The sequence below is a fragment of the Notolepis coatsorum genome (genome assembly GCF_963971535.1).
Source record: "Notolepis coatsorum genome assembly, chromosome: 1".
NCBI classification, from domain to species: domain Eukaryota; kingdom Metazoa; phylum Chordata; class Actinopteri; order Aulopiformes; family Paralepididae; genus Notolepis; species Notolepis coatsorum.
This window is the reverse complement of record NC_140165.1, coordinates 14,952,075-15,240,432: the sequence shown is the minus strand read 5'-3', so window position 1 is coordinate 15,240,432 and position 288,358 is coordinate 14,952,075. Positions and strand designations below refer to the sequence as shown.

The 288,358-nt window shown below is 43.8% G+C and overlaps 2 protein-coding genes across 2 annotated transcripts; one reads left to right on the top strand and one right to left on the bottom strand.

The window, feature by feature from the left end:
• Positions 1-33,680: 33,680 nt before the first annotated feature.
• On the top strand, positions 33,681-150,390 carry st6gal2b (ST6 beta-galactosamide alpha-2,6-sialyltranferase 2b; the record flags this gene model as incomplete). The annotated part of the gene is made up of 5 exons (XM_084308823.1): positions 33,681-34,560; positions 36,137-36,234; positions 49,000-49,101; positions 122,883-123,057; positions 150,047-150,390. The coding sequence occupies 5 exons, from the start codon at positions 33,681-33,683 to the stop codon at positions 150,292-150,294; spliced, it is 1,503 nt and encodes a 500-aa protein (XP_084164949.1). The 3' UTR covers positions 150,295-150,390.
• Positions 150,391-156,129: 5,739 nt separating this feature from the next.
• tmtops2a (teleost multiple tissue opsin 2a) lies at positions 156,130-285,975 on the bottom strand (the record flags this gene model as incomplete). Its single annotated transcript, XM_084308707.1, has 4 exons — positions 156,130-156,135; positions 185,489-185,722; positions 204,992-205,344; positions 285,591-285,975. The coding sequence occupies 4 exons, from the start codon at positions 285,973-285,975 to the stop codon at positions 156,130-156,132; spliced, it is 978 nt and encodes a 325-aa protein (XP_084164833.1).
• Positions 285,976-288,358: the final 2,383 nt, after the last annotated feature.

Below are 288,358 nucleotides of genomic sequence, written 5' to 3'. Positions count from 1 at the left end.
ATACCAGAGGCTAACTGCCTACGAAAACAGGCACAGAGGCACTGAAAGAGGATTTCACCCATCTAATGAACACACTAGACTAGACAAATATCAAGATGTATCCATCAGTGACCAATTGCATGCTTTTGCAGAGGGCAAGAAGCCTTCAGTCGACTCCTTCAGACGTTAAGCACCCCCCACAGCCCAAATGGAATGATAAAAAAAAATAAATAAAAAAATTGCCCAACCCGGGTTGAAGGCCCATCACGAGAATATTCGTTTTTTTCTAGTTTTTTTTTATTCGCGATCTGAAATCATATTTCATCAACCAAGGATAATCCAGGATAATCAGATCCGTTTTCACGGAGATATAAGGTTTTATGTGATTATGTGATATGGCTGTTTTGCTGTGCGAGTAACTAGGAGAATCGATTTTCAGCTCGCGGCACGAGCGTGCATGCGCACACATATACTATTGATAATCTAGCGTTTATTTGAAAACGATTCATAAATAGGCAGAAAAATTACAACGTTCTAGAATATTCCAGTAAAGGGCGACTATCATGGAATGTCTTATTTTTTCCGTGAAATCGAGTGCTTTTCAAAATGCTAGAAAACGGAAATGAAGCGATAAAAAAACAATCTGCTATGACAATGTTGACTGGAAAATGAGTCTTTGATAAGCGACGGGCAGATTAGACACATAGCCATAATTTAAAACATAGATTAGGCGATATTAACGCTAACATTGAAGTGGTGCTGGGCATTCAAGGGGGTAAAAAGGAATTAAGCTTGGGCAGTGAAAGTGTTAAAAATATTATACTTTTTTAATATATTTTTATATATATTTTTTGTCGACCAATAGTCGACTAACAGCAAATTTTGGCCAATCATAGTCGACCATCCAAATCCTTAGTCGGGGACAGCCATAATATATATAAATGTGCGAATTGGCTATAATAAGGTAATTTATAAGCCTGCTATTCTATATTCTATAATAATATTTCAAATTGCATTGGTCCGGATGGGAGAATTCAGTACTGTATCTACAGAACCTTCTGTTTAATCATCTTCCCTTTATTAATTTCCTTAGATTTTTTGTACACATGATCTCAAGAAGGTACTGAACGAGATCAGTGGCAGTTCTTCATGTCTGGTCATTATTAGCATGGTGTTATTCACTGTCAAAGATGCAAAGATAATTCATATTCTCCTTTGTTTCATCACAATTTAAGCAAGCCTAGTAATGGACACAATATTTCTGACGATGGGAATACATTCCCTGAGGTCCATAGATGTCCCTCGATACCAAGCATATACAAATGGACCTTGTAGAAGTGGAGCAATATTTTTTATTTTTATTTTATTTTAGGCAGATTTTCAGAAAATAGGCTCCGGGTGGAAGAGGTTAAAGGAATAGTTAGCCTAGCTTAGCACAATGAATGGAAGCGGACATGGCCGGTTAGGTAGGTACTGTAGGTGTTAGTTGGACAATGCCTAGGCTAACCGGCACTGTCCGCTTCCATTCAAGATGGTAAGCTAATTTACCAAAATGTTGGCGTGTTCCTTTAACCTGCAGCGGTCAAAGCGAGAGAGCAGAGAGGGGGATCAAGGACACACAGGAGGGGATGAGGTTTTGGAAAAACAGTGGGACGTACACTACTGTAATCCTATAGTCCCTTTTTTCGAGGTACACCCGCTGGCATAAATGAGCGTTTTTCTTAACAATATGAGGCGGCGGTGAGCCTCGCAGGGGATTGTCGTGCCGGGGGGGGGGGGGGGTTGCAGGGGAGTGTCGTGCTGGGGATGGAGGAGGAGGGGATGGGGGGGCGGGGTGCAGGGGAGTGTCGTGCTGTAGATGGAGGAGGAGGGGATGGGGAAGGGGGGGGTTGGCTGTCAGCAGAAAGAAGATATGGGGTATCGGTCTTTCTCCACAGGAACACCTCTACATAATGATCTCCATTAGTTTGTGTGCGGGTGCACGTACATCCCTGTTATTGGTGTGTGAGCTCAGTGTGTGTGTGTGTGTGTGCGTGTGTGAGAGAGAGAGAGAGAGAGAGAGAGAGAGAGAGAGAGTGTGTGTGAGTGAGTCTGTGAGTGAGTGAGTGAACAATCACTGCCACAGGGCAGCCACATGCCAAAGCTGTGGCCCATTGTGACAGCAAAGCAGCTGGTGTGTGGAGAGAGAGAGAGAGATAAATGAGAGAGAGAGAGGGAGAGAGAAAGAGGGCAAGAAAAAAGAGAGTGAGAGTGTACCAGTTTAAAAAATGGCCCAAAAACACTGACACTGTTCACTTGCCATCTGGGGTGGGAAATGTATTCTAGGTGGGGCTGTGCCATCTTCACCCAGTTTCCGTAACTACAGTGTATTCTAGGTGGGGCTGTGCCATCTTCACCCAGTTTCAGTAACTACAGTGTATTCTAGGCGGGGCTGTGCCATCTTCACCCAGTTTCAGTAACTACAGTGTATTCTAGGTGGGGCTGTGCCATATTCACCCAGTTTCCGTAACTACAGTGTATTCTAGGCGGGGCTGTGCCATCTTCACCCAGTTTCAGTAACTACAGTGTATTCTAGGCGGGGCTGTGCCATCTTCACCCAGTTTCAGTAACTACAGTGTATTCTAGGCGGGGCTGTGCCATCTTCACCCAGTTTCAGTAACTACAGTGTATTCTAGGTGGGGCTGTGCCATCTTCACCCAGTTTCAGTAACTACAGTGTATTCTAGGCGGGGCTGTGCCATCTTCACCCAGTTTCCGTAACTACAGTGTATTCTAGGTGGGGCTGTGCCATCTTCACCCAGTTTCAGTAACTACAGTGTATTCTAGGTGGGGCTGTGCCATCTTCACCCAGTTTCCGTAACTACAGTGTATTCTAGGTGGGGCTGTGCCATCTTCACCCAGTTTCCGTAACTACAGTGTATTCTAGGCGGGGCTGTGCCATCTTCACCCAGTTTCAGTAACTACAGTGTATTCTAGGCGGGGCTGTGCCATCTTCACCCAGTTTCAGTAACTACAGTGTATTCTAGGCGGGGCTGTGCCATCTTCACCCAGTTTCAGTAACTACAGTGTATTCTAGGCGGGGCTGTGCCATCTTCACCCAGTTTCAGTAACTACAGTGTATTCTAGGCGGGGCTGTGCCATCTTCACCCAGTTTCAGTAACTAGTTCAAGTTCAAGTTCTTTAATAGTTGTCATACAGAAGTACAGAATACTTTCATACAAAATGCTTCTTACTGTTACGCTCCAGAGACTGTGCTAGACAAGATAGTATCAAATAACATAATAACATAATATAGCATGAATTTAGAAGAAGAAAATGAGGTCACAGTGTTCGGTATAGACATATGTACAATGTTCTGAGTTACCATATAATATACAATACACAATACTATGCAGTGTACTAATGTACAGTACTATCTAGTGCAAAGCAGAAATGGGATGAGGTACAATTTTAGGTACAATTTACAGTAAGGTGTACGAGTTGTAGTGCAATCCTTCATCCATAAATATAAAGTGTGGGGAGTGGGTGCTACAGTGTGTTTGTTTAAAGTGGGTGTGTGCTATAAAGTGTGTGGAGTGGGTGCTACAGTGTGTTTGTTTAAAGTGGGTGTGTGCGTGTGGATGTGTGTGCTATGTGCGTTTGGTGGTTGTTGTTGTGTAGTGTTCATTCATTGTTCGTTTAGCAGCCTGATGGCCTGGGGATAGAAGCTACTTCTGAGTCTTTCTGTGCTCGCCTTGAGACTCCTGTATCGCTTGCCTGACCGCAGCAGTTCGAAGAGGCAGTTGTTCGGGTGACTGGAGTCTTTAATGATTCTCTTAGCCTTGCCCTTGCAACGCTTGTAGTAAATGTTCTGGAGGGTGGGGAGCCCCCCTCCAATTGTGCGTTCGGCTGAACGTGTCACTCTTTGTAGTCTGCTTTGGTCTTTTGCAGTGCTATTCCCAAACCAGGAGGTGATGTTGCCGGTCAAGATGCTCTCTATTGTACATGAGTAGAAGTTCTTAAGGATCTTCTGGCTGACTTGGAACTTCCTTAGGCGCCTGAGGAAGTAGAGGCGTTGTCGTGCCTTCTTCACCACACTGTTAATGTGTGTGGTCCATGTCAAGTCCTCGGATATGTAGGCTCCGACTACAGTGTATTCTAGGTGGGGCTGTGCCATCTTCACCCAGTTTCAGTAACTACAGTGTATTCTAGGCGGGGCTGTGCCATCTTCACCCAGTTTCAGTAACTACAGTGTATTCTAGGCGGGGCTGTGCCATATTCACCCAGTTTCAGTAACTACAGTGTATTCTAGGTGGGGCTGTGCCATCTTCACCCAGTTTCAGTAAAGTTATTCTAGGTGGGGCTGTGCCATATTCACCCAGTTTCAGTAAAGTTATTCTAGGTGGGGCTGTGCCATATTCACCCAGTTTCAGTAAAGTTATTCTAGGTGGGGCTGTGCCATATTCACCCAGTTTCAGTAACTACAGTAGAGTTGTTCCGATACAGATACCAGTATCGGAAATGCCTCCGATACAGCCTAAAATGCTGGTATCGGTATCGGCGACTACACGTAAATTCTATGCTCCGATACCATATGACGTAATTTATCAACAACACATGCAGTATCCTGCTGAGAGTGAGCATTATAAAACAAACGTCTTTTTAATCGACCGCGAATTAAAGTGTCAATGCCGTTTGTCATTTTAACAGCAGATACTTTCTTAAATGCCATCGTCCCGACAGAGCGGTGTGACGGGGAGCTCTGATGTGGTCGCTTGCTGGTGTTATTAGCATTAGCTGAAGCGCTAGCTGAAAAGCTGTTATCTTGGCTAAAGTTGGGGCTAGTCATAATCCAGCAATAATGGCTGCAGACCTGCAAGCAAAGTACAGCAAGTTGGCAAAGGAGTATTCCAAGGTAAATCACTTTTTCACCAGTAAGTTACTGGCAGTAACGTTACATTATTTCCATCTAGCTCACGTTAACGTGGCTAACGTTAACATTAAGTGTCGTCGCTGATCGACCTTTCGCACGCAATTAATGACATGTTGCGGACAGCCATACACGTGACAATGTTTAGCTTTTAGTGCCAAAGGATAAGAGTCTGAGATGGAGTCTCAAAAGAGAATGTTGAATATTTATTTTGCATTGACAATCACAACATACACGCTACTACTAGCCAGAGCCTCTGCAGACTGGATAGCAAGTGCAACAAAGTATAACGTCCGTGCGGAATCAATGTCCCAACAACCTTTCTGTGGGTGAACTCATTGAGCATAGTTGTCAATTAATGATAGTAATACTAATCTATACAATCACCTGTTGTTGAATAAATACCATTACTTTCTAGTTATTACTAAAAAACAGTATATATAAAACAGTATCTGTAGCGGTAATTTTTTTTTAAATATCATTTATATAATATAAAATCTTTTTTAATGTATGCACTGGTATCGGATCAGTATCGGTATCAGCCGATACCCAAAGCTTAGGTATCGGAATCGGATCGGGAAGGAAAAAATGGTATCGGAACATCTCTAGTATATTCTAGTCTATTGTCTCCATAGCTATAATATAGAATATACGATGGGTCCGCAAACATTGTGAAAATTGTCAATAACGCTGGCGCCAGGGAGTAAAGATGGAAAAACAGCGTGGCAGTCAATGAGTTAAACGAAGCACTCTGAGAAGAAAATTAAGGGTAAAGACAACATTTATTTCAGGCAAGAAACACAACTATATTCCATATACAAAGAAAATCTTGAGTACGTCCACGTATGTTAGTGTGGGACGTCCTTGTGATCGATGCCCCTGTGTTGGCTCCCACAGCACACGTTTGCTGGCTGGCAGCTCTTGGTGTCTATGGCAGTGACCTGCCAGCCTCATTCTCCTGACTGCTACTTTCTCATATCATCCTGGTGAATATATCCTGAATTATCTCTAGGTTTGTATTATAGCCAGATTTCTCCAGTCCAGACCCATACTGTTACACAGTTACAGTTAAGGTCAAAATTATTGGCACCCTTGACAACGAGCAAAAAAGGTAATGAGCTATATTTAAAAAAATATATATGGGACAATTATATTCATTAATAAGTCATATTTTTTTTTAACTTTAAGCCTTGCACGTACATTTTTACCTTTTTCGCTAGCCTGCTGTTTGATTTTGATGTCGGGTTGATCTGAGCCAAGCTATTTTATTTGTAGTTTCTCCACCAATGTTCTCCTCTCAAATGTCTATTGGAGAATAGATATTATTGAATTTGGGGGCCGCTGAAATCCTGCCTCTTTAGTCCCTGTGTTCATCATTGTCTCATCACCTCAGGCGTCCCTACTCTAACACACTGACTCTGCTTGTATTTGGTGCGCTATTAATGATGACACTTAAGTGTGTATTTATTTATTTATTACCCAGGGACAATGCACACCAATCAACACTTTCAGTTTCCACATCAATGTAAATGTGCCAGAGTTAGCTAATGAGCTAGTTTTCATCTGTAGTCTCTGCCTAACATGCATGTCCTTTGCATTTAGTCATTTGGCTGATGACATTTAGCCTTTGGTGTGGGAGGAAACCGGAGTCCCTGGAGGAAACCCATACAAACACGGGGAGAACATGCAAACTCCACACAGAAAGGCCTCCCGCTGGGGTTCGAACCCAGGACCTTCTTGCTGTGAGACGGCGGTGCTGACCACTGTGCCACCGCTAATGTGTATTGTCAGTCAGTTACCATTTGTAATAATTACATTACTTCCACTCTGTCTGCACCAGGTCTCTCCGCTTATGGAACGACATGTCCGTATCAATAGTCTATGAACGCTACGCAAAGTGGGCAACATGTTGTTGGCACAATTTGGAAATGCACAAAAGACGCAGTTTTCATCTTTTAGATAACTTTAAGCTAACAAACATTTTGCGGTAACGTTAAAGTGTACTATCCATGCTCCACAGCTTCCTGCTTTATATTGCAAACATGGGGGCGAATTCACAAAGAATGGATTGCGGCCGGTAATAGCACCCTTAACTGCGTGTGATTTGCGCCCCCGCTATTTGCTCCGTCTTAAGGACCTATTCACTAAAGATCATATACTAGCGCAAACACGCCCATACGGTGTGCAATTTGCTCCTGATATCTGGCAGAGCAGTTGGCTCGTGGAGCCTCTGAGTGCAGTTTTCCCCAGGGGTACTAATGACATCGGGGATACGGCAAAGAAATGTGATAAAAATCTAGATTTAAGGCCGTTTCACACAGGGAGTGATAATCCACATGCGTGCTCGCTCTGATCAGCGGGAACGCATCACGTCTCATGTGAATAGCCGACACAAAAACACAATCGCTCTGCGAGAAAACGCAGGGGGATATTATGCGCGCAGCAGGGAAAGCTGACCACAATCCAGCATGTGCATGAAAAGAGCACGCATGTGACAATTTCATACGACTGTGCCCGGCCGCCCGCTTGCCGCTCCGCCCCTCAGATTGTCCTCACCTCTAAAATATTCGCTGGCAACCAAACATTGCGGAGTTATGCGCGTCATGTCAAGCACACCCTTTTTTATTGATCTGGTGAGTCAATCACAAATGATGTGAGCTGATGTGCAAATAACATGTTTGATATGTGAGAGGACTTTTACAAGGCTAAATAAAGAGAAAATGTATCTGATTGATTGATTGAAAACAGATTGCAGAATGGGTACAGTACAGCTCAATACATACAATTGTTAATGGGATGCAGACCAGAGAAAGACTTTCATCTTGTTTACATCAGGGTCCCCCATTTTCAATTAATCTTTATATATATATATATAGCAGTGTAGCAGGCTTACAAACATGGCAAAGAAAATGTGAGAGCGCGCTGTCCCTGGTGTTAGAGGGGGTACTCAGTGGGAAGTTGAATGTCTTAGGGGGTACGGGACTGTAAAAAGTTTGGGAACCACTGTCCTAGGACAATGGCAGACAGAAAATGGAAGCTTCAATTCTCTGATCGCGAAATTGGAAGTCCTGACTCTAGCTCTTCTAGTCCTTGGGCCAAACACTGCTTTGGTACCAATTAGGTGGGCAGATTCTATATGGGATTTATTTTATTCCTATACATTCCTAAATTGTGTTTTGATATGATGGACCTTTTGGTTTTGTAGCTTATTAGTGGTTATCACCTCCTGAAGGTATGGAGTGCTTTTGTTAGGTATGGAGTTTTCGCAAAATAAGTCTCCTGCCATATTTTGCTCCTCTTCATAGATTCGCTCGTAGGTGGGGTTATGGGAGTACTAGAAACATGGTATTATGCGGTAGGTGTGCGAAAGTTACCATAGCTCAGCTTAGGAAGGTCCGATCGACTCTGGGTGTATCTCTATGTGTTCAGGAGACTCAGGTGCATAAAAACGTGGGGACTTATTTTGCGAAAACTCAGGTTTTCTAACAAAAGCACTCCATACCTTCAGGAGGTGATAACCACTAATACGCTACAAAACCAAAAGGTCCATCATATCAAAACATAATCTAGGGATGTATAGGAATAAACTTTTCATTGACCGTGTTTCCAGCGTCTCATGGAGCATACGAGTGTGTGGGTTCTATTCTCTTTATTGTGATTATTACCTAACCCATCGGATCACCGGAGACGCTGGCCATAAGCGCTTAGTTACCACCAACTCTCTGAAGATGTAAATAACGTCACTTTAACTGCGCGTGGCAATTAGCGCCGATCTTTGTGAATTGGAGTGTTTTTGCAATGAGGCTCATTTGCATAGAAAGGGGCACATTTTACCTCATTTAAATACCAGCAAATAGCACCAACGCACAGAGACGCAATGATGATGGCAACGCAGTTAGCACGGTACCGGGTGCTTTGTGAATAGCAATGTTTGTTTATGGGCTATCTGCACAGGCATAGCATCAGAAAAAGCTGCGCAATCCCTTTGTGAATTCGCCCCATGGTATTCAGGTCCAAAGATTTCAAAATTGCACATGAAAACAAGTAAAGATGGTCGGAATTTTACAAAAAGGTTGACTGTGTACCTTCATTGTCTGCCTCCAGCTTGTTTCATTCATATTTTTCAAGATAAACAAGATTTATTCCATTCATGTCTTAAGTACAATGGATTCTTTGTAAATGTTATCACAAAAAAATATATATAGTGTTATTGATACATGTGATCTAGCGGAGGTACATGGGAAACATTAACCATATATGGTGTTTATATTGTTTGTAATTGAGATAAAGTTAACATCTGTAACATCATAAACTGTTACAGTATGGCTGTATCGTTTTAAAATCCCAATAATTGGGACATTGGGTGAGGAACAAAAATGCGAACACCACACGGGTTAAAGGTGAAATGCCATTTCTTCTTTCAAACATGTTCTGAAGTAACCCAGCAACAAATCACCTATTTCTCAAAAATACCCAAGCCTCATTACATTTAATTTTTTAAATTTTTTCCCCTCAACTGTAGGGGCCATTTAATTTTTGCTAATCGCAGTGTTGAATGTCATCCGTTGCTACACGACTGTACACCCACAGCCACACACTCACGCCTAGTGAGAGTGGGCTCAGCCCTAGCTAATGGAACACAGATGTATGAACGTTGCCCTTACCGTCCTATTTGATGCTGTCATGGGTTGAAATAATTATTTAATAATCATTTCATCCTCCCCCGTGGCTGGAGCCGTACCTAATGGAGGATCTCAATGTCCTCACAGATAGTAGAATTTACTGTGCTGTGGTTTGCAATGTACGAAACAGTAAGTTTCTCTCACCCACGCAATATAGTAGGTAAACAAGTGGTTTTCTACCACTCTCGAGTAGAAAATACGAACGATGCACAAATACTGGTAAAACTTGATTTCGGATTTTTTTTGGCACACATATAAATCATGGCTTTCCCTAAACAAAGGTATAGGGGAAATGCACCACTATGACAATGCGCCATCATGCGTTTAAACTATTTGTTAAACAAGTAAATACTTAATCTACAAACATGATGGCACAATATTGATGCAATACCTCTTACCACACAAGGCCCCGTATACGGACCCTCTTGAGGACAATTTGCCCACTTTGGCGACCTCTAGCGGCTCGGGCGTGCATATTTTTTAATACAATATATAGATTGAATTAAATGTGTTGCCTGTAGATAGCCGTTTCAGGCAACAAAACCCGTTCAGCGGTTCTCGAGTTACTGTACATCATTTGGCGATCTAAATAATTATTGCACAGGGTTGTAACGAATGAGTGTGGCTTTCCAATGGTACCCCACGTGGGAATGAGGGAATCGGGGATCTAGGTGAAAAGTCACAAGCGAAAACAGGAAGAGAATTCTCTGTCGAATGCAGCGGAGTCGATGAAAAAATCGTTTTCTGAGCTCTTTCTTTTTCTCACTTTTTACCAAAACCGCTTCTTATCACTCATTTCTGAACGGATCTTTATGAAATTTCCAGCCATACCAATTTTTTTGGAAATACTACCTCTGGTCTACTAACTACTACAGAAAAACGTGAGTAACAAGTTTTTCTACAACTCAAGTTCAGACCTATGTTACTCTATTTCATTAGCACTAAAAGTGAATTTTCTTTATTGTACCAGAAACCTCAGAATGTCATTGTAGTATTTTGGTTTGCAAAACAAGTATGCAGTCCTCAAGTTCAAGTAAAGAAAATTGCCACTTTTGAGGGCGCCTGTTAAGAGGTTAGCCTCTTAATTGAGTAGGACAACCATCACTCAACGAGACCTTCTGATAGCAGGCTAGATTGAGTAAGACACCATGACTAAGGTGGTCATAAAAAGTTTAGAAAAATGTGAGACAATTGTTATTGCAGCTTTGGGTTTCTGAATTGGTATCGGAATGGGTATTGGCACATCCAATGGATCTCACCCCTTTTTCAAGGACCCACAAGTTGATAATATATTAGGCTGTAGACCCATTTGAGGGTTTTGGTCTCAGGACCCCTCTCTGAAAATAATATGGAGGTGTCTGTACTGTATGTGGAGAGACCACTATAATCAGAATAGTCCCTCTTTCTCAATGGGGGCTTTCAAATAGTGTTGGGGGGGGGGGGGCACAGAATTGTTGAAAGGGGGGAGTTCATTTTATTTATCTATCATTGGAAAGTGTAACTTTTTAGCAAAGTAAAGGTTTACTTTTTGTAATGTTTAATTTACACACACTTGGTAGTAAAAAGTTAAATGAGTAGAAATCTGAATCCAGGAAAAAAATCATTATAATAATGAAGATTTTATTGGGTCCCATTGTTAGAAGCCTTCATTTGACACTGACAGGCTTAATTGACTCAACAAACTGAGCCAAATAGAAACATTAATAGCTGAGAATTGCATAGATACCTGTAACGCTTCCCCCGGTCCTGCGGGACCAGACGGCAACCCTCCTCCCGGTGCGGCTGGTCCAGGTGTCGGCCCTTCACAACTTCCCTTCAATACACCACTTCACAATACAACATTGCCAACCGGTGGGCTGATCCAGATGTGGCAGATCTGGCATCAGCTCACTCCCCTGATTAACATTATTTTCTGCCATTTATGTTTGATATATTCGTTGTCTATGTTGTCATTATTTCCACTGTGTTAGTCTTGTGTCCCTACTGTCTGTGTTTTGTAAATGTGTTTTAGTCTCGTATGTCTCAGTTTGTACAAGTGTTATTGTTTTCCCCTGTGTGCTCTGTCTTCTGTTAGTTCTGTCTACCACACCTGTGTCCTGTTAGTAATTACCCTCTGTCTCTAATTAGTGTTTGTATTTAAGTGTTCTGGGCCAGCATACCCTTGCTGGTTCATTGTTTAATGTTACCTGTTTTTCAGTCGTGTTTCCTTGTTTTCTGTTTGAGTAAAACCTTGTTATCATCACAACGCCGTCTCCTGCTTCCTGTTAAGTTATCTCTCCGTTATCTGCTGCAACTGGGTTCCACACTCCACCATGCTATCGAAACACGCCATTCGTAACAGATACCCACGATAAACATAAAATGATCATAATTGAGGGTCGGAAATGTAATTCCCATTGGGTGTAGGGGGTTGAGGGGGATGTTATGGAACATGGACGTCAGATATTGTGGCATTATGGAACATGGACGTCAGATAGGGCAAGTTATGGAACATGGATGTCAGATAGGGCGTGTTATGGAACATGGACGTCAGATAGGGGGGCATTATGGAACATGGACGTCAGATATGGGGCGTTATGGAACATGAACGTTAGATAGGGGGGCATTATGGAACATGGACTTCAGATATGGGGCGTTATGGAACATGAACGTTAGATAGGGGGGCATTATGGAACATGGACTTCAGATAGGGGGCGTTATGGAACTTGGTCATCAGCTAGCCGTGGCGTTATGGAACATGGACGTCAGATAGCGGGCGCTATGGTACATGGACATCAGATAGGGGGTGTTATGGTACATGGACGTCAGATAGCGGGCGCTATGGTACATGGACATCAGATAGGGGGTGTTATGGTACATGGATGTCAGATAGGGGGTGTTATGGAACATGGATGTCCAATAGGGGGGAGTTATGGTACATGGACATCAGATAGGGGGTGTTATGGAACATGGATGTCCAATAGGGGGGAGTTATGGTACATGGACATCAGATAGGGGGTGTTATGGTACATGGACGTCAGATAGGGGGTGTTATGGTACATGGACGTCAGATAGGGGGCGTTATGGAAAATGGACGTCAGATAGGGGGGGGTGGCATTATGGAACATGGATGTCAGATAGGGGGCGTTATGGAACATGGACGTCAGATAGGGGGCGTTATTGAACATGGATGTCATATAGGGGGCGTTATGGAACATGGACGTCGGATAGGGGGGCATTATGGAACATGGACTTCAGATAGGGGGGCATTATGGAACATGGATGTCCGATAGGGGGCCGTTATGGAACATGGACGTCAGAAAGGGGGGCGTTATGGAACATGGACGTCAGAAAGGGGGGCGTTATGGAACATGGTTTTCAGATAGGAAGTGTTATGGTACATGGGCGTCAGATAGGGGGTGTTATGGTACATGGGCGTCAGATAGGGAGTGTTATGGTACATGGGCGTCAGATAGGGGGCGTTATGGTACATGGAATTTGGGCATCAGATAGGGGGTGTTATGGTACATGGTTTTCAGATAGGAAGTGTTATGGTACATGGGCGTCAGATAGGGGGCGTTATGGTACATGGAATTTGGGCATCAGATAGGGAGTGTTATGGTACATGGGCGTCAGATGTGCGGCATTATGGAACATGGACGTCAGATAGGGGGCGTTATGGAGCATGGATGTCAGATAGGGGGCGTTATGGGACATGGGCGTCAGATAGGGGGTGTTATGGTACATGGGCGTCAGATAGGGGGCGTTATGGGACATGGACCTCAGATAGGGGGGCTTTGACCCAAAAAAGGTTGAGAACTACTTGTCCAGTCAATGAAATAATAGTGAAATTGAACTATTCCTTCTAGGACCCCTGGGGGTCCCTGGACCCCACATTGAGAACCGCTGCTCTAATGCGTGTGTATGTATGTGTGTGTGCATGTGTGTGTGTGTGTGTGTTCACTGAAAACAAACCTTCCATAGTTTTATAAAGCCACCATATTTTCTCATAGGGCTGGGCGATATGGCCAAAAATGATATCACGATATCGATAACGATATTATATCACTCGATATCTATAATTATCAATATTGTTATAAGTATAATTTTTCTTTTTTTTTATTAAAAACTATATTTTTTTAAACAACAGATGTATGTTTATTTTGCAGCAATTTTTTGTCGTTGCCGCCATCTTTAGTGTTACATCCCCTCACACTCCAGTTCTCAGGCTGCAGCTGGTTTGAAAGCGAAAGTAAACAGGCTTCTCTGCTGGCTGTGGCTCCAGGGGAGTTGAACAGTTCTGGCTCTGCTAGTTTCTTTTCTATCTTTTGGCGCTTTTTTGGTGGACAAAACAACCGCACATGTACAGACGGTTTCAAACTGTATTTTAAATTAGAAAGCAAACAAAATAAATGAACAAGAGAAAAAGAAATCTCAATTTGGTCAGTATTGTCATTTGGACAAGCAAAGCCATTACTTTAAGTTGCAGGCAAGAAAGACAAGTCTGTCCACTGTCTCTGGTTTTAAACCCTGTAGCAGGTCACACACAAAAAAGAAAAAAAGTATTAATATTTGTATTATTATCAATTGATATCGATTATTAAAATATATCGCGATAATTATCGTTATCGTTTTTATCGCCCAGCAAATTTCTCATAGCCTTATCTAGATACCCAGCACACACACACGCACATGCACACGCACACCCACGCACACACAGCACTTTTATCCTAACAAAGAGTCCGCCTTCAAAGAAGCTTTGATCTGTGGCGGGGAGTCGGAGCGGTGTGCAGCGTGATGACACACAAGGTTAAGCAGAATTAATCCATCCTATCTGTACCGGAGGCCTGCTGTGAGCGAGCGCACTGTCCTTGGGGCGGGAGAGCATGAAAAGCTCCATTCTTTACGGACACGCATGCACGCACACACATACTCACACACACACTCTCTCACACTCTCTCACATACTCACACACATACATACACACACACACACACACACACACACACACACACACACACACACACACATACAGACAAACTCACCTTGCAGTCCCATCAGCCCATCATGCCACGACTTGACATTTAACCCTCATCTCTCTCTCTGTCTTTCTCTCTCTCTCTCTCCTTTTTTGGGGGTAATTTTTCTTGCAAAGCCCCCCCCCCCCCCCCGAGGATAACCTTGCATTATTGAACACCCTCTAATCTATATTCTGTTCGATTCTATTCAATGTCTTTTTGAGGCCGTTCAAGGTTTCCATCCTCTGTGACATTGCATGTTAGGACTTAAAAAAAAAAAAAAAAAAAACAACAACAACAACAACAACAACAACAACAACAACAACAACATAGTCCCATTGGATGTGGGGGGGGGGGGGGTGGATGGTGGGGGATTGGGATGTATACATGTGTCTTACAAGTTGTGTACAACAAGTCAGCGCGAAGGTTCGTCGAATAGTGTCAAACTTGAGTGTTACACTCTGAGTGCATACTGTAGTAGTATAGACATATTCCATGAAGCCCGGAGACTGAACATTGTATTGCTTATCTTTTTTTGTTAGAAAAAGCGGCGCGTTGGGTGTAGTCGTCGTAGGGATAGTTGAGATTCTTTCCTTGACCCTTTCACTGCGACAATACAGAAGGTTAACCCTTTCACTACCACACTATGACCGTCTGTAGTGTGGTAGGGAAAGGGTTAACCCTTTGTCGTGTGTAACAAAAAAAGGTTAATCGACCCCCTGGATCGATCCCGCTGTCTGCACTACGGCAGCCCGAGGGCCTCCTTCAGAACCAGGCCTCCTTCAGAACCAGGCCTCCTTCAGAACCATATATTAATCATATTTTATGTATATTCTGAGCCGCGTACGAGGCGTCAAAATATCAGTCTGATTGTAACGTTTGGGGTTTTGCTCTCACCTGGGAGCAATAGCCCTGGCGTTGCCCAATGGTAATTTCTGCCCTGATTACCCTAATTAGTACCTGCTGTGTATAGTTGACTTTGTTTCATATGTCCTTCCTGCTTACTACTCAGGTTGTCAGTCGTTCACTGAACATTACCGTGAGTGCACTTTCGTGAAGAACCGCTTATCGCTCCCGTCTTGGAGGATAAGTTAGTTTGCCGTTGTTATTATTACCGCGTCTTGCATTCTCATTGGGATACATGTTATGTGCTTATGTAGCACCGTCACCCGACGTGTTTTGTTTTCGTACCAGGTTTTAGAGACAGTGTTTTCTCCCCCTTGCTTTCCCCGTTTTGAAGTATAGTTCAGTTAACACAATGGCCGCCAACAACGAGTTTACTCGTTATTGGCCGGCAATCGAATAACGCCAATAACGAGTTTACTCGTTTTTGGGATCGTTATTTCGTTTATTCACTATATCTATTCATAATTCATAGCTGCAGACCCTTCAGAGCCTGTCTGAGCTGGTAGACGGTCAACACCGCCCTCTACTGCCAGGCGGAGCTATTGCATCTCATTGAAAATGAGCTGGTGTGTTTTGGGAGGCGATCTGAGCCGGGCGGGCGGGGTTTAAATATTCAGGCGAGCCTGTTCTATACAACAATGGCATCGAACAGTAACTCCGCCCGCCCGTAATTGTGAAACGGTTGGTAGTGTTGTGCGGACCTCCACAAGCATTATTTGGAATTGCGATCTGATATTTGGATTATTTCTTTTGCATTACATCAGATACAAGGTAAGAACATTATATATGAATATTGATCTGACATTTATTTCTACCTCGATCACAGCTATCTGTGTGAACCGTGTATGGCGCTACGACGGTAATTTCATGTATGGACGAGGAGACATACTAATGATAATCTAGCGTTGATTTCAGGATGATTAGATAATCAGCCGAAAAATTACAACGTGATGACTGGATTACAGTAAAATGCCTTTTCTCGCCTTTTTCCTGGAATTACTGAAAAACACCCAAACCATATTCTATTCAAAATGGTATAAAACGGAAATGTACGGATGAAAAAACAATCTGTCTCGGGCATGTTGACTAGAAGCAACTCACTGAGGGTCAACAGCGTTATTAGACTGATTGGTATAATATAAGATATATATTAAGCACTCGCAAATGTCACAGTCTAAAACTATATCCATTGAATAAAGACCTGGCGATGAATGGGGTATCAGCGCCCCCTGCTGTGGCGGTCAATGTGGTAACGTCTTTACGCGATAACGTGTTTTGGAGACAGTGTTTGTCTCTCCTTTATTTTACCTGTTTGGAGATGAGAGTAGTCCCCCATTTTCTTTGTTCCTCGTTATCGGCATATATGCCTTTTTGATATCTGGCAACGGCAAATAAACATTATTTTCTTTGAGAATCAACACCTGCCTCTCATCTATCCGTCCTGCACTTGGGTCCAACACACCTACCCGCTGTAACACTCATGTGATTTTATGTGCGTTGAATGAATGAATGAATGAATGAAAACTTTATTTAACAGATTGCAGAATGGGTACAATACAGTACGGCTCAATACTTTGTTCATTTCCCTAAAGGCTGAGTATTGTTTTGTTTTTTTAAGTGAAGGGCAGGGCACCCTTAAAAATAATCCACACATGTTCTTCCTGTGCCCCAGGACGGCTCCGTTAGTAATTGTGAACACTCACCACTCTCTTCTGAAGCTAGACATCGGTGATGTCACAGGGATGTAAAATCCGGGGCTGCTCGGATTACATCATGGAATGGGAGTGTTTCTCCCTCTGATGCCTAGCTTGAGGAGAGGGTGGTGCATGTTCACACACACCCACTGACCTGTCCCGGGGCACAGCAAGAACGTGAGTGAAACGTTAAAGTGAGTGGTGTGGTATGGTATGGTATGGTATGGTATGGTATGGTATGGTTTATTTCTTAATCCCAGAGGGGAAACATGATTTGCCACCAGAGCGAATACACATATACAAACATGGAAGACACAGTTACATGATACAATACACTACAGGATACACAACACAATAGGAGAGCCTCTTAACACGGTGCTATCGGTGTTCGTTAATTTTTTTTTTTACCGCAGCAGGTACAAAGGACCTTCTCAATCGCTCAGTAGAGCATTGAGGCATCATCAGCAATCTGTTACTAAATGAGCTTCGCAGAGCATCGAAAATACTAGACAATGGGTGGCCTACAAAAGATAAAATGGTGTTCAGTTTAGTCCTGGAATAATGATGCCCTCCCCCCTCAAACATCTCCCAGTCATGTTCCAACCCCCCCCCCCCCCCCCATTCTTGTTATCCCCCCCACACCTCTCCAATCTGTCTACCCTCCCCCATTTATCCACCTTTGTCTCTCACCTGATACCCCCCCTCCCTTCTAACCCCCCCCCCCCCCCCCCTTGATTCTAGGAGCTCTATGGAGGATACGTACAGTAGGCCTGTAAACTCCTGGAGTCATCCGCCATAACTGTTGACCTATTTGTACTTTGATACTCTGTTTGAGCTAAATAAACCTGTGTTAACTAAGTCTATATTTGACTTGAGTACTTATTCCAGCAAAATTCCTCCACAGTGGCATTGCCCTTTAACCCTTTCACTACCGTCTGTAGTGTGATGATAGTAAAGGGTTAACCTTCTGTAGTGTGGCAGTGAAAGGGTTAAACCGTTTGGTAGTGCGGCGGTGACGGGGTTAAGGGAGAAATTAACTTTTTATCAGGGCAGTCTTGAGGGACCAAACCAGCTCGGGTCACTTTGGCGGCTGTGCTGTGTGCCGCCCTCGTGTGGGTTCTGGAGGTGCTGTGTGGGTTGCTGTGTGGGTTCTGGAGGTACTCTGTGGGTTCTGGAGGTACTCTGGCTGTGGTGTTGCGACTCCCACCTCGTCACAACTCGTCGAGCCTAATCAGGCGCAATTGGGAACAGTTGGGCGCACGCGTGGCCGTGGACGCACGTGGAGGGAGAAACGCCTGCTCCATAAAACGCCCCCCCACAGCCCGTCGCTCAGTGCTTGTTCGTACTGATCACTTGTGGATACCCCCCCCCCACGCTCGGTTAACCCCGTTTCGCTCCCAGCGCGCACTCGCTCTCCCACTGACGTCTCGGGACGCACGGATGGACATTGTACTTGGATATTCCCCCACCCTCAGTTACAGGACTGGTTAGTACACGCAAGCCCGGCCCATTTACATTTTAGACCACATTAGCTTTACACGTTAGACACATGCATCCCACACACACATAGGTTATTCGATATTACACATCTCATTTACATTTCCTCCGCTGGCATCCATGATCCACACACTTAGGCCCCGTTAGGATAGTATCGTTTATTCCCCTGTTTTCCCTGCTGTATTTATCTATTAAATCTGGTTTATTTATTATCTGTTTCCTGTGTCTGTCTGTTCCCGGGTACTGCCACACTTGACCACTTGGTTCGACCGTAACATGTGGGTTCTAGAGGTACTCTTTGGGTTCTGGAGGTGCTCTGTGGGTTCTGGATGTACTCTGTGGGTTCTGGAGGTGCTCTGTGGGTTCTGGAGGTACTCTTTGGGTTCTGGAGGTGCTCAGTGGGTTCTGGATGTACTCTGTGGGTTCTGGAGGTACTCTGTGGGTTCTGGATGTACTCTGGGGGTTCTGGATGTACTCTGGGGGTTCTGGATGTACTCTGTGGGTTTTGGATGTACTCTGTGGGTTCTGGAGGTACTCTGTGGGTTCTGGAGATACTCTGTGGGTTCTGGATGTACTCTGGAGGTACTCTGTGGGTTCTGGATGTACTCTGTGGGTTCTGGGGGTACTCTGTGGGTTCTGGAGGTACTCTGTGGGTTCTGGAGGTACTCTGGATGTACTCTGTGGGTTCTGGAGGTACTCTGGGGGTTCTGGATGTACTCTGGGGGTTCTGGATGTACTCTGGATGTACTCTGTGGGTTCTGGAGGTACTCTGGGGGTTCTGGATGTACTCTGTGGGTTCTGGAGGTACTCTGTGGGTTCTGGATGTACTCTGTGGGTTCTGGAGTATTTTGCAGAATAATGTAGCAGACAGAATGTGAGTGATGTCATTCATTGGACTCTGGGAATGTGTGCAAACATGTTAATTAATTTATTCCATTACTAAGCCTCCCTCAAATCTGACTCTTTTATTTTATTTGTAATTTTCTTTGCCCTTCCGACTCCAAACTTAATTCAATTTAATTTCAAACCTTTATTTAAACTCGAAAGGCAACGGATGTTTCCCTCATTTACAGTCACGTTGAGTGTACATACAGAGATAAGTGGGAAAAAAGCATATAAAATCACACGGAATATAAAATCATAACAATGAGAAGACAAGGTAAAAAGCAAGAATAACAAATCAACTAATGTAGTTCATTCCATGAGCTAGAGCAGGGGTTCTCAAACTTTTTTATACCACAACCCCATTTTATTTAGGATTTTTTTTGGCGACCCCACACTTAACTCATTCAGCGCCAGTCACGATGATAGTCGGGTTAACTCGCCGACCGTTCAGCGCCAGACCCGAGTATAGTCGGGTTTTAATCGTTATTTATTTTATTAGCGATATCCATTCAGACCCCTGCGAGCCCCAGGCCACCGTCCCGCGAGCCCCAGACCACTGCCCCGCGAGCCCCAGGGCGGTGGTCTGGGGCTCGCGGGACGGTGGCCTGGGGCTCGCGAGACGGTGGCCTGGGGCTCGCGGGATGGTGGCCTGGGGCTCACGGGGCGGTGGTCTGGGGCTCGTGGGACGGTGGCCTGGGGCTTGCGGGGCGGTGGTCTGGGGCTCGCGGGACGGTTGCCTGGGGCTCACAGGAGGGTCCACACACCGCTATCAGTGTTCTTCTTCCCCGCCAATGAAGTATTCACCCAAAGACCCAATACCGTGGCAACAACTACCGCACTACCGGTAGAATAAGTGCCGAGAACCGTGGGAAGTGATGCAAACTGTCTTGTCGTGTTTTGAACATTTATGTTGTGTTGATGGAATCACGTTAATATAGAGATGAAAACAATACGTTATTTCGATTGATATGAATTGGATAATGCTAGCTGGCTGCAGGCTGTTAGCAGAACTAGCGTAACGCGGAACTGCAAGTTTGTTGGTAAAAGACTACACGCGGACCAGTCACTAGAACAGGTTCAATACATTACAAAATTCCATTCCAATAATGATGTAGTATAAAGAGGTAGCTTACCAATAATGATGTAGTATAAGGAGGTAGCTTACCAATAATGATGTAGTATAAGGAGGTAGCTTACCAATAATGATGTAGTATAAGGAGGTAGCTTACCAATAATGATGTAGTATAAGGAGGTAGCTTACCAATAATGATGTAGTCAAAGGAGGTAGCTTACCAATAATGATGTAGTATAAGGAGGTAGCTTACCAATAATGATGTAGTATAAGGAGGTAGCTTACCAATAATGATGTAGTATAAGGAGGTAACTTACCAATAATGATGTAGTATAAGGAGGTAGCTTACCAATAATGATGTAGTATAAGGAGGAAGCTTACCAATAATGATGTAGTATAAGGAGGAAGCTTACCAATAATGATGTAGTACAAGGAGGTAGCTTACCAATAATGATGTAGTATAAGGAGGCAGCTTACCAATAATGATGTAGTATAAGGAGGCAGCTTACCAATAATTAGGGATGCCCCGATCGATCGGCCACCGATCGTTATCGGCCGATAATCAGTATAAATATGCGATCGGGGAATTCCGATAATTAGTCATATTCGCCGATCGCGGAAACTGATCAAGTGGATATCTCACTCGCTTGTCTCAGACGCACAGGACCTGCAAACTGCTCCTCCTCCCTAGCCCCGCCCGTACCCGTGTAGAGTTTGTAAACACGGAGGCGGACCTCCTCTGCTGAGTCTAGATAGTGCATTCGACCTGAGCTAACGTTAGCTACCTAGCTATCGTTACTGTTTAAACAAAATTACCCAGTCAACTATTCACTTTTAGTAGGCATTGTCTAACGGTATTTAGCCGGCTAGCTACTGATAGCTCCGGATATCAACAAATGCCCCAGGAAGTCCAGTAGCCCATGTTGATATCTCCGTTAGCTTGCGTTAGCTTGCATTAGCTGACGTTAGTTCACGGTTCAAAACGAAATGTCCGATTGAACTAAATAGTTGTCTTAACGTCATCTAGCCGGCTAGCAGTAGCTACAGATAGCTCCTGATATCAATGTCTTATAACATTGATTGAATGCGTATTCGAGCTGAGGGCTTGCTGAATGTGAAATGACCAAAGCATAACGTTACCAATAGGGTCCCGCTGCAGCGCCGGAGAATCCTTTTTGGAGCTAGGGCTACTACTAGAGTACACACAGACAGTGGAGCTGTTTGCAGATAGTGAGCATTTTGACTTGTTGCGTGGTGGCGATGTCTCGCAGATAATACAACTACAAGTCTAATTATATAATATATATATTTTATAAAAAAAAAATTAAAAAAAAACTTTTTATATAAAATTTTTAATTTCTTTTTAATCAAAAACGATCGGTATCGGATCGGTATCGGCCGATATGGCTCACGACGATCGGTGATCGGTATCGGTGGCAAAAAACGTGATCGGGGCATCCCTACCAATAATGATGTAGTATAAGGAGGCAGCTTACCAATAATGATGTAGTATAAGGAGTAGGGGTGGGACGATACATCGATCCAGATCGATATAGCGATCTATTATCAATTATCAAATAGGATCGATGCAACGTAAAAAGATCGATTCATATTGCGATACTCTTATTTTGAAAATCCCCTCGTGAGCATATCCGCCCGGCTGCAACAACAGTAGCTCAGCGCAGCTCAGTGTGTGTAGACGTTAGACACCATTGCTTCAGAGTTCGCCTATTTTGCCAGAAATAAGTGCCTGTTGTATTTTTTCCCACAAGGGGTCAAATGCATCTAACATGCTTTCCATCCTCGCCATTCCTTTATGCCCACGTCGCGTTAAATACTGAAATTAAGCTAAGCTGATAGGGCGATAGAGAAAACAGCAGAGGTCCACTAGGGACTGGGAAGGAGGGGGGGTTACTGCATTCTCGAGATAGCCCCACTAACAGGATCTGGCCGGTACTGCACCTTCTGACTCCCAATATGCCTTTTCCAGCCAAAATACAGCGCTGTGATACGATATTAATATCGGGGGAAAAAGAAAAACGAACCAAAAACAGTGAACAGGAGGTCTATTTGTATTAAAAACAATATTGTTTTTCATTTAAATGTCTGGAAGAGATCAAAAATAAAAATGTCAAATGATATTTCCATTGCTTTTTTTTGTTGATTTAAATGTTACTGATTGTGTTAAATGGGCATATAATATCGTCTCATATCGATCGCAGGCACCTGAATCGAATCGTATCGTATCGTGGCAGACTTTGTGATATCGGAAAATATTGTATCGTTGTCCAAAGAATCGATATCGTATCGTATCGTGATGAAACTGGTGATTCCCACCCCTAATAAGGAGGCAGCTTACCAATAATGATGTAGTATAAGGAGTGTTTGTTGTACCTCTCCATCAGATATTCCTATGTCTCACAATTGTAAATATAAATTGATTTAATCACAATGATAATGAACACACTGCTCCTGCCGAAAATACTCTTGTAGCAACTACGACTCCCTATTTCCATGCCCTGTTGCCTCAGGGGTGGTTGTTTATAAACCCAGCCCTTACTTTAACTCTAACCTCAAACCAGAGATGTAAAAATATATATTTTGTGATAATTGCGTCCTGCAAAAACCATGGCACCCCTGGGGCAAAAAACTCTGTTAATAGGCTGTCCCACATACACCCACCATCGACCGCAAGAACCTGTGCAGTTATGTTCGTCCCCACTGAACTCATTTAATGGTTTCATCTCTTGCCTCCTGAGAAATGGAGAATACATGGAGGAGTCATGTGTGTAGGTCCTAGGGCTGACCTTCGAAGCTTTTTTTGGCAATCGAAGCTTCGGGGGCCGAGCTTCGATTTTAATTCGAATCTTCGAAAAATGTAAAATAAAAAAAAAAAAAATCTTTTTTTTATCTTATGTTGTGGGACTTGTACAGCACTTTGGTAAACTTAGTTGTTTTTAAATGTGCTCTATAAATAAAGTGGATTGGATTAATGAATTAAGTAGCCCCTTTCGTGACTGTGACGCAGCCAACAAGGTTTCACTCGGCTGGCTGTGTGATTTAATTCAAGGTGGATCGCTGTTGTCGTTTGAACAACTTCAGATTTTATGGGAACTACCAATCCCCCAAATCAAGAATGTTTAACACTTTGATCGCAATGATTAAATTCATAATTTACCATCCCTAGCCAGCTCTATTTGTCTATGGAGAAGTTCCCCTTCTTTGCAGGGCTATAACTTTTTAAATTGTATTGCTAAATTGACATTATTATGGCCGATTCAATGTCCTATATCTATTGTTCAGGGTGTAGCAACGTTATACTTTTTCATTCACATATTCATACTAAAATACGGTCTAAAGTATAAGTATGTTTTTATCGTTTTCTGCAGCTTTCTCCAGAACTTGATTTATAGCCCCAAATGCATTATATTGATGATCAAATACAGTTTGGTAGCGATCGGTGCCAGATAAAAAATGTCAACTGGAGGTACTTCTAGAAGTTACTACGTATGATCTGATGTTGACCGGATGGGCGGGGGTCGTTTATAATTCCGTGGGCAACGTTATATCATTCATCTAGTGTGGGTCATATGATCATCAGAGCAGTTAGTATAGAATACATTAGAAAATCATGCTGAAACTCACCGTATCTTCCTCGCGCCGTTGGGGGATGAGCGTGGAATAGAACTTTTTCTATTATGGGATGTAGAAATATCCGATCCATTTCCAGGTTGTATAATAGTATATACGTCCAAATCATGTTGTTTATCGAGTTATGTGCACCGATTGGTGTTCACTGTGTCAAGATGGAGTCCTGCTAATGATAGCGAGTGCCCGGACGAAATATGGGTGAGCACCACGTCATCCACATGACTTCCTGTTGGGCGATCTGCTGATCGGCCACCAGATGGCGCTCTTGAACCGTTAGAGAGTTGAGTGGAGCTCAGCAGTATATCTCAGGTCCCCGGGAGAGAAATATGATTTCGATCACAGATTTTTGAAATATTGATATCAAAGATGTGTTACGGCGTCTTCGGCAGAATGAGCATGGCGGGCAATGACGAGTTTCGGCGTTTCCGGCGATTAAAGTGTTAAGATGAATGAATGAAGTAAGATTTTGATTATTTGAAATATGGCCTGTGTAGACTAAACTATGCACAGAATTATGTCAGTCTACAAGGTCCGGATTCTACATGGTCCGGCAATGTAGACCTTGTAGACTCCACTACAGACCATTTTTAAGAAGGGCTACTTCCACAAAAAAACAAAGAACTCACCAAAACATCTCAGTAGCACCTTATCTAAATGTTCTATTTCATATATGGAGATTCATATTTATTTATGTATTGCATGCATTTCTACATTTTATTTCCTATTTTGTTTATTCATCCCAGTATCTTTCTTTCTTATGTGTGGAATTCTACAAGGCATGTAGGTGTATATGTGTTTGAGGATGATATCCTTCAAACAGGCAATAGTGATGATATAATTTGGGCAGTGCTGAGCTGGGTTACTTTCCTCCAGTGTATTTGTCCCCCGGCCCCACCCAATGGCCCCCATGGCCACCCAAATAAAAATCGAAAATGTTCGAAGCTTGTGCCATCGAACGAAGCTTCGAAGTATTTAAGACAGCCCTAGTAGGTCCCAGTTAAAACCAGTTTGAACCCTGACAGCGTTGCACTTGGTAATGTTTTTAGACTATGCCGCTTAGTAATAATAATAATAATAATAATAATAATAATAATAATAATAATAATAATAATAATAATAATAATAATAATTCATTACATTTATATAGAGCTTTTCACAGACTCAAAACACTTTACAACGTAGGATGTCACCACCACTGGTAGCACCCAACCTTGGGCTACACAGGCTCAATGGCTACCATACAATGGCACACATCACACTACACAATGGCTGAACGGCTCAGGAGACAGGGATTGATATCAGTCAATTAAGGGGAAGGGATGATTAGGTGGCCTTGAGGTCAGAGACCTGATTTAACGACCAAATTCAGTCAGGACCTCGGTTTAGCGTCTCATCCGAAGGACGGACAACTGCCTTACACTGTATCATAACTACCTACCTCAAACTACTATATACTATATTGTATACAGTGTATAGTCTACCCATATCATTCTGTATGATAGCCATGTACAATAATATACCCACTATGTTTACCAAGGGCATAGGTTTGGTCTCAACTTTGGGGCGGGGGGACAACGACGACACTTTAAGGGGGGTGTCTGGGGGTCCTGTTCACATACCTGTATATTAGATATATATCTGTATACCTTACCTACTCTTACTATACCACTGGCCAGTATGGCTTACTATCATAGTGTATTTATACCTGTATCACTGCAAATAATAATACTGTAACACTGTACATACATCAGATTAGCATTATTACTCAGTAGTACTCATTTATATATATTCCATTTTAAATCAGTTGTACATTGTATATTGTTATTGGATTTTACTGTTACCTTTGCACTCTGGTTGGAACCAACTTATTTTCATTGTACTGTACTTATGCTGTATAATGACATTACATTTGAATCGAATCGAATCAAATCTACTGTAAATGGTAAATAAATGGTAAATGGTGCATTTATATAGCAGCTTTTATCCAAAGCGCTTTACAATTTTGTTCCTTACATTCACCCATTCACTCACATTCACACACCGACGGTGGAGGCAACCATGCAAAGTGCCAAACTGCTCATCGGGAGCAGTTAGGGGTTAATTGTCTTGCTCAAGGACACTTCACCATGCTGCCCATGATAAGCGGGAATCGGACCAGTGCCTAAATCCGATTACAGTGGATTTAGGCACAACTTTGCACTTGAAACGTGAACTATGTTGAATCGATGAAGAAGATTCAACTGTTTTCTGTGGAGAAAGTCATTTGCACAGCGTTCATTCGATCTGTATTTATCTGCTAGGGGCAGCCGTCATGTTCAGTGTCAACACGCAGAACGTAGAAGTAATCACTACATCAGCCCAAAAAAGAAAAAAAGGCATATTTTCCAGACGGCATTCCCCCGGCAATTGATCTCTCCCAGAGACCGTATCTTTCCGCTGTGTATAATTACGGTGGGTGTTTTTACCTCGTTGAATAGCCCACTCTGACTCATTCTGCGCTCCACGAGATGCAGAAAGCGGGAAGTCTGGGGGTAGTCGCAACGCTCTGCTCCAGTCAATAACAGTCTGGTGTAGCTCGCGTGTCTCCACTCCCCAGAGACCTCATTACCCACCGTGTATAATACAACTCACATCCTTAAACTACGCTACTCTGAGGCTGAAAGACAGGATGTTGGCGTTATCGATTGGTGAATACAGTGTTGATATTTACACGCACTGTAGAAGCCCACACACAAACACACACACAAATGTACATGTGTTGGCACACATAAACATGGACGCCCACACACACACGCACGCACGCACGCACGCACGCACACACACACACACACACACACACACACACACACACACACACACACACACACACACACACAATCACATACACATTTACATTTACATTTAGTCATTTAGCTGATGCTTTTATCCAAAGCGACTTACAAGTTCTGTACGGCAAGTCATCGGGAAGGGTACAACTCTATCAGCTGAGTAACAATGTTCATCAAAGTGTTGCGTGTTACAGTGTAGGTTAGTTTATTAGGACAAGTGCATGACGGTAAGGTTATTTTTTTTATTTTTATTTTTTTTATTTCAGATAATGGTTGAAGAAGTGCGTCTTTAGTCGACACACACACACACACACACACACACACACACACACACACACACACACACACACACACACAAATGTACATGTGTTGGCACACATAAACATGGACCCCCCCCACACACACACACACAAACACACAAATGTACAGGTGTTGGCCCCCATAAACATGGACGCCCACACACACACACACACACACACACACACACACACACACACACACACACACACACACACACACAGACACACACACACACACACACACACAAATGTACAAATGTTGGCACACATAAGAGAATATCATGTTGTATACTTGTATGACTATTATTAGTATCGCAGTGTGAAATAATGCAGTATCGACATTACAGACGTAATATTACGGTTGATTTTATATACATTTTTCAGAAAACACCCGTGATAAATGACAGCAGGCTGGTGCACAGACTTCTAACTCTGGCGCTTAAGTGCGCCAGAGGGCGGTAGAGTGCCACTGCTTTAATCAATGGGAGGACGGGGAGATTTGCGAGTGCTTAAAATATATCTTAAATTATGGCTATGGGTCTAATACACCCGTTGCTTATCAATGAGTTGCTTGCAGTCAACATGTACAAAACGGATTGTTTTTTCATCGGTACATTTCCGTTTTATACCGTGATGAATATCAATATATTTCTAGAGACACTGTACACCAGGGGTAGGCAACCCTAGGCACGCGTGCCTGCATAGGCACGCGGGGGCATTTGCATAGGCACAGGGGGCAGTATATATAAAAAAAAAAAAAAAAATGTAAATTATAATTATTTTTTTCTTTTTTTTTGCTTTGAAATATTATAGTGAAATATTTTGCACTGTTGTCGCATTTATCTTGTTGAAATCCTCCCACAGGTTCTTTTTACTACAACATATTTAATTGAGACCCTTTATTTGTTTATTATTTTAATTTAGCTGGAAATACATTGCTACATCATTCAGTAACATTTGCAGAGCCTTATAACAAAAACATTATTACGGTCACCATTGTGACCAGTGGGGTTAATCAACAAATTGTATTATTTATTTTTCTATTTCATTGAACATTGCACATGTTAAAAGCCATTTTTTTGCTCAAAATGTGAGTATTACCAAGTCAACTTGTGTTCTTAAAACAATTACAATAAACATAGTTTTATTAGGTTGAAATAATGTGGTTGTGTACTTATTTTTCTGTTAACTTATTATGGATTGAAAACTGAAAACCTTAATGCACAGTAACTGAACTCAATATTTTTAAGTTCTGGTAACTTATTATATTCTTTTTTACAGTGTAGTCTTGCGATCAATCAAAACTTATTTACACGATATACCTCACATTCACCCTCCATTCACATCCTGGTGTTCTCCATTAGGCCTGTAGGTGGAGCTATGACAGCACACGTTCAGTACACACACCAATGGTGTGTGATGTGTCCAAAAATAAATGGGCAAATGTGAGTGAAATGGTCGCACTGTATGCAGCTGTTTGTCTGCATTACATCCCCCCCCCCCCGACTCAGATTTAGGGTTGATACAACCATCATAATAATATTGTTAATAATAACAATAACAATAATGATGTAATAATGTAAAAATTATCATTAAAAATACCTGATTATGAGAAAAAAAATTACGATGCATGGAATATTGTTGAGGCACACTAGTTACAACTATATTTCAAACAGGCACTCCATGTCAAAAAGGTTGCTGACCCCTGCTGTACACTGTACATTGGTATTTACTGACAAAGCCATACTTGGTAATTTACTGTACAACTGGATTAGGACATTTGTAGGGGCCAGTTTAGAATTGCAGTCTCCTGTAGGTGTTCTTTGAGAGTGTTTTTGAAAGTGGGTAGTGATTCACATTCCTTTACAGCTTTGGGTAGGGCGTTCCACATTGATGTGGCATAATTGCGAAAGGTGTTTAGTCCCTTGTTTGAGCCGAATCTGGGTTTAACATGATTTGTGGAGCTCCCTCTGGTGTTATGATTGTGGTATTCACTGACCTTTGGGAAGTATTTTGACATGTACATGGGTACCTTGGTCGTGTAGTGTATCTTGTAGACCAGGCCCATTGCAAGTTGCTGTACTCTGTCGTCTACTCTAAGCCATCCTAGGTTGTCAAAGTGGGCAGCGGTGAGGTGGGTTCTAGGAGTAAGGTCAAGCAGTAGTCTGACTAGTTTGTTTTGAGATGTTTGTAATTTGGTTTTTAGTGCCTTTGAGGTGCTTTGGTACCATGAGGTGCAAGCATAGTCGTAGTACTCTTGAATGAGTGCTCCTGACAGAGTCTTCAGGGTATTCTTGTTTACCAGAGAGGAGATCCGGTACAAGAATCGAGTTCGTTGGTTGACTTTTTTTATTACATTGGATGCCATTTTGTCACAGGAAAGATTAGCCTCTAGGATGGAACCCAGGTAGGTAATTTCATCTTTCCTTGTGACAATATTGTCACCCACTGTAACTGAGAAGCTGTCGGTCTTGCTGAGTTTGTCCCCAGTCAATGTGTTATAGCAATACTGCATACCCGATAACGAAAACCTGGACCGGACTTCTTTTTTTGATGCACAGCCCCCGCCAGAGGGATTCCAATGATGTGCAATACCATCCGGGAGACGATATGCGGCGGTATTTGCCCAGACCCATTCCCAACGATAACATCAGGTTGGATGGATGAAAATGAATGGATATAGCTAATAAAATAAATAACGATCGCTCAAGCGATCGCGAGTTAACCCGACTATCATCGGGTCTGGCATCCAATGAGCCTTCGGGAGAGGTGTTAGTTGGACAATGCCTATAGGCTAACCGGCCATGTCCGCTTCCATTCATTGTGCTAAGCTAGGCTAACATGCAGCCAGATAGCTTTCTGTAATTAGCATTGCGTGTGCGGCTAAACACACTCTCTGCAGAATAATCTCTGAACGGCCCTGGCCTGAAGTTTCTGGGTGGACAGTTTCATGAAACTATGTGATTATCCAGGTCATTTTATACAGTGAGGTTACGTTTCCAAATAAATTGGTGCTGCCGCATTGAAAAGGGCTACTATGCCATGGCTAATCACACTATCACACATTCATGGAATTGGAGACTCTGGATCCACATGAAAAATTTGTAAATCACACTTGAATCTATATTAGATTAGATTAGCATACGGCACCTTCTGTGTATACTTACTTCACCAGGGCATATATTTAGCATTTTTAGATATTGGAATCGATTTTAGTTATTAGATTTTATATATATATATATTGTAACTATATTTATTTTAGGGCGAATTTAACTGAGAGGGCATACATACCCTCATCTTGCACCTTGACCTTTTTACACTGCCTATGTCCAGAGTTAATTATATTTACACTGCCTATTTCTTTATTATTTAATTTTACTGTACTATAATTCTATGACCTGTATCATGACTTCTACTACCTGTACCTCCCCTCTCCCCTCCCCCATGCTGCTATGATGCCTGAATTTCCCCAACGGGATCAATAAAGGAATATCTCATCTTTTTAAACCCTAAACGACATGCAGCTTTCTTGCAGCTATTGGACATGTTTGTAAAGTAGGGATGGGCAGGAGTAATGTTTCCCCAGATGAAGTACTCTAATTACTCTAATTACTTGAGTAGTGCTTGATTTCAGAGAGAGATTTCTGTTTCAGTACTAGCAAAATAAATTGGTGGTAATAAGAAAAATAGAGCACCCTTAAAAACCCCTCGAGTTCAGTTGAAACAGCGAGTACTCGAGCTCATTACGGTATATCGAGGTGACAGGTCATGGGACGTCGCTGTAAGTGGCCATACAGATTTTTCTTTTATCCCCATCACATTTTAATTAATCTTTTGGAGTGTTATTTCACTTTTCCCGGATTAAGCTAGCATGAAATGGCAAGTATCTATCAATCCCCCAAGACCTCTGGTTTCAGGCGATATCTCTTATCTTCTCTGGCATTAAAATGGAGCCCGCTGGAGTCTCTGCGGGTGATGGCGGAAGAAAGGCACGACTCGTGGAGAGGGGAATTGGGGGCAGGTGTCTATCCCTCCTGAGTGAAAGTGAAATGTCTCCCGTTTTAAGAATTCACATAATGTTCTCCCTGTGCCCTTGGACAGTCCAATCTGTATTTGTGAACATGCCTCTCTCCTAAAGCTAGGAATCCAAGTAAGAGAGGCAGAACTCCCTTTTCCTGTTAAGATTGCTGTGAGGCAAGGCACTGCACATTTTATATTTATTAGTAAAGAGATTTGCACTACAATTCATACCTCATTGCACCTTACCCTAAGTTTGTACCTCATCCCATGTCTGCATTGTACCTCACTGTTACTCTTTTTACTCTGTATTGTATATTGTATACATGTACTGTATATTGACTGAACACTTTATTTTACGTACTTTTTACTTTTTCTATTTTATACTTTTTATCTATTTTTATCTAGCACACTCCCAGGGGCTCATACAGAAAAATGCATTTCATGATAAAGTATTCTGTATTTTACTATGACAATTAGTAAACAAACTTGAACTTGAACATTTACACAGCACCATTTATGAACAGAGGCAATTTCAAAGTGCTTCAAGAATGTTACGTCAAAGACACGATTGAAAAGGAGATAGAACCCCCCCCCCCGCTCCTACCAAGTATCAGGAGAGGGACCCTGTCAGCCCCCCATCCACTTCAGGGCTCAGTCCTTGCAGCCCTCTCTTCTCTCTCTACACCAAAACTCTCTGGGTAACATCACCTGTCTGACATTTCCGCCTGGATGACGACCGACCACCTCAAACTGAACTTGATCAAGACAGAGCTGCTTCACCTGCAAATCCATCACTTTCCATCACAGTGGAGAATATTCAGTTCATTTCAGTTCAGTTCAGAGTTTTTATTTGCCACATGGAATCATACAATCAGAGTTTCTTCATTACACAATCATAAATATCATTCCATGGACAAAAGGAGCAGGAAGAAGAATAAATCTTATAGTTACTTACCTGCCCCTTATTCCTAAACTAAACAAGTATTTACTTAATGGTCGACGTACAACCTAATTTACACAAATAATAATTTATACCATTATACAAGAAACACACAATCCACAGTTAAACAAGAACAAATTTAATAATAATAATAATAATAAAGAATAAAAGAAAGAGAAAAAAAAGAAAATATCTCACTATTCAGATCACATTTGATTTTCATACTGACTAAATTTTTTTTTTGTATTATTATTTTTGAATTGATTAACACTATTACATCCCTTAAGCTCGCTGTGGAGAGAATTCCACAACTTTACACTAATAACTGAAGGACACATCTGTTTAAGTGTGGCACGTGCAAACTGATGTTTAAAATTGTATTTTCTCCTACTAAACTCACTTTCTAAATGAAAAAGATTTTGTAGTTTTTCTGGCAGTTTATTATTTCTTGCCCTAAACATAATTAACATTGTTTGAAACTTAACCATGTCTTCAAGTTTAATTATTCTAGATTTAATAAATAATGTATTTGTGTGTTCTCGATAACTCACTTTATGTGTGATTCTTACAGCCCTCTTCTGTAGTATATATATAATGGTTTTATATTGGTCCCACAAGTATTCCCCCATACTTCAACACAATAACTGATATAAGGTGAGATGAGTGAACAGTAGAGTGTTCTCATTGCCTCATACTTTACTTTATTCATAACAAAAATACTCTTGGACATCTTTTTTTTAACGTGCGCTATGTGCGATTTCCATGTTAATTTATCATCCATAATGTAGCCGTGGCTTCGTCCCCGACCGCCAATAACCTTGGTGTCGTCCTAGACGACCGGCTGAACTTCTCCGCTCACATCACTGCAACAACCAGAACCTGCAGAATCCTCCTGAGTAACGTCAGAAGGATCAGCCCCTTCCTGACAAAAGAAACCACCAACTTCTCCTGTAATCAACAGTCATGTCTCGCATCGACTACTGCAATGCAATGCTTGCTCGTCTACCGATTACTGCCACCAAGCCACTTCAACTCATACAGAACGCAGCGGCCTGCCTGATTTCCAACTTACCATGGTCCAATTACACAAAGTGCCATGCCTGTGAGCCGCCACTGGGGGCAGCGTGTCAAAGCGTGAATGAATGTGTGAGTGACATTGAGTTAGTGATGTTGCCAGTCTATGAGGCACTTTGCATCTAATAAAAAACCTTTCCTGTTGTCTCGTGTCTCCCTTCTCCAGGCCTCACCCTGGGCTTTCCCGGGCCGACCTGCGGGTGGCGCTAGTCGGCGGGCAGGCCCTCCCGTGACCACCCCGGCGGGCCATGAAGCAGTGGAAGAAGCTGGCCGTGGTGGCCATGCTGGCCTGGCTCCTCCTCTTCCTGTCCCTGCTCTCTCGCTTCCTGGACCTACGGGCTGACATGATGCCCCGCACCCACACCGCGGCGCGTACCCACTCCCTCACCCGCACCGAGATCCGCCGGCTGGCGTCTATCCAGGGTGGGAAGGGGGCCTCGGCCTCCTCCTCCTCCCCACGGAACCAGGGTTCCACCTGGGGGGAGCGCCGGGCAGGACCCCCTGGCCTCGGTCTGGAGGGCCCACAGGGAGAGCTCCTAAACGGGGATACCCAGGACACGGTCGCCTGGTCGTTCCTCCGCGAAGGCCCAGCGGTCAGGGACGCGAGCCAGGGCGGCGGCAATGCGCTCATGCGTCTCCCGGAGGCGGCCTTGGAGGAACGGAGGCGCCGGAAAAAGCTGCGGATCAGGAGGAGGAGGGCGAGGAGGCGGAACGCGGACGGCAGCCTCGCCGAACAGGCCTACTACGACCCCGAGGACGAGGACTACTTCGTCTCCAGGTCCAAGGCGGTCGTCCAGCGGCTGTGGAAGGGCAACGCGTCCGCCAGCATGCTGAGCCCCCGGCTTCAAAAGGCCCTGCGGGACTACCTGAGCTCCAACAAGCACCACGTGGCGTACCGGGGCCCGCGCAGAGCCCAGCAGAGCGGCGGCGAGGTGCTGTGCGAGCTGAAGAGGCAGGCCCGACTGAGGACCCTGGACGGCACGGAGGAACCCTTCGCCGACCTGGGCTGGGCCAAGCTGGTGCCCTCGCGACCGCTGGAGCAGCTCCAGGGGTCAGAGTTATACAAGACCTGCGCCGTGGTCACTTCAGCAGGCGCCATCCTCAACTCGTCCCTGGGCAGAGAGATAGGTGAGAGGGAGGGTGAAACCTTGCCATGTTTTCTGGGATTCCTCTCCTTGATACTAAGGGATATATACATTAGTATTTGGAGAGGAATGGGTAAGGCAAGGAAATGGGCTGACCCTACTATTCTTACACCTATGTAGGTTTGTGGAGCAACCTAGAGGTTCATGTGTTAAGATGTGGTGATGAACTGTTGCTACCCTCTAGTGGTCTTCATGGGGTATGACGGGGGACTTTGCAGTCTGAGTCAATACGAAGCATATCTGTCACCCACTAAGGCTCGTTCCACTTCCGACCCCCTCCGGCCAAGTCTAGCAGCGTGGCTCCATTCAATTAATTTCCAATGTAGAGGAATGTATGTATGCAGCACCTTTGATTTGATTTTGATTTGATTGAAGTTTATTTCAAATATGCAACATAACAAACAAACATCAAGTACATATATAGCCTTAAAATATAGCCTTTAAATAATAAATGTATTTAAAGGTGACATGTACTATAAATGTCATTTTTCAGTCTCTAGCATTGTATTATAGTAATAGGAGTTCGTATCAATGTGTTTTAGTGTCTAAATACCATATTGGCGGATTGCTGTGATTCAGCTCAGCCCCTTTCCTCCTCCAGTAAATCAGGCCATTTTGATTTGAACGGCCGATATACGTCATACGGCCGCTGGGTAGCAGACAGTGATGTGATTGGCTCTGTGGTTGTAGCTAATGCCCGCCCACATTCTACCTAGACTGACTGTACACAGCGAAACCATTTCCTCATACTCTGCATGGGGAGAGAGAGAGAGAGAGAGAGAGAGATAGAGAGCACTTGGGGGGGGGGGGGGTACCTGCCGGCCGCGCGCCACACACCCGCAAACGGGAGATTGAAAGAAAAAAAAAAAAAAAAACCACAAGCTGCCGCGGACTCTCATCACCGAGAGCCGAGAGGGAGAGAAAGGAAGAGAGAGGGAGGGAGGGAGAGAGGGGGCCTTGTCAATAACGGCCTGTCTTTTTTTCTCTCTCTCTCTCTCTCTCTCTCTCTCTGCCGCGCGGACTCATCACGAGAGGGAGAGAAAGGAAGAGAGAGGGAGGGAGGGAGAGAGGGGGCCTTGTCAATAACGATCTGTCTTTTTTTCTCTCTCTCTCTCTCTCTCTCTCTCTCTCCCTCCCTCTACCAGTGCAGACTGTGTGGCACTGTCACTCAAAGTGCTTATGGGCGGAGCCAGGCCATAACAGCCTGATTTCTTGAGGCTGAAAAATGATGGTTTTGAGTACTTGATTAGAAATATAAAACAATGCATTTTAAAAAAAAAAAAACTTACAAATGTCTTCAATAGACTAACAGGAATTGTGTAAAGTTGCCCAAATAGTGCTAGGAATAGCAGTACATAGCCCCTTTAAAATAAAAAAAACTCAAAACTCAAATCTTTAAGATAATCTGAAAAAAGATTTGACAAAGGATATGAAAAGATTTAGATTATATAAGTAGATTCAAACCCTAGTCACCACAGATACTGTACATCACAGACACATTAGTGTGCATATTCTGAAACATCTATAACATGTTTCTTCTTATTGGCACTTGCCTTCAGATTCCCATGATGCAGTGCTTCGCTTCAATGCGGCCCCCACGGAGGGCTATGAGAAAGATGTGGGGAACAAGACTACCATTCGCATTATCAACTCTCAGGTGAGCTCTCCTCTCCTCTCTTCTTCCCTTCTCATTCCTCCATCTCCTTTCTTCTTTCCTCTCATCTCTTCTCCTCTCCTCTTCTTTTCTCTCATCTCCTCTCTTCTCTTCTTCTCCTCTCCTCTCCTCTCCTCTCCTCTCCTTGGTCTAGCTCCATCCAGACACTGGCTACCAACCACTCTTTCACTCTATTCAGTTTGCCCACAAGAGGGCAGTCTGTCCTAAGGAGAAGAAAGAATGCATCACAAAGTCCAGGTGGAAGTTGTAAGAATATTCATGCTTGTCAAGAGCCAATCTCGCAGTCGTTCAGTATTGACATCACTACAGTTTTTCTCAATTGCTTTGGTGCATTTCTCTGATCAGAATTAAAGTTCTCATAACTGTTAGTGCATTTCTCAAAACAATTAGTACAAACTGCAAAACCTAGTTGATAACCTGCAGAAAGAAGCGTGTCACTTGCTCAAAATGGATAGTTCATTCCTCAAAAGCAAGTATTCATGTCAATGAAAGTGTCACTGTCATCAAAATGAAAAGTCCTGACTCCATTGTTTATGAACAAGATAGTCAAATGGCTTTGCCATGTTTTCGATATGACAGTTCACAAGTGTTTTCCAATGCAAAAAAGTCAGATCTTGGTGACACTTTCTGAAAATGCTCAAGACAGCACTATACACTATTTGCACAGCCATTTGAAATCTACAGTTACACATTGCTGTATTTAGTGAGGTAAATGAGTACAAGACACGTATGTTTCACATTTTTACTGCATATGCTCTTTGCAATTTTAATTTGTTCACAGCATTGTGCAAAAGAAAAATACAAACTAATTTACAACAAACATAAGAAACACCCTTTGGCCATTGGGTAGAGCTGTGCACAACTGTAAATAAGTAATATTGCAGTACATATTGGAACTGAATTGGAACATACAACATACACAGTACTGTAAATCATTCATTCACATCCAGACGTTCCTGTCTGTCTGGCCACATATTTTCATCGACATCACAGCGAATATCATCCCTGGCAGCGAGGAAAGTATCTCCTTGAGTGGTGAATCCACCCTCTGCAGGACTGTGCTGTGATGTCATCCATGGCCGCTAGCAGGGCCAGTTGGGTATGTGGAGGCCGGTCGTATACCTTCCACCTCCAGGCAGAGAAAAACTCCTCTATTGGATTCAGGAATGGGGAGTAGGGAGGGAGATATTCCACCAGCATCCTTTCATGTGCTGCAAACCACTGTGTGACCAGAATTGCGTGGTGAAAACGTACATTATCCCATACAACAACGTACTTGGGCAGATGGTCGCCATTTAGACCCCTCTCATTCTCAGGGATTATGTCCCTGTAAAGAGTGTCTAAAAAAGTCAGCAGATGTTGTGTGTGTTGTATGGACCAAGGCGGGGCATATGGGTGAGGACGCCGTTTTCTGAGATGGCTGCACACATTGTAATATTCCCTCCTCGTTGGCCTGGGACATCAGTGGTTGCTCTCTGTCCAATGCGATTCCTTTCACACCTTCTACCTTTTGCCAGATTGAAACCTGCCTCATCAACATATATGAATGTGTGCAGCGATTCCCTGGCATCCAGCTCCAGTACACGCTTTATCCCAGAGGAGAGAGAGAGAGAACAATTATTTAAACTTTTCCTGTGTAACATAATGCATTTTGGACAACATATTGTACATGCATGGCACTACACAAAGTAACCAGTTTACAGCACTGCACATTAGAGTATGCATAGAACACATAAATGTTTTACCTGTACATACTGGTGACGGGTCTCCTTCACACTGTCGCTCTTCCGGTCAAATGGCACATTGTACAATTGTTTCATGCGCATTTCATTTCTCCTGAGCACTCTGTCAATTGTAGAGATTGAAACGGATTCAATATTGCCAAAGGTATTGTCATCCTCTATAACAGCGCTTTGGATCTCTCTCAACCTTATGGCATTGTTTGCAATCACCATTGCACAAATGGCTTCCTCTGGTTGTGGAGTAAAAAGCGGCCCTCTTCCACCTCTGCAAGGTTGTCTTGCAATCCTATGTGGTGAAGAGTAAAATTACAGTAATGTACAGTAAACATGATATATACTACTTTACACGTAACCCATATTACTGTAGTGTACAATAACAGGGCTTCCCACTTGTAAAATGCTGCAGTACAGTGTCATAATGAAAATCTTTACTGTAACACTACAATACAGTAAATCTGTGCTGCAGTAAAGGTGTAAGTCTAAATGTAAAATGTAAAAAGTTCTTGTCCCACTGTAAGCTTCATGTATGACACAATGGCAGTAGTGCAGTGCAGATTGTTTAGTGCTGAATTACTGTCCAATATACACACCTGTTCTCCCGACTAAATGTTGAGGACTATTAGTTTTATAGGGAATGACTATTCAGCAGTCATAAGTATAGTTAATTTTGACTGACATGACATAAGCAAATGATAATGTTATAAAACAGCAGAGAATTGTATGAAAGCAATTGATGCATGTCCAAAAGCATTTGCAATTTGTTCAGAGGAATGAGAAACTGCTACTATGATGTGCACAAATTACAAAATGTTGTGGAGGTTGAACTAACAGTTATGAGAACTTTAATTCTGATCAGAGAAATGCACCAAAGCAATTGAGAAAAACTGTAAATGAGATGTCATGTTAATTATGTCATGTTCTACACAGCCTATTTTGCTGGAACGATTCATTTTGCACATATACAGTGTGTGTGTGTGTGTGTGTGTGTGTGTGTGTGTGTGTGTGTGTGTGTGTGTGTGTGTGTGTGTGTGTGTGTGTGTGTGTGTGTGTGTGTGTGTGTGTGTGTGTGTGTGTGTGTGTGTGTGTGTGTGTGTGTGTGTGTGTGTGTGTGTGTGTGTGTGTGTGTGTGTGTGTGTGTGTGTGTGTGTGTGTGTGTGTGTGTGTGTGTGTGTGTGCGTGCGTGCGTGCGTCCACAGCTAATCTCAAACTAACTACAGGGCCGATTTGGAGGAAATGTTGCAGGCTGAGAGCAGGCTGAGGACCTGAATACCGATTTGTTTTGAGGGGATAATGTAACTTTTGAATAAATCCCATGACTCCCATGTAGTTGTTGATGTATTCTGACGCATCCTGGAACATCTCCCAGTCTTGTAACATAGTGTCTGATTTGTCAGACCAGCAGAGGACTTCCTTCACAGTGGGTGGTGTTTATTTAAGCCTTTCTGTCTGTAAATCGGTATTAGCAGGATGGCTATGGAGTGTCGTGATCTGATTTACGGGTGGTGTACGGATTAGTACGCCGTCTGTACTCTTGTGTAGCAATAGTCCAAAATAGTATTTCCTCATTATGTTTACATCGGCATGTTGAAAGTATTTTGGCAAAACTTTGTGCAGAGAGACGCTTGGTTGAAATCTCCAACCCACGATGCAAGCAGCCTTTGGGTGTGTGTTCTCAGCATTGCTGATCGCAGCATAGTTACTTTGAGCGCCTGGTTTGTATCGGTGCTGAGTGGTATGTATACAACTAACTATGTCTATGATAGTTGTAGAATAGAGCGATATTCCAAGTCTGGGGAACAAGAGTGTTTTTCGTGTGTGAACTTTCCAGGGTTGCGTCGTTAAACATAAAGGCGTCGTTAAACATAAAGCAGACTCCTCTGCCTTTGCTCTCCCCAGAGTTTCAGTTCCAGTTTATTTAGGATCCCCATTAGTTGTTACCTCAGTAACAACTACTCTTACTGGGGTCCTCTCAAAATAACATAACACATTCAAACGTAAAATCATTGTACAATCAGAATAAAACAATACCTCCATGCACATTGTAAAAGCAACAACACCAAAACCAAGAATAATAATGGCAGGAAAGATAAGTAATTTGTCTGTCTACATCAGGGGTCCCCAAACTTTTTCCTGTGAGGGCCACATAACTTTTCCCTTCTCTGGTGGGGGCCGGGGTCAGTTTGTAACAGAAAAAGTGTGATGATCGCAGGGGTGCCTAAACGTAAACATTTATTGTTTTCCAGAAAGCCACACATAACCAAATATTAATAAACATTTCCGGGATCTTCACAGAAAAAAAAGTTAGGAAATAAATAATAAACACTTTGGGTGCCGGGAAACGCTTAAACACGTCATTCCCGGCCATGCTCAAGTTGCCGAAGACGCTTTACAGCGTCTTTGATATCAATATTTCAAAAATCTGGGATCGGATTCATATGTCCCCTCCGCTGGCCTGAGATCCACCAGGAGGACCCACTGAGCTCTCTGGCGGTTCAGGAGCGCCATCTGGTGGCCGATCGGCGCAATCGCTTAACAGGAAGTGCCGTAGAGGTTGTGCTGGACGGCCGTATTACTTCCGGGCACTCGGTACATGTCCCGGGACTCACTACACTACATAGCGATCGATTGCCAATAACTCGATAAACAACATGATTTGGACGTATATACCATTATACAAGCTGGAGATGGACCGGGTAAATCTACATCCCATAATGATAACATTTCTACTCTACGATGATCGCCCAACGGCGCGCGGAGACTGGGGTGAGTTTTAGCGTGTAAAGTTACCGTCTTCGATACTAACTGCTATTATCAACATTTGACCCACATTAGATGATTGGTATAACGCTGCCCACGGAATTATAAACGCCCCCTAGCCCATCCGGTCAACATCAGATGACATGTAGTAACTTCTAGAAGTACGTCTAGTTGGAATTTTTTATATCGCGCTGATTGCCATAAAACTGTATTGCATCATCAATATAATGTATTTGGGGCTATAGATCACGTTCTGGAGAAAGCTGCAGAAAGAGATGAAAACATACTTATACATTAGACCATACTTTACTATGAATATGTGAATGAAAACGTTTAACGTTGCTACACAATGAACAATACATATAGGACTTTGAATGGGCCCTAATAATGGCAATGTAGCAATAGAATTTAAAAAGTTATAGCCCTGCAAAGAAGGGGACTTTCTCTATAGACAAATAGAGCCGGCAACCTACGGTTGATAATGAATTTAACCCATGGCAGCCAAAGTGTGGTTAATGAAATAAATAACACTATTTATGAAATAAATAATAACCAAATAACCCTCTATGGGTTCTTCACAGAGAAAATAAAGTCAGGAAATATATGATAACACTATTTATGAAATAAATATTAACCAAATAACCCTCTCTTTGTTCTTCACAGAAAAAAAGTCCATTGAACATTAACTTTATGTTGTGCCATGCACAATCTTAACAGGTAAAAGTTCAGCTTAGTTGTCAGAGCATAATATCTTACTTAAATGACTCATATGAGCAGTCTCTCAAAGTTCTTGCGTTCCTTCCTTATAATCCTTTGGTAGGTTCCAGTAGGCTTATATACACCGCTGTTTGCAGCTCTCTCTCATCAACTTCCCTGTGAAAACCACAAAGCAAGCAGGCTGAGAAACAGAACTAAGTGATACAGCACCTACACAGCACAATACATTTCACCACCAGTATGGTTGTGGAGATGGATTTTATCCCAGTAGATTTTATTATGATTATATTTGTTTATACTCAGAATGACTCATTCAAGTCAGAAAAGTGAGCGTACCTATGTATGTTCATCAGTGTGAACTGTGGGCCTGCATCTGGCTGGTGAGAAGTTGAATGTCAGGTTCCATTATAGTCACAGCCAGTCTCAAACACTGATGCAGATGTTCATCTGTCAATCTTGATCTCATTGGAGTTTTCAGGAGTTCCATGTGTGAAAAGGTTTGCTTGCAGATATACATGCTGCCAAAAAGTGTGAACATCTTCATTGCGTACATGAATGAAGCTCCACAGAAGTGGAGAGGTGACAGAGGTCCCAACTTGCCTTCTCACATACGTGAGCTCAGGCAATATATGGGGTCATGATCTTGACTTTTGCCATAACTCACCAGGCGACTTTAATCCATCCATCCACTCATTGCCATGTTTTGTTCCTCACATTCACACACTTGGGGGGTGGAGGCAACCATGCAAGGTGCCAACCTGCTCATCGGGAGCAATTAGCGGTTAAGTGTCTTGCTCAAGGACACTTCGACACACTTCCCGGGAGGAGCGGGAATCAAACCGGGAACCTTCCGATTACCAGACAACTACCTCCTGAGCCTCTGTAGACTCTGTCAGTATTAAGTTACACATTTTACACACCAGAGGGCGCTACTACACAGCTCTCTGGCACCTGTTTACAACATACCATAGTGAACCTTAGCCCCTTACGTGACTGCGATGTGCAAGCCATCTTGCCAACGTTCGCTCTGTGAGTACCACTCGTTTTGTAACAATGTTTTAAACTGTTTATTAGCAACTCCGAGCTTCCAGACCCCACTGTAAAGCTGTGTTAAACCCATATTGTACGCTGGGTATCTTTGAAATTCATATCTGATATATTTTTGACCCACCCCCAGCTCAGAATTCAGCAATTGGTACTTTTTTTTAGCCTGGTCGCGGCATAGCTGAGAGTGACTGCGGTCACTAAAGCCCCTGGCTTGCACATCGCAGTCACGTAACGGGCTAAGTGAACCTATTGTCGTTGATATACCTATGCATTCAAAATATGTTTTCCTCAGTGAATCTCTTAGTTACATCAATATTGTGCTGTCAATACAGGTTAGTATTTAATCGCTATAGTATTGCCTATTACCAGGCCATCGTCTTACTATCAACCAGGAAATGCTCATGTAAATGGCTGCTTTTTTATATAGCGCTTTTATCCAAAGCGCTTTACAATTTGTTACTCACATTTTACCCATTCACTCACATTCATTCACACATTCACTCACACATTCACACACCGACGGCGGAGGCAACCATGCAATGTGCCAACCTGCTCATCGGGAGCAATTAGGGGTTAAGTGTCTTGCTCAAGGACACATCGACACGCTGCCCGGGAGGAGCGAGAATCGAACCGGGAACCTCCGGATTGCCAGACGACTGCTCTACCTCCTGAGCCACTGTCGCCCCTCATGTGAAACCTACCCTGTAAGGCCCAAATGAAATTGACATTAGCTACTTCAGAGGCCAGAATGTGCGACCTATAAACACATTTACTATCCAATAGCGTTGTGAGGCTGAACAACAGGACCCGTTGACTTTGTAAATGTGCAAAAAAAAAAAAAATGAACATTTACAGACTTTTTTAAATAGCTAAAAGCTAAAAGTGATGTTGTAATTTTGCAACTGAGGGTCTCACAAAGTGATCTATGCACAAATAAATTCAGCAAATCTCTTAGTTACAACAACATTGTGCAGCTAAGCAGGGTTGTGATTATAGTAGTATTTCCAATATTGACTGTTTTGGTCAAACAAAACGGCTGCTCTGGTCGGAAATCATCACACACTCTACAGTGAAACCGTGAGACAGGGAGACTGATGACTTGGCGTTAGTCGCCCATTAAACTCAACAGGTTGTGAATTCAAACAGAGAACACAATTTCCACTGCTGTGATGGCTTTCAAATGTAGACTAGACGCAGTAGACGGGCATAAAAAAATAAAAACACAATTTCCCTAATTGAATCGTCTCTCACGCTGTGGTTCTGTTATCACACATTATATCACATTCGTGTCTGTAGCGTCTGCACCGGTCATCTGGGCTTGTGCGAGTTACCGTTGCATCGTGAGGTCTGTTGAACTGCATCACTGAGCACAGGGTGACGGTACTATCAAATCTTCCTGGACTTTTACTTTACTCTTAAATCGACACTGTACAATTTTACACTCTTTACTGTACACTTACTGCATATTTCTGTATATTTTTACTGTATATTTTATATTAGAATGTATATACATAACATAGAAAATGTATATCCCGGATCGTATTTTATTCTTAGTCTTTTTATTCTTATTCGTGACTTTTGTTTTTGACTACCTTACTGTTTACTGTTTACTGTGAGCGATCTGTAGTGTCAAAATTTTCCTCGGGATGAATAAAGTATTTCTATTCTATTCTATTCTGTTCAACGCGAGGACCAACGTACGGCAAAAGAATGCAGCAGGGAGCATTGTTCTGTTCATTTAACCATGATCATGAAAATATGATCAGAGATGGTTGTCCTTCGCGCGCTATCGTAGTTAGGTCTCACTGCGGCCTCGGCTTGCATTTCTGATAGCAGGCAGGCGTCTTTAAAGGCAGGCACTCGCCAATTAATTTGTACAATTCAAACCAAAAGAGGCCAATACTACACACAGAGCGCACACTTCTAGCTCGGCCCCTATGGGAGACAGCGAGTGGTCATAATGATCTGATGTGGTCCGCCGGGTTTGGCTGCAGGGGGTAGAGAGACGGCTGAGACATCACCCCGCTGCACATGGTTCCCATAGCTCTCATCCGTCATCCATCATCCATCTATTCAGGGTTAAGGTTACTAGCAGCCCTGGGCCTGAATGGTAATGGGCTAATGGTCTCATGCCGGAGTCAAACTTGCGGGGTGATTTACACGCTGCCAAGTTTTGAGGTTTGTTACGCAGGACATTGATAAAATACCAATGCAATGGACAATACATATCAGACGGTATCTTATCTTACACAATGTGAGATTCACGTGTGTCATATGGTGAGGAGATTACGGCCGTACCTTGGAGGCCTTCATCGTTAATTAAACCATCAACCTGTGGGAGAAATACGACTCGGTTTATGAATTATTATATGGTGTCTCTATGGCTCATTGGGTAGAGTGTGTCAGAGAAAGGAACAACCACCCCCCCCCCCCCCCCCCCCGTAAACGAGAACCAGGGGAGAAGAGGAGAGGAGAAAAGAGGAGGGGAGAAAAGAGGAGAGGAGAGAAGTGGGGAAGAGAGGAGAAAATAAGAGAGGAGAGGAGAAAAGAGAGGAGGGGAGAAGAGAGGAGAGGATATAAGTGGGGAAGAGAAAAGAGGAGAGGAGAGGAGAAAGGAGAGAAGTAGGGAAGAGAGGAGAAAATAAGAGAGGAGAGGGGAGAAAAGAGAGGAGGGGAGAAAAGAGGAGAGGATATAAGTGGGGAAGAGAAGAGAAAAGATGAGAGGAGATGATAAAAGAGGAGAGGAGAAAAGAGGAGAGGAGAGAAGTGGGGAAGATGGGAGAAAAGAAGAGAGGAGAAGAGAAAATAGAGGAGGGGAGAAAGAGGAGATGAGAAAAGAAGAGAGGAGGGGAGAAAAGTGGGGACGAGAGGAGAGTAGAGGAGAAAAGAGAGGAGGGGAGAGGAGAGGAGCAAATAAGAGAGGAGAGGAGAAAACGGAGAAGAGGAGAGGAGAGAAGTGCCCAGGGCCATCCAAAACTCCCCCACTATTGCTGTCTTCAAGAGGGGTGTGAAGCGACATCTGCAACAATAGGTTGCAGAGGGTGCTTGGCCACCACTCTTGAAGAACAGGAACATGACATGCTGTAATGAGGCTCTTTCAGAAAATTGTATCTACTTGTTGTATCTATCTTATCTTCTTAACTCTTTCTTTGTGATTTATTGTATTCTTCTTCTTCAATCAATAAATCAAATTTATTTATATAGCACGTTTAAACACGACGCTTGTCAACCAAAGTGCTTCACATAGCTAAGCTAAGAACAAAGAAAAGTATAAAATAAACAGAAAAAATAAAAATAAAAAATCAACTGATAGACAAAGGAAAAACAGAACAACACGTCAACAAGTACGGCAAGAGTCAAAGTGAGTCAGGGAAGGCCAGGCGATATAGGTGGGTTTTGAGTTTTGATTTAAAAGACTCGATGGAGGTGGCAGATTTAATGGACATGGGGATGCTGTTCCAGAGGTCAGGGGCTGCGACCGCAAAAGCACGTCCCCCCCTAGACTTGAAGTTAGACCTACGGGTGGTTAGGAGACCCTTATCAGCCGATCTGAGGGCCCTGGCGTTGGTATAGGGGGTGAGGAGGTCTGCTAGGTAAGCAGGGGCCTTACCATTTAGGGCTTTGTATACCAATAAAAGGACCTTGAAGTCTATTCTAAAGTGCATCGGGAGCCAGTGGAGGGAGGCAAGTACAGGGGTGATGTGAGCTCTCTTCCGGGTACCTATGAGCAGCCTAGCGGCAGCGTTTTGGGGCCATGTTGGAAACAAGTCGACAGACTTTCACATGTTATCCTTGTACCCCTTGTTTTTATACTTTTGTATAAATTGTATGTACTAAATAAAAATCAAATCAAATCAAGTGGGGAAGAGAGGAGAGAAGAAGAGAGGAGGGGAGAAAAGAGGAGGGGAGAGGAGAGGAGAGGAGAAGAGAGGAGGGGAGGGGAGGGGAGAGGGTAGAGGAGAAAAGAAGAGAGGCTTGAGCCGGTGATGTCACCCAGATGTGACACAGTATCTGGAGACGCTCCATAGGGAAGGAATGTCAAAGATCACAAAGACGGCCGTGCGGCGAGCGTGCCTGTGAGGAGACATGTTCTGCTGGAGAAACGATAACTAGAATACAGCTCGTTTCCACCTAAAAACCCACCCCGCAGCCAACGGTACCAGTCAGTCTCTCCTTACTGTTAATGGAGCAGCTCCTGGCGTTTACATTGGGATGACATCGCGCTCAGGGGTCCGTCGCGTGACGTCACGCTCTCAGTGGGTGGTCCGGAGAGATCTCCCAGGTGGTCCTCGAAAGGATTCCAGGGGGTTCAGAGAAAATGAAAATACAGAAAACGGTTTAATTTCCCCTGCTTAATTCACTAGGAGCTCAGCGGGAGAATATAAGAGACATTTTCTGAGCGTAGGTTTCACTTCTCCGCTGATCTCGCAACCGGACTCTCAGACGGGGGTCCCGGGGACTAAATCTAATCAAACGTTGGTCCCTAGCCTGATGTGTAAGCGATGCGGGGGGTCATCCTCGAGCGGAGGACCACTGCTCGGCTGTATTGTACCGGCCGAGATGCACAGGATGCACAGTTTGCCCGTGTCGAGGAATTTACCCGGATCAAAGACGTACTCAGTCAAATGTAGACGTAGTTAACCCCTTTCACTGCCGCACTACCAAACGGTTAACCCTTTCACTGCGACAATTGTACACAGAGAAGGTTAACCCTTTCACTGCCACACAACAGCAGGTTAACCGTCGGTAGTGTGATAGTAAAGGGTTAACCTTCTGTCGTGTGGCAGTGAAAGGGTTAAACACGGGTTTATTCAGCGTACAACCCAGGAGAATTGGCAGGAGAGACCGGGCGAAACCCCCTGGGGTCTCATAACGGGCTCCTTGAGACAAGCGTAGATCTTTATAGTCAGAGAAGATGGGTGTTGCCCAGGTGACAGGGACGATTGGATTGGAGGAGTCAAGGAGGGGGGGGCGGGGCAGTGAGTTAGGAGGAGGAGGGGGTAAACATGGGTTGGTGGCTGGAGAGGGTTGAAAGGGGGGGGGGGGGGGTGAGAGACAAAAGGTGAATCAATGGGGGAGGGTAGACAGATTGGAGAGGTGTGGAGGGGGATAATAAGAATGGGAGGGGGGTTGGAATGACTGGGAGATGTTGGAGGGGGGGGGGGATCATTATTCCACACCTGTGACACATAGAGGGTCGCGTAAAGAGTTTCCATGGATGCTCTCCGGGGACCATTGTTCACGTTGCAAAAACGATTTCACGCTAATGTCTTTTCATATCTATTCTGAAACATTGAGGGGGGAAAATCACACGTAGTTGGGAGCCGCGGTCCATATCCGCAGTCGGTCATTCAATACATACTCACGTGCAAACAGAATATGACTGATATTTTGAGCTCCGAGCCTTGACAGCCTTTATCCTATTTTCACACAAGTGCTCGTTTCCCTATGCTTTCTCTTTTGTTATTGTTGTTGTTCTTAGCTCTATTCTATTTAAAGGGGACATGCATTATAAATGGCTTTTTTCAGTATTTACCATTGTTTTATAGCAATAGGGGTTAGTATCAATGGGTCTGTGTCTCTAATTACCATAGTGACTCATCAGTCTAGTCTCGAGTTCACGAGATCTTCCCTCACTCAACTAAGCCGTTCTGATTTGATGGTATTCCTGACGTGATTATAGCACTGATCTGCAGTAACGCCCCCTCTATGGTTGTAGTGCAGTGTAACCCGACACTTCCTCAAACGGGAGCGAGAGGGAGAGAGAGAGATAGAGAGAGAGAGAGAGAGAGAGAGAGAGAGGGACGGCGGGAGGGACTGTAGAAGTGTGTGTAAATGTGTGTGCGCCATCTCTCTCCCTCGTCGGGACACACACACACACACAAACTTGACTGCGTGTGTGTCGGGGACGCATCTCTCCTCTCTCTCTCTCCCTCGTCGGAGCATTACACACAAACTTGACTGCGTGTGTGTCAGGGACGCATCTCCTCTCTCTCTCCCTCTCTTTCTCTCTCTCTCTCTCGCTTGCTCGTCCTCTCTCTCGCTCTCTCATATGTAACACGCTGTGTGGGTGACTGTCACTGAAAGCGCTTATGGCGGAGCCCATCCAATAACAGCCTGAAATCCTGCGGCTGGAAAATGATGCTTTTGAGTACTCCATTAGAAATATAAAACAATGATTTTTTTTTAAAATAAACCATACAGATGTGTTCAATAGACTCACAGGAATTGTGTAAAGTTGCCCAAATAGTGCAAGGAATAGCAATGCATGTCCCCTTTAAATCTTTCAAAATTGCGGGCTTTTCAAATAAATTTGATTTGATTCAAATAGACCTCTCTCAAACCCCTGCCCTCTTTTCCTCCATCCTTCCAATCCCGGCGAGGAAGGAGGGCTTGGGTTTGAGAGAGGTCCGTTTGAAGAACCGATCATGAGAAGAGGGCGGGGTTCTTGATCCAGTTAATCCTCCTCTTCTACACCTTCCAGATCGTGGCCAGACCCAGACACCGCTTCAACTCCAGCTCGCTGTACCGGGACGTGGCTCTGGTGGCGTGGGACCCGGCGCCGTACTCCGCTGACCTGTCGAAGGTAGGTTCTTCTGCCCGCCCCCCCCCCCCCCCCATCCCTTCTCCTCCTTTTGATTGGACTACCCGTTGCTCTCGGAGAATCTGATTGGCATAAAATGATACTGTTGTGTGTCATCAACTCCATGTTTTGGGTACATTCGAATTAGACCATTAAGCGTCGATTGCGGCGCGGCCGAGCTCTTACCACACGTTGTGCTGAAGAGGAATTCGTTCCAAGTCATCCAGGCTCTCCAATTGCAGCTAAAAGCAAAGTGCAATTTGGAAATTCATTCAATCCCAGCGTGAGGAGAGTGATCGTACCTTTTGTGCAAGCTTTCACTTTCACTTTTAACTCTCTCTGTACCATTTGCGTGTATATATGCACTTTCACTTCCGCGTTCGGGTTCCGCGATCTGATTGGCCACTGACGTTTCTCTCAGCGCCAATCGCGTTACGCCTAGTTCTATCACTGGTTAAGCTTGGCGACTCTTTCGAAGTTGGTTAAGGTTAGAGTTTGGTTTAGAGCAGGGCGATAGACCACCAGCCCTGATTCCAAACTCTAACCTTAACCAACTTGGAAAGAGTCGCTAAGCTTAACCAGTGATAGAACTAGGCGTTAGCTAGCTAGCAGGCTGTTAGAGGCATAACTAGGCGTAACACGATTGGCGCTGAGAGAAACGTCAGTGGCCAATCAGATCGCGGAACCCGAACGCGGAAGTGAAAGTGTGTTAGGGAAAATAAACACGCGTACCATTTGCCCGCTCAGAACTCTGAAAAACAGCCTTTTCCTATTCTGCCCTGTCTACGTGGAACTTATTGCAAAAGGAACTGAGGCTCCTGAACCTAATTCCCATTGAGGATTTTAAACTTCTTATAGGCAATACCGAGACTCCATGGGGCCTGTTCTGGTTCTTGCTCTTAATTTAATTGATCTAGATTTTAGCCTCTCTTAGATTTTTAGTTGAGTTACTTGTCTTGGAACTTGATTTATGTATTTGTTGTGTTTGTTTGGTGGATCAGGTCGCTCTTGTAAATGAGACTGTGTCTCAATGAGATTTTTACCTGTATAAGTAAAGGTTTGAAAAGGTATAAGCGATTTAAATCCCAGTAGTGGAAACTGAAAAGATCACAAACTAATTTGTGCCATATTCAAAGAGCCTACGTAACGAGTAGGGTAGGAAAAGTGATCGTGACTTTTGCACACGTTCATTCAGTTTGACAGTTATTGAGAGTAAATGAGTTTGAATATGGCCATTAGAGATGTCATCGGGGTCGTTGACATAAGGGACTGCTACCTTATAATTTAATTTAGCTGTAATTAACACAATGCAAGGATTCAATGTCCCCCCGATGACATCACCGGTGGCCATATTCAAACTAATGTCAATATGAATCGAAATGAATGTGTGCAGAACTGTGTCGAGTTTTTGGACGTGTGTGAGATTGTGTGAAAATTAAATCGTCGTTGTTTTTGTTGAAGTGGCCCTTTAACACCGGACAGTGCAATATACAAGGGCTGTGCGATATGACATAACATTGGATTTATGGGACTGTGCCACAGGATGTGGCCTGAAAATGAATAACGTTGGTTGGGAGGGATTCCTTAGGAATCTGGTGTGTGTTCTCTCTCTCTCTCTCTCTCTTTCTCTCTCTCTCTCTCTCTCTCTCTCTCTCTCTCTCTCTCTCTCTCTCTCTCTCTCTCTCTCTCTCTCTCTCTCCCTCTCCCTCTCTCTCTCTCTCTCTCTCTCTCTCTCTCTCTCTCTCTCTCTCTCTCTCTCTCTCTCTCTCTCCCTCTCCCTCTCCCTCTCCCTCTCCCTCTCTCTCTCTCTCTCTCTCTCTCTCTCTCTCTCTCTCTCTCTCTCTCTCTCTCTCTCTCTCTCTCTCTCTCTCTCTCTCTCTCTCTCTTTTCTCTCTCTCTCTCTCTCTATCTCCCCTCTCTCTCCCCCTCTCCTCTCTCTTCCCCTCTCTGTGTGAATTGCAGGTGTTTGTATATATTTATGTATACAAATGCCATGTTCCCAGCCATTCATTCTGTTCTGCGACAAAAATAGCCATTGTGTCTGCAGGTGTTTGTATATTTATTTTAAGAGAGGAGAGAGAGAGAGGAAGAGAAACCATTGTTTCTCTGACATCTCGTCTCGTATGTGTGTTCTGTAACATGATGGTCTTTACATCTCCTCTTCTGTAGTGCAGTGTTAGTGTGTTCTGACCCAAAATTAATTGCCTTACCGACAGACAAAGATAAATAATCTATCTAATTTAAAAAAGGCTCTTTTTGTCACAGAACAGAATGAATGGCTGGGAACATGGCAGGTGGGGCTGGTTATATATAAATATACAAACACCTGTAGTTCACACAGTCAGCAGAGTTGAGCTACGGTGTACAGCAGGGCCCTTTTAACATTAGCACAGCCATGGAGAAAATTACACTAATTCCCGCCGGGAACGGGTCAGATGACCCGACAGCCTTTAGAATGGAGATGGGAGGGAGGGTCAATGAGGGAGGGAGGGAGGGAGGGAGAAGGAGAAAGGGAGGGAGGGAGAGAGGAGGGAGGGAGAGGAAGTGAGAAGGAGGGGAGAGGGAGGTATAGAGAGAGGGAAAAAGAGGGAGAAAGAGAGAGAGAGAGGGAGGGAGAGGGAGAGAGAGGGAGGGAGAGAAAGGGAGGATGAGAGGGAGGGAGAGAGAGAAAGGGAGGGAGAGAGTGAAAGGGAGGGAGGGTCAAGGAGGGAGGGAGGTGGCCGCTCAGCAGAAATAGCTGAAATAACGTTCTAATTCCATTTTCCTGAAGTCATTTTGAAATTTCAGAAACCGTGCCAGATAAAATGGGTACTTTTAGGAAAAGTCATTGAGTGACAGAGCTGGAGTCATTGAGTGACAGAGTCAGTAACATGGGTCTCCTAGTCCCTCCGTTCTGCAGTAAACAGCCATCACTGATATAGTGTTTGGTCAGTAAGATGGGTCTCCCAGTCCCTCCACTCTGCAGTAAACAGCCATCACTGATATAGAGTGTCTGGTCAGTAACATGGGTCTCCCAGTCCCTCCACTCTGCAGTAAACAGTCATCACTGATATAGAGTGTCTGGTCAGTAACATGGGTCTCCCAGTCCCTCCACTCTGCAGTAAATAGTCATCACTGATGTAGAGTGTCTGGTCAGTAACATGGGTCTCCCAGTCCCTCCATTCTGCAGTAAACAGAAGATATATTTTCTGCAAAAATTGTCTGACAAAAATAGGAAATACAAACAAATAATGTGCTTGAAACAAGTAAATCTGACAGCAAATCTGGTTTGGCAAGATTTCTTGAAATAAGTAGAAATAAAAAATATATATCTAGGGTTCTCTCTCCTGATTGGATAAAGTGGGAAGGGATACCGGAACATTTATCTTGTGTTTACTGCAGAGTGGAGGGACTGAGACACCCATCTTACTGACTAGACACTACATGTATATATCAGTGATGGCTGTCGAAATGTAGAGCTATTCAAATCTTATTTTAACCAAAAGAATACCACTTACAGCACCGTTCAGGAGCTTAACTGGTTGACGGTGAGAAAAAATAACCTTTTATATTAAGATGCTGCTCACATACAAAATTGTTTGGAATATTGTATCAGAGTACTTATTTCTCGCTACGAAGAGACACTCATAACCAGTGTTGTAGCACTCGAGTCCGAGTCCTGGACTGCTTTTCAGGACTCGTGACTCGACTTGGACTTGGACTCGAGCATTGACTGCATTCGGACTCAGAACGTGCATACTCGGGACTCTGACTTGTTCATTGATAAATACAGTTATTAGTATTACATTAGTATACTAGTGCATTTGTTTGGCTATTGTGTCACAAAGTAAATAAACTCCATTTGAAATGGTGACCGCTGTGTCATTTATGTGCAGTGGAATCATCTACCCACAAATCTGAAGTGTTTCACAGAGCACAATTTCATTAAATTTTAAACCTTTATTTATACAGGGAAGACAGTTGAGAGCAAGCTCTCTTTTTCAACATCACTCTGATTACAGCATTTGGACATAGAACACACATTGCATATATTATAGTATACATATGTAGATACATACAGTACATATATACATACATACTGTACATACATACTGTACTGTGGCAGATATCATCCCTCGTCACTTGGTTACATGGAGGAAGGGAGATACTATTGGCACAGGCAGAGGAGGGTTAATTGAGGAGTTGATTAGGACTGATGGAATACACCTGTGCACCATGTGATCACCCACATCCCATATACACACACACAAGACACACATAGCATAAAGCCCTAGGAGAGACGAGTTGAGTGGAGGTGAGGAAGGAGCAGAGTTCGTGGAGAGAGTGTGAGATACTGAGTTTGTGAGGTGAGATGTAGTTTGAAGGAGAGGTTAGAGCGAGAAGGTGTTCGTGTTACTGGACCCTGGACTGGCTGAGATACCCCCTTGTGAAACTGACCCTGGACCGGACGACAAACCCGGATTATTGAACGTTCCCTTTTTGTACGAGAGCCTGGAACGTGTTTTGACCCTGGACTGTAATTTGACTACTCTCTTGCCCATCGGACCTGTACTGTCAATAAATGTTCTTGTTTATTGAAATTGTGCTTGTGTGGACATTGGAATTGTTTGTTTTGGTCCGTGTCGAGCCTGAACACAACAAGGCGCGTCACAATACATACATAATACAAGCACACATCATGTTAAATAATTAATTGCAGGGAGGAAGAAAATCTAAATAATAATAATGATAATAATAAAAAAGATAATAATAATTTACATTAATTTAACAGCTAAGATAAGCATGAACAGTCCATACATGCATGTCTTCAACACTAAAAGAACACTAAATGATTTTAAGGACATAAGTTTGTCCAATTTAAGAGTGTCCTGCAGTTTATTCCACCTTTGCGGGGTATAAAAACTAAAAGCACAAGGTTAAAATGGCCTTTATTTATTTTACATTTTATTTTGGATTTCATGGTGTTTTTTTGTTTTGTTCTTGATTTATTGTGATGTTTCTTCTTGACTTGTTTAACACTATGGCGTCCGTTCACGAGTATATACGTGTTTCGATTCCATGCGTTGTGGTCCAGAGCCACGAGTATACTCGTGACGAGTTGTTATTGTTTTATTTCATATTTATAACGCTTATTAGGTCCCCGATCCACTTGCAGGATCTTTCCACATATTTGATTTTCGAAACATGCAGTACCGGCCAGATCCGCTTAGGGGCGCCATCGCTCCAATGCAGTATCATTGAGGGGATTTTAAAGAAAATTTCTTTTACAGTCTGTGGGCGGATCATATGAGCCTCGGTTCCAAACGAAGACCCTCCATCTTTGATCAGCTTGCCGAACATATTTTTCAGCGTGGAATAATGGGATTTATGATTAGCCAATGTACATATCGATCTACCAGAATCCGATGACTGGTGAGGAAATGCTGCCGGCGATCACATGGCCTGACGGTAGGATAATATTACCCCAAATTACAGCTGGATTGGACATTGTTTTATAACCTAACGTGATAGACTACTGACATTGGCTACCTGAACGCACACTCTATTGCTAATCAATAATACTGATCGGCGTTCCCCGCCGCCCCCATTTCATCCATAGATGCTCTGTAATAGTCCGGATGCTACGCAGTTTGTTTTATTTCATTCGTATATATACAGCAGAAATGGCGTTTGATATAACGGCGCCAACGTTTAGCCTTTTTTGCAGCCTCCTGAAGAAAAGCCTAGACGAAAAGCGCGATAAACCTTATATTCACAACGCTATAAAATGACAACCAATCGATGGATTTTTATTTTCTTTAAGCCATTATGAAGGCACGGTTTATGCACTCAAGTGACAATGAGAATGGACAGATAGCAATACTATAAATTATATATATAGCTCTTAGAAAGTACATCGGTTTGTTTACAATCCTCTGTCCTCTGAGGCCTAAATCGCTGCAAGACTGCGGTCGCCATAGTGTTAAAGAAGACGTGTCCGGCCTATGGGGACATTAACGTGTGTTGTCAGGCCTTACAAATACAATTGATTTTAAAAAAGAAAATAATAATAATAATAATAATAATAAATTTTATTTTATTTATAAAGCGCTTTTCAAGAACCCAAAGACGCTGACAATGAGCAAAACAAATGAACAGAGAAACAAAGAATCACAGGGAATAAGCAACAGTATGAATACGCAGGACATAAAACCACGGGGTAACAAGTAACAGATACAGAGTCCAGTAGGGGGACAGTCAGGGAAGTAAGGAAACCGAGGGCGCGACAGGAGACGGAGAGATAGTAGGGAAGGGGAAGGGGAGGTGGTAGGTTGGAGGAGGGTGGTTATGGGTAGGGAAGGCTGTATGCTTTTGAGTCGGGATTTAAAGGTGGAGAGTGAGGGAGAGTCTCGGACAGTCTGAGGGAGGGTGTTTCAAAGTCGGGATGCAGCTCGTGAAAATGCCCAGTCACCAACACTTTTAAGTTTGGATGACGGGACAGTGAGGGAAGCAGTGGAAGAGGACCGGAGGGAACAGGTGGGGCGGTAGGGGAGAAGGAGGTCAGTCAGGTAGGGGGGGGAGGGGGGGGGGCAGGCTATGGAGGGCTTTGAAGGTGAGGAGTAGTGTTTTGAAGTTTATGTGTTTCTTGATCGGGAGCCAGTGGAGAGAGTGGAGGACAGACCACGTGAGCGGATCGGCGCAGCCGAGAAATCCGCTCTTCGCTCTTTAAAGCTTGGTCCGCTCCGCTAATCGCTCATGTTGACCCCGCCCCCAAGTCGCTCTCCGCTCGCTCCCCACTCACCTTGAATCGAGCGCTCCCCGCGCCAGATCGCTCGGCAGTTTTTCTTTTTCTTTTTTGGAGCATGGTGTAAATGAGCTCAAACTACAACAGTCTACACCCCCTGGGCCCCTTAACAATTGTTTGTATTGAGCCGCATTGTAATTGTAGCCATTCTGCAATGTTAAATAACGTTGTTTATCCATTCACTAGTTCTATTAAGCGATGATAGGCTAGCCGAGCCACAATGCTATGGTCGCTGCCATTAACGTTAGCATGTAAGCTAACGTCAACAACAATGGCGTCGATACCTTTTCTAACAGGAGAGTGAGTGTGGGCGTCATAGATATCTATGGTGGGCGTCTCTACAGTGACGAAGCCTGAACCCTTCTCATTGGTTGAAAATGGCCTTCATGTTTGTACATCGCCATCTGTTGCTTTGACATTGTACTGCATGTATATATTACATCAACAGTGTTAAACCACTGTGAGCGGCCTGGAGTGGATTGGAGCGGAGGAGAACTCTCGCTCCGGACGTCGCGCCGACTCATTTTAAAACCCACTCCTCGCTCACGTCAAAACCGGCCGCTCCGCGCCCCGCGCCGCTCACGCTCCGATCCGCTCACATGCACTGGTGGAGGACAGGAGTGATGTGGTCACGGGACCAGGTGTTGGTGAGGAGGCGGATTTGATTTGAGAAACGGTTACTAATTAACACGTAGCAGATTAATTCAGTATTTTTTACGACCAAGAAAGCGCAAGCGTGTTGCCATAGCACCCTGCCGTCTGATCTCTATACAGTATGTTGATTGTGCTGTCGTCGCTAGCTGTCTGTTTATTGTCTTGCTTTTATCTTGTCGGCGTGTTACAGAAAGTGTTATTCTAGAGGAGCACAATGGAAATAAGCCTTCGGGGGCTTTATTGTGTTTTCATCCTTGTGGATTTTTTTTAATGGAAATATATAGCACTTTTCACACATGGACCACAGTTCAGAGTGCCCCACAGCAATTAGTATAAAATGAACATAGGCATAAAATCAGCACACAATTGACATAACAAAAAAACAATGCATGAATTGCAGCCATAAGAATAGATATAAAATACAATAAAAGTAGTGCAATGTAAACGTGCAGACTTAAGAATAAATAAATAAATAAAATAAGTACAATAGTACAATGTCGTACAATAGTACAAAACACCGCCCGGAACAGCCAGTCCCCCAAACACCCTACACATCGATGCCTACCACATCCCCATCCAAGACGCACTCCCCGATGAAGCACGTCATGACCGAAGGAAAACACAAACAGCCCGCGCGCAATGTATGTAATGACTGCAGTGCAGTATGTGATTTCAATCATCAAATATATTCCTTTTGCCTTCATGGAAAAGGTTGGATGACCTTTGAAAGGTGTACTGTAACTATCATTGTTTGTTTCTTTTTAAAGCCCTTATTGGTCAACTTCCCCCTTACACCACAACACTGTTGGAATGGAATCTTGGAACCTATTCTATACGTTCAAATGACTGGCTGGTTCTTAGGGTTCCTCCAGTTTGCTCTGATAGGAGAAACAGCTTTTTCCTTTGATGCTTCCAACACCTGGAATGTCCTCCGACTGACTCTGAAGCTGGAGGTTCTTCCTTCTTTTGCTGCATTTAAAAGTAGGATCACCGACCACTCTGTGTCGACTTGTAATTGTCTTAACTGATTTTTTTTATTCTTTATTCTTATTTATTGTGCCTATATGTATGACATTGCTGATAAGCTGTTTTTTTTTCGTAAGCTTGTGGTCACTGTAAATTAGGGTAACCTCAGTGTCTTACAAGTTGAAATAAAGATTTGAAATTAAATGAAATTGAATGTTAGAGCTAGAGGGAGAGGGATAGGTTAGACAACTGATCACCTGAACATGACATAAAAGCAAAATGGCCTCATGTGAATATGGTCAATTAATTTCAGAAATAATGTATGTAAGCATTAGCTAGCTAGCTAGTTTACCCAGCTTGGCTAGCCTAACTACTATACAAAAATGCACCATAGTAAAACCTAAATGTTTGTGTTGTTTTCCATACACACTAGATTTACCACAGACATATAACTCACCATGTTTCTATCGTGGAATATTATAGAATACCACAGAATAGTATTCCTGTGGTTTTAACATATAAATACTACATGCACATACACACACACACACACACACCTGCACAGTGATTGATTGAATGAAAATTGTATTAACAGATTGCAGAATGGGTACAATACAGTACGGCTCAATACACACAATTGTTAAGGGGATGCAGACCAGAGAAAGACTTTCGTCTTGTTTACATCAGGATCCCCCATTTTCAATTAATAATGAATTGTAAGTAAGGGTGCGATTAGCACCGTGCAATCCATTCTTTGTGGATCTAGCCCTTAGTGATTTTTGAATATTCCAGCTAATGAAGTGAAATATTTATTATCATCAACTACTATCCAGTTAGTACCATTTGGCTACTTCAAATTCTTGAACATACAGAGAGAAGCCGCCTATTCTCGGTCCTCGCTCCACAATGGTTTACTCTTCCTGCTGACTTGTCATGCAGAACTTGTAAGTCGCTTTGGATAAAAGCGTCAGCTAAATGACTAAATGTAAATGAAAATGTACAGAGAGAGAGAGAGAGAGAGAGAGAGAGAGAGAGAGAGAGAGAGAGAGAGAGAGAGAGAGAGAGTCAAAAAGAGAGATAGAAAGGGCATCGGGCTCAGCAGCCCCTCCCCTTCCTCACTGTTTGAGCTGCAGCTAATATGAACCGGTAAAGTCTGCTAGTAAGTCATACTGGCCAGCAGCGTAACTAGTAAGAGTACGTATAGGGATATGTACAGATAATATATAGTATCTAAAGATACAGGTAGGTAAAAGGGATTACATGCAGCTACAGTATTGTGCAGACAGATGTGTATATATATATATATAATATATATATGGGACGAGATAACAGGTGAGGTTAAAGTGAAAAAGAAATGGGCTTATGTGAGTCCAAAAAAACGAATTGCAAAACACAGGAGAGAGATGCTGGCCACTGGAGGAGGAACAGCGGGCTCAGAGTTGTCTGAGGTGTTGTCAGCTGCTGCATCCAAACACACCCAGCGGCTTTTCAGCGGTCCGATGCTGCGCTCGATGGTGGAATGAGTGCATGCGTGGCTCTCATTGTAGGCCACCTCCTGCTCCCTCTGGGTGTTGGTGAGTGGGGTAATTTGAATGTTGATAGAGTGGTATTGCTTTCTGTTGAGATATGGAAACACATCTGGGGAGGGTATCTTGATGCGCACGTGAGTGCAGTCAATTGCACCGATGGTGTTGAGCAGAGCAGCAATGGCATAAAATTCTCATATATGGTAATTGGATGTATTGTGTGGCCAGTTATATGATTCCATCCATGACTTGCTGGAGGCTGACTTGCTGGAGGCCGAGGCTGATGGATGGCTGTGATATGCAGCAGATATACCCTCTCCTAGCCCCCTCTGGAATGTCCCAGAGGCTAAAAAGACCAAGGTGGACAGTACCTGGACTCAGTGCTGGCTCCAGGGTATTGCACAGCTCCATTAGGACAGGAAGCCTGAAGCGTCCCACTAGGTACTCGTCGCTCTCTCCGCTCCCTCATCCCCTTTAAAATAACGCGATTGATCACAGATGGCATGGTTCAATTTACACGATTGATGTTCAAGTCCACGTGCAAGCTCAAGGTTTTATTTGTCACATCATGCAACTTCATACCATTAACAGGAGCCGTCTTCGTAACTTTTTCTTTCCGTAAGTGTGTTCGTGAACGAGGTGCATTGTTTGCAACGGGAGCTCCAGCATCACTCACTGCCCTCCATTTCCCCATGCATAGGTTTTTTGTAGTCGATAATGGGCCAACTTCTTGACTAGTTTATTATCTTTTAATGGCTCTTTAATACATTCAAAGAGCCACAAAGTAGCCTCCTACAGGTACATCCGGTAGAGTCAAATCTCTACCGTGTCACGGATTTCTACCGGTCAATAGAGGCCTTGCATGGAATGCTTATGTAGTTCTCTTTCCTCCAATATGGCTGCCTGTAACGATTGGTAAAGACTTTATAAAAAGAAAATGGCAAATTTAGAGAAGGTAAAACACAGTAAGGATATTACTGTTCTACTGTGACTTGTTTATACGATCCAGTAATAAGACACCAAATTATTATGTTTTTGTTAATAGATTTTCTCATAATAGGATTATATCAACAATGGTTGCTAGAAAACTAAACAAATATTCCGTGCAAGGCCTCTATCGCCAATTTTGGATATAAAAATTTTAAATAAAAAAAAATTCTAAAGTAGAGAAAATATATGAGGTGAGTGGGTGATGAATTTCAGTCATTAATGACAGTATAAATAATACATTAATGAGTTCTACAGGTGAACTAAATTCTTGAGAGACATTTAAATTAAGTTAATTGGCAATAATACAATGTATAAAGATTTGTGATTGAGTATCATCTGATTGGTGTCGGTTGAAATCCTTTAGAACAGGTACATACTTACCTTTGCTGAGCTTGTACTACATGTCCTCACATGGTACAGTAGCATTGTCTTATTGGTTTGGTATTGGACGAGGGAAGGGGGTGACTTGCTATGAATAGAATAGAATAGAATTTTTATTTGAAATCTTTATTTCGAACATGTAAATGAATACAAACAAAATAAATAACTAAATAAAATCAAAACATAACTCAAACTAAATAAATAACTAAACAAAAGCAAAACATAACTCAATTTACATGTTCGAAAAGGAGTAGGAAGAAGTATACACTTATTTAATCCTACCCCTTTTCCACTACTCAAATGAGTGTACTAATTTAAAACATCTAAAAAAATATATATATATATATATATATATATATATATATATATATATATATATATATATATATATATATATATATATATATATATATATATATGCAAAAAAAACTATAGGCCTATATGTAAAAAATTAAAGAAATTAAATAAAAATGTAAACACCCGTGAATATCAAGTCCCTTCCTCATCCCTGTACCTCGTGAACATCATTTCCTTATAAATCAGTTTGAATTGTCCCATGTTTGGACATTGCTTTAGCACCACATTCAGACTGTTCCACAGTTTCACTCCACATATTGAGATGCAGTGTCTTCTCACGGTAGTGCGTACATTAAGAACTTTTAAATTGAGTTCTCCCCTCAGATTATAACCCCCCTCCCTATCAAAGAACAGTTCTTGAATGTTTCCTGGAAGTACATGACCTTTTGCTTTATACATTAATTGTGCCGTTTTAAATTCCACAAGATCATTTAACTTGAATGTTTTTGACTTTAAAAATAATATGTTTGTGTGATCACGATAACCTGCAATGTGAACTATCCTTATGGCCCTTTTTTGGAGTATAAAAAGTGGTTGTAGTGTAGAATTATAAGTGTTTCCCCAGACTTCAGCACAGTAATTTAAATATGGTAAAACTAGTGAACAGTAGAGAATGTAGAGTGATTTTCTATCCAGAATGTGCTTTAATTGACTCATGACTGAAATGCTTCTTGACAGTTTAGATTGGACATGTTTTATGTGAGGTTTCCAACAGATGTTATGGTATATTATTACACCTAGGAATTTATTTTCATAAACTCGTTCAATAATCACATCATTTATTTTAACTTGTACTTTGAGTATTTAATCTACAGTTTCCAAATAACATAATTTTAGTTTTGCTCAAGTTCAATGATCATTTGTTTCTATCAAACCATTTTTTTAAATTTCTTCATTTCAGATGTGATGACCTCTAAAAGCTGCTGGATATTCTCACCAGAAAAAAAAAGATTATTGTCACCCGCAAATAAAATACATTTAAATATATTGGATACTTTATCGTTAATGTACAAGATGAACAGTTTTGGACCCAACACTGACCCCTGGGGGACACCACAAGCAATGTCCAAACATTCAGATTTATAATCTCTCATTGTCACAAATTGTTGTCTTTTATTTAGATAGCTTATCACCCAGTCCAATACTACCCCCCTGATCCCATATCTTTACAATTTCTTGATTAATATATCATAATTAATAGTATCAAATGCTTTTTTTAGATCAGTGAATACTCCATCTACACTACATCTACATGTTTTTTTGTATCTATGGAATTTGTGATTTTTTCAATGAGTTCTATTAATGCTAGTGATGTTGACCGGTGTGTTCTGAATCCATACTGGCTATCGGTGAGTCAATTATGTTTATCAAATAGAGTGTAACAATGGTGAGATTGAAAGGATTAGAGACAGATACTGCATGATATTCGAGAGAGGAGAGTGACAGTTCTGGGAGTGGTGTTACGTTTGTAGCCCATGAAGGAGATGTCATGAGGGCAGTGCCTCCACCCCGTCTGGAAGGTCGAGGTGTGTGAGTGAAGTTATAGTTTGTAGATAATGCTGCAGGTGTTGATGAGTTATTGGGGGTTATCCAGGTCTCAGTTAGAGCCAGGAGCTGCAGATTTAGACTATGGGCGTAGGCAGTAATGAAGTCAGCTTTCTTGACTGCTGATTGACAATTCCATAAGCCTCCCCGTACTGTGACAGGTGTATTAGTGGCTGTAGGAGGGTAGGAGAGATTAGCCGGGTTGCTAGCAAACTGTCGTGGATGGGTAGAGTCAGTTCTGGAGGAGCAGATTGTGGATATAGGTATGAGACACATTGTATTGTCGAGAGTGGCAGGGAGGAAGTAGAGAAATAGCAGTGTGGGAGGGAAATATAGGATTATGGTGTACTTAGCACTGGGTGGATCCCTCGGCGGTGAACTCCAGGATAACTCCTCCTCTTTGTCCCTCTTCGTTTCTCGAAGGCTTCGCTGACGCTACACCAGCAAGCCTTTAAATCACTATCACTAATTAGTGCTGTCTTAACACCTGGCCCTTAATGGGGGCACTTAACAAAACAAAATGGCCGTTTTAAACACGCCCCTTTAATCAAGTCAGCTGGTTCCTCACTTTTAAGATTCACTAATAACTTAAAATGGCTTACCCTAGTTTTCAGTATAAAGCAATGTTTCTCAGTGAGAGTGTCCTGTCCTTCCTTAACAGAGCCCAGTACAGAGTGACTTCAACACAGTGTGGACCTCTGCTTTTAAACAGGGCAGGCTCTTAATGGCTCACTCAGCAAATCAGATGCTACTAGTAAACAGGAAACAGTCCCTTAATGGGGGCACTTAACTAAACAAAATGGCCGTTTTAAACACGCCCCTTTAATCAAGTCAGCTGGTTCCTCACTTTTAAGATTCACTAATAACTTAAAATGGCTTACCCTAGTTTTCAGTATAAAGCAATGTTTCTCAGTGAGAGTGTCCTGTCCTTCCTTAACAGAGCCCAGTACAGAGTGACTTCAACACAGTGTGGACCTCTGCTTTTAAACAGGGCAGGCTCTTAATGGCTCACTCAGCAAATCAGATGCTACTAGTAAACAGGAAACAGTCCCTTAATGGGGGCACTTAACTAAACAAAATGGCCGTTTTAAACACGCCCCTTTAATCAAGTCAGCTGGTTCCTCACTTTTAAGATTCACTAATAACTTAAAATGGCTTACCCTAGTTTTCAGTATAAAGCAATGTTTCTCAGTGAGAGTGTCCTGTCCTTCCTTAACAGAGCCCAGTACAGAGTGACTTCAACACAGTGTGGACCTCTGCTTTTAAACAGGGCAGGCTCTTAATGGCTCACTCAGCAAATCAGATGCTACTAGTAGACAGGAAACAGTCCCTTAATGGGGGCACTTAACAAAACAAAATGGCCGTTTTAAACACGCCCCTTTAATCAAGTCAGCTGGTTCCTCACTTTTAAGATTCACTAATAACTTAAAATGGCTTACCCTAGTTTTCAGTATAAAGCAATGTTTCTCAGTGAGTGTCCTGTCCTTCCTTAACAGAGCCCAGTACAGAGTGACTTCAACACAGTGTGGACCTCTGCTTTTAAACAGGGCAGGCTCTTAATGGCTCACTCAGCAAATCAGATGCTACTAGTAAACAGGAAACAGTCCCTTAATGGGGGCACTTAACTAAACAAAATGGCCGTTTTAAACACGCCCCTTTAATCAAGTCAGCTGGTTCCTCACTTTTAAGATTCACTAATAACTTAAAATGGCTTACCCTAGTTTTCAGTATAAAGCAATGTTTCTCAGTGAGAGTGTCCTGTCCTTCCTTAACAGAGCCCAGTACAGAGTGACTTCAACACAGTGTGGACCTCTGCTTTTAAACAGGGCAGGCTCTTAATGGCTCACTCAGCAAATCAGATGCTACTAGTAAACAGGAAACAGTCCCTTAATGGGGGCACTTAACTAAACAAAATGGCCGTTTTAAACACGCCCCTTTAATCAAGTCAGCTGGTTCCTCACTTTTAAGATTCACTAATAACTTAAAATGGCTTACCCTAGTTTTCAGTATAAAGCAATGTTTCTCAGTGAGAGTGTCCTGTCCTTCCTTAACAGAGCCCAGTACAGAGTGACTTCAACACAGTGTGGACCTCTGCTTTTAAACAGGGCAGGCTCTTAATGGCTCACTCAGCAAATCAGATGCTACTAGTAAACAGGAAACAGTCCCTTAATGGGGGCACTTAACTAAACAAAATGGCCGTTTTAAACACGCCCCTTTAATCAAGTCAGCTGGTTCCTCACTTTTAAGATTCACTAATAACTTAAAATGGCTTACCCTAGTTTTCAGTATAAAGCAATGTTTCTCAGTGAGAGTGTCCTGTCCTTCCTTAACAGAGCCCAGTACAGAGTGACTTCAACACAGTGTGGACCTCTGCTTTTAAACAGGGCAGGCTCTTAATGGCTCACTCAGCAAATCAGATGCTACTAGTAGACAGGAAACAGTCCCTTAATGGGGGCACTTAACAAAACAAAATGGCCGTTTTAAACACGCCCCTTTAATCAAGTCAGCTGGTTCCTCACTTTTAAGATTCACTAATAACTTAAAATGGCTTACCCTAGTTTTCAGTATAAAGCAATGTTTCTCAGTGAGTGTCCTGTCCTTCCTTAACAGAGCCCAGTACAGAGTGACTTCAACACAGTGTGGACCTCTGCTTTTAAACAGGGCAGGCTCTTAATGGCTCACTCAGCAAATCAGATGCTACTAGTAAACAGGAAACAGTCCCTTAATGGGGGCACTTAACTAAACAAAATGGCCGTTTTAAACACGCCCCTTTAATCAAGTCAGCTGGTTCCTCACTTTTAAGATTCACTAATAACTTAAAATGGCTTACCCTAGTTTTCAGTATAAAGCAATGTTTCTCAGTGAGAGTGTCCTGTCCTTCCTTAACAGAGCCCAGTACAGAGTGACTTCAACACAGTGTGGACCTCTGCTTTTAAACAGGGCAGGCTCTTAATGGCTCACTCAGCAAATCAGATGCTACTAGTAAACAGGAAACAGTCCCTTAATGGGGGCACTTAACTAAACAAAATGGCCGTTTTAAACACGCCCCTTTAATCAAGTCAGCTGGTTCCTCACTTTTAAGATTCACTAATAACTTAAAATGGCTTACCCTAGTTTTCAGTATAAAGCAATGTTTCTCAGTGAGAGTGTCCTGTCCTTCCTTAACAGAGCCCAGAGTCTTGAACAGAGGTATGCCTTTTGCTATTTTCATTTTATTCAGAAATCGACCAGTTTTGAATGATAAATTGCAGATGTGCCTTTTGAAATCCCACTAATGACATTTTTTACTATTTTCATATCTATTTCATTACTGTCTGTAGATGTCTTGTTTTTACATTTATTAGTAGTTTATATCATTTCATTTTCATCTACCGCTTCCAGAAACATTGAACTAGGATTTCTTTCAATATAATTGTCTTTTATGTCTTCAGGAGTCACTGGATCTGGGATTTCCCCCGCTAATTCTGGTCCAATATTTACAAAAATTATTAAAGTTGTTAACCACATCATCCATATTGCTAATAGTTTGATCATTTTCCATAAAATACTGAGGATAGTTTATTTGTCTTGATCCATTCCTGATAATACCATTTAATATATTCCAAACACCTTTAATATTATATTTGTTGTTATCTAATATTCTACTATAATGATCCTTCTTACATCTTCTCATAATATTAGTTAACTTATTTTTATTTCTTATATTTATTTTCTGCCTCTTTAGTTCTATGTTTTATAAATTCTCTATAGTGTATTTTTCTTTTTACATGCATTCTGTAATCCCCTTGTGATCCATGGGCTGTCTGATTGTTTGTTTACTGGTATATTCTTTTATTGGGCAATGTTTATGATATAATAAGTTAAATATAGATAAGAATGTTTCATATGCTTTATCAGTATCTTCCTCTTTATATACTATCTCCCAATTTTGTAGTAGCAAATCATTTTTGAAAGCGTTCGTTCATTGATTCTTCTGTCCTCACTTGTTTAAATTGTAGTTTATTGTCCTTGTAACTGAGGGGTACAATTCCCTGACTGTATTACTAGATATGATACTTACTACCACTACCTTTGTACTTAATATTCGGCCACCCAGTACACGGCATAAATATATTATCATGAACACTCTCACGTAGATGAAACGGATCCAACACAAATGTACGAATTAGAAACAGGTCTTTATTTCTACACAGCGATGGTGTGTAGAATAAGCACTTAATCACTTAATTACATTTATGAATTGAAATAGTATGCACTTTTATGGCAAGGAGTATTCGTCGGTATATCAATAGAGAATGTCCAAACTCTGAAGGCGCAGGTGGTAAATATACGACCTGGAATAGTTAAGGAATAACAGCAATGATACTTTAATGATTATACTAGATACACTAGAGGGGGTTAATCCGGTCGCTTGTAAGCCGACAGGAGTAGGAGGGGGGGGGGGTAGAATCCGGCTGCCTCGTCCGGCCAAGGGTATCCCAGGTGAACCCACTGTAGTGCCGTTCAATGCGCCGGCGATCCTTGGACCACAGATGAAAGCAGGTGGATTCTTTGTGGGCCGGCTCTCTCCGGTCCACGGGGGAGAGACGTGAAGCGACCTCGTCTTGCAGAGCGTCTCCTCACCTTGCGTCCTCTCCAGGGGGGGGGGGTTCCAACACACGGCGGTGTCGGGTGTCTTTATCCATGGAATAATCAAAGTATCCAAAGCATAATCCGTGCCTGGGAAGGCGGGCTGTCGTCGGTAGAATAATCCGGTATACAGGTCCACTCGCTCGTCGGCTCTGGGGCTCCTCGGGTGCAGCTTCACATAGGGTCAACCACCCTGGGTAAGCAGCCAGTTCTCTGCCCGAAACGATGGGGTACTGACTACGGTAGTATTCTCACCGCACGAAGCACTATATATTAACAGACTATTATTAGCTTAATAGACTACGTCCAACTCGACGATATAGTGCCAAATATGACTATTCAAATATTAATATACACGATGTCTCAATACCGATGGTAGGCGAACTTGGCCTTACTCCCACACGTGGCGTCGCGGGGAGGCTTTACGTCTGTGACTCTATTGGAGGGTAAGAAACTGGACTGAAAAGAAAGTCCTACTTTAGTAGCGCAGTATATATACGCACTATGAACAAATAGTCCCATTAGTGGTGCGGTAGCCAAATTCCTACGCGGAACTAGGACTTGTTCGTACATGTCGAGCGGTACGTTTGAACTGGGTCTGAGGGGTATGGCAGCCTGGCACCAAGGTCTCGACCAATAGTAGAATGGAGACTATTATGGGATGTTCAGTAGGCTAGAATGGATACTCAATGCATATTGTACAAGGAATATACAAGGGATATCAGGGAATATTAGAGAATATACAAATACAATTAAATATATATATATAAATAAATATATATATTCGGTTTAATCTGGCCCTTCACAACAGCCACCCCCTGAATAGGTCCCAGACCTAATCAGTTAAACAGAGACAGATTAATCGCGTTGTCTATTTACACATAAGGGTTTGCTGTAGGGGTCAGTCAACTTCACAAAGTCATAGGGTTGTAGGGTCATGGTCATCATCGATTGTGTCTGGGAGTCGAGGCAGTTCTATGAGCCTTGCCACGGGACGGGTGTAAGTGCGACCCTGGACGAGCACTTCAGCTGCTCGGACCTTGCCGTCGGCACCGGTGATCACTTTGCTTACGCGGCCGGCCGGCCACATAGCTCTGGGCAGTGATTGATCAATAATCATGACGACTGTTCCTTCTGTCAAATTGTCTCTCGCCTTTACCCACTTCTGGCGGGTCTGTAGAGACGGTAGGTAGTGCAGTAGGAAACTGTTCCAAAACTTGTCGGCTAATACTTGGCTGTACCTCCACATTCGTCGGCCGTTCGCTTCTTCAGGCCGGTACATTGTCTGTGGTAATGCAGGATCTAGCCGCCCCATCAGGAGTGTGTTGGGGGTAACTGGGTCGATATCCGCCACATCACTGGAGACATATCCGAGGGGCTTCGAGTTAAGTACTCCCTCAATCTCCGTGAGGACTGTCATTAGGACTTCTTCCGCCACAGTCTGGGCCCCAAGTACTGCGTACAGGGCTGTCTTTATGGAGCGCACTTCTCGTTCCCAAGTGCCACCGAAGTGGGGTGCGTTTGGGGGGTTGAATTGGAAATCAACCTGTGCTGGAGCGAGGTGGGTCTTAAGTTCTGGGCCCATAGCTTGGAAGCTCTCTCTCAGCTCTCTTTCGCCGCCTGCGTGATGTACATCCTCATCGTATTTCTTTATAATCAGCTCTGTGACCTTGTGTCGGCTGTTCAATACGATCAGGTATTTAATGTCATCCGGTAGATTGGGGGCTCTGCGTAGGCGACCACCCACTCTGATGAGGGTATGAGCGTCGCTCTCGGGGGCCAGGTGAATTAATCTGCTGTCGGATGGGACGGGCTTTCCTCCCTGTAGACAGGCCAATTCATCGGGGAACGAGTCTCTCTGGGCTCGCTGCAGTAGAAGCAATTCTGCTTCCTCGTAGTTAGCTGCTGACATATCAGCGGGGGACTTGCACTCCGGGTGGTACCGCAGGAATGTTCTTTGTTGTGCACTCTCTATGGACGTGCAATCGTCTATGTTAGGGTCGGTGGAGGCTACGGTGCTCAATCCACAGAACACAGACTTCTTAATTTCCACCTCCTCTGGACTTGCTTCCCTCGGGATAGGCATGGGCCACTGTCCTTCCGGGAGTCTTAGGAATGCGGGGCCGTCACTGTAGACATTGCGACGGGTGAGGTCATCCAGGGGCATCCCCCGGGTGATGACGTCAGCTGGGTTCTGTTTTGTATCAACGTAGCGCCACTCTGTTTCCCCGGTTAACTCTTCGGTTAAGTCTTGAATCTCGGTGACTCTGACTCCCACGAAGACTTTGTACTTGCATGAGTCCGATTTGATCCAGGCGAGTACCGTCGTGGAATCTGACCACAGGATTGTTCTAGACACCGGTATGGTGAGCTCACGTTGGATGAGCGTGGCTAGGTGCGCTCCGGCTAGGGCTGCGCAGAGCTCTAGACGTGGGATAGATTGTTGCTTGCGTGGGGCTATTCTCGAGCGGGCGAGGACAAATGCTGTGTAGATCTCTCCCCCCTGGTCTTGGGCCCGCAAGTAGGCTACTGATCCGTATGCGACCTCTGAGGCGTCACTGAAGACGTGTAAGTCCATTTTACATGTCTCTGGCCTCACCGTGGGTGGGAAGTAGCTTCGGCGCATATTAACGCCTGGGAGTGAGTGGAGCTCCATCTCCCACTCTCTCCAGGTGGATGCAAGGTGTGCGGGAATGGGGTCGTCCCAGCCCTGGTCCTTGTCCCACAATGCTCGTACAATCATTTTTGCCCTGGTGGTGTACGGTAGAATACATCCTAGCGGGTCATATTGTCGGGCGAGTGTTGTGTACACACTCCGTCTGGTGGTCGGCGCCGCCGCCGGCCTTCCCTGCTCCGTGGTCAGGGGCTTGTGTCTGTAGTGAAGCGAATCTGTTTTGAATCGCCACACCAATCCCAGGGTCATCTCCTGGGCTTCTCCCGGGATTGTAGCCATCCAGGTCTCGCTGCTGGCTGCCTTGTCCTCGGAGGAGAGGCTGCGCAGTACTTGCGGATCGCTGCTGGCCCACTGCCTGAGATCAAAGCCGCCTTTGATCAATGAGGCGCGGAGTTTAATCAGGAGAGCCTCGGCTTCTTCCTGGGTTGAAAGGCTTTGTAGACAGTTGTCTACGTAGAAGCTGTTCTTTACGCTGTGTCGGACCTCTTCGTCCGCTGCTGGGTCCTCTGCTACATGTTTCTGTAGTGCAAATGTCGCACAGCAGGGGCTGCACGTCGTTCCGAAGGGGAGGACTTCCCATTGGTAGATGGCTGGGTGCTCATCTCCTGGCTTCTCTCTCCATAGGAACCGTAACAGGGGCTTGTCCGCCTCTACTAATCTCACCTGCAGGAACATTCCTTTAATGTCCCCGCTGATGGCCACCTTTTCCTGGCGGAAGCGGAGTAGAACGCCGAGTAGGGAGGGGCCGAGTGTGGGACCGGGCAGTAACTCTTTATTCAGATTTTGGGATCCGATCTGGTAGCTGCAGTTAAATACTATGCGGTCTTTACCGTTGTGATGGACCTTGTGGTGGGGCACGTACCACGATTCAGTGGTCTGGTCAGCCTCTTTAATGTCCATCTTTGTGACGTGTCCCGCTGTGATGAGCTTCTCAATCTCAGCGCGGTATACACTCTCTTGGGCGTGGTTCATGGCTAAGCGCCGCTCCGTGTCCAGCAGGTACCGTTCTGTGGCGTCTGTCTTGGCGTGGAAAGTAGGCATTCCTTCTCGCCGCAGGAGTGGCGTGGCGTATCTCAACACGCCGTTGACCGGGACTCTCTTGGTCCCTGTCTCGAGGAGGTGAATGGCGTAAATGTCATCTTTAGAGCGAATGTCTTTCTTTCCGTTCTTAAAGGGCATTTGTTCCAAGGTCCATAGCCGCTCTACGTGTTGCAGGAGTGCGGTTTCTCCCTCTGTGACTCGGGAGTGGAGACATCTAGTGGCTGTACTTCGGTTGAGAGATTTGGCGAGCGGGCCTTGGAGAGTCCATCCCAAACGGGTCTCGACTGCTGCAGGGCAGCCTCGGGGTCCGGTATGAACCCGGTCTATCGGGACAATGAGGTCTGCATGGTCGGAGCCTATCAACAGGGTCGGCATAGCATTGTCTATGAGCGGGATCGGTAACTTGCGCAGATGTGCATATTTCTCCATCAGCTTGGCGACGGGGTATGTGTACCGCGACAGTCCTATTTCTTGGCTGGTGAAAGCGTCTGCAATCTGGTACCGTCGCTCAGGCTGGCCGCTTGCTGCGATAGAGAATGAGACATTCTCGCCCTTTATCGTCTTCAAATCTCGTCTTATTGTCCGAATTGTCATTTGGGTTTCGCTTCCCCGCAGCCCTAGCTGGGCCGCAGCGGAAGCGAGCAGCAGGGTCTTCTCTGACCCGTCATCGAGGACGGCGTAAGTGTCCAGGACTTTATTCTGGTAGCTTAGTGTCACACGCACTACTTTTAGGAGTACTCGGGCTCCACTGCTGCTGGCGGGATCGATGTACATGACGCTCGCTTTGCGGCTGGATGGTGCAGGTGAAGGGCGCCGTCTGTTACTGTCGTGAAGTATGTCCAGATGGGCTCCATCGCACTTGGTGCACCTTTTCTTTAAGCGGCATTCGGCTGCCATGTGTGAGCACGCACAGCGAAAACAGCGCTTGTTGGACTTTATCCATTGACCTGCTTCCTCCGCGTTCAGCTTGGGGAAGGAGTCACATTGCGCTAGCCAGTGTTCTTTCTCACAGTAGGGGCACACTATCTTCCACTTCTCCGTTCTGGAGGGGGTACTGTGGCTCCTGCTGCTCGGTACTGACTCCGATTGGTGCATCACAGTCACCGATCTTCTTCCATCATTTAGTCGTCTGGTTCCTTCTCTGGAGCCAGGGGTGCTCCGTCCGAATGTATCTAGCCGTAGGCTGCTGACTTCTCTCGCCAGGAAGTCTGCTAGATCGAGGAGGTTCGGTTCGGGGCCATTCGGGTCTCTGTGGTCCCTCTGCCGCCTAAAGCGCTCCTGACGAGCGGGCGGCAGCTTCTCCAGGATCCTTTCCACATTTGAGTTGGCGTAAAGTTCATACTTCCCCTTCTCTCTTTGCGCTCCCAACATCCCTACCAGGGACTGCACTCTGATGGACAGGTCGTCCAGTGCTCGATTGTCTATTGCTGGGGGTAAGCGGTCGATGTGTCGGATCTCCTGGATCACGTAATCCCATATGCGCCCATACCTCTGGTCCAATGCTACCAGCGCTGCTGTGTATGGGGTGGTGGAAGTCGCGTAGGCGAGCGCTATATTATGTGCGCGGGGCACCTTTAAGTGCTTCAGTAGGATGGCGTATTTGTGGCGTTCATCCAATACATCCACCAACATGGTCTCCAGACACATGCGGAGTTCTGTATACTGGGCCCGGTTCTCTTGGGTGAAGTCGGGTACCATAGGCGTGCCAATGTATGACGCTGACTGTGGATACATCGGCGAGCGTTGGGGGAGAGGCCTCCTAGGCGAGTCTCCTCCCGCTCCTTGGTATGGGCTGGTACCGGCAGTGTACCATGGCCCGCTTGTCCAGGTGCTGTTCCTCGGTGCGGGTCGTGCGTCGTGCTCACCCGTGTATAGAGTCGGGGGTCTGTAGCGCAGCTCCGCGGGAGTATAGCCTGGGCTGTACCGGACCTCCTGGTCCGGTAGAGTACTGTGCTGTCTTCGGGCGTGGTTCTCCTCCTCTTCCTCTTCGTCTTCAGTTAGGTCATCCAGTGCTTGTAGTCTCTGGTTTAGCCTCTCCACAGGATATGCTGCTCCTTCCCGGTTGCTAGGTCTCGCTTGGACCGGTGGGGGGAGGTGGTCTGTGGGGGGTATAGACCTCGTCTGTTGGTCAAGTTCAGGGTTGTTTACTCGGCTAGGGGATGCCGCCCTGGAGGTGTGTCTAGACGAGTTCCTGGAGCCTCTGGCGGAGGGAGAGGGTGTTGTCCGTCTGATCAGCTGTTCTATTAGTTGCGCTTGCTGTCTGTCGCGCTCTGCGTCCCGTAGAGCACCAGCAGCTGCTCGCTGGCTGTCTGCTCTGTCTCGGGCCACATTCTCTTCCATCTGAATGCGTCTTATTTCTAGACGTATATGCTCTTCTTCGCTCCGCTGCTGGATCTGCAGTCGGTCGCGTTCAGCAGCGGCGTTCAGGCTGATGAGGAAGGCCTGCTGTAGGGTCCTCTCTGCCTCGCTGGGAGAAGGCGGTTGTATAGGGGAGCCTTCCCTCGGGGTACTCCTTGCGGAGCCTTGGAGCTCTATCTCCACGGTGCTCTCCCCGTCTTCTTCCGTGCCGAGTTCTCTCTCGGTAGCGTTGTATTCCTCCCGGGACTCATCGGGGACTACTTCTTCAGTACTGGCGGGATGTGAAGTCATGTCTGGTTCCCACTGGTCCCCACCGTGAACTTGGTCAGTTACATTAGAGCCCGTAGGGGGCTCTATGGTCGGGGTAGTCTGGGCGTTGGGGTTAGACATACTTTTACTTTCTAGTTTTACCGCGTTTACTGTTAGTAGAAGACTAGGTTGTTGACTGACAGCGTAAGCCTCTAAGTACTGAGGGAGCCGTCGTTCGCGCTGCGGGCGTTGGTTAGGAGGATCGTTTCGTGGAGTGTTCATCATAGGCCATTTCAATATTAATAACACTATATTAATATTACACTAATTACCCTCCGGCTCGAAGGACCAATTGTAACTGAGGGGTACAATTCCCTGACTGTATTACTAGATATGATACTTACTACCACTACCTTTGTACTTAATATTCGGCCACCCAGTACACGGCATAAATATATTATCATGAACACTCTCACGTAGATGAAACGGATCCAACACAAATGTACGAATTAGAAACAGGTCTTTATTTCTACACAGCGATGGTGTGTAGAATAAGCACTTAATCACTTAATTACATTTATGAATTGAAATAGTATGCACTTTTATGGCAAGGAGTATTCGTCGGTATATCAATAGAGAATGTCCAATCTCTGAAGGCGCAGGTGGTAAATATACGACCTGGAATAGTTAAGGAATAACAGCAATGATACTTTAATGATTATACTAGATACACTAGAGGGGGTTAATCCGGTCGCTTGTAAGCCGACAGGAGTAGGAGGGGGGGGGGGGGTAGAATCCGGCTGCCTCGTCCGGCCAAGGGTATCCCAGGTGAACCCACTGTAGTGCCGTTCAATGCGCCGGCGATCCTTGGACCACAGATGAAAGCAGGTGGACTCTTTGTGGGCCGGCTCTCTCCGGTCCACGGGGGAGAGACGTGAAGCGACCTCGTCTTGCAGAGCGTCTCCTCACCTTGCGTCCTCTCCAGGGGGGGGGGGTTCCAACACACGGCAGTGTCGGGGGTCTTTATCCATGGAATAATCAAAGTATCCAAAGCATAATCCGTGCCTGGGAAGGCGGGCTGTCGTCGGTAGAATAATCCGGTATACAGGTCCACTCGCTCGTCGGCTCTGGGGCTCCTCGGGTGCAGCTTCACATAGGGTCAACCACCCTGGGTAAGCAGCCAGTTCTCTGCCCGAAACGATGGGGTACTGACTACGGTAGTATTCTCACCGCACGAAGCACTATATATTAACAGACTATTATTAGCTTAATAGACTACGTCCAACTCGACGATATAGTGCCAAATATGACTATTCAAATATTAATATACACGATGTCTCAATACCGATGGTAGGCGAACTTGGCCTTACTCCCACACGTGGCGTCGCGGGGAGGCTTTACGTCTGTGACTCTATTGGAGGGTAAGAAACTGGACTGAAAAGAAAGTCCTACTTTAGTAGCGCAGTATATATACGCACTATGAACAAATAGTCCCATTAGTGGTGCGGTAGCCAAATTCCTACGCGGAACTAGGACTTGTTCGTACATGTCGAGCGGTACGTTTGAACTGGGTCTGAGGGGTATGGCAGCCTGGCACCAAGGTCTCGACCAATAGTAGAATGGAGACTATTATGGGATGTTCAGTAGGCTAGAATGGATACTCAATGCATATTGTTCAAGGAATATACAAGGGATATCAGGGAATATTAGAGAATATACAAATACAATTAAATATATATATATAAATAAATATATATATTCGGTTTAATCTGGCCCTTCACAACAGTCCTGCTTGTTTTCTGTGTAGTTGTTGTCATAAACTGTAAAAACTGGTAAATGGTCGCTGATGTCATTTATTACTAATCCACTCACTGTATTGTTTTCTATAATATTCGTAAATATATTGTCTATCAGAGTGGCACAATGGGATGTGATTCGGCTGGGTCTTGTGATTTTTGGATAAAGGCTCAAACTATACAATGTGTTGATGAATTCCTCAGTCATTTTATGTTTGTTTGGATTTAAAAGATCAATGTTAAAATCCCCACAGATGAAAATAGCCTTTTGATTATTGTTTATATACATTTCTTCCATCCAGTCCTTGAAAACTTCAATATTTGAACCTGGTGCTCTATATATACAGCTCACAATTATATTTTTCTTTTTTTCTACACATATTTCTATTGTTATACATTCTAATAAATTATCAATAACATTTGTCATTCTTTCTACAATCTTATAATTCAAGTTATTATCCACATACACAGCCACTCCTCCTCCACTCTTATTTTTTCTGTTCATATAGTTGAGTTCATATCCGACCATTTCAAAATCCATTCCCTTTTCCTTGTTCATCCAAGTTTCTGAAATGGCAATTATGTTAAATGGTTGTGTAAACTGGTTTAAATATTCCTTAATGCTGTTAAAGTTTGCGTACAGACTTCTTGAATTGAAGTGAATTATTGATAGTTTGTTAACTGTCTTAATTGTCCGGTTGTACTGATCTTCTGTATAGTAGCAGTTGTCGTTGATGTTGAAGAATAGATTGTCTGGGTCAATATAATTTTCTATATCCTGTAGATTGTGCTCCGTGTATTCAAATGTTTTAAGTTTCATTTTTTCGTGTTCAAGAATCCACTGTGTCAAATCCACATCGTCTCCAGATGTAGGTGAATTGATTATTTCCGTAGGCCTATGCGTCATGGTTGTAAGTTGTCTCATTTTGTCCAGTGTGTCTCTATTACCTTACGAATGAATAGAATAGAATAGATTAATAGAAATACTTTTATTATCCTGTGGGAAATTTGACACTGCAAATCGCTCAACATTTAAACATTTAGACGGGACAGGTCACGAATTAGAATAATAACACAAATCAATCAAGTTGCCTAGGATAAGAGTAGAGTAAAATAGAATAAAAATGAAATAAAATATACAGAAATAAATACAGTAAACATACACTGAGCATGGGGGAAGGGGGGGGTACAGGTAGTAAAAAAAAACACAGCAGTGTAAACAATTTGGTCAATTGGTCAATTGTTTACACTGATGTGTTGTTTTTTTACTACCTGTACCCCCCCCCCCCCTTCCCCCATGCTCAGTGTATTTTTACTGTATTTATTTACAGTCCCGTCATGATGTTTATTGGTATTTGTCCAGCTCCTCCATGTCTCTGATGAGTAGCACTTTAGCCTCCTCCGGTGGTCCATTCAGCTTGATGAATACTTTGCAGCAAGAGGTCCATGTAGATTGAATTGATTGCTGTTTCCTCATGTAGCGGTCCTTTCTGGCGATGTCTGCGTTGCGTTTTGTAAGATGCTCATTGATAAAGACGTTTGATCCCTTCATTTTTCGTCCTTGTTTCAGTAGTGCCATTTAGTTTTTTCTGTTTACAAACCTGATTATGATGGCCTGTTTGTCGTTGCCATTTCTTCGGGGCAGTGGGTGGCAAGCCTAGATGTTATTGCAGTCCAGCTCAATCCCCTTGGACTGAAGGAAGGCAGCCACTTGTTGCTCCACAGAGTTTGTATCCAGCGCACTTGGCTCTTCCCCGTTGACAGCGGTCACCACCCGAGCGTATGACCGGGGTTTGATTTGGAGCCCAGTGACAATAATGTCATTCATCCTGGTGTATTGCTCCAGGTCCTCCACTCTTCTCTCCAGCAAATTCATTCTCTGGTCTTTCTCATCATTCTGCAGCCTCAGAGCCTTTACCTCCTCCACCAATTCGAGGATGGCTTTCTGCTGCCGTTTGACATCAGAGACCTCCTCCGCCAGAAAGTCAAGAGATCTCTTAATCTCGTCAACTTCCTCATTTTTCTTTGGTCCCATTTTCGCTTGGCTTTGACTGTGCTGTCAGTTTTAGATGAGAATACACACCAAAACAACAAACAAACTCCGTTGCGAGCGGTCAGAAGTAATTAAGTAATTAAGACCCAATAGAATAGAATAGAAATCCTTTATTTATCCCGAGGGAAATTCGGCACTACAGATCGCTCACAGTACGTTCAACATTTAGGCAGTCAATAAGACAATTTTCTTTTTTTAAATAAAGAATAATAATTTATATAATAATAAAAAAAAAATACAAATAAGAATAAAGAATAAAATACTGTGTGTGTGGGATATACATTCTGGTATGTACATATACCTTCTAAAATCTTAAATATAAAATGTGTAATTTTCCATGCTCTGGAATATTGATGTTCACACTGAAAAAAGCGGATCTGCACAAGGCGTTCATGAACTCCTGTCCTGGAAAGATTACATATAGATCTTTGGCTCCGGTGATTCTCCTCTCGAGATGAAGTTAACCATGCAAGGCCAACAGCGTCAATCCACTCTCGGAAACGTTCATATTATCAACCCATCTGTGCTGGCAGAATTTTGCCGCGTGAGTGCATTGCAGCCTGTGGCGTTCGTGAAGTCTTCGTGTGGGGGCTGTTTTTATAAAGAGCCAATACGGCATGTCGAGGGAACGGTCCACCTCCCATCCGCTTACCCTCCTGCGTCCGTTCCAAAATGCATTATGGAGATTGTGCACGACCTGATGTTCAGCAGAGATTTGTTTCCACTTGCATCCTTAAAATCATGTTCTTTATTGAAGACATGCTATGTCAGGACTGTTCATAGAATAGAATAGAATAGAATAGAATAGAATAGAATAGAATAGAATATAATCTTTATTGTCATTGTTGGTACAACAACATTTTGTTTGGAACATTACCACTGGCATACACACATAAAATATAGCATGTGCAAAATAATAATAATAATAATAATAATAATAATAATAATAATAATAATAATAATAATAATAATAATAATAATAATAATAATAATAATATAGTATCAATGTCCCAATGTCCTCAATAATAATAATATACCACCAATGTCCCAAGAGCATTAGTGCTAGTGCAAATAAATAAATATTTCAGTGAGAGTCCAGTGAGTTAATGGAAGGAGGGGGGGGGGGCGTTGACTTGCAATGGATGAAATAGTGTATAGTGCAGCAATGCAAATCCGGTTCACAGTTATTGTTGTAATGGAGAAGTGGGAGTTATGTCACCGGGGGTTGGGGACGGGGAGTGCGGGGGGGGGGTGCGGGGGGGGGGGCAAGTTGATGTTGATCGTTGAGCAGCCTGACAGCCCGTGGATAGAGGCTGTTGGTCAGTCTGCTAGTTCCGGACTGGATGGATCTATACCGTCGACCAGAGGGCAGCAGTTGAAAAAGATGGTGTGCTGGGTGGTACTGGTCCTGTAAGATGTTATTTACACGACGTGGGCAGCGGGAGGTGAAGACTGTGGAGATATCTGGGAGGCTAGCTCCAGTGATCCTCCTTGCAGCCTTGACCACTCTGTGGAGGGCCTCCTGATGATTATCTTAGCTGTTAACTTAATGTAAATTATTATTATTATCTTTAATTCGATCTGGCCTGGCTACAGCGGACTATCTGGCCTGGCTACAGTGAGCTATCTGGCCTGGCTACAGTGAGCTATCTGGCCTGGCTACAGTGAGCTATCTGGCCTGGCTACAGTGAGCTATCTGGCCTGACTACAGCGGGGCTATCTGGCCTGGCTACAGCGGACTATCTGGCCTGACTACAGCGGGGCTATCTGGCCTGGCTACAGTGAGCTATCTGGCCTGGATACAGTGAGCTATCTGGCCTGGCTACAGTGAGCTATCTGGCCTGGATACAGTGAGCTATCTGGCCTGGCTACAGTGAGCTATCTGGCCTGGCTACAGTGGGCTATCTGGCCTGGCTACAGCGGGCTATCTGGCCTGGATACAGTGAGCTATCTGGCCTGGATACAGTGAGCTATCTGGCCTGGCTACAGTGAGCTATCTGGCCTGGATACAGTGAGCTATCTGGCCTGGCTACAGTGGGCTATCTGGCCTGGCTACAGTGGGCTATCTGGCCTGGCTACAGCGGGGCTATCTGGCCTGGCTACAGTGGGCTATCTGGCCTGGATACAGTGGGCTATCTGGCCTGACTACAGCGGGGCTATCTGGCCTGGATACAGTGGGCTATCTGGCCTGACTACAGCGGGGCTATCTGGCCTGGATACAGTGGGCTATCTGGCCTGGCTACAGTGGGCTATCTGGCCTGGCTACAGTGAGCTATCTGGCCTGGATACAGTGAGCTATCTGGCCTGGCTACAGCGGGGCTATCTGGCCTGGATACAGTGAGCTATCTGGCCTGGCTACAGTGGGCTATCTGGCCTGGCTACAGTGGGCTATCTGGCCTGGATACAACGGGTGTGGAATATGTGCGGATGGCAGTCTGTTGAGCAGTATTTTGGTAGCCGTGGGCACGGACTGCTGCCAACATCTGGAGAATTAACAGCTGGATAACTAACAGCTGGAGAACTAACGTCTGGAGAACTAACAGCTGGATAACTAACAGCTGGAGAACTAAAGTCTGGAGAACTAACAGCTGGATAACTAAAATCTGGAGAACTAACAGCTGGAGAACTAACGTCTGGAGAACTAAAGTCTGGAGAACTAACAGCTGGATAACTAACGTCTGGAGAACTAACGGCTGGAGAACTAACATCTGGAGAACTAACAGCTGGAGAACTAACGTCTGGAGAACTAAAGTCTGGAGAACTAACAGCTGGATAACTAAAATCTGGAGAACTAACAGCTGGATAACTAACGTCTGGAGAACTAACGGCTGGAGAACTAACATCTGGAGAACTAACAGCTGGTGAGCTTGATAACATAATAATAAACACTGTTAGGTCTGCCTGAGTCTGGTAACTACGGTTTGGACCATTGTATACCGTCATCACTATTACTACTGTCTGATTGAATCCTGCCACTCACTACTGTTCACTACTACTACTACTACTACTACTACTATGCTATATCCTACCTGTACCCCCCCCCCCCCCCATACTGCTATGACACTTGGATTTCCCTGAGGGGATTAATAAAGGAACACATGACATGACTTGAGAACATGATTTTTACCTTCAGCATGGCTGACCAGAGCCGCCTCCCCATGTATTGGTTCAGAGCCTATAGATCCACACCCTCTCTCTCTCTCTCTCTCTCTCTCTCTCTCTCTCTCTCTCTCTCTCTCTCTCTCTCTCTCTCTCTCTCTCTCTCTCTCTCTCTCTCTCTCTCTCTCTCTCTCTCTCTCTCTCTCTCTCTCTCTCTCTCTCTCACACGCCGCACACAGACATTCCGCCAATTACCAACTATAGCTGCATACCAATGTGTATCACATGTAACTAGTCATACAGTCAGGCAGTGCAGTCAAGCTGTGCAGTGCAGCACTAGATTTTAAATGAGTAATACATGGAACATATTTGGTGTAATGTTAGAAATGTTTTGGGATTTTTATGAACATATTTTAAACAATAGCCCAAAACTTTGTAAATTAAAACATTATTAATAAAGAAGCTCTGCAGTGGACCTTATTAATAAAGATAATAATGAAGTTCTGCTGTGGACCTTATTAATAAAGAAGCTTGCAGTGGACCTTATTAATAAAGAAGCTTGCAGTGGACCTTATTAATAAAGAAGCTTGCAGTTGACCTTATTAATAAAGATAATAAAGAAGTTCTGCAGTGGACCTTATTAATAAAGAAGCTTGCAGTGGACCTTAAAGGGAAACTATTTTACTATTTCTTTCACTATTTGGGCCCTTTTACACAATTCCTGTGAGTCTATGGAACACCTCTGTAAGTTTTTTTTTTTTTTTAAATGCATTGTTTTCTATTTCTAATCAAGAACTCAAAAACAGCATTTTTCTACCTCAAGATCTTAAGCCGTTTTGAGGCTGGGCTCCAACCACTGTGTGGCCTGGTGCCAACTGCCACATCAACTGCCACATTATTATGCAGCTGAGAAATCTCTGACATCACAGATATGCACATTTTCAGATGACTCAGTTCAGTGAGGGTGAATATTGTGAGAGGAGAATTGGAAGAATGGGCCAATATGAGAATTAGACATAGATCCTATTAATATAAGTCCACATAGCTAGGAAACAATGCTAAACACTGAAAAAGGCCATTTATAAGATAGTTCCCCTTTAATCGCTACTTAAGATATGGCGCTGCAAGTTCCTCCCTATAATATATTCCCTAACATGCTTGGTGGTAGGGTGGTCAGAGTATTCCCTAACACGCATGGCGGTAGGGTGGTCAGAGCATTCCCTAACACGCATGGTGGTAGGGTGGTCAGAACATTCCCTAACACGCATGGCGGTAGGGTGGTCAGAACATTCCCTAACACGCTTGGTGCTAGGGTGGTCAGAGCATTCCCTAACACGCTTGGTGGTAGGGTTGTCAGAACATTCCCTAACACATGTCCAGAGTGCTCGTATCATTTCCGATATGCCAATCTTTTTATTGACCTTTTTTCCTCCAAATAATATAATACAAAATACTCTTTAACTAATAACACTGAACGCCGACCTATACGGCACATCAACACGAACACGACAAGACACGGTCAAAAACTGTTTGGCTATTCCCCTTGCGCACCTGGGGCTCGTCACCCACTGATCAGTATTTATGGTTTAACCACCCCCTGTGGTTGTTGCCATGGTGACTAATAATGCCACACCTCTGCACCGTGAGTTAAAATCAAACTAAATAAACAGAAGGGCATTTTGGCTCCAACACACCGGCCCCTAATTGAGAATGGCAGGAGGCCAGGAACAATTCAAAATAATATTTACGTAACGGAGCCAATAAATTCATACAAAAGAACTCAAAAAACAATTCTCTGAATTAGAAGCTTTAAATTGCAGCTACTTGAAGCAACCAAAGTTTAGTTACTCGTCTATTAAACTGCAGCTTCTTGAAGCAAGCAAAGCTTAGTTACTGGTCTACACTCGTGCAGAACGCACAAGTCCTTTCCTGTCGGGATAGGTCTCTAGGACTCTTCCAAGCAACCAGGAACCACATGGAGCTGTAGCGTCTGCGATCAATACAATGTCTCCAGGGACAAGACTTTGTCTCTCCTTACTCCACCTCTGCCGCTCCTGTAGCAAAGGTAAGTATTCTCTCAGCCAGTGTTTCCTTTTCCACTTTGTCTGTATCTTCATGACTCGGTTAGTTTCTTTTATGACTCATCTCCAATAGAGTCTTTCGTAGTTTCAGGATCCAAGCAACTGACCTCTTCAACTTTTTCCAGTCAGAAAAGTAGGTGATCAGTTGGTGTGTGGCACTTGGTGCATAGACAATTACTGCATTGATGTTGAGATCCTTTTTGACCTCAGGGTCATCAGCAGAAATTGTTGTACTCCAAGATACCATCTGGCCACTCTTCCTCTGGTTTCCAAAGAAACTCCGGGCCTTCAATCCACCTTCTGTTGGTCAGCAAATCATCCACCTTAACTCCCCTTGAAGCTTTGTCAGCAGGGTTCTGAGTGGAATGAATGTACTTCCACTGCGTGACACCAGATGTTCTTTGGATGGCAGAAATCCTGTCTCGGTGGAACTTCTCATCTCTCCCAAACCTCCTTTTCAGTTTGCTGTATTCCTTAGTTAATTGGTCATCCCTCTCCATGCACAGAACCTTGCACTGGCATACTTTCATTTACAAAGTTTCATTCCATCCTAGGTCTGCTTCCCACTTATTTATCTACTTCGCAAACAGACCAGATATAGCTTACGCATTCAGAATATCATCACTTATACAATGGCATGCAAATGTCCTGATTCTGATTGGCTGAAACAGTCAAGTTACCGGTTGTTATTTTGTATAACACACTCCACGTGACCCCAGATCCCTCCCACAACCGAATAACTTTTTTTCTGTCTGAATCAATCCGCCATAGATAGAAAAATGGAAGTATGAATAGCATTTGAACAAATCCTCCAAAAAAGATAGTCAACTGGAATATGTTAGTTTGTTACATACACATGGATTATGTAATTAATTTGTCATGACCCATTGTGAAACAAAAGAAAAATCGCGGACATAAAAAAAAAAATGGCCGTCGATCTTTTTTTTTCTTTTTTTTTCTGAGATTTGATTGATTGATTGATTGAAACTTTTATTAACAGATTGCAGAATGGGTACAATACAGTACAGCTCAATACACACAATTGTTAAGGGGATGCATACCATCGAAAGTCTTTCGTCTTGTTTACATCAGGGTCCCCCATTTTCAATTAATCATAACATATATGACATACATGACATACAGATAGACAGTACTGCTATATCTATACATAATACATTTATGACATACCAGATTTACATTGGATTATCGACAAAACCTTCTTTGCTCCCAAGAAAAGGGTCTCATGTATTATTGGGTTAGGACATTTACTGTACATTGGAGGGGGTTGGGTTAGGACATTTACAGGGGCCAGTTTCGAATTGCAGTCTCCCGTAGGTGCTCTCTTTTGGTTTTGAAAGTGGGTAGTGATTCACATTCTTTTACAGCTGTGGGTAGGGCGTTTAGTCCCTTGTTTGAGCCGAATCTGGGTTTAACATGGTTTGTGGAGCTCCCTCTGGTGTCTACTAGTGGATCTACTATTGGATCTACTTTCTCTGCGGATGGTTTTGTGAATAAATCTCCATTATGCTTCCAATTACTGTGTTTATTGTATAGCAATAAGGTTGGGTGAATTCGGTCATTGTATAAACGCATTACATCACTTGAAGTTGCGCGTTATACAAATTAGATCACGCACGCCTATGGGGGTCTAACGACGCTCGGCTGCGCCTCGGGCCTAACAACCACCCATAGACATGATCTAATTTGTATAACACACTCCGTTGCATGATGTAATGCTTAAAGGAAAACTCCAACATTTTGGGAAATTAGCTTATTTGCCATCTACCCTGGAGTTAGACAATAAGATACATACCTTTTTCTTCTCTGTGCATGCAGTAGGAGTAGGAAGACGTTGGGAACTAGGCTAATGGAGGAACCTACTTCCCGTGACTGACGCTAAGCTAGGCTAACGGTGCACGTTGTCCTACTCCTACTGCATGCACAGAGAAGAAAAAGGTATGTATCTTAACACTCCAACATTTTGGGAACCCTGGAGTTAGACAAGATACATACCTTTTTCTTCTCTGTGCATGCAGTAGGAGTAGGAAGACGTTGGGAACTAGGCTAATGGAGGAACCTACTTCCAGTGACTGACGCTAAGCTAGGCTAACGGTGCGCGTCTTCCTACTCCTACTGCATGCACAGAGAAGAAAAAAGGTATGTATCTTCTTGTCTAATTCCAGGGTAGATGGCAAATAAGCAAATTTCCCAAAATGTTGGAGTTTTCCTTTAATTATTCCATCCCCTCAGTCCGTACTGAGGGTGGTAAGAAGGCATTCTCCTTCTCTGCCCCCTCCACCTGGAACACACTACAGCAGAGTCTGAAGCTGGCCAGCTTAGTCCCCCTAGCGAGTTTTAAATGGATGTTGGGTGTCTTGGAGAGAGCTTCTCTGTTCTGCTCTTGTTTTTAAGGCTGCATTTCTTCTCTTTGGCACTTTTAATATGTTTTGTGTTGTTGTTGTTGTAATTTATTGTGTGTTGACTGGTGAGTGTACTGTTGCTGTTTACATGTGTAACTGTTGTATGGGCCGCTGTACCTCGGTCTCAATGTGATTTGATCTGTTTAAATAAAGGCCAAAAAAAATTACAAAATTGGAAATCCTTCTGCATCTCGAGCAGATGTCTCAGGGTCACAAGCGTTTCGCCCCTTAGCCTGTACAACTCGCCTGAGTGGAGCAGCGAAGACTAAATTAACTTTCACCTGCAGAAGGGTTCTGACTGCAGGCTCCCGTCAACCACGACCATCTTGAGCTGGTCTCAGCTGCCATAGTTATCATCTCCCCAGGGGCTTTCTGCAGTTGTTTGGGTTCCAAGCTGATCTTCTATGAGGAATAGGGAAGCCGTGACGACCAACTGCAACGGGGAACGAGGCTGCGTGCCGTCCTCTGATAAGAGCCTCAGTGATCAAATCCTGCTACTTGTTTTGTATGATGCATATATTAAGCATCACACTCCCCCACCCCCCTACAAGGACCACAATGGAAATAAGCTCTGAGTTTTTTGTGTTTCATCCTTGGCAGTATATCCTGACTGTGCTATTCTGTCACATGTTAATTTTTTATATTGTCAAATAAAGTCATTCATTCATTCATTCATTCATTCATTCATACTTGGCTTTCTTCAGTGGGTGGGAGATGGCCATATAATGTGCAATTATTTTTTACTTGTTAAATGTGTACTTATTTTTATTTACTTTTTATTTACTTATACAGTTTATTTTGTCTTTTTTTTTATTCTGTTAATTGTTGCTTTTTATTCCCATGCTGTGGAGCTAAATGGAGAGTAATTCCATTGTACTGGTTGCATATGGCAAATTGATTGATTGAAAACTTTATTAACAGATTGCAGAATGGGTACAATACAGTACGGCACAATACAAAACAACTGCTAAGAGGATGCAGACCAGAAAAATACTTTGGTCTTGTTTACATCGGGTCCCCCATTTTCAATTCATCAAGACATTTATGACATACAACACATACAAATATACAGAACTGTGTAGTAAAAAGAGATCATAAAAAATAAATACATCTGAAGGGGAATAAAACTGAAATCTTAAATCTGATCTGATTTATTGTGTTTCATGTTGCAGGACCAGTGTTAATTTTGTCAACTAAAATGGTGACGAAAGATCTTCGTCGAGACAAAATAATTATAACTTTTCTTAACACATTCCCCGATATTGAGATCAATATTTCATTTTTTCATAATTCATATATACACCTCCGGCGCTGCAGCTGGACCCTACAGCTAAAAAAAACAACGGCTCAATACCGCCGTCTGGTGGATGGTCGGGCGAGTTACACTGGTAAACAGGATATTGCTGCTCTGCGTCCATTAAATTCATCCGGCCGTCAGATATTGTCGCAAGGCTCCCGACAGACACAATAGTACATATCGATCACTTTATAAACTTAATAATCGATATGATTTCGGCGTTTATTGCGACATACAATCCGGAAATGGACCTAGGCGATCGACGTCCTATACCTGGGATCTTTCACCGCCAGTCTCATTGATGCACGGTAAGAGGACACTAACGTTACTTTCAGCTTGATGGTTTATTCTTTTCACTGCAAACCGATCTGATCAATATATCACCCATACTAGTTCAAGTTCTTTAATAGTTGTCATACAGAAGTACAGAATACTTTCATACAAAATGCTTCTTACTGTTACGCTCCAGAGACTGTGCTAGACAAGATAGTATCAAATAACATAATAACATAATATAGCATGAATTTAGAAGAAGAAAATGAGGTCACAGTGTTCGGTATAGACATATGTACAATGTTCTGAGTTACCATATAATATACAATACACAATACTATGCAGTGTACTAATGTACAGTACTATCTAGTGCAAAGCAGAAATGGGATGAGGTACAATTTTAGGTACAATTTACAGTAAGGTGTACGAGTTGTAGTGCAATCCTTCATCCATAAATATAAAGTGTGGGGAGTGGGTGCTACAGTGTGTTTGTTTAAAGTGGGTGTGTGCTATAAGTGTGTGGAGTGGGTGCTACAGTGTGTTTGTTTAAAGTGAGTGTGTGCGTGTGGATGTGTGTGCTATGTGCGTTTGGTGGTTGTTGTTGTGTAGTGTTCATTCATTGTTCGTTTAGCAGCCTGATGGCCTGGGGATAGAAGCTTCTTCTGAGTCTTTCTGTGCTCGCCTTGAGACTCCTGTATCGCTTGCCTGACCGCAGCAGTTCAAAGAGGCAGTTGTTCGGGTGACTGGAGTATTTAATGATTCTCTTAGCCTTGCCCTTGCAACGCTTGTAGTAAATGTTCTGGAGGGTGGGGAGCCCCCCTCCAATTGTGCGTTCGGCTGAACGTGTCACTCTTTGTAGTCTGCTTTGGTCTTGTGCAGTGCTATTCCCAAACCAGGAGGTGATGTTGCCGGTCAAGATGCTCTCTATTGTACATGAGTAGAAGTTCTTAAGGATCTTCTGGCTGACTTGGAACTTCCTTAGGCGCCTGAGGAAGTAGAGGCGTTGTCGTGCCTTCTTCACAACACTGTTAATGTGTGTGGTCCATGTCAAGTCCTCGGATATGTAGGCTCCGAGGTACTTAAAGCTGTTGACTCTCTCAACCGGTGCCCCGTCGATGCTGAGGGGGCTGTAGTCCTTGACCCCCGACCTCCTGAAGTCCACAATCATCTCCTTTGTTTTGCTGACGTTCAGGGAGAGGCTGTTTTCCTGGCACCATCCCGCCAGGACCTTGACCTCTTCCAGGTAGGCCCTCTCGTCGTTGGCAGAGATCAGGCCCACCACCACTGTGTCGTCAGCAAATTTGACGATTGTATTGCTATTCCGCTGAGCCACACAGTCGTGTGTGTACAGGGAGTAGAGGAGGGGACTCAGAACACAGCCCTGGGGGGCCCCTATGTTGAGGGTGATGGATGAGGAGGTGCAGTTGCCTGCTCTCACCACCTGGGGTCTGCCAGTCAGGAAGTCCAAGACCCACTGGCAGAGGTCATAGCCCAAGCCCAGGTCCCTGAGCTTGGCTATGAGTATGGAGGGGACTATGGTATTGAATGCCGAGCTGTAGTCGATGAATAGCATTCTCACATAGTTCCCCTGCCTCTTGTCCAGGTGTGATGCTGCTGTGTGCAGCACATGGGATATGGCGTCCTCCGTGGACCTGTTGGGGCGGTATGCAAATTGCAGGGGGTCCATGTTGATGGGGAGGGAGGAGCAGATGTAGCCCTTTACTAGCTTCTCAAAGCACTTCATGGCTATGGAGGTGAGAGCTACAGGGCGGTAGTCGTTGAGGCAAGCAGGCTTGGATTTTTTGGGTACAGGGATAATAGTGGACTTCTTCAGGCAGGTGGGGATGACAGCCTGTTCTAAGGACAGGTTAAATATGTCAGTGAATACTGGGGCCAGTTGGTCGGCACAGACTTTTAGGACGCGGCCGGGGATGCCGTCTGGACCTGCTGCCTTCCTGATATTCACTTTTTTAAAGGTCCGCCTCACCTCATGCTCTGTTACCCTGAACACTGCGCCTCCATCAGCAGCCGACCCCCCCCCCCCCCCCATTGCCGAGGCTTGTGAGCTGGTGTTGTTATTACCAGCATCAAACCTCGCATAGAAGGTATTGAGGTCATTTGCTAAGGAGATGTCACTGTTCAGTTTGAGGGAGGCGCCTTTGTAGTCTGTCATCGTTTTGAGCCCCTGCCACATAGCTCTAGAGTCAGCTTGTTCAAACTGGAGTTCAATTTTATCCCTGTAGCGTCGTTTGGCCTCTGACACTGTCCTCCTTACGTTGTATCGCGCCACCTTGTGGTCATTCATGTTGCCTGCCTCTAGGCCGTCGTTGTATGCTTTGGTGCGCTCTCTCAGAGCTTCACGGACGGATTTGTCTACCCAGGGTTTTTGATTTGGGTAAACTTTCATTTTGGTAGTGGGGATTGTTTCTTTCACCCTAGTACAAACATAGTCCAGCACTGTCTCCGTGTAGACATTAATGTTATCTGTGTCGCGGAACACATTCCAGTCTGTGTGGTGAAACACTGACCGGATCGTCTCCTCTGACGTCACATCCCATTTCTGCACCTCTCGCGAGACTACGGGAGTACTTTTAATTCTCTGTCTGTACTTTGGTGAAAGAAAGATGCACGCGTGATCTGACTTACCAAAGCCACTATCAGAATGAGCCTTGTAGCCACCTTTAAATTGCGTGTAACAGTGATCTAGGATGTTACCGCCTCTGGTGTTGCAAGTCACATGCTGATAGAAGTCAGGCAATACCTTTCTCAGATTGGCGCTATTGAAATCTCCCAGAACTAAAATGGCGGCGTTAACATTCGCCACTTGGATTCTATTTACCTCGTCGTGTAGTCTGGAGAGCGCAACCTTGTTGCTGGCTTGCGGTGGAATATACACTCCGACCAGGACGATCGCCGTTAACTCCCTCGGGAGGAAGAAAGGACGACACTTGATGGTTATATATTCCAGTTCTGGGGAGCAGTGGTTGGATAATTCCTTCACGTTAGTTGGATCGCTCCAATTTTTGTTAAACATGAAGGCAATACCTCCTCCACGTTGTTTACCGGACTCTGCTGATGTCCGATCCTTGCGATGGATAAAGAAGTGATCAGCCGGTTGAATTGCGTGGTCTGGGACGTCCGGCGTCAACCACGTCTCGGTGAAGCAGAGGACGTTGCAGTCCCTAACGTCTCTTTGATATTGAATCCTTGCTCGGATGTCATCCAGTTTATTGTCAATTGATTGTACATTGGCTAGCAATATACTGGGCAGTGGTGTACGGTGGCGTCTGGATCTCAGCCTGTTACGGATCCCAGCCCTCTTCCCTCGCCGTCTGGTTCCTCTGTTCCTGGGGTCTAGGAACAAAGGATCTGGTCCTGATCTCCGGAGAATTTCTTCAGGCCATTGATGCGGTTCGGAAAGCTGATCCAGTGAGTAATCCAGTTGGTAAGTTTCCCGTAATCCAATGTCTATGAGTGACTGACGGTCATATACATTAAATGCACCAACAGTTGGTACGAACAAAACTCTAAAAACTATAAATATTAACAAAAGTAAACACAGTCTCGACGGAGCGAACAGAGAGGCAGCCGGTCGGAGCAGCGCCATCTCACAAATGTTGATGACAAATCTCTACTACATAAAGCATTTACTGACGATCACGGAATTATAAACGACCCCCCCCTTTCATCCGTGCATGATGAATCATAACGTATAGGATCATATACAGTTGCATTTTTTAATATAGCGTGTATCGGGAATAAACGGCAGTTGATAATCTATGCGTTTATGCCTATAACTCACGTTCTATGAATTACTGCAGAAAACGATAAAAACATACTTATATTCTAGAAGGTATTTTTGGAAGAATCTATGAATGAAAAAGTAAAACGTTCCTACATCCTGAACGATAGTTGTGTCTCATTAGGGGCTCTGCTTGGCATCACTCTGCACTATCTCGCGTACGTGCACGCGCACTGAATAAATTCCACAAATGTACCTTTAATACCAGTATTAGTCTGACCACACCCCTCATCAGCTTACCTTCATAAGCAGGTGTGTGGTCACCTGCTCTCCTCCTTCTCGCTTTCACCACAAGGAAGTGCCTGGTAGTACCCCACTTGACGTGTTGTTAGTTGAAAAGAGTTGTGACGAGTTTACATTGTGCTTAATTTTTTCTTCTCTCACATCTGTTGTACAAGAAAAAGTTGGGTCATAATGTATTCCGCGGAGAGTAGACCCGCTAGACCTACTCTTCACCAGCGGTTCTCAATTCCCGCCTCCGTCGTGCGCCTTGGTGCTGGGCTGTTGCCTCTTTCGTGGTTGCCGACCCAGCCCAGGAGGCAGCCGGTGGATAGTTTGCCTCACCGAAGAGCCGAGGAGTCGGTGCCGTCGCTCCGGCGATGGCCTGATCTCGACTCTGGTTCCTCTGGTTCCGGGGAATCGCCCGTTGGTGAACGGGGGGTTGTCTTGGAGCCAGAGGATTTGCGACGCAAACTTTTCGCGTCTGCCCGTTCACGTCGCAAGGTGGTAGCGTGCAGGCGCGAACGGCCTGGGTTTGGGGAACTGCTGGAGACCAGCGAAGATGCGTCCGGCTCTGGATTTCCAATGGAAACTGAGGACTTCATGGAAGAGGCGGACGGGTTTTTGTATGATGGCCCCGTGGAGGAGAGTATCCCTCCTCAGGAGACCCCGGAGGGGGGGGAAATGGCTCCATGGGGCGCCCTGTTCGAGGATGTCGAGGAACCACCTTGGCCTCATCAGCAGGATGCCCTGCTGTCGGCCACATCAGACTGTGGCTCCTTGACCAGTCGCAGCCTGCTACATGTGAGGGATGCGGGGTCGGTGGAGGAAGGTTCGCAGGGGGAACTGCGGGCCTTGTTTCCCGAGCTCATGGCGGTAGCCGCCGCCGCAAACAACGTGCCGCTGCCGCTGCCATTGCCTGCACCTGTCCCTGATGACCTCATAGGCCATCCCTGGCAGCGTCCCCCAGTGAGAGGGGTGGACGTTGTCTACCCATTTTTCCCATCGATGGGGGCCTATGTTCGTCGGGGTCAGGCGGTGTCCAACATCATGGGACTAACTCCCGCCTACGTACCAGTTACGCGGGTGTCGGGGTTAGTCAAAGGTATGGGGGAGGGCGTGCCTCGGCTTGACAGTCCGATGGCCGCGCTCCTCTGTCCGGATATGGTGTGGGAACCCCTATGCAAGCCGGTCCTCCAGGGGAAATCGGCTAGGCGATTGGCTTATTGGGGTGACCAGTCATTCATCGCTGGTACACAATCGCTGGCTGCGGCGTCTAACATCGCCCACCTGGCTAGATTTGTATCGGGGATAATGACGGGCGGCACGGATCTGAACGAGGTGAAATGCGATCAGATCACCCAGGCTGCGGGAGCTGTCCTGCACCTTTCCCAGGTGCTGGCCATAGCCATGGGGAAAGTGCGCGCCCTGGCCACCCTGGGCCAGCGTCACCTTTGGCTGGAGCAGGCCCGTGTGCCAGAGAAGAAGAGAGCTCCTCTTCTGACGGCCGCCCTCTCCGACGCTGGCCTATTCGGGAAGGCCCTGCGGTTGATGACCTCAACATGCAGAGAGATGGCAGAGGAGAGGTCCATTCTCCAACCCCATTTTCCGCCTCCCGTCCTTGCCGGTGGAGTCAGAAGGCTTCCGCGACGTCGAGCTGTCTCCGTCGCCGCTACCACTGCCTCCGCCGCCGCTGCTGGCCCTGCCAAGAGGGCCAGGGGACGAAACGGCGCTTCTGCCACCGCCGGCCCATCCACGACCGGAGGAGACGGTAGGGAACGTCGTGTCCAGCAGACAGTAACCTACCGTCCCTCCGGGGCTCCTCGGGGTGGCAAGACTCGAGCGGCGCGAGGTGGCAGACGCCGTTGAGTGACTTTTCCCCTCTGTGTCCCCTCTCTTCTACACCCTCCCCGGCCCCTCTATGATTTTGTGCCTTAGAACACTTTATAGTTTAATAAAAAAAGTTCCCCGATATGAGGGGGACTGTGTTTTGGCCGAACAAACTGTGTGTTTCTACAAACAATTCATATGGTGGGGTTGTGTATATATGAATCTGCCCTTTTACGTTGTGTGATGAGTCGTGTTGTGTTACGAGGTTAAGCAAGGTCTGCAACGTACACTCAGTAATAGGTTCTATTAGCTTGATGCTCCACATGCAGGTAGAAACTGGTGTTATTCCATTGCTTGAACTAAGTATATGTGTCTCACAATGCTGTGTTGTTTAGTTGCAGTAATACTCGTACACACACATTTCACGGTCTAGCCGTTTACTCTCGATCAGCGTTTTTTCCTATGTACGACATAGTCAACGGGTGTAGGATTCACACACAGGCGACTTGTGTTTTGTTGTAAAATCCTGTTCACATTTTTGTGGGTAGCGGGCATTGTATTAGCTTATGCTATGCATTGCTTTCTACCGGAGGTTTTCAAGATGGCTACGGTTGTTTTTCTGTGTGTAGGGTATGAAGGGTGTTTTTTCGGGAGGGGGTGTCGAATAAACCCCTCCTTTTCCCACTTGATTGGTTTAGGGGATTTTTGATCTCTTCTGCTGAGCCAGTCAGGGCCAAGCCGGTGGGACGTCTTGGCGGGGGGGGGGGGGGGGAGGGTTATTCTACCGACTCCTATTACATGACAGGAGCCGGCAGGTTTCCCCGCCCGTTGTAGCGGTGTTGCTATGGCGACGCCTTCCATGAGTTGAGGTGTCTTAAAGGTGTCGAGTTAGGGCGTAGGGCTCACAGTTCTGCTGCGCCCGATTTATGTGTAAACTTGAGTCGGTTGGTCACGTGACTCACAGTTGGCATATCTTTTTCATGACTATGAACTCATGTGGGAAGGTGTTTCTGGGAGGGTCTGGTCTTACACTCTGATTAAAAAGAGTGACTGGATTAAAATCATGTGAAAACAGGTTTTTTACTCCCAGCTGTGCAGTTGGGTCATACGGGTGATGCTTTTTCTTTATTATTATAAAGAGTTGGATGTGTATGTGGATTGGAAATGAGGGTCCCTGATGGAAACAAGACTAACGTCTTTCTCAGGTCTGCCTCCCCTTAACCAATTGTGTGTATTGCCGTACTGGGTTGTACCCTTTCTGCAATCTGTTGGGTAAAGTTTTTCATTCATTCATTCATGGAGTTGATTGCATCTCGCCCCTCTTGTCGTTCCCCTGGGCGTCTTGGAGATTCAATAAGGTGGTCTAAACAGCCTATTGTTGATGTGGGTATGTCAAAACGCACACATAGTGCTAGCTCAGGATGTTCTTTTGGACATTGGCTGACTGGCGCGCCTTGATTGCTTGGGGTTAAAACAGCATTTTTATGAAGCAATTGGGATGGGGGTTTTTCCTTTTCCGACACCATGTGTGGTTGTCGATGGGTTCCCGTTCATGTCAGGGGATGATAACGGAATGGGTCTGGACATATGGGGAAGGGTCTCACGCCCTAGGGGTGGGCCGCCGGGCGCGGTTCGTACCAAAACGTCTGGGTGGCGCCTTCTTTTTATGTTTTAGGATCAACACGCATATCTGCCCCTTCTCCTGGGGTTGGCAGGTCGGCGTGGTTAGGGCACGGGACTGGTTCTGGTCGCGCTGGTCCAGATCAGTTACACCCGTTGTCCGCCGGGGATGCAGATCTGCTGTTCTGGTACCCTGAGGGACTTGGGTTTTTTTCAGGGGGAAAAAATGCTAGGTCGGTCCGGGTGTCACAGGGTTGAGCGTTATGGAACCCTTGTTGGGTACGTTGTATTCTGCACTGTCGTAATGGCTTACGGCCATGCCAACCTGTACGCGCCCGATCTCGTCGGATCTCGGCCGCTGTGCAGGTTGGTCTTGGTTGGTACTTGGTTGGGTGACCTCCTGGGAATACCGAGTGCGGGGTGCTGGGGCTGGTCTTCCATTTTTTACGCTCTTCTCTTGCGCTTGGCGAAGAGGGGCCTGTTGGGGTGGTTTTAGCCTCCTCGGGGGACCCTGTGCTCCCCGTATCACCGGGCCCGGTCCGGGGTAATGTTTCGTTGACCCGTAGGCCCGGGATAGCCCTGTTGAAAACCAGAACGCGGGCTGCGGCAGTGCCGCAGGTGTGTTTTTGGGGTTTCTTTCCTGAGGGGTTATGGGACCAACCATTGCATAGGGTAATGCCTGGGTGGTTGGTTCTCTGGTGTGTTGCTGCAGTGTCAACTCCCGGTTTCACCGGTTGAGGGTGCCCCTGCACGTTCATGACGTCTGCCGATCGTGTCAGCCTTCTCTGTGGAGGCTTGGTTGTGCGACAACGCCAGCATACGCCCCTTCTGCCGGCGCGGCTGTGTTCAGCTGTCCTTTCTGGCGCCTGTCTAGTCCGCAGTCTCCAGGCTTGTGTTGACAGCCTGTTGCCTGGTCTTTTTTCCCGGTGCACTGTCTGCTTCCGTTGGTTAACTCTTGTGTGTTACGACCATGCTGTCTGCCTGTTGCAGGGCCAGTGTGCCAGGCGGTGTACTGTTGGGGAGGACAGGGCCCGCTCGGCTGAGGGGCCTTTGTCCGAATACGCTGGCGATGTGGGGGGCGGGGTCACTAAGTGCCCACCTGGTGGGGTCTTGATGCTGGCATCATGGACTTCTCCGGGCCCCCATTCCAGGGAGTCCAGTCCTTTTGGTGGGTCTGGGTCTTCCTTCGCGCTCCGCTGCTACGGCCTTGCCACAGGGTTGGGTTTGCCCTTGATCCCGTGATTCTGGGGGCAGTAACGAGGTTGTTCCCTACGTTCGTTCCCGGGTGGCATGCGGGTTGTGCGTGGGTGTAGTCGTGGGGTCAAGCCACGGTCTGCTCACCCTGTGCGTTGAGTTGCTTGAGTGCCTCTTCGCGCGGTCGGGTCCGTCGCCCTCTCGGTAAACCTCTAATAGGGAGGGTGCCCTCCATTAGGGGGGGTCGGGGGGGCTCGGCCCTCCCTGTTCTGTTGGTTGTGGGGGGCCTTCAGCGGGGTGTATTTGTCGGCCAGTGGCTCCGCTTAGCCTCCCTTTGTGCAGAGTGATGCCAAGCAGAGCCCCTAATGAGACAGAACGTTATGTTATAACTATAACCAAGTTCTGTTAATTAGGGGTGACCCTTGGCATCCGACGGCCGCTGCAGCCCTTGACCTCACCTTGTGGTGAAAGCTTGGGAAGGAGGAGAGCAGGTGACCACACACCTGCTTATGAAGGTAAGCTGATGAGGGGTGTGGTCAGACTAATACTGGTATTAAAGGTACATTTGTGGAATTTATTCAGTGCGCGTGCACGTACGCGAGATAGTGCAGAGTGATGCCAAGCGTCACCCCTAATTAACAGAACTTGGTTATAGTTATAACCTAACGATAATCGATGTTGAATGGGCCATAGTAATGTCAATTTAGCAATACAATTAAAAAAGTTATAGCCCTGCAAAGAAGGTGAATATCTCCATAGGCTTAGAGTGGTGGCAGTGAGCCTACATTGATGGATATAACCGTGGCAGGGAATGTGTTAATGCCATCGTCCCGACAGAACAGTGTGACGGCTGACAGGAGCTCTGTGTTATTAGCATTGGCTGAAGAGCTATTTGAAAAGCTGGTTTTAGCTTAACGTTACCTTGGCTAAAGTTGGGACTATTCATAATCCAGCTGCAGACCTGCAAGCAAAGTACAGCAAGTTGGCAAAGGAGTATTCCAAGGTAAATCACTTTTTCACCAGTAACGTTACATTGTTTGTATTTCCATCTAGCTCGCGTTAGCTAGTGGCTAACCTAGCTCACGCTAATGTGGACCTCTTGCACACAATTAATGACATGTTGCCGACAGCCATACCGGTGACAATGTTTAGCTTTTAGTGCCAAATGATAAGAGTCTGAGGCGGAGTCTCAAAAGAGAATGTTGAATATTTATTGTGCATTTAAAATCACAACAGAGCCTCTGCTACTACAGTAGCTAACCTAAACGGAGCCTTCTGGATAGGAGGAAGTGCGCAACAACGTACTGTATAATGTCCGTGTGGAACCAATGTGCCAACAACCTTTCCGTGGGTGAAGCATACTGTAGTTGAGCATAGAACTTTTAATGATACTAATACTAATCTATACAATCACCTATTGTTGAATAAATACCATTACTTTCTAGTTATTACTAAAAAAAACACTATATAAAACAGTAGCTGTAAAAAAGAAAAGAAAAAAAAGTTTTATTATTTATATCGTTTTTTTTTTTTTTGTATATTAACCCTTTATCTGCCGGAGCTTATTCTCATCCTTGTATCCAGTCTGCCAGCTCTATTTGTCTATGGAGATGTTCACCTTCTTTGCAGGGCTATAACTTTTTAAATTGTATTGCTAAATTGACATTACTATGGCCCATTCAACATCGATTATCTATCGTTCAGGATGTAGGAATGTTTTACTTTTTCATTCACACATTCATATAAAAATACTGTCTAGAGTATACATATGTTTTTATCGTTTTCTGCTGTATTTCATAGAACGTGAGTTATAGCCATTTATGCATATATTAGATCATCAAATGCAGTTTGATAGCGATTGACGCCAGATTAAATGCAATGACCGACGTTAAACGATTCATGTAGTATGGGTGATATATAGATCATAGCAGTTTGTATTGATAATAATAATCAAAAATGCTGAAACTCACTGCAGCTTCCTCGTAGCGATGGGGGATGATACTGGAGCAAAAAGATCGCTATTATGGGATGTTGATCTAGGTGAACCATTTCCGGGTTGTATAATACTATATATATTGAAGATATAATGCTTGTTTGCAAAGTTTGCTGGAGCCACTTCATCCAGAAGGGCACACCCCGGTCAGAGAGCGGACGCAGACACAGAGAACAGTCCTTTCGTATTTATTAAGGATTCTGTTGTTGAGCGATATGCTTCCATCCAGGTCGTAGGGCTGGATGGAGCGATCAAAGATTGAGTGAGTGGTGTTCTGCAACAGATAAGCAGAACACACAATAATTAACAGAGGTACATGCTTATTAATCATAACCTGAACACACAGCAAAATATGCTATCTAGCATATTAGCATTGGCTGCATGGACCAAACATAATGCGCACAACTGAAAGGATGCTATCTAGCATGTTAGCATCGGCCGCATGGACCAAACATAATGCACACAACTGAAAGGATGCTATCTAGCATATTAGCATTGGCTGCATGGACCAAACATAATGCACACAACTGAAAGGATGCTATCTAGCATATTAGCATTGGCTGCATGGACCAAACATAATGCACACAACTGAAAAAGATGCTATCTAGCATATTAGCATTGGCCGCATGGACCAAACATAATGCACACAACTGAAAAGATGCTATCTAGCATATTAGCATCGGCCGCATGGACCAACATAACAAGTAAATGGCAGAATGCAATGGCATCCAGAACACACAACTGAAGAGATGCTATAGCATTATTGGCATTAGCATAGCTCAATTAGCAGCATGAATTAACACAACGTAGCAAACCAAATCATAGTCACACATGCATGTCACAGCATCTCAACACATAAGGCAGGCTACATATGACATGTATCCATCATTACCATAGGCACTATATTTGTAGGCTATTGGTGACTTACTTAGTTCATGAACGCACTCTTACTGGGAAAGCAGACAGCAATGGAACACATGGGGGCAAGATGGCCGCTGTATTTAAACCCATTAGGACCCCTGGGCTGTCCAGAGAGATGCCAGACTATAAATAATAGGACCCCTGGGCCATCAAAGAAGTGCCTGACTGGAAATGACAATACACAGCATAACAAATCATGGGGAATTTACAACAATATACGTCCAAATAATGTTGTTTATTGAGTTATGGCAACCGATCGATTATCCAGTGTGTCACGATGGAGTCCCGCGAGCAATAGCGAGTGGCGGACGGAATAGGGGGGACACCAAGCACTTCCGGCCCCACTTCCGGTTTGGCAACTCGCCGATCGGCCACCAGTTGGCGGTATTGAAGCGTTGGAGAGTTGAGCGGAGTCCTACAGCACCAGTCAAGGGTCCGTGGGTGAAATATGAATACCATGACAGAAATTTGAAATATTGATCTCAAAGACGCTGTAAAATGTCATTGGCAGATTACGCATGGCGAGAAATGACGTCTTAACACGTCATCGGCGGAGAAAGGGTTAACTAAAAATAGACAAAAATGTTATCCGTTTTCGTCGACAAAATCTAGACTAAAACAAAAAAGACAAAATTGAGACAAAAACTGACCAAGACTAAAATGCTCAGACATTTAGTTGACTAAAACTGACTAAACGAAAAATAAATGAAGATGACAAAATATGATGAAAACGAAAAAGGAGCACTTGACACATGACTAAGACTAAAAGGAAAATAGCTGCCAAAACACTGTGCAGGACCCCCTTGAAAACAAAAATAAATTTCCACAATTAGTGTCGACTGGCTTTGCTCACGTTTAACCTACATAACATTAAATACTCTAAATCAGAGGAGAGATTACGAGGTTTCAAATTAACCCATAGCACCACTACTCACCCCAGCCCTTCTTGACTGCGCTTCACGATACCATCCGTTACATATACTTAAACCTTTTCTTAAACTAATTTGAGTTAGCCGACTCAAATTGTAGTGGGTGGAGTGAGGTGTGACAGATGTTTAATCATAAGTTTCGACACCCACTTTTCAGCAACCTTATATATGGTGGGTAGGATGCTGATTGGCCTGTAGTTGGCCCCCAGCTACCAGATTGAAAAAATTGGCATCACCATGGCCACCTTCCACGATGGCACGTGCTTTGAGCTGATCGAGTGTCCTTGGCCTTGGGAGTGTTTCAGCACCACAATGATTTTTTTTCCCACTGCTGTAGCTACATATATTGGCTTTTGTCTCAATGTGAAGGATATGGTATAACACTATGTGTCTACCAGGCACTGTGCAGTCTGAATGAAAGACCATGTTGACTATTTTAGAAAAGAGGGAATAGCATCCACTTCATCCTCCGTCTCACTGCCACAGAGATATTGACTCTTTTCTCATTGTGGACAAATATATTATGTAATGCTATTATAGGCTTATGCTTGCCAGGGGTTAGACAGGATGAATGGGGAATGAATGTTGACTATCTCATTGTCACACGGATAATGACACCCAGATCACTTAGGATGTAATTTATCCAATCGGGTGCATTCCACATGGGGGATTGGGAAGCAGGGAGGGGATACATGTACACAACTAAAACAACATTAATTTTGGACCAGCAAACGTTTTTTCATTCATCGATAAAACATTTTGGGGAAAAGCAATACTTTTTTTCTGCACCTTTCTAAAATTGTGGATGTATTATTATTATTATTATTATTATTATTATTATTATTATTATTATTATTATATTATTATTATTATTATTATTATTATTATTATTATTATTATTATTATTATTATTATTATTATTATTATTATTATTATTATTATTATTATATAAAACAAATTGGATCAGATTTCAGTTTTATTTACATTTTACATTACATTTAGTCATTTAGCTGACGCTTTTATCCAAAGCGACTTACAAGTTCTGTACGACAAGCCATCAGGAAGGGCACAACTCTATCAGCTGAGCAACAATGTTCATCAAAGTGTTGAGTGCTACAGTGTAGGTTAGTTTATTAGGACAAGTGCATGACAGTACGGTTAGTTAGGGTTAGATTTTATTTTTTTATTTATTTTTTTTTTTAATTCAGATAATGGTTGAAGAAGTGCGTCTTTAGTCGACGGCGAAAGATTGGACGTGATTCGGCTGTCCTAACTGGGGTGGGTAGTTCATTCCACCATTGTGGGGCAAGGACTGAGAATAGGCGACTTCTCTTTGATGACCCTCCCGGAGCTTGGATAGGAGTAGGTCTGAGGCGGCCAGAAGATGCAGAGCGTAGGGGTCTTGAGGGTGTGTAGTTAGAGACCATTGACCGGAGGTAGGCGGGAGCGGTTCCCTTTGCCGCACGGTATGCTAGGTCGAGGGCCTTGAAGCGGATTCGTGCAGCAATGGGGAGCCAGTGCAGGTCCCTAAGAAGTGGGGTGACATGGGCCGACTTCGGTAGGTTTGAGATCAGGCGGGCCGCTGCGTTCTGAATGAGTTGAAGAGGCTTAGTGGCAGTGGCCGGGAGGCCAGCGAGCAGTGCATTGCAGTAGTCGAGGCGGGAGATGACTGTTGATTGGACGAGGAGTTGGGTGGCTTCTTTTGTCAGGAAGGGGCGTATCCTTCTGACGTTGCTCAGGAGGAATCGGCAGGTTCTGGTCGTCGCTGCGATGTGAGCAGAGAAGTTCAACTGGTCGTCGAGGACAACACCAAGGTTCTTGGCGGTCGGGGACGCAGTCACAGCTGCATTCTCGACTGTGATTGAAAGGTCGGTTAGGGGGGAGGATTTGGCCGGCAGGTGGAGCAATTCTGTTTTGCTTAGGTTCAGTTTGAGGTGGTTGGACGTCATCCAGGCTGAGATGTCGGACAGACAGGCCGAGATCCGCACAGAGACGTGGATATCTGAGGGAGGGAAGGAGAGGAAGAGTTGAGTATCGTCGGCATAACAATGGTAGGAGAAGCCATGAGACGTGATAATGTTACCCAGTGATTTAGTGTAGAGGGAGAAGAGAAGGGGTCCTAAAACCGAGCCCTGGGGGACACCCGTCCGCAGGGGGCGGGTGGCCGACAGGGTCCCTCTCTATTTGCCATGTGCAACAAGTACAATGGAATTCTTACTCTCCATTTGCTCCACAGCATAAAGGAATAATAAAAAAAGCAAGTATTTATATACAATAAACTGTCAATAATAATAATAGATTTCATTTGTAATGCGCTTTACAGTTGCGGGGCAACTCTCAGAGCGCTACAGTTAAGGGACTTAAAAGCTAGCGAGAATAAAGGAAAGAAAGAATATAAAAATAGGCAAGACTAAAACATAAAATAGCAGAGAAACATAGAATAATAAAACTGATAAAATAAATTGGTAAAAGAACATAAAATGTGCGGAGCAAAAATTTTTTGATAAAAGGTCAACAGAAGGCTCTACTAAAAAGGTGGGTTTTGAGGCCTTTCTTAAAAACATCCACAGTCTGTGGTGCTCTCAGGTAGTCAGGGAGAGCATTCCACAGACTGGGAGCGGAGGAGCAAAAAGCCCGATCTCCCATAGTGAATAGATTTGTCCTTGGGCGCTGGAGGAGGTTTGCCTGGCCAGAGCGGAGATGTCGAGAGGAGGAGTGAGGGGTGATGAGTTCTTTGAGGTATAGGGGGGCGTTTCCGTAGAGGCATTTGTGGGTGAGCAGGGAGACTTTGAATTCAATCCTGAGTGAGACAGGGAGCCAGTGAAGGGACTTGAGGATGGGGGTGATATGTGGTATGTGGCCCTGTCTCCTGAGCCGTTCAGCCATTGTGTAGTGTGATGTGTGCCAGTGTATGGCAGCCATTGAGCCTGCGTAGCCCAAGGTTGGGTGCTACCAGTGGTGGTGAAGGAGGCAAATTCCACCCTACATTGTGGGGAGCGCTTTGAGTCTGAGAAAAGCGCTATATAAATGTAATAAATTGTTATTATGATTATATTTTTTTTTTAACTTTATTTTTTAGCGTTTTTATCGCTTTTCTGGTCAAGCATGACCGACAGAAACAGGTTGAAATGGGATGTAGAGCAGGGGAAGACATTCTGAGAAATGACGGCGGGTCCGGGAATCGAACTCATGTCCCCCAGATCCGTGACGAGCACGGTTTTCCCCGACGCAGAAATAGCGCCGAGATATGCGGTGAGCTACGGGAGCTGAATGAATGAATGAATGAATGAATGAAAACTTTATTTAACAGATTGCAGAATGGGTACAATACAGTACGGCTCAATACATACAATTGTTAAGGGGATGCAGACCAGAGAAAGACTTTTGTCTTGTTTCCATCAGGGTCCCCCATTTTCAATTCATATAGTTCCCCTGTTATTATGATTATTATGTGCAATAACATAAGTACAACTAAGTATAAGTAAATAAAAATTGAAATAAGTACACATTTGACAAGTTAAAAATAATTGCACATTATATTGATGCACGAGGGTGCAGTAAAGTGGCTGAGCATTGTAGCAGCTAATTATTATATCAAAATATGATCTATAGTAACTTTTAAATCATGGTCAGTAGAAATTAATTAGACCATGGTCAATTTACACAGGCAAACCTTATCCACTGTTATCACAGAATAGTCATCTTATCAGCACTGATTGAACTCGATATCTATTATTAGGAATGTCTTACCACTAAGTATGTCTGACTCTTAACCACCAAAACCTGCACACACTACAAGGTATATAATGCCAGTTAGGGTACTTTGTGTATACCGCACCTTGTGTATACTGTTTACTTTTACTCTCTCATAGTATAAGATATAATTTCAAGATTCAAGATTCAAATTCTTTATTGCCTATATTTATTGTAACATATAATATAACTGATATAGACCCTCATCTGCACCTTTGTTAACACAATTTCTTTTTTTATATTTTTATATTTCGATATAATTTGATTGCCTATATTCATGTATTTCTACTATTACCCTGCCCACAGCTGTACCTCCCCTCCCCCTCCCTCCCCCATGCTGCAATGACAAATTTCCCCAAGGGGTTCAATAAAGGAATATCCTATAAATGGTAAATGGTGCATTTATAATAGCACTTTTATCCAAAGCGCTTTACAATTTTCACCCATCCCTTCATACACCGACGGCAGAGGCAACCATGCAAGGTGCCAACCTGCTCATCGGGAGAAATTAGGGTTTAAGTGTCTTGCTCAAGGACACTTTGACACGTTGCCTGGGAGAAGTGGGAATTGAACCAGGAACCTTCCGACTACCAGACGACCGCTCTACCTCCTGAGCCACTGTCGACCCATCTTATCTTATCTTATCTTAGCATTGCAGTGACCACAGTCATCCGCTGAAGCATTAGATTATAAATTCCTGAGCACCGGCCCGACGGATGGTAGATAACCTCAGGTGACCTATGACCCCACCGGGTCCTCCTGGGGGTTACGGCAGGCAGGAGGTTCATTGATGCAGTTTGCACAAAAAAAGATTGTTCCTGTTACTGACTCGTGTCAATCTTCCATGTTTTCGCTATAGTGTCTGCCTTATGTCTCTGTTCATGTTGTGTAGTTTATTTTGTAGACCATGCTACACATGTATTTCGTTCATATTGTTTATGGACAATGAGATGGGAGTGGAACTTTGTACAAGCCCTTTGAGCTTCGTTCCCTCCTAGCACTGTTTTTTTTTTTTAAATAATGTGCTAAATAAATAAACTATAAATTAAACTAACGGTGAGTAACATTGACGTTATTGCACGTTTCGATTCACAGTGTTTACAATATAAATATGGAGGTGACAATGGGTCACAGCAGCAGTTAAAAGTGTCTTTAGTGATTCACAGTTCGGGGAAGGGTGACAGTGAGGTCACAGCAGCAGTCAGGTCAGAGTGTCTGAGTGTGTTTGATGGTGAAATGCAGACCCTTTTACCTGCCATGGGAGTTCAGTGCAGTGTTTACTGTATAGTACTGGCTGTTTAAGATATTCCATCTCCTCGTCATTTAAACAGGTTATCAACTTGGATGTCAGAATCATCGGCAATCTGTTGCATTGTTAACTAGCTAACGTTTTATTATATTAGTTGATGTATATTTCCTCAGATAGCTGGCCACAAAAAAACTGCCACAAAAAATCCGGCAGTCAGGCCAATCAAATATGTCCCAAGATCCAGCGATATAAAAAAAAACGTACTACTTTTTAGGTTCAAATTTTGGTAGAAAAAGAGAAAGTTGACGAGCAAACGAAAAACCACAAACTGCACACTAGCAAGTTTCTTTATTAGTTGTCATACAGAAGTACAGAATACTTTTATACAAAATGCTTCTTTCTGTTACGCTCCAGAGACTGTGCTAGGCAAAAATAGATGAGTATAAAATAAGTATAGCAAGTATAAAATAGAAGTCAAGTACGTAGACAAAAATTGTCAGTATATACATATATACAATGCTCAATGTAGAGTAGAAGTAACTGAGTTACCATACAATATACTATACAGTGCAAAGGATGAGGTACAATTTAGGTACAATTTACAGTAAGGTGTAATGAGGTACAGTATGGGTTCTAGTGCAAATTCTTTACCAATAAATATAAAGTGTGCTTAGGTGTTCTAAAGTGGTTAAAGTGGGTGCTGCAGTGAGTTGTATGTTTAAAGTGAGTGTGTGCGTGTGGATGTTTGTGCTGTGAGCTGTGAGTGCATTTGATGGTTGTTACATGTAAATATGTATATATATGTTATTGTTCGTTGAGCATCCTGATGGCCTGGGGATAGAAGCTTCTTCTGAGTCTCTCTGTGCTTGCCATGAGACTCCGGTATCGCTTGCCTGACCGCAGCAGTTCAAAGAGGCAGTTGTTTGGGTGGCTCGAGTCTTTGATAATTCTCTTAGCCTTGCCCATGCACCGCTTGTTGTAAATTCCCTGGAGAGTGGGAAGCCCCCCTCCAATTGTGCATTCGGCTGAACGGGCCATTCTCTGTACTGTCTGCTACGGTCTTGTGCGGTGCTATTCCCAAACCAGGAGGTGATATTGCCAGTCAGGATGCTCTCTATTGTGCATGAGTAGAAGTTCTTAAGGATCTTCTGACTGACTTGGAACTTCCTTAGGCGCCTGAGGAAGTAGAGGCGTTGCCGTGCCTTCTTCACAACACTGTCAATGTGTGTGGTCCATGTCAAGTCCTCGGATATGTGGACTCCGAGGTACTTAAAATTGTTCACTCTCTCAACCGGTGCCCCGTCGATGCTGAGGGGGCTGTAGTCCCTGACCCCCGACCTCCTAAAGTCCACAATCATCTCCTTTGTTTTTCTGACGTTCAGAGAGAGTTGTTCTCTTGACACCATCCCGCTAGAACCTTGACCTCCTCCAGGTAGGCCCTCTTGTCGTTTGCAGAGATCAGGCCCACCACTACTGTGTTGTCAGCTAATTTGATGATTGTGTTGTTGTTCCGCTGTGCCACACAGGCATGTGTGTACAGGGAGTAGAGGAGGGGACTCAGAACACAGCCCTGGGGGTATGTTGAGAGTGATGGATGAGGAGGTGCAGTTGCCTGCTCTCACCACCTGGGGTCTGCCCGTCAGGAAGTCCAAGACCCACTGGCAGAGGTCATAGTTCAAGCCCAGGTCCCTGAGCTTGGCTATGAGTTTGGAGGAGACTATGGTATTGAATGCTGAGCTGTAGTCGATGAACAGCATTCTCACATAGTTCCCCTGCTTCTTGTCCAGGTGTGATGCTGCTGTGTGCAGCACATGGGCTATGGCGTCCTCCGTGGACCTGTTGGGGCGGTATGCAAATTGCAGGGGGTCCAGGTTGATGGGGAGGGAGGAGCAGATGTAGCCCTTTACTAGCTTCTCAAAGCACTTCATGGCTATGGAGGTGAGAGCTACAGCCCCTTTATCTAATCAGGTGCAAGTAGGGAGGGGATTACATGCAACGTGCACTTGTTGCCCAAAGGTTGACGCACAGAGACATCCTGAGCACAGCAGAATAATAACATCCAGGCAGAGGGAGGGGTCTCTGCAGATAGAAACACCACCACGCACTTCTAGTGGGTCATAGGTGAGGATTGAGAGGGAGTACGTTTGTATCAGTCTATACTACAGTGTTTTTTAAGGATAACTGTCAAGGGTCAAGGGTCAAGATCTTCTGGTCAGCTGGTGGGTCATCCCAACAGGGTGGAGAGGGTGGAGAATACCCTCAAGTCAGAGGACATTCTGATCTGCAGGGCTTTACCTTACAAGGACTTACCACAAGCTCTCCTGTAACGAAGAGTCTGAAACAGAGCTCAGATGAGATTGGAAACAGAGAGACCAGGCCAGACTGCAGGGGAGCCAGGACGCTTGCTACGGGTGACGCTAACCCCTCTCTTAAAGCAGCTACTAGGAAGATGTTGATGTATATCATCGTAAAGGCAATGTCCATTCCCCTGTGATGATTAGTGCAGATACATCTTTCACCACAGACTAAAAACACACTTCTTCAATCAATATCTGAAATGAAAAAAAAACGAAGAAAAACCCCCACTAACTTTCTTACTGTCTTCTACTATCCTGCTCTCTTCCTAATATACTAATACTGTATGTCTCTACTACTATGCATTCAACATATATTCATATATTCATACATATTCAACATCCTGACGGGGTGCATCACCGCCTGGAGGGGGAACTGCACCGACCTCAACCTCAGAGCGCTGAGCAGAGTCGTGAGGACAGCTCAAACAATTTGTGGATGTGAGCTTCCCTCCATCCAGGAAATATATGAGAGCCGGTGCATCAAAAAAGCCCGGAAAATTATCAAGGACCGTAACCACCCCAATTATGGCCTGTTGCAGCTGATGCGGTCTGGCAAGCGCTACCGCAGCCACACAGCCAGAACCAACCGGCTGAAGAACAGTTTTTTCCCCCAAGCCATCAGACTCGTCAAGAGAGCCCATTGACGCCTGAGTCTCCTGAACACGGAGAGAACAATTTCTCGGCCGAGCTATAGTCACTTTTCCGCAGCTACTCCCCAACTCTGCATGCGCAGATTGCCCACGGAGTTATCTGCGCATGCTGAGTTTGGGAGTAGGTGCGAAAAAGTGACTATAGCTTGGCCGAGAAAGTGCAGATCGACTTGGGATTCGTCTCTCTGCATTCAGGAGACTCAGGCGTATAAGTCTATTGGATCATGTCTCCAGCGCCCAGAGTATGTGTGCTCCTAGTATCTTGACCGAATTGTTTCAGCAACATTCTCATTTGTTTACTTTATACGAAGGTATTACGAGCAGTATGACAATGACATATTTTGTTGATTGATTTACAGATTGATTTACTGTAACTACTTCTCTGATTGTTAATCTGTTAAGTACAACTTATTTATCCGTTACGTGTTTTGCGCTTGTTAATAATTTGTTTGTGTTCTTATATCTTGTACTTATATTGTCCCCTGTTGTTCTATGTTTCTTTGTTTCTTTATTTTTGCCTAATGTCAGCGACTTTGGGTCCTTGAAAAGCGCTATACAAAATAAATTAATAATAATTATTATTATTATTATTAATTGGCCGGTAATTCCTCTGTCATCATATTGTGACGAGCCTGGTGGTGTTCAGACTCGTCACGGTTAAAAAACAAACTAATTCAAATGTCCACACAAGTGCAATATCAATCAATACGAATATTTATTGATTTCAGGCAGAATATAGTTCGATGGGCAATTAGAATGCTCGTCATACAGTCCGATGGTCAAAACACAAAACCGGTAGTCGTCCAGTCTAGGGTCAGTACACAAGGTGGTTTCTCAGCCAGTCCAGGGTCCAGTACACAATGAACACCTTCTCGCCTTCACCTCTCCTCTCACTACCTCTCACCTCACAAAACTCAGAATATAACAATCTCTCTCTCAATGCAACAACTCCAACCTCACCTCAACTCAACTCTATCCTAGTGTATTTGTAGTGTGTGTGTGAGATGTGGGTGAACTAATGATGCTGCACAGGTGTGTTCTATCAGTACTAATCAGCTACCTAATTGTTTCCACTCCTTCCGTGGCAGAGATATCTTCCGTCCTTCACACATCCATGTGAGGGGGGGGGGGGGGGGGGGGGGGGTGATATCTGCCACAATATGTTATATCAGTAGCTCACAGGAGATTGGTATACCAATACCTTGGGACCGATCAGTGACTTGTCATCGATCTCTGTTCGTATTTTCCATATTTTGATGAATTATTAAGCTTGTTAACTTAATACCTCGTCTTTAATGTCAACGTAGTCTTGACGGCAGAGAAACTTGCAGACACCCTCCATTAATATGATGGATCGTCTCTATCATCTATTGTGATACAGGCAGCATACTGATATTCCTACAGCCGTCATCATATTGGCATGCTCCTTATAAAACATTCATACATCTTCATTTTCCATGTTCAACCATTGCTTAAAGGCGCTATTGTAACTGAGGGGTACAATTCCCTGACTGTATTACTAGATATGATACTTACTACCACTACCTTTGTACTTAATATTCGGCCACCCAGTACACGGCATAAATATATTATCATGAACACTCTCACGTAGATGAAACGGATCCAACACAAATGTACGAATTAGAAACAGGTCTTTATTTCCTACACAGCGATGGTGTGTAGAATAAGCACTTAATCACTTAATTACATTTATGAATTGAAATAGTATGCACTTTTATGGCAAGGAGTATTCGTCGGTATATCAATAGAGAATGTCCAATCTCTGAAGGCGCAGGTGGTAAATATACGACCTGGAATAGTTAAGGAATAACAGCAATGATACTTTAATGATTATACTAGATACACTAGAGGGGGTTAATCCGGTCGCTTGTAAGCCGACAGGAGTAGGAGGGGGGGGGGGGTAGAATCCGGCTGCCTCGTCCGGCCAAGGGTATCCCAGGTGAACCCACTGTAGTGCCGTTCAATGCGCCGGCGATCCTTGGACCACAGATGAAAGCAGGTGGACTCTTTGTGGGCCGGCTCTCTCCGGTCCACGGGGGAGAGACGTGAAGCGACCTCGTCTTGCAGAGCGTCTCCTCACCTTGCGTCCTCTCCAGGGGGGGGGGTTCCAACACACGGCAGTGTCGGGGGTCTTTATCCATGGAATAATCAAAGTATCCAAAGCATAATCCGTGCCTGGGAAGGCGGGCTGTCGTCGGTAGAATAATCCGGTATACAGGTCCACTCGCTCGTCGGCTCTGGGGCTCCTCGGGTGCAGCTTCACATAGGGTCAACCACCCTGGGTAAGCAGCCAGTTCTCTGCCCGAAACGATGGGGTACTGACTACGGTAGTATTCTCACCGCACGAAGCACTATATATTAACAGACTATTATTAGCTTAATAGACTACGTCCAACTCGACGATATAGTGCCAAATATGACTATTCAAATATTAATATACACGATGTCTCAATACCGATGGTAGGCGAACTTGGCCTTACTCCCACACGTGGCGTCGCGGGGAGGCTTTACATCTGTGACTCTATTGGAGGGTAAGAAACTGGACTGAAAAGAAAGTCCTACTTTAGTAGCGCAGTATATATACGCACTATGAACAAATAGTCCCATTAGTGGTGCGGTAGCCAAATTCCTACGCGGAACTAGGACTTGTTCGTACATGTCGAGCGGTACGTTTGAACTGGGTCTGAGGGGTATGGCAGCCTGGCACCAAGGTCTCGACCAATAGTAGAATGGAGACTATTATGGGATGTTCAGTAGGCTAGAATGGATATTCAATGCATATTGTACAAGGAATATACAAGGGATATCAGGGAATACCAGAGAACATACAAATACAATTAAATATATATATATAAATAAATATATATATTCGGTTTAATCTGGCCCTTCACAACAGCCACCCCCTGAATAGGTCCCAGACCTAATCAGTTAAACAGAGACAGATCAATCGCGTTGTCCATTTACACATAAGGGTTTGCTGTAGGGGTCAGTCAACTTCACAAAGTCATAGGGTTGTAGGGTCATGGTCATCATCGATTGTGTCCGGGAGTCGAGGCAGTTCTATGAGCCTTGCCACGGGACGGGTGTAAGTGCGACCCTGGACGAGCACTTCAGCTGCTCGGACCTTGCCGTCGGCACCGGTGATCACTTTGCCTACTCGGCCGGCCGGCCACATAGCTCTGGGCAGTGATCGATCAACAATCATGACGACTGTTCCTTCTGTCAAATTGTCTCTCTCCTTTACCCACTTCTGGCGGGTCTGTAGAGACGGTAGGTAGTGCAGTAGGAAACTGTTCCAAAACTTGTCGGCTAATACTTGGCTGTACCTCCACATTCGTCGGCCGTTCGCTTCTTCAGGCCGGTACATTGTCTGTGGTAATGCAGGATCTAGCCGCCCCATCAGGAGTGTGTTGGGGGTAACTGGGTCGATATCCGCCACAGTCTGGGCCCCAAGTACTGCGTACAGGGCTGTCTTTATGGAGCGCACTTCTCGTTCCCAAGTGCCACCGAAGTGGGGTGCGTTTGGGGGGTTGAATTGGAAATCAACCTGTGCTGGAGCGAGGTGGGTCTTAAGTTCTGGGCCCATAGCTTGGAAGCTCTCTCTCAGCTCTCTTTCGCCGCCTTTGAAGTTTGTCCCATGATCGGACAATAGGGTAGACGGTCTTCCTTTCCGTGATGTGAATCTACGGAAGGCCATAAGGAATGAGTCTGTGCTCATGGTCGGGAGAAGCTCGATGTGTATCGCTCTGGTGGTCATGCATTTGAATACAATACCCCACAGCTTCTCGGTTCCTCTTCCTTTCTTTATGTGCAGCGGGCCAAAGCAGTCCATACCTGTTGAGTGGAATGGCTTGTCACCGATTCGGAGGCGACATGGAGGAAGGTCAGCCATCCTTGGTATGCTGGGCTGCGCGCGCCACTTGCGGCAGTCTAGACATGTTCGCTGGAAGCGTCGTACCGCCTCTCTTCCTTGTAGGATCCAGTAACGACGTCTGATTTCCGCGAAGACTCTTTCTGCTCCTGCGTGCTGTACATCCTCATCGTATTTCTTTATAATCAGCTCTGTGACCTTGTGTCGGCTGTTCAATACGATCGGGTATTTAATGTCATCCGGTAGATTGGGGGCTCTGCGTAGGCGACCACCCACTCTGATGAGGGTATGAGCGTCGCTCTCGGGGGCCAGGTGAATTAATCTGCTGTCGGATGGGACGGGCTTTCCTCCCTGTAGACAGGCCAATTCATCGGGGAACGAGTCTCTCTGGGCTCGCTGCAGTAGAAGCAATTCTGCTTCCTCGTAGTTAGCTGCTGACATATCAGCGGGGGACTTGCACTCCGGGTGGTACCGCAGGAATGTTCTTTGTTGTGCACTCTCTATGGACGTGCAATCGTCTATGTTAGGGTCGGTGGAGGCTACGGTGCTCAATCCACAGAACACAGACTTCTTAATTTCCACCTCCTCTGGACTTGCTTCCCTCGGGATAGGCATGGGCCACTGTCCTTCCGGGAGTCTTAGGAATGCGGGGCCGTCACTGTAGACATTGCGACGGGTGAGGTCATCCAGGGGCATCCCCCGGGTGATGACGTCAGCTGGGTTCTGTTTTGTATCAACGTAGCGCCACTCTGTTTCTCCGGTTAACTCTTCGGTTAAGTCTTGAATCTCGGTGACTCTGACTCCCACGAAGACTTTGTACTTGCATGAGTCCGATTTGATCCAGGCGAGTACCGTCGTGGAATCTGACCACAGGATTGTTCTAGACACCGGTATGGTGAGCTCACGTTGGATGAGCGTGGCTAGGTGCGCTCCGGCTAGGGCTGCGCAGAGCTCTAGACGTGGGATAGATTGTTGCTTGCGTGGGGCTATTCTCGAGCGGGCGAGGACAAATGCTGTGTAGATCACTCCCCCTTGGTCTTGGGCCCGCAAGTAGGCTACTGATCCGTATGCGACCTCTGAGGCGTCACTGAAGACGTGTAAGTCCATTTTACATGTCTCTGGCCTCACCGTGGGTGGGAAGTAGCTTCGGCGCATATTAACGCCTGGGAGTGAGTGGAGCTCCATCTCCCACTCTCTCCAGGTGGATGCAAGGTGTGCGGGAATGGGATCGTCCGAGCCCTGGTCCTTGTCCCACAATGCTCGTACAATCATTTTTGCCCTGGTGGTGTACGGTAGAATACATCCTAGCGGGTCATATTGTCGGGCGAGTGTTGTGTACACACTCCGTCTGGTGGTCGCCGCCGCCGCCGGCCTTCCCTGCTCCGTAGTCAGGGGCTTGTGTCTGTAGTGAAGCGAATCTGTTTTGAATCGCCACACCAATCCCAGGGTCATCTCCTGGGCTTCTCCCGGGATTGTAGCCATCCAGGTCTCGCTGCTGGCTGCCTTGTCCTCGGAGGAGAGGCTGCGCAGTACTTGCGGATCGCTGCTGGCCCACTGCCTGAGATCAAAGCCGCCTTTGATCAATGAGGCGCGGAGTTTAATCAGGAGAGCCTCGGCTTCTTCCTGGGTTGAAAGGCTTTGTAGACAGTTGTCTACGTAGAAGCTGTTCTTTACGCTGTGTCGGACCTCTTCGTCCGCTGCTGGGTCCTCTGCTACATGTTTCTGTAGTGCAAATGTCGCACAGCAGGGGCTGCACGTCGTTCCGAAGGGGAGGACTTCCCATTGGTAGATGGCTGGGTGCTCATCTCCTGGCTTCTCTCTCCATAGGAACCGTAACAGGGGCTTGTCCGCCTCTACTAATCTCACCTGCAGGAACATTCCTTTAATGTCCCCGCTGATGGCCACCTTTTCCTGGCGGAAGCGGAGTAGAACGCCGAGTAGGGAGGGGCCGAGTGTGGGACCGGGCAGTAACTCTTTATTCAGATTTTGGGATCCGATCTGGTAGCTGCAGTTAAATACTATGCGGTCTTTACCGTTGTGATGGACCTTGTGGTGGGGCACGTACCACGATTCAGTGGTCTGGTCAGCCTCTTTAATGTCCATCTTTGTGACGTGTCCCGCTGTGATGAGCTTCTCAATCTCAGCGCGGTATACACTCTCTTGGGCGGGGTTCTTGGCTAAGCGCCGCTCCGTGTTCAGCAGGTACCGTTCTGTGGCGTCTGTCTTGGCGTGGAAAGTAGGCATTCCTTCTCGCCGCAGGAGTGGCGTGGCGTATCTCAACACGCCGTTGACCGGGACTCTCTTGGTCCCTGTCTCGAGGAGGTGAATTGCATAAATGTCATCTTTAGAGCGAATGTCTTTCTTTCCGTTCTTAAAGGGCATTTGTTCTAAGGTCCATAGCCGCTCTACGTGTTGCAGGAGTGCGGTTTCTCCCTCTGTGACTCAGGAGTGGAGACATCTAGTGGCTGTACTTCGGTTGAGAGACCTGGCGAGCGGGCCTTGGAGAGTCCATCCCAAACGGGTCTCGACTGCTGCAGGGCAGCCTCGGGGTCCGGTATGAACCCGGTCCATCGGGACAATGAGGTCTGCATGGTCGGAGCCTATCAACAGGGTCGGCATAGCATTGTCTATGAGCGGGATCGGCAACCCGCGCAGATGCGCATATTTCTCCATCAGCTTGGCGACGGGGTATGTGCACCGCGACAGTCCCATTTCTTGGCTGGCGAAAGCGTCTGCAATCCGGTACCGTCGCTCAGGCTGGCCGCTTGCTGCGATAGAGAATGAGACATTCTCGCCCTTCATCGTCTTCAAATCTCGTCTCATTGTCCGAATCGTCATCTAGGTCTCGCTTCCCCGCAGCCCTAGCTGGGCCGCAGCGGAGGCGAGTAGCAGGGTCCTCTCTGACCCGTCATCGAGGACGGCGCAAGTGTCCAGGACCTTATTCTGGTAGCTCAGTGTCACACGCACTACTTTTAGGAGTACTCGGGCTCCACTGCTGCTGGCGGGATCGATGTACATGACGCTCGCTTTGCGGCTGGATGGTGCAGGTGAAGGGCGCCGTCTGTTACTGTCGTGAAGTATGTCCAGATGGGCTCCATCGCACTTGGTGCACCTTTTCTTCAAGCGGCATTCGGCTGCCATGTGTGAGCGCGCACAGCGAAAACAGCGCTTGTTGGACTCTATCCATTGACCTGCTTCCTCCGCGTTCAGCTTGGGGAAGGAGTCACATTGCGCTAGCCAGTGTTCTTTCTCACAGTAGGGGCACACTATCTTCCACTTCTCCGTTCTGGAGGGGGTACTGTGGCTCCTGCTGCTCGGTACTGACTCCGATTGGTGCATCACAGTCACCGATCCTCTTCCATCATTTAGTCGTCTGGTTCCTTCTCTGGAGCCAGGGGGGCTCCGTCCGAATGTATCTAGCCGTAGGCTGCTGACTTCTCTCGCCAGGAAGTCTGCCAGATCGAGGAGGTTCGGTTCGGGGCCATTCGGGTCTCTGTGGTCCCTCTGCCGCCTAAAGCGCTCCTGACGAGCGGGCGGCAGCTTCTCCAGGATCCTTTCCACATTTGAGTTGGCGTAAAGTTCATGCCTCCCTTTCTCTCTTTGCGCTCCCAACATCCCTACCAGGGACTGCACTCTGATGGACAGGTCGTCCAGTGCTCGATTGTCTATTGCTGGGGGTAAGCGGTCGATGTGTCGGATCTCCTGGATCACGTAATCCCATATGCGCCCATACCTCTGGTCCAATGCTACCAGCGCTGCTGTGTATGGGGTGGTGGAAGTCGCGTAGGCGAGCGCTATATTATGTGCACGGGGCACCTTTAAGTGCTTCAGTAGGATGGCGCATCTGTGGCGTTCATCCAATACATCCACCAACATGGTCTCCAGACACATGCGGAGCTCTGTATACTGGGCCCGGTTCTCTTGGGTGAAGTCGGGTACCATAGGCGTGCCAATGTATGACGCTGACTGTGGATACATCGGCGAGCGTTGGGGGAGAGGCCTCCTAGGCGAGTCTCCTCCCGCTCCTTGGTATGGGCTGGTACCGGCAGTGTACCATGGCCCGCTTGTCCAGGTGCTGTTCCTCGGTGCGGGTCGTGCGTCATGCTCACCCGTGTATAGAGTCGGGGGTCTGTAGCGCAGCTCCGCGGGAGTATAGCCTGGGCTGTACCGGACCTCCTGGTCCGGTAGAGTACTGTGCTGTCTTCGGGCGTGGTTCTCCTCCTCTTCCTCTTCGTCTTCGGTTAGGTCATCCAGTGCTTGTAGTCTCTGGTTTAGCCTCTCCACAGGATATGCTGCTCCTTCCCGGTTGCTAGGTCTCGCTTGGACCGGTGGGGGGAGGTGGTCTGTGGGGGGTATAGACCTCGTCTGTTGGTCAAGTTCAGGGTTGTTTACTCGGCTAGGGGATGCCGCCCTGGAGGTGTGTCTAGACGAGTTCCTGGAGCCTCTGGCGGAGGGAGAGGGTGTTGTCCGTCTGATCAGCTGTTCTATTAGTTGCGACTGCTGTCTGTCGCGCGCTGCGTCCCGTTGAGCACCGGCTCGTTCTCGGGCCACATTCTCTTCCATCTGAATGCGTCTTATTTCTAGACGTATCTGCTCGTGTTCGCTTCGCTGCTGGATCTGCAGTCGGTCGCGTTCAGCAGCGGCGTTCAGGCTGATGAGGAAGGCCTGCTGTAGGGTCCTCTCTGCCTCTGGAGAAGGCGGTTGTATAGGGGAGCCTTCCCTCGGGGTACTCCTTGCGGAGCCTTGGAGCTCTATCTCCACGGTGCTCTCCCCGTCTTCTTCCGTGCCGAGTTCTCTCTCGGTAGCGTTGTATTCCTCCCGGGACTCATCGGGGACTACTTCTTCAGTACTGGCGGGGTGTGAAGTCATGTCTGGTTCCCACTGGTCCCCACCGTGAACTTGGTCAGTTACATTAGAGCCCGTAGGGGCCTCTATGGTCGGGGTAGTCTGGGCGTTGGGGTTAGACATACTTTTACTTTCTAGTTTTACCGCGCTTACTGTTAGTAGAAGACTAGGTTGTTGACTGACAGCGTAAGCCTCTAAGTACTGAGGGAGCCGTCGTTCGCGCTGCGGGCGTTGGTTAGGAGGATCGTTTCGTGGAGTGTTCATCATAGGCCATTTCAATATTAATAACACTATATTAATATTACACTAATTACCCTCCGGCTCGAAGGACCAATTGTAACTGAGGGGTACAATTCCCTGACTGTATTACTAGATATGATACTTACTACCACTACCTTTGTACTTAATATTCGGCCACCCAGTACACGGCATAAATATATTATCATGAACACTCTCACGTAGATGAAACGGATCCAACACAAATGTACGAATTAGAAACAGGTCTTTATTTCCTACACAGCGATGGTGTGTAGAATAAGCACTTAATCACTTAATTACATTTATGAATTGAAATAGTATGCACTTTTATGGCAAGGAGTATTCGTCGGTATATCAATAGAGAATGTCCAATCTCTGAAGGCGCAGGTGGTAAATATACGACCTGGAATAGTTAAGGAATAACAGCAATGATACTTTAATGATTATACTAGATACACTAGAGGGGGTTAATCCGGTCGCTTGTAAGCCAACAGGAGTAGGAGGGGGGGGGGGGGTAGAATCCGGCTGCCTCGTCCGGCCAAGGGTATCCCAGGTGAACCCACTGTAGTGCCGTTCAATGCGCCGGCGATCCTTGGACCACAGATGAAAGCAGGTGGACTCTTTGTGGGCCGGCTCTCTCCGGTCCACGGGGGAGAGACGTGAAGCGACCTCGTCTTGCAGAGCGTCTCCTCACCTTGCGTCCTCTCCAGGGGGGGGGGTTCCAACACACGGCAGTGTCGGGGGTCTTTATCCATGGAATAATCAAAGTATCCAAAGCATAATCCGTGCCTGGGAAGGCGGGCTGTCGTCGGTAGAATAATCCGGTATACAGGTCCACTCGCTCGTCGGCTCTGGGGCTCCTCGGGTGCAGCTTCACATAGGGTCAACCACCCTGGGTAAGCAGCCAGTTCTCTGCCCGAAACGATGGGGTACTGACTACGGTAGTATTCTCACCGCACGAAGCACTATATATTAACAGACTATTATTAGCTTAATAGACTACGTCCAACTCGACGATATAGTGCCAAATATGACTATTCAAATATTAATATACACGATGTCTCAATACCGATGGTAGGCGAACTTGGCCTTACTCCCACACGTGGCGTCGCGGGGAGGCTTTACGTCTGTGACTCTATTGGAGGGTAAGAAACTGGACTGAAAAGAAAGTCCTACTTTAGTAGCGCAGTATATATACGCACTATGAACAAATAGTCCCATTAGTGGTGCGGTAGCCAAATTCCTACGCGGAACTAGGACTTGTTCGTACATGTCGAGCGGTACGTTTGAACTGGGTCTGAGGGGTATGGCAGCCTGGCACCAAGGTCTCGACCAATAGTAGAATGGAGACTATTATGGGATGTTCAGTAGGCTAGAATGGATATTCAATGCATATTGTACAAGGAATATACAAGGGATATCAGGGAATACCAGAGAACATACAAATACAATTAAATATATATATATAAATAAATATATATATTCGGTTTAATCTGGCCCTTCACAACAGCTATAGATAACTTTGCTATGTAGAGCAATACTTTTAATATATATATATATATATATATATATATATATATATATATGAGGGATGTCCGATAATATCGGCCGATATCCGAAATTAATATCCCTAATATATATATATATATATATACATCCACAGAGCTTTTAGAAAGGTGTGGAATACAAGTATTGCCCCCCCCCCCCCCCCGCAAAAAAAAATGTATATATTGATGAATTATAATTAATTAATGTTGTTGTTTACATGTTGCAGGCATGTATCCCTACCATACTTCCCATGTCCCCATGTGGAATTCACCTGATTAGATAAATGACATGCTGGTGCTCTAGTTTTATAACTTAGACCTTTAACCTCTGCTGTGTTATTACATATATATATATATTTGTCAGAATCCAGATTTTTTTATTTTTTATTTTTTTACATTTCTATAACCTTTATTTACCCAGGCAAGCAAGTAAGAACAAATTCTGATTTTATTTATTGTCAAAAGTATGCATAATGTTATGTTAATTCCACAACAAGACATATGTAATGTTAATTACCTGAAATTATTCCGTTTTTTGGGGGGGGAAACCCTGCATATATCGGTATCGGTTGATATCGGTATCGGAAATTAAGAGTTGGACAATATCGGTATATCGGTATCGGTAAAAAAGCCAATATCGAGCATCCCTAGTCTACACCTTTACTCTTTGTCTCTGTCTCTAATATAAACCAGTAGTCTACACCTCTACTCTCTGTCTCTGTCTCTAATATAAACCAGTAGTCTACACCTTTACTCTCTGTCTCTGTCTCTAATATAAACCAGTAGTCTACACCTTTACTCTCTGTCTCTGTCTCTAATATAAACCAGTAGTCTACACCTTTACTCTCTGTCTCTGTCTCTAATATAAACCAGTAGTCTACACCTTTACTCTCTGTCTCTAATATAAACCAGTAGTCTACACCTTTACTCTCTGTCTCTAATATAAACCAGTAGTCTACACCTTTACTCTCTGTCTCTGTCTCTAATATAAACCAGTAGTCTACACCTTTACTCTTTGTCTCTGTCTCTAATATAAACCAGTAGTCTACACCTTTACTCTCTGTCTCTAATATAAACCAGTAGTCTACACCTCTACTCTCTGTCTTTGTCTCTAATATAAACCAGTAGTCTACACCTCTACTCTCTGTCTTTGTCTCTAATATAAACCAGTAGTCTACACCTCTACTCTCTGTCTCTGTCTCTAATATAAACCAGTAGTCTACACCTTTACTCTTTGTCTCTGTCTCTAATATAAACCAGTAGTCTACACCTCTACTCTGTCTTTGTCTCTAATATAAACCAGTAGTCTACACCTCTACTCTCTGTCTTTGTCTCTAATATAAACCAGTAGTCTACACCTCTACTCTCTGTCTTTGTCTCTAATATAAACCAATAGTCTACACCTCTACTCTGTCTTTGTCTCTAATATAAACCAGTAGTCTACACCTTTACTCTCTGTCTCTAATATAAACCCAGTAGCCTACACCTTTACTCTCTGTCTCTAATATAAACCCAGTAGCCTACACCTTTATTCTCTTGTCTGTGTCTGGTGCATGCAGAGTCATCACATCATTACCATGGCTCACAGGCACCGTGTGATCTTACTGTTCCAATAGCATTATATCAGCGTGACATTAGTTAGCACCAAGGTGAAATGGAGAGTGATTTTCTTTCCTCCCCCGCGCCAGAGTGGCAGGGTAATTCATGTGTGTTTGTGTGAGCAGCAGATAATTTGCACGAATGCAGTGAGCTTGCAACTCCACTGGCTTCGCCCTAGGTGTGTAATTTCATGTTAAAGGCCCAATCCATAATCCAAACACAATCAAACGGGGTGGCCCCACCACTTGACACCACGTTTCTTATTCTCTGTGTTAGGGGCCTTTCTCACTCACCCATTCGGTTCCGTTCCATTCCGTTCTAGTCCGTTCCGAGATCTGATGCGACCTCCCCCCCCCCCCCCTCTCCCCCTCTAGTGATTGATTGATTGATTGAAAAGTTTATTAACAGATTGCAGAATGGGTACAGTACAGTACAGCTCAATACACACAATTGTTAAGGGGATGCAGACCAGAGAAAGACTTTTGTCTTGTTTACATCAGGGTCCTAATTTTCCTAATTTTCCTAATTTTCCTAATTTATGCAAATGACATGTCGTCAGCTTGTGACTGCAACTTGTTCCTGTTTGCGGACGACTCAGCCCTGCTGGTCTCTGACAAGAACAAGTTACAGGTTGAAAAAGCCCTCAGCTCGGAACTAGGCAAAATCTGCATATGGCTTAGGATGGCTTAGAGTAGACGACAGAGTACAGCAACTTGCAATGGGCCTGGTCTACAAGATACACTACGCGACCAAGGTACCCATGTACATGTCAAAATACTTCCCAAAGGTCAGTGAATACCACGATCACAACACCAGAGGGAGCTCCACAAATCATGTAAAACCCAGATTCGGCTCAAACAAGGGACTAAACACGTTTCGCAATTATGCCACATCAATGTGGAACGCCCTACCCAAAGCTGTAAAGGAATGTGAATCACTACCCACTTTCAAAAACACTCTCAAAAAACACCTACGGGAGACTGCAATTCGAAACTGGCCCCTACAAATGTCCTAACCTAGTTGTACAGTAAATTACCAAGTATGGCTTTGTCAGTATTCCAATGTACAGTGTACAATGTGTGTCCCCCCCCTACCCAACACCCCCCCCCCCCCCACCTCCAATGTACAGCCCCCACCCACCCACCCAACCCCACCCCACTCACCCAACCTCCTCCAATGTACAGTTTCTACGTCAAATGTATATACACTCTTTTTCTGGACACTTTTGTATCACAAACAGTACTGTATTTGCAAATCTGATATGTCATAAATGTATAGATGTAGCAGTACTGTCTATCTGTATGTCATGTATGTCATATATGTTATGATGAATTGAAAATGGGGGACCCTGATGTAAACAAGACAAAAGTCTTTCTCTGGTCTGCATCCCCTTAACAATTGTATGTATTGAGCTGTACTGTACTGTACCCATTCTGCAATCTGTTAATAAACTTTTCAATCAATCAATCAGTAGGGTTTGGGGGGTCATAGGGTATTTAGTTAATTTACGGTAGGTAAGTGGCAGGGTGGTTTATGAAGAGGAAAATCCGTTATACAATAAATCACGGTCTGTACGAAACAAGAGTGCTCTTGTGTTTTTGGAGTGTATGGAAATCATTGTGCTCTTCGAATGGCAGAGTAACTTCGCATGGAGATAGGGGTGAGGAAATAGGCCAATAGTATACATGGTAAATGGAGGCATTTACATACTGTAGAGCAGGGGCACGCGTTACTGTACCGGGCACACGGTATCCTAACCAATGGCACACTAGTAAGTGTGTAAGAGAGGAACCTTTTTGGAGATGTTGAAGTGTCCTCTCATCTCCATGCCGAGTTACCTCTTTCACAGCCATTGGCAGTTGCACAGCCTGTTATTTATGGTAGTTTGACTGATATACCAGGGATATTTCAGGGTCAGAGCCAATCAGAAAGGTCCGTCTATTGTTGTTTGCCGAACATTGAGGGGCGAATTCACAAAGAATGGATTGCACAGTGCTAATAGCACCCTTAACTGCGCGTGATTTGTGCGCGGTATCTGAGCCATTCACTAAGGACATTGCACGGATGAGATACTAGCGCAAACACGCGGTGTGCAATTTGCTCCTGATTTGCTCCAGCGCAGTTTGCTAATCTTGAGTTTCCGACCCCCCAGTAAGCTAACCATGGATAAATCCAAAAAAATGAATGTCTGAGGAAAATAGAGGGTTTAATTCAGCATGGACAGATTAATTTGCTTTCACGACTAACGATGCAGGCTTACCTGTATGCCTGATATGTGTTGCAAAATCTTGCGAACGAAAAATGTCCTTTTTATTTTATAGATTTTTCACAAATAAGGGAAAGACTCAAATAGAGCTGCATAGTTCAGGGTTTTATTTCAAAGTAGGTCTACAGATGCCAGTGTTTTTTCTCCTTTTCTGTGTTTTATTTCAAAGTAGGTCTACACATGGTAGTCATTTTTCAAAGTGGACTACTTTTTATTTTATAAATGTTTCCACAAATAAGGGAAGGACTCAAATATACCTGAATAGTTCAGGGTTTTATTTCAAAGTCGGTCTACAGACACCAGTGTTTTGTCTCCTCTTCTGTGTTTTATTTAAAAATAGGTCTACACAGCCAGTATTTTTTCTCCTCTTCAAGAGTTTGAGGTATTCCTTTGTTATAACAGGTACAAACAGCAATAAAAAGTAAAAAAAAATCTTTTTGTTGCTTTATAATTCCATTAATGCAACAAACTGTGTGCTATAAGTATAAAATATAATAAATCGCAAATTACTTTGGGTATGCAATTGTCGGGCGTTTTATGCTAAATGTGGGGTATGCTTGGAGATATATAAAACGTTATACACTGTGTTATCTTCATTTTAAGGGTAAATAGGTTGTGCGGCTCCCTGAGCATTTTCTTTTGTGGGAGGGGGGAAAAGTGGCTTTTTTGATAGTAAAGGTTGCTGACCCCTGGACTAGTCGGACGGAGAGGTCGTTCGATCTGAAGTCGTTACCGTGAAAATCACACGCGTGAGAAATCGTGTGAGCGTACAATGGAATCATACCGATCGTGTGTGTTCCAAAAACTATTTAACATGAAATTCATGTGTGTGTTTTTTCCCCTATGAGGATTACACACACAAAGAAAAAAACATACAAAGCCCACCGAGCACACGGCTGTTTCAAATTGAAGTATTCACGTTCAAAACATTTCTCTCTCTCGGCATCGAGCTAGTCAAGATGAGAAGCACGTTCAGTCACAGACTCATACCCCCCCCCCCCCCCCCCGACACTCAACTAACCGCCCCGGCCAGTCCTTCATACCGGCGGCCATCAGGCTCCACAACAGTGGGCAGGGACTGCTGCCAGACATCCAACTACTAGGAACCTAGTAGCTGACTCCCACCTAAAAGGACAATATATACTTACCTTATGCATACCGCACCTTTTGTCTATACTGTATACTTCATCAGAGCATATCTTTAGCATTTAGCATTTTAGCATTCAGCATGTTTAGATTATTAGATTAGATTTAGATGATTGGATTATTAGAATAGATTATTAGATTATATATTGTAACTATATTTATTGTAGAGCAAATATAACTGAGAGGGCATACATACCCTCATATTGCACCGGGTTGCCCTTATGCGCATGCCCAGAGTTAATTATATGTGTCTATGGACAGCGATTTGTGCCAGAACCCTGGCCGGCAGCAATTCGCGTGAAATCAAAACCAAACTGTTCTTTTCTTTTTGTTGATGTTATATTGTTTACACTGCCTTTTTATTTTTGATGTTATATTGTTTACACTGCCTTTTTATTCTATTTAAATTTGTACTTCTCCACTGTACTATAATTTATTATACTACCTGTACCTTCCCTCCCCCATGCTGCTATGATGCCTGAATTTCCCCAAGGGCATCAATAAAGGAATATCTTATCTTATCTCCCTCCTCTTTCCACAGTGGTACGAGAACCCGGACTACGACCTGTTCACCCCGTATGGCGAGCGCCGGCGCCGGCGGCCCGGCCAGCCCTTCTACATCCTGCACCCCAGGTTCATATGGCAGCTGTGGGACGTGATCCAGGCCAACACCCAGGAGAACATCCAGCCCAACCCACCCTCCTCCGGCTTCATCGGTAAGATCCCCCTCCCCGCCGCCGCTTCTCCGGTGCTGCTGGCGTGGTGTTGTTTTTCATTTTTGATTTCATTTTACCTTTATTTAGCCAGATAAAACATTAAGAACAGGTTTCTTATTTACAATGTTGATCTGGTCCAAGAGGCCCCAACAGAAATTTTTTTTATATATAATAATATTAAAAATAAAAACACAGTTAAGAATCATACACATAAACAAATAAACACATGCACAGTCTATGTACAAAAAGAATTAACAGGGGAGGAGTATGGCGGGGGGGGGGGTGAAAGGGTGTGTGTGTGTGTGTGTGTGTGTGTGTGTGTGTGTGTGTGTGTGTGTGTGTGTGTGTGTGTGTGTGTGTGTGTGTGTGTGTGTGTGTGTGTGTGTGTGTGTGTGTGTGTGTGTGTGTGTGTGTGTGTGTGTGTGTGTGTGTGTGTGTGTGCAAACAGATGCGTGTGTCCAAGTGCGAGTATAAAGATGAATGAGTGCTTGTATGTTGTGTGTGTGAGAGGGTGTACTCAAGTGTGAAACTGGGGTATCAGCAAGAGCAGGAGGGATCTACTAAGAGCATGTTAAGTATCGCTGCTGGCGGGACAAAACCTCATAACTCCATTTTAATTTTAAATTTTTTTAAATTTTTTATATCAACTCAGTAGATCATCCTCCATGTGTGTGTGGTTTTACAAAGTCTACACAATGGGAAAGCATTAAACCAATCATCTGTCTAAACCTCGTAACTCTATTCGCCCTCAAATCTGTGTTCGTTTTTTTCATCTGCTGAAAAGTTGGGTTTTTGGAGTTATGAGGTTTTGTCCCGCCAGCAGCGGTATATTCTTGAAGGAAGTCAGTGAAGTAAGAGCTGTACGTTTAAGGGTGTCTTGAAAAGCGTTCCAGTCATAAGCTGCTGCAAAATGAAAGACGTTTGTTAAAATATGATTGCTTCCAGGAATGTATATTTCCTGGAAACAAACCAAAGTAATGTGGTTAATGCCGATAGTTAAGCCGTTCAAATGATAATACATAGTTAAAGGAACATTATGGGAAATGTTCCCACAGCCCTATGTTCCCACATTTCTAAGAATTCTTTTTCACCAAAGATTAGGCCCTACTGTATGTTCCCGTAACCGTATGTTCCCACATTTCCTTTTTTCATAAATGTGTATCTGATTTGATCCCCCTTTCTCTTAATTTGGTAGCCAATTACACCCAACCTAGTATCCAATTGTCCTCTGGTAGTAGAGGGTTCATCCGGGAACATAGGGCTGTGGGACCATTGGGCTGTGGAACATAGGGCCTAATTTTGAGAAGAATCTTAGAAATGTGGGGACATAGGGCTGTGGGACCATTGGGCTGTGGGAACATAGGGCTGACCGCATTAAAATATGATTACTTCTAGGAATGTATATTTCCACAACAAACCAAATTATGAGGTATCCTGTGGTTAATGCCGTTAGATAAGCCGTTCAAATGATAACACATAGTTAAAGGAACATGCTGATATTATGGGAAATGCTCCGGAGTCGGACAAGAAGATGGGTACCAATTTCCTCTCTATGCGTTCAGTAGAAAGCTATCCAGCTGCACGTTAGCCTAGCTTAGCCTAGCCTGGCTATTGGCCAAAAACACCTCTCCTGGAGTTTTAAGCTAGGCTAGTGATCCGTATCTGCTTCCATTAATTTGTGCTTCCCACAATGTTCCTTTAAAATACAGATATGGTAGTGATGTAAAGCTTGTAAATGATATTGTTTCTCAGCTAGCGTGGTGGCTATATTGAAACTTTTAGTTAGCCAGATGAAATAGTAATATATTTAGTATATTTTTACATCGTCTCATTTAACAGTTGCTGTGGCTTTGTCCTCACCATGGCAATGCGGCATATTTCACTCACGTGATTCATATTTTTCACATGTATTATATATGACGCAGTTTGTATGAGATTTGAGCAGGGGTTCTTCAAAAGGAACACAGCTTCTACACACTTAATCGTTGTGACACTTTTTAATTAGCTTAATCAAGCTTTCAGTCCTACTTAATCTTCATCAGATCTTCATCTTACACGGTACTTTTTTCTAGCATGGGACCCAAACAGAAAACATACCGGCGCCGCTCTCATCAAGTGTGTGCCCACCAGAGACAGACCCGCGGTGACCCATTTCGGGTCCCGAACCAGTTTTAAGAAACCCTCCTTGTAAAGCCCCCCTCGTTATGCCTTTGATGTATCATGTTTGTTACATTAGAACATTCTCTACATACTGTGTAGCACTTTCTCCTTCAAGCAGTTTAGTGCCGTTTTGACAGTTGACGGATGAAGTCTCTTATCGCAGCTGGTCCACAGATAAAGTAAAGTGAATTCATCACTGCGGTCATTACGTTTTTAAGCGTTGCCGGGTGCACAGGGGGCCGCCGTCCTCACACACTCTGTCTTTTGATGCTTGAGGAGTCTATGAGATGACTATGTAGCCTGGCTCAACATGGACCCTGGAGCAGCGGCTATCAATGTGGGGTACCGTACGGGGGAGACCCAGGGGTCTTCTAGGGGGTTCCAGGGGGTCCCCCGTATGAATTGTACCACTATGCACTCAAGTTCGACACTGTTTGATGACCAATGTTACTGACCCTTAGCTGCCAGAGTTGTACTCTTCCTGCTGACTTGTTGTACACAACTTGTAAGCGGCTTTGGAAAAAATAAATGACAAAATGTAAAGGAGAAAAAATCGGTACAGCGATATTATTGCAATATTTAGCGTTGACAATCCCATTTTCTTGCAATAGAAATTATTGGAGTGAGGTGAACAGACTGAAAATTAGATATTAGATAAAACAGATGATGTACAGTATGTATATTCTTACTGCAGATGTTGTTAAAGTTTTCTGTTGGGGAAAAAAGTTTTGAAAAGGTAATAAATCGCAATATACTGTATCACAATATCGCAATATTACAATATTGTGACTCTAGTATCGCGCTACTATCGTATCGTGGGGCCTTTTGCATAAAACGCCTGTCGATTTCATACTGAAAGTAAATTGGACACTATTGTGGAACCATTTGTAGCAGATGCACAGGTGTGGCCACTTTTGAAAGGAAACACTCCACAACAGGAATAGTGCTGTTGTCATAGAGATACAGAGGTGTGGACACACCGAAATAAACATGTTTTGCCAACATTTGCCTACAGATCTATCTACTATATAAAATACACTGTATAATGTGTTGTGACGGCCCGTGTGCGGAACGTCGGAATGTTAAGTGGTTAGACCAATGAGAAAATAATGTTAACACATTGACTGCCACGCCCCTTCCGTGCCGCCCATTAAACCAATGTAAACGTAGTTGTAGTTTGTAGAGCTAAACCTATATTTTATAGTATAGCTATGGGTATAATAACGCCCCCGAGTCTCAGTGAGCTGCTTCTGGTCAACGTGCAAAAAACTGATTATTTTTTCATCCGTACATTTCCGTTTTATACCGTTTTGAATATGAACATATTCCGGCCGCTTCTGAGCAATTCCAGGGAAAAGATACGAAAACAGCGTTTTTGTGTAATTCAATAAACACGTTGTCATTTTTCCGCCTGATTATCGGATCTTCCTGAAATCAACGATAGATCATCATTATTATCCTTCGTCGTGCACGCATGCAATGTGATTTAGAACCCAACGGCAAACAGCCATACACATAAAACACAGATAGCTTCAATAGCTGTAGAAATAAATATCAGATCAACGCAAGCTTTCATATATGGTGTCCTTACCTGGTGTTTAGGACCCGCCCCCACGCCGCAGCTCGGTAGGGAAAATAAACTAACCCGTTTCTAACGGGATGCAATAATGCCGGAAGGTGTTAGAGGGTGGTATAAGACCGTCTGCCAGCTCAGACACACTCAGAACAGTATGCACAATGTGACCCGCTGAATTATGAATGGCAATAGCGAATAAAAGAAATACCGTGACAGAAACGTAGATCTACGTTTCTGGCACTCAAAGATCGGGTGACAGAACCGTAGATCTACGTTTTTGGCAATCAATGTGTTAAGAGTGACTATTCTGAGGTTTCAATTGATCCACTATTATCTCCTCGACTACAGTATTTTTTTTCACAGACTCCCAGAGGCACCAGCAGCTTTAATCTGAATAAAAAGATTATTAAAAAAAACAATACAAAATATTTCCCAGCTTCTGATCGGTGGCCGTTTTTGATTGATTGATTGATTGATTGAATTTATTGGACAATCTAAAATCACATACAATACTGGTACACAAAATGTACAGCCATCACATATAATTTAAAACTGTTGAGGATTGAAACAGAATAAAACCTTACAGTTTATTTCCATTGTGGTCCTCAAAGGGGGGGGGGGGGGTTAACCGTCTGTAGTGTGATAGTAAAGGGTTAACCTTCTGTAGTGTGGTAGTGAAAAGGTTCATTTGCAAGAAACGCAGTGGTGGTCTGATTGGTTATTGATGCCGGTGGTCCTGGGGGCCACGCCCCCTGCCACTCAGAGGCTTGTTGCCTACTGCAGCTTTAATCATATTTTTGCCTGAGACAAAAATCTTCAGCAGGTCAGTGGCCTAGATTTGTCAAATTTAGCTGGTCCTTGACATGAGAAAAATGTTTGCTGTCTGTTATTTTATTTAACCTTTATTTAACCAAGCAGGTCAATTAAGAACACCTATCCTATTTACAATGACTGGGGAGAGATTGATTGATTGATTGAAAAGTTTATTAACAGATTGCAGAATGGGTACAGTACAGCTCAATACATACAATTGTTAAGGGGATGCAGACCAGAGAAAGACTTTCGTCTTGTTTACCTCAGGGTCCCCCATTTTCAATTCATCATAACATATATAACATGGACAAAGGGACCTCTTGACGGGTAACGGGAAGAGAAAAAAACATACATCAAACAATGTTTAAGTGTTCCTAGTAAGACCGTATTCTGCCATAGCTTTCCGAATTTCCCTTGGGATAAATAAAGTCTATTAGAAATACAGAATTTCCCCAAGGGAATCAATAAAGGAATATCTTATCTTATCTTATTATATTCTATTGCTGATAGCAGCTTGTGCAGTTCACACTGGGTGGACACACACATTTGAAGTTTTGACAATATTCAGGCCCTATTAAGGGCCCAATCCATATAGGTTAGGATCATAATCACAAACATTCTGAAAGGAGTTGTTTTGTAGGTGGAATATATGCCTATTTTTTTACTTTCTTACCCCATCATGAATGTAAATTATATGTATGTCTCATTTTATGCACACATTACCAATGTAAACAAACTGTACCAAAGTACAGTTTAAAGCTATTATTTATCTGTCATCTACTGTGAGTCCTTGTATCAAGAGCTCAGTCAACCAACTAGAGAATGAAATGTATCTCCATTCCTATGTTTTATTTTTGTTTATGTTTGGATCATGGATTGGGCCTTTAAGCCATCTCACACAAACTTTAGAAAGCTAGAGTGAAAGATCAACAATATAATTTTTCCAGTTCAAAAAGGCGTTATACATATAGTGCAATTTAACCACATTTAACATTTTTGATAATCTCTTCACTAATCTCTCATAATTGTCTCATCTCTCTACGTGTCCCAGGTGAGACAGTCTGATAGGTTGACCGAAGGGAGACATGGGGATGACTTTGAAATAAAACAAACCTTTATGACTCCCGATTTTGTCAATCCGATCCGTTCAGACTTCGATTAGGCACTGCTTAGTTGCAAACACAGTCGTGCGTCCATCATGCCAGTCTTGATAGGAGGTGAAATTGAAGATGGTAGGGAATACAGTAGGAATTAACACTGTATTAGTACTTAGTTATTACTTCTCATACAAGACAAGCTATTCGTCCTCTAATAACTCTTGCGTGATCAGGAGGGACGATCGTGATGGTGTTTTACAAGAGTACATTCCCCCCCCTCTCATTAGCCGCATTCTAATCGATCACACCGTGACCTCTGTGTATATTTCATTCACGCCGCTGGGAAGATTCCATTACACGTCTCGACTCACGTGCTGTCGTTCGTTAACCCTTCCACCACCGCGCTACATAAGGTTAACCCTTTCACTACCACACTATCAAATGGTTAACCCTTTCACTGCGACTAATTGATTGATTGATTGAACATTTTATTAACAGATTGCAGAATGGGTACAATACAGTACGGCTCAATACACACCAATGTGATGCAGACCAGAGAAAGACTTTCGTCTTGTTTACATCAGGGTCCCCCATTTTCAATTCATCATAACATATATGACATACATGACATACAGATAAAGTACTGCTTAGGGGTGTAAAGGTACATGTATCCGTACCGAACCAAACCGTTTCAGTGTGTACCGTACCGTACCGAACGGCTGTGTAGTGTACCGAACGAATACAACGGTATGTTAACCACTAACGACCACCCACCTGGGGCTGTTTTTTTCACAATCTAATATAATTATTAGAATTTTAGAATTTTTTACAAGTCGATTATTAATTTCAATATAGAATATTCATTGACAGCCCTACAAGTACAATTAGTTACTGCACACTACATCACCCCTGAGTGGAACATGGAAAGCCAAACTTTCCCCCACTGTACCGAAAACCCGTACCGAACCTTGACTTCAAAACCGAGGTACATACCGTACCGTGGTTTTTGTGTAACGTTACACCCCTAGTACTACTACATCTATACATTTATGACATACCAGACTTACAAATACAGTACTGTTTGTGATACAAAAAATAGTCTAAAAAAGAGAGTATATACATTTGACGAAGAAACTGTACATTGTAGGAGGTTGGGTAGGTGGGGTGGAGGGGGGAAACTGTACATTGGAGGTGGTTCGGTGGGTGGGATTGGGTAGGCGGGGTGGGTAACTGTACATTGCATTATCGACGAAACCTTACTTGGTCCCAAGAAGAGGGTCTCATGTATTATTGGGTTAGGACATTTACTGACATTGGAGGGGGTTGGTTTAGGACAGGGGCCAGTTTCGAATTGCAGTCTCCCGTAGGTGCTCTTTGAGAGTGGTTTTGAAAGTGGGTAGTGATTTACATTCCTTTACAGCTGTGGGTAGGGCGTTCCACATTGATGTGGCATAATTGCGAAACGTGTTTAGTCCCTTGTTTGAGCCGAATCTGGGTTTAACATGATTTGTGGAGCTCCCTCTGGTGTTGTGGTCGTGGTATTCACTGACCTTTGGGAAGTATTTTGACATGTACATGGGTACATTAGGGGTGTAGTGTATCTTGTAGACCAGGCCAATTGCAAGTTGCTGTACTCTGTCGTCTACTCTAAGCCATCCTAGGTTGTCAAAGTGGGCAGGGATGAGGTGGGTTCTAGGAGTAAGGTCAGTAGTCTGACCAGTTTGTTTTGTGATGTTTGTAATTTTGTTTTTAGCGCCTTTGAGGTGCTTTGGTACCATGCGGTGCAAGCATAGGCGTAGTACCCTTGAATGAGTGCTCCTGTTAGAGTCTTCAAGGTATTCCTGTTTACCAGAGAGGAGATCCGGTACAATAACACTTCTGGTATTCTGAAATCATGGGAGAGAGAGCGGGGGGAGAATATAATATAATATAAATAGAATATAAAAGTCTATTGGATCATATCTCCTGCACCCCCACAGCCGTAGCTACACAACCACTTAATGTCAATACTCTCATCCACATTCATAAATTTTCTCCCCCCGCTTGGCGTTCACTCCCAAGTGCCATAATGGCCGCATGCGGTCGGAAAAAAAAGAGCAGGTTTTTCAGCGCTTCGCGGTCAGCTGATGTTTTCCGGTAATGGCCGTAACTGGCTGGGGAGAGGGACCCACAAATAATGGGCTGAGATGTGGTCGGGTCTGCAGCCATACGTCAGGTTATTTTGATGGTACTGTTTTATTACCTATTATTTCTCCCTCCTGGCTCTTTCTTTCTTTGTTTAGTTTCTTAAAATGCTCATAGGGCATTTCCCCCCCGATTGATTCTAAGAAAGAGACAAGAGAGACATATTTTCTTCCTTTCTCAGAGCTTCTGCTAGAAGTTGATTTAACCCTTTCATTGCCACATGACAAATGGTTAACCCTTACACAACCACACTACAGGTTAACCCTTTCACTACCACACCACAGACGGTTAACTTAGCACAATGAATGGAAGCGGACATGGCCGGTTAGCCTTCGGGAGAGGTGTTAGTTGGACAATGCCTAGGCTAACCGGCCATGTCCGCTTACATTCATTGTGCTAAGCTAGGCTAACGTGCAGATAGCTTTCTACTGAACGCGCACAGAGAGGAAACTGCTATCTATCTTCTTGTCTCTCTCTAGAGAAGACGGTAAGCTAATTTCCCAAAATGTTGGCGTGTTCCTTTAGTAGTCACCTTTATGCCAACATGCGTCACACTGTGTTCTCCTGCCCACGACCTGTGACCCGTCTGGTGATTCTATGTACTGGTATGCATGTCACAGGACGGATGAGGTGGGGGATCTGTGAAAAGACGATTCCCCTACATTGATTATAAGTATTCAAAGAAAAAGGCATTCTTATAATAACCACACCTGCAATCGGCCTGAAAAAGGATCAGCTTTGCTTGAGCGTGTCGCTGTGATGTCAGAGGACTTCAATCGTAAATTGTGGGGGTCGGCCTGTTCACATGCTCTCTCTGCGAACGCCGTGTGTTTATATTTCTGCATCACACTAACGTTTCATACGGCGAGATGAGAAGATGAGTAGAATTTCCCCTTTCTGCTTCGTCGAACAGCTGAGGAAGATAAGTCGGTGCGACAGCGAAAAGGGAATAACGGTCACCTGCGGGCTGGGGTCAAAGGACAACAAGGACTGGTCTCCCATGCGAGGATTAACATAATCCTAGATTAAATTCCACTTAATGAACAAGTACAGTACGAATGACTGAAATTGCGCTCATGAGCGATGGCTTAAGAGAAAAGGAGAGGGAAAACATTCTGAAGTATTAAGCGATGCTGAGACGACTCATCTGGGAAAAAGCCATTCCAAATTCCATACCTCACATTGTGCACAGGGATAAGAGAACGAGCCAAAATCCTGATAAAATCACAAGAGAAGTGGTGTGTGACCCCAGAAAGAACATTGTGTTTTAGTAATATGATTCAGAGAAAAAAAATTAAATAATAATAATAATTTCTTGGATTTATATAGCGCCTTTCATGAGACCCAAGGTGCTTAACAGTGGAGGGGGCGCACTAAGGGGAAGGAGATCAGAGGAACAATTGAGTAAAAATAAAATAAAAGAGAGGGAAGTCAGGCAGAGTAATTAATACATTTGGTGAAGAGGTAAGATTTCAGTTGAGATTTGAATGAGTCCAGGGATATAGGGGTGCGGATGTTTGGAGGGAGGGAGTTCCAGAGGGTGGAAATATATATATACAGTACATACACTGGGCAATGTATATACTGTATATATATACACTGTAAGGGAAGTGTATACTGTATATATACAGTAAGGGAAGTATAATACACTGTAAGTGAAGTATATATATATATATATATATATATATATATATATATATATATATATATATATATATATATATATATATATATATATATATATATATATATATATATATATATATATATATATATATATATATATATATATATATATATATATATATATATATATATATATATGTAAGGGAAGTGTGTGTGTATACATACACTATAAGGGAAACGTAGTGGTGGGGGACCCTGATGTAAACAAGACGAAAGTCTTTCTCTGGTCTGCATCCCCTTATATTAACAATTGTGTGTATTGAGCTGTACTGTATTGTACTGTGGGATATTGTGAATATCCTGATGAATGTTCTCAGTCAAGAAGAGGTTCAGTTAATAACAAGGTTTATTAACCAAACAGATAGAAATGTACAAATAGTAGTTAGAGAGAATGGCTGAGGGGCTCTCCCCAGGTGGTCAGCTGAATGACCCAGGTAGAAGGACCTGGATTGTTGTCGGGAGAGTCCTTTATAGTGAAAAAGGGGGAGGAGGGGGGGACCCATTTGATAGGTCAAATGGGTGTGGGGGGGGGGGACAGGATAGGGGAGAAAGGGGAGGGGAATGTCTTTACATGAGAGAGTTGGGGAATCATTATATTATTCCACAGTACCCATTCTGCAATCTGTTAATACAATTTTCAATGAATCAATCAATCAATGGTGGCCAAAATCTCCTCTCATCCTTCATCCACATAAAACCCATTCCTAATCGGATTCCAAGAATGCCAAGGAATACATTTGACCTTTAATGTTTAAGCTTAATCCACCGTAAATTCCAGGAAATCTGTCCTTGATGTTTGGAAAACGACAACTTGATCCACGCAGCTCACACAGACTTTATTTCACCTGGCCCCACTGAAGGAAAGCTTACAACAAACGACGGCAATAAAAGAGCTTCAGTTTGAATCGAATCCACATAGAAGTCATCAAAGTCTTATCATGCAAGTGACGATATAAAAAATAAAAGATATACACATGTCGATTCAGGCACATTGAACCATAGTACAATTTCATTTTTTACCACTGACAAAATAACATGAGAGCAATAGAATCGTTAAGCACAGAATTGGAGCCAGAAACGGTCTCAGCTGAATGGGGATTGAATATTCCATAGACAATTTTCCATTAAAGAATTCTCAAAAAATGCGTTTAGCATTTAGCAGGCTGTGATTTCAAATTATGGTACATTGGTACATGGGTTGCATTTTGTGCTGCAATTCTAAATATCAAGATATCCTCCATTTGGTGCGGTTGGGTAGTGTAGAGGTCTAAGCACTCGCATACCACCGCAGAGACTAGGGGTTCGATTCCCGCTGTCTGTGAGACCTCCGTCTTGGTCAGTCGTCCCCTACGATCACGATTGTCAGTGTTCGTAGGTGGGAAGCCGGTGGGTCCTGGTCGTTGCAATAGCGACTCCTCCTACCGGTCAGTCTCCTGTTCAGCGGGGAGGGGATCTGGCAGTCTACACCCTCCCCAGTCCGACAGTAGGGTAGTCTACACCCTCCCCAGTCCGACAGTAGGGCAGCATATAGTCTACACCCTCCTCAGTCCGACAGTAGGGCAGCATGTGGTAGTCTACACCCTCCCCAGACCGACAGTAGGGCAGCATGTGGTAGTATACACCCTCCCCAGACCGACAGTAGGGCAGCATGTGGTAGTCTACACCCGCCCCAGACCGACAGTTGGGCAGCATGTGGTAGTCTACACCCTCCCCAGACCAACAGTAGGGCAGCATGTGGTAGTCTACACCCTCCCCAGACCGACAGTAGGGCAGCATGTGGTAGTGTACACCTGCCCCAGACCGACAGTAGGGCAGCATGTGGTAGTCTACACCCTCCCCAGTCCGACAGTAGGGCAGCATGTGGTAGTCTACACCCTCCCCAGACCGACAGTAGGGCAGCATGTGGTAGTCTACACCCTCCCCAGACCAACAGTAGGGCAGCATGTGGTAGTCTACACCCTCCCCAGACCGACAGTAGGGCAGCATGTGGTAGTATACACCCTCCCCAGACCGACAGTAGGGCAGCATGTGGTAGTCTACACCCTCCCCAGACCGACAGTAGGGCAGCATGTGGTAGTCTACACCCTCCCCAGACCGACAGTAGGGCAGCATGTGGTAGTCTACACCCTCCCCAGACCAACAGTAGGGCAGCATGTGGTAGTCTACACCCTCTCCAGACCGACAGTAGGGCAGCATGTGGTAGTGTACACCTGCCCCAGACCGACAGTAGACCAGCATGTGGTAGTCTACACCCTCCCCAGACCAACAGTAGGGCAGCATGTGGTAGTCTACACCCTCCCCAGACAGACAGTAGGGCAGTGCAACGACCAGGAGGAGAAGTGGCATAACGACTAAATTGGGGGATGGGAGAAAAAGATAGAAAGACACACAAAAAAAAGATATATATATATATACTGTCCATTTCAATGTATTTTTTACATTAAAAATTGTGGCAGAACATAAAATAAAACATAAAAACATAAAAAAGGATTTAATACGTTTTCAACACGTCTACAACCAGGTTGTTGTTCCTGGGTGCCACTTTCAGGGCTTGACTGAACGACTCTATAACGGGACGAATCAAATGTTTTTTGGGTGACCAACACCTTTCAAGCAAGAGTTAAGCTGAAGCCACAGACACGTGGGTCCAGGAGACGGCGTGTCACACACACGACTCACACACTGTGTAGTTCTCGACGCCCTCGGGCGACAGTCACAGCGTTCCGAGATTTACGAGCCGACGTCTCACAAGATCACTGCACTGAGATAATTGAAGGTGACACATCGAGCGCAGGTCGTTATTAATGAGCTTCCTGAGGTTGACGAAGTGGAACACATCACAAGCCTTTTTTTTTGCCATTTATGAGCAGCCCCTTCCCAAAATGTTAATTTTTATTTTATTTATAATTTTTTTGTGATAGCGAGACTCGAGCCACGGTACGCCAGTTCACTGCCGCACAGCAACGGGAGGAGAAACAAACAACGTGGCCTGTCCTAGTGTTTCTGTACACATGCCATTTCTTTTTATCTTTTACATTTCTTATGACGCGACGTTGGGCAATTCCGGTGTGTCCGGTGTGGGTGTGTCGAAGGCGGGCGTGGGCGCACCGGTCTTATTAGAGACCACAGGGCCGGTGTCCTTGTCGTTGGTGCCGCAGTCGTAGCGGGGGCACGGCGAGTTGCCGTACGCCCGGCGGTTGAGCTGGATGGCCGTGGTCTTGGACGTGGGCATGGACGACTGGCCGTTCTCGGCCCCGCGGCGCTTGCAGTGGAACAGGATGAGGAAGCAGTGGTAGAACTGTGGAGCAGAGGAGAGAAGCACACAGAGAGTGAGTGTTAGGGATTCATTCAAGTTTCAGTTTCAGTTTCAGTTTATTTAAAAAGAACAGTAGGCCTACACATTAATCAACATTTCTGTAAATGTGCCAGTTTTAGCCAGCTGGCTAATTCGCAACTGTAGTCCTTTTGGCAAGATGTTATAAAACCATACACCTAAAACAGAAGCATTAAAAGTAAAACACAATATGTGACCTCAGACCTTTTTTTTTTTTTTTTTTTTACATGATATGAAAGTAGATTCATACCTTCAAAAGAAGCCATCACTTGTTCGGATCGGGGATATAGTTTTCAGTCTATGTATTATGAATCATGCTGATACCACAGTCCGGTTTCCTGAGAAAACACCCATTATCTGAATCAAAGTGATTAACTGCCACACTCGTGAAGAACTTTCACCCAGAATTCCTTGTAATCCATGGCCCCCCCTCTCTCTAGGCCTAGGGCAATTAACACCTGGCAGCTTTCCAGTCTGAGGCCCTTTTCCCTTTGTGACAAAGGATAAAGGAAAATAGTCATGATAGTAATAAAAAAAATTGTGTGGTAGTGAAAGGTTAACCTTCTGTAGGTAGTGAAAGGTTAACCTTCTGTAGTGTGGTAGTGAAAGTGTTAACCGTATGTAGTGTGGTAGTGAACTATACTATACTATACAAGAACCACATTGTGGAGAGTTCAGTGTTCAATGTTATATATGTGGTATTTTAAGAACATTTATTGTGCAAAACTGCAATAGAAAAATGCAAAACATTTTCTCAAGTTACTTCCATCTCTGAAAAACACTTTTTTCATGAAATATAATCAAATCAAGCGGCACAAAGTGAAAATAAAAACTACAGCAGGATAGGAGGTACAACGCCAACATAACTTACATTTAGTGTACATGTTTGACAACGTAGAGAGAGCGAGAGAGCGTGACGTAATAGGTTTGAGTTTGAGGTTTGAGCGTTCTGAGATGCCATAGCTGATGATGTCACACCATGATTCTCAACACACAGAGTTGGAAACGGGAGCAGCCCCGATGGACAAAGCGATATAAAGAAACGAATAGCCAAATAAATGTGAAGTTATCTTTGAACCTCTGTTGTCAAGCCTCGTCAATATACCCCCCCCCCCCTTTCCTCACGAATGGAACTGGTGCCGCAGAGTCCTCTCAGCCTCCTTAGCCAAATTGAAATGCCAAAACTATTTATGGCAAGGACCGTGAGCAAGTGGAGAAAAACTCAGTACAATTAAACACTATGCAACGACCACTGCAAACGGCGAGTGAATCGTCAAGTAACGTTAACGTCATTGCTACTGCTGTGACTAGCTGCTCTAGTCTAGTCTACCGGTCACAAGGTATAGTCAAAATCCATATCCAATGGGCGGCCGGGTAGCGCAGCGGACTAAGCGTCTGTCTACCACCACAGAGACAGTGGGATCGAATCCAGCTGTGGTGCTTCTGGGTTGGCCGACCGTCCATACTAACATGTGATTAAATGTGACAGAACGGCCGACTTGCGTAAATAATATAGACCTATATTGAGAGGTGTCTTTTCCCCGCGGAACACAAGTTAAGTTGCTATAACGTTAAGATATAAGTGTAACTTAATGTTACATGCATGCATTTTTTCGTTCTCTGCTATGATGAAAGCAGAGCAGTGTGTGCTTCAACACCTCTCTTCTTCTTCTTCTTCTTCTTCTTCTTCTTCTTCTTCTTCCGTGTATCATCATCAGATGGCCGACTCCGTGTGCAGCCGCCACACCCTCGTCTCTCTGGTCCTACGTCGAAAAGACCAGCCTCTGAGGGTGGGCTGTAGAGGGGGCAGCCGGTGATTATATGCTCTGCAGTAGGGCTGCAACTAATGACTATTTTGGTAGTCGACTAATCTGTCGATTATTTTTTCGATTAGTCGACTAATCGAAAAACAATTATATAATTTTTTTTTGCACTACCTATCTTTGTGAAAGTGGCTTCTCAGCTCTGGTCCACCTGAAGACAGAGCAGAGGAACAGATTGGACATTGAGCATGACCTCAGAGTTGCTTTGAGACTCTTGTCAGGACCAAACAACATCCCCAGTTATCCCATTAGTTCCCCCAAACTTACTGTCGGTCTGTTACAGTATGTTAAGCTAAGAAGTCTTCAGCTGGCTGGACCAGAGCTGAGAAGCCACTTTCACAAAGATAGGTAGTGCAAAAAAAAAAAAAAAAAAAAATATAATAATTTTTTTATGACTAATCGACGCAACAATTCCTCGCCGACGATTTTTTATAATCGACATCGTCGATTATGTCGACTAATCGTTGCAGCCCTACTCTGCAGTCTATTCAGGCTTGCCACACTTGCATGCCGCACTGTCCGTGAGGCCCCACTTCTTCATGGAAGACTTGAAGCGCCCGACTCCAGTGCGCAGACACTGTACCACTGTACACTGTATTACAGTACCTGTAATGATGAATGAATAACCGCACACGCCAGACCACACCCCAAGCATTAAGAGCAGCCCGGCGCTGTAGTCTTTTTTGGGAGCATTGGGACACATACTGTCGGACAATATAACAATAATTAACTCATTTACAAGTTGTATTAAGTTTAGCAAATAAGGGAACAGAGAAAGAACATTTCAAAGCAGTCAAAAGAGCAATATTTAGATTTGTACATAAATTCTGAAGTGCAAGACATTTCGCGATTTTCTGAGGAATGTAATTTTCCGTTCACAAGTCGGCCTACGCCATGGGGAGTCACATATTTACAACACAATCCAACATAATAGTAAAAGCAATAACAAAATTCACAATGAACTGATTAAAAGTGATCACACGTTTGATTTGTTAACACTTTCAGTGCCATTAACGATAATTCTCGTTTCTGGGCCTAAGTCGTTCAGTGCCATAAACGAGAATTCTCGTTTCTGGGTCGTTTTTCCTTTTTTTCGATTTTAATACCCTATTCAATGTCAGGGAGCTGGATGTTGCCTGTAAAAGGCATACTGGGACTCCGAAGGTGAGGTACCGGCCGCATCCTACCAGGCCGGCGGTATCGAGCACCCTTTGAAACCTTGTGTCTTGGGATGTGCATCGATTATATGGGTCCGGCTCAGGTATTTTTCTCCAGGCAGGACCCCTGAAAACCCGAGTATAGTCGGGTTTTCATCGTTATTTCTTTTATTCGATATTTCCATTCATTACAGGCACACAGACTCGGGGTTAACATGGGGACAACACAATCATCAAATTTGCTGATGACACAGTAGTGGTGGGCCTGATCTCTGCCAACGACGAGAGGGCCTACCTGGAAGAGGTAGAGAATCTGTCACAGTGGTGTCAGGAGAACTGCCTCTCCCTGAACGTCAGCAAAACAAAAGAGATGATTGTGGACTTCAGGAGGTCGGGGGTCAAGGACTACAGCCCCCTCAGCATCGACGGGGCACCGGTTGAGAGAGTGAACAGTTTCAAGTACCTCGGAGCCCACATATCCGAGGACTTGACATGGACCACACACATTGACAGTGTTGTGAAGAAGGCACGACAACGCCTCTACTTCCTCAGGCGCCTAAGGAAGTTCCAAGTCAGTCAGAAGATCCTTAGGAACTTCTACTCATGTACAATAGAGAGCATCCTGATTGGCAACATCACCTCCTGGTTTGGGAATAGCACTGCACAAGACCGTAGCAGACTACAAAGAGTGACACGTTCAGCCGAACGCACAATTGGAGGGGGGCTTCCCACCCTCCAGAACATTTACAACAAGCGGTGCAGGGGGAAGGCTAAGAGAATTATTAAGGACTCGAGCCACCCGAACAACTGCCTCTTTGAACTGCTGCGGTCAGGCAAGCGATACCGGAGTCTTAAGGCGAGCACAGAAAGACTCAGAAGAAGCTTCTATCCCCAGGCCATCAGGCTGCTAAACGAACAATAAACACTATGCAACAACCATCAAATGCACACAGCACACACACCCACACGCACACACTCACTTAAACCACACAAACACACTTTATATTTATTGATAAAGGATTTGCACTACAACTCGTACACCCACTGTAAATTGTACCTAAATTGCACCTCATCCCATTTCTGCCTTGCACTATATAGTATTGTATTAGTACACTGCACAGTATTGTATATTATATGGTAACTCAGTTACGTCTATTCTGCATCGAACATTGTACATACTGTATGTCTATACTGAACACTGTGACCTCATTTCTTTTTACTTCTAATTTACATGCTATACTATGTTATTTTATTTCATACTTATCTTGTCTTGCACAGTCTCTGGAGCGTAACAGTAAGAAGCATTTTGTATAAAAGTATTCTGTACTTCTGTATGACAACTATTAAAGAAACTTGAAACTTGGAATCATCCTGAGAATGCCAAAGTGCAATACCGGCCGCATCCACCCAGGTGGCAGTATCGAGCACCTTTTGAAACATTATATCTTGGCCTGTGCGTCGATCAAATCTCTCCGGTCGGACTTTTCTTTGTCGGGCAAGTGGAGCGGTTGTCCCGATCGGATTGAGAAGCGTCAAATGCTCCCGATGCATGATGTGTGGCGGATTATGTTGGCGACACGATCGACACCAATACTGGGACTCGCAATCAGATAATTGGAATATTATTTTTATTTTTTTTATCTTTTTCCCCCTTCTTTTTCCTCCGATTTTCTCCCATCCCAATGTTAGTCGTTATGCCAATTCCCAATCCCCTTCCTGGTCGCTGCGCACTTACCCCCCACAGTCGGTCTGGGAGAGTGGAGGCTATCACGTGCTTCCTCCGACACACGTCTAGCCAATCAACCGCTTCTTTTCACCTGGCAGCGCGGACTCTCACTGAGAGGGTGTAACGTGTGGAAGGATCACACTACCCCCCTTAGATCCTATCCGCGCTGAGCAGGCGCCCCGACCGAACTGTAGGAGTCACTGTTTACAACGACCCGGACCCACCCCGACAGCTTTCCCACCCTCTAATACAGCCAATTGTATTAGTGTGAACGGCCAGCCAAGCTGGTGACAACGCCGGAGCTGTGAGCTGGATTCGAACAGGCGAATCCAGCGTCTCCGGTGTTGGTGACGAACGCAATCTCCGCTACGCCACCTGACCGCCCATAATTGGAATATTCTAAAACTCTAAAACGATACTGATATTCACCATGGTATAAAACGGGAATGTATGGATGAAAAAATTATTTCTTTTTCACATATTGAACGATAGATAGTTGATGTCAAATGGGCCATAGTATTGTATCCATAGCTATAATATAGAATATAGTTATAGCCCTGCAAACACCGCCACTTATTCCTATCTCTTAGAGCTTGGGGTGGTAAGTACAAACGATGCTCAACTGCGTGGCGTCCAATGAGTTAATAGCCTCGATCAAGAATCAATATTAGACCTTTGTTTAATATGATTTTCCCTCATAGAGTTATTTGGTAGCCATTAGGTGCAGATTCATCACCTCCATATGTTTCTAAGGTGCACCCCCACTCATCACCTTGTGAAATGCTTAGACCTCATCTCATCTGATGAAAATGATGTGTGTGACCTTGTTGACCTTTTTAAAGGTTGCTTCTTTGTGCCCTGGTCTAGCACAAGAAGATGAGGTGAGAAAACATTTGATTGGAACAATTTTTTTTTGAAAGTGGTCATTCTGTCGCCTTGATTTCAGGTGAACATAAGCACAGGCAGGGTCAAATAATTTTTTTATTTTAATACATTTTAGAAACAGAACGACCACTCTAAATTATTTTGTGTCAGGTCAGTATTTAGTTGCAAATCTCTTAACGCCGACATTATGGGAAATGCGCTTACCTTCTTCTTCAGATTCAGACGAAAATGGATACCAATTTCCTGTGCGTTCAGTAGAAAGCTAACCGGCTGCAAGCTAGCCTGGCTTAGCATAATTGAATGGAAGCGGATACGGACCAGCCAGATAGCTTTACACTGAACGCACAGAGACGAAACTGGTATCCATCTACTCGTCCGGCCCTAGAGAAGACGGTAAGCGTGTTCCCCATAATATTGGCCTGTTTCTTTAACAACAAACCGGAATAAGCATCACTCACAGGCTCAGCTCTCCCTGTAGTAGAATGGTCTGCCTTTTCTTCCAGACTCTTTTCAAGTTGTCATTCTATCAAATCCCTCAACCTTTCCCCCCCTCCTTATGTGACAGTGACCTCCCTTGTGAAATCACGAGGAACAATGAGAGGGGGTATTATATTAACCCTTTCACTACCACACTAGCAAAGGGTTAACCCTTTCACTGCGACAATACAGAAGGTTAACCCTTTCACAACCACACTACATAAGGTTAACCCTTTCACTACCACACTACAGAAGGTTAACCTTTGGGGCGGCCGGGTAGCACAGCGGACTAAGCGTCTGTCTACCACCGCAGAGACACTGGTATCGAATCCGGCTGTCAGTGGTGCCTCCGGCTTGGCCGGCCATCATACTGACACAATTGGCGGTGTCAGTGGGAGGGAAGCCGGTGGGGTGGTATTCTGGTCGTTGTAAACAGCGACTCCTACAGGTCGGTCAGGGCGCCTGCACAGCGAGGGAGGGAAATGGTGAAGGTAGTGTGACCTCCCACGCGTTACACTTCACCAATGAGAGTCCGCGCTGTCAGGTGAAAAGAGGCTGCTGGCTGTCTCCCATGTATCGGAGGAAGCATGTGATAGACTTCAGGGCTCCCTAGACCGACCAGTGGGGGGAACATGCGCGCAACGACCAGGAAGGGGAGGGGGGAATTGGCATAACGACTAAAATTGGGATTGGAGGAAAATACAGAAAAACAGGAGAAGAAAAAGTGGATAAAAAAAAGAGAAGGTTAACCTTTCACTACCACACTACAGAAGGTTAACACTTTCACTACCACACGACAAAGGTATAACACTTTCACAACCACACTACAGAAGGTTAACCCTTTCACAACCACACTACAGAAGGTTAACCCTTTCACAACCACACTACAGACGGTTAACCCTTTCACCACCACACTACAGACGGTTAACCTTTCACTACCACACTACAGAAGGTTAACCATTTCACTACCACACGACATACGCTTAACCTTTCACAACCACACTACAGAAGGTTAAACGGTGACATCTTGCTAGCGGATTTTATCGAATGCAATTCCTCGCCGGTGTTGAGGGAGTTTACTAAGAGCTTTGTGCTCCAAGGCCCCGGGGATACGCTCAACAGACAACAGATGTCAGAGCGTAACGACTGCAGACCCGGGGCTGGGGAGCGTACACATCCAATAAACCTGGCTTTAGACTATTATACACAAATGATAACGGCAGTTACTCTTTCTAGCTGCAATAATATGTTATTTGAACTGACTCGTCGTGTGACATTTCACCAATTGCATGGAAAATCATTCATTCGTATTCTTGTTGTTTTGTATGCTGTGTACCTTTACTGACTGTATGGCTGTTTTGTACTTATTTATAATAATAATAATAATAATAATAATAATAATAATAATAATAATAATAATAATAATAATAATAATAATAATAATAATAATAATAATAATAATAATAATAATAATAATAATAATAATAATAATAATAATAATAATAATAATAATAATAATAATAATAATAATAATAATAATAATTAGGGATGTCTGATATTATCGGCCTACCGATATTGGCATTAAAATGTGATATCGGAAAATATCGGTATCGTTTGAAAAAAAATTAAAAACTATAACCTTTATTTACCCAGGCAAGCAAGTAAGAACAAATTCTGGTTTTATTTATTGTCAAAAGTATGCATAATGTTGTGTTAAACAAGAGATATGTAATGTTAATTACGTACCTGAAATTATTCTGTTTTGGACTAATTACTTTACTTTACTGTCTAGGACTACAGATGGAAATGAGATTCTTGCTGAATCTTGAGTTGTGCTTCAGGAAGGGCTGAGCTGTAATCTGTATTCATGTAATCCATATTTAGATAATGAAATGTAAAGTGTGTAATGTAATAATAATGGAACACTGCAACGGTATTTTTGGTGTCTTATAAACCCATGAAGGTTTGGCACTTTTTATGTGCATGACACGAAAATAAAGTAATCAATCAAATCTGGTCTACCCGTCTTCTTGTTTGCCAACAAATTATGAATGTATTGTGCACACTGTCCTTTAATAGTGTTGAGATAGCTTACCGTGAGAGACTACGGCTCAGCTTCTTCCCCCAGGCCATCAGAACATTGAACACTGAACTCTCCACACATGAGCACACACATACACATACAACACACATGCTGCATTCGCTCACACACAAACGGTCACTACTAAATGGAAAGGACACTCTAAAGGAACGAGGAAAATAAAGGTCACTTTAAGGAAAGAACTGATGAGGTTCTTGTATAGTATAATTTAGATATAGCAAGTATAGCATAAGGATATAGAGTAAAAACTGTATATTGTATAGTAGTGTACACATAGGACCCAGTGCCTTAAATCCGTAGCTAACATTGTATTGCACTATCTCAGGACTTCATCATGTCTATTTTATCATGTCTATTTTATGTCTATTTTATTACATGTTTATTATGTCTATTTTATTATTTAGTATTATTGCACGATCAAAGCGGGCATGGCCACCCGCATTTCACTGTATGCCCTGGTATGTATGTGACAAATAAACCTCTTGAATATTGAATAAACCAAACTAAACTAAACTAAACTTACATAACAAGCAGATCTCTTTAGCATGCGATTACGAGACAAAATGGATTTCACTAATAAACACAATTGAATTATGGAATTGGAATTATGGATATATGGACTAAATTATATAACAAGAATAATAATTGTAAGAATTACTTGTATAATAAATGTGTTTTTTCCCCAACTAGTTGCAAACTCCCTCCCCAAAACTGCACAGCGCACCTTTATGTCTATTTTACTAGTTCCAAGTTAATAAAATGGTCAAATAAGAAATAGGACTAATCATGGACTATTGCATATCAATGTAGGGTCCTACTGTAGGTGTGGAAAATAAATACTAGTATTACTGTTATTATAAAAAACATATACACCAGCTCATACCATTTCTCTGTATGACACTGTATATATACTGTAGCTATAGAGGTCAAATAACTGGACTTGTCGAGACGAGTCGGACACCTGCGTCTGGATGTGTCAGGAGGCCTGACCTGTCAGAGGTGAGTCTGGGGCTTCGAGGAGCCCACTTGTCAAGTCGTATCAGAAGTGTTGTGACAGAAAGGACTTGACACCCTCTCGCACCGACTCGACGAACATTTCAGCAATTACACGAGTTTAGCGCCTCAAACGCACAGCGTGAGCAGACCGTGGGATGTACCTTTGTTTAGAAGGGCCTGCGACTACTCAGCATCCCACACACCACCAGGGAACGGACGTGAGCAAAAAACCCTGTCACAGCCCCCAACATCGCGGGGTCGGAGTCAAAACCCCAACCCTGTGGCAAGGCCGTAGCAGCAGAGCGCGGAGGAGGTCCCAGCCCTAGGCCACAACCAGAGGACTAGGACCCCCTGAAAAAGGGGCCTGGTGAGGCCAACAAGGCTGCGGCATCGAGACCCCACCAGACGGTCACTGGTGACACCACCCCCCACATTGCCAGCATATCGGACAGGGCCTAAATCAGGTGAAGGCCCTTCCCCCCTTGGCACGCCGCAATACTGTGGGGCCAGCCGGCATGCCGGGGAGACAACCCTCCAAGGAGGTTGACCCCTCAATCCAGGCAAACGGGTCCCAAGAGCATAACTCGACCTGTGCCCGGAGCACTGCGGACTAGACAGGCGCCTAAGGGGTCTACTGTAAGAACAGTACCCCAGCGGAAAGGGTGTTCGGTATGCTGTGCACCATGTCACAATCTCCACGAAACCCGACCCCGCCAATTTATTAATCCTGCGGGGTCGAGGTTCAGAGAAAAAGGCTGACACAATTGGCAGACGTCATGAAAGATGGGGGGGCATACTCTCGGGCAGACGGGGTCAGGCCCGGCCTCAACCCGAGAGTCGACTCTGCTAGCAACACACCGGGGAGCCAACCACCCCCCCTATGTTTATTTTAACAGGAGGCGGTTGCTCCCTTAACCCACTAAGAAACCCTAGAAACATAACTGCGCGTATACACAGGCTATACAAGCAGTTCAAGCGTTTCAGGTTTCAAAAGGGTTAACCCAGGCCATCGAGGCATAGAGGAGTTGACAGGGCAACCTCCCCGACAGCCCCCTCCCATCCCCGGCTTAGCAGGGAGGGAGGGGTGAAACAAATGGAGAAGGACCAAGCCCCCTAACATAGTGCAAAGGTACAACACAGTATGGACCAAAGCATGTCACTGTTAAGGGCAACTCGTGGTGGCATCCATATGACACACACATTCATGACATCAATCCCTGTGACGTCCGGCCTGACCTGGCATTTTCCCCCCGGAAAAGCACAAAGTCCTTCGGGGTACCAGAACTGCAGATCTGCACCCCGGTGGGCAACGGGTTAAACTGATCCGGTCCGGCGCGACCAGAACCAGTCCTGTGTCCTAGTCACGCCGCCGCCCCCAGTCCTAAGAGGGGGGTAGGTATGCGTGTCGATCCAAAACATCACAGAGGGTGCCACCAAGACAGTCAGTATGCGAACGCACTGCTCTTGGTGGCCCACCCAAAGGCGTGAACCGCCCCTGCCAATGTTTGATCTACTCCGTCATCTCCCCCTGGATATGTACGTGAGCCGTCGATTCTAGCCTAGTGCACTGGCGCTCGGTAGATACAAAAAATCTCCTTCCCAGCTGCCTGCATAAAAAATGCCATTTTATGATGTTGGGCAACCAAGGCGTGCCGGCCCACAAAGCATATTCAATCATTGAAAAAACACCCTGGGCCGGCGCTGATCGGTCTCGTAAGACCATACGCTGATTTAATAAACAGCGCATATGCTCGCAAAGAACCCGAGAACAGTGACAGCGAATTTCCAACCAGAAAGAGCCTCACAACGTTTCCCCTTGCTGTCTGGGACGAGCAGCAGGGAGCCGGTCTACAAGACACAGACACGGGTCCACACATGACGAACCTGGGAATAACAACCGCATCAATTCTGCTCCTTATGTAAGAGGGGAAGACAGCGGTTTTCCCAGAGAGACCTCAACATGAGTAAACAATTGAAAAAGGTTCATGTAACACATTGGACCAAGACTCTTGAGGAGGAGGCTCCCTCACTGAGAGGGAGGTTCTGAAACTCAGAGGAGGCTCTGAAACTCCCTGAGGAGGAGGCTCTGAAACCCCCTGAGGAGGAGGCTCTGAAACTCCCTGAGGAGGAGGCTCTGAAACTCCCTGAGGAGGAGGCTCTGACCCAATACACAACTGGTAGGGAGCAGAGTAGAAGACAATTGTCTCTACTGCATTGCATCACCTATCCTTTACAATGACAGCGGTCTGCAGCACAGGCCCTGTAACTCACGGACATGTCTCTTGGCCAATAAGAAAACGCACTTGTGCTTCAATGGCCTCTCGAGCCTGGGAATAAAAACGTGTCAATTCTGCTCTTCATGTAAGAGGAGAAGACAGCGATTCTCCAAGAGAGACCACAACGTGAGTAAAAACTATTGAAAAGGGTTCATGTAACAATTGGACCAAGACTCTCTGAGGAGTATACTCTGAAACTCTGAGGAGGCTCTCTCACTGAGAGGGAGGTTCTGAAACTCAGAGGAGGAGACTCTGAAAACACCCTGAGGAGGAGGCTCTGACCCAATATACACTACTGGTAGGGAGCAGAGTCGAAGATAAATTGTATCTACTGCATTGCATCACCTATCCTTTACAATGACAGCGGTCTGTAGCACAGGCCCGGTAACTCACGGACATGTCTCTTGGCCAGCAAGAAAAAGTGCCTGTGACATTTTCAAATGGCCGGGGGAACCCCGTGTCCCACCTATCCTGATTTGGTGTGGGAGACAGGAAAATCCCCCCCCCCCCCTGTGACGAGAGAGAGAACGCCCTCGACAGGGAGACTGATAGGTAGAAAGGCACAACCTCTCAGCCAATCAGTTTCGTAAGGATATAACTATATCCGGGAGGGGGGAGGTTTATTTTATCCACCCCCTCACCACCTCACCCCTGATACGACGCAAAAAGAAAGCAGAGCCGTGACACCAGGTGCATGACGCGCCAGATGAGAGCACATACTTACCTGTAGAGTAAAAGCTTTACATCATGCACGCCAGCCACAGCCGATAACCTTGTTTGTGTAAAAAACTGGCTTTATCCACGGTTCTGGCTTATGTGTGAAAACTTGCCACCTGTTATTTTCATCATTACCCTTAACACTTTCAGTGCCACCAGGGGGCGCACGACTTAGTGCATGAATGCCACCATCGGCGCTAATGTTAACGTTAATATCGCCTAATCTATGTTTTAAATTATGGCTATGTGTCTAATCTGCCGTCGCTTATCAAAGAATCATTTTCCAGTCAGTGCTGTCAAGGCAGATTGGTTTTTTATCGCTTCATTTCCGTTTGAGAGCATTTTGAAAAGCACCCGTTTTGAGGTAAAAAACAGCCCGTTCTGGGCCATTCTGTGATAATCGTCTTTTACTGGAATATTCCAGAACGGCCTATTTATGAATCGTTTTCAAATAAACGCTAGATGATCAATATTATACGTACACGCACGCACATTCTAGGCACGCGCTGATAATAGCCGTTTTCATTTCCTCATGGATTTTACAGTGAAACCGCTGGAGCACATATCAGAAAAAAGCTTATATCTTCATCAAAACGAGTCTGATTATGAAAGTGCATGAAAGATTGCGTATTACTGCATGAAAGATTGCGTATTACTGCACAAATTCTTTTTTGAAATAAATCATAGTGGTTCACGAATTTGGGTCGCGACTTAATGACTAAGGAAAATGTTGGGTCCCGAGGCTAGACCAGTTGAGAACCACTGATCTAGAGTTTCACGTCAGCGTTGACCACGATAGGTTCCCAGGATTACACAGGCGACTCAGAAATACAGAGAAGCCCCCCCCCCCCCCCCCCCCTTCAGTGGAATAATGTGAAAATGGAGGGCGGCTGGGTAGCGCAGACTCTGGGTTCGAATCCAGCTGTCAGCGGTACCTCCGGCTTGGACAGTCGGCCCTACTAACACAATTGGCAGTGTTAGCGGGTGGGAAGCCGGCGGGGTATGTGTGTGTGCTGGTCGTTGTAAACTGCGGTTCCTACTGGTCGGTCGGGGCGCCTGTTCAGCCGGGAGGGGATCGGGGGGAAATAGCGTGAACCTCCACATGTGTTACATTCCCCCAGTGAAACTCCTCCTCGCTGTCAGGTGAAAATAAGCGGCTGGCTGACTCCACATGTATCAGAGGAGGCATGTGGTAGTCTTCACCCTTCCTAGGCCGACAGAAATACAGAAAAAAGTGAGAGAGAAAAAAATAGATACAAAAAGAATAATGTGAAAATGGGGGTTTTGGTGACAAGTTATATCCAAATAACAATCTGTACACAGTATAGTGGAAGTCATGCCTCCAAGAGGAGGGAACAGTAGAACTAGAGACACTAGAACACCAGCATGTCATTTATCCAATTAAGGACGTGGGGAAATGGGAGGTAGGGAGGGGCTACATGTTCTAGATGTCACATTTCTTACAATTATAAATTCATGAATCAATACTGTTTTTGGGGGAAAAGCGCTACTTTTATTCTGCACCTTTCTAAATGCTCTGAGGATGTTTTTTTTTTTTAATGATTACTCTACATAGAAAATCATCATCTATAACACCTTTAAATCAATACTTTTCCTAGAAATGTCTTTTGACACGTCACAGCAGTGCATACATCTCATTTGTGCAAGGAATGGTCAGTTCACTAATATGCACCTTTTGACCACTTGATTTGAACCTTTTTGACCAAAGTGCACTTTTTTTTTGTACTGACCAAATGTATTTATTAGACTCGACAGATCACCTATAATATAAGGATCCTGTTCTAACAGTGTCGTGTTTCTTGTGCTTTAATAGTGTCATGTACAGTATGTCTCTTGTCCCTTGTTTGGTCTTGGATGTGTGTATAAGTGCAGCTGTTTGGCGTATTCATGCCTTAAATTGCCCCCTTGCAGGACTAATAACGTATTTTTTTGTTTAATTGAACATCTCTCCGCACCGCAGGCATCCTCCTGATGATGGCGCTGTGCCGCGAGGTGCACGTCTACGAGTACATCCCCTCGGTGAGGCAGACGGACCTGTGCCACTACCACGAGCGCTACTACGACGCCGCGTGCACGCTGGGCGCCTACCACCCGCTGCTCTACGAGAAGCTGCTGGTGCGGCGCATGAACACGGGCGAGGAGCGGGACCTGCGGAGGAAGGGCCGCGTCACACTGCGGGGCTTCGCCACCGCCGACTGTGGGTCGTGATCTTCCTCCGCAGGGGATTTCCCCTTTAAAGTGTTTTTTGGACCTTTTCATTTTTTTAGACCCACCGTGGCCGTCTGGAAGGAGGACGGATTACAAAACGCTATAGTTGAACAACAGAACCCACGCGTTTTCCTCCCCTTTTCCTGGTACGATGCGTTCATCCGGACCTCGGTCCCCGACGCGGATCTAAAGAGTGGCAGCAGGGCACGTGTCGCTTAGCACGTACGAGTCCCGCACCTTTTTTCTTTATTCACAAAGGGCGGTGGACGCGTGTGTATACGTGACAAAGGAGGAGATGGTGACCCTGTCGGGGGTCGGGGGGGTTCATAATGTCACGCCTACCGCGCTGCCACGTCACACAGCTCATTGGCCGACGGTTGTCATTTTCACCGTTATTTGATTGCAATCACCTGCTGTTTGCCTACCAACGCGACATGAGGCGCGTGGGTGGGGGGGGGATTCAGCAGGTGTCACTCATAGCCTTAACGACCACATCTTCCAGACCCTTCCGGAACGTTGTTGTGGGTGATGGCCGCACCCCCCCCGAAGATCTGAGGTCTGCTCTTTTTCTGGTGTGACTTTTAAAAGGACAACGATAGAGGGGAAAAAAATAAGATGTCTGAGGAACGGATTGTGCTTGATATCGCCAGGACTGAGATATATATATTATACAAATAAGATTGTAGGATAATGTATTAAGGCATGTGGTGTTAATTGTGCTGTCTAATGATTTAGTTCCGTCTGGAAGTCTCGGGAGTCTCATTTAAAGCCCTAATCCGGATGTACAAATGTAAACAACAGTTACAACTTCAAAAACGAGGCCCGCTAAAGGACCTGTGCTGTACTTGGTATCGAAAAAGGTCACGGGATACCAAAAAATTAGTGGTGGTAACACAATGGTATTTGATAATAATCAAAATTGTGTTTATCTTGAAGTTACATTAGGAAATACAATGGGTTTCCAGCAGAATATAGCAGTAGTCAAAACATTTCTCAACAAATCAACGTAAATACAAATTTCGGAAGTACTCAAAACAAAATGCTTGTACTACTGTACGTGGTCAGCAAAAACTGATATCAAGGCACCTCTATTTAAAGCTGTCATACTGTTTACTGTCAGCTCTTGTAACAGACCCCTTTCCCCCTAAATGTGAGAAAGAAACGTGTGGAAAACACGAAAAAGATAAACAAAGCCAGCTGACGTGGGATCCACAGGTGGCACGTACAGCACAGTAGATACCGGGGTTTTAAAGTGGCCAAGTAAGTGGATTTTACCTTTATTGTCCCTCGATAGTAACGGAATTGTGACTGCAAGAGTCTTTCACTTTAGACAAAAACAAGGGTAATGTTTAACTTAATTAAATACTTAGGGTATCCATTAATGTGAGACGGCATTAGTTTGTACACAGGAGAGTTCTGTGGAACCTATAGGAGCAACGTGTTTGTGTTTCAGGTGCTGAGAGTAGATGAGCAGGGGCCAGGTTTGACCTGTGCCAGGGCTATTTATCTCCATTTTCTTATTATTATTATTATTATTATTATTATTATTATTATTATTATTATTATTATTATTATTATTATTATTATTATTATTATTATTATTAGTTATTATTATTAGTTATTATTATTATTATTATTATTATTATTATTATTATTATTATTATTATTATTATTATTATTATTATTATTATTATTATTATTATTATTATTATTATTTGTTTTAATTCAGGGACATAAGCGGACAATAGTAAAGTGATTGAGCACGCCTTCAGTTTGATAAACACGTTAAATTGGACACCGAGGGTCCTCTAGCCACTTTCGTAGAACAATCTCCCTCATTAGGAATGAATGCAAATTCAATTTATATTCATAATCCCCTTGCAAACACCCGAAGCACTAGAATACCCGAGGAACAATTATAATTAGTAATCATTTTGCACTTCCCCCAACATTTTGGGGAAATTAGCTTATCGTCTTCTCCAGAGAGAGACGAAAACGTGGAGCCAGATAGCTTTCTACTGAACGCACAGAGAGGAAACTGGTATCTACAGTATCTTCTTGTCGATCTCTCTGGAGAAGACGGTGAGATAATTACCCAAAATGTTGCAGTGTTCCAAGTTGTGGAGAATTGTTCAGTTAACTTGTTTTTTTAACTGCTCCCAAGCCAGTAAGGTCAAATTCCCAGATAACATTTTCATCTAATTTGAGGTCAACAATTCAAATAGATTTTTTTTTTAATAGACAGAATTTAATAGACTGAATAATAGATACAAGCATACTTTGACAGTTCTATTGACAGTCCACTGGCCTCCGGGAACAAACAGACTGTGTATTATTTTCTCACCAGCGGCCAGCTTTCACATGTCCGTTGATTGACCCCCCCCCCCCCACCCCCCAAAAGATGCTGTGACATAAACACTATAGAATGAAGCTATGCCCCTTGTTAGTATTCCACGGAGCATAGCAAACACTGTTTCCTCGTTAACCCAGTAGTGCTGTTTTTACACCGGTCCTGGCATTACTTACACAATGCACCGTGTAAATAGTGTAAGTATCTCTTTTGGGAAAATCTGGTGAACTGTTAACACAAATGCAGCTATGAATAGAGTCGGAGGCCAACCTTATTAAATGTATTGCTGTCCGCATAAATAATAGACTTGATATTGTGCCAAATGTGAGCTGGGTGAAGTCTATGCTGCTATTATGTATCTTACAGGTTCTAAGTATAAACCAGTATTTATAATGAACAGTCGGTTCTGATCGAGCGATCCGATTGGTCCCAGAGATCTGTGGTTTATTTGATATAGACCACTGCACTTCCGCATTACATTTAGCTCAATCAGCTAAATCAGATACAGGTTTGTTTTAATTAGCTGGCCTCCACTGGATTCATCTAGTCAATTAAACCATAAACTGTGCTCACACTGGAATCTGACATTGGCCGCATTTAGAAAATACAGCCAAACAAAAGAAATTATCTGAGCAATTCATCAGAATTTACCACTAACACTTGCAGTGTGAATGTAGTGACAACAATAACATTCTACAAGGACCCAGGTTTATTTCCTGTTGCAATGTTAGGCTAATGCTAATGAGCTAATAGTTGACAGGAAATACATTTGGGTCCAAACTGTTATAGCAACAGAATCCAGAGGTTGCTCTCCATCAAAACCTGATATCTTATTGCTTTATCCACAATATGAAATCAGATATTGTAAGCAATAGGACACTCAAGGTGGTGTGTTGAATGACATCACAGCTGCGATGTGATTGTTATTAACTGCAGTACAACTCACTCCCGTCACGTTCTATTGATTATACACACATTATAATTACAAGGAACGTGCTTCGAAATAATATAAATCAAAATTTGTCACGCTTGTGTCATCGATTTGTTGGTGTACAGGGCTTTTCCCCGGGACCTTCTATCAGGATGGTGCAGAGTCTCAACTAGGGGGGGGGGGTCTTGAGGGGGGGCTCCCCCCCAGCTTAGGAGCAAAATAATTTGCAATAAGGAAAAGCCATTTGCTGTAATTTCCTGCAACTTAAAAAGATGATTTCAATAAAATAGCGAGCACATGGTTAAGTTCCAAATAGGTTTAACTTATCGTCGCTGGCGGAAGAAAACCTCGTAACTCCATTTTTTATTTTTATAAATCAACTCAGAGTAGATCATCCTCCATATATGTGTGTGTGTGTGTGGTTTTACAAAGTTTAAACAATGGGAAAGCATTAAACCGATCATCTGTCTAAACCTCGTAACTCTATTCGCCCTCAAATCTGTGTTCGTTTTTTTCATCTCCTGAAAAGTTGGGTTTTTGTAGTTACAAGGTTTTCTTCCGCCAGCGACGTTATTTAATCTACAGGGTATTTAACATTGAACATGAAACACACACACACACACACACACACACACACACACACACACACACACACACACACACACACACACACACACACACACACACACACACACACACACACAGTGGAACAGAGAACTGAGCAATCAAGCTGGCACCAAGCTTTCATTGAAAAGAGAAAAGTCTCTATATATATAAAACAAATTCGTAAACACAAGGTGGTGTAGATGGCCTTTGTGAAATACAGCTTAAGCACGGGGGGTGAGTACGATAATGCTTTCTGATAATTTTCGAGACACGATTTGTTTGGGCGAAAGTGGCTCGGGAGGTAGAGCAATCCGGAGGTTCCCGATTCGATTCCCGCTCCTCCCGGGCAGCGTGTCGATGTGTCCTTGAGCAAGACACTTAACCCCTAATTGCTCCCGATGAGCAGGTTGGCACCTTGCATGGTCGCCTCCGCCATCGGTGTGTGAATGTGTCAGTGAATGGGTCAAATGTGAGGAACAAATTGTAAAGCGCTTTGGATTAAAAAAAAAAGCAGCCATTTACCATTTACTTACGTTTCTGTTGTCTGTACAATACAAATTTGTAACTTTGTTCATCGTTTTATACTTGGACTTAATAAAAACTAAACGACACCGGCTTGTCCCTCACTCTGTGTGTGCGTCTCTGGAGTGTATCTAATGTGGACAGAGGTCAAACGAGTGGACTTGTCGAGACGGGTCGGAACACCTGCGTCTTGGCTGTCGGGAGACCCGTCAGAGGTGAGTTCTGGGGCTTTGAGGAGCCCAGGAGGCATGAGTTTGACTTGAGCTCTGGCGGGGACACGTGGTGTAACAGTCACAAATGTGCCTATTGTATTTCTGTATCATGTAGTTGCAGTGCCATGTTTGGTCACTAAGTGGCGCTTCATTGTTTGTACCTGATGTAGCTACAGGCTTCATTTGATTTAAGTGGCTTCTTCACTTCCTGTTCCACCTGACGTCCGACAGCGGCGTCAAGCGTCAACTTGCTATAGTAGTTTCTCTAGTAACGATGTGGCTAGTAGTTGTATTAATATTAGTGCTGTCAATAGATTAAAATAATTTAACTAATTAATCTCACAATTTTCTGTAATTAATCTATATTAAAAATAGCATTTTTCTACTTAAAACCGAAGCTTGTAACAGATATTTACTTGAGTAAAATCATGGAATTAATGTAAAATCAACACAAAAAGTATATTTAGATTCAAAGACAATTTTAATAGATTTTTTTTTAATACAGTTTCTCTCCTGTGAAATACAAATGTTCAACAAAACCATCAACATTGACTCAGCTAGACCTCTTTCTTAGATCCGTGGCGCTAACAGAAATAAAAACAACCCAGGCCTATGTTAAAGTGCAGATTGGCTCAGAGGACGATAATGTCTTGTATGAAACACCAGTAATATAAATCATATTAACAACACAAATGTGTTCCATCTTCATGTCAGATGATTTTCAAAAAGGTGCATGAGTCAATGCAAAAAAAAAGAACAAGCAAATATACTGCTGAAAGTTCAGAACGTTGAAAAATTGTCACTCCATAGATTAATAATTTTTAACGCTTTAAATAATTAAAATTATTATAGCATTAACATTTTTACAGCCCTAATTAATATAGTTGTGTATATTGAATAATGCCGTATGGCCATAGTCCTTATTGTATATTTTTGTAAATAATAAATGGGTTTGTGCCTAATCCCAAAAGCGACAATGTCTGTTAAGCTATTGCGCTAAGATATCGTGGTGCCGTTATTTTCATGCCGACAAGTTGACGTCACACAGCCAGACACGTTACAGTGGGCCAGCAGAAAGTATTGTGTGCATTGCGCTTCACCTCACCTCCGCACCGGCAGACGTATCCTGGGCTACACAGCTGCTCCCTTAAGCCTTATAGGATTCACTGGCAAAGCCATTTAAAAATGTTTTGTGGTCAAAAAATCGCATTGCTTCACGTCTGTGAAGAGATATGAGAGGTGTTAGAATAAGTGGGAGGCCTTGTGAAATAGTATGCTTGTGAAATACCACTACTCTTATCGTTTCCTCACTCATGCCTTGTCTCCACTAGCCAGGGTTTAGCTGTGCTGTGGCCTGTCTGGTGCACAGTGAGCATCTCCATTAGTGTCTTTAGAACCTGGCCAGACCTGGCTGGACCCTGGCTGAGACGGACACCTTTCACAACCCGACCAGACCCTGGCTGAGACGGACACCTTTCACAACCCGACCAGACCCTGGCTGAGACGGACACCTTTCACAACCTGGCCAAAGCCGGCTTTGTACCATTGCATCATCATGGTTTAGCTTGTGCATCACAGTTGGTGGTGTGGATTTTGAAAGGTTGCCTAGCAACCGGAGAGTTTACAAGAGACGCAAATCCAAACATGCAGCCATGGCCGGCACCAGCCAGGCTCTGGAGATAGCTAATGGAGACGAGGCATTACTCAACGCCACCCGCTCCGGGCGCAGTAGTGGGGAGTTTGACTGGGGCGGTACACCTGTCAGGTCGGATATTGCGGATAATAGAAGAGCTTGCCTATGGATGAACCCATGTGTCAAGTTGTATCAAAGGTGCTGCGACAGACGGTGTCTTGGACCCTTGATGATCTCTGAACTATACTTGACTCCTGTTCAAATATAATGAATCAGTAAGCAGTGGTGGAAGATTTCATTTTTTATATTTTGTGATTTGTGAAAATTACCTCAAAACTTTACTTACGCAAAGGTGCATTATGCAGTTTCAGAGGAGGGTTTGCAGAGCCTGCAAAAGGCATTTACTGTAATTATTTTATTGTTTTATTTATGTTGTCTAACATTAATTAAAACAAAATATTCTTTAGGGACTGTGAACCAAACATAAGCCTCGGATATGTTTGTTAACAAAATTGCGGCCCTGCTTTGTAAACGACAGCAATGAAATAGTAACTTTTAAGGAAGCTTTCTAGATCTGATTTGTTTATTCAGTTTTTCCGAAATTATACCTTAGAAATTATTCACTCCTCTGACTCTCACAAAACTACACAGTGCACCTTTAAAAGAGAATGTCACTCTTTTTCAGAAGAGTACCCCAGTACAATTCAGTCAGTATTTGTGAACATGTACCATAGAGAATCCTCCAACCGGCGATGTCACTGGGATGTAAACTATGGGACTGCTCCAGAGACAATGAGTAGGGCTCAGACTAAAGTCTTTGCGTGAGCTCGCCTCGCACACATCTATATTGTCTTTATATCATCTATATACGATAGAAGGTCAGAATCGGAATCGAAACCTCATCAAGGTAACCTCATACGGGCTCACACAAAAATAGAATGGCCTCATCAATTCTGAGCCCTATTCATTATCCATGGAGTCTCGTGGCCAATACAGAGAGACTCAGAAGGAGCTTCCATCCCCAGGCCATCAGGATGCTCAATGTGGACTCTGCTGTGCTACACTAACCCATCCTTTCAACATTCATTGCACACACATCCACATGCACACACTCACTTTAAACATTCACCTTTAACATTCACTTTAGACACCTTGAACACTTTTTAACACTATACCATCATTTATCTATTTATTACTAGAAGATTTGCACTACCTCTCTACCTCATTTTTGCATTTGTACATTGTATATTTAAAAAAAAAATTACTGTATGAAGCAAAATCTCATACAGAACCAAGCATTTCACTGTAATGTACCTTATATGTGACAAATAAAACAACTTGAAACTTGGGGGTGCAGGATGGCCTAGAGCAGTGGTTCTCAAACTATGGATTGCGACCCAAAGTGGGGTCGCGGGTAGGTGACAGTGGGGTCGCGCTTTGGCAAGTAAAAAAAGAATTCATTAAAAAAAAAAATTATGTTCTGGCTAGGGATGCCCCGATCACGCTTTTTGCCACCGATACCGATCACTATGAGTCATATCGGCCGATACACTGCCGATACCGATCGTTTTTGGTTTTCTTATAGCAGCTGGCAGTATTATACTGTAGGTCTAACACAGGCATTCTCAATGTCCGGTCTAAATGATCTAATCTAATCTTAGAAATTAAGTAAAGTGAATAGTACTGGGTGTTAAGCATAACAGTATCTAAGTTAATCTACTTCTGACCATTATAGTCAAAGTATTTTCCTATGAACTGAAACTTATAAGATCACATAAGGCTAGCATCATTGGCGTTCAGTTAGCTATGAAGCACAATAGCTAATTAGCCAACAGCTAGGGTTGCCACCTTTGACAAATTTAGATAAGGGACACCTATAATCGAGCGTGCGCGTAGCGCGCGAGATATTTTTTTCCGGTTTTGGGGCGTTTTTTGGGCGAGAATTTCCGGATTTTGTCACTATTTATTTTTTTACTTTATTTCGGTTTTAGGGTTAGGGTTATGTTATTTAATTATTTGGGGGTGCCAGCCCCCCAAACTCCTGAAATGCATAGAAGTATTTTTGCATTTATGTATTTATGAATTATATTATCTATGTATTTATTAACTGTTATTATGAAGAATTCCGTTTTCCAGATGAGCATAACAACATAAGAGTTTAAATGGGCACACTATTTAATTATATTGATTAATATATATTAAATACATGTTTATTTATTAGACTTTAAAAACTCAACATTAATGAACAATCAACCATATTAGTCAACTGAAATAGCCCTAGACTATGCCAACATAGTCATGAATTGAAAATGGGGGACCCTGATGTAAACAAGACGAAAGTCTTTCTCTGGTCTGCATTCCCTTAACAATTGTGTGTATTGAGCTGTGCTGTATTGTACCCATTCTGCAATCTGTTAATAAAGTTTTCAATCAATCAATCAATCAACATCAGCAGCCAATATGTAGGCTCCTTGCTGCCAGGGCAGGTATAGAAATACTGACATCTAGTTAAAAACACAACTAGATAAATAAGATGTAATTAATAATATCCCATACCGAATCAATCTCAGGAGATGTTTCAGTCATGAAGAACTGTGACACCTGTGCTTGGGTCCTTCTTTGCGTTCTTATATTTCGGGAATGTTGTTCTCCTGAGCAGGGACGTGCACAGGACTTTAGAGGGGCAGGTGCTCAAAGGCTGAAAAGGGCACTGGGCCTGTGCTATTTTTGGGGGGCCTTTTTGGGTGGGAGGGGCTTTTTTATGCTTTTGGGGGGGGTTTGGTGATCAAATATTGAATATTGAACTATAATAATCAGTGCAGGAGCTCACTTATCCTTGAAAGACACTTTTACCACTGACTTAAAAGGCCCACACATCTCCATAAATGTTCAGGGCGGAGGGAATAAGTGCTTACCCTACAGACCCCAAGTCTGTTAGGACAGCAGACTCGGTTGGCACTGCTCAAAACTTACCTCTTTAAAATAGCTTTTAAATGAATTATTATCTTTATTTCATTGTCTTATTTTTCTTTATTTCTATACATTTTACTTAAATATTTTATTATAATGTGTATCATTGTTTTATGTAGTTTCTTTTTCCATTTTATTTGTTCTTTTTTTAATGTCAACATATTATTTAAATTATTCAAATGGTACTCAAACATGTTCCGTTGTGATGTCACCAGTGTTGGGCAAGTTACTTTTAAAAAGTAACTAGTTACAGTTACTAGTTACTTCTTCCAAAAAGTAACTAAATTACTTACTCAGTATATTATAAAAGTAACTAGTTACTTCAGAAAGTAACTATTGTGTTACTTTCAAGTAAAATTTTTACATAAACAACATACACAAATCTAAACTATTTTAATGTTGCTGTGGGACAAAGTGAGACTAGCCTCCAATCAAATGTCATGTATGTAGATATTATAATTACTATGTTTATATAGTGGATCATACAAATACAAACACAATAGATGTTTTGGAACTTTTGATATGTATTGCCCCTCAACAGGCCACAACTGGGCAACATTAAATTATGCTTGTTAAGCACTATACCAAAAATAAATAACAAATATATACTGATTGATTGAACATTTTAATGAACAGATTGCAGAATGGGTACAGTACAGTACAGCTCAATACACACAATTGTTAAGGGGATGCAGACCAGAGAGACTTTCGTCTTGTTTACATCAGGGTCCCCCATTTTCAATTCATGACATTTATGACATACACAACATACAGATATAAGAATCTAATCTAATCATCTAAACTAATCTAATCATGACATTTAAGACATGCATGACATACATATATATATATATCTGAGCACCTGAAGACTGTGCTATTAAACCAGGAAGTACAGCACTGTTGATAAGGCTGTAGCCTCCACTACTGTAGTGCCCTGCGCTGCAACACAACTAACACAAGAGTGAACAAAAAATGCTCATGGACTGTCTGTCGTTGACTGCTCGCTTGTGTTGTTCGTTGGATTAGTTTTGGATTATTTGGGCTCGCCAAACAATCTATCAAAACGTACACGGAACCGCGGTCTGTCGTTGACTGAGTCGATTGTGTTGTCGCTGTGTGTCAGCCTATGGATTATTTCGAACACCCGCCCACCTCTACCTCTGATTGGCTTACCATGACATTTTACTCAACCTCAGCCAATCGCGCACTGCCCACTAACCAAGGAAAAAAGTATTGCTTCTCAGCGCAGAGATCTGTCTGATCTGAAAAAAACAGCTTCAATCATAGTAACGCACCGCATTTTTTGGCAGTAACGGTAACAGCGTTATTAAGATTGGAAGAGTAATCCGTTTACTCGTTACTGAAAAATATTCCCATCACTGGATGTCACAGTATGATGTCATAATAGAACATTCTAGACCATTTGTGATGTCATAATAGAACATTCTAGAACATTTGTGATGTCACAGTATGATGTCATAATCAAACATTATAGAACATTCGTGATGGCACCGTATGATGTCATAATAGGACATTCTAGAACATTTGTGATGTCACAGTATGATGTCATAATCAAACATTCTAGAACATTTGTGTAGGGTATATATTCAACAATTCTTAGATCTCAGAAGACAAGTGAAGATCTCACTTGTTGTTCCTGGCTATTTGTCTGTAAGCTTGAATATATTCTGTAGATACAATTTAAAATCCCCACATGGAAAAGGAAACAATGTCCTGTACAATCCTTAATGAGCTGCGTCTGGAGGGAAGGCTCTGTGATGTGGTTATTAAAGTCAACAGCACTGAGTTGAATGCCCACAAGGCCCTCCTGTGTGACTGCAGCGACTATTTCAGGTAAGCTTGGTTCAGGTTAGCTTGTTCAGCTTAGCTTGTTTCAGGTTAGCTTGGTTCAGGTTAGCTTGGTTCAGCTTAGCTTGGTTTAGGTTAGCTTGGTTCAGGTTAGCTTGGTTCAGGTTAGCTTGGTTAAGCTTAGCTTGTTTCAGGTTAGCTTGGTTCAGGTTAGCTTGGTTAAGCTTAGCTTGGTTCAGGTTAGCTTGGTTAGTAAACAGATACCATACTGTACTTTTTACTGTACACAGATAATATACAGTACTTCTACTGTAAACATATAATATACTGTACTTATACTGTAAACAGATAATATACTGTATATATACTGTAAAAAGATAATATATGTACTTCTACTGTAAAAAATATACTATACTGTACGTATACTGTAAAAATATAATATACTGTACTTCTACTGTAAACAGATACTATACTGTAAACATATACTATACTGCACTTCTACTGTAAACAGATACTATACTGTACTTCTAATGTAAACATATACAATACTGTACTTATACTGTAAACATATATTATATTGTACTTCTACTGTAAACATATAATATACTGTACGTATACTGTAAACATATACTATACTGCACTTCTACTGTAAAATATACTATACTGCACTTCTACTGTAAACAGATAATATACTGTACTTATACTGTAAAAATATACTATACTGCACTTCTACTGTAAACATATAATATACTGTACTTCTACTGTAAACATATACAATACTGTACTTATACTGTAAACATATATTATACTGTACTTATACTGTAAACATATACTATACTTCTACTGTGCTAAGACCCTATACTTCTACAGTGAAAATATATTACTACACAGGACAGAATGTTGCTTACTGTTTACTCATCAGATATCTCTATACTCTGCGTCCCACAGAGCCCTCTTCACTCGCTGGAGCGACTCAGAGAAAGCAGTCCACACTATCCCTGGGGTGTCCCCGGGTATGATGCAGCTCATCATAGAGTACTCCTACACACGCTTTGTGCTGGTGACAGCAGAGAACGTGGCAGAGCTTCTGGTGGCTGCAGACCAGCTTCGCGTCACTGGCATAGTAGGAGCATGCTCTGACTTCCTAGAGGGCCAGCTGTCTCTGGAAAACTGTGTCGCCATCTGGAGGTTCACGGACATCTACTGCTGCCCTGACCTGAGGCGCAAGGCCCATCTCTGCATCGTGTGCCACTTTGAGGAGATGTTGCACGTCTCACAGGAGTTTGTGGAGCTGTCCCTGCAGCAACTGGTGGACATCATCGAGAGGGATGAACTGAACGTGAAGAGCGAGGAGATGGTGTTCGAGGCCGTCCTCCGTTGGATCGACCACTCCCGTGAGGAGCGTAAAACACACATCCCTTTGCTGCTGCCCAAGGTAACTAATTGTATTACGGATACGCAAACATGGTTGCTATTGCCTGAGCCACATTTATTTTATTTATTCTTTTATTATTTTACTTTTCCTTGTTTGTCTGTCTCTTGCCAAGGTCATTATGATTCATGTTACTGTTATTATTGTTGTCGTCGCTGTTGTCATTGTTATTATTATTATTATTATTATTATTATTATTATTATTATTATTATTATTATTATTATTATTATTATTATTATTATTATTATTATTATTGTTGTACTGTTATGTTCTGTTTTATGTATGAAAATTAAATAAAAACATTTATAAAAAAAAAAAAAAAAACGAATTGTATTACTGTGCATTGCATTAAAACAACACTAGGTTCCCTAGTACAGTGGTTGTCAAACATTTGGGTCCAAACTGTTCCCTAGCAACAGAAACCGTCTACAACCGATGTCTAAGTTGTACCCGCTGTCTGCTTGTCTCTTCCCAGGTTCGCATGGGCTTGATGAGGCCTGACTACTTGCTGAACAATGTCCAGAACAACCCTGTGGTGAGGGACAGCCACGACTGCAGGCCCCTCATCCTCAGCGTCCTGAACCCCTCTGGCTCCGACAGGCTCCCAAACCCCCTGACCCGCCCACGCCGGCCCCAGGAGGTCCTATTGGCCATCGGAGGCTGCGGTGGCGGCAGCACGACCATGAAGGCTTACGATATCCGAGCCGGTGGATGGATGGACGTGAGCGTTGAGGCGGAGAGTCCCCGGTGGTGCGACGGCACCGCTTATCTCCACGGTCTGGTCTACTGCGTCGGTGGCGAGGACCGCAGAAAGACTCTCAGCAGTGTGCGCAGGTTCAACCCTGTCACTCGCAGCTGGCTGCAGGTGGCTCCCATGCACTCACGCCGCAGTAGACTCAGCGTGGTGGTGTTGGACGGCTGTATCTACGCCATGGGAGGGTATGACGGACACGTGGAGCTGAACACCGCCGAGCGCTACGAGCCTGAAACCAACCAGTGGACAGTGATCTCACCCATGCTGAAGCACAGGAGCCGCGCCGGGGCAGCAGCCCTCCAGGGCAAGGTGGGTGGAACTGAGGGACACAGGGTGCTAGATGAACACAAGGAACGTTAGATCAGAGATCAGAAATGTCTTTAAATTAGAATATTATTTCTTATTACAGGTTTACATCTGTGGTGGCTTCACAGCTGAGTGCTACAGCCCAGACACCGACCAGTGGACTCTGATCGCCCCCATGAGCAGCAGGCGTTACGGAGTGGGAGTCGCAGCATACAGAGGACATGTCTATGCAGTAGGTGCACACGGAGACAAATGCTTTATACTTGATATTTGTATAGATGTCTGCCTGCCTGAGCCACACACACACACTAAAACATTCCTCTCATGTGTCCTGTCCTCAGGTGGGAGGGTCAGACGGTAGAAACACCCTGAGTAGCGCGGAGGCCTACAGCCCCTTGACTGACTCCTGGAGCGCCCTGCCCGACATGCTCACCCCCCGCAGATACTTTGGCATCGCGGTGCTGGACGACCTGCTCTTCGTGGTCGGAGGCTACAATGATGACTTCATCACCATCTCCAACGTGGAACGCTACGACCAGAGCAGCGACAAGTGGACTGTAGCCGAGGACATGAAGATCCAGCGCAGAGGCCTAAGCTGCTGCATAATGCATGGCCTGCCATTTAACATGAGCCAGTACGCTGCTCCCCGTGGAGGAGGAGGAGGAGGAGGAGGAGGAGGAGGAGGAGGAGGAGGAGGAGGAGGAGGAAGATGAGCAGGAGGAGGAGCAGGAGGAGGAGGAGGAGGAGGAGGATGAGCAGGAGGAGGAGCAGGAGGAGGAGGAGCAGGAGGAGGATCAGGAGGAGGAGGAGGAGGAGGAGGAGGAGGAAGAGGAGGAGGAAGAGGATGAGGAGAATGAGGAAGAGGAGGAGGAGGATGAGGAGGATTAGGAATATGAGGATTAGGAGGATGAGGAGGAGGATGAGGAGGAGGACGAGGAGGAGGAGGAGGAGGATGAGGAAGAGCAGGATTATGAAGAGGAGGATTATGAGCAGGAGGAGGAGGAGGAAGAGGAGGATTAGGAGCAGGAGGATGAGGAGCAGGAGGAGGAGGAAGAGGAGGATTAGGAGCAGGAGGAGGAGGATGAGGAAGAGGAGGATTAGGAGGAGGAGGAAGAGGGAGAGGAGGAAGAGTAGGAGGAGGAAGATGAGGATGAGAAGGAGGAGGAAGAGGAGGAGGAGGCAGCAGGGGATCCATCTAAGAACCTTAAACATTTATTAGACCAAAATAAATCCTAAGAAATTAATAAATTACTATCAGCCATAATAGATAATAATATAATAGAAATAGTATATGCAAATAAATTCCTAGGAGTGATTTTAGACAATAAACTCGGCTGGAAACCCCATATAGAATATGTGAGGGCTAAGATGGCAAAGAGCATCTGAATTATTAGTAAGGTGAGACATGTACTCAATCCCAACTCATTGCACACTCTGTACTGTGCAGTGATCTTGCCTTACCTGCATTACTGCACAGAGGTACGGGGTAACACATACAAAACAACCATAAATACATTGACTATCCTACAAAAAAGAGCAATACGAGTAATAAACAATGCAGGATATCGGGACCACACACACACACTGTTTCTACAGTCACACATTTTGAGGTTCATTGATATGGTAAACTTTAAAACTCTGCAAGTTATGTACAAAGCAAGAAATAATCAATTACCGGTAAATGTAAGAAGCACATTTCTGGATAAAGAGGGGGGATACAACCTCAGAGGACCATTGAACTTCAAAAAACCTGTGATGAAAACCAACGTGAAAATAATCTCCTCTTACGGAGCCACCCTGTGGAATGGGCTACAGGATGAGCAACAATATTGTGAAAACATAAATCAATTAAAATCTAGACTAAAAAAATCTATTACAGAAGGGAAGAAGAGCTTTAATGGCATATTTAAAACAATTAATAATAATAATAAATACGTATGATACTGTATTGTGCGCTATATCATATCACATTATATAATCATATTATAATTCATTTGTATATTATATTGAACTATATTTGCAGTATGTACTATTATATTATGGTACTATATTGTATTGTATATATCATGTACTTTATATCTCTCAAATTATATATGTGCTGTATACACTATTATGTACTATATACTATTATATATACTATTATATACTGCAGGTATACTATACTGTAATGTGTACTGTAATGTGTACTATATGTGTGCACTGAAATGTGTACTATATGTATCTACTATGTATGTATGTAAAAAAAAAATGTTTTTTTTTTAAGCGTAAGTTCAGGGGTAGGGCCCGACAAGCCTAGTGCTTCTCCCTAGCCCTTTTCGGACAATTGGACAATGCTGCAATAGCAGCTGGTAAAAGTGTGGTGATTTATGGAATGACCGTTGTTATGTGTCGAAAGCCCGAAATAAAAAATTACTGAACTGAACTATCAGCCAAAGGTGGTGCATTAGTTTGTGTAATGTAATGTAATATCTGTTTGTAGTTTGTGTAATGTAATGTAATATCTGTTTTTAGTTTGTGTAATGTAATGTAATATCTGTTTGTAGTTTGTGTAATGTAATGTAATATCTGTTTTTAGTTTGCACATAATATGGGAACTTTTATCCATATGGTTGAGCCTGTTAGGAATTGCACCCCCAACCCAAGCAGATTGCAGATCACTATCTCTATATGGAGGTAAAAAAGAAAATATGGTAAAAATAATTGGCATAAAAAGGGCACTTTTATGAGGCACAAAAGGGCAGGTGCTTGTGCACCCATTGGGCTCTATGTGTGCACGTGCCTGCTAGCTGTGCCCTTGAGCAAGGCACCTCAGCTTTAACCGCTCCAGTGTTAGCTGCTCAGGTGCCAGTAGTAGAGTGCCTGACCATATGTCTTTATAATAATAATAATAATAATAATAATAATACATTTTATTTATAAGGCGCCTTTCAAGACACTCAAGGTCGCCGTACAACAATTAAAAGGCTGAAGGCTCTTGACCCCATGGGGACAGACGGGCTGGGGGGACGGTCAGGTTGATGGAGGAGGCAGACCTGAGGGACTGGGTGGGAATGTTGATGTGGAGGAGGTCGGACAGGTATGGAGGGGCGAGGTTGTGGATGGCCTTGAATGTATGGAGGAGGATCTTGTAGTCTATGCTGTGTTTAATGGGAAGCCAGTGTAGTTGGCGTAGGACGCAGGGACGTGCACAGGACTTTAGAGGGGCAGGTGCTCAAAGGCTGAAAAGGGCACTGGGCCTGTGCTATTTTTGGGGGGGGGCTTTTTGGGTGGGAGGGGCCTTTTTATGCTTTTGGGGGGGGTTTGGTGATCAAATATTGAATATTGAACTATGTGATACTAAGCACAACTAAGCACAACAACAGCCTGCTCCTGAACATTGGTAAAACCAAGGAGCTGATCGTGGATTATAGGAGAGGACAGCAGGAGACACACACACCACTGATGATAAACGGGGCTACCGTGGACAGGGTGAGCAGCTTCAAGTACCTGGGGGTCCACATCTCAGAGGACCTGACATGGACAACACACATAGACTCAGTCGTAAAAAAGGCAAAGCAGCGCCTCTACCACCTGAGACAGTTAAGGAAGTTCAGAGTATCTGGGAAGATACTCCAGTCCTTCTACTCCGGAGCTGTAGAGAGCATCTTGACTGGAAACATCACTGCCTGGTATGGAAACAGCACGGCACAGGACAAGAAGGCCCTACAGAGAGTGGTGCGCTCAGCCGAGCGTACCACGGGTATTGCACTACCACCCCTGCAGGCAGGGACGTGCACAGGACTTTAGAGGGGCAGGTGCTCAAAGGCTGAAAAGGGCACTACACTTGTGTGTATATATAAACCGAGCGCACGTAGCGCGCGTGGGCGATTTTCAAGGGCCCTTTCCGGGCGGGGAGCCCCCTTTTTATGCTTTTTGGGGGTTTTTGGTGATCAAATATTGAATATTGAACTATAATAATCAGTGCAGGAGCTCACTTATCCTTGAAAGACACTTTTATCACTGACTTAAAAGGCCCACACATCTTCATAAATGTTCAGGGGGGAGGGAATAAGTGCTTACCCTACAGACCCCAAGAAGTGCTGTATATTCTGTATTGTTTAATATAAATGCATTTTTTATTCCAATCCCGATTTGTATTTGAGATTCCCAAATCCCATCGGACTTGACTTCTTCGTGTCCCTCAATGAGTGTAATACCAGCATTCAACAGCGGTTTCTATCATCATCATCATCATCCAGTGGCGGCCGGTGGGTGCTTCGCCACTAGGGGCGCTATACCAAACATTTTGCAAACATGTACAGTACCACGCAACAGACTCATGGCAAGACGTGAGCGATTCGACTCACGCTCACGGCAATGAATCGGCTCTTATGAACGAGTCGCTCAGCTGTTACTACAACAACACACAACCAGTCAAATAAAGTATAGTCTAGACTCTAATTCACAACTTGAAACACAATATATAAATAGAAAAGTTAGAAACAAAACTCGCCCCGTCTCCAAACACAGGCAGATCTCTCCCTCTCTCCTTCTCTCTCTCACACACAGCGCGACGTGGAATCGATTCGTTACACAATCAGACCTATTATATACCAAGAATAACTTCAGTATGAGTACAGGGCTGTACACATATTTTGCATATTGTTAAACGAGCCAAGGCTAGCTATTAAACTATCGATATGAATCGAAAATCTGGGACCCTGATGTAAACAAGACAAACGTCTTTCTCTGGTCTGCATCCCCTTAACAATTGTGTGTATTGAGCCGTACTGTATTGTACCCATTCTGCAATCTGTTAATAAAGTTTTCATTCATTCATTCATTCAAACATAGACGATATTGAACAAGCCATAATCCACGTATTTTCAATCCGAGAGAGCTGCAGTAGTTAAATCAATGAGCCATCGACACAGTCAGTGTGGTAACGTTATTATTGCATCCAAGATTGATACACGGCTGGCTAGGCAGTTGGTAGTCATAGTCTTGTGTTATAAAATAAATAAACAATCAGCAATGTCTCGCTTCATGAATGGCCAGCAGTAGCCTAACAGTACTGCTCCTAAAAAAAACGATTTACAAACGTTAACGTTAACCACAGAGAGAGAGAGAGAGAGAGAGAGAGAGAGAGAGAGAGAGAAGAGAGAGAGAGAGAGAGAGAGAGAGAGCGAGAGAGAGAGAGACTCACTGTTTAGTTGACACGTCCAGGGCGCGTGAATATTAAAGGCAACCAACTTGTGTTCAGCTTTTCGTTCAGCGTTTCTCTGATTGGCCACACGGCCAATCAATCAATCCACTAGCACGCGGCCTTGCGGCAAGAGAGACAAGAGAGACGCTGCAGTCGCGGCAGAGAGCCGCGCATGCGCATGAGGCTCCCCCAGGTGCTCTTGAGAGGAGGAGGTCCTTGTGTTTGAGACAGCCATATTAGACACATAGCCATAATTTAAGATATAGTTTATGCATTCGCAAAATATGAGAGCGCTTGTCATTGAAGGGCTTCCTACAACGGAGGAACGGCCGCTGCTGCTGCTGGAGCTGAACCGAGTCAAGCCGCGGGCGGCACACGGAAGCCGGGGAAAAAACAACCGCGTCGCCCCGTTGGCTCTTCAGCAAGGAGCCTCCACAGCTCCAGTTAACCTAATTTATACCGTAATGAATAATTACAAAATATACCGTTAACTGGAATATGTTGTTTCTTTACACATATGTTGGATTATGTAATTGGGTTTTCATGACGAAACAATAAAAATCGCTACTTTACATCAGGGTGAACGCTGAACCGAGTCAAGCCGCGGGCGGCGCACGGAAGCCGGTGAATGAACAACCGCGTCGCCCCGCTGGCTCTTCAGCAAGGAGCCTCCACAGCTCCAGTTAACCTAATTTATACCGTAATGAATCATTAAAAAATATACCGTTAACTGGAATATGTTGTTTCTTTACACATATGTTGGATTATGTAATTGGGTTGTCATGACAAAACAATAAAAATCGCTACTTTACATCAGGGTGAACGTTGTTACACTGCCACCACCCACTTCAATGACAGAGCTCTCATATTTGCGAATGCATAAACTATATCTTAAATTATGGCTATGTGTCTAATATGGCTGTCGCGAAGTCATTGATAAGCGACAGCCATATTAGACACATAGCCATAATTTAAGACATAGTGTGGTAAATTCCCAAACATAGACTCATGATTAACTAATGTGTAGAAATACTTGGCTCTCAAAACAATAATTCATAGATTATGTGTGTGTTTACATAGACTGATTGCCATTGTCACCCCAGGAGGGCATTTGCATATAGTGGCAGCTGGGGTAAGACTTACTTCCCTTTAGGGGGTGGGTCAGAACAAAGGGCAGGAAATTCTAGAGAAACATGTCTCCTTTTAGGAGACATCAAAGAGCCAACTGGTCTGCCAAAAGACAATGATTAGGTCACATATTGATGGCTACATGTGACCATCAAAGGTCTGGTCACACACACACACAGACACACACACACACACACACATAGTCACACACACAGACACACCCACACTCACACACTCACACACACATAGTCACACACACACACACACACACACACTCACACACACACATTTTCAAATACACATCCACACACACACACAGAGAAGATCACTATTGAAATCTCCAAACAAGCTAACTATTTCCTGGTATATTGTACTTGTAATCTTGAATTAAGTCATTGAAGTAAGGTAAAATATAATTAGGTTTGGTCATACTTAGATTAGGTAATTAGTTAATGTGCCTGTTCTGTTTTCATTTATGTTCAATATGATTAATTGATTGTTCTATATGGTATTGATTGGTATTCTATTAAGCTTGTTCTATATGTTATTCAGTTATATTCTATTCTAAAAGAATGATTAAAGTCAACAGACTAAGTGATAAAGAAATATATCTGTGTTTATGTGGGCAATTGTAATTCAAATATAGATAAATGGAAATGAAAATGATGCAATGTTTAAGAACAGTATATATTGTTGACTGTAAGGACAGCCTCTGTTAGTATTATGTGAAGGGGGTTGGGCTATTAAGCCAAACCCCTATTTTTCAAATACAAGCTTAGCAGGCTTGTGATTGGGGCAATAATGTGATGATGTCATCAACTCCGAGACACTGGGCCTGGGCTATAAGAATGGGTGTGTGATGGGGGGAGAGGAACTCTGAAACAACCAACCCACAAGGACAAGACCTCTCCACCCATCTCACCCAGGTCAGCAGGCAACGAGAACAAAGGAACTTCTTGGAGGGAAAATCAACTCTTTGTTCACTAGCCAAGACAACAAAGACCAGCAACAACTTATCAACTATCATTCTTTATACTGTAATATTAGTCTGGTTGTTATCACTTACGGCATAGTGTTCGTGATTACAACTATAGCATTTTCTTATTGTAATTTGTATACACTCTTAAACTTTGATTAAACAACTGTTAAACTACCTTCCTCCTAATTCCTTCTGCCTGCTCAGTCAGTTTTAACAGAAGTGATTCCCAGAGCTTTAAGGTATTGAATCACAACGCAGAGTACCAGCAACCCGGTTCTGAAGCAGAGCAGAACCGAAACAGCTTGGGAATCCACTTCATTTTGGTGCCGGACTTCAGTGAATCAGGGCGCTCGTGTTATCACCACAACAAAGGAAATTTTTTTCTCTACACGCCGGTCGACGAGGAGAACAACTGATCGATCGATCGTCTTCAAGTGACTGGAAAAAGTTACTGAGAGGTGAGTGTGATAATGTTTGGGTGCTCTATTCGAACCACGGAGGGGGTTGCTAAGAATTTAACCTCATGTAAGCATGATGTAAGGGAAAATTAAATTGAATGTTCTGGCTGGGGAGGGCGGCTCTGTAAACACCGTGCGTAGTATATTTTAATGTAAAATGTTAGCACAATGAACGGAGCGCCGCTGCCAGTCGGAGCAAGTGAGGGAACAGGAACATGTCTTAGATTCATGCTCAGGGTTAAACCAAGGTAAACACCGTGCGTTGTATGTCTTAGGAGTAGAGGCTAAAGCACGCGTGCGTCGTATTTTCTAAAGTAGAGAGTTAGCACAAGTAGGTCTGGTTTAAACCTTGGGCACGGCGGGCGTGTTGAAATTAGACTGCGTTAGGCGGTAACAAAAATAGTACTTAATGAAAGGTTTACCGGTCGCGCCGCTGTGCGGCGTTCGAGAGACGGTAATGTGCGTGAATGCTGATTTTGTATTTTTTATTTTTTGTTAGGGAGCGTGTATGAATGTATAGTTGGCGAATGTTTAAGGTTAGGAGTGATTGGTGGGACGTGTGAGAGTATAGTTATGTTATTATGTAATTTAAGTCACCGATTGGCCATGGGGAAATGTAATGGTAAACGCCGGTTTTCCGAGGCCCGTGGAACGCAGCAGCCGTTAGCTGTGGTATTAGCCTCTGGGCACCGGAGGAAACGGAGGGAAAAGTGGACGTAATTCAAATGTATAAGGTCGATCGATAGTGTCTTGAGATTACGGGGATGTGAAAGGCACTTAAAAGTTTTCATATTCGTGGCGGATAAAATAGATGTGTAATGTTTAAGGTGGTAGGGATTATCTAGAACCGGACCCGGAAGTCGTTCTAAGCTCGCCGGTAGTGACGACGGAGGGGTCAAACTAGTGTTTTGCTATTATGTTTTTATATTCCTATTTAGATCACTACACTGGCGTTCTGAGGGAAATAGGATTCTGTTGTGGGGTATGTGGTGTTATATTAACGTTGCGAGGAGACGGCCCGCGCGGCGGAACGGGTCGTTGGGGAACGTTTTTATGGGATCATGGGAGAAGCTAAGCTAGTGCTACCTAGCCACGCTAACGGCTAAAGCGGTCGCCGGTTGTGACGTCGTAAGGGTGCGCGGTCGGACGGCCATCTTGGTAGGGGCTCCGAGCGGCCATCTTGAGTAGGGGGCACCGAGCGTCCATCTTGGGAGGGGCGCCGGCGTCCATCTTGGGAGGGTACCGAGCGTCCATCTTGGTAGGGGTGGCGAGCGTCCATTGTTAAGGGGAAGGTGGAGTTTATTTAGGAATACAGTAGGGGGCAGAAGAGGACAGGATGAATATGTTTGGATTCTGCTCACAGAACGTTTTCATTGTACACTCTCTCTCCCCCTCTCTTCTCTTTCTCCCCCTCTCTTTCTCTCTTTCTCTCTCTCTCTCTCTCTCTCTTTCTCTCTCTCTCTCTCTCTCTCTCTCTTCTTTCTCTCTCTCTCTCTCTCTCTCTCTCTCTCTCTCTCTCTCTTCTTCTCTCTCTCTCTCTCTTTCTCTCTCTCTCTCTCTCTTCTTCCCTTCCTCTCCCTCTCTCTCTTTCTCTTTCACGCCCCCCCCTCTCTTTCTTTCCTTCTCTCACCCTCCTCCCTCCCTCTCCCTTTCACCTCTCTCCCTCTCACCTCCCCCCTCTTTCCCTCTCCCCTCCCTCTCTCTCTCTTTCTCCTTCACCCCCCCCTCTCTTTCTTTCCTTCTCTCACCCTCCTCCCTCCCTCTCCCTTTCACCTCTCTCCCTCTCACCTCCCCCCCTCTTTCCCTCTCCCCTCCCTCTCTCTCTCTTTCTCCTTCACCCCCCCCCCCTCTCTTTCTTTCCTTCTCTCACCCTCCTCCCTCCCTCTCCCTTTCACCTCTCTCCCTCTCACCTCCCCCCCTCTTTCCCTCTCCCTCCCTCTCTCTCTCTCTCTCTCTTACCCCCCCCCCTCTCGCTCACTCCCCTCATTCCCACACCGCCTCTCTTCCATATGTTCCCCCCCCTCCCCCCCCCTCGGCCCCCCCGACACGCTTCTCTTTCTCTCCTAGTTTAGGGCCTGTATATAGAGGTTTTTTTTTTTTGGGTTTCAAACGCGGTGTAGTGCTAGGTATATTGTTTATTGCTGTTTACTGTAGGGTTTCAAAGACGATAGGTTGAGTTTGGGACTTATTATGCGTATGTTGTTGTTCCATATTCAGTTTTATTGTTATTTTTAGGGAATTTCTAGTGCTGGCAGTGGTATTGGCTGGCGTTGGCGCTACGCTTTGTTCGACGAGGCGCTCGTACTTCTTTCCTTACATTTGGACGGGCCCCGGCTGGGGCTCCGTGTCAGTTCATGTTGGTGGGCCGTAAGTCGGAGCATAATTACTCTACTCGGCTGCGCCTGCGATGGGGGTGTGGGTAGACAGTTCGTCGTGGCTCACTGTCTGCCTCCACGCTTTGTGCGCTGTGTGCGACTCGTCGGTGCTCGCTGTCACACTGCGCACAGTTTTCATTTTACCAGGGGTACGGGGACTGCTAAACGTCGTGGCGGGGGTGGGCTCGCTGTCTGCCACCGCGCATTAACGGGGGTGCGCTATGCGTGCACTCGTCAAAGGCTCGCTGCCACACTACGCGCGTCGAATTATATTGTGTGTGGGTATTTGGGTGACTGGTTACGGTGGTGTCAGAGGTGCTGTATGTGTGTGGCAGTGGTTGTGAGTGGAATGATCTTTGATTATCCTTGAGTAGGGGGCCCGGGGTTTCGCGTTCCAGGTTCGAAACTGGGGGTGATGCCGTGGGCCACAGGACGAGTTGGCCAGTGGAATGTCATTGGTCGGCAGGATTTTCAATGTGGGGATGGTGTCGCCGCCTGTGGTTATGAACGGGTTGTGTGACACTATTCTAAATGCACGGGGACTTCAGTGACATAAGGCACTGAAAATTGATTTCTGTTCCCGTGAGGAGCGCGTTATTTTAACACCTAAAGGGTTAGGTGTTACGGGGGATATATAATAACTGTGTGAGAGATTGTGAATGGAAGATATGTATGTTACTGATATGTATAATGTAATATGAGCGAAATACATACTAGGCTTTCACGGACAGAAATAAATATAGTTACACATACACATAGTCATTTGCAAAGAACGATTAGAGTAAAAGTGAGATAATTCACCTAAATTACCATGTCCGATACAGATGTTTAGAAATGATAGGCTGTAAATAACAACTTTCTGATTGACCAACAGGAGGAAACAGCTGATGAAAAATAAGTTCCCCGGAGTGGTATTAAGGAGGATCTTGACAACAGGATTGAGAGTCTGGGTTTCCAATGGAGACAACTGGAAAAAGATTAAGGCTGTGTCATTGATAAATCAAAAACGAAATTTGCACAAATGCTCTCAAGTGATCTTAGTATAGGAGATGCCCGACATTCCATGCTTAAAGACAAATGATGGATTGTGAATGGGAAATATCACTGATAATTAAGTGTATTTTTTGCTTCTCTTTTCACAGCTGCTCCAGGACGGGTGGCCAGCGCTGACAATTACGAACCCCAACAGGGAAATCAAAGAGACTGTTGACAGTCAGGGGGTATAGTATCACAAGACCGAGATTATCAATTCCTGTTTACACCAATATAGAAGTGTGAGTGAAATTAACTCAAGTTTGGTAAAAATAGTTTGAATACAGAGAAACTTGCTTTCCAAACGGTGACGTTACGAGTGGTTGAAGAAAAGTGAGAATGGAAAATACACAGATAGGAGCAACCGGAGGGTTAGATGCACTGACCATAGGAAGGGTAGACAATCTGTCTATTTCAACGACTGGAGATGTCACAATAAAAGTGACGAAAAGATGGCCAAAGATATTCAGGCCATTACAGAACCTTGTAGTTAAAGGAGGCCGGTGTAGAATGCGTACCCAAATCAAGATAATGCCGATAACCTCTGCAGACATTACATTGACCGAATTGGACGTTGACTTGATTGACTGGAATTTGATCGACTCCCCTCTAGTGTCCAGTGAGACGGAGGGACTGGAAATAATGTCTTTTACTCCGCCACAGGGAGTCGTTGCAGCAAGCGACCCAGAGACAGCTGTATTACCCGAGTCAATCCACGCTGAAGTGTCCGTTGCAGATGACTGCCAGTTACAGACGTGCCTCCCTCTCGGAGAACAGCTAGCCGAGGCTAGACGGGTAGTGGACTATCTCCAAGGCCTACTCCAGTCCACACAGCCCGGAGGGGAGACAGGTTCCAATCGCCTCTCTCCCTCTCCCTCTGGAGAACCAGATGGCCAGAGACAGGCCCAGTTGGGGCCACAAGGGGGTCCCGTGCCGGAACAACAACAAACCCCAATAAGACCACCCACGAGGTGGCAACCACGAGGAAAAGGTCGAGGCAGAGGCAGGAATCCGAATGGCTACCGTGTGCGGCAGGTGCATTGTTGGACGTGTGGGACCCTCGGACACATTTCTCGGGACTGTGTAGAGCGGGACCATCTATCCACAACAGGGCGTGTTTGTACAGAAACAGGTGGCGGGCCCCTCCCAACCACGGGCCCCTCTCAAGGAACTGTGACTGGACCAAATAGGTACGTGGCTTTCTCCTCCGAACAGGCTCCAGGGAACCATGGCGATGATGGCATACCACCAGGACATGTTCTGGGCCCGATGACCCCGGGGTCATCCGGTCACAGGCAACTGACCCACCGGGTCCCACAACCCGGGGGAGACCGCCAGTGTTGTTGGATCTGTGGAGTGAACGGTCATTTTCAAAGGTCATGTCTGCAGAGGCCACCGGCAGAATAAAAATATATGCAACTGACTAGGGTAGAGGTGGGATATATTGTATGATAAAATGTGCTCCTAATTAGATTAGAATAAAAATAAAAAATAAAAATAGATAGAGGTGTTAGGTGATTAGATTATGGATGAAAGTTACTAAAAACGGATGTATGAGTGACTGACAAATGCATGAACTAATCAGACTAACAAGAGGCATGATTAGGAAATTAAGAAGACTCATAGTTGTTTCTAGTATTTTATAGTATTGATAGAAGCGTATTAACAGTTATGAGCAATAGAATAGGTGTTTATTTACTTTTATTTTTACTTCTCTTTTCTAGTGTGTTACGAGCAATTCCTGACTTAGGCCGGGAGCGTACATTTTGTTTATTCATTTGATTTCCCTTTTTTGTTTCTTGGTTAAGGATAAGCTCACAAGTTTGGTTTATTTTTTCATTTATTGGTTTGGCAGCGTTTTCTTTGTGTTTTTTTTCTGTTTTCTTTCTTTCTGTGTTTTTTTCTTAGGGTACCTGGCAAGCTGGGAGTGATCTCGACACATCAGGACGGGGTAGTATATGTCTGTAAAATGGACTGGGAACAAAGTGAAGGAACATGAGCTAGTTATGGATTTTTGTTCTCCGCCCATTGAATACCCAGTTTTAGGGGCTGGGGGTGTGTCGTGGTTGGTGATAGTGTTGGGAAGCATGATTCTCTGTACATTAATGAAGCTCAATAGATTTGGTCGCTATTGGCCAAATTAGTCTTGTGTAGGGTGTGAACATGTGCAATTGATAATTGGCTTGTGATGTGGAAGATGTGTGTTTAAGGCGGACTGTGATTTGTTGCCATACACACAGGTTACTGGGAGAATGGATGTGTCGGTGCTGACTGTCCGGTCCGGGGTGCAGCTGTCCAAAACCAGAGGAAGACGGTAACGATGTTTGAATGTGTATTCCACATCGAGAGGTGGAGGAGTATACTGTTTTGACAGCATAATATAATGAGAGCCATGTGAATTTTTCAGAATTTTGAAAATTAATGATCTAAAAACCATGAAATATATAGATAAATGATTTGGAAAAGAAAGTTGTCAAAGCTCAGACCAGTAAAGAGAGTCTGAGGGATGGAAATTATGGATTATCAATCAATTGTTGTGGTAGAAGTGATCCCCACTGTCCCCGAAGCGATATGTATTTACTGCAGGATACGGATGGGAGAGGACACTGGCTAGTGTCTACCCAGCGGTTCCATGGGGAACCACAACACTGCGGAGAACCAGGAGACGCCTACCTCTCGGGCCGGGAGAGTCTTGGCCAACGCAGTGACCGAGTCTTGAGGCTTCAGAGGGAAACGACAGACAACTAACGAGGAGACAGGCAGCTAGGCCTCAGCAACAACTCCGGCTGTCAACAGAAGCAAGGCCTCAACTATTGACCAGGGGGTCAACAAGCGAAGGGGGGGAGCTGCTATCGCCCCTATCGACCACCAGGTCGTCTAAGGAGGGGAGGAGAAACAAACCTCTTCCACTAATCCGAGGGTCAACGGGGGTTGGGCAGCCAGCAACGACCTCCCCACCGCTGTGACAGCAATAGAAGATACAGCAGGGGGCTCTACCCCCTAATAGTCAAGATGTTCTTGACAGAAGATTGGAGTGTGATGGGAAAGGCAATTTGCTTTCTAAATTCCACCTCCAAAAATGGGAGCAGTTGCACCCAGCAGTCGTGATACTGCATCAGCTCTGAGCAACAAATGATCACAAAAACTGAAATGGCTAATTTGAATTTTAGGATCTGAGTGTGGCAAATCAGATATATATTTTATCCTAATAAAATGTCTTAAGTGTTATCTAGATAGTAGTGTGTAGAGATTGATATCTATGTTTGACATATTAAGGATAGGTAAACTATCCAAGTGGGGAACTGTGGTAAATTCCCAAACATAGACTCATGATTAACTAATGTGTAGAAATACTTGGCTCTCAAAACAATAATTCATAGATTATGTGTGTGTTTACATAGACTGATTGCCATTGTCACCCCAGGAGGGCATTTGCATATAGTGGCAGCTGGGGTAAGACTTACTTCCCTTTAGGGGGTGGGTCAGAACAAAGGGCAGGAAATTCTAGAGAAACATGTCTCCTTTTAGGAGACATCAAAGAGCCAACTGGTCTGCCAAAAGACAATGATTAGGTCACATATTGATGGCTACATGTGACCATCAAAGGTCTGGTCACACACACACACAGACACACACACACACACACACATAGTCACACACACAGACACACCCACACTCACACACTCACACACACATAGTCACACACACACACACACACTCACACACACACATTTTCAAATACACATCCACACACACACACACAGAGAAGATCACTATTGAAATCTCCAAACAAGCTAACTATTTCCTGGTATATTGTACTTGTAATCTTGAATTAAGTCATTGAAGTAAGGTAAAATATAATTAGGTTTGGTCATACTTAGATTAGGTAATTAGTTAATGTGCCTGTTCTGTTTTCATTTATGTTCAATATGATTAATTGATTGTTCTATATGGTATTGATTGGTATTCTATTAAGCTTGTTCTATATGTTATTCAGTTATATTCTATTCTAAAAGAATGATTAAAGTCAACAGACTAAGTGATAAAGAAATATATCTGTGTTTATGTGGGCAATTGTAATTCAAATATAGATAAATGGAAATGAAAATGATGCAATGTTTAAGAACAGTATATATTGTTGACTGTAAGGACAGCCTCTGTTAGTATTATGTGAAGGGGGTTGGGCTATTAAGCCAAACCCCTATTTTTCAAATACAAGCTTAGCAGGCTTGTGATTGGGGCAATAATGTGATGATGTCATCAACTCCGAGACACTGGGCCTGGGCTATAAGAATGGGTGTGTGATGGGGGGAGAGGAACTCTGAAACAACCAACCCACAAGGACAAGACCTCTCCACCCATCTCACCCAGGTCAGCAGGCAACGAGAACAAAGGAACTTCTTGGAGGGAAAATCAACTCTTTGTTCACTAGCCAAGACAACAAAGACCAGCAACAACTTATCAACTATCATTCTTTATACTGTAATATTAGTCTGGTTGTTATCACTTACGGCATAGTGTTCGTGATTACAACTATAGCATTTTCTTATTGTAATTTGTATACACTCTTAAACTTTGATTAAACAACTGTTAAACTACCTTCCTCCTAATTCCTTCTGCCTGCTCAGTCAGTTTTAACAGAAGTGATTCCCAGAGCTTTAAGGTATTGAATCACAACGCAGAGTACCAGCAACCCGGTTCTGAAGCAGAGCAGAACCGAAACAGCTTGGGAATCCACTTCAATAGTTTATGCATTCGCAAAATATGAGAGCTCTGTCATTGAAGGGCTTCGTTCTACAACGGAGGAACGGCCGCTGCTGCTGGAGCTGGACCGAGTAGAGCCGGCGGCGGTGCACGGAAGCCGGCGACAAACCACCGCATCGCCCCGCTGACGTTAAAAACGCGAAATAACGTTACTGATGTACAGTGACACCCAGAGTTTCTAGTTACAGTAGTGACGCGTGACTCGAGATAGTCCTAACACTGTAACAGTGTTTATTATTAAGAGTCAGATAGTCCTAACAGTGTTTATAGTCCTAACACAGTGTTTATTAGTAAGAGTCAGATAGTCCTAACACTAGTGTTTATTATTAAGAGTCAGATAGTCGTAACAGTGTTTATTATTGCGAGTCCTAACAGTGTTTATTATTTCATAACTGTATGGGCTTTGTTTATACATGTACAGTGACGAGTGAATCTACCGTTGGTTGTTAAAAACGCGAAACATAATAATCAGTCAGCAGCGCTCCACTGCTACCGCAGCCCAACACAACAGTGTTTATTATTTCATAACTGTATGGGCTTTGTTTATACATGTACAGTGACGAGTGAATCTACCGTTGGTTGTTAAAAACGCGAAACATAATAATCAGTCAGCAGCGCTCCACTGCTACCGCAGCCCAACACAAGTGCGTTGGAACAGCAGCCCAACACTACACAAGTTGGTTGCCCGCGCTGCCGCGCTGCCGCGCTTGCTCTTTGGATTTCATTTGGGACGTGGGACGGCTGCGCTTGCCTGCGCGTGGGGGCGGGGGGGCGCGGCCAATCAGAGAAAAGCCGAACACAAGTTGGTTGCCTTTAATATTCACGCGTCCAGGGCTTGCCTTGATAAAGTGTATAATCCACTGTCCACTGTGTCCAGACTGCATCCGCCATATAGCTTGTTAGCCAAGTGTTAGCTTGTTAGCAGAAGCACCACACAACACAAGTACTTCATTCCTTTGTCCATTTCCGCTCGAACAGACTGCAAACTACCTGGCGTTCTATCGCCATGCTCTAAGACAAACTCTAACCTTAACCAACTTTGAAAGAGTGCCTAAGCTTAACAGTCTAAAGAACTTGCAGTCAAGGCACGCTCTAAGACAAACAGCTGCCTGCATCACCAACCTAGGAATAAGCTAGAATTGGAATAAGCTAGAATTGGAACATTAGAAATTGGATTCGGCCAATCAGAGATCGTCTCTGTGAAATTCTGCTACGGAAAAAAATACTGGCGTCGGCCAATCAGAGAGCGTCTCCGCGAAATGCGGCTACAGAAATTCTTGACGCTACTGGCTAGACCGCTTCAAATCGCGCCCGGATTCCAACATAATAGTCATATTTCAACGCACAACGCGTTATGCACTGATTGGCTGTGACGGATACAGCGATCAAACTGTGACGCGCACTCAGAGCGCTATCACGTCTAGCCCGGGCAGAGAAATACGAAAAAATAAAAAAAATAAAAAATAAAAAAAACGTGATGTCACTTCCTGCTCAGGAAAACGAGTGTTTTTTTATTTGAGATAATAACGTTATATTGTGCATTGGAAATACAAACATACTTAAAATGAGTTAATATTATTCATTTTAAACATGTTTATATTATTTATAGGGCTATAAAACAAAAAACTAAAAAGTTTTATTTTCTTCTTCTGTGATTTAACAGCAGGTGGGTCGGCGCCCTTGCGCCCCTAGTGGCAGAGCCGCCACTGTCATCATCACCACCCACGCTATGCATAAAATATATAGGTCCGCGGAGAGGCACGCTGAGGAGGCCATGCAAACTGCAATGGAATATGGGGCATTTCTCTCTTTACCTAATATTTTGATTATATCCTGACATTTTTCAGTTGGAAGGGCAGTCTATATGCGTAACGGTAAAAATTATTATTTTTTTTTTTCAAAAAGGGCACTTTTTTGATGAGGCTCAAAAAGGCAGGTGCTCAGGCACCCCTTGGCCTCTATGTGTGCACGTGCCTGCTCCTGAGGCATGCTGTCTGATGTCAGTCAGTCCACCATGTGCCACAGAAAACACACGCCTACATACTTTACAATTTGCTTTGTAAACATCTCCATTGACACTATCAAGCCAGGGATTTGCCTCTTCCCACTCAGGTCTGGAGGCGTTTTGTCTTTTTAGGACGCGGTGGAGTTAGGGTGACCAAATCCATATGATCCAAATGCAGGACAGCATGTCGATTTTGCGGGACATTTGTTGAAATTGCGGGACAGTAATGAATATATGTATACAATAATCATGTTTACATAATGTATTCATTTTGATCAAAATATAAGCATTTAATGTATTAAAAACACAATAGTGTTGTGTATTAATTGCTTATTATACTCATAATCACTGTATAGAAGAATACCACAATCCAACAAATGTCTAGTCCTCTATTCAGTGTGTGAGAGAGAGAGAGAGAGAGAGAGAGAGAGAGAGAGAGAGAGAGAGAGAGAGAGAGAGAGAGAGAGAGAGAGAGAGAGAGAGAGAGAGAGAGAGAGAGAGAGAGAGAGATCTGGGGCAGCTGTCCATGGTGCTGAATATTTGTGAGTGAAGGGTCTTCCTTCCCGATTGCGTCACCGTTGCGGAACAGCAGCTTCAACTTGTCCATCTGAGCTGATTTCATTGAAACCAGGGATCTGACCGCAACACTCTCCTCTAACAGACCAGTCTTCGCCCGCTTGGTAGCTAGAGTATGTACGTGGCCGTTTGATATTTCATGATCCTTTACCGTTTCTAATTTTAAAATGGTTGTGCCAATAACAAACGACAAGCTTTTGGACTTGTCAGTGCCAGACGCAGGGTATGGGATAGACCTCGCATACAGTCACGTCATCCCCCAATAACCAATAACCAATAGCCAATAACAGCTTGCATATATAGACAGTACCTGGCGCGAGCTGTTTATTGCAGCGCTACTTGAGCAACCGGAAATAAAGCGTGCAAACAGAGGTTTGGCACAGCTGCGGCACAGAACTCTTCCTAGCAACGTGAAAGTGCTAATTCTCATTGGTCGGTGAGCTGCTGAGCGCACGCCCACCATACCAGAGTTGCCATGTTTGTTTATTTCCCCCGACTTTGACAAATTTTGCTTGTTTTTGTAGCTCGGCTGGCTCATTTCTTTCACTAAACTGGCAACCTTAAAATACGGAACATAGGGCGTCCCGTATCAGTTCAATACGGAACGCGTCTTTTAGTTTCCAATTACGGAACGATTCCGTATTTTAAGGGACGGGTGGCAACTCTACCAACAGCTGCAAAAACGAATGTCAATGATGTTATAAGATGTTGATATCAGGAGCTATCTGTAGCTACTGCTAGCCAGCTAGATAACGTTAGACAACGCCTCATGTATTAAACTAAAGTGAATAGTTTAATGGGCCATTTTGTTTAAACAGTAACGTTAGCCAACGGAACGATAGCTAGTTAGCCAACGCTAGCCAACAGCTGCGAAAATGAATGGCAATGATGATATCAGACATTGATATCAGGAGCTATCAGCAGCTAGCCAGCTAGATAACGTTAGACAATGCCTCATGTATTAAACTAAAGTGAATAGTTTACTCTGCCATTTTGTTTAAACAGTAACGTTAGCTAGGTAGCTAAAGTTAGCCAACGGAACAACGATAGCTAGTTAGCTAATGCGAGCCAACAGCTGCGAAAACGAATGCCAAAATTATGATATCAGACGTTGATATCAGGAGCTATCAGTAGCTAGCCAACTAGATAACATTAGACAACGCCTCATGTATTAAACTAAAGTGAATAGTTTACTGGGCCATTTTGTTTAATGCTTCAGTTATGTTGAAAGAGGAGCGCATGCACTCGACTGTTGCCGGAGCGTTTGTTGACATGACCGGTCTGTGAGGGAGAGGAGGAGGGGCAAGGCATGCACTGCAGCAGCAGCTGTGTGTGCCTGAGAGAAGACAGCGAGCGAGAACTCTGCTGAGAATTGGATCATGTTTTTCGCGCGTGTCATCGATCGGTTTTCGCGATCGGCGAAAATAAAGCATTATCGGAATCTCATATTTATACTGAATATTGGCCGATACCGATTGCTGGCCGATCGATCGGGGCATCCCCAGTTCTGGCAACATATTTTGGCTAAATATGCCTCGTTTTATAAATGTGTATTTATAACATAGTGCTGTAATTAAATGTTCTAATAAATATGCATGATCAAGTTCAACAACGTGTGCTTTTATTTTGATATTCCTTAATTCCATATTTAAATTACGCTATACATTAACTCATTGGGCACCGGCCAGGTATTATTACGTTTTTGGATCGATTTTAATATCAATATTACACTCACGGACCTATGTTACCGCTGAAAGCCATACTAAGTGCCAAAAGTGCAGTACCGGCCATATCCTGCTAGGTGGCAGTATCGCCCACCCTTTGAAACCCTGTTCCAGACCCTGTGTTAAATTTAAACCCCTCCGGGCACATAATTTAGACGGAGCCAAGTAAATCGCTTCATCCGACCACTTCGAAACGCATCTAGCACACTATCCATAAGTTGTGCCAAATTATGTCCGGGACCAGATGGACACCAATACTGGAAATCGCGATCAGACAATTGGAATATTCTTTTTGGAATACCCCCGACCAAAGGTAAGGACTATCTGACATCAATTTCAGCTTGATCCTACAATGTTTTCATATTGATCCAGCTGATCAGCGTCTGTAGTGTTCAACACGAATGCCGTTACTGGCCATCAGAGCATAACAAAATCCACCCCCCCCCCCCTTTCATGCATTTATGATGAAACATAATACCTATTATACTATTATATACATTTGATTAGGAAATAGTAGCGTGTCCAGGCAAGAAACGCCAACGCTTATAGTAGAATACACGTAGCGCCCTATAACTAGCTTTTCAGGAATTTTGACAGAAGGCTGCCAGTTCGATCCCCCGGACTGGCAGGAAAAATCTGGGCTGGGGAAGTGAATGAATAACTCTCCCATACCCTTAAAGGGGAACTATCTTATAAATGGCCTTTTTCAGTGTTTAGCATTGTTTCCTAGCTATGTGGACTTATATTAATATGATCTATGTCTCTAATTCTCATATTGGCGCATTCTTCCAATTCTCCTCTCACAATATTCACCCTCACTGAACTGAGTCATCTGAAAATGTGCTGATTTGTGATGTCAGAGAGACACCGCTGCATGATAATGTCCCAGATGCCGCGAAGGCCACACAGTGGTTTAGGAGCCCAGCCTCAAAACAGCTTAAGATCTTCAGGTAGAAAAATGCTGTTTTTGAGGACTTGATTAGAAATACAAAACAATGAATTAAAAAATATATATAATTACAGAGGTGTTTCACAAACTCACAGGAATTGTGTAAAAGTGCCCAAATAGTGAAAGAAATAGTAAAATAGTTCCCCTTTAACACCAACCACTGAAGTGCCCTTGAGCAAGGCACTAAACCCTTAAATCCATGCTCAGCGAACCTACCCTGGGTAAATAAAGGTTAAATAAAAATAAAAATGTAATGTTTTGCTTAACTCTGTATGTCCACTCGACGTGACTGTAACTAAAGGTTTGATGTGTAACTAGGAGGGATATGAGGACTGTGTGTAGCATGGTGTATGTGTAACTAGGAGGGATATACTGTGTGTATGTGTACATTTCAATTGCCTTGTGTACATTGACAATAAAATTATCTTCTGAATCTGGCATCTGGCAGACCCCCCCCCCCCCCCCCCCACGGCTGTTCTGAGAGCGACTGTACCTGTTTGTTCATGAGGATGTAGATGAGGGGGTTGAAGACGGTGCTGCTCTTGGCCAGGATGGAGGGCACCACACTGGCCACGGGGGTGATGAGGCCCGGCCGGCCGAAGGTGGCCATCATGGCGATCACGCCGTAGGGCATCCAGCAGATGAGGTAGCACACCACCGTGGCGATCACCATGAACAGGATGTGGAACTCCCTCCGCCGCGCCGCCGTCTTCCGGATCCTCCCCACCTGGACGAGAGGAGAGGCGAGACGATCCCCCCCGATAAATAACACCTCAGCCACTAGTCTTCACTTAAAGGTGCTATAGGTAAAAACACCCTCCTTAGGCCGACAGTGGGGCAATGCGCGCAACGACCAGGAAGGGAATTGGCATAACAAGTAAAATTGGGATGGGAGCAAAAATACATAAAAAAAAAAAAAATAAAAAAAAAAAATAATAATAATAATAATAATACATCCACAGAGCGGAATAAAATTATTGCTTTTCCCCAAAAACCTTTTTGATGAATGGATTTATAATTTAAACAGTTTGGCAGGTCCAAAATGTATGTTGTTGTTTACATGTTGCAGGCATGTACCTGATTGGATAAATGACACGCTGGTGCTCCAGTGCAACATTTAGTGGCTGCATGTTATCTATAGCATCTTTAATGCACTTGCAACATTTTGAATAAAACAATTTTTTTACAGCTCATGTATTCCGAGCAAGCATCGAGCTGGCTGATCTGTGAATTAGACTTTCATTCAACCCAAATGTCAATTCTGCCATGGAAAGACCCCGGATCTTTGAAGATGCTGTTGGGAGTGTGTTTGCAGATTTTTTTACTTTTAGCCGGTATTTGAAATCCTCACATTATCTCAAAACAAAGTTTAAACAACTTTGTTTTGACACCCAGGCTCAGCGGCCAATCTTTGCTGGGTTAGGGCGTGTTCACACCTACCCTGTTTGGTCCGTAGTCAGACTCGCCGCACGCGTAATGACAGTTTCTCTCTCTCTCTCTAGTCGACTCGCGCCGCGAGCGTAATGACAGTCTCTCTCCTCTCTAGACTAATGCGTAATGACAGTATCTCTCTCTCTCGCACGCTCTCTCTCTCGCACGCTCGCTCTCTCGCTCTCAACTCAACTACAAATTAGGTTTGCTCAAAAAAGGGCAGTGTGAACGCAAACCAAAATACAACAATGTATCATTCTCACATTTGGTCCACCAGAAAGTCCGGACTGGACTATCCGTGGACTTTCAGATGTGAACACGGCCTAAGATGATCCTTTATATCCAGAGTCTCACACCTGCCTCATTCAGTTACAGTAATTTGGAGAGGTGAGAGCACCCTCATGTACCAAACAGCCGCACCCTGGCCCGCCTGCATGAGGTGCTGTTGATCCTCTTGGATGGTAAGACTGGTAACATGATGGTAAGACTGGTGACATGATGGTAAGACTGGTAACATGATGGTAACATGATGGTAAAACTGGTAACATGATGGTAAGACTGGTAACATGATGGTAACATGATGGTAAAACTGGTAACATGATGGTAAAACTGGTGACATGATGGTAAGACTGGTAACATGATGGTAAGACTGGTAACATGATGGTAACATGATGGTAAAACTGGTAACATGATGGTAAAACTGGTAACATGATGGTAAGACTGGTAACATGATGGTAAGACTGGGAACATGATGGTAAGACTGGTAACATGATGGTAAAACTGGTAACATGATGGTAAGACTGGTAACATGATGGTAAGACTGGTAACATCATGGTAAGACTGGTAACATGATGGTAAGACTGGTAACATGATGGTAAGACTGGTAACATTATGGTAAGACTGGTAACATGATGGTAAGACTGGTAACATTATGGTAAGACTGGTAACATGATGGTAAGACTGGTAACATTATGGTAAGACTGGTAACATGATGGTAAGATAGAGGTTAAGTCATGTATTATCTAAATATGGTAAGCGGTGTTGTGTTCATTCATCGTTAAAGTCAGTAGAGGGTATCTTTTGTGGATATATCACACATATCCAAGTGATTTAGATTGATTTAAAAACTGCAAATACATGGGCTGTCCAACAACATTTCAAAACAGACTTATATGATTCTTCAGTGCAAAGGGTTGATAAACATGTATTTAGGGTTTTATCAACTTAGTCCAGACACAAACGGCCCTTACTTCCACTGGGCATATGAATGTAGGGGTTTGCGTCAAATGTGAACATGTGCCTATTCATCCTGGTAATCCTATTAGACCCAGACGAAGTACCAATGAATGGTTTGTACACAGTCAGAATCCGTTCCTCCCCCCTCAGACCTAGCGTGCTGCTCTCCCTCTCACCCCTCCCCCTCCGGGAGGATTTATTTAGTGGACGGGTTTGAATGACTCAAAAGTTTATGGTCTTCCCAGCTACGACTGCCTACTCCTCTCCGTTTAAATGATATATCGGAGATTAATGTATTTCCAGGAAAAGAGCGAGCGTCACGGAGACGAAAGGCTTTCCCCGAAGTGTCTCCCCCCCCGCAAGGTCGAACTTCCATCAGGCAAACAGAGCAATGCGCTGCTCCGTCAAACATAGCTAACACACCGTACCGCTCGATAGGCTATACAGTAGGTGCTGTCAGCGTCTCCAGGGGGTGAACCGCAGGTCAATCGCAGATGAGAAAAAATACCAATTTCCAATGGGAGTCGAGATGGGCCTACAAGCAGTGTTAAAATATCGAGGGGGGGGGGGGGGGGGGGGGGGGCTATATTTCCAGAATTGTGTTATTCCTCCTGTCATCCCTTTTTGAATCACCATTAGATACCCTGTTTATTGTCCAAGTCATATTGTTGACACGTGTTCAGTTGATGATTTGTGCATGATAACAACACTCTGGGCTTATGTCCCAGATTCACATACGTGAGGCACAATATATCATGCCGCTTTAATATTTGGGGGAAAAAAACGTCTCTCAAAAGTCTCTCTCTCACACATCACTGTGAGATGTATTGTATGAATTGTCAGGTCAGTCGTCCCTGGTGTTGAGATATCGTATGACTTAATTTTATCTACTTTTTCTCCCATTTTCTATTTTTCTAATTTCGTATCGTCCAATTCTACCCTCCCCTGTCTCGAACGCTGTTAGGCCATGCCTCCCACAAGCCGGCTGCAATGTGGACGAAGCCTTGCATCACGTGTCCCCTCCGGTACTCGAGGAAGCAGCCGTCGCATCGTTTCACCTGCACAGCGCGATCTCTCAGCGTCGGGGGTCTGCGGGAATCAGGAAGCGCCGCCCCCGTCGCTTCCTGATTCTGCTGCGCAGGCACACCAACCGACCTGTAGGAGTCGCTGTCCACAATGTCCGATCCCCACCCATCAGCTTCCCACCCCCTAATACTGCCAATTGTATTAGTATGAACGACCAGCCAAGCTGATAGCAATGCGGAGAGCTGGGCTCGAACCCAGCGTCTCCTGCATTGGTGCCGAGCGCCTTGCCAACTACACCACCTAGCCGCCCCTATCGTATGACTTCATGTACTACTGTGTACCATGTTGTTTATGTGAGTAGCTGTGTCCAATGGAAAGCGATGTTGCGCAGTGTATTGTCGCATGATTGTGATGCCACTGTATGGGTATAAAAGGGGCAGTGACACACCCTGACGCTCTCTTCTCTATTTATCTTGACACACCTGAGTTGTGAATAAACCACGCCGAATCGAATGGCTGAATGATACCACTGTGTGAACAGTAGGATCCTTTTGAATTACTAGAATATTTAAAGGAAATTAGCTTATCGTCTTTTCCAGAGAGAGACAAGAAGATAGATACCAGTTTCCTCTGTGCGTTCAGTAGAAAGCTATCTGGAAGCGGACAGTGCCGGTTAGCCTTCGGGAGAGGTGTTAGTTGGACAATGCCTCACTGTCCGCTTTCATTGATTGTGCTAAGATAGGCTAACATGCAGCCAGATACAGTAGCTTTCTACTGAACGCACAGAAAGGAAACTGGTATATATCTGCTTGTCTCTCTCTGGAGAAGACGGTAAGCAAATTTCCCAAATTGTTGGCGTGTTCCTTTAACACCTGGTCATAGAATGACAGTTACATTGGTATTTGTTTGTATTTGTATTTGATTGATTGATTGAAAACTTTAATTAACAGATTGCAGAATGGGTACAGTACAGTACAGCTCAATACACAGTTAAGGCTGCAGACCAGAGAAAGACTTTCGTCTTGTTTACATCAGGGTCCCCCCATTTTCAATTCATAATGACATTTATGACATACACAATATACAGATATAAAAATCTGATCTAATCATCTAATCTAAACTAATCATAACATTTATGACATACGGAGGGTTGTTCAGACATTTACGGGGGCCAGTTTCGAATTGCAGCCATGGGGGGCAGCTACCAACATACATGAGCACTTTACTCATTCAACCAAGGAGGTGGACCATTACAATCTGAGATCACAAAATGATATCTCATATCATGTTCAAACAAAATAACCTTGGACTTATGGGACTGTGCCACATTGAAATGAATAATGTTGGCTGGGAGGGAAGGAAGGGGTTAATTACATTCCCATCACCGTGCATGGCGGTGTGAGTGGCGCGCGGACTGTTTGTGTTTTCCGCCGGTCATGACGTGCTATGTCTTGGATGGGGATGTGGTAATAATAATATTAATAATAATAATAATAACTTCTATTCTAATTTTATATAGCGCCTTTCAAGAGACCAAAGGTCGCTTTACATAGGGGGGGGGGGGATAACAAAGTAACAGACAGTGGACAGACACAACATATACATATAAAGTGAAAGGGGGGTTAGGGGTTAAAGGCCAAGTTGAAGAGGTGGGTTTTGAGCAGTTTTTTTAATGAGTCCAGAGTTGGGGCGGTGCAGAGTTCTGCAGGGAGGGAGTTCCAGAGGGTGGGAGCTGCCACGCTGAAAGCTCTGTCCCCGAAGGTCCGCAGTCTGGTTCGGGGGATGGAGAGCTGACCAGTGTCCGTGGATCGCAGGGACCGTGACTGAGTGTAGGGGTGGAGGAGGTCACTGAGGTGCCAGAGCGTGAAGGGATTTGTAGGTGAGCAGGAGGGTTTTGTAGGTGATGCGGGATTTGATGGGGAGCCAGTGGAGGTGGATGAGGGTGGGGGTGATGTGCTGCCAGGGTTTGGTAGGGATTGATCTGTGGGGTATTTGGGGGACTGGCTGTTCTGGGGGGGTTCACAATTTCACATGCCTTCGAGCGACATTGTACTATTGTACGTATTTCATGCCTATTCTCAAGTCTGCACGTTTACATTGCACTACTTTTATTGTATTTTATACCTATTCTTATGTCTGCAATTTATGCATTATTTTTTATTCTGTCAATTGTGTGTCAAATGCCTATCTTCATTTTATACTATTTGTTGTGGGGCACTCTGGACTGCGGTCCATGTGGGAAAAGTACTATATAGATAGTTATTAATATTTATTATTATTATATTGTAGAAACGTGTGCATTGAAATGTCTGTAAAGTCTCGACGACATTGAAAGTGAGGGTGACCTCAATTGTCTTTGAGAATAAAAGGTTTGAATTAATTGTTTCTCTTATGTCTTGTCTGTATGTCTGTCTATGCTGTAACATGGTTGTCTTGTGTTTTATTTTTTGTAACTCAGTATTCCGACACAAAACACATTTCTGTACCAACAGATGATAAATAATTATCTCATCTTATCTTATGTTTCCACTGTCGGAATTTAATTTTGGAAACAAGCGTTCAGCTACTGTATGCTGCTCCGACGTGCTCCGTTCTCCTGGAACCTATTACAAAAGGACTTAAAGCTAGATTCCCTCACTGGCATTAATAATTTTAAAGAAAGTAGTGACACCTGCTTGCAGGGACGTGCACAGGACTTTAGAGGGACAGGTGCTCAACGACTGAAAAGGGCACTGGGCTTCTGTGCATGCGAAGCGAGCGTGTGAAGCGCGCAAGACCGATTTTTGGGGGCCCTTTTTGGGCGGGGGGCCCCCTTTTTATGCTTTTTGGGGGGTTTTGGTGATCAAATATTGAATATTGAATTATAATAATCAGTGCAGGAGCTCACTTATCCTTGAAAGACACTTTTATCACTGACTTAAACTTGAAAAAAAAACAAATAAATAAAAACGTGGCATAAAAGGGGCACTTTTTTATGTGGCACAATGCTCGAGCACCCTTTGGGCTCTATGTGTGCACGTGCCTGCCTGCTTGCCATGGAGTGCTCATGTTTGTAATGTAGTCTTTTTCATTGAAATGTGAATGTTTTATTTGTGTTGGTTTTAATGTTGTGATATGGGATAATTATCTGTACTGTATGTTGCCTTCTTGGTCAGGGCCCACTTGAAAAAGAGATGGAAATGTGATTACCCTGGTTAAATGATACTTGTGTACAAATACACAAGCCTTGATTATCAAAGGGAAGAACTATGGTTGATTCATGGGATTCTCTCAAGTCTTCCGTGTTGATGAGAGGGATTCATTTAATCAGTACGTACATATTTATGTCACTACTTCTGTTCTCATTCCAGACACTGTATTTACCCCCACTTACCGTCAAGAAGAAAAAAGGATTAGGCATAATTCACTTGAATATTAGAAGCTTACTTGGGAATTCAGATCATGTAAATACACTAATCATGGAGACTAATCCTGACATCTTGGTGTTGAGTGAAACCTGGCTTAAAAAGTGTGAGTGACAATGACTTTAGAGGTAGCTGCTGTAGATGTATAGATGTCTATATGTATGTCCCTGTTAACACAAAAGGATGACCCTCATGCATTGCAAATTTCATTTGCATCAAATTCAAAACAGAGTGATGCACAAAATAACTTAAAAGAAAATAATGTTTTAAAACAATGAATAAAGTGTGCATGAAATAATAGGGGAACGAAAACGTTAGGAACTTGTTACATTCACCCACACAAGGGCTCCGGAATGGTTAGGCTTCTTATGTCTGCGGCTGGTGTGAGCTGGGTAGTTTCTTTCTTATTTCTTATGTCCATCGAAAGCCCTTGGTCTCCTCTTTCTTAGGACTACAATGATTTCATGACGGCGACATGTCCTCACGTCTAAATCATCCGGTGTCCGATGCAATGCGCAGAGATTTTTATAAGCTCATATTTCGCTAATAACACTTCAAATCATTGCTACGCTTGTTCAATACCTACTTGATACCCTCTCTCCCTTCCTTTCTTATTACGGCCCCCTTGATCTGTTTACAGATAAGCTCAATGCAGCTGTAGGAGATAGACTCCCCTCTCTTTGATGAGAGACCAAAAGGTCTCTTTCCCTCTCTTTGATCTTAATTACATATCCTGAGTTCATATAACCCCATTGTGTTCAACACCCCATCCTTCCTCTCTCAACACCTCACCCTACCCTCCTTTCCATATCAACCAACCCCAACATACATACATAGCGTATGGCTGGGTTGCCTTGAAAACGTCTCACTTATGCTGCTTTTATACTGCATGGACTCTACTCTTTTGGTACCTGGTACTTCGTAAATCTTCCACTGTAGGTAATACCCCTCCGTCATTGTAGCTGGTCCTCTTAGCGAAGGTGCTGTGATGTCATCTTCAACGCGACACACACACACAGACAATGGAGGATATCAAAACTAGCTATGAAGCTATGAAACCAGTGCCTTATTAGCTAATGTACGCTAGCCAGTTATAATGGGAAATCCCAATCACATAAGCTAACAAAATTTGCTATATTTTTGTGAGACTAAACTCTTTGTTCTTGGTGGTAAATTGTGTTGCTGTTGGTTTTGTTTCATCAATAAATGAGGCAGAATACACTGTGAATGTATTGTAGCGACCCTGGGATTGGGGCGATTGGTCAGCTGAGCTGTCACTCTGCACTCTGCCAACCTGGGGCTGGTGGCGACGCTATTGGTCGTGCAAGCCGGGGGTTGGCAGAGGGAAGTGGGCAAGGGCTGATCTGGGAAGTTCAGGTGCAGTCTACTAATTACAAGCAGAGGTGATGAAACCCGTCTTGTGTACGGAAAACCTGTAACTGAAGTTAAATAAACCAAAGTGAGAAACAACACCAGCCTCGGTGAGTCATTCATTAGCAGGGACGCTGCAGTATCTCTTTTTGGTTAATTGCACTTTGTTCTCTTGTTCTCTACTTTTAGGCGAATCTTCTGAAAATATGGCTAGGGCTTAACAAGTTAATGGCCAAGCCTTTTTAAAGGACGTTTCCGTAGCAACTTATACTGTACATCTGAAATCCCAGATGTTGAAATGGAACTGGACTTGCTTTCTGTCATTAACAAACACACACACCATTTAAAAAGCTTAGACTCCCTGGTTTTCACCTGAACAATAGCAGCTTTATTTAATGAAAGAGACAGAGCCTGGCCACTTGTCAGACACTCTGGAGAAGCATCTCATTGGGCATCAGTTTAGACAAATAAAAAATACATGCACATCATCGGTGAGAAGAGCCTAATTTAATTATTATCTAGATCTACCTATCCGCTCCTATCCAAACCCTGCAACATTTTGGAAAGCAATAAACTCTAATAAAAACAAACCTACACACATTCAATGTGGGAACTGTTTGATTTCTGATCAGAAAGAGGTTTGCCTAGCTTTCAACAAACATTTGACTGATGCTGGGCATTTATTTGATAAGGAATACGCAGGGCCCCCCTTGTTAATGATAATTGCGTTTGCACAAAGAGCCATGATCCTCAGTTTACCTTTCATCCCTCTTCCACTAGTGCTGTATTTGAAGCTTTGCAAGCTTTGCATACATTTTAAGATCCTCCTCATCACCTACAAATCCCTTCACTCCCTTGCACCCCGGTACCTAGCTGACCTCCTCCATCTCTACATCCCGCCCCGGAGGCTGTGGTCCCCTGACTCCGGTCTCCTCTCCATCCCCACCACCAACATGTGCACTGTCGGTCCCAGAGCCTTCTCTGTTGCCACACCCACCCTATGGAACTCCCTCCCTCCAAACATCGGCAATGCTACATCCCTGGATTCATTAAAATCTCAACTCAAATCTCACCTCTTCACCAAATGTATGTATTAACCATTAATCATTAAATCAATGTCCCTCTATTCTTTCTTTTCTGTTCTTTTTACATTGTTCCTCTGATCTCTATACTGGGAGATCCCAGTCCATTGTATTCTGCCTCATTCATTGATGAAACAAAACCAACAGCAACACAAGTTACCACCAACCACCATTAGCATTAGCATTATTTAAAAAAGGAAACAAACTCGATCCAGGTAACTACCGCCCCGTTTCTATCCTTTGTTCCATATCAAAGGTAATTGAGAGGCTGGTATATGAGCAGATAGACAACTACCTGACTGAACATAGACTATTGTACCAGTTCCAATCAGGTTTCAGAAAATCACACTCCACTGACACCTGTTTACTGTACCTGACAGATTATATAAAACGGGAGATGGACAAGGGGAACTACTGTGGGATGGTAATGTTGGACCTGCAAAAGGCGTTTGACACGGTCAACCATTCCATCCTACTAGAAAAATTGAGAGCGATAGGCTTTGATAGCAAGTCAGCCAAATGGGTCAAGTCCTACCTGGAGGGAAGAGAACAGGTGGTAGACATCAATGGCACCTTGTCCTCGTCCCTTCCAGTGACATGTGGGGTCCCCCAAGGAAGCATTTTGGGACCTCAACTGTTTTTAATATATATTAATGACATGAAATCGGCATGCGATTGCAACCTGTTCCTGTTTGCTGATGACTCGGCACTCCTGGTCTCAGACAGGGATAAGTCTAAAGTGGAAAGTGTCCTGAGCAGTGAAATGAAAAAAATCTGCTCCTGGCTCAGTGACAATAAATTGTCTCTACATCTGGGAAAAACAGAGGCCATACTCTTTGGGTCAAACGCCAACCTAAAGAAATCCCAGGGTTTTAAAATTAGAGTAGGTGAAAACATTATTGAGGATAAAGAGGAGGTCACCTACCTGGGCTTTATTTTAAATAACAAACTTTCTAACGAAAAAATGGCACAAAAAGTTATTACTAAGGTCAATCAAAAAACCAAATTTTTATTTAGAATGTCCTCGTTCATAAATAGGAACGCTCTGAGGACCCTAGCTGGAGCCCTCATCCAATGTCACTTTGACTATGCTTGCACTTCATGGTACAGCAACATATCAAAACAAATGAAGACAAAGCTCCAGACCTCCCAAAACAAACTAGTGAGACTCCTGCACAACCTTCACTTTAGGACTCACCTAACGCCAGCCCACTTTAGCAGGCTGGGATGGCTTAGGGTTGAAGAAAGAGTACACCAGCTTAAAATGCTACTGGTTTTTAAAGTACTAAAAGAAACGGTCCCCAAGTACCTAGTCAATTATTTTAATAAAGTAGGAGATGTCCACAAACACGCCACAAGAGGAAGCCCCACGGACCTGGTCCCGCCGAGAGTCAGGACATGCATGGGGAAAGATGCATTTTTTTACTCGGCTACGGTAATGTGGAATGCCCTGCCAACATTTATAAAACTCCTGAACTCCCCTCTCGGATTTAAATCCGCCCTAAAAACATGGCTCAGCAGCAACTCAAATTGGTCTTAAAATGTTTTTTTTATCTCTTTTATCATAACTTGGCTTTTATTTCTTTTATCATGAGTTGCTTTTAAGGGTTTGCGGATTTTCTTTTAACATTAGTTAACTGTATGAGTTGTCAGGTTAGGTGTTTTTATAATTTTTTTTTTAGAATGCGTCCTGTCAGTGTACATGTCCATTTGTGTTTCTGTGCCTTTTTATGTTCCATGTATGGACCACAATGGAAACAAGCCTTGGCTTTATTGTGTTTTATCCATTTTTGACCTGCGTTATTGACACTGTTATTGTCTTGTCTTTTAAAATGTTTTTTTTGTCATACGATTTGTGTCAAAATAAAGTACATTTACATTTACATTTTACATTTAGTCATTTAGCTGACGCTTTTATCCAAAGCGACTTACAAGTTCTGTACGACAAGCCATCAGGAAGAGCACAACAAGTATTCAATTCAATTCAAAAAGCACATAAGCTAACAGAATTAGCGAACTTTTTGTGAGACTGAACTCGTTGTTGTTGGTGGTAACTTGTGTTGCTGTTGGTTTTGTTTCATCAATAAATGAGACAGAATACACTGTGAATGTATCTTTTTTTTTGTTTATTGCACTTTGTTCTCATTGCAAACAAATAATGCTAATGCTAATGTTTAGTAGTTGCGAGGCTATTTAAAGATGGCGGGTTTGTGTTTCTGTGCAGGATGCTCCCTGTGTAGTGCAATGATGACGTGGTGATGATTCTCTCTTCTGACCAATCAGTGTTTCAGGACACTTTTTAGTCCATGCTCTACCCACTTGGAACCTCGACAGACCAGGTACTAAAAAAGTACTAGGTACCACCCGCAAATTTCGGCAATGGAAAACCGAAAAGGTCGAGTTGAGTAGGTATCATGCAGTGGAAAAGCGCCATAAGTGGCTGTGACAGCTAAGAAATAAAACATGAGACATTTCACTCGAGCATTACTAATATCTATGTGCTGGTTTCTGGCCTAAAAGACTAGAATACTTTTTTGTAATTTAATATTTATTGGTTGTTTTTTGCTTTTTTATGCATCTTATTTTGACAGTTTGGATGAATTCAGTACAGTGATGAATAAATGGAGACCCTCCAAAGATATATATCCGTTCAGTCTGTTTTTGTATAAATGAATGTTCTTAAGAGAGAGAGAAATTAGATTTTTCAGTTGCCTCTCTGCTGTTTAGTTCAGCACCGTGGCCCGCCCGAAAAATATTTGTGCCCACGGCAGCCCCCCCACTGATCTGTTTCTGCAGCCGTGTCTGATTTTCCCCCTCCACTGTTAACCCTTTCACTGCCACACGACAGAAGGTTAGCCCTTCACTATCACACAACCGACGGTTGTGAAAGGGTTAACATGCTGTCGTGTGGCAGTGAAAGGGTTAACCGTATGTGTATTGTCGCAGTGAAAGGGTTAACCGTTTGGTAGTGCGGCAGTGAAAGGGTTAAGCCCTTTCCAAAGAAACCTAAAGTCACAGGCCTGAACGACTACAGACCTGTGGCACTCACCCCCATCGTCGCAAAATGCTTTGAGAGACTGGTCATGAAACACATAAAAGCCTCCATACCGCCATCATTAGACCACAACCAGTTTGCCTACCGGAAGAACAGGTCAACAGAGGATGCTATTGCCATTGTGCTGCACACTCTGCTGGAACATCTAGAGCACAGGCACACATATGGTAGACTCCTTTTTGTTGACTTTAGTTCAGCCTTCAACACTATTCTACCCAACAAGCTTCACAATAAACTACACAAACTCGGACTGAACACCACACTATGCAATTGGATCTTGGACTTTCTTGCAAATCGCACACATGTCAGGATTGGCAAGCTCACATCCCCCACCCTGCCCATTAGCACCGGGGCCCCTCAGGGGTGTGTACTCAGTCCACTTCTCTATACACTTTTCACCCACGACTGTTCCTCCTCCTCTACATCTAACCTCATAGTCAAATTTGCAGACGACACAACAGTACTTGGCCTCATCAGAGGAAATGATGAGACCTCATACAGGAGGGAGGTTGAGCGACTAGTGGAGTGGTGCGATGGTCATAACCTTGCTCTCAACCCCACGAAGACCAAGGAGATGAATGAATGAAATGAATGAATGAATGAATGAATGAAAACTTTATTTAACAGATTGCAGAATGGGTACAATACAGTACGGCTCAATACATACAATTGTTAAGGGGATGCAGACCTGAGAAAGACGTTTGTCTTGTTTCCATCAGGGTCCCCCATTTTCAATTCATATAGACATATATGACATACATGACATACAGATAGTCAGTACTGCTACATCTATACATTTATGACATACCAGATTTGCAAATACAGTACTGTTTGTGATACAGAAGGAGTCAAGAAAAGGGAGTATATACATTTGACGTAGAAACTGTACATTGGAGGTTGGGTGGGGGGGGTTGGGTACATTGGGATATTGACAACCATACTGGGTAATTTACATTGGAGGTGGTTGGGGGGGGGGGGGGGGCGGGGGGCATACTGTATAAACAAGTAACACTGTACATTGAGGGGGGGGGGGGAGGAGACACTGTACAAACAAACACAATTGTACATTGTACAGATGATCATTGATTTCCGCAGGACTGGTGACCTCAGCCACTCTCCACTCCTCATTGGAAATGAGGAGGTGGAGAGGGTTTCAAAATGTAAGTTTCTGGGCGTGACGATGTCTGATGACCTGTCCTGGGGGATCAACATTACCTCTGCTGTGGGGAAAGCACAGCAGCGCCTCTTCTATCTGAGGAAGCTTAAATGGGCTAAACTCCCACAGGGACTGATGGCCAACTTCTACCACTGCGCAGTAGAGAGTGTACTCACGTATGGACTACTGGTGTGGTTTTCCAGCTGCACCAGGGCAGAGAAGGAGGCCCTCCACAGAGTGGTCAAGGCTGCAAGGAGGATCACTGGAGCTAGCCTCCCAGATATCTCCACAGTCTTCACCTCCCGCTGCCCACGTCGTGTAAATAACATCTTACAAGACCAGTACCACCCAGCACACCATCTTTTTCAACTGCTGCCCTCTGGTCGAAGGTATAGATCCATCCAGTCCGGAACTAGCAGACTGACCAACAGCCTCTATCCACGGGCTGTCAGGCTGCTCAACGATCAACATCAACTTGCCCCGTCCCCCCCCGCAACCCCCGTCCCCAACCCCGGGTGATATAACTCCCACTTCTCCATTATTACAACAATAACTGTGAACCGGACTTGCATTGCTGCACTATACACTATTTCATCCATTGCAAGTCAACGCCCCCCCCCCCCCCCCCTCCTCCTTCCATTAACTCACTGGACTGTCGCTGAAATATTTATTTATTGCACTAGCACTAAATGCACTTGGGACATTGATGGTATATTATTATTATTGAGGATATTGGGACATTGATATTATTATTATATTATTATTATTATTATTATTGACATTATTATTTTGCACATGCTATATTTTATTAGTATTGTATGCCAGTGGTGATGTTCCAAACAAAATTTCGTTGTACCAACAATGACAATAAAGATTCTATTCTCAGTGCATTGGGTCTCATGAAAGGCGCTATGTAAATCCAAGAAATTATTATTATTATTGATCCCAGGAGTTCAACTGGAGTGGATACATTCGATCCTTTGGTTCTACAACCGGCTGCTCCGCTTATCACAGAGCAATTAATGCACATATTAAATTCCTATCTCAACACTTGGAAAGTGGCACACATAATTTCTATTACATAAAAGGAGGTGATAGAAAGCAGTGGCGGCTGGTGAATTTTTCTCCAGGGGGGTCGATACCAAAAATGTACATGTAACAAGGTATCACAATCAGGGGTGCAGTGCTGGGCATACGCGGTCAAACGACGTTTGGGCTTCGTCACTGAGGCCGAAGTGCGCGCATCCTATTATTATGCAAAGTCTAGGTGGTAAGTGCCGGCGCGACGACACAAAAATGACTCGTCGCCAGCACTTATCACCTAGACTTTGCACAATAATAGGATACCGACAACCAAATACAAGCCCTGTAGGTGGGGGGTTGCTTGATCTCTCGACTGGAAGGATGAGACAAGGTGTATCATCTGTTCTGTGCGCAACCGAGGGAACATGTATGCGCGTGCGCGGGAGCGCGCGTGCGCGGGCGTTTGGTCTTCACCCATATTACGACTGCACCCCTGATCACAATGTCACACTGCACACAAACACGTGCGTGCGCACGCATCGCGAAACCACACACTGAGTAGCCTACTGTGTGCGTCAGAGCGTCGGTGAAACCACAAGCGTATGAATATTTAAGTAGGTACAGTTACAGTACAACTATCACCATTGCCATCAATCAATATGATCACAGTCCATGCAGCCAGGTTTCCAAACACGCACACCCCGATCTCCCGATCTCTCTCTCTCTCTCTCTCTCTCTCTCTCTCTCTCTCTCTCTCTCTCTCTCTCTCTCTCTCTCTCTCTCTCTCTCTTCTCTCTCTCTCTTGCTCTCTCTCACACAGCATTAACCTCACGTGGAATCCCAAGCAGATCAGACCTAGTATACTGTATATGAATAACGTCAGTATGAGACTATGAGTACAGCATAGTTTGCATATTGTTAAAAGAGCCAAGGCTGGCTTGCGTAAATTAAACATAATGACTTACCATCAGAAGAGTTGACATTCAGCTGTCCACAAAAAATAAATAAAAGTGTTTCATATCTGTTACTCCAGTAACAGTCCATGGGGCATGTTGTATCTGTCCCCATCGTTTGAAAAAGCAGACATGATGATGGAAAGCAAAATACGCATTTACATGACTGCATCCAGCTAGCCATATAGCTTGTTGTTGTTGTTGTTGTTGTTGTTGTTGTTGTTGTTGTTGTTGTTGTTGTTGTTGTTGTTGTTGTTGTTCTTATCGAAACCAGCTAAGACCGAGTATAGCCTTAACCCTTCGAGAAGCTTTGTGGTCCAGGCTTGAACTTTCCATAAAAGTGTCCATATAAATCTATTTAGTTAGATCCAACACTGTCTGAATGTACAGTATCTTGTGATTATTATCAATTTCCGACAACTCCTAGCCGAGCGTATTTCCCTACTAGACCCTCGAGGTGAGTAGGGACGTGATGTCACGTGGCACTCTCAGCCAATAGAGTGACTACTTCGGGCACTAGAGCAAGCGCCCTCGGATATCGTATTTGATTGTGTTATGTTGTACGTACGTATTTATTTACGTACGTATGTATTTGCATTTTGCCCTGTGAGTTGCGCACTGACCGTGGAGCTGAGATCGAGCGCCCATGAAAAGGGGTTGGAGGGGGCTAGGGGCCGGGGGGCGTGAATACTTTCCCCAAGGCAGTTGTATCAGGCCGCGTAAACCGAACGCGGAAGGACAACTGCCTTGGGGAAAGTATTCACGCGGCCGGGGGATGAATAGGACACGCAAAGAATTCTTTCTTCTTCTTGTTTTAACCAGGGGGGGGGCGGCACTCTAGCACCCTCTATAGACCAGCCGCCACTGATAGAAAGTATAGAAATATTTACAGACCAATCTTCAAGTTATCATGCCAAGCTAACATCCTGGCAACTCAAGGTATTTCCTTCTAGTCACTCTGTTTTAAGTCCACATCAATCTGGTTTTAGAGCCAATCACAGCACTATTTCAGCCATTACCATAGTTACAAATAATATAGCATCCGCTTTAGACAATAAGAAACACTGTGATGCATGCTCTTTGTGTGGATCTGTCAAAAACATTTGATACAGCTGATCATCCTTTGCTCTTACAAAGGTTATGTAATATTGGCTTAAATAGAACGGTCTGTGATTGGTTTCAGAATTATTTATTTTAGAGACTTCAGTGTGAAGTCTAGGAGTTATTGCCACTTCTTCAATCAATATAAAATGTTTCTTTTTTATTAAATAAGTCAAAATAAGATATATACTAACCTTCTTACTGTCCTCTACAGTCATGCACTCTTCCTAATATACTAACATACACTTGACACTGTAGCACTCAAGTTTGAACACTTTGATGAACATTGTTACTCAGCTGACAGAGTTGTGCCCTTACTGCTGACTTGTCGTACAAAACTTGTAAGTCGCTTTGGATAAAAGCGTCAGCTAAATGACAAAATGTAAAATGTAAATGTAATGCTGAACTAGACCCTATCTATCTATCAATCAATCAATCAATCAATCAATCAATCAATCAACCCACTCAAATGACTGGCTTATGCAAAAGGTCCCGAGCGTCCTGTCTGAACAAGTCTTTTACTTTACTGACCTTCTCAGAACGACCTTCAACACGTGCTGAAAATCAGTTCTCTGCTGACATATGGGCAGTTTAAAACCATGATCTCAAACCTCCCTGTTTCATCATGTAACTGGTTTAACTGATTCGTATCTGTGTTATTATGTTTCTATTGTTACCTAATTGTATTGTTTTTAGCATATTGTATTGTGTTCTATCATTGCCTAATTGTAATCTTGGCCATATTGAAAAGGAGGGCCCTCAATGTATCTTTGGGGGTTAAATAAAGGTTGATGATGAGGATGAGGATGCCACATGACAGCCTATTCGGAATTATTTATGGACTCGTAATAAAACCTTTACCCAGAGACAGAAACCAGGGGAGCTAATTAAGGCTTTAATTAGTTATATTATGTACAAACCCACAGCTGCTCGGTTGACAAAAGAAAAGGAGCTGTGAACTCCTACAAAAACTTGTCTCCATGGTTACATTCAAATGAGGCTCATATAGTAGTGGCGTCAGTTGCCAACCAGCAATTCCCAAGGAATAATCCTCAGCACTGGCACATAAAGCTTTAGTAATATGCACATTCTTGTACGTTCCAATATTGAACCATGACTGTGACATTCAGGAGGAACCCCACGGCCCCTCTCCTCCTGGCCAGCAGCTACCACCACCAGGTGATATTGTGTGAGTCCTGCCTCCCAAGTGTCCTGGTGCATCTCACTGCTTTTAAAGGGGAACTATCTTATAAATGGCCTTTTTCAGTGATTAGCATTGTTTCCTAGCTATGTGGACTTATATTAATAGGATCGATGTCTCTAATTCTCATATTGGCGCATTCTTCCAATTCTCCTCTCACAATATTCACCGGCCTCACTGAACTGAGTCATCTGAAAATGTGCATATCTGTGATGTCAGAGATTTCTCAGCTGCATAATAATGTGGCAGTTGGTGTGGCAGTTGGCACCAGGCCACACAGTGGTTGGAGCCCAGCCTCAAAACGGCTTAAGATCTTGAGGTAGACAAATTCTGTTTTTGAGTACTTGATTAGAAATACAAAATAATGAATTTCTTTGAAAAAATACTTACAGAGGTGTTCCATAGACTCACAGGAATTGTGTAAAAGTGCCCAAATAGTGAAAGAAATAGTAAAATAGTTCCCCTTTAAACATAATCTGCAACAGATCATAACCGACTGTTGCACCTGCTGACTGCCTCCCGATCGCACGCATAGCCCTCAGACTCTTCTCTCCTCCCCATAAGCCCCCTCACCTACCTCCCCCTGGTTCTCACTCTCCCTTTTCCCCCGCTCTTTCCTTCTCTCTCCCTTATTTATTGTAATTTTCCTATTGCTACTGTAATTTTTTATTTTATTTACTTGTATGTACATAACCTTGTTTTTGTTGCAGCCTCCCCCCTCCATCAAAAGGCCTTTGCTTTTTGGTCAAGCTGCTTTTGTATATAATAATTTGTTCTTACTTGCTTGCCCGGGTAAATAAAGGTTAAATAAAAAGTAAAAAAATTAAACCACACATAGGGCTGGGAGGTATAACTGAATATGAAGGTATGCCATCATGGATCCATGCGAAGGTATGTGTTTTTTACTGTACCGCCGTCCACGATATATAACTTTGTAAATGTATTGTCATCATACAGTGCAAGTACAGTACAACAACAATAAGTTTGTCATCCAACCAGAGTGCAAATAATACATGCAAGTAATATACAATGTACAGGTGATTAAACTGGGTATGAAATATATAAATTAGTACTACTGAGTGTAGTGCTCATCAGATGTGTGTACAGAGTTATAGTATTAATATGTGATACAGGTAAAAAATTCAATACATACTGTATTATTAAGTTAATGAAAAGATAACATTCCTTGCAGCAGTATTGAAAAGTAAAAGAACTGCTCCAGGGTGAGTGACAATTGTATTACAAGATAAAGACGTCATATCACATTGTAATTTGCACTGAAAAATGATATCTTCAATACGGTAGTACCATCAAATAGAAAATATATATATATTTTGTGGTATGATACTTTGGAAATATCGCCCAGACCTAATCACACTGCTACCCTGCATGTCCCGAGGAGGGGGACGAGGCCTGGGGCAACAAGTCTCCTCAGACCTGACAATAACACACCGGCTCTGTCCGTCACAGATGTATGTCTAGTATGTCTAGTATGTCCAATATGTCTGGACTCTGTCGGAGAGGACAGAAACCCGCCCGCTGAGATGGTTGTTGGCAGCACATAGTCCAGCCACCAGAACGCACTCCAAACCCTCCCTCGCTACCCAGCCCTCCAGTATTTAAACGGAGAACCTTTCCTATTACTGGGCACTGCCATGATGACTTGGGGGAGTGAAAATAAAAACGTTTACGTTCTAATCAAGATGTCTCTCCGTTGAAATTTGGAGAAGTTGGACCATTTCAGGGCTTGTCTTGGTGTCAAAACAGTAGATAGGGATTTTTTGTTATGCAATAATAGAGAGTAATTTTGTATGCCTGTCTTTTTTGCATATACAAAAACACATACACATTCTAATTTTTTGTAAATACATCAATATAACTATGGCTATAACACAATATACAATATGTACCTTTTTCCTGTGATGGATTAGTACTATTTACACATTTTAAGCGATACCTTGCTGGAAGCAGGGGCCTGACCCACCTGTTTGACGGTGTACACCAGCCTCCCGTAGCAGTACACCATCACCAGCACGGGGACGCCCAGGCAGAAGATGAACAAGCAGATGATGTAGGAGTGTGACCCGGGCGTCCGGGCTGTCCACGTGACCGAGCAGCTGGTCCCCGCCCCCTCCAGGCCGTAGCTGCTCCAGCCCACCAGGGGGGGCACCGTCCAGCAGAGGGAGTAGAGCCAGGCGCCGCCCACGGCCAAGAGGGGCTTGCTGTAGTCGGGCCCCCTCTTGTTGTACACGGTCAAGGTGCTGTAACGGTCGTAGGAGAGGATGGCCAGGGAGACGAGCGACACGATACCTGTGAGACAAGGGGAGGGGACAAGACAGACAACAGAGTTGGTTATTTTTACACTTATGGCTGATGGGTGTCAGGCTTCAGCGATACCGGAGTCTCAAGGCGAGCACAGAAAGACTCAGAAGAAGCTTCTATCCCCAGGCCATCAGGCTGCTAAACGAACAATGAACACTACACAACAACAACCATCAAACGCACATAGCACACACATCCACACGCACACACTCACTTTAAACAAACACACTGTAGCACCCACTCCACACACTTTATAGCACACACTCACTTTAAACAAACACACTGTAGCACCCACTCCCCACACTTTATATTTATTGATGAAGGATTGCACTACAACTCGTACACCTTACTGTAAATTGTACCTAAATTGTACCTCATCCCATTTCTGCTTTGCACTATATAGTACTGTACATTAGTACACTGCATAGTATTGTATATTATATGGTAACTCAGTTACGTCTATTCTGCATCGAACATTGTACATATGTCTATACTGAACACTGTGACCTCATTTTCTACTTCTAAATTACATGCTATACTATGTTATTTGATACTATCTTGTCTAGCACAGTCTCTGGAGCGTAACAGTAAGAAGCATTTTGTATGAAAGTATTCTGTACTTCTGTATGACAACTATTAAAGAAACTTGAAACTTGTTCCCACAGTCCTATGTTCCCACAGCCCTATGTTCCCACAGTCCTATGTTCCCACAGCCCTATGGTCCCACAGCCCTATGGTCCCACAGCCCTATGTTCCCACAGCCCTATGTTCCCACAGCCCTATGTTCCCACAGTCCTATGGTCCCACAGTCCTATGTTCCTCCAGCCCTATGTTCCCACAGCCCTATGTTCCCACAGTCCTATGTTCCTCCAGCCCTATGTTCCCACAGCCCTATGTTCCCACAGCCCTATGGTCCCACAGGCCACAGCCCTATGTTCCCACAGCCCTATGTTCCCACAGTCCTATGTTCCTCCAGCCCTATGTTCCCACAGCCCTATGTTCCCACAGCCCTATGGTCCCACAGTCCTATGTTCCCACAGTCCTATGTTCCCACAGTCCTATGTTCCCACAGCCCTATGTTCCCACAGCCCTATGTTCCCACAGTCCTATGTTCCCACAGTCCTATGTTCCCACAGCCCTATGTTCCCACAGCCCTATGGTCCCACAGCCCTATGTTCCCACAGCCCTATGGTCCCACAGCCCTATGTTCCCACAGTCCTATGTTCCCACAGCCCTATGTTCCCACAGCCCTATGTTCCCACAGTCCTATGTTCCCACAGTCCTATGTTCCCACAGCCCTATGTTCCCACAGCCCTATGGTCCCACAGCCCTATGTTCCCACAGCCCTATGGTCCCACAGCCCTATGTTCCCACAGTCCTATGTTCCCACAGCCCTATGTTCCCACAGCCCTATGTTCCCACAGTCCTATGTTCCCACAGTCCTATGGTCCCACAGCCCTATGTTCCCACAGCCCTATGGTCCCACAGCCCTATGTTCCCACAGCCCTATGGTCCCACAGCCCTATGTTCCCACAGCCCTATGGTCCCACAGCCCTATGTTCCCACAGCCCTATGTTCCCACAGCCCTATGTTCCCACAGTCCTATGGTCCCACAGCCCTATGTTCCCACAGCCCCTATCCCTATTGTGAGATCCACTTGTTTTTCAATGTGTACATAATGTAAATATCGGTAGATGACAGCATCTACTCTGACGGATATATAGATCTTAAAGTGGAGGTAGCCAGTGCCTCCAGTGTGTGTGTTTGCACGGTAGACAGTGGGAGAGCAGCAGGCAGGATGTTCAGAGATAGGGCCACGGTCACCATCTAGAGCTGGTCGGCTAGAGAGGGGAGTTAATATCAACAGAGAAGCCGTTGCTATGGGGAAGAGATAGAGAAAAGGGCGTTAAAGTGTGACAAGAGCGCCGTTGCCATGGTGTCGTGTCACTTAGCAACGAGAGAAGGGGCGTGGCTACGGGGATGGCCACCGGTTGCTAGGGGAAAGTCGTTATAGCTGTGAGTTCTTCTGGTTTGACTCAGACTAAGAAACTAAGCGTAGACGCGTAGACAGAGAGACCTCAGAGGGTAGGGGAAGGGAAGCTGACGCGTAGCCCCCACCCTCCGGTTGCCACGAGCTAGCTTCGGCTAACAGGGAAGGCTTTTGGATAACATTAGGCTGGGCTGATAGAGAGAGAGAGATCATTAGAATAATGAATTAAGACAGTCAAAGACTTTTCAGAACGGTTTCCATCTTGTACAGAGTATGTTTATGGAAATAAACGTCAAGATCCAGGAGAGGTATCCTGTTTCCAGTGTGTCGTTAATTCTTTTGAGACTAATGCATCAACGGGGGAAGATATCGTGTATCAGCTAGTACGATGAGAAAGAGATAAACACAACGCAGAAACTTCACGGAGCCACAGGTGACGAGGTGATTACCGGCTGATAACACGAGAATCCAACACCTCATGTTCCACAGCCCTATGTTCCCACAGCCCTATGTTCCAACAGCCCTACGTTCCAACAGCCCTACATTCCCACAGCCCTATGCAGTGATGGGCAGTAGCTAGCTACAAGTTGCGACGCTACATAGCTTAACTACAATTCTCAGTAGCGTGCTGGTAGCTCGCTACTTTTTAACCAGGGTAGCGATCTCTGTAGCGGAGCTATTTATAGAACGAAGTAGTAACGTAGCGACGAGAAACGTTACACGCTACTTTCGGGAGAAACAGTCTAGACTAGAAGATCTGCGAGGAGAAAAAAAAAACTCCCAGTAAAAAACCCACTATGATTGGTTGGTTTGTTTAGATATGAGTGACGACTCACGATTGGGTATGGTAGGCCAAAACATTACGGGTAGGCCAATCAGAGGCAGGATAGGGCGGGACTCCAGCCGCAAAGCAGGAAGTGAAAATCAAAACACAGACGTATTGAATGAATGCAATTTAACGGATTACATGAACCAGTCCGCGCGAAATGGCAGAGGGGTTCGATGGCATTGATGAAGATGATGATGTCAATAACAACAATGACTCTCTCTCCATGGCCCTATCTGGGACACATTTATGAGTTTGACTGAAAAAACGGCTAAAACATATGCTGCTCTCTCAACACGTCCAGCACTAACTTGAGGACACATTCAGGTGAGCTGATGAAAATCAACTGTTCCCAAACAGCACACAAGTCAGTACACTTTGTCAACAGCTTTAACTAAGATAGCTGCTATCATGATGTTTCACTGTAGGCAGAAAATGAACAATATTATTGGGGTGGAGAAAAGAAAAAAAGAGGGAAAAGCAGTGGTTCTCAACCTGTGGGACATGACCCCCAGGGGGGGTCCCCACATGATTTTGGGGCCATGGAATGTTTTGTGAGTTACATATTTAAATACATTTGGTCATTTAGCTGACACTTTCATTCAAAGCAACTTACAAATTGTGTACAACAAGTCAGTAGGAGTGGTACATATCTAGCAGCCAAGGATAAGTAGTATTGTTTGTCAGTGTCAAGCTTGAGTGTTATACTCTGAGTACATACTGTAGTAGTATAGACATATTAGCATAGTTGGTAGTAGTATATACATGGTAGCATAATACTAGTAAAATGAAGTAAAACAATTCAGATATTGAAGAAGTGTGTTTTTGGTTGATAAAGTGGGCAGGTTTCAGAAGATGCAGAGTTTAGGGATAAATAATACATAAAGATAGAATAGAAAAGAAAAAGACCATTACTGCATCAAAAGTAATCAACAAACTATACTATAAAAACTGATAAAACCAAATGGTCTCTTTCTTTTCTTTTGTAGAGGCTGCACCCAGCTAAACTTGCCTTCCTGGATTTTGTACATAATACAAGTTCATGTTAAAAGGATGACACAAAAAGCCAGACCGAGGGCTTGTTTCAGTTTTATAATAAACAATCAAACTGAGAATTTTTTTTCCTGCCTATTTGTTTGGTGGAAACTTGGTCACGAAGTAAAAAAAAAAAAAAAAAAAAAAAAAAAAAAAAAAAGTAGTGCCGATGTAGCTAGCTATTTTTGCCATGTTCTTGTAGTATAGCTTGCTACATTTCTCTGGGGATAGCTTCCATTGTAGTTGAGCTATATTTAATCGAGAGTAACTTGTAGTGTAGCTTGCTACATTTTCCAAGTAGCTTGCCCATCACTGGCCCTATGTTCCCACAGCCCTATGTTCCCACAGCCCTATGTTCCAACAGCCCTACATTCCAACAGCCCTATGTTCCCACAGCCCTATGTTCCAACAGCCCTACGTTCCAACAGCCCTATGTTCCCACAGCCCTATTTTCCTACACCTGGAACTCTGCACTGCACTTTACACTTTATACACTTTATATACATATTTATTCAAATGATTAATCCTGTCTTTGTCCTGTGTTTGTTGTTGCTGTTGTTATGTGAAAAGAAAATGTATGGAAAAATGCATTCTCTGTAATGCTGAGACAATTACCAATGTGGTTACACATATGGCTTAATAAAGGAATCTGAATCTGAATATCAGAACATTTATTTTCTGTTTACTGCAGAGCAGAGGGACTGGGAGACCCATGTTACTGACCAGACACTCTATATCAGTGATGACTGTTTACTGCAGAGCGGAGGGACTAGGAGACCCATGTTACTGACCAAACACTCTATATCAGTGATGACTGTCAGAATGTTGAGCTACATTTATTCTAACAAACAAATACCACTTACAGCACTTTTATCGCAAGTATTTATTACCGACCATTACAACTAATGCTACAGTAGCTAATGTTAGCAAAGATGGAAATGCTACCAAGCATTGGACAAAACATGACCTGCAGCAAATGCTTTTTTACATTTCCTCGCTCAAGATCCCTGAACCGGAGACGGTGCTACATTGCACTATTGACTATGGGGAGGTAGACCTGGAAGGTGAATGGAAGGTGAATGGCATCAAACCAAGGGACATCTTTCAGACAGGGGAGAGGAGATGAAGACACTAACAATAGACCTGGGTCTCTGTTTACAAAAATACCGCGTTCGAGCCAATCAGCAATACCAACGGAGTCACGTGACTAAGTTACCCCGGACCTGCACAAGCTGCTGCCCTAAAAGTACAACGGGGCTCTATGGAGAAACCATGGCACTCCCCTGACTAAAAGCACAGGGCTCTATGGAGAAACCATGGCACTCCCCTGACTAAAAGTACAATGGGGCTCTATGGAGAAACCATGGCACTCCCCTGACTGAAAGTATGGGGCTCTATGGAGAAACCATGGCACTCCCCTGACTAAAAGTACGGGGCTCTATGGAGAAACCATGGCACTCCCCTGACTAAAAGTACGGGGCTCTATGGAGAAACCATGGCACTCCCCTGACTAAAAGTACGGGGCTCTATGGAGAAACCATGGCACTCCCCTGACTAAAAGTACGGGGCTCTATGGAGAAACCATGGCACTCCCCTGACTAAAAGTACGGGGCTCTATGGAGAAACCATGGCACTCCCCTGACTAAAAGTACGGGGCTCTATGGAGAAACCATGGCACTCCCCTGACTAAAAGTACAACAGGGCTCTATGGAGAAACCATGGCACTCCCCTGACTAAAAGTACAACAGGGCTCTATGGAGAAACCATGGCACTCCCCTGACTAAAAGTACAACAGGGCTCTATGGAGAAACCATGGCACTCCCCTGACTAAAAGTACGGGGCTCTATGGAGAAACCATGGCACTCCCCTGACTAAAAGTACAACGGGCTCTATGGAGAAACCATGGCACTCCCCTGACTAAAAGTACAGGGCTTTATGGAGAAACCATGGCACTCCCCTGACTAAAAGTACAGGGCTCTATGGAGAAACCATGGCACTCCCCTGACTAAAAGTACAACAGGGCTCTATGGAGAAACCATGGCACTCCCCTGACTAAAAGTACAACGGGGCTCTATGGAGAAACCATGGCACTCCCCTGACTAAAAGTAGTTTCAGACAAAAACGGCTGGATGTCATTTTGCCAAATCAGCATGGCTGTGAGTGTTGAGTATTTCACCCTTTACATATCTAGCTTTGGCATGGATTGCTTGTTTAGCTCTAAAAAGGAAACTCAATTCCCAAACGAGCACAGTGAGGGGTGAAAACAAAGCAAAACAACCCCCCCCCCCATGTTTTCAGATGCCCCCAAAAGCAGTGAGAGAAAGTAGCTATGCGATTGCCCAGTGAAAACAAACAATGGCTAGTATCAGCTACTGTACATGTGAATGCCCTCAGGCAGGTCTCCTGGGAATCTTTAAAGACGTAATATAAATATTTCCGACATGCCCGTCGTGAGAAGAGATAGCGATGATCTCGGATCGTATCGGGTCGATGTCTTTAGTTTCGACTTTAAATAACAAAACGAGGTGACGCGGACGTTTAGAACAACAGCGATGTCCAGAGTTCGCAGGAAATTAAGTCTTAAAAAGTGGCCTGACTGGGGCTATATTTCGCACTATATTTCCTGGCCTGAATGATTTCCCCAGTCTGGCCCTGGTTAAAAGCCTCCAATGCTTATTAGTGTGTGTGCATTTGAAAAAATACTTGAAACCCTTTTTGTGTGGAATATTTGATGCGGCCCAGCCTCACACAGACTCTACCTCCAGCGGCCCCCAGGTAAATTGAGTTTGAGACCCCTGACTTAGAGCAACATTTAATACCAATTTCACGACCATACTAGCACAAAATAAACACAGCGGTACTGAATTGCCGGCTTGAATATATTTAATATATTTTATATTATTTCATCTCCCAACAGCCCCCCCCCCCCCCCCCCCCCCAAGGCCTTTGCTTTTTGGTCAGGCTGTTTTGTATATAAGAATTAGTTCTTACTTGCTTGCCTGGGTAAATAAAGACAAAGGTTAAATAATTTTTATTTATTAGTCACTAGCCAAGATGAGGAGCACGTTCAGCTTTAGACTTGCACCTCGCGCCAGTCCTTCATGCCAGTAGCCATCAGGCTACACAACCGTGGGCACAGAATTCTGCCGATTGCTGGAGAGCTAACAGCTGGTGAACTTGAGGACTGTTGAGACTATCTGACTCTTATTAATAAACACTGCACGGTGCAGTGTGTTACTACGGTTTGGACCATGTATCTATGTTATTTTATGATTACTACCAATCCTACCTGTACCCCCCTCCCCCCCCCCCCCCCCATGCTGCTATGACAGTTGAATTTCCCAGAGGGGATCAATAAAGGAACACTTGACTTGAATGAGAAACCATGGTGCAAACGTAATGTAATTGTGGAAGTTGTGAGTCAGTACTATGGTTATTGCGCATACGCTGCACATTTGTTTTTATATTGTGCCAGTCCGAGGTGGAGGACGGGACTTTGAATCTTTTAGGTTTTTAAAATAACTTTGTGTCAAGATTCAATTAAAAGTTTTGGTTTCCCTACGATAATAAGAGAATTGAGATAAAACTATTATTGTGTCGCATGCCATGTTGCTCTCATTTTGTATTGTAAATGCAGCACAAATGCTTAGCACAATGAATGGAAGCGGACAGTGCCGGTTAGCCTTCGGGAGAGGTGTTAGTTGGACAATGCCTAGGCTACCCGGCACTGTCCGCTTCCATTCATTGTGCTAAGCTAGGCTAACGTGCAGCCAGATAGCTTTCTACTGAACGCACAGAGAGGAAACTGGTATCTATCTTCTTGTCTCTCTCTCTGGAAAAGACGGTAAGCTAATTCCCCAAAATGTTAGCATGTTCCTTTAAGAAAATGCATTTAATGTGACTTCTGTGATATTCTCCTCAATAAACATCACCTAACAGCGCCCAGCAGATCAGACAGCTGAGGTAATACTGTCAATGCTGCTCCATCAGTTCAAGGGCTTTGATGAGTCGCAGCCTCGCTGTGGGCGAGATACGCTGTGGGGGAGAGAGAGGGACTCCTGAGTAATTCAGGGGAAAGTAATTGAAAACTGAGTTCTGACGATGAGTTCAAATCCGACTGTACGCACTTTCATTAAGTCACAACAAAGAATTCTAACTGATCCTTGGCCCATCCTTGCTGTGCACCGAAACAGTGCTTTATCGTGGGGCGTTTCAACTTTCAAGGAATAGATGGAGGTTCTTGTTCTCGTTCTTAGTATAATGGAGCTCGATGGAGAAACTATGACACTCCTCTGACTAAAAATATAATGGAGCTCTATGGAGAAACCATGACACTCCCCTAACTAAAAGTATAATGGAGCTCTATGGAGAAACTATGACACTCACCTGACAAAAATTATAATGGAGCTCTATGGAGAAACCATGGCACTCCCCTAACTAAAAGTATAATGGAGCTCTATGGAGAAACCATGGCACTCCCCTAACTAAAAGTATAATGGAGCTCTATGGAGAAACCATGGCACTCCCCTGACTAAAAGTATAATGGAGCTCTATGGAGAAACCATGGCACTCCCCTAACTAAAAGTATAATGGAGCTCTATGAAGAAACCATGGCGCTCCCCTGACTAAAAATAATTTCAAATGAAAACGCTGGATGTCATTTAGCCAAATCAACACGGCTGTGGGTGTGAGTCTTTCACCTTTTACGTATCTAGCTTTGGCATGGATCCCTTGTTGTGTGTTAATTACAGCTCCATGGAATTATGTAGATGAAAAAATAGCAATGCCTTATGGGGACTGCTACCTTATCATTTCATTCAGCTGTAATTTACAAAACACAAGGATTCCGATGTCACAGATGAAAGCACTGGTGGCCATATTCAAACGCATTTACTCTCAATAACTGTCAAACTAAATTAATGTGTGCAAAACTGTTCAGTGTTTTGGGATACGTGTGAGATTATGTGCAACATACATCAGCATTGTTTTTTTTTAAAGTGCCACTTTAACAGAAAGTATATTGATGTCAAATCAACATCACCCAAATACATTAGAACTGTTGTTGTTGTGAAAATAATGACGAAAGCCCTTTGATCTCTATCATCCCCCTGGATATCAACAGAATCACACCATTTCAGAGATCCAATCAGCTTGAATGAATGAATGAATGAATGAAAACTTTATTTAACAGATTGCAGAATGGGTACAATACAGTACGGCTCAATACATACAATTGTTAAGGGGATGCAGACCTGAGAAAGACGTTTGTCTTGTTTCCATCAGGGTCCCCCATTTTCAATTCATATAGACATATATGACATACATGACATACAGATAGTCAGTACTGCTACATCTATACATTTATGACTTCCTTGGAGATATTGCATAATGTACCGTGTTACCGTGATTGGTCCATCAGTCACATACACATAGTAGCTGAATGATGTAACAATCAAGCAAGACACGTCGTGACGTATCAACCTTCCCATAAACAGTTTCTGGGGCCAAGCTTCCTGACCAGAGCTGAGGCGCTTGTCTTTCCAACATGCCTCAGTTTTATTTATTTTAAAATGTTATTTAACCTTTATTTAACCAGGAAAAATTTAGATTAAAAATCTCTTTTACAAGAGTGTACTGGCCAAGATAGGCAGCAAATTGATTGATTGATTGAAAACTTTATTAACAGATTGCAGAATGGGTACAGTACAGTTACAATTTCACATTTACAGACGAAAAACTATTTAAAAAAACAAACATATACAGTAGCAATTAAAACAAAAACAAGGACAATTCACAGAACCATTTAAAGTCAAAACATCTGCAGCCAGATGTGCTGGATTCCATATCGCTTAGAAGCAACCAGTGAGACCAGCTCATGCAAATTCAGGTGGGTTTTGTAGCTGATGCCAGGTGGAGGGAGCTGCATACCTCTGAACGCCTTTTTCCCAGTTCAGTACGGACCCGAGGGACAGTTAGTAAAAATAAGCCCTGGGAACGAAGACCATAACTGCCCTTACTTTTTTGGAGAATGTACACTGTAGGTAAGTTGGCCGCAGTCCAAGGATAGCCTTATAAATAAGGATATGCCAATGGTTGAGTCTGCGGGTGGACATGGCAGACCATCCCACCCGAGAATACAAAGTACAGTGGTGAGTATAAGGACTTAAAAATGTTTGATGCATCTCAGCGCTCCATGGTAGACAGAATCCAGTGATTGTAGGCATTTCGAGGATGCATGCATGTATATAACATCACCATATAGTCCAGCACAGACATAAAAGTGGCAGCAACCGGCCTCTTTTTAGCCTCGAAGGAGAAACAAGCCTTGTTCCTAAAATAAAAACCCAGTTTCAACTTCAGCTTTTTAGCTAGTTGCTGAGTGTGAGGCTTAAAAGAAAGAGAATCATCAATTATGAATCCTAGGTACTTATATTGAGATACACACTCAATCTCAAGGCCCTGAAAAGTGGCGATAGAAGGACGTGCGTAGAAGTGCTGTCTCCCTTGTTGTTTTAATAGATCCGAGTCATAAAAAAAGTATCTCCCGCTGTCTGAAGTTTGGCCCCAAACATGAATATACGTCACACGTCAGACTCAACAACCGAATAGTGTCTAGTGGACAGAAAGGGCGACTCAAAACAGTTCAATCAAAAGCAAAAATCAAAATCAAAACAAATGATTACATCTGAAGCTGAACAATTTATACTCATGACATTAACCATTTGATTGAGCAAACTAATGCATTTGTTATCGCCTCGGTTGGTAAATTTGGTATTTTTAGTTACAATTCATCGATTAATCGCTCGTTAACATTATCAATGATTGAGTCAGGAAAGTGCTTACAATTTGCAACCCTAGCATTTTTAGCATTTTGTTTTTTAGATTATATATACTAGATTAGATTAGCATACTGCACTTTATGTTTATACTGTATACTTACTTCATCAGAGCATATATTAAAAAGAAATTGCATACAGTATATTAGATTAGATATTAGTTATATAATATTAGTTATATATATATATATATATATATATATATATATATATATATATATATATATATATATATATATATATATATATATATTGTAACTATATTTATTGTAGGGAAAATATAACTGAGAGGGCATACATACCGTCATCTTGCACCTTGACCTTTTTACACCATATGCACATGTCCAGAGTTAATTATATTGTTATATTGTTTACACTACCTATTTTCATTCTATTTAAATTTGTACTTATCCACTGTACTATAATTCTATGACCTGCACCATGTCTTATACTACCTGTACCTCCCCTCCCCTCACCCCATGCTGCTATGATGCCTGCATTTCCCCAAGGGGATCAATAAAGGAATATCTTATCTTAGACGCAGAAACAGCCTGCAGAGGACAGGACTGAAAACGGAAGATCTATAGAGGCATGCTAGAATGCATAATCTGAGTGGTATTTTCAGCTATAAACTTCAAAGACCTGTTTTGGAGACCTCGGCGGTGTTGAATAGGAGCATAACATGACCTTTAAGAGGACGACCCCATGAGTCACGTATCTTTAATCTTGGTGGGAATGTGGCTGGCAGCTCAGACTCCAATCAAGGAGGTGAAACGAGATAAGAGCCTGTACACAACATGCTACAGATGCGCCGATGGACAAGGGAGGTCGTTAGTTAGTTAGTTAGTTAGTTAGTTATTATTAGCGCTGTCAGTTTATCGCGTTAATTAGATTAATTAATTACACAGCAAATTATTATATATATTTTTTTAATACTTTTTTTTTTTCATTCATTCCATAAGAACGATACATTTTCTTTTATCTTTGACTGTGACTAACACCATGCTAAAATTGACCAGACCTGAAAAATCGAAGCAAATTAATAAATGGAAGATGATTAAACAGAAGGTTTTGTAGATACAGTACTGAATTCTGCCATCCGGACACATGCAATTTGAAATATGATTATAGAATATAGAATATCGGGCATAAAATGGTTATGCGATTAAAATGCGATTAATTAGATTAATTAATTACAAATCCTGTAATTAATTAGATTCATTTTTTTAATCGCCTGACAGCACTAGTTATTATATAACACAGACTCATGTGGTGGAAAGTAGCCGAAGCTGAATAACTGAGTCAGAAGAGACCTGGTTAATACAGTTTATTAACAATAAATAACAATTTATTAGTAATAACAACACCAGCTCACAAGCCACGGCAATGGGGGGGGGGGGGGGTCGGCTGCTGATGGAGGCGCAGTGTTCAGGGTAACAGAGCATGAGGTGAGGCGGACCTTTAAAAAAGTGAATATCAGGAAGGCAGCAGGTCCGGACGGCATCCCCGGCTGCGTCCTAAAAGTCTGTGCCGACCAACTGGCCCCAGTATTCACTGACATATTTAACCTGTCCTTAGAACAGGCTGTCATCCCCACCTGCCTGAAGAAGTCCACTATTATCCCTGTACCCAAAAAATCCAAGCCTGCTTGCCTCAACGACTACCGCCCTGTAGCTCTCACCTCCATAGCCATGAAGTGCTTTGAGAAGCTAGTAAAGGGCTACATTTACATTTACATTTAGTCATTTAGCTGACGCTTTTATCCAAAGCGACTTACAAGTTCTGTGCGACAAGACAGCAAGAAGGGTATAACTCTATCAGCTGAGTAACAATGTTCATCAAAGTGTTGCGTGTTACAGTGTAGGTTAGTTTATTAGGACAAGTGCATGACATTAAGGTTAGTCGGGGTTAGATTTTTTTTTTTTTTTTTTTTATCATTTCAGATAATGGTTGAAGAAGTGAGTCTTTAGTCGACGGCGAAAGATTGGACAGGATTCGGCTGTCCTAACTGGGATGGGTAGTTCATTCCACCATTGTGGGGCAAGGACTGAGAATAGGCGGCTTCTCTTTGATGACCCTCCGGGAGCTTGGATAGGAGTAGATCTGAGGCGGCCAGAAGATGCAGAGCGTAGGGGTCTTGAGGGTGGGCTACATCTGCTCCTCCCTCCCCATCAACATGGACCCCCTGCAATTTGCATACCGCCCCAACAGGTCCACGGAGGACGCCATAGCCCATGTGCTGCACACAGCAGCATCACACCTGGACAAGAGGCAGGGGAACTATGTGAGAATGCTATTCATCGACTACAGCTCGGCATTCAATACCATAGTCCCCTCCATACTCATAGCCAAGCTCAGGGACCTGGGCTTGAACTATGACCTCTGCCAGTGGGTCTTGGACTTCCTGACTGGCAGACCCCAGGTGGTGAGAGCAGGCAACTGCACCTCCTCATCCATCACCCTCAACATAGGGGCCCCCCAGGGCTGTGTTCTGAGTCCCCTCCTCTACTCCCTGTACACACACGACTGTGTGGCTCAGCGGAGTAGCAATACAATCATCAAATTTGCTGACGACACAGTGGTGGTGGGCCTGATCTCTGCCAACGACGAGAGGGCCTACCTGGAAGAGGTCAAGGTCCTGGCGGGATGGTGCCAGGAAAACAGCCTCTCCCTGAACGTCAGCAAAACAAAGGAGATGATTGTGGACTTCAGGAGGTCGGGGGTCAAGGACTACAGCCCCCTCAGCATCGACGGGGCACCGGTTGAGAGAGTCAACAGCTTTAAGTACCTCGGAGCCTACATATCCGAGGACTTGACATGGACCACACACATTGACAGTGTTGTGAAGAAGGCACGACAACGCCTCTACTTCCTCAGGTGCCTAAGGAAGTTCCAAGTCAGTCAGAAGATCCTTAAGAACTTCTACTCATGTACAATAGAGAGCATCTTGACCGGCAACATCACCTCCTGGTTTGGGAATAGCACTGCACAAGACCGAAGCAGACTACAAAGAGTGACACGTTCAGCCGAACGCACAATTGGAGGGGGGCTCCCCACCCTCCAGAACATTTACAACAAGCGTTGCAAGGGCAAGGCTAAGAGAATCATTAAAGACTCCAGTCACCCGAACAACTGCCTCTTTGAACTGTTGCGGTCAGGCAAGCGATACCGGAGTCTCAAGGCGAGCACAGAAAGACTCAGAAGAAGCTTCTATCTCCAGGCCATCAGGCTGCTAAACGAACAATGAACACTACACAACAACAACCACCAAACGCACATAGCGCACACATCCACACGCACACACTCACTTTAAACAAACACACTGTAGCACCCACTCCACACACTTTATAGCACACACCCACTTTAAACAAACACACTGTAGCACCCACTCCCCACACTTTATATTTATTGATGAAGGATTGCACTACAACTCGTACACCTTACTGTAAATTGTACCTAAATTGTACCTCATCCCATTTCTGCTTTGCACTATATAGTACTGTACATTAGTACACTGCATAGTATTGTATATTATATGGTAACTCAGAACATTGTACATATGTCTATACCGAACACTGTGACCTCATTTTCTTCTTCTAAATTACATGCTATACTATGTTATTTGATACTATCTTGTCTAGCACAGTCTCTGGAGCGTAACAGTAAGAAGCATTTTGTATGAAAGTATTCTGTACTTCTGTATGACAACTATTAAAGAAACTTGAGAAACTTGAACTCATATCAATACAAAAATTGTCAGAGTATGGCTGGATGACTCTCCACAAAGTGACTAGCTAGGATCTAGCCTATAGGACACCCCGGAATGAGAGGACCCCCACTGAATGAGGAAGACCTTTATACAAAACTGAGAGGGGTGGGGGCCACGTAGGTATAGGGGTGTCATGACATTTTGGGGAAAGGTGGGGGAGGGTTTGTTGGGGTTAAGAATGAGGGATGAGGGTAGGGAGGGAAGATGCGTGAGGGAGATCAAAGAGAGGGGGGAAGAGAGTTTTATCTCCCATACTCACGTATGAATTTATGAACAATATCGAACACAAATCTTAAAGGTGTTATAGATGACATCTTTATGTAAAGTAATCATTTCATTTTTTTATATATATATATAAATACATCCACAAAGCTTTTAGAAAGGTGCAGAATAAAAGTATTGCTTTCCCCCAAAACAATTGATTGATTAATTCATTTATCATAAAGAAAATATTTGCAAGTTGCAGTTGGTGAGTATGCTTTCAATGGCACACCGGTAAAAGTTCACCAGAACCTGAGGGGGACATGGGTGGGCTTTCCTCAGTCTCCTCATCAGAAGAGGCGCTGGTGAGCCTTCCTGACCAGTGCTGAGGTGTTGAGTCTCCAAGAGAGGTCCTCGGAGATGGACTCAAGGAATTTGAAGCTGGAGACAGCTGGTAAACTATTGTGCAACCTTACACTGTACTTGCATATATAACTTGCTTTTGCTATTTTATTGAAATTATGTTTTTAAGCTGCAGGTAATCACATACTTCCTTTATAGGCTTGTTTGTTGTTTGTATATTTTATTGGTGTTTTATTGATATTTGTTTTGTTTTATTGATTATTCTTGTTTGATTTTTATATGTTTGTATCCAGACCCCAGGAAGAATAGTCGCTGCTGAGGCAGTGACTGATGGGGATCTGAAATAAAGAAATAAAGAAAAAATAGGCACGGCGAATGCTTCCTATACTTTTTCTCAGCGTCGCAATTAAGGATGCACCGATCTGACTTTTTCAGTCCCGATACCGATACCGATACCGATACCTGGGTTTGGGTATCGGCCAATACCGATACCGATCCGATACCCATTGTCCAAATATTTTTTCCAAAAAAGTTAAAAAAAAATAATTAAAATGTAATCCACGTTTGATTTGTTGTAAACAAAGACAGAAAACAAACTTCATTCATTCAATTAATAAACTGTATGCCTCACTGTCACTGTGTGGAAGAGACTGGGATCATTATTTTGTGCAAGGCAACATCAGGCTTGACTTAAAACATTACTTTCCTAACTTAGTGAAACTAAATGTAACAAATTAACACATAGATATAAATGTACTGAATGTCTAAACTGAACACTGTGACCTCTTTTTTTTACTTCTAATTTTTACTATGTTTTTATTTCATACTTACCTTGTCATGCACAGTCTCTGGAGCGCAACAGTAAGAAGCATTTTGTACAAAAGTATTCTGTACTTCTGTATGACAACTATTAAAGAAACTTGAAACTTGAATGGTTATTTCTTATTTTATTTCTTATATAAAAAGAGTAAAAAAATTAAATAAAAACTCAGATATATTTTTTTTTACGTGGTGTGCGCTACTGGAGCGCCCCTGTGTGGAGGATGTGCTTTGATTGGAGAACAGTAGGTGTGTTGCAGAGGGGAGGTGGTGAAGGGGGGAGGTGGTGGAGGGGGAAGGTGGTGGAGGGGCGGGAGAGGTGGTGGAGACTGGCATTGGATGAAGCAGAGAAGCAGGCTGCTGCGTTCTGCCGTTTCATCAGAGCCGCTGTTTACAAGCGGTAAACACAGCACAGTGTACGGCCCACCAGCGTTTGTCTTTCATCAACCTAATTGACAGGTTGTGTACAACATGCATATCGCTGCTGTCGGGACAAAACCTCATAACTCCATTTTTTAAATATTTTTTTTTTATATAAATCAACTCCGTAGATCATCCTCCATATGTGTGTGTGGGTTTTACAAAGTTTAAACAATGGGAAAGCATTAAACCGATCATCTGTCTAAACCTCCTAACTCTATTCACCCTCAAATCTGTGTTCGTTTTTTTCATCTGCTGAAAAGTTGGGTTTTTGGAGTTATGAGGTTTTGTCCCGACAGCAGCGATATGTAGCAATTATAGTCTGCCAAAAAATAAAAGGCCCTGGGAAATACAAACCAAAAGTTTGGATATTTTCCTCAACTTTATAATATATTTCTGACAGCATTCTGAATTAAAAAGAAAAGTGCAACTTTAACTTTACAGGGTCTTTGGTGTTTTCCCCCTGTAGGAGAACCCTTACAGATGTGTGCCTTGTTTAAATGGTAAATGGACTGCATCCATATAGCGATTTGATGACACTTCGACGCACTGCAGAAAGGAGCCGTGATTGAACCCGGAACATCCTGATTACCAGAGGACCACTCTACCTCCTGGGTGACATGTTTTACAAGCCAATGCTGCTAGGGGGGCATGTGCCTATTTTTAACCTCTTAACACTTTCTGCGCCAATCACAAGTATACTCGCTATTGGCCCGCCAGCGGTTCACCGCCAATAACGTGTATACTCGTTATTTGGTCAGTTTTTCTTTTTTTCGATTTTAATATTCTATACACTCTCACGGACCTTGGTGTTATCATTGGAACTCATTCTGAGACCCTGGGAGTGCAATGCCGGCCGAATCCTGCTAGGTGGCAGTATCGCCTTCCCTTTGAAACCTTATTTCACGATGTGTGTTACATTGTATATGGTCCGGGCGGAGAATTTGGACCCAGGCAAGTGAAAGGCTTCATTCGAGCAACTTGGAACGTGTCCAGCACACTTGCAGATGCATATTTTGTGCCATTTCATGTCAGGGACCCGATGGACATCAATACTGGAAATCGCAATCAGACAATTGGAATATTCATTTTGGAATAACTCCTAGCAAAGGTAAGGACTATATGACATCAATCCTACTTTCATCCAACAATGATTTCACATCGATCGCAACAATCATGATGAAAGATAACATAATACCTATTATATACCTTTGATTTGGAAATAATATAGTGTCCAGGCAAGCAACGCGAATGACTTTAGCAAAATTCACATAGCGCTCCATAACTCAGCTTCCAGGAATTAGCCCAGATCACTCTGAAACTATACAATATTCACCACGGGATAACACGCAAACATATGTATGAAAATATTTACTATTTTTTACATATTGTCAAATGAGCCAGACTATTTTCTCCATAGCTATAATATAGAATATACTATAGCTATAATAGATGTTATAATGTTTTAATTTGTCTCTATACTTCAAAAGTTATGCTGTTTTCTTTTTCAGGTTTTGGTTCAGGATAGATGTAATAAAGGGTTAAAAATAAACCCCATGGGACATTATTTCAACCTGTTACCTGTCAGAATCTTAAAATAGACACTTCAAGGATTAAGAAAAAACAGGTGGACCTATGTTTCCATCTAGACTAAAGAAAATAGATACCAGTTTCCTCTGTGTGCATTCAGTAAAAAGCTATCTGGCTGCACGTTAGCCTAGCTTAGCACAATGAATGGAATTAGATAGTGCCAGTTAGCCTTCAGGAGAGGTGTTAGTTGGACAATGCCTGTTCCTTTAACCACCTAAACCTGCACGGACTACAACATATGACGTATATCATGCCAGTTTGGGCACCTTGTGTATACCGTTTACTTTTACTCTTACCCCATAGTATAGATTCAGATTCAAATTCTTTATTGCCTATATTTATTGTAATGTCTAATATAACCAATATGGTATACAGACCCTCATCTGCACCTTTGTTTACACTGTATAATTATCTAATATTTTTATATTCAGATCAAATTGTATTGCCTATATTTATGTCTTTCTACTATTACTCTGCCAATACCTCCCCCCAAGGGGATCAATGAAGGAATATATTATCTTATCATATCTTACTTGCAGGCTTTGCCCACTAGAGCTTGGATGTGGGCATTAGTGTCCTTCTAGTTGGGTTTTAGACTGGAGTTCAACATTCTACTGATAACGTTAAAAGGTCAACAGGGCCTGATCCCCTAGCCAGCTTGTTGACCTTTTAATCCTTTACGAGCTGAAGTGTTCTGTGTGAACTCTTTATTTTGTTGAATTGCGATGTCATCTTATTTTCCGCCTTGCGATTTAATCACAGTATTTTATAGACTTCACTTTTTAATTGCTGTTCCGTGAAACACTTTGACATTTAGTTTGGGGAAAAATATATGAACAAGTCAAGTTCCCAATTTCAATTTAATAAAAAGAAAAAATATAAATAGATAATCCCAGTGCAAATATCCTTTAAATAGTTTGTGTTTTTCCCCCCTAGTGTATATGTGAAGTTTGAAGTCATTACATTCAGGGGCGAAGCGAGTTCTGGCAGCAACACTGTTTTGACGGTAATGTATTTCGATGACCTCCCCGTTCACACACACTTTACACATGGATGCCAGCTCACCTAGACCCTGGAGATTTACATTTTCTGTCAGGAGCCAGGTTTCTTCTACAAGGTGAAAGACTGTGTCATTAAACATCTTTCTGTGTTGGGGATGTCATGTTGCCTTTTCAAGCATTTCCACCGCGCCTCAGTTATCCACATTGGCACAGTGTGTGCATTTGCTTCATCGAGCCAGGGTGTGTTTGCTTTGTCAATCCGGGGCTCTGCTAGCAAATGAGCCCGTTTCAGTTGAAGCGGGTGAAACATAGCTAAGGTCCCCTATGGCCGCTACTGTACCGGCGGCCTATTCCTTAATGACAAGCAAGCAGTGCAAGAATGCGGAAGCATTCTACCGTAGTGGCGTGCGGTAATGCGCCTTTCATTTTCCTTCGCCCAGCGCCCAGGTGCGTGCACCGGCGGCGGCGTGCTCGCTCAGGTGCGTGCGTGCGCCGGCGTGCTCGCGCGAGGTGCCCGCGCATGCGCATGAGATCCCGCCTTGGTTCGACACGAGCGGAGCTCAATATATATAAGTCACCGCCCCTTATTCAGTATCCAGAAATAGCTCAATTGGCAAGACTGCATGGCTGTGGCACAGCGGCCAGCCGTGTATAGGTGTAACAGACTGACAGCCAATGAAATGGGTGCATTTGTCACGCTGTCCAAGGAGCTGAACTGCTCTCGTGCAGCCGTGTTCGAATCCCGGTCGGGGCAAAAGCCTGTCATACATTATCAAAGATAAACAGCTATGTTGAATCAATAAACATGAATATCACTAAATAAACATGAATATTGCACAGATTTAGATTATAATAGTAAAGCTATTATAATAGTTCAATGGTTGTGATGGCAAAGTTTGCGTCAGGTTCCTTACTGTATATTTGCATATCGTATGTCACAAATGTAACAGTACTATATACCTGTATGTCATGTATGTCCCTGTCATAAATGTCATGTATGTCATAAATGTCACTATGAATTGAAAATGGCAGACCCTGATGTAAACAAGACAAATGTCTTTCTCTGCTCTGCATCCCCTTAAACATTTTGTGTATTGAGCCGTACTGTATTGTACCCATTCTGCAATCTGTTAAATAAAGTTTTCATTCATTAATTCTGTCCCCGTCTCTCCTTGTTGCACATATTTAGATTATCATTAGATTGTAGCGGCAGAGGTTTTTGTCAACTTAAATCATGTTTCTTAATTTATGCACAGGAGGACTGTGTGTGGATGACCACAGGCCTGTGGTCCCCAACACCTCTGGGGTCAAACACCATCTCCTCAGTCTTCTTAACATTTAAAACCAGACAGTTATTGTTGCACCAGTTTACAAACCACTGGATTTCCAAATAATAGTCAGCTAGGTCACTGTCATTCTTAATTAGAGCTAAAATGGCAGCGTCATCAGGAAATGTTCATATCATATCTGGTGAATTACCTAGCTCATGGAAGTCGGCCATGGTTCTCCCCTTGTTAAAGGGCGGAGACCCCTCTGACCTAAATAATTATCGCCCTATTTCCAGATTGTCTGTAATGGCCAAAGTCTTTGAATCTCTTGTAAACAAACTGAAAGAGTTTCTAGCTGACCATAATATTCTTAACAAGTCTCAGTCAGGCTTCAGATCCATAGTACTTCAGCGACTATGCTAGTCTCAAATGACATAATTGAAGCACTAGACAAGAAAAAACACTGTGCAGCATTGTTTGTTGATCTGTCTAAAGCGTTTGACTCTGTGGATCACGCATTACTGCAGAGGCTTGGCTGCATATAGGTCTTGGTAAAACGGCTTTGAGCTGATTTAAAAACGATCTATCTGAAAGAACTGTGTCTCAGTAATAATAATAATAATAACTTTATTTGTATAGCACCTTTCATACAGGGGATTGCAGTTCAAAGTGCTTTACATCAGTAAGAAATAAAACATAAAATCAGTGTAAAACAAGCAGCAAGAGCAAAGCATAAAGTGGGATAAAATAATGCAGATATATTAATCAATTCATATCAGAACCTCACGTTCCAATATGCTTCTGTAATCTGTTACAAAACATGATAAGGTTATAGTATGCACCCAGCAGATAGTGGGGCGTAAAGATAAAAGTAGAAATAAGTCAAATGAGCAGACATATAAAATCACAGTTTTTCACATTAGGATCTAACATCCTTTAGGGCCACCTTGTTTATGGTTTGATTCAGTTTTAGTAGAATGTAAAATACATGAATGATGAAATGAGCACATAAAGTGCAGACATACTATAAAATCCTCTGATATATAAAATAAAGGAGAATAAAGACATCCCTCCAGGCCTCCAACTCCCTCTGAAAAAACTCTGTCTCAACAAAGTCCTGGAATGGCATCCTGGGATTGGTGAGTCCTTCTGCTGCATAGGTCTGGAAGACCTTAGTGGAGCAGTAGAAGTATCTCACCGCTCCAGTCTGATAAAAAAAAAAAGTGGATGGTGGAGCCATCTCTGAGGAACCGGGACTTTGGCTGACCACAGGCGAGGCAGTTGTGTGTCCTCTTGGGGAGCCGCTGACCACTGTTGCTGCTGCTTCTCCAGCATCTCACTGAATGAATGAATGAACACTTTATTTAACAGATTGCAGAATGGGTACAATACAGTACGGCTCAATACACACAATTGTTAAGGGGATGCAGACCAGAGAAAGACGTTTGTCTTGTTTACATCAGGGTCCCCTATTTTCAATTCATAGTGACATTTATGACACACACAACATACATGACATCATGACATTTATGACATAGGGACATACATGACATACAGGTATATAGTACTGTTACATTTGTGACATATACGATATGCAAATATACAGTACTGTTACCCATAGATCCTAACTATTATAATAGTTCAATGGTTGTGATGGCAAAGTTTGCGTCAGGTTCCTTACTGTATATTTGCATATTTGTATGTCACAAATGTAACAGTACTATTGTTTCTGGCTTAAAGGCCAACCTTCATGTTGTATTTTTGTTCAATAAACAATGTGGACTAAACCTTCAACAATACACAGAAGGTTAACCCTTTCACTGCCACACGACAGCCGGTTAACCCTGTAAACCTTCTAGTCCCAAAACATTCTGTGACTAATTCAGTGCAGATTGTAATGTATTGTCATCATGCAGCACAAGTACAGTACAACTAAAAGAGGTTTGGCATCCAACCAGAGTGACTATGTAGCAGTAACGTGAAATAGTAATATACACTGTACAGGTGGTTAAACTGGGTATAACATATATAAATTAGTACTATGAGTACTACATGTAAGAACAGAGTTGTAGTATGAATATGTACAGTGATACAGGTATAAAGACACTATGGTATAAGTCATACTGGCCAGCAGTGTAACTAGTAAGAGTAGGTAAGAGATATGTACAGATTTAGATATAGTATTAATATGTACAGTGATACAGGTATAAAGACACTATGGTAGTAAGTCATTCTGACCAGCAGTGTAACTAGTAAGAGTAGGTAAGAGATATAGATATAGTATTAATATGTACAGTGATACAGGTATAAAGACACTATGGTATAAGTCATACTGGCCAGCAGTGTAACTAGTAAGAGTAGGTAAGAGATATGTACAGATTTAGATATAGTATTAATATGTACAGTGATACAGGTATAAAGACACTATGGTAGTAAGTCATACTGGCCAGCAGTGTAACTAGTAAGAGTAGGTAAGAGATATGTACAGATTTAGATATAGTATTAATATGTACAGTGATACAGGTATAAAGACACTATGGTAGTAAGTCATTCTGACCAGCAGTGTAACTAGTAAGAGTAGGTAAGAGATATGTACAGATATATATATATAATTATATACCAGTGATGTAAACTACCCATAATTGATCAGTAGAGTTTAACCTGGAGGTTGGGCTTTAAACATCTAGCCCAGGGACTACAACTGAAAACTAGCAACCCTGCTAATGTTGGCATATTTACAGTTTTTAATTTGTATTAATTTATAAATGTATAACTGTTGATTGATATGCACTGTCCCTGATCAAATAAACGGAGTAAAAAATAAAAGCATTGCAGATAGATAGATAGGACACAATGTATTATCGTTATTATAGATCTGCTGTGCAGAAACAAAACACGACTCAGTCAGCTTCACCGAGTACATCCAACTGTTGAAACTGCCAACACAAACTCAAAAACAGAACCTATTGGTAAACAAACGTATTGTTGAAAATATACAATATGACTGCTGTTGTGACATTGTTGGGATCTTATACTGTAGTTTACATTTGAGAAAAAACGAACTCAGTCACTTGGTAAATCAATTCAATTGGAGTCTCTTTAAACAGCGGCAACACAAACCTATTGGTAAACAAACGTATTGTTGAAAATATACAATATGACTGCTGTTGTGACAGTGTTTAGGAATCGGATCTTATTTAGTAGTTTAAACTCACCTTCAAACATTAACAGGTTGAAAAACGCTACTTTCTCCAGCTCTGCTCTTCTTCTGTTCTTCTTCTCCTAAATGTGGATACAGCGCAGCATCCACAAACTCGCAACAGCGCCACTAGTGGCCAAAATAATACATGGTTTTGTAAACAGGGAGTGGATGGAAGTTAAGGGAAGGATCGTTGTTAAGACACACGAGTGGATGGTTGTTAAGGCCAACTACTCCAGGGTGCCGCACAGCTACGGCTCGTTTGCTGGTGAGTTCGAATCCCATCAAATATTTTTTTTTTAACATGATTTTTTTTTTAACGTGTATTCTTTCGCCGGTTAAGGTTAGGCATGGTTAAGGTTAAGGTTAAGGTTAGGCATTGTTTCGGAGTTGGTTAAGGTTAGAACGGTTAAGTTTAGGCGCTGTTAAGGAGCTGGTTAAGGTTAGAGTTTGTCAAAGAGAATGGCAATATTCTTTCTATGGTTAAGGTTAGGCATGGTTAAGGTTAAGGTTAAGGTTAGGCATTGTTTCGGAGTTGGTTAAGGTTAGAACGGTTAAGTTTAGGCGCTGTTAAGGAGCTGGTTAAGGTTAGAGTTTGTCAAAGAGAATGGCAATAGACAGCCTATTTCCGCGCGACAGCTCCCAAAGCGGGCCTGAAAAGAAAGGCGCTTTACCGTAGTGGCGTGCGGTGACGAATGCTTCCGCATTCTTGCACTGCTTGCTTGTCATTAAGGTACACGCGTACCGGCGAGGAAGGTTTCCACCCTCCGCCGCGCCAGCCTCCACATCCTTAGCTTCTACTCTCTATCGTATGCAGCCCCAAGGGTGTTGTACTGTCGGTAAGCTATATGTCCCCTATGGGGGATTGGTTGACAGTGTTCCATGCTGCACACATTTTAGTATGCAGTTATGCTTTATCTTTCCTGTAAGCTGTTACGCTTGAAGCAGGTTGTCTCTTGCAGCAGGGAGCACCCCCCCCCCCCCCCCCAAGAGTAATTCATACCGGTGCCAAGACTAACTGTATTACAATTGCCATTTATGCTGTCATTGCAATATGATGAAACTAATGACGCACATCCAGACAGACATTTCTTGAGTCGATTTGTGACGATTTCAACCGGAGCATAGCAGACATGTTCCCTGACTCTGCCATTGCTCAGAGGTACTCAGCGGGAAAAACGAAAGCCACCCAGCTCATCAAAGGTAAGATGGCTTTGTTAATGCTAGCCACAGACTAGCTAGCAGCTAACGTTACTAATGAATAGACAATATACTAGCCTAGGTTTACCCTGCTTTCTGTTAAATGGCTGCTATGAAAAGGATCTATAGATACTATAGACTGTTTTGCAAATATAAAGGACAATCAAATCTAATCACTGGACTCTTTTGCTCAACAGGTGCCATAGCTGTGGAGTTTGATGACGACGTTACAAGCATATGTAAGGCTCAGCCTTTTTCATTGTTGTGCGACGAATCGAACAACAGAAAAAACGACAAAGAATTCGTCATTCTTGCAAGAATTTACAATGAGTCCAATCTGGAGGTGACAACGAGGTTCCTAGACTAATTTAGCATGTCTTTTTTTTATCATGCACATCTTGTGTCTTAACTATTTTCTTTTTTTCTATGCCTATTTTTATTATTGTATTTTGCACAATCAATGCAGGCATGACCACCCGCATTTCACTGTATGCCCTGGTATGTATGTGACAAATAAACCTCTTGATTCTTCTTGAGTTGCAGTATTAATATGTACAGTGGTGAAGGTATAAAGACACTATGGTAATACATTGATTGAAAACTTTATTAACAGATTGCAGAATGGGTACAATACAGTATGGCTCAATACACACAATTGTTAAGGGGATGCAAACCAGAGAAGGACTTCTTGTTTACATCACGGCCCCCCATTTTCAATTCATCGTAACATTAATGAATTGTAAAAGATTTCAATAAATATGAACATGTTAATGCTATACTACTACATAAAGTGAATTTATACTGAATTTGTCTTACGCTTCCATTCATTTAATGCAGGGATGTTCACAGCATTTCACTTTCAACCAGGTATCTGATCAATTTAATGTAGCAACTAGTAGTTCACCCAGTCCTTGTTGGACTGATAAGTGGTTGCCTAGTGGAGATTTAGGATTCACTGTGTACCCTTGCCTATTATTGATTGAATCTCCCATTTTTTCAAATCCAAATTCTTTTTTTAATCCTCTTTTTCTCCGCCTGATTTTCTATTTTTCTCCCCATCCCAATTTAGTCGTTATGCCAATTCCCCCCCTCCCCTACCTGGTTGCTGTGCGCATGTTCCTCCTACTGGTCGGTACAAGGGATCCCTGAAGCCTACCACATGCTTCCTCCGACACATGTGGAGACAGCCAGTGGCTCTTTTTTTCACCTGGCAGCGAGGACTCTCATTGGTGAAGCATAACGCGTGGGAGGTCACGCTGCCTTCACCATTTCCTGCCTTTCACTGAGCAGGCGCCCAGACCTGACCTGTAGGTGTCGCTGTCCACAACGCCAGATTACCACCCACGACTTCCCTCCCCCTAACTCAGCCAAACGAGTTAGTATGACGACCGGCCCAAGCCGCAGGGCAATGCTGACTCCGGGAGTCAAGACCGCAGCCTCTTGCATTGGTGACGAGCGCAATCTCCGCTACGCCACCCGACCGCCCTCAAATCCCAATGTTGACAGCTATGCTCATAACTAGCTACTCATAACGCCCCTTCCGGGAAGTGCATAGGCTCATGCCACCCATTAACCCCATGTTATTGGTCACCTTGTTTGTAGAGCTAAACCTATATTTTATATTATAGCTATGGATCCAATATCATTGTCAATTGACAGTATGAACCTTCCGTTCAATATGCCATAAAGAAATATTTTTTCCATCCATACATTCCCGTTTTATACCGTGGTGAATATGAGTGTTATTTCGGAATTATCTGGGATAATTCCTCTGAGGCTATTTATAAGGCGCAATGCTAATAACGTTAAATCCATTGGTGTTTCGTCCCTACACACGTTACAGTTAAAAATCCAAATGCATATGATCAGTATTATGTTCCTTCATGAATGCGTGAAAGGGGGGGGGGGTCGTTTGTGATTAATTGATTGCCAATAACGGCATTCGTTATTGTAGCATCATACGCTGATGAGGGCTGTAATTTACGTCAAATAGCTCTTACCTGTGGCCGGTTGGATCCCAAAAAGGATTTCCCAGTTATTGCTCGCCATCTGGTAGATCGATATGTCCATTGGCTGATGCTATATTCCTTTACTGCATACTGAATTCGACGTCGCAAAAACTATTCCAGGCGATCGGCTGAAGCCCTCGCTTCAGGCTAACAGAAAAACTAGGCCTGAATGAAAAATAATAATATCCGGTCTGAAAACAAGGAGTACTCCATTCTCGAGACAGTGCCACTACCAGGATCTGGCCAGTAATGCACTTTTCCGAATCCCAAGAGTAGGGTATATCTGCAGTGCCGCTCCCTGACATTGAGTAGGTTATTAAAATGCAATAAAAGCAAAAACAAGTTTATCACATATATATATACGTGATTGGCCCTCAAGCACTGGCGCCGAATCACGTATATATATGTGGTTGGCCGGGAATTTGTTAAGCCTCATCAGCAGCCACATAAAGGGCGGGTTCTCACATCCAGAAGACAGGTTAGTCTAGACTCTAGAGCTGCGGTTCTCAACCTACGGGTCGCGACCCAAATTGACAAAAAAAAAAGATCAAGCGAAAATCCGCGAGCCACACTCAGATAGAGTTTTCCACCCGCCTGGTGTGTATTTGCCATGTCTCGCCCCTGCATCAACGGCGCCACAGTAGTTCAATACACATCTCATACATCCTGTGCAGGTATAATCACTGAGGCCACGTCTGGTCTTTTGTGAGTCAGAGGAGCGCAAAGTGCCGCGACGTGCATGCGCGAGCGTACATGACAGCCCTGCGCAGGTATATCGTCTGGTCTTTTGTGAGTCAATGTGTACTCAGATATTTGTGATCGACACTGTCTCGTAACTAAAGCACTTCCGGGGGGGGGGGGGGGGGGGGGGGGGGGACTTTCCAGGCCAAGCATATAAAGCTGATTTGATTCATTTAACCTGGACACTCGCAATGGATAGGTTTGTTGTCAGAAGCGGTGCGTCACTTGCGTGTGTTCCAAATGCTGGCAAGAGAATTTAGTAGTAGCAATACCAGCACTACTATGAAACGGAGTAAAATAAGTTATGATCCTAAATACTTGGCATATGGATTTACTTGGACTGGCCAAGAAGATGACCCGAGACCACAGTGTGTTTAGTGTTACGAGATCCTTGCTAACGAGAGTTTTAAACCAAGTAATTACAGCGGCACTTGGAAACTAAGCATCCTGAATTTATTTTTGCTGCCTGGACTGGCTAACCCCTGCACCACCCCCACACGGCCTGGACCGACTGACCCCCGCACCACCCACCTACTCAGGGGCGGACCTTCCTACAGGCGATATAGGCGGTCGCCTAGAGCAGAGAAAGACTAACGTTAGAGAACTATGAAGAGGCAAAAGCCATCCGGCCATCCAGTATAAAAAGAGAAGAAAACATAAACATAACATAACATAACATAACATAACAGCAGTGGGTAAAATTAGGAGGAGTTGGAGTTAAGTAATTGTATGGCTTTGGGGAAGAAACTGTTGTTGAACCTAACCGTGCGACTGCCCAGTGACCTGAACCTCCTACCAGAGGGGAGGTGTTGGAAGAGGTGATGAGCTGGGTGCAGGGGGTCACTGATGATTTTGTGCGCGCGTGTGATGGTGTGATGTTTGTGTATGGAGTCCAGGGTGGGGAGTTTGCAGTTAATGATTTTGGATGCCCTTATAATGATCCTGTCTAGTCTGTGTAGTGTGTGTTTGGGTGTGTTGCCGTACCATACACAATGTGATGGAGAGTGAAATGATGTTTTGTATTATGTGGTGTATTGTCGCAGCTACCACCTGCACCGTGCTTGAATTCCATGGGCCTGGCCGTGTGGCAATAAAAGGAACTTGAACTTGAACCACCCCCACACGGCCTGGACCGGCTGACCCCCGCACCACCCCCACACGGCCTGGACCGGCTGACCCCCGCACCACCCCCACACGGCCTGGACCGGCTGACCCCCGCACCACCCCCACACGGACTTCCTTGGGATGGACCATGGTCCAGGTAACCACACCTGCCACACCATCATGTCCATGGGGAGATTTCCCAACGGAGAGAGAGCCAACCTAGCACCCGGGAGGGATGGCAACCACCAAAGAGAGGCTCTTCCTGCCACCTAGGCGTTGAACCACACACGAAATTCTGGTTCCGTGGCCGCGGCCCCGTGGATGAAACAACGCCCACTGAGCCAAGGGTCGTCCCCAGTCTACCCAGGCCAAATGTGTGGCTAGCCAGCTGCCAGTATCACTCACCAGGCCACTCACCTCCGCTGATCTGCCATGTAACAGTACATAGCCAGCCTCCAGAAGCTGTCTTGTACTCCCGGCAGTGCTGCTTCCAGTAGGATACCCAGTCACAAATCAAATCAAATCAAATGTATTTGTAAGGCCCGACGACACACGTTAATGTCCCCATGGGCCGGACACGTCTTCTTTATAACATTCATGGCCAACCACATATATATACGTGATTCGGCGCCCGCGCTTGAGGGCCAATCGCGTATATATATACGCGATAAGCTTGTTTTTGCTTTTATTGCATTTTAATAACCTACTCAATGTCATGGAGCGGCACTGCAGATAGACCCTACTCTTGGGATTCGGAAAAGTGCATTACCGGCCAGATCCTGGTTTTCAATCACAGGAAGCTGCTGTGATATTTAATCATTTGTATTTATTCTGCCGTTAGCAAGGAAACCACCAGCGTCTTATGAACGTGTTGGCTGTTATCCATATACAATACTTTCCCCTAAAGACACATGGAACCATTTGTTTGCTGGTGATTACTGACAGTGTTTTGATAACATGTGTCTCCCTCAGGTCGCCCCCCCTCCCCCCCCCCCCAGTGGTGGTGATCTGGGACGACGCTCGTTTCCGTCTCCATGGTGATGATGTCGCCGCGGCCGTTAACCTGCAGCCTCGGTGTTGTTGTCGCGGAACTATAACAGGGATCGCGATCGTCCCCCCCGGTTCTAAGATTTCATTATTCCGTTGAAAGGAGGGGCGAATAATGAATCCATGATGGTAAGGAGAACGCGGTTTCGTCGGGAAATCAGCAGAAAATAAATAGGTAGATTGGTCGTCGAGCATGAAAACATTGCATGTCGTCTCCTCCCCGTTTGAAACGAGCTCCCTGCAGTGCAAAATTAGCTGAGTGCTGGAATCTGTGCTGTGTTGTTTGTGTTACTGTGCTGCCTTGCTTCAATTCTGTGCTGTTTTGGTGTCATGAATTTTTGTATTGTTATTATTGTGTAGTGTGTGAGAGGCATGTGATGTAAGTAAGGCTTTGTCAGTATTCCAATGTACAGTGTAAAATGTGTGTGTCCCCCCTACCCAACCCCCCCCCCCCCCACCTCCAATGTACAGCCCCCACACACCCACCCAACCCCACCCAACCCCACCCCACCCACCCAACCTCCTCCAATGTACAGTTTCTACGTCAAATGTATATACACTCTTTTTCTGGACACTTTTGTATCACAAACAGTACTGTATTTGCAAATCTGATATGTCATAAATGTATAGATGTAGCAGTACTGTCTATCTGTATGTCATATATGTTATGATGAATTGAAAATGGGGGACCCTGATGTAAACAAGACGAAAGTCTTTCTCTGGTCTGCATCCCCTTAACAATTGTATGTATTGAGAGTGGAGTACTCCTTGTTTTCAGACCGGATGTCCTAAATAAGTACTAAATACCTGTATGTCCCTATGCCATAAATGTCATGTATGTTGTGTATGTTATAAATGTCACTATGAATTGAAAATGGGGGACCCTGATGTAAACAAGACAAACGTCTTTCTCTGGTCTGCATCCCCTTAACAATTGTGTGTATTGAGCCGTACTGTATTGTACCCATTCTGCAATCTGTTAAATAAAGTTTTCATTCATTCATTCATTCATTCATTCATTCATTCATTCATTCATTCATTCATTCATTCATTCATTCATGTTATTTTTTTTCATTCAGGCCTAGTTTTTCTGTTAGCCTGAAGCGAGGGCTTCAGCCTTTTTGCGACGCCGAATTCAGTATGCAGTAAAGGAATATAGCATCAGCCAATGGACATATCGATCTACCACTTTGAACTGCAACTTCTGTATGAAAAGTGCTATACAAATAAAGTTATTATTACCAGATGGCGATCAATAACTGGGAAATCCTTTTTGGGATCCAACCGGCCACAGGTAAGAGCTATTTGACGTAAATTACAGCCCGATCGGGCCTTGTTCTCATATCCAACCGTCTCATCAGCGTATGATGCTACAATAACGAATGCCGTTATTGGTAATCAATAATCAGAAACGACTTTCCCCGCCCCCCCCCCCCTTTCATGCATTCATGGTGGAACATGATATCGATCATATGCATTTTGATTTTTATCTCTAGCTTGTGTATGGCCGAAACGCCAATCGATTTAACGTTATTAGCTTAGCGCCCTATAACTAGCGTTGCCGGAATTATACCAGACCATTCCGATATAACGTTCATATTCACGACGCTATAAAACGGGAACGTATTGATGAAAAAATTATTTCTTTATGGCATATTGAAGGGAAGGTTTATAGTGTCAATTGACAATGAGAATGGACACATAGCAATAATTTTAAATATAGATTTAGCTCTACAAACAACGTAATGCACAGTTAAACCTTGTTATGAGAAGCTGGCCTTATAGAGTGGGGCCCGTCTAATCCCAGTGGCCGTCAATGTGTTAAACAAGTCAAGAAGAAACATCACAATAAATCAAGAACAAAACAAAAACACCAGGAAGTCCAAACAATTGTATGAATGCAACACTGACATACCCCACGCAAAGGTAAGGAAAAACTCACTAAAACCTAGCAATAGAAAAAAATGCACCACAGGCAATGTGGAGTAGAGAAACCTTAGAAGGGCCGAAACAGTTAGTAAGGATGCACATCGTGTAATGAAACACAAATGAAATAAGTACATGCAATAGCAACTTGGGTATATTTAAGAACATTTTGAAAGATCGAAAATAGCCCAGCTGATGACGGATCTGGTGACCTGTGTTCATGGGGACGTTTGAGATAATAATAATAATAATAATAATAATAATAATAATAATAATAATAATAATAATAATAATAATAATAATAATAATAATATCTTACAGGAGACCCAAAGCGCTTAACAGGAGGGGGCAGCAGCTAAGGGAGGGGAACAGGGAACAACGTAACAACAAAATAATAATCAAAATGAAAGAAAGAAAGAAAACGAATGTTGAGATGTTGAGGATACGATCTTTGGAGGGACCAGCTGGTAAATGGCCCCTGACTGTCATGAAGGGGCTTCGGGTACCTCTCACCCCCCCCCCCCCCCCCCCCCCCCTATAACTTGGCTCTTCATTAAAGTAGGGGGACGTGTTTTGCACCTCACTACTGTGTCTCTGTTGTGTTGCCCGGACGGCGTGTTCTCGCATCACAAGTGTCTAATTATTGTCATTAATGGTTTCCACTGGGGATTCAAATGCCTCAAGTGTCCATGTGGTAGCCCTAGGCTACACACGCACGCACACACACACACACACACGCACGCACACACACACGCACGCACGCACACACACACACACACACACACACACACACACGCACGCACGCACACACACACACACACACACACACACACACACACGCACGCACGCATGCACGCACACACACACACACACACACACACACACACGCACACACACACACACGCACGCACGCACACACACACACACACACGCACATGCACACACACAGTCTAGTGTTTTCACAAAGCAGATGTGACGGAGCGGCTGACACCGAGTGCGGACAGCGCACATGAAAACGCACACGCGCCAGATCTTCTCCGGAGCAGCGCACACACCAAACATTCCCTCCTGTCATCTTTCTTAGTACGTCAGAAACCTCACAATCATTCATTCCCTTTACTGTTGTCGTAGCACAACCGAGGGTGCACACCTGGGAGTGCTACGTTCATTCATCATATCATACATTTATTCACTCATATGTTCACGCCGCATTCATCCCTGCACTTCCCCGGCACTTCCTAGGCTGGGCAAAACAGTGGCGCACTTTTCCGCTATGTTAAATGGGATGGGTTGGCGCGAGTTCAGGGTCACGTGAGCGGGCGGCATTATTGTATTGTTTGGTATTTGTACGACTGACACACGTACACACGGGTAACATGAAACAATGACCCAGCAAGTGAATGCTGGGCCCACAACACCTAAATACAAACACTAATTAGAGACAGAGGGTGATTGTTAACAGGACACAGGTGTGGTAAACAGAACTAACAGAAGACTGAACACACAGGGGAATAACTATAGCAAATGTACAAACTGAGACACACAAGACTAAAACACATTTACAAAACACAGACAGTAGGGACACAAGTCTAACACAGTGGAAATAATACAGACAACAAATATACAAAACATAAATGTAGGCAAATAATGTTACACAGGTGAGTGAGCTGCCGTCTGGTCCAGCAGGACCGGGGGAAGCGTTACATATATATAAATAAATAAAACATTTATTTTTTATTTTTTATGTTGTGGGACTTGTACAGCACTTTGTTCAACTTTGTCAGTGCTGTAAAGTTTAAACCTTTTTAAATCTTAGACAAATTAAACACTGCTTTCATGAAATATTGTAAGCCGTCATTTGAGGCTTTATAAAAGCAGCACAATGAACACAAATCTGTCAGTGCCGAGTCCAACCTCATCTTAAATAACAAACAGCATTGCTTGTTGTAGTGAACAAAGAGAGGCAGAGTTGATTTTGTACAACACATTTTTTTTTTCATGTTTAAATCCTATGCCCATCAAACGAAGCTTCAAAGCGACAGCCCTACTGTCTTGAGAATAATCGTGGTAGAAAAACACAATTTGAAAGGCTTTTGTAGATTAGAACGTATTACCCAGTGAGGGAGAGACCTCTGCAAGGCTGCTGAGGAAACGGAACCACTTTCAGAATCAGAATCAGAATCAGAAAGTAGTTTTCACATACAAGGAATTAGCTTTGGTCGTTTTCGGTGCAACATTAACGGACAGACATTAACACATTGGGCGCCATAAACGTCGTACAACGTGTTTCAAGGTCATGCGAATTCTGCCATTCCACGGCATACAACGTTATTGAGATCATATTAAATTTTTTCGCCATGGTATTCATAATTCCCTCACCCAGCCTCGGCTGATACAGTGGGAGCCTACACAACTCTGCAACGCTTCAATACTGCCGCCTGGTGGATGATCGGGCGAGTTACAACCGGAAATGGATCTCTGGTGATCTCCGTGCATCTGGGAAATGCGTCCGGCACTCACATATTGTTGCGGGACTCTAGACACACATCCGTGTATATGGATCGCTGCCATAACTCAATAATCGATATGATTTGGGCGTTTATTATTATTATACAAACCGGAAATGGATCTAGTAGATCGCCGTCAAATAAGTGGGATCTTTTTCCTCCAGTCTCATCGGTGAACGGTAAGAGGACAGTAACGTTACTTTCAGCGTGTTTGTTTATTATTATTAATGCAAACTGCTCTGATCAATATATCACCCATACTACATAAAGCATTTACTGACAATCACGGAATTATAAACGACCCCCCCCCCCCGTTCATCCGCGCATGATGAGTCATAACGTTTAGGATCATGTACAGTTGACATTTTTAATATAGCGTGTATCGGCAACAAACGGCAGTTGATAATCTATATATGCATTTATGCCTATAACTCACGTTCTAGGAATTACTGCAGAAAACGATAAAAACATATTTATATTCTAGACGGTATTTTCGTATTAATCTATCAATGAAAAAGTATAACGTTCCTACATCCTGAACGATAGATAATCGATGTTGAATGGGCCATAGTAATGTCAATTTAGCAATACAATTTAAAAAGTTATAGCCCTGTGTTGAGGAGCCACGAAGTGACCCTTTTATTTTTGACATCCTGTTCTCTCTGTCACTTGTATGATGTAAAAGATTAAGCATAATATGTTTATTGTATACCTGTTTTAAATCTAAGCATATTATAACAGGACGAGTAGGCCTCTGATCTAAGCACCAAATGCGCACTGAAAGTCAGCGATTGATGACGAAAGTCTTTTTGTATTCTTCCTCCTACTTATGTAACCTGTATAACTATATAAACTATATATAGGCATTGCTAGTAAAGGAGACAATGATGATTTGATAATGCAGGGGGCTGCTCAGAGTCCGTTCTCTGTTAGAGTGGGTAGGAATGTGCTTCCTCTGTATGCAGCCTTGAAAGATTCCACTCCAAAAAGCTAAGAGCAGGGTGGCACATTTTAACCCTTGCCTGCCCTGTCAAAAGAGAGAGCCATTATACACTTTAAAAACTACATGTATGATGTGTAAACATATCAATCGGTGTTTAAGTATATGAGTACTGTATTGTACAGGTATATATATATATCTGTATATATCTGTATATATATATATATATATATATATATATATAAGCGTATAGGCTATTCATGCTAGAAGGACCATGTATTGTGTATTGCTTTTTCAGGGCAATTGTTTCATTCAATACTGCTGGAATGTGCCTATGACCTTGTGGGCCTCTACTAGCCTAGATACAGATGAAGACATGGGGTTTTTCCCAACACAAAGTAATCTGTTGCTTCTCCAGTTACTGTGACGAATAGAAGGGGAGGAGGTTTCATCCTTACTGAATTATGTGTTGATTGGCTGGTAAAATGACATGGCTGTATTTGTGGACCAATGGTAGGATGTCTTGGTATGATGCAGAACCTGGGTATATAAAGCCCGGCTCGCTCGCTCCGGGTTAGATTTTTGATTTTGAGATTTCTGATTGCCATTCTTATAGCAGCAGACACGGTTGAGCGATGTACTGGAACCGAGTCTGCTTATTTTTCAGAGTGGAGTCCCTAAGCCAATACTCTGTTTTTTAGATGCAAAATGCTATGCTATGCTTGAGAGAGATGCTTTGTTTTATACTTATTATTCCTGAATTGGACATTTCCAATGCAGTCTCTTTGTAACTTACTTTTTCTAATTAAACCAACTTTGTTAAAATACTTTTTACCAATTCGTGGACTGCTTTCATTCGTGCTGTTCTATCACAATGTGTCACGACGCTGGCCGCGCCCTGCTCTCATCTGAGGTAACACGGTATAGCTATATTCTGGAAGCCATACAGATTAAATCAATTGCTGGTTACTGCTTTTAGCTAAAGTTATATAAAGGATATAATATATATATATATATATCACTATTTGTTGTTTGCAAGCGCCGGTATCTCTGTGTTCGACGGGCTCCATTGGATTTGTGGGAAACTGAGAGTCTGGCCACTGCAGGGCCTGACGATCGGGCCACGGATTGATGGACCTGTCGAACTGATAGGAGGTTATGGGGCTTGCAAATGATTATTAATGTTATTACGCTAATATTACACTATTAGCAGTAGTAATACTTATTAAAAGAGTAGTAATATCATCAGGCTTACAAATGATTAGCATTATAGGCTTTTCCTAAAATGATGATGATGGTGATGATAATGATGATATAATAATTATTATTATAGGCAAGGAGTTCTCCCAGATATACATTCGGTTTATTACAAACAAATAAGAGGTTAACAACTCTTCTACGCTTATATTTCATATCAACTGGATATAACTAACTAGTGACTATGAAGTAAGCGTGATTAGGAATAGTAATTGACCCGAGAACTTGGCGAGTTTAGCACCTCGCTGGGGGATATCGGGCGGCCACAGGGTTCTATCTCGAGTAGGTGATTTGAGATAGATAGAGACACCCGTAGGCTTTCATAGGCTTAGAGTGGTGGCAGCGAGTGGTATGAGACGGGCAAACTCCGTGGCAGTTAATGTGTTAACAGACGAGGTGGAGTAAAATTAAATGAAATATGAACTAAGTTAAGCACAATAGAATATAATACAATTATGAAATAAAATATAGGCCAGGGCTGTACAACTGTAAATAAAGAGGTTGAATAAATTAAAATGGGATAACTAAATTAAATATAGCACAATAGAATATACTACAATTATAAGTAAAAGAAATTATAAGAATAAGAATAGGCCAGGGCTGTACAACTGGGCAAGATGTGTATATACACTAATTAGAATGAAATAACAATAAAGTGGGATGGGATAATTAGCAGGGCTGTGCAATTGAGCAGTTATGTGCAAAGAGTATGAATCAGCGAAGTATGAACCATACTTTGGAACCATAATGGATAAGGAAGACCGGTGGACAGGTTGTTGATGTCGAAGACTAGCGGATAGTATATCCAACAGGTTTATGAATTGTGTTTATTGTGCAATGTATTTATTATCGTCAAAGTATACATACTACTTTTAATTAAGTAATTAAAATGTATTTAGTTTTTCTGCTATTTGAATTGAAATTGAATTGCCCACAGCCCCATGTTCCGCCAGCGCTATGTTCCTCCAGCCCTATGTTCCAACAGCCCTACTGTATGTTCTTCCAGCTCTATGTTCTCACATACCTATGTTCTCACATCCCTATGTTCCCACAGCCCCATGTTCCGCCAGCGCTATGTTCCTCCAGCCCTATGTTCCAACAGCCCTACTGTATGTTCTTCCAGCTCTATGTTCTCACATCCCTATGTTCCCACAGCCCTATGTTCCTACAGCCCTATGTTCCCACAGCCCTATGTTCCTACAGCCCTATGTTCTCACAGCCCTATGTTCCTACAGCCCTATGTTCTCACATCCAGGGGAGGAAACTAACTTTTTGGCTTACCAGCCAACTGGCGAGTATCTGATTTTTTTTACCAGCCAAACAGATTTTTTACCAGACAAAAAAAATCGCTAATTGTGATAATTACTTCTTTGTATGTCTTCGTCTAAATAGATTTTCAATCATAGTAAAATAATCACACCGTGTCTCTACTCTTTAAAATATGTATTAGCATAAAACATTAATCTCTACTCTTCACAATATTAGCATAAAACATATTAACATGAAAGAGGTATCTATTCTGGACTGGGTTGGGCTGAACTGGGCAGTGAAAGATGCTGGGTTGGACTGGGTTGGGCAGTGAAAGAAAAAAACCGAAGTATGTTGTGAAGTGTATAGATAGATGTGAAATATATAGATGTAGCAGTAGTCTATCTGTATGTCATATGTTATGATGAATTGAAAATGCCGTACTGTATTGTACCCATTCTGCAATCTGTTAATAAAGTTTTCAATCAATCAAGTTAACTTTGAACCTCGGTTGTCAAGCCTCGTCAATGTTGTGTATGCATCTGGGTAGGCACACTGTGCCTTTAAGACAGCACGGTGGTCTTACGACAGTACCGTCAAGTGTTGTGATAACGTCAGTTGGGTTGGTGTGCTGTTGTACACAGTGCACTGGTTGAGCTTAGCTAGCCCCTTTCGTGACTGCGATGTGCAAGCCAGGGGCTTTTGAGCATGAAATAAAATGTCTAACCTTACGTCGTAGTCCGGTGCTTTTTTGGAAACATTATAGTCATAACAGATACACCTAGCTGGCTGCTTTGAGCACACGGGGCTAACGTTAGCTAGCAAGCAGCTATCGCTAAAACTAGAAGCTAACCACTGTATACATTTCCAGTAGACTAACATTACACCTCTGTGATTTAAATGTGTCCTTAGTAACTTATACTCGAGGGTTGTACTAGGGTTGGATGCAGTTCCCCGTTGGTCAGTCTGTCTGTTTTCCATCTTCTGCTGTGTTTAACGTTATCCGTTTGAGAGTGCTCCTGATGGCTAGCCTAGTAACGCAGGACTTTTATCATTATATGTCCGCGGGTTGGCCAGTACTGCGCAAACTTTTATTAAACATTATATGTCCGCGGGTGGTCTTGTGCAGTGCTCTCGTGGCACTGTCAACTAAAGCGAGCACTCAGAAGACGCGCACCGTTTGCCAGTGCAGTGATTGCAGAATGTTTTTTTTTTGTATACTCGCCAGACTGGCGAGTGGTCTTCATGAATCACTCGCCAAACGTAAAAAATACTCGCATTTGGCGAGTAAAGTGGCCTAATTTCCTCCCCTGCTCACATCCCTATGTTCTCACATCCCTATGTTCCCACAGCCCTATGTTCCCACAGCCCTATGTTCCCACAGCCCTATGTTCCCACAGCCCTATGTTCCCACAGCCCTATGTTCCCACAGCCCTATGTTCCTCCAGCCCTATGTTCCCACAGCCCTATGTTCCCACAGCCCTATGTTCCCACAGCCCTATGTTCCTCCAGCCCTATGTTCCCACAGCCCTATGTTCCCACAGCCCTATGTTCCCACAGCCCTATGTTCCTCCAGCCCTATGTTCTGCTACAGATGCCTGGTATCGGGCCGTTATCCAGTAAAAGTATCGGTACGAGTGCATCTCTAGATGCATCACCACAAAACGGCATGATAGAAAACAACATCACAGGAAAGGACAGGACAGGAGGAAAACGTACAACTGTAAATAAAGAGGTAGAATAAATTAAAATGGGATAACTAAATTAAATATAGCACAATAGAATATACTACAATTATAAGTAAAAGAAATTATAAGAATAAGAATAGGCCAGGGCTGTACAACTGGGCAAGATGTGTATATACACTAATTAGAATGAAATAACAATAAAGTGGGATGGGATAATTAGCAGGGCTGTGCAATTGAGAAGTTATGTGCAAAGAGTATGAATCAGCGAAGTATGAACCATACTTTGGAACCATAATGGATAAGGAAGACCGGTGGACAGGTTGTTGATGTCGAAGACTAGCGGATGGTATATCCAACAGGTTTATGTGTTTATTGTGCAATGTATTTATTATCGTCAAAGTATACATACTACTTTTAATTAAGTAATTAAAATGTATTTAGTTTTTCTGCTATTTGAATTGAAATTGAATTGCCCACAGCCCCATGTTCCGCCAGCGCTATGTTCCTCCAGCCCTATGTTCCCACAGCCCTATGTTCTCACATCCCTATGTTCCCACAGCCCTATGTTCCTACAGCCCTATGTTCCCACATCCCTATGTTCCTCCAGCCCTATGTTCTCACATCCCTATGTTCCTACAGCCCTATGTTCCCACATCCCTATGTTCCTCCAGCCCTATGTTCTCACATCCCTATGTTCCCACATCCCTATGTTCCTCCAGCCCTATGTTCTCACATCCCTATGTTCCTACAGCCCTATGTTCCTACAGCCCTATGTTCTCACATCCCTATGTTCCCACAGCCCTATGTTCCTACAGCCCTATGTTCCCACATCCCTATGTTCCTCCAGCCCTATGTTCTCACATCCCTATGCTCCTCCAGCCCTATGTTCTCACATCCCTATGTTCCTACAGCCCTATGTTCCTACAGTCCTATGTTCTCACATCCCTATGTTCCCACATCCCTATGTTCCCACAGCCCTATGTTCTCACATCCCTATGTTCCCACATCCCTATGTTCCTCCAGCCCTATGTTCTCACATCCCTATGTTCCTCCAGCCCTATGTTCCCACAGCCCTATGTTCTCACATCCCTATGTTCTCACATCCATATGTTCCCACAGCCCTATGTTCCCACAGCCCTATGTTCCCACAGCCCTATGTTCCCACAGCCCTATGTTCCTCCAGCCCTATGTTCTGCTACAGATGCCTGGTATCGGGCCGTTATCCAGTAAAAGTATCGGTACGAGTGCATCTCTAGATGCATCACCACAAAACAACATGATAGAAAACAACATCACAGGACAGGACAGGAGGAAAACGTACAACTGTAAATAAAGAGGTAGAATAAATTAAAATGGGATAACTAAATTAAATATAGCACAATAGAATATACTACAATTATAAGTAAAAGAAATTATAAGAATAAGAATAGGCCAGGGCTGTACAACTGGGCAAGATGTGTATATACACTAATTAGAATGAAATAACAATAAAGTGGGATGGGATAATTAGCAGGGCTGTGCAATTGAGAAGTTATGTGCAAAGAGTATGAATCAGCGAAGTATGAACCATACTTTGGAACCATAATGGATAAGGAAGACCGGTGGACAGGTTGTTGATGTCGAAGACTAGCGGATGGTATATCCAACAGGTTTATGTGTTTATTGTGCAATGTATTTATTATCGTCAAAGTATACATACTACTTTTAATTAAGTAATTAAAATGTATTTAGTTTTTCTGCTATTTGAATTGAAATTGAATTGCCCACAGCCCCATGTTCCGCCAGCGCTATGTTCCTCCAGCCCTATGTTCCAACAGCCCTACTGTATGTTCCCACAGCACTATGTTCTCACATCCCTATGTTCCCACAGCCCTATGTTCCTACAGCCCTATGTTCCCACATCCCTATGTTCCTCCAGCCCTATGTTCTCACATCCCTATGTTCCTACAGCCCTATGTTCTCACATCCCTATGTTCCTACAGCCCTATGTTCCTACAGCCCTATGTTCTCACATCCCTATGTTCCCACAGCCCTATGTTCCTACAGCCCTATGTTCCTCCAGCCCTATGTTCCCACATCCCTATGTTCCTCCAGCCCTATGTTCTCACATCCCTATGTTCCTACAGCCCTATGTTCCCACATCCCTATGTTCCTCCAGCCCTATGTTCCCACAGCCCTATGTTCCCACAGCCCTATGCTCCTCCAGCCCTATGTTCTCACATCCCTATGTTCCTACAGCCCTATGTTCTCACATCCCTATGTTCTCACATCCCTATGTTCCTACAGCCCTATGTTCTCACATCCCTATGTTCTCACATCCCTATGTTCCTCCAGCCCTATGTTCTCACATCCCTATGTTCCTCCAGCCCTATGTTCTCACATCCCTATGTTCTCACATCCCTATGTTCCCACAGCCCTATGTTCTCACATCCCTATGTTCCCACAGCCCTATGTTCCTACAGCCCTATGTTCCCACAGCCCTATGTTCTCACATCCCTATGTTCCCACAGCCCTATGTTCCCACAGCCCTATGTTCCCACAGCCCTATGTTCCCACAGCCCTATGTTCCCACAGCCCTATGTTCCTCCAGCCCTATGTTCCCACAGCCCTATGTTCCCACAGCCCTATGTTCCCACAGCCCTATGTTCCCACAGCCCTATGTTCCCACAGCCCTATGTTCCTCCAGCCCTATGTTCTGCTACAGATGCCTGGTATCGGGCCGTTATCCAGTAAAAGTATCGGTACGAGTGCATCTCTAGATGCATCACCACAAAACGGCATGATAGAAAACAACATCACAGGAAAGGACAGGACAGGAGGAAAACGCGGGAGAACACAAACCAGTCTGGGACTGGGACCAAATCACGTGCAGATAAGATCTAAATCAAACCGGTGTGGGACTGGGACCAAATCCCGTCCAGATAGGATCTAAATCGACACTCGATATGCATGTGGTCCTAAATGAAATTAATTCATTCATTGGATGCCATCCATCCAAATTCATATGCAGCGTCCTCTCTCTCTCTTTTATCTCCCTCCTCTCTTTTATCTCCCTCCTCTCTTTTATCTCTCTCTCTCTTTTATCTCTCTTTTATCTCCCTCTATCTCTATCTCTATCTCTCTCTCTCTCTCTCTCTCTCTCTCTCTCTCTCTCTCTCTCTCTCTCTCTCTCTCTCTCTCTCTCTCTCTCAACACTCCATTATCTACAGACAGAAGCAGCACTCCGTAGCCTCCAGCTGGCTGCGGCTCGATGGGTGATAAACGGGTTCAGTGCTTCTCTTTCAAGGAAACAGATACAGAGAACAAACAAACGGTTGAATATTATTGACAGACTGAGAGGGACGACCCCCCAGAGCCGCGCTCCATCGCACCTGTGTTGCCCGGCATCCCAGCCTCGTCTGACCCTCTGTGTGCACCGTCTACTTTATATATTACTATTAGGAATGTCTGACCACTAAGTGTGTCTGACCTCCAAAACCTGCACGGACTACAACGTATGACGTATATAATGCCATTTAGGATACCTTGTGTATACTGTTTATTTTCACTATATATTCAGATTCAAATCCTTTATTGCCTATATTTATTTGGTAACATATAATATAACCGAACATCTGCACCTTTGTTTACACTGTTTTGTTCGTTTCGTATATTCAGATGACATTTTATTGCCTATTTTTATGTATTTCTCTACTATTACCTGTGCCTCCCCCAGGTCAGTCTTTCGTGCCAGTAGCCCTAGCCATACAGTATTTTCAGAATATTCGCCTAAAAGTACATACGCAAGTAAATGGAAGATTGCTCCACTTCTACAAGGTCCATTTGCATGTTCTTGGTATCTAGGGACATCTATGGACCTCAAGGAATGTATTCCCAGTATCAGGAATATTGTGTCCGTTACTATGCTTGAGTAAATTGTAATGAACCAAAGGAGAATATAAACTATAAATAGTTTTGGTGAATAACACCATGCTAACATTGACAGGGCCCTGAACGCCATGACCAGTGTGTGGAAATCCAACCTCCCCCGTCAAATCAAGCTCAGCTTCTTTTAATGCAACAGTGGAGTCTGTTCTTCTGTATGGCAGTTAATGCTGGACCCTGAAGCCCACCCTGCAGAAGTCCCTGGATGGCTGCTACACCAGAATGATGCGTGTGGTGCTTAACTTCGACAATGTCGCCAATGCAAACTTGTATGGGGGGGGGGGGGGGGGGGGGGGGGGGGGGGGCGCTAAGGGTGAGCGAGAAAGTGGCAGTCAGGAAAATGAGGCTGGCAGGTTACTGCCAGAGACACCATGAGCTGCCAGCCAGCAAACGTGTGCTGTGGGAGCCAACACACGAGCATCGATCACAAGGACGTCCCAAATTAACATATGCGGACGTACTCAGGAGAGATGCGGGAGCAGAAAGTACCGGAGAGCTAGCCGGATGCATGGAGGATCGGGATGACTGGAAGCACAGATGGAGGGCCTGTCCGAGGACGATCTAGATAGATTGACCAGACATGAAAAATGGCCACTGAGCTCAATCAGCACCTTCTTGAGATCAAGAGGAGAATGCACAAAGAATGGACTGCGCCCACTAATAGCACCCATTAACTGCATGTGATTTGTGCCCGCTATTTTCTCCGTCTTAAGGACCTATTCACTAAAGATACGGATGATATACTACCACAAACATGCCCATACGGTGTGCAATTTGCTCCTGATATCTGGCAGTGCTGTTAATAAAAAAATAAAAAAAGTTTAACAGATGGTACCAAATCGTTTGTCATGTCATCCCAAAATACATTTGTTTGAACAGACCTGTCCATGGTGCTGAATCCTTCGGCCGAAGTTAGGCACCATGTGCCGGTGAAAATAATCAGATTTAGGAATTTTTTTTTTGAGTGAGAAATTAAGTTGTATTTAATGTTTAGTTTGTTTTGGGGCTATTTACACAGGCATTGCGTCAGAAAAAGCCGCGCAATCCCTTTGTGAATTCACCCCCAAGTGTACAAAAAATTAACAAAGGGCAGATGATTTTGAGGGTTTTTGTAGATACAGTACTGAATTTTGCCATCCGGACACATGCAATATGAAATATGAATATATAATATAGAATATGAAGCCTATAAATGACCTTATTATCGCCAAGTCATACATCTATGGATCTCCTCTTTCCAATGGCAGAGTTAAATCTGGATTTAGTACCACCAGGTGCCCGGTACAGGGCAGCAAAGACCGTGAATGAAATATACTGTAAGTACAGTTACTTTTGTATAATGTCCATAGCTCATAGAAAGGTAAAGAAACAATATACATTGTATTTTATGGCAATAATGTTGAGGTTTGTTCAACCCGTAATATATAAACTATGGATGTCCGATATTATCGGCCTACCGATATTATCGGCCGATATCGGCATTAAAATGTGATATCGGTTGATATCGGTATCGGAAATTAAGAGTTGGACAATATCGGTATATCGTATCGGTAAAAAAGCCAATATCGAGCATCCCTAATATAAACACAACATTCATATTCGTAATATTTGTAAGAGAAAAATGGTTGGCCATCGTCTGGCTGGCCATTGTCTGGTGTGAGCTGGGTCGTGCAGTTTTATGAAATGTAGACGACCATCGAAAACCCTGGGTCTCCTCTTTCTTAGGACTACAACCACAGCTTCCTGATTTTTATAAGCTCAAATTTCACTAATAACACTTAAAATCATTGGTAAACAAACGTAGTGCTGAAAATATACATGCTGATTGCTGTTTTGATATGGGTTAGGATCTTTACCCTTGGCTACATTTGAAAAAGAAATACAATATCACTTAATACGGACTGAATTGATCTATTTGTGACGTGAAATAAATCGGGCTTAACTCTAGGTTTTTCCACCTGATATCAAATTTGCTTATATCAACTCCATTTGTCAGTCGTGAAACTCAAGGTGGCAATGTTTTCCAAGCATTTAGAAATAAATTGCTTGTACTTATTTAGGATAGCCGTGTCGGAGATAAAACGTCGGTTTGGCAACATGTAGCTAGGCTCCAAATGTTCAACTAAGCAATCGGAAACCAACTATTTTAACAACAGAAAGGGTCTGGTCGTCCAGCACAATAAATTCAGTTATTTTCTCTGCAGGAAGTTTCTCACACTTCTCAATGGTTTCCAGCAATGTTAGCTGCTCTTGGCATTCGTTTTCCATGATGATGAATCTGCAAGTGTTTAATTAAGTTCTTGGTGGTGAAGTTTCCAGTGTTGCTGCCACCTTTAGAAATACTTGCGTTGCAGATACTACACTCGGCTGGTTTGCCTTTTTCTTCTTTGACCTTAAAATAACTCCACACAGCTGACATGATCGCGGTGTGCTGCTAACAAGTTCACTCACGTTCAGCTAACGCTAATGTTGTCGTCGCTACTACTGTTCACGTGACCCCGCTCGCTTTACAGTTTACAGCCTGTATCGGGTAGAAAAATACTTCCTGTTTTTCCGATATCCGATCCTGTGAATTTGGCCAGTATCGGTGCCATCCCTAGTTTAAATGCAGCACAAGAAGGAAGAACCTTCAGCTTCGGAGTCAGTTGGAGGCCATTCCAGGTGTTGGTGTTTTAATTGTATGAATAAAGAGCATTATTTTTAGAACATCAATCGAATGTTCATCGAACATCGAGTTTTTCTCCGATAGTTTCATCCAGTTCATGCACCTTGGCTGAAGGACGAAGTTGTGACAGATCTTTTCGTTCGCTGTTATCATTGTTCAGGGACTTGTCTGCCATGGATTCTGAATTTTCTGTAACATGAGTGAGTTGATGATAAGAATCTATCAATAATAAATTATTCAGGGGGGGGGGGGGCATTGGAAGAGATTGATATATGTCATTCCTCACAGAGAACGCTATTGGGTTACATCGGTTTGCTTCTTGGGATGAAATCAATGACATATATTTGCAATAGATAACGCCTGTCAGAAACTGATGATTGTGCACTTTAGGAGGTCGGGGGTCAGGGACTACAGCCCCCTCAGCATCGACGGGGCACCGGTTGAGAGAGTGAACAGTTTTAAGTACCTCAGAGTCCACATATCCGAGGACTTGACATGGACCACACACATTGACAGTGTTGTGAAGAAGGCACGGCAACGCCTCTACTTCCTCAGGCGCCTAAGGAAGTTCCAAGTCAGTCAGAAGATCCTTAAGAACTTCTACTCATGTACAATAGAGAGCATCCTGACTGGCAATATCACCTCCTGGTTTGGGAATAGCACCGCACAAGACCGTAGCAGGCTACAGAGAGTGGCCCGTTCAGCCGAACGCACAATTGGAGGGGGGCTTCCCACTCTCCAGAACATTTACAACAAGCGGTGCATGGGTAAGGCTAAGAGAATTATCAAAGACTCCAGCCACCCAAACAACTGCCTCTTTGAACTGCTGCGGTCAGGCAAGCGATACCGGAGTCTCATGGCAAGCACAGAAAGACTCAGAAGAAGCTTCTATCCCCAGGCCATCAGGATGCTCAACGAACAATAACACTATGTAACAACCATCAAATGCACTCACAGCACACACATCCACACGCACACACTCACTTTAAACAAACAACTCACTGCAGCACCCACTTTACCCACTTTAGAACACCTAAACACACTTTATATTTATTGGTAAAGCATTTGCACTACAACCCATACCTCATTACACCTTACTGTAAATTTTACCTAAATTGTACCTCATCCCATTTCTGCATTGTACTGTATAGGATATAGTATATTGTATTGTAACTCAGTTACTTTTCTACTCTGCATTGTATGTATATATTAGGGCTGTAAGTTTATCGCGTTAATTAGATTAATTAATTACACAGCAAATTATCGCGTTATGAAAATTTATTATTTACAAAAAATATATATATATATATATAATTTTTTTTTATCTCATTCATTCCATAAGAACGTAGAATACACATTTACAGACTTTTTTTTTTATGGTCCATTTGCATGTTCTTGGTATCTGATTCTAGGGACATCTATGGATCTCAGGGAATGTATTCCCAGTGTCAGATATACTGTGTCTGTTACTAGGCTTGAGTAAATTGTAATGAACCAAATGAGAATATCAATTAAATTTTTTTTATCTTTGACTGTGAATAACACTATGCTCAAATTGACCAGACCTGAAAAATCTAAGCAAATTAATAGATGGAAGATGATTAAACAGAAGGTTTTGTAGATACAGTACTGAATTCTGCCATCCGGACACATGCAATTTGAAATATGATTATAGAATATAGAATATCAGGCATAAAATGGTTATGCGATTAAAATGCGATTAATTAGATAAATTAATTACAAATCCTGTAATTAATTAGATAAAAAAATTATTTGAACACTTTTGTCTACATACTTGACTTCTATTTTATACTTACTATACTTATTTTATACGTATCTATTTTTATCTAGCACAATCTCTGGAGCAAAACAGAAAGGAGCATTCTATATAAAAGTATTCTGTACTTCTGTATGACAACTAATAAAGAAACTTGAACTTGAACACTGTTTAACGAGCTGCGGGGGCGAGCCAGCCCGTCCACAATGAAGCCCATAGAATCACTATATAAACAAGCAATAACGGGACAGGAAGCCTGTTGGACACCATCACTGCAAGAAAAGAAAAGAGCTGGAATAACATGATCATCTCTGTATACCTCCTCCTCTCCGTATCTCCATTACACCACAACCTGCACCTCCTCCTCTCCGTATCTCCATTACACCACAACCTGCACCTCCTCCTCTCTGTATCTCCATTACACCACAACCTGCACCTCCTCCTTTCCGTATCTCCATTACACCACAACCTGCACCTCCTCCTCTCTGTATCTCCATTACACCACAACCTGCACCGCCTCCTCTCCGTATCTCCATTACACCACAACCTGCACCGCCTCCTCTCCGTATCTCCATTACACCACAACCTGCACCGCCTCCTCTCCGTATCTCCATTACACCACAACCTGCACCTCCTCCTCTCTGTATCTCCATTACACCACAACCTGCACCTCCTCCTCTCTGTATCTCCATTACACCACAACCTGCACCTCCTCCTCTCCGTATCTCCATTACACCACAACCTGCACCTCCTCCTCTCTGTATCTCCATTACACCACAACCTGCACCGCCTCCTCTCTGTATCTCCATTACACCACAACCTGCACCTCCTCCTCTCTGTATCTCCATTACACCACAACCTGCACCTCCTCCTCTCTGTATCTCCATTACACCACAACCTGCACCTCCTCCTCTCCGTATCTGTGCTGTACCTTTCAGCCAGAACACATTCAGCCACTGAGAGAGAGGAGACTGTGCTGCACCTTTCAAACAGCGCTAGGGTTTCATGCTTACAACAACCCAATTAATCAAAGATCGATTGCTTGCTCGTTAAGGATTTACTCGAACACATGACATTCACTCGATCAAACAATGATATGTTACAATGTTGTCGGTCTCTTATTACATTGTAGCCGTCAGTAGAATGGTGTATTTTCAAAGCATGTTTCAATGAACAGATAGAGGGCGCAATATATCTATGACGAGGAAGCGACTACCTCCGTGTCTGGAAAATAAGCGAGGGGAAAAAACACAAGCGACGGCAACTTGCAAAGTTAAGCAGGCTAAGAGAAGCTTTGATTTTGAAAAATAACCCAAGCCAGTCTGCGCATTTATCGAAAACGGCATGATCGATATGGTTGACACCGAAGGATTTCGGCAAATTATACACCTGCTTGAGCCAGCGTGCCATATCCCGTCCTGAGGCACAACCACCTCGCACATCGAAGAGAGCTACACAGAGGACTGGCGAATCACCACTGCGGTGTTGCTAACTAACGTTAGAAGTTTACCGGGTCGACATATGGCTGACCACCTCGCGTAACAGTTAAAAGAAGCCATTCCCCATCCCTGGATAGTGGATACAAATCCGACTAGTGGAAAGTCAATTCGGGGGGAGATTCCCCAGGCCGGAATCGGGACCATGCATGTGAGTCGGCCTGAGACAGGCTATTTATGTTTTATGTAGGCTATCTTGTTGCAAAATAATAATAATAATAGTTATTCATAAAAAATACTAATTGCTTCGTTAGGCTGTTTTCAGCATTTCATGCATGTAACCATGTTGGTGATTTCATACCTGGTTGCAGTGTGTTTTAATGATGCCACGTGCACGCACGTGGGGAGGCGTGGCTCAGGGGTAGAGCGGGTCGTCCAATGATCGAAGGGTTGGTGGTTCGAATCCCGCTCAAGCCCATGTCCATCCCACTGCCGTTGTGTCCTTGGGCAAGACACTTAACCTACTTGCCTCGTATGAATGTGTATGCATGTGATGAATGTTGGTGGTGGTCGGAGGGGCCGTAGGCGATGATTATTCGCCACGCTTCCGTGAGTCTGCCTCAGGGCAGCTCTGGCTGCAATTGTAGCTTACCACCACCGGTATGACTGTGTATGAACGAATAATGGACTCTGTAAGCGCTCTGGGGTCACTGGGGTGTCATGAAGAGCGCTATATAAATCCAATCCATTATTATTATTATTATTATACATGTTCCCTCGCGTGCGCACAGAATAAAGACAATGCCTAATTGCCTCTAGGAATGAAATGTAACACATTTCATTCACAAGTTTTGTGTGAATGTATCTGAGGACGTATTTGAACACACCTGACGACCTGAGCTATTGTTATGCAAAGTAGCCAGGTGGGTACTTGGCGAGTTGGCGCATCAGTCGAGTGCAGCGCATTCCTGTGTGCATGTGCGTGCGCGTGCTTCTGCTCACAGACCCGTTGCATGGCGTGCAACCCCGTCCCATGACCTACGCACCCCTGCATGTAACGTTCAGACGGCCCGCCCTTGTTTGACGGCTTCCCGCTGTTGGCTTCGTGTTGTCCCGCTTAGAGTCGAGATAAATGTGTTTTAATATGTTTGGGCCTCTACATTTCTATGTTTCATATGCAATGCAATGTTGTGAAAATGCAATATGTCGCTGCTGCGGAAATAAACCTTTTGATTGAGAGAACAAATACATTTGTTATTGTTTGGTAAATTGGGTATTTTTTGTTACAATTAATCGATTGATTGATCGTTAACGTTATCAATGATCGAGTAAGGAACGTGCTTACAATTTGCAACCCTAGACAGAGCACATTCAGCCAGCGTGAGAGGAGACTGTGTTGCACCTTTCAGACCGAAGACCTTCAGCTGAAAGGCATTCTCAATCAAAGCATCTCATGACTGGAATAAACTGCCAGAACACATAAGACAGTGCCTCACAAACAGATAATTTCCCAATCACTGGAAAACATGGCTGATTGATGATGATGGTAGTCATCAATTTCACTCAGACCGACTTCATTCTATCTGTGACGGAGCGGCTCCGTCACTGACTGCGAGCAGCGTGCATACACACAACGCACACGCAACGCACACACCAAACATTCACCATTCCCTTCTGATTGTACTGAGGACGGTAACCCCCCTCCCATCAGTAATTTCATATTATTATTACATATTATCATACATATGTAACAGATCGGTTCGGACATGCCCCGAGTGGGAGTTGAACCCCGGTCTCCCGCGTGACGGGCGGCATCACAGACCACTATACCAAGAGGTGAATTCACTTCTAAGTAATGGGTCTGGACGCCTCTGGGGAGTGAGTTTACTTGTAGTACCACTGCCGTCCACAGTCACTTCACAACACTGTCCATCGTGACTGTAGGATAGACACACGGCACTCCGTTACACATACATACATTCATTCGTATTACATACCTAACCTTCATACACATTATCAAACATACACACATTCATTAATCTTAGCATACATAAATACATTCACTCATATTATCATACATGCATTCATACTATGGCAGATATCACCCCCCTCTGATGGATATGTGAAGGATGGAAGATATGATTGCCACGGAAGGAGTAGAGACAATTAGGTAGCTGATTAGTACTGATAAAACACACCTGCGCATCATTAGTTCATCCACATCTCACATGCACACACCCCCGACACACACACTACAAGACACTAGGTTAGTCAGGAGTAAGTTGAGTGGAGGTGAGAGGTAGTGAGAGGAGAGGTGAAGGCGTTCATTGTGTACTGGACCCTACACTGGCTGAGAAAACCCCTTGTGTACTGACCCTGGACCGTATTACGACCATTCTCTTGCCTATCAAACTGGATTCTGCCTATATTCTTATTGATTGATATTGCTCTTGTTCTGGACATTCAAATTTGTTTGTATTTGAACCGTGGCGAGTCTGAACCCCACCAGGCTTGTCACAATACATACATATATTTATATATTTAGTGGGTTATTATGGTTGTGGGTTTTATTGGTGTTGCTGTTTGCTTGGTAGGTTAATGTATATAGTGTGTAGGAAACTGTTAATTAATTGATGTGTGGCACCTGTGTGTGGCAGCCTGATGTGAGGCTACTACCAGGTGTTCATGAGGGCTGTGTTGCCAAGGAAGTCGGTCTTCCCCTGCTCGGTTACACTGAAGGTAACTTAGGGAAGTGTTTTGTTTGTTTTGTTTGTTATTCGGGATTCACCTGCTTATAGTTACAGTGAAGGTAACTGAGGGAAGTTTTGTTTGTCTGTTTATCATAATGAAGTTATTGTGGAACTCATTTGATATTGTAGATAGATAGTATAGTGTATTTTTGTTATTTTTATTATGTCACGTTTGGAAAATAACGTCACCTCTGCACCGTGGGAGGCCGGCAAATAAAGTAACACCAACATCATTTTTATTGAGCACCGCTTCTCGTAGATTGATGAGATGGGGGGGAGTGGGGTATTGGTGATGCGTTGGGCTAATTTCACTACCCTCTGCAGTGATTTCCGTGTGCAGTTGCCATACCAGACTGAGATGCAGGTGGTGAGGATGCTCTCAATCGTACAGCGATAAAAGTTCGCTAGCACGGGAGGGGATAGGCGGAGTTTTTCCTCAGGAAAAAGAGGCGCTTGTGGGCCTTCTTGACCAGGGTCGAGGTGTTGATGGTCCAGGACAGGTCCTCAGAGATGTGGATGGCAGAAATGGAAGCCTGCACCGATAACATTAAGAAGGAAAAAGAGGAAGATGGAGAGGAGTGGTCGGGTGACACGGACATGGAGTAGGGGTGCACCGATGTATCGGTCGGGTATCGGTATCGGCCGATAAGTGCCTTGTTGACTGCAATCGGCCTATCGGCCGATAAGCTCAAATGTGCCGATGGCAGTAGCTAGGCCTGCCGCGATAAGCAATAAATCGATTAATTGCCGCGATAATTAAAATTAATGCAATGATTTTGACGGGCGCGATTAATTGCTATTTGCGCGTTTGTTTTAATGAGGCGGAACCAGTGCCCCTTGTCAGTCACTGTCCGTGTGGGGGGCCACTGGCCTTACTACAGAGCACAGCATGGGAGCTCCGTGGGGCAGTAGCAACGCCACATAGCTTAACTACATTTCTCAATGGTGTTGCTCCTTTTAACCAAGTAGCGTTCTTTGTAGTGTAACGTTAGCCATTTTTAGACCCAAGTAGTTACTCGCTACTGCCCGGAGAAACTGGACTGCTAAATAAAGATGAAAGATCGAGTGTTGATTCTCATTCAATGCTAACAACATTAGCTAAATAGCTAACAAACGAAATACAACGTATAGCATAGCTACAACACAGAATAACGTTAATACAATTACATGCATCATTGTTTACAATGAACGGGTGGGGCTAGTCAAAGGACTGGACACGGGGACAAGTTAAACATGAATTAATTTATTATAACGTAGTAGGTAGTTTCAAGTCGTGCTGCAGTGCCTACACACCACAGCTATTCTATTATATACTGCTTTGACGCTTCCTCCTCATCGTTGATTGCCTGTAGTAGCTGCATCTAACGTTAGTAGCTAACGTTAAAACTAACCTAAAGTTAGTTGTTCACCAACAATCTCAATATTTGTTTTATCATTAGCTCAAAAACACAACCGGACGAGACAAGTTGGCCGCTCATAGGTGCCGCTAGGATAATAACAACAATACTTCCGGTCCGGTCGGTGGGCTTCAAAATAAAAGTCTAAAACACCGGAAAAGACGGAGCGGTGGGCTTCAAAATAAAAGTTTTGGGAAATAAATGCTGCAAAAAAAAATTCTCTAACCGGTCGCAATAATATCGCTTATCGCGATATTTTCGGGGGCAATTAATCGCCCAGCAAAATGTGTTATCGTGGCAGGCCTAGCAGTAGCCGATAAATATCCATCAATTTGTGTCGCGTCAAAAGGCAAAAAAAAGTTCAGTCGCATCGCGACCTGCACAACTCCGCCCCCGGCCCACACACACACAAGCTACTGCATCAAAGTTACTACTTATGATTAACAAATGCATTCGTTTTGTGGCATTAACGTTATATAGTTAGTGTTACACGTTCAATAACATCAGCATATTATTTACCCGAACATAGCAAGCATTCATACTAGCTCAGTTCCTTCCGTTGCTCATAGAGCCCTGAGTTTTACCCATTCTTCAATCTGTTAATAAAGTTTTCAATCAGACACATGTATAGAAAGGTTTTGTTTTATTATAACATTCATTGCAGTAAAATCATTATGCCTCATTTAGTCATCCTGCGGAGCTAAAAGCTAAACGTCGGCCGCGCTTTGTTGTTGTTGTAGAAAACCTCTCGTCAAAATCAATGGCGGACAAAAGCGGAAGTAAAAAATGTATACGCGCTTGCCGATTGGTGGTAACAGCAGAGGCGGGTGCAAGCGGTGTGTGACGTAATTTTTACAAAAAAGAAATTATAAAAAAATAATATAAAAAAAAAAAAATTGCCACAAATATCGGTATTGGTATCGGCCGATTGTGTTAGTTGAACAATTGGTATCGTGGCAAATTTTCATATCGGTGCATCCCTAACACGGAGTGTAAAGAACAGTTTGCACAATTATACGCCGGCAGAGGAAGAGGCTCGCCGCCGCTGTTTCGCGAGCCAACGGTTCCCGCCGGTCGAGGGTCTCTTAGAGGGTTAGAGTGCGGGGGCTGACGTAGAACAGGTGGACGTTAGCAGAGCAGGTGCAGACTAGTTCGGGCAATGAGAGGTGATGCACCCAGTATTGCATGCTGTGCCAAGTGAACTTCCAATAAACCACAACGTGAGAATCAAATTAAATCAAATCAAATGTATTTGTAAGGCCCGACAACACACGTTAATGTCCCCATGGGCCGGCCATGTCTTCTTTAAACAAGTCACGAAGAAACATCACAATAAGTCAAGAACAAAACAAGAACACCATAAAGTCAATTTTTTTTAAAATAAATGCAAAATAAATGCAACACTCCCAGACATACCCCACGCGAAGGTAAGGAAAAACTCACTAAAACCTAGCAATAGGAAAAAATGCACACAGGCAATGTGGAGAGAAACCTTAGAAGGGCCATTCAAGGGGGGAGCTCCCTTCTTAGATGTCGGTGATAGTAGTGTTGCAGTAAAACAGGCAAACAGTTGGTAGGCACGCACTCAGTAGTGAAACACAGATGAGCGCATGTGATAGCAACTGAACATTTTGAAAGATTAAAGATAGAGCTGATAGCGATAGCAACCGAACACTAATGATAGCGATAGCAACCGAGAACTAACCCCCTGAGTCGGTGAGTCGTCAATAACGAGAAACGTTACAGTACAAATGTATATATGATAATGTATGCAAACGTATGCAAGGGGTAGTGGAGCAAGGGAAGTAAGTGGATGATCCTGGCAGCATCTAGCATTAGCCCTCCTAGAACCTGCCTGTAAACTCTGCCTGAGCTCCCCCCTGAGAGAGCTGGCCACATTTTAACAAGACTACCCACTCTGTTCTGATTGGACAGATTTAGGTTTCTGAACTCGGCGGCAGCAAGCAGGTTAAAACAGACTCACAGAAAGAAGAATCATTGGGGAAATGGAAGAAGAACAAGTATGCTAATGTGTGCAAATACGCAAGGGGTAGAGCGAGAGATGCAGCCAGAGTGCTATTCGCCATGTAAAGCCTACACTGTAGGCTTTACCTGCCCTTTTTTGAGGGCACTCCATCCACCCCCCCCCCCTCTTCGGGGGACAACTTTATTATTTATTATACGTTTTAATTATTTACAGTACAAAATTAAATAAAAAGTGTAGTAAAATAAGAGAAATATTAAAAAATATATATTTCATTGCCCTCTCGGAGGGGGGGAACTCAGACTAGATATTGACAAACAAATTACAACTAAGGACAATGAAGGACAACAACGAATACACATGACAAGGGAAAGGGGGGGGGGGCAGAGAGGGGAGTAAGTAAAGTAGAGGGGGATTGAGAGAAGGGTGGGTTATGGAGTGGATGGCTCACAGGTCAATCTCATATGATTAGGAGCCTAGATTATCCACAAGCAATTTCCAGATGTTATTAAATTGTGAGACTTCGATGTGATCCATGGTAGAGATTGTTTCCTGTGATATGTAATTTGAGAGAAGGCCTAACCATTGGCCAGTATTCACCTTTTTTCTTGTCTTCCAGTTTAAGAGGATAGTTTTCTTGGCAACAGCTAGAGAAACGAGTAGGTGTTTGGTGTTCTGGACTAATAAATTGATAGCAGTAGTATCCCCAAGTAGGCAGAGGGAGGGGGAGAGAGGAATGCTGCGGTTCATGACCCGGGATAGTGTATTGATGACGGAATTCCAGAAGTCTAGAACAGGTGGGCAGAGCCAGGTGGCATGGAAATAGTTGTCTGGGGTGTTGAGGGTGCAATGGGAGCATACATCTGTGCTTGCAAATCCCATTTGAAACATCCTGTGCTGTGTGATATGTACTCTGTGTAACACCTTATATTGGATTAATTGAAGGTTAGTGTTGTTAGTCATTGTGAATGTGTTGTGTCTCCCAGGATACGGCATTGGGAGAGAAAGCCAAGTCCTGTTCCCATTTTGTGAAGGGGAGATGGAATGTAGTGTCTGCGCTTGCCAGTGTTTTGTATATTTTTTAAAATATTTTCCTCTGTGATGTTATTTTATTCATTCCTAATATAATTGGAGGTGGTTCAAGATCATTCTGTGTAGTGTTCATTTTTTATTTCAAAATTGATTTCAGCTGTAGAAATTGGAAGTGTTGGTCTGTCCCAATGCCGTATCCTTCAGTCAAATCTTGATAAGTGATTAGGCTGTTGTCTGTGAAGATGTGGTGAAGATGAGTAATGCCTTTTTGTTTCCAAGCTGGGAAGTATATGGGTGATTTGCCGAGTTGAAAGTCAGGGTTGTGCCAGATTGGTGTGTATTTACAGGGGGTTAGTGTGTTACCAGTGATTTTGTTGGCTTTCAACCAGGCTGTCAGAGTTGTGGAAATGACTGTATTCCTAAAACAAGAGTGATGTTTTATGCTTGTGCTAAAGAATGGCAGATCTTGTGGTGAGATTTCCATGCACATGTCCTTCTCAATGTCATCCCAGGGGTTGTATTGTTGGGTAGGGTGAATCCATTTGTAGATGTATATTAATTGGTTGGCCAGATAATAGTTGAGAAAGTTAGGTGCTTCAAGTCCTCCTTGTTTTTTGTTTTTTTGAAGGGTGGTTAACTTAATTCTTGCTTTTTTATTCTTCCAGTAAAACTTAGTAATAGTGGAGTCCAGGGAGTTGAACCAATTGGTGGTAGGCTGGGTTGGGATCATAGTGAATAGATTATTTACTTTTGGGAGAATTGACATTTTGACAGTTGATATTCTACCTATTAGTGAGAGTGGTAAGTTTAGCCATCTTTGTGTGTCGTCTTCTATTGTTTTTAACAGTGGGATGAAATTGAGTTGAAAAAACTCTGACAGTCTGGGTGAAATGTTGATTCCTAGATATCTGATATTCCCTGAGGGGAAGGGGAAGGATGGGCTCTGAGCTGCAGGACTCCTATCACCCCCCCACAATGGCAAGATGATTGACTTTGACCAATTTATAGCGTAGTCTGATATTTTAGAGAAGGAGTCTATGAGTTTGGTAGTTGCTTGTAGTGAATTGGTTGGTTCCTGTAGGTATAACAACACATCGTCTGCATAGAGGCTGATCTTATGGTGAGTATTGTGTGTAATGATTCCTTTGATATCATCATTTTGTCTGATTGCTGCTGCGAGAGGTTCAATAAAAAGGGCAAAAAGAGAGGGGGACAGTAAATTACTTTTGATCAAAATATGAACCATTAAATAAAGGTTGTAATCTGTAAATTGATTTAAAGGTCCTGTGCATTATAAATGGCTTTTTCCAGTGTTGAGCATTATTTCCTAGCAATTGGGGATTATATCAATTTATTACATGGCGTTTTAACATTCGCCGAAATGCTTGATTGTGATTGGTCAATAGCCCCCGACAGCGGTGAATTATTTTTCGATAACCACAGCTGATTATTGTTTTTCGCAGCTGGAGTAATCAAGCCCACTGACACACACTGTCTCAGCTGCTCAGCATATGCACAGCTGCATTCAGTCATCAGTGCAAGCTGCCGGCGATGACAGCGGGAGCGACAGAACAGAACTGCGTCTGCATTTGATCTCGTAAAATGAATTAGGTATATTGTTAGTAAGTTAGCCATGTAATAAGCGGGATAATGTATAGCCTATACTCTGTCATTGTAGCAAAAAATTTACCTTCACTGACGTTTAAAACACCTCGGCGAGGCGCCTCGGTATTTTAAACTCTGTGTCGGTCAATTATTTTGCGACAATGACCTCGTAGCTATACATTACCCCTTACTTGGTCTGTGTCGTTAATTATCATATTGACTCATCAGTCTAGTCTCGAGTTCACGAGATCTTCCCTCACTCAACTAAGCTGTTCTGATTTGACGGTATTGCTGACGTGATTATAGCACTGATTTGCAGTAACGCCCCCTCTATGGTTGTAGCGCATAGTGTAACCCGACACTTCCTCAAACGGGTTTTGCAAGGCACAGAACGAGCGAGCAAGAGAGAGGGAGAGAGAGAGATAGATAGAGAGAGAGGGACCTGTTACGGTTAGAGTTTGTCTTAGAGCGTGACGGCGAGTTCTTTCGACGGTTAAGCTTAGGCACTCTTTCGAAGTTGGTTAAGGTTAGAGTTTGTTTTAGAGCATGGCGATAGAATGGCAGGTAGTTTGCAGGCTGTTCGACGCGGAAATGGGCAAACACGCTATTGGGCGCACATGGCGCACAATAAACTGGATGACATCCGAGCAAGGATTCAATATCAAAGAGACGTTAGGGACTGCAATGTCCTCTGCTTCACCGAAACATGGCTCACACCGGAGGTTCCAGATCACGCAATTCAACCAGCGGATCACTTCTTTATCCATCGCAAGGATCGGTCATCAGAGTCCGGTAAACAACGTGGAGGAGGTATTGCCTTCATGTTTAACAAAAATTGGAGCGATCCAACTAACGTGAAGGAATTATCCAACCACTGCTCCCCAGAACTGGAATATATAACCATCAAGTGTCGTCCTTTCTTCCTCCCGAGGGAGTTAACGGCGATCGTCCTGATCGGAGTGTATATTCCACCGCAAGCCAGCAACAAGGTTGCGCTCTCCAGACTACACGACGAGGTAAATAAAATACAAGTGGCGAACGTTAACGCCGCCATTTTAGTGCTGGGAGATTTCAATAGCGCCAATCTGAGAAAGGTATTGCCTGACTTCTATCAGCATGTGACTTGCAACACCAGGGGCGGTAACATCCTAGATCACTGTTACACGCAATTTAAAGGTGGCTACAAGGCTCATTCTGATAGTGGCTTTGGTAAATCAGATCACGCGTCCATTTTTCTTTCACCAAAGTACAAACAGAGAATTAAAAGTACTCCCGTAGTCTCGCGAGAGGTGCAGAAATGGGATCTGACGTCAGAGGATACGATCCGGTCAGTGTTTCACTACACAGACTGGAATGTGTTCCGCGACACAGATAACATTAATGTCTACACGGAGACAGTGCTGGACTATGTTTGTACTAGGGTGAAAGAAACAATCCCCACTACCAAAATGAAAGTCTACCCAAATCAAAAACCCTGGGTAGACAAATCCGTCCGTGAAGCTCTGAGAGAGCGCACCAAAGCATACAACGACGGCCTAGTGGCAGGCAACATGAATGACCACAAGGTGGCGCGATACAACGTAAGGAGGACAGTGTCAGAGGCCAAACGGCGCTACAGGGATAAAATTGAACTCCAGTTTGAACAAGCTGACTCTAGAGCTATGTGGCAGGGGCTCAAAACGATGACAGACTACAAAGGCGCCTCCCTCAAACAGAACAGTGACATCTCCTTAGCAAATGACCTCAATACCTTCTATGCGAGGTTTGATGCTGGTAATAACAACACCAGCTCACAAGCCTCGGCAATGGGGGGGGGGGGGGGGGTCGGCTGCTGATGGAGGCGCAGTGTTCAGGGTAACAGAGCATGAGGTGAGGCGGACCTTTAAAAAAGTGAATATCAGGAAGGCAGCAGGTCCAGACGGCATCCCCGGCCGCGTCCTAAAAGTCTGTGCCGACCAACTGGCCCCAGTATTCACTGACATATTTAACCTGTCCTTAGAACCGGCTGTCATCCCCACCTGCCTGAAGAAGTCCACTATTATCCCTGTACCCAAAAAATCCAAGCCTGCTTGCCTCAACGACTACCGCCCTGTAGCTCTCACCTCCATAGCCATGAAGTGCTTTGAGAAGCTAGTAAAGGGCTACATCTGCTCCTCCCTCCCCATCAACATGGACCCCCTGCAATTTGCATACCGCCCCAACAGGTCCACGGAGGACGCCATATCCCATGTGCTGCACACAGCAGCATCACACCTGGACAAGAGGCAGGGGAACTATGTGAGAATGCTATTCATCGACTACAGCTCGGCATTCAATACCATAGTCCCCTCCATACTCATAGCCAAGCTCAGGGACCTGGGCTTGGGCTATGACCTCTGCCAGTGGGTCTTGGACTTCCTGACTGGCAGACCCCAGGTGGTGAGAGCAGGCAACTGCACCTCCTCATCCATCACCCTCAACATAGGGGCCCCCCAGGGCTGTGTTCTGAGTCCCCTCCTCTACTCCCTGTACACACACGACTGTGTGGCTCAGCGGAGTAGCAATACAATCGTCAAATTTGCTGACGACACAGTGGTGGTGGGCCTGATCTCTGCCAACGACGAGAGGGCCTACCTGGAAGAGGTCAAGGTCCTGGCGGGATGGTGCCAGGAAAACAGCCTCTCCCTGAACGTCAGCAAAACAAAGGAGATGATTGTGGACTTCAGGAGGTCGGGGGTCAAGGACTACAGCCCCCTCAGCATCGACAGGGCACCGGTTGAGAGAGTCAACAGCTTTAAGTACCTCGGAGCCTACATATCCGAGGACTTGACATGGACCACACACATTAACAGTGTTGTGAAGAAGGCACGACAACGCCTCTACTTCCTCAGGCGCCTAAGGAAGTTCCAAGTCAGCCAGAAGATCCTTAAGAACTTCTACTCATGTACAATAGAGAGCATCTTGACCGGCAACATCACCTCCTGGTTTGGGAATAGCACTGCACAAGACCAAAGCAGACTACAAAGAGTGACACGTTCAGCCGAACGCACAATTGGAGGGGGGCTCCCCACCCTCCAGAACATTTACTACAAGCGTTGCAAGGGCAAGGCTAAGAGAATCATTAAAGACTCCAGTCACCCGAACAACTGCCTCTTTGAACTGCTGCGGTCAGGCAAGCGATACAGGAGTCTCAAGGCGAGCACAGAAAGACTCAGAAGAAGCTTCTATCCCCAGGCCATCAGGCTGCTAAACGAACAATGAATGAACACTACACAACAACAACCACCAAACGCACATAGCACACACATCCACACGCACACACTCACTTTAAACAAACACACTGTAGCACCCACTCCACACACTTATAGCACACACCCACTTTAAACAAACACACTGTAGCACCCACTCCCCACACTTTATATTTATGGATGAAGGATTGCACTACAACTCGTACACCTTACTGTAAATTGTACCTAAAATTGTACCTCATCCCATTTCTGCTTTGCACTAGATAGTACTGTACATTAGTACACTGCATAGTATTGTGTATTGTATATTATATGGTAACTCAGAACATTGTACATATGTCTATACCGAACACTGTGACCTCATTTTCTTCTTCTAAATTCATGCTATATTATGTTATTATGTTATTTGATACTATCTTGTCTAGCACAGTCTCTGGAGCGTAACAGTAAGAAGCATTTTGTATGAAAGTATTCTGTACTTCTGTATGACAACTATTAAAGAACTTGAGAACTTGAGAACTTGTCACATGACCTGGCCAATCAGAGCGCCAAACGGGAACGCGGAAGGACAAGCCAGTTGCCGAAAGGATACAGCATTAAGCCCTCCAAGGACCTGCCTGTCTTGCTGGCCATTTCAACGATACTTCAGTCTGTTCTATTGGGTAGATTTTAAATTTCTGAACCGAGCAGTGGATACAAAGGGTTTAACAGGGTTAAATCATCATCTGACCAGAAACGTTAAAAAAAGTGTATTTGCTGGACCTTTGTTAGAGGTATAGCGTCAACATGGGATTTGAAAACACAAGAACAATAGATACAGGAACAAGAACATAGTGTATACAGGAACAAGAACATAGTGTATACAGGAACAAGAACATAGTGTATACAGGAACAAGAACATAGTGTATACAGGAACAAGAACATAGTGTATACAGGAACAGCTCCTTCCCCTCAGCTGTCATCTCTCTGAACTCTGTCACCACGGCGACAGCCCCCACCTCCACACTGTGTGAACTCTGAATTCCACTGAGTCTGACTAGTAGGACGTTCCCCCGAGGTGGACGAGAAGCCTGTCTATAGTGGCAGCGGCACTCAGTGGTGCGTGTTGTAAAGAGGGGGGAAGGCGGAGCGCAGTCTGAGCCTTGGTCAGCACTTCTTTCTTTTCAAGTTTCAAGTTTGTTTTTAGTTTTTGTTTTTTTATCCACTTTTTCTCCTCTTTTTCTATTTTTCTCCCATCCCAATTGCATTGTGCCAATTCTTCCCTCCCCTGTCTTGAACGTTGCTCGCATATGCCCCGCACTGGCCGGTTGTAGGAAGGATAGAACTTTAGAAGCCTTGCATCACGTGTCCCCTCCGGTACACGAGGAGGCAGCCTGTCACATCTTTTCACCTGCCAGCGCGGACTCTCATTTGGCGAGGTGTAAACGTGTGGGAGGCTCACACTACCCCCGCTACTTTCTGTCTCTGCTGTGCAGGCGTCCCCCAACCAACCTGTAGGAGTCGCTGTCCACAACGTCCAGATGACCACCCATCGACTTCCACCCGCTATCTCTGCCAATTGAGTCAGTATGACGGCTGGCCCAAGCCGCAGGCGACGCCGACAGCCGGAGTCAAACCCGGTGTCTCTTGCGTTGGTGACGAGCGCAATGTCCGCTGCGCCACCCAGCCGCCACAAGTTTGTTTGTCACATATAAAGTACATACACATTACAGTGAAATGCTTGGTTCTGTATGTGCCCGAGAATGTGATTCATACAGTAGAAAGAGGAATAACACTATACAATATACAAACTAAAGTAAGTACAACCAAAGTAAAAATGCAGACAATGAGGTACAAATGCAGACAATGAGGTACAAAATGTTTTTTTAAGGCAAGGTGCAAATGCCAATGAGGTATGAATGTAGTGCAAATCTCTTTAATACATTTTATAATCTCTTTTATGATCTCTTTTATAATCTCTTTTATGGAGTTAACTGTGCTGACTCACCACTACCAAAGACTTCTCCTCCCAAAAAGACGACAAAAAAAACATAAAACTCACCGCATATGGTGGCAATGCCATACTAACCTCTGAGATCTAACATGCATTGCATCGTCGCCATTCCTTTATGCCCACATCGCCCGAAATGAACGTTATGTTAGCGTAAGCTAACAAGCTAATCCTGATCAGCGGCAGAGCCATAGAGAACAGCAGACAGTGTGGACTGGGGAAAGGGGGGGGGGGCACTCTCCCTTTCTCTGTGTGTGTGCGTGCGTTTGGAAAGACAATGAAGTCACTAGTCAGGACTCAGGAGAGGAGTATATTGTAGTAAACTGAGGATTACTGAGGATGCACAGATAATGTTGATATTCAAATATAAAAAGGTTTCGAGAGGAGTGGAAGTTTGAAGACAGACTAGACTACAATATGATGCAGGGGTGGTGAGTTGAAACAGTGTGTGTGTCCCCGACCCCACTTCTATGTTTCAATAAATTATTTGCATTTAAAACTATTAACGCTGACTCATTCCTTCAGTCCACTCAAAATTATGCTAATATTCCTTATGTTGTTTATGATATTAATCGAAAATAGCATATGAGAGTATTATATAGTAATATTAACACATGGCGATATACTAAAAAGCTATTTTTTATTTTTGGCTGGTAAAAAATCTGCCTGGCTGGTAGTTTTTTAAATCTACCAGCCAAATGGCTGGTAAGTCAAAAAGTTAATTTTGTTCCCTGGTTTTACCCCTTCAGAAGCATTTATATAGACATTTTAAGATAAATGAATATACCGTGATATATACCGTTACCGTCTATGCTTCAAATTATACCATGATATACATTTTAGACCATACCGTCCAGCCCTAAGTCCATTTACCATTCATATGAGATCCATTCTCTGCAGTCTATTTCATGCATCTAGTAGTGTATTTCTGAATATAAATGGTAAATGGACTGCTTTTATCAAAAGCGCTTTACAATTTGTTCCTCACATTTTACCCATTCACTCACACACGGATGGCGGAGGCAACCATGCAAGGTGCCGACCTGCTCATCGGGAGCAGTTAGACGTTAAGTGTCTGGCTCAAGGACACTTCGACACGCTGCAGTGCCCGGGAATTGAACCGGGAGCCTCCGGATTACCAGACGACTGCTCTGCCTTCCAAACCCCCATATATCCTGTAGGTAAGATTCAATAGTGAACATCTTCACATGCAAGCAGGTCAAAGGTCTGTTCCGTTGAGTTATACTGTTGAGATATAGTAGACAGGGACCTAGGTATCGTACGTTTACGTTAGTTTGTACCCCAAGGCTTTTATGGTAGGAAACATCTGGCACCTTGTTATCTTGAACGTCAAGGGATGATAAACACCAAGTTAACACTTTAATCGCCATGGGTTAAATTCATAATTTACCATCCCTCGCCAGCTCTATTTGTCTATGGAGAAGTTCCCCTTCTTTGCAGGGCTATAACTTTTTAAATTCTATTGCTAAATTGCCATTATTATGGCCCATTCAATGTCCTATATGTATTGTTCAGAGTGTAGCAACGTTAAACTTTTTCATTCACATATTCATACTAAAATATGGTCTAAAGTATAAGTATGTTTTTATCGTTTTCTGCAGCTTTCTTCAGAACGTGATTTATAGCAGCCCTAAATGCATTATATTGATGATCAAATACAGTTTGGTAGGAATCTGTGCGAGATAAAAAATGTCAACTCGACGTGGTTCTAGACGTTTCTATGCATCATCTGATGATGACCGGATGGGCGGGGGATCGTTTATAATTCCGTGGGCAGCGTTAGATGATTCATCCAGAGTGGGTCATATGTTCATCAGATCAGTTAGTATAGAAGACGTTAGAAAATAACGCTGAATCTTACCGTGGCTTCCTCGCGCCGCTGGCAGATGAGCGTGGAACAGAATTTTTTCTATTATGGGATGGAGAAATGCCCGATCCATTTCCAGGCCGATCGGCCACCAGATGGCGCTCTTGAACCGCTAGAGAGTTGAGAGGAGATCAGCAGTGTGTCTCAGGGCTCCGGAAAGGAAATATGATTTCGATGACAGATTTTTGAAATATTGACATCAAAGACGAGTAACGGCGTCTTCGGCAGAATGAGCATGGCTAGGAATGACGTGAAAACTCGTCCGCGGCGATCATAGTGTTAACATACGTGTTCTCAAAGGTAATTCTACGTCTGCAGTTTCTTTGTTTGTATGGGTAGGGTATATAAAACACAATATCTTCGTTTCGATTCTCTTTTGCCTATGCTTTTGCATACTTGTATGGATCCAAAATAATGTAATAAACTATCATATAGAACTTTAGAAATCGTCTCGTAGGAGGCTAGGTGGTGCAGTGGGCAAGGCGCTCACCTCCAATGCTGGAGACGCTGGGTTCGAGCCCAGCTCTCCACATTGCTATCAGCTTGGCTGGTCGTTCGTACTAATACATTTGGCAGTATTAGGGGGTGGGAAACTGATGGGTGGGGATCGGACGTTGTGGACAGCGACTCCTACAGGTCGGTTGGTGCTCCTGCGCAGTAGAATCAGGAAGCGACGGGGGCGGCGTCCCTCCAAAGCGCAGACCCCTGACACTGAAGGATCGCGCTGTGCAGGTGAAAAGATGCGACGGCTGCTACCTCGAGTACCGGAGGGGACTCGTGCAATGTATGGCTTCGTCCACATTACAGCCGGCTTGTGGGAGGCATGAAACAGCGTTCGAGATAGGGGAGGGTTGAATTGGACGATACGAAATTGGGATGGGAGAAAAATAGAAAATGGAAGAAAAAGTGGATCAAAAAAAAGAAATCGTCTCGTGATTATTATAATACGATATATCAATTAAGTATTCCTTTCGTATTATATCAATTAAGTTATCATCCATAAAAAAACATCATTACACTTATTATAGTGGGCATTTCTCCAGAACTCTCTCGGTGGAGTCTGAGGTATGGCTAGCAATAGCAACCCCTCCCCCCCCTCAACTCCAACCCACACATCAGACCAAAATGAAAAGATGCACACAAAGTGCGATACCAAGCTCTGTTGCCTAGTGAGGTAATATCATTCGACAGCGTTGACAGGTTAAACAGCATTTCAGAATATCACTGCCGTTTATTGTTGGAATGAGGCTCTCCAAGCGCTTCAAAGCGGGATTTGGAGAGACTTCAGCTCGCTCAGAACAGAGCGGCGTGAGAGGAGCAGTGTTGAGGGAATGCATACCGCTCTGTCTTGGCTGTGAGGAGAAGTGTTGAGGGAATTGCATACCGCTCTGGCTTGGCTGTGAGGAGCAGTGTTGAGGGAATTGCATACCGCTCTGTCTTGGCTATGAGGAGCAGTGTTGAGGGAATGCATACCACTCTGTCTTGGCTGTGAGGAGAAGTGTTGAGGGAATGCATACCGCTCTGTCTTGGCTGTGAGGAGCAGTGTTGAACGTTTTTTAAACTACACTTCCTGGAAGATTTTATGGTGTTCAAGGTTCAGAGTTCTGTATGAATTATTTCATACTGTTAATATTCGGGATAATAAGCCACAAAAGGTAACGTTTTTGACAAATATTGAAAGGCTTTCAAGTTTCTCTTCCCTATTGTTAACATGTAGGAACAATTAGATCTGAAATTAGTTTCAAAACGGTTGCACTGTGGGGAAAATAAAAATGTACAGTAGATTACAGTAGATTTCATTATCTGTTCTTATGCACGCCTGGTGATAGTAAATCCAAATTGAACTCGGGCATTTGAAAGATAATATATGTATATATAATATATATAAATGTGCGAATTGGCTATAATAAGGTAATTTATAAGCCTCCTATTCTATATTCTATAATAATATTTCAAATTGCATTGGTCTGGATGGGAGAATTCAGTACTGTATCTACAGAACCTTCTGTTTAATCATCTTCCCATTAATAATTTCCTTAGATTTTTTGTACACGTGATCTCAAGAAGGTACTGAACGAGATCAGTGGCAGTTTTTAATGTTTGGTCATTATTAGCATGGTGTTATTCACTGTCAAAGATGCAAAGAAAAATCATAATTCATATTCTCCTTTGTTTCATCACAATTTAAGCAAGCCTAGTAATAGACACAATATTTCTGACACTGTGTATACATTCCCTGAGGTCCATAGATGTCCCTAGATACCAACAAATGGACCTTGTAGAAGTGGAGCAATATTCCATTTACCTAGGTATATATTTTAGGCGGATTTTCAGAAAATATTCCACGGGTGGAACAGGTTAAAGGGATGATATCATATCTCGAGGGTAGGACACAACGTGTCAGGATTAACAACATTACATCACCCCCCTTGAAATATGATGTCGTGGTGCCTTTGTTGTTCAGTCTGTTCATAAACGACTTGCCCCCTCTGTCTGTGCTGGCACAACAGCCCAGATACAGATGTATGCAGATGACACATTGGTTTACGTGCACGCAAACAACAAAACTCAGGCAGCACACAAACTGAACACAATAATGGCACGCACAGTTAAATGGCTCTCAGAAAACTGTCTCCACCTCAGCGCAAAGAAAACAGTCTGCATGTTCTTCACCACCTGACCCAGACGTGTTTGCAGCAAAGGAGAGGCTTGAAGTAGTCAAAGATTTTAAATACCTCGGAATAACCTTGGACTCAAACCTCACCTTCAAAAAACAGGTAAAAAAAGTCACACAGGCCGTAAAATTTAACATAGCCAACTTTAAATACATCCAAGACTGCCTCAACATGGAAACAGCCAAACTCTACTTCAACTCAGTAATTATGTCCCATCTGACATACTGCATAACCAGCTGGTCTCAGACCTGCAAAACCATATTGACACCAATTCATTCAGTTCATAAACAGGCCCTGAAGGTGTTGGACAAGAAACCCTTTCGCCACCACCACTGTATGTACCATCCTCCAAAAACATGCCCTGCTAAGCTGGAAAAACATGCTGAAACTAAAAGATGCCAGCCTGATATATAAAATCCAACACGGTCTAGCCCCACCACCTCTCTCGCAGTTTTTAACAGAAAGCAGCAGGTTCACCAGAACAGTGCTAGAGGGCAATGTCATCATCACAGGAAGAAAAAGCGCATTTAGCAAATCAGCCTTCTCGATCAGAGCTGCAGAGTTCTGGAACACCATCCCATCACACATCCGCAGTACTAATAGCCTAGTGACAATGCCCCCAAAATGTTGAGATACCCCTACCGGAGGTAGAACAAAACACAACATTGTTTTTCCTCATCTCTAAGGTCTCCCATATATGAAATGGATTCTTGTATAAAAATATTTGACTGCAAAAATAGGTAAATTGATAGATATTGTTATACACCCCCAAAGGAAAAAATAACCAAAATATAGCCTGGCCGTATGGGAGTTGAGACATATAAACTCATGTAGATTAATAATACAAGCTCCAAGAGCTTTCAAAATTGGCATGCTAGCAGTCAGACAGTTGCTTAACATAATAGAAAAACCTTGATTGAATGCAAATTTTATTAACAGATTGCAGAATGGGTACAATACAATACGGCTCAATACACACAATTGTTAAGGGGATGCAGACTAGAGAAAGACTTTCGTCTTGTTTACATCAGGGTCCCCCATTTTCAATTCATAATGAATTGTAAGTAAGGGTGCAACTTGCTCCGTGCAATCCATTCTTTGTGGATCTCTTACTGGATTCTAGGAGCTCTTTGAGGATACGTCCGGCCAGTATCCACTTTGAGTCACCCGCTGTAACTCTTGATTTACTTGTACCTGTTTGTATATAATAAACCTGTGTTTAACCAAGTCTATATTTGACTAAGTACATTCGTTGATCCGGTTATATTCCTCCACAATATGTGCACTTGCTTATGAACTTGCTTATGCAATACCAACAGGTTTATTTACAAACTACGAAAATACATAGTTCACTCCTAGGAAACTGTGGAATAATGATCCCCTCCCCCCTCCCATTCTTATTATCCCCCCCCCCCCCCCCACACACACACATCTCCAATCTGTCTACCCTCCCCCATTTATCCACCTTTTGTCTCTCACCCCCCCCCCCCCCCCCCCCCCCCCCCCTCAACCCAAAATGAATCCGCCGGCCCTGAGCCTGATACATCACCCCTGTTACAGTCACTCGCAAGGAAACTGTGGAATAATGATCCTCCCCCCTCCCATTCTTATTATTCCCCCCACACCTCTCCAGTCTGTCTACCCTCCCCCATTTATCCACCTTTTGTCTCTCACCCCCCCCCCCCCCCCCCTCCTTTCAACCCTCTCCGGCCTTCCTCCAACCCATGACTACCCCCTCCTTCTCCTTCTAACTCACCCCCCCCCCCCTCCTTGCTCCCCCTCCAACCCGCGTGCTTACGAAACCAAGCCGCATTTCTCGGAGACGCTCTCTGATTGGCACTGACTGACGCTCTCTGATTGGCCACTGACGCGTTTTCCCAATCCGTGACGAGCTGTGTCTTTGTCCATTTCCACGCCAAACAGCCTGCAAACTACCTGGCGTTCTATCGCCAAGCTCTAAGACAAACTCTAACCTTAACCAACTTCGAAAGAGTGCCTAAGCTTAACCGTCGAAAGAACTTGCCGTCACGCTCTAAGACAAACTCTAACCTTAACCAACTTCGAAGAGTGCCTAAGCTTAACCAGTGTAGAAACAGGCGTCGGCCAATCAGAGAGCGTCTCCGAGAAATGCGGCTTGGTTCTCGTAATCACGCCTCCAACCCAACCCAATACATGGCCCATCCTACCCACAATCCCTTTCTCTCTACTATAAAGACCTAGGTTTTACTGGATTCTAGACCTCTTTTGGGGGATACTAGGCCTGTCTCCTCCTGGAGTACTCTCTTAATACTCTTAGTACTCTTAATCTATTTGTACTTTGATACTCTGTTTGAGCTAAATAAACCTGTTTTAACTAAGTACATCTGACTGAGTACATCCTTGCTCATGGTAAATTCCTCCACAAAACACACGTTGGTTCGTGCATCGCACGTCTCATCGTCCTCATCCTGCTTCAGAAAGCAAGAAATATGGTCTCATGTGAGCTGACACGGAACAAACCTGCCCAGTACAGTTGATTTGACACAGCCAGGCTTTGTTTTATTCATTGGGTGTTTTATTCTTCCTGAGAACATTTATTCGCCTCCACCTGAGTGATGGAAACAGATCTTTTATTTTTTGGGGCGACATTTCAAAAGAAGTGTAATATATGTGACGGTAGGCTTAAAGTAAACATAGCAGCCTGTGTTTTAGGAAGAGGTTGAACAGAAACACCTATGCGGCTCATAAATGCATCAAAGGAAGGAATAAGTGACTGCCTGGTGGTAACATGGTCTCATCAGAACTAGAATTGTTCCGATACCGATACCAGTATCGGAAATGCCGCCGATACTGCCTAAAATGCTGGTATCGGTATCGGCGAGTACCCTCTAATGTTGCGCTCCGATACCATATGACGTAATTTATCAACAACACTGCGGACGTTGGGCTCTGTAGATATACCCTACTCGCTGAGTGAGCATTATAAAACAAACGTGTGCTTAATCGACCGTGAATTAAAGTGTCAATTGCCATTTGTCATTTTAACAGCAGAGCAGATACTTTCTTAAAATGCCATCGTCCCGACAGAGCGCTGTTGACAGGGAGCTCTGATGAGTTCGCTTGGTGGCTGGTGTTATTAGCATTGAACAGCTAACCGAAAGCTAGCTTTGACGTTACCTTGGCTAAAGTTGGGGCTATTCATAATCCAACAATAATGGCTGCAGACCTGCAAGCAAAGTACAGCAAGTTGGCAAAGGAGTATTCCAAGTTAAATCACAATGTCACCAGTAACGTTACAGTCTTCTATGGTCTATGGTCTGTGACAAAATGGCATCCAATGTAATAAAAAAAGTCAACCAACGAACTCGATTCTTGTACCGGATCTCCTCTCTGGTAAACAAGAATACCCTGAAGACTCTGGCAGGAGCACTCATTCAGGGGTACTACGACTATGCTTGCACCTCATGGTACCAAAGCACCTCAAAGGCGCTAAAAACAAAATTACAAACATCTCAAAACAAACTGGTCAGACTACTGCTTGACCTTACTCCTAGAACCCACCTCACCCCTGCCCACTTTGACAACCTAGGATGGCTTAGAGTAGATGACAGAGTACAGCAACTTGCAATGGGCCTGGTCTACAAGATACACTACACGACCAAGGTACCCATGTACATGGCAAAATACTTCCCAAAGGTCAGTGAATACCACGATCACAACACCAGAGGGAGCTCCACAAATCATGTTAAACCCAGATTCGGCTCAAATAAGGGACTAAACACGTTTCGCAATTATGCCACATCAATGTGGAACGCCCTACCCAAAGCTGTAAAGGAATGTGGATCACTACCCACTTTCAAAACCTCTCTCAAGAGACACCTACGGGAGACTGCAATGCAACACTGGCCCCTGTAAATATCCTAACCCAACCCCCTCCAATGTACAGTCATTTACCTAGTATGGTCTTGTCAATAGTCCAATGTACAATTTTGTTTGTTTGTACAGAGTCCCCCCCCCCCCCCCTCAATGTACAGTTTTGCTTGTTTATACAATGTGCCCCCCCCCCCCCCCCACCCACCTCCAATGTAAATTACCCAGTATGGTTGTCAATATCCCAGTGTACCCAACCCCCCCCACCCAACCTCCTCCAATGTACAGTTTCTACGTCAAATGTATATACTCCCTTTTCTTGACTCCTTCTGTATCACAAACAGTACTGTATTTGCAAATCTGGTATGTCATAAATGTATAGATGTAGCAGTACTGACTATCTGTATGTCATGTATGTCATATATGTCCTGATGAATTGAAAATGGGGGACCCTGGTGTAAACAAGACGAAAGTCTTTCTCTGGTCTGCATCCCCTTAACAATTGTGTGTATTGAGCTGTACTGTATTGTACCCATTCTGCAATCTGTTAATAAAGTTTTCAATCAATCAATCAATCAGTCTTTCCATATACCGGTAGCTCCTGCTAGCTAACCTAGCTCACGGTAACGTCGTCATTGCACAATTGCACGTCGCATACACAATTAATGACATGTTGCGGACAGCCATATCGGCGACAATGTTTAGCTTTTAGTGCCAAATGATAAGAGTCTGAGGCGGAGTCTCAAAAGAGAATGTTGAATATTTATTGTGCAAAAATCACAACAGTTCCTCTGCTACTTCAACGGAGCCTTGTAGACTGAGTAGGGTATATCTGCAGAGCCACTGGGTAGCGAGTGCAAAGCGAGTGGATCATTGGAGTAGGGTATATCTGCAGTGCTGCAGCCCCATACTCATTGATTAATGATACTAATACAAATCTATACAATCACCTGTTGAATAAATACCATTACTTTCTAGTTATTACTAAAAAACAGTATATATAAAACAGTATCTGTAAAAAAATATATATATATAATTTATATACGTTTTTCTTTTTTTTTTTTTTTTTATATACTGTATGTATGCACTGGTATCGGATAAGTATCGGTATCGGCCGATACCCAAAGCTTAGGTATCGGAATCGGATCGGAAAGGAAAAAATGGTATCGGAACATCTCTAATCAGAACATGTAAATACATAGTTACTTAACCCTTAAGCCCGACGGGCCCAGTAAAGGGCCGAGATTCATATTACACCATAAATCGATCAATACAGAACATATTCATTAATGTTGCATTTCTTTTTCAAATGTAGCCAAGGTAATTCTTCACATCTGGTAAATGTTATCTATCTAGGTCATCCGCTTCCAGCCATCCCGATCCTCCATGCATCTGGCTAGCTCGCCGGTGCTTTCTGCTCCCGGATCTCTCCTGAGTACGTGCACATATGTTAATGTGGGACGTCCTCGTGATCGATGCCCGTGTGTTGGCTCCCACAGCACAAGTTTGCTGGTTGGCAGCTCATGGTGTCTCTGGCAGTGACCTGCCAGCCTTATTCTCCTGACTGCCACTTTCTCGCTCACCCTTAGCACCCCCCCATACAAGTTTGCATTTAGTGACATGCTCATCCCTGTTGATGTTGAGCACCACACGCATCATGCTGGTGTTGCACCACCCATCCATGATGCATGATGTTATTCACCGTCAAAGATTAAAAAAAAATTAAGAAAGAATGTATATTCCTTTGGTTCATTACAATTTACTCAAGCCTCAAACAGCCACGATATTTCGGACACTGGGAATAGTCCCTAGATACCAAGAACATGCTAATGGACCTTGTAGAAGTGGAGCAATCTTCCATTTACTTAGGTATGTATTTTAGGCACATTTTCTGAAAGTATGGCTAGGGCTTAACCTCTTTAATCCACCTAAAAATACATACCTAAATAAATGGAAGATTGCTCCACTTCTACAATGACCATTTGCATGTTCTTGGTATCTAGGGCCATCTATGGATCTCAGGGAATGTATTCCAAGTGTCAGAAAGAGTGTGTCTGTTACTAGGCTTGAGTAAATTGTAATGAACCAAAGGAGAATATACAGTTTCTTTTTTTTCTTTTCTTTTTTTTTCTTTGACAGTGAATAACACCATGCTAAAATTTACCAGACATGAAAAATTGCTCATTCAGCACCTTCTTGAGATCACGTGTTCAAAAAATGGTAATCTGGCATACCTGGCATTTTCCCGGTGGGTGGCGCGCCTTGGAGCCGATATAATTTGATTTATAAATATCTTTTTAAAGTTTGGTCAACGACCGGCCCATAAAGCAGGGGCAGCGGCCCATTTGTACGTTTTCTATACTGACACTGGGCTGGCACATTCACGATCTCTTACTAAGCCCCACCCCTCCCTCTCTGTCCTCTCTCTCTCTGTTTCTCATATCAGAGGAGCAGATGCCATTCAGAGGCTAGCAGGGAGGTAGTGTGTGTGCAATGCCGATGATTAATTCAATTAATGTCGATAATTGTTACGATTTGGTTGGTGTGTTGGACCCAGATGCAGTGCAGAATGGATAGACGAGAGGCAGGTGTTGATCCTTTTTGATACTTTTTTGTTTCGTGTCTAAGTTTGTTTTTCTGGTTAGGGTTTATAGTCTTGTTTTGTTTGTTTACCCTTGAGCCAGCCCGGCTGGCCGCTTCTACGTTGCGCTTGTAACGTTGCTTGATTTACTGCTCAGTAAAGACATTTCATTGTGACCTTTCGCCTCCCGACTCCTTCCTCGCTCACTGTTTGCATAATATGGGTTCCGCCACCAAGCCGACCCGTAACACACTTGCTTGTACTTTATTTCGGATAAACGTGTCCGAGATAAATTGCCGGTTTGGCAACATGTAGCGAGGCTCCAAATGTTCAACTAATTGTTGGAAATCTATATTTTCAACAACAGAAATAGGCTGGTTGTCCAGCACAATAAATGTGGTTATTTTCTTGGTTATCAGCATTGCTTTTGTTACCATCTGCAGGGAGTTTCTTGCGCTTCTGAATGGTTTCCAGCCATGTTAGCTGTTGCAGTAAACTTTTCCTCTTGGCATTTGTTGCATGTATGAACTCTGCATACTCCTTTCCATGATGAATCTGAAAATGTTTAATTAATTAAGTTTTAATTTATTTAAGTTCCCAGTGTTGCTGCCACCCCTAGAAATACTTGTGTTGCAGATATTACACTCAGCTGTTTTGCCTTCTTTGGGGGACTTTCATCGATACGAAACGTAAATATATTAGTTTTCAATACGTAAATATATTACCTATGGCTATAACATAACATACATTATGTACATTTTTCCTGTGGTTGATAAGTACTTTATTTACGTGTTTTAAGCTAGATCAGGCTGCTTTCTAACACACACACACAAACACACACACACACACACACACACACACACACACACACACACACAGTATATCTCCCTCTCTCTTACTATCTCAAAAGTACACACACACACACACACACACACACAAACTCACAATCGCATATACATAGCCTTCACTCCGAGATATCTATCTACCCACTACAGTATCTCCCCACGCCTCTCTTTGTATCTCTATCTCACACATGTGCACATGCCTTCTCATACTATCTATACTCTCTTTCTGACACACACACACACACACACACACACACACACACACACACACACACACACACACACTAGGGGTGGACGGTATGGTCTAAAATTTATATCACGGTATAATTTGAAGCATAGACGGTAACGGTATATATCACGGTATCATCGTTTTTGATAAAAAATGTTTTTTTAATTTTATATATATTTTTTTTTTTTTTTTATAAAATATATATATTATATAATTAGACTTGTACTGGTATTATCTGCGAGACATCGCCACCACGCAACAAGCTCCACTGTCTGTGTACTACGGCCAGGATTCTCCGGAGCTGCACCTGGACCTATACTCTAGTAGCCTCGAGCAGAGCTACGGCCAGGATTCTCCGGCGCTGCACCTGGACCCTATTGTATTGGTATTATAACGTTAGCAAGCCCTCAGCTCGAATACGCATCGAATCAGTGTTATAAGACATTGATATCATGAGCTATCTGTAGCTACTGCATATATAACGTTAATACAACGCCTCAGTGAATTATTTAGTTCAATGGGACATTTCGTTTTGAACGGTGAACTAATTTGCGTTAACGTGAGCTAACAGGTAGCATACACGTCTCTAGTACTAGACTTTGTGGAGCGTTTGTTGATGTCAGGAGCTATCGGTAGCTGGCCGACTAGATACCGTTCGGTTAGACAATGCCCCATCATGTATTAAACTAAAAGTGAATAGTTGACTGGGTCATTTAGTAACGGTAGCTAAGCTAACGTTAGCTCAGGGAGACGCCGACAGCTCCCGTGTCCCGTCCCACTAGACTACTAGACCCGTGTTTACATGCGTGCGGTAGGGGCTGGCACGCCCACTGCGCGAAGCCTCCTAAATAACTTTTTCCAGTTCGCACATATCTATTATCTATGACTAATTCTATCTATTTTTAGGGGCAAATGCGAGTGAAATAGTTGCGCTGTGGTTACATGACGTCATTGCTATTTTAGAGCTGCACTACCGGTTACACGGTATACTCAAAATCCATACCGTAGAGCAAATTCATACCGTTTATACCGTATACCGTTTATACCGTCCACCCCTAACACACACACACACACACACACACACACACACACACACACACACACACACACACACACACACACACACACACACACACACACACACACACACACACACACACACACACTTTTAGTTTCATGTCATTGAATCATATTATGTATATGTCAATGATCTCCACTTGTTTTCTCTGCTCTCCTGTATAAATACATCCTCAGACGCTCTATATAGAGCGACAGCAGCAGTCGGTTTGCTGTACTCTGTATCTCTCCGTGTGGCACAACCAGGGCCGCCTGGGAGAAATGCGAGGCCCTGTGCGAGATTTAACGCGAGCCCCCCCCCCCCCCCCCCCCCCAAAGGTAAAAAAAAAAAAAAAAAAAAAATGATATATATATATATATATATATATATATATATATATATATATATATATATATATATTTTTTTTTTTATACAGTCAACATATTCTTAAATAATAGCGCTGCCCGAGGCGGGGCATGATACAGTCAACATATAGCAAAAGAGAGAGCGAGAGAGAGCTCCCGTTCTACAGTCAATATACAGTGTACAGAGAGAGAGAGAGAGAGAGAGAGAGACACATTGGAAAGAAATTGAAATGCTATTTGGCCCTAAACAGAGAGTACACAGTGGCAGAATACCTGAGCACTGTGACTGAAGATCCTTGAGCACAGCCTAGCCATCGAGAAAGGCCGCCATAGGCAGACTGTGTGTGTTAGAAAGAGAGAGAGAGAGAGAGAGAACATGTGTGTTTGTCATGTGTGTGTGTGTTAGAGAGAGACTATAGCATGTATGAGAGATTCAAAAGGACAAAGATCAACACTTAAATCCAACAAGAAGAGCGTCTATACCAGAGAAACCAAAGCAGCAAGGAGCCAATGGCCGACATCAGCTAAATAGGCTAGCCAGGTACTGTGACACCAGGCCACGTGACACACAGCTTTGGCCAACGGCCCAACGCTACCCAAGCTACACAAACGACCATTCACACACAGCACATGTCGTATCTCCAAATGTTGTGAAGTAGCATATGTTTTGCCTGGAAAAAAACATCGTTATTAACAAAACATTCGGGAGGGGAAGGAAGGAAGAGTGGGGTAATGTCATGACATTTTACCTGCACGAGGAACGCCGGGCGAAAGGCCGCAACACAGGTCTCCACGTTGACGAAAGGCCTCTCGCTGTCGGGACAAAGCTATGGCCAGAGCCTTGTCATGGTGCAGGCCCGACTACATCTTCTGTCAAAGATGATGTCGTAGTCAGAGTGCCAGGGCCTGCTATTCTCAAGGCTAACTGATAGCATCAAACGAACGTTCCCAGCTGACGCTAAACAGCTAACTGGCTAACAGTTAGCTCAATCAGGCACCTGGCTGCATGTAGTAGCCGCATAGCTTGCTTCTGCGTTAGCTAACAGCTAACAAGCTATGCGGCTACTGTCTACATACAGCCAGGTGCTCTCACCAGGCACACACAGTTAGCTACTAGTAGTACTATATATTAGCTAGTCGACCAGTTTGGCTCCAGAGAGAGAGAAAGATAGATAGGTCAGGACAGGTCCACGGCGGGTATATAATCATAGGTTGACTCACCATAACGCAGTATCAATGAATGCGGCGCGGCCGGCGCCAATGGTAAAGTTGGAAGGAGACTTGGCCCACGGTGTAATTTCTTCTTCGAGTACTTTCCGGCAGACTGGACACCTTTCGGCGTATTGCTGCCTAACAGATTTATCTGCTCACAAGTTCTCTTCTCCTTCTTTTGAAAAGACATCCACTCGCCTCGCCTCGCTCCTCTGGATAGGTTAGCTAACGCTAGTTAGCCGTTAGCTAAGCTAGCTACTAGCCGACATCATCATGGCTATCCCGACTGAACCACACGTTAGCACTCAATATTATAACGTAGCTAAAGCTAACTAGCTGTCCCTGTCTTTAGCCGGGATGGCTAGCCTGACTGAACTGTCTAACATGCAACAACTTTCATCTTCAGTCCATCTGCCGAACGATGTCCTCTTCACCTTGGCAGGCATAAACTCCAATGCTGCACGCGCGGAATAGTCAGACGCTACCTTACCTGTAACCCCTCCCCTCATTGAAACCAATGCCTGCTGCAGAGCACCAGAGCTCCAATAGTGACCCAGGTGCAGACCCAGGAACAAGTCATTCTACAAACGTGTCTAATGTGAAATATATAAGCATATAAGCAAAACTAGATTTTAGGTCTGTGATGAAAAAGGGCCTCGCGGGAAGGGGGGCCTCGCAAAAAAAAAAAAAAAAAATTAAAAAAGAAATTAAAAAAAATAATAATTTTTTTTTTGCGAGGCCCCCCTTCCCGCGAGGCCCTGTGCGACCGCACTGCTCGCACACCCCCTGAGGCGGCCCTGGGCACAACACATGCCGTTCGTTCAATTCCACCTTCAACCAAAGACTCTGTGGTCCTCTGTGAATGATCTAGTTTAGCACAATCACTTCATGTCACCTCCATTATGCTAGCGACGTGACGAGTGTGATGCCATTAAGAGTCAAGTGCAAAGGCGAACCGAGAGGTGGAACCAGGGGCGTCAATCCCATTCATACTGGGGAGGGGGGGGGGGGGGGGGGGCACGTGCCCCATCAGATTTTTGCTTTCAGAATTAGTTTTTTTTACTCCAGGGCTTTCCCTAAACAATGGTATAGGGGCGCAGCGTCGCTATTCAATTCAAACCTTTAGTTATTCTCGAAAAGGACAATTGAGGTCACCCTCATTTTCAATGTCGTCGAGAATTTTTTCACAATATAATAATAATAACTCTATCTATATAGCACCTTTCACACATGGACCGCAGCCCAAAGTGCCCCACAGCAAATAGCATAAAATTTACTTAGGCATAACATTTGCATACAGTTGATCTAATAAAAACAATGCATAAAGTGCAGACATAAGAATAGGTATAAAAGACGTCCGGTTTTGGCTGGTCCTATTTGAGGGTGAAAATTATTTACCGTTTTTTTGTAGCCAAAGAAATTCTGGAGCTAATGGTATCTTACATGATATTAATATCTCCCGGTTGGACACTTTGCCATCGGCCAACCTGGTTGAAAGTTAGTTTACCTTGCCGAGGACCCCGGTTCAAAACCAGGTGTAGTGACACACATCAGTACACATTCTAAGCAGCGGTGTAAACAATATGATGATGCATCACTCCTGCTATGCACCTGTGGGAATGTAGTTTCTACACCTCTCTCGCTGGGATTAGTATTATAACTGCCTGTATGCGTCAGGGAGTGAATGAACGTACAGACACACACACACACACACACACACGCACGCACACACACCTACACACACACACACACACACACACACCTACACACACACACACACACACACACCTACACACACACACACCTACACACACACACACACACACACACACAGGCACATGTAAGATTGTAAGTATGCCTGCTGTTTGTTGGACAATTTAAAATATGAAAGCGTGCTAACATGTCCCTCCTCGTTATGTGCACACATGGTCGTAGGTTTGGTTTCAACAGCACTTTTAGGGGGGGTGATTGATTGATTGATTGAAAACTTTATTAACAGATTGCAGAATGGGTACAGTACAGTACAGCTCAATACATACAATTGTTAAGGGGATGCAGACCAGAGAAAGATTTTCATCTTGTTTACATCAGGGTCCCCCATTTTCAATTCATTATAACATAATGACATACAGATAGACAGTACTGCTACATCTATACATTTATGACATACCAGATTTGCAAATACAGTACTGTTTGTGATACAAAAAGAGTCCAGAAAAAAGAGTATATACATTTGACGTAGAAACTGTACACTGTAAACTGTAGAAACTGTCTGGGGGTCCTGTCCCCCTCATGACGTTTTGAGCATCAAACACTTAATTTCCTGCATTCTGGTGTACCTTTGTGGACCAATTTGTGCCTTTTCTGCATCAATTTATGGTGGAAATGTCTATAAAGGAAAATACAACATATACCATTCAGGTATACCCACTGACACACATAATGCAGTAAGGCTCCGAAATTGTTGTTCATATAATATATTTATTATAACCAAAAATATTATATAAATGTTTTTACCCCCTTGTTTACCTCTTTTGGGGAGGGAGTTGTCTTATTAGCTATATTTGTTTAGGGGGACAAATGTCTGCTGTGTGCACAGTACACCTTTGGTGGTGCCCTTTTTGGTGTTGGCTCATGAGCTGAGCACCTGCCTCCCAAAATGTCTTTGCGCGTCCCTGCACACACACACACGCACACACACACACACACACACACACACACACTGTCTATAATACTATACGGCGGGTCCGGGGAGAACTTACCGAAGCAGGAGTTGACGAAGCCGTACCACATGCAGCCGTGCCGCCCGTAGAGCCAGCGCGCCCGCAGGCTGGACGCGAAGCTGAGCGTGGTGCCGAACAGGCACACGAGCATGTCGCTCACGCTGATGTTCAACAGCAGCATGTTCACGGGAGTCCGCAGGGTTTTAAACTTGCAAAAGAGGACCAACACCACGAGGTTGTTGAGGAAACCGAACACCATGATGCATCCCAAGAAGACGGAGACCACGGTGTGGCCCGTCCGGGACAGCCGCTGGTCCTGCGGAGTGTCGCTCCAGTCCGACGACTCCTGGTCCAGCGGGTCCCAGTCATCGCCGCTGGAGTTGAAGCAGCAGGTCAAGTTGATGTTAGCCACTTCGGAAAACATGTTTCGCCGTGTGTTATAGTTACACAATCATATCGTTTTGCGTCTGGCTCCTATATATATCGGTGTTGGCTCAACACCAGGGAGTGGAACAACTTGCTTATCCAATTACGCGCCGCGCTCTCATCTGGACACATTGCGCGTTGGAGCAACTCCCTTAATGAGACCGTCATTAATTAAATCATTGCTACATACTGTGTCACTGTGTTTTTTCGCCCCTTTTTGTTACAGCAATGGTATTATATATTTATACTAACCGCCGTTATCGAGCGTTCATTCGTGGCAAAGTGGAACTGAATTGTGTATATCGATCGCTATCCCCGCAGAAAACTCCCAACTATATCGTTCTAAACGCAATTCCTTTTGCGCTCAAGTAGCACAGCTTATTAATAAGTCCCGGCAAAGTGAAGGCACCGTTGTCATTATTTAGGCTATACTGACTGAGAGCCAGTCCGCCGGTGTCCTCCCTGGATCAATTACTCCTTCGGATACAACAAGTCAGGAGAGTAAACCTCACTTGGGCGTATAGTCCGTTTATCCCATTCCGCTTTAATTGGCATTTCAATTGCAAGATATACTGGCGCGCGTCACCACGGTCCGCGTGCAGGTGGCATGCCTGAACTGAACGCGCGGCTCCGGTTCAGCCTTTTAAATAGGTTGTTGCGCACAGTTGAGGCCACTGTTGTGTGGACTGTGCGTGGTTGCAGGCACGTGCACACATAGAGCCCAAGGGGTGCTTGAGCACCTGCCCTTTTGAGCCTCATAAAAAAGTGTTCTTAAATAAATTAAAAAAAATAAATTGTACCATTACGCATACCACATATTAGGTAAATAGAGAGAGATGCCCCATATTCCATTGCAGTTTGCATGGCCTCCTCAGCGTGCCTCTCCGCCGGACCTATATATTTTATGCATAGTGTGGGTGGTGATGATGATGATTGTTAACAGAATTCGGCTATAGGGCGACAATAATGTGGTCAAGAGGCATGGTTTCTATCTTGAGCCTGAACTGGCGTGGTTTCTTTTTATTCACATGGAAAGAGCAGCAGTAACATACATGGTCTTCTCTCACTGAGAGACATTGGGGGAGAGAATGAAGTGGGAGGATACATTTGCTTTTATACTCGCCACAAGGTAGAGTACCTGGGTGGCTCCGCCTAGAGCGCCCTCTAGTGGGAACAGATATATATGCAACTAGACAGTCACTGGTGGAGACAATTATATATGCAGGTAAACAGTTACTAGTGTAAACAGCCATATGTACAGTTAGACAGTTACTAACAATCCTACACAGAGCCTCTGATCTCAACACTCCCACTTAGGTTTGCATTAGCATACTGGCTGACTTCTGGGAAAAACATTTAACAACGGAAATAATATAATCCCAAAAACATCCATAGGGTATGACAGTCAATATCTTCACATTAAACATGACCTTTGCAAATCCCTTCAATTTTAATTTGAAACAGGGTCCCTCATAGTATCTATTACTCTGTCGTCCATTGGACAGTAAACCGGTGTCATTCTTTCTTATCTGATGACATACCTGATGAGATGATATTATTTATAATGACATGTTTACATCTATATTGTTATGGTTTGAAATCGACCCCAACAGCACGGCACAGACAGGTAGTTCAGAGTTAGCCAAAAACTAGGGCGTATTTATTTACAAAATAGGAATGAGCGAAAAACAACAAAAGCACAAGGGGAGAAATGTTCTTGGCAGAGTTGTCTGCGGCTCTGCAGCTCGTCTTCTGAGCAGAGATGGCACCGTGGCGTTGGGCCTCTGCCTCTGCTGCTCTGCAGCTACTTGTCGATCCACTCGGGAAAACAGAGAGAGAGATAATGTCAAGAGACGAGCGAACGGGATAACAGGCAGTCCAGTATTGATTCGCTGAGTCAGTAACAACAACAAGCGGCTCCTCTTCAGTGTTAACAAAACACACAAAAAACAAAAAGGTCCAGAGTCCCGGAATTTGCGAGAAAAACAGAGTATCCAAAAAAAGGTACGTTCCAAAACTCACCAAGGCGCAATTGCGCAAAGCGGTCTACGAGGCAGAGATCCAAAGGATGGCAGAGCAAGCAACAGCGGCGACTTCCAACAGACGTCCGGGAGAGAAAAAGATGAGGTACAACACGGGGGGAACAAGCAGCAGCCAGTGGAAATCCAAAACGACCCGACAATGAACGTTAGGAAACCCAGAGTATATGAAGGGCTCCAGCGAGCTGATTAGAACTCACTTCAGGTGCGCAATGGTAATTGGTACCTTGAAGACCTTGAAGCGTGCAGCGGCAACGGACCAATCCTCACAGTACCCCCCCCTCCACGGGAGCCACCCGGCGACCTACCCGGCCTCGGCTTGCCCGGATGGGACCGATGGAA